Source organism: Delphinus delphis, chromosome 4 (genome assembly GCF_949987515.2).
Source record: "Delphinus delphis chromosome 4, mDelDel1.2, whole genome shotgun sequence".
In the NCBI taxonomy this organism is placed as follows: domain Eukaryota; kingdom Metazoa; phylum Chordata; class Mammalia; order Artiodactyla; family Delphinidae; genus Delphinus; species Delphinus delphis.
The window spans coordinates 87,373,523-87,661,880 of record NC_082686.1 but is presented as its reverse complement, the minus strand read 5'-3'; the positions used below and the strand labels follow the sequence as shown (position 1 = coordinate 87,661,880).

General features: G+C 37.2%; 4 protein-coding genes and 2 pseudogenes across 11 annotated transcripts in view; 5 read left to right on the top strand and 1 right to left on the bottom strand.

Annotated features, from left to right (window-relative positions):
- The window catches only part of PIK3CA (phosphatidylinositol-4,5-bisphosphate 3-kinase catalytic subunit alpha), a 106,501-nt gene extending 27,142 nt beyond the window's left edge, over window positions 1-79,359 (top strand). Inside the window, exons 2-21 of the mRNA XM_060011101.2 lie at window positions 46,951-47,378; window positions 47,915-48,124; window positions 51,109-51,359; window positions 53,085-53,330; window positions 54,050-54,135; window positions 58,971-59,076; window positions 59,559-59,711; window positions 59,808-59,942; window positions 65,175-65,299; window positions 66,101-66,182; window positions 67,018-67,182; window positions 67,400-67,503; window positions 68,953-69,124; window positions 71,309-71,415; window positions 71,930-72,051; window positions 72,890-72,968; window positions 76,266-76,436; window positions 77,044-77,161; window positions 77,498-77,649; window positions 78,461-79,359. Coding sequence (XP_059867084.1) covers window positions 47,027-47,378; window positions 47,915-48,124; window positions 51,109-51,359; window positions 53,085-53,330; window positions 54,050-54,135; window positions 58,971-59,076; window positions 59,559-59,711; window positions 59,808-59,942; window positions 65,175-65,299; window positions 66,101-66,182; window positions 67,018-67,182; window positions 67,400-67,503; window positions 68,953-69,124; window positions 71,309-71,415; window positions 71,930-72,051; window positions 72,890-72,968; window positions 76,266-76,436; window positions 77,044-77,161; window positions 77,498-77,649; window positions 78,461-78,731 — 3,207 coding nt within the window. The 5' untranslated portion in view covers window positions 46,951-47,026 and the 3' untranslated portion in view covers window positions 78,732-79,359. The remainder of the gene's footprint in view (window positions 1-46,950; window positions 47,379-47,914; window positions 48,125-51,108; window positions 51,360-53,084; window positions 53,331-54,049; window positions 54,136-58,970; window positions 59,077-59,558; window positions 59,712-59,807; window positions 59,943-65,174; window positions 65,300-66,100; window positions 66,183-67,017; window positions 67,183-67,399; window positions 67,504-68,952; window positions 69,125-71,308; window positions 71,416-71,929; window positions 72,052-72,889; window positions 72,969-76,265; window positions 76,437-77,043; window positions 77,162-77,497; window positions 77,650-78,460) is intronic.
- Window positions 33,908-34,006, top strand: LOC132425215 (U6 spliceosomal RNA; annotated as a pseudogene).
- Window positions 79,360-148,154: 68,795 nt separating the features above from the next.
- LOC132424192 (protein CEBPZOS pseudogene) lies at window positions 148,155-148,385 on the top strand (annotated as a pseudogene).
- Window positions 148,386-161,954: 13,569 nt separating this feature from the next.
- Window positions 161,955-180,367, top strand: ZNF639 (zinc finger protein 639). 5 transcript variants are annotated; one of them, XM_060011103.1, is made up of 6 exons: window positions 161,955-162,101; window positions 165,813-165,885; window positions 166,518-166,586; window positions 167,628-167,738; window positions 172,509-172,643; window positions 172,787-180,367. In XM_060011103.1, the coding sequence occupies exons 3-6, from the start codon at window positions 166,529-166,531 to the stop codon at window positions 173,938-173,940; spliced, it is 1,458 nt and encodes a 485-aa protein (XP_059867086.1). In that variant the 5' UTR covers window positions 161,955-162,101; window positions 165,813-165,885; window positions 166,518-166,528; the 3' UTR covers window positions 173,941-180,367. The 5 variants fall into 5 exon arrangements, with proteins under 5 accessions (XP_059867086.1, XP_059867089.1, XP_059867087.1 ...); XM_060011104.1 differs by lacking the exon at window positions 161,955-162,101 and adding an exon at window positions 162,174-162,332; XM_060011105.1 differs by lacking the exon at window positions 161,955-162,101 and adding an exon at window positions 162,460-162,570.
- A 5,662-nt stretch (window positions 180,368-186,029) lies between these two features.
- MFN1 (mitofusin 1) lies at window positions 186,030-220,606 on the top strand. Of its 4 annotated transcripts, none has more exons than XM_060011097.1 (19): window positions 186,034-186,141; window positions 186,648-186,781; window positions 187,462-187,577; window positions 190,435-190,570; window positions 191,800-191,962; window positions 194,660-194,784; window positions 196,105-196,213; window positions 197,818-197,925; window positions 200,894-201,047; window positions 201,161-201,228; window positions 207,265-207,386; window positions 209,047-209,173; window positions 209,346-209,450; window positions 209,748-209,850; window positions 209,990-210,219; window positions 212,412-212,564; window positions 213,705-213,901; window positions 216,276-216,410; window positions 218,282-220,606. In XM_060011097.1, exons 3-19 carry the CDS (start codon window positions 187,466-187,468, stop codon window positions 218,361-218,363), a joined length of 2,229 nt encoding a protein of 742 aa, XP_059867080.1. In that variant the 5' UTR covers window positions 186,034-186,141; window positions 186,648-186,781; window positions 187,462-187,465; the 3' UTR covers window positions 218,364-220,606. The 4 variants fall into 4 exon arrangements, with proteins under 4 accessions (XP_059867082.1, XP_059867080.1, XP_059867079.1 ...); XM_060011098.1 differs by having other exon boundaries at window positions 186,059-186,104; XM_060011099.1 differs by lacking the exon at window positions 186,648-186,781 and having other exon boundaries at window positions 186,030-186,104.
- Window positions 220,607-220,815: 209 nt separating this feature from the next.
- GNB4 (G protein subunit beta 4) lies at window positions 220,816-280,844 on the bottom strand. Its single transcript, XM_060011100.1, has 10 exons — window positions 280,696-280,844; window positions 251,739-251,836; window positions 240,555-240,593; window positions 239,738-239,844; window positions 237,514-237,577; window positions 235,702-235,864; window positions 234,590-234,656; window positions 234,286-234,487; window positions 229,229-229,445; window positions 220,816-225,235 (listed from the first exon to the last, which is right to left on the bottom strand). Exons 2-10 carry the CDS (start codon window positions 251,793-251,795, stop codon window positions 225,129-225,131), a joined length of 1,023 nt encoding a protein of 340 aa, XP_059867083.1. The 5' UTR covers window positions 251,796-251,836; window positions 280,696-280,844; the 3' UTR covers window positions 220,816-225,128.
- Between the last annotated feature and the right edge of the window lie 7,514 nt (window positions 280,845-288,358).

Here is a 288,358-nt window from a genome sequence, read left to right as displayed (position 1 = left end):
GCTTCTCATTGCAGTGGCTTCTCTTGTTGCGGAGCACAGGCTCTAGGGCACGTGGGCTTCAGTAGATGTGGCGCACGGGCTCAGTGGTTGTGGCTTGCGGACTCTAGAGTGCAGGCTCAGTAGTTATGGCACACGGACTTAATTGCTGCACAGCATGTGGGATATTCCCGGACCAGGGATTGAACCCGTGTCCCCTGCATTGGCAGGTGGATTCTCAACCACTGCGCCACCAGGGAAGCCCCCAAACATTTCTTATGCATGTAAAACTGTATAGAATTTTGTATCTTTTGGGTGGGGGGATGATATTCATAATGAAAACAAAACAACACAACAGTGGACTGCCCTTGAACTGACAAAGAATTTATTGACAGAATGTGGGAGAAAATTTGCTCGATTTTCTAAGTGTACCTGTTAGTGTGTGTGTGCGTGTGTGTGTATATGTATGTGTATATATATATATATATTTTTTGAGTTACCTCAAAACCAAACTTTAAATCTCACGAATCTGGGAAAGGGGAAGGTTACGGACTTTGTATATGTTATATCCCTTAATCTTCACAGTAATACTTCAATACGCATCACCTCTCCATCTCAGATTAGGAAATTGAAGTTCCACATGTATTCAGTACAGTGGAGTCCCGTCACATTTAATTTACAAGAAATCAGTTACATATACTCAGCCAAAAGTAAAAATATGGCAAAAGTAATCATAAATATTGCAATCACATCCCACTACTGAGCGTTTGCTTTAAAGTAGATGTGAGATTAAAGATGTGAATTTGCTGTCACCTCAACAGGTCTCAGTGTGTAGGTCTGAACTCACTGTGTTGAGTATGATTCTCTTATTCAGACATATGTAATGTTCATACAACATGGCCTCCAGTACCAATTCTCTAGTGCTGAACTAAAGAAACAGCAATTTGTTCCAGTGTTGGAAGAAAAACTGCTGTTTTAGATTGGTTGAGCAATTGTGGTGATTTCCAAGGTGGCCTTGCAGTTGTGCCCACAAGAATTTATGCATGTGCGTTCTCTCTGGTACATGCCTGCACCTGCATAAATCCACACCATGTTAAATACAACATATATTTTATATATTCCATATATAAATTTATTGTGTTCTAGATTGCTGTATATATATTATATCTTTACACAAAATATATTTCTATACAAGGTGGTAAAAAAATGTACATTGTAATTTATGGGGGATTTAAGAGATTCTTTTCAAGGAAAATGTTGACTCTGTAAATCTGCAGACTATGTATGTATTGTTTGCCACTATATACCCAGAGTCTAGCATGTAACCAAGTACAAGGTTTATTGAATAAATGGGCAAATAAGTTTAATCATTCAGCTACATATTTTTTTAAAAATACAAATATATATATGGTGATCACATTTTCTAAGCCCAGATTTTGAAGGCACTTTTGAAACATCTGCTTTATTCCCCAGATGGATTAATCTTAAGTCATATTAGAACAATCCAGAAAGTAGAATATTAGAAATAACAACTATCTCACATTTGGTCCTAATGTGACCACTAGACTTACTGTTATTTATGTTTCTTTCCTTTCTCCTTTCTGTTCTTTTATATGTATATGGATTTGCTAAAGGAAATACAATTATACTAGGCAAAATTTATTTTATGAAAACTCTGAATGGGTTTCTGCTCTTTCACCTAAAGAACTGGAAAGACTGAAGGATAGAAAATGTAAATAAGGTGACAAATCTACATGTTATTCTCACCTCCTTATGTAATATTGATTCCCTTTGTACAAATACTTTTTGAATTCCTATCTGATTTGTGTAGGGAAAGAGAACTTCCCCTAGGTCCCTGGAAAGAGCTGAGCTGCCATGTGGTGGGGGAGGAAAGGTTTGATGCAGTGAAACAGGTCATTTGCTTATAATTCTAGATCAGAACCAGAATATCTAACCTGCCTGCTAACTACGTGACACTGAATGAGCCACTTACGTTTTATAAGCCTGAAAAGTTGATACTGGATGGCTAGTGACTGAAAGAGATGTTTCCAGGGTACTGTGTTCCAGAAATGAGCTTATGCAAACAAACTTTAAGAATGTAGAACTCAAATAAGAATGTAGAATTCAAATAAAATAGCAACTCTAAATAAAATAGGAGCAAGAGTAATTCAACAGTATATTAAGTCTATTTTATGATTACCAAGTAGGAACTATTCTAAGAATACAAAGATGGCTTAATATGAAATTTTATAATGCATAGATCAATAAATCCAATAAGGGAAATAAAGATCATATCAGTAAATATGGAAAAGAAATTAATAATTGCCTTTTGTCTCAAAATCAGGAACAGAGAATTTTCTTAAAAAGTATATCAAACTGAAAGCTAAAATAATGGTTAATGGTGAAAAAGTAACCGTTTTTAAAAAATTGGAAACCATTATCACTATATTACTACATAGCATTGTTCTGGAAGTTCTGACCAATAAAATAAGACATGAATTAGAAAGAAGAGGAATAAATACTGAAAAAGAAGCTGCACAGTCCCATTTTCAGTGTTACATAATTGCATTCATAGGAGAACCAACTGAGAAATTACTAGAATTAATAAGAATATAGAGTAACTAGATTTAAGACAAATAGTTTAAAATCAGTGGTTCTCCTTCATGTTAGCAATAATTGTTTAGCAAATATAATAGAAAAGAAATCATTTTTAACAGTGTACAGAAAAAGGTTAAATTATGTTCATAAGAAATGTGTGAACCCATGTGAAGAAACCTAAAAACTATTAGGATATGGACAGAGTACAGGTGTAATGAGGACAATGTCATGTTCCTATGAGAGAAGTCCAACTATTACAAATACCAGTTTTTCTCAAGTTAACTTACAGATTTAACATAGTCCTAACTTTTAAAAAATGTGTTTGAGAAATTAACAAGATAATTCTTGATTTTGTCCAAGAGACTAAACAGGTAAAATGGGATAACTTTTAAGTGAAAAATCAAGAACAGTGTTAGAGAGCTAACCCTGTAGCCCTATCAGATATCAGAACATACTATAAAATTATAGTAAATCAAGGAGTTGGATACTGGTAAAAGCATTCATAGGAAAGTCGGTAAAAGGAAATAGAGATCCCAGAAACAGACATTCTAAATACAAAAAAGGAGTTCAAAAATCATTAGAGAAAGGAAGACAGTCAATAAATGTTTTTGAGAGCATTAAATAGTTACAAAAACAAAATCAATTTGATATTTAGCTCATCTTATGTACCAAAATAAATTCTGGATAAATTGAAGAGTGAAGTGGAATAGAGTAAATATTCTTATGCTAATCTCATTTAAGAAATATATTTATCTGGATGGGGAAATAACTTTCAAACATAAAAGAATTGCCAGGGGAAAGTTTATTACATTTGACTCTCAAATAAAACATTGACATTTATTCTGTCTATTTCTCCCACCTCCCCTCCTACTCCACTTCCCAATACAAGTGAACAAACTGAAAGATGTGCAAACCAGGATTATAAATTTGCAAAAATGTAATATAGAGATGTTTAAGTTTTAAGGTGTTCATACAAATACTTCTAAAAACACCGTGATCTATGTAAATGAATGAGCAAAGAACTTGAAAAAACTAAAGAAAAAATAAATGGGAAAATGTTTTTCCCAGAAAGGTAAAGAAGTAAAACTAAAAGATACAGTGATATATTTTTACTTTCTGAATTAGCAAGAAATTTTTTCTCATGTTGTTCCTGGTTGAGGTGCTGTGAAATGTCCTTGCTTCTGTATTTTTATTGGCAGTCGAAATTGATTCAACCCTTCTGGAAAGCAAGTCAGCGATTTTTTTTTTCTTGCCATTAAAATTAACATCCCTTTTGATCTCTTAATTAAATTTGTGTCATTAAAATAATAATATAAATTTTATTTTTATTTTTTTAAAAAAACTTTATTGGAGTATAATTGCTTTACAATGGTGCGTGAGTTTCTGCTTTATAACAGAGTGAGTTACCTTTACATATATCCCCATATCTCCTCCCTCTTGTGTCTCCCTCCCACCCTCCCTATCCCACCCCTCTAGGTGGTCACAAAGCACCCAGCTGATCTCCCTGTGCTATGCGGCTGCTTCCCACTAGCTATCTATTTTACGTTTGGTAGTGTATATATGTCCATGCCACTCTCTCACTTTGTCACAGGTTACCCTTCCCCCTCCCCATATCCTCAAGTCCATTCTCTAGTAGGTCTGTGTCTTTATTCCCATCTTACCCCTAGGTTCTTCATGACCCTTTTTTTTTCTTAGATTCCATATATATGTGTTAGCATACGGTATTTGTTTTTCTCTTTCTGACTTACTTCACTCTGTATGACAGACTCTAGGTCCATCCACCTCACTACAAATATCTCAATTTCGTTTTTTTTTATGGCTGAGTAATATTCCATTGTATATATATGCCACATCTTCTTTATCCATTCATACGATGATGGACACTTAGGTTGCTTCCATGTCCTTGCTATTGTAAATAGAGCTGCAATGAACATTTTGGTACATGTCTCTTTTTGAATTATAGTTTTCTCAGGGTATATGCCCAGGAGTGGGATTGCTGTGTTGTATGGTAGTTCTATTTTTAGTGTTTTAAGGAACCTCCATACTGTTCTCCATAGTGGCTGTATCAATTTACATTCCCACCAACAGTGCAAGAGTGTTTCCTTTTCTCCACACCCTCTCCAGCATTTATTGTTTCTAGATTTTTTGATGATGGCTTTTCTGACTGGTGTGAGATGATATCTCATTGTAGTTTTGATTTGCATTTCTCTAATGATTAATGATGTTAAGCATTCTTTCATGTGTTTGTTGGCAATCTGTATATCTTCTTTGGAGAAATGTCTGTTTAGGTCTTCTGCCCATTTTTGGATTGGGTTGTTTGGTTTTTTGTTATTGAGCTGCATGAGCTGCTTGTAAATCTTGGAGATTAATCCTTTGTCAGTTGCTTCAATTGCAAATATTTTCTTCCATTCTGAGGGTTGTCTATTGGTCTTGTTTATGGTTTCCTTTACTGTGCAAAGGCTTTTAAGTTTCATTAGGTCCCATTTGTTTATTTTTGTTTTTATTTCCATTTCTCTAGGAGGTGGGTCACAAAGGATCTTGCTGTGATTTATGTCATAGAGTGTTCTGCCTATGTTTTCCTCTAAGAGTTTGATGGTGTCTGGCCTTACATTTAGGCCTTTAATCCATTTTCAGTTTATTTTTGCGTATGGTGTTAGGGAGTGTTCTAATTTCACTCTTTTACATGTAGCTGTCCAGTTTTGCCAGCACCACTTATTGAAGAGGCTGTCTGTTCTCCATTGTATATTCTTGGCTCCTTTATCAAAAATAAGGTGACCATATGTGCATGGGTTTATCTCTGGGCTTTCTATCCTGTTCCATTGATCTATATTTCTGTTCTTGTGCCAGTACCATACTGTCTTGATTACTGTAGCTTTGTTGTATAGTCTGAAGTCCAGGAGACTGATTCCTCCAGCTCTGCTTTTCTTTCTCAAGATTGCTTTGGCTATTCGGGGTCTTTTGTGTTTCCATACAAACTGTGAAATTTTTTGTTCTAGTTCTGTGAAAAATGCCATTGGTAGTTTGATAGAGATTGCATTGAATCTGAAGATTACCTTGGGTACTATAGTCATTTTCACAGTGTTGATTCTTCCCGTCCAAGAACATGGTATATCTCTTCATCTATTTGTATCCTCTTTAACTTCTTTCATCAGTGTTTTATAGTTTTCTGCTTACAGGTCTTTTGTCTCCTTAGTAGGTTTATTCCTAGGTTTTTTCTTGCAAGGGTAAATGGGAGTGTTTCCTTAATTTCTCTTTCAGATTTTTCGTTGTTTCTGTATAGGAATGCAAGAAATTTCTGTGCATTAGTTTTGTATCTTGCTACTTTATCGAATTCATTGATTAGCTCTAGTAGTTTTCCGGTAGCATCTTTAGGATTCTCTATGTATAGTATCATATCATCTGCAGTGACAGCTTTACTTCTTCTTTTCTGATTTGGATTCCTTTTATTTCTTTTTCTTCTCTGATTCCTGTGGCTAGAACTTCCAGAAGTATGTTGAATAATAGTGGTGAGAGTGGACCACCTTGTCTTGTTCTTGATCTTCGAGGAAATGCTTTCAGTCTTCCACCATTGCGAATGATATTGTCTGTTGGTTTGTCATATATGGCCTTTATTCTGTGAGGTAAGTTCCCTCTGTGCCTACTTTCTGGAGGGTTTTTGTCATCAATGGGTGTTGAATTTTGTCAAAAGCTTTTTCTGCATCTATTGAGATGATCATATAGGGTTTTTCTCCTTCAATTTGTTAATATGTTTTATCACATTGATTGATTTGCATATATTGAAGAATCCTTGCATTCCTGGGATGAATTCCACTTGATCATGGTGTATGATCCTCTTAGTATGCTTTTAGATTCTGTTTGCTAGAATTTTGTTGAGGATTTTTGCATCTGTGTTCATCAGTTATGTTGGCCTGTAGTTTTATTTCTTTGAGACATTTTCTTCTTATTTTGGTATCAGGGTGATGGTGGCCTCGTATAATGAGTTTGGGAGTGTTCCTCCCTCTGCTGTATTTTGGAAGAGTCTGAGATGGATAGGTGTTAGTTCTTCTCTAAATGTTTGGTAGAATTCCCCCTGAAGCCATCTGGTCCTGGGCTTTTGTTTGTTGGAAGATTTTTAATCATGGTCTCAATTTCAGTGCATGTGATTGGTCTGTTTATATTTTCTGTTGCTTTCTGGTTCAGTCTCAGAAGTTTGTGCTTTTTTAAGAATTTGTCCCTTTCCTCCAGGTTGTCCATTTTATTGGCATAGAGTTGCTTGTAATAATCTCTCATGATCCTTTGTATTTCTGTAGTGTCAGTTATTTCTCTTTCATTTCTAATTCTGTTGATTTGAGTCTTCTCCCTTTTTTTCTTGATGAGTCTGGCTAATGGTTTATCAATTTTGATAGTCTTCTCAAAGAACCAGCTGTTAGTTTTATTGAGTTTTGCTATCATTTCCTTCATTTCTTTTTCATTTATTTCTGATCTGATTTTTTTCTTTCTGCTAACTTTGGGGGTTTTTTTTCTTCTTTCTCTAATTGCTTTAGGTGTAAGGTTAGCTTGTTTATTTGAGATGTTTCTTGTTTCTTGAGGTAGGATTGTATTGCTATAAACTTCCCTCTTAGAACTGCTTTTGCTGCATCCCATAGGTTTTGGTCATCATGTTTTCATTGTCATTTGTCTGTAGGTATTTTTTGATTTTCTCTTCTTTTTGTTCAGTGATCTCTTGGTTATTTAGTAGTATATTGTTTAGTCTCCATGTGTTTGTATTTTTTACTGATTTTTTCCTGTAATTGATATCTAGTCTCATAGCGTTGTGTTCGGAAAACATACTTGATACAATTTCAATTTTCTTAAATTTACCAAGGCTTGATTTATGACCCAAGATATGATCTATCCTGGAGAATATTCCATGAGCACTTACGAAAGTGTATTCTGTGGTTTTTGGATGGAATGTCCTATAAATATCAATTAAATCCATCTTGTTTAATGTATCATTTAAAGCTTGTGTTTCCTTATTTATTTTCATTTTGGATGATCTGGCCATTGGTGAAGGTGGGGTGTTAGTGTCCCCTACTATGATTGTGTTACTGTCGATCTACCTTTTTAATGGTCATTAGTATTTGCCTTATGTATTCAGGTGCTCCTATGTTGGGTGCATAAGTATTTACAATTGTTATTTCTTTTTCTTGGGTTGATCCCTTGCTCATTATGTAGTGTCCTTCTTTGCCTCTCGTCGTAGTCTTTATTTTAAAGTGTATTTTGTTTGATAGAATTGCTACTCCAGCTTTCTTTTGATTTCCATTTGTATGGAATATGTTTTTCCATCCCCTCAATTTCAGTCTGTATGTGTCTCTAGGTCTGAAATGGGTCTCTTGTAGACAGCATATATAAGGGTCTTGTTTTTGTATCCATTCAGCCAATCTGTGTCTTTTGGTGGGAGCATGTAATCCATTTACATTTAAGGTAGTTATCGACATGTATGATCGTATTACCATTTTCTTAATTGTTTGGGGATTGTTATTGTAGGTCTTTTCCTTCTCTTATGTTTTCTGTCTATAGAAGTTCCTTTAGCATTTGTTGTAAAGCTGGTTTGGTGGTGCTGGGTTCTCTTAGCTTTTGCTTGTCTCTAAAGGTTTTTATTTCTCTGTTGAATCTGAATGAGATCCTTGCTGGGTAGAGTAATCTTGGTTGTAGGTTTTTCACTTTCATCACTTTAAATATGTCCTGCCACTCCCTTCTGGCTTGCAGAGTTTCTGCTGAAAGATCTGCTGTTAATCTTAATGGGGATTACCGTGTATGTTATTTGTTGCTTTTCCCTTGTGGCTTTTAATATTTTTTCTTTGTATTTAATTTTTGATAGTTTGATTAATATGTGTCTTGGCGTGTTTCTCCTTGGATTTATCCTGTATGGAACTCTCTGAACTTCCTCAACTTGATTTACTATTTCCTTTCCCATATTAGGAAAGTTTTCAACGATAATCTCTTCAAATATTTTCTCAGTCCGTTTCTTTTTCTCTTCTTCTTCTGGGACCCCTATAATACGAATGCTGGTGCGTTTTATGTTGTCCCAGAGGTCTCTGAGACTGTCCTCAATTCTTTTCATTCTTTTTTCTATATTCTGCTTTGCTGTAGTTATTTTCCACTATTTTATCTTCCCGGTTACTCTTCCGTTCTTCTGCCTCAGGTATTCTGCTATTGATTCCTTCTAGAGAATTTTTTTTTCTTTCTTTTTTTTTTTTTTTTTTGCGGTACATGGGCCTCTCACTGTTGTGGCCTCTCCCGTTGCAGAGCACAGGCTCTGGATGTGCAGGCTCAGCAGCCATGGCTCACGGGCCCAGCCACTCAGCGGCATGCGGGATCTTCCCAGACTGGGGCACGAACCCGTGTCCCCTGCATCAGCAGGCGGACTCTCAACCATTGCGCCACCAGGGAAGCCCTAGAGAATTTTTAATTTCATATTTTGTGTTGTTCATCATTGTTTGTTTGCTGTTTAGTTCCTCTAAGTTCTTGTTAAACGTTTCTTCTATTTTCTCCAGTCTGTTTTCACGGTTTTGGATCATCTTTACTATCATTACTCTGAATTCTTTTTCACGTAGACTGTCTATTTCCTCTTCATTTGTTTGGTCTTGTGGTTTTTTACCTTGCTCCTTCATCTGCTCTGTGTTTCTCTGTCTTCTCATTTTGCTTAACTTACTGTGTTTGGGGTCTCCTTTTTGCAGCCTTCAGGTTCGTAATTCCCATTGTTTTTTGTGTCTGCCCCAGTGGCTAAGGTTGTGTGTTTCAGTGGGTTGTGTAGGCTTTCTGGTGGAGGGGACTGTTGCCTGTGTTCCGGTGGTTGAGGCTGGATCTTTTCTTTCTGGTGGGCAGGACCACGTCCGTTGGTGTGTTTTGGGGTGTCTGTGACCTTGTTATGATTTTAGGCAGCCTCTCTGGTAATGGGTGGGGTTGTGTTCCTTTCTTGGTAGTTGCTTGGCATAGGGTGTCCAGCACTGTAGCTTGCTGGTCGTTAAGTGGAGCTGGCTCTTAGCGTTGAGATGGAGATCTCTGGGAGAGCTTTTGCCATTTTATATTATGTGGAGCCCAGAAGTCTCTGTTCGTCCAATGTCCTGTACTCGGCCCTCCCACCTCATAAGCAGAGGCCTGACACCTGGCCGCAGCACCAAGAGTGTATCAGCCACATGGCTCAGAAGAAAAGGAAGAAAGAAAGAAGGAAGGAAGGAAGGAAGGAAGAAAAGAAAGAAAAGATAATAAAGTTATTAAGATAAGAAGTTAAAAAATTATTTAAAATAAAAAACATTAGAAAGTAATAAAAGAAAGAAGAGAGCAACCAAACCAAAAAACAAATCCACCAATGATAACGAGTGCTAAAAACTACACTAAGAAAACAGACAGACATAACCATAGGACAAATGGTAAAAGCAAAGCTATGCAGACAAAATCACACAATGTCCCCTGCCTCAATTTTGGGATGATTCGTTGTCTATTCAGGTATTCCACAGATGCAGGGTACATCAAGTTGATTGTCTAGATTTAATCTGCTGTTCCTGAGGCTGCTGGGAGAGATTTCCCTTTCTCTTCTTTGTTTGCACAGCTCCTGGGGTTCAGCTTTGGATTTGGCCCCGCCTCTGCATGTAGGTCGCCTGAGGGTGTCTGTTCCCACTCAGACAGGATGGGGTTAAAGTAGCAGCTGATTAGGGGGCTATGGCTCACTCAGGCTTGGGGGAGCGAGGGGTACGGAATGCGGGGTGTGCCTGCGGCGGCAGAGGCCGGCATGATGTTGCACCAGCCTGAGTCGCGCCGTGCGTTCTCCCGGGGAAGTTGTCCCTGTATCACGGGACCCTGGCAGTGGCGGGCCGCACAGGCTCCCGGGAGGGGAGGTGTGGATAGTGACCTGTGCTTGCACACAGGCTTCTTGGTGGCAGCAGCAGCAGCCTTAGCATTTCATGCCCGTCTCTGGGGTCCACACTGATAGCCGTGGCTCGTGCCCATCTGTGGAGCTCGTTTAGGTAGTGCTCTGAATCCCCTCTCCTTGTGCACCCCTAAACAATGGTCTCTTGCCTCTTAGGCAGGTCCAGACTTTTTCCCGGACTCCCTCCTGGCTAGCTGTGGCACACTAGCCCCCTTCAGGCTATGTTCATACAGCCAACCCCTGTCCTCTCCTTGAGATCTGACCTCCAAAGCCAGAGCCTCAGCTTCCAGCCCCCACCCGCCCTGGCGGGTGAGCAGACAAGCCTCTTGGGCTGGTGAGTGCTGGTCGGCACTGATCCTCTGTGAGGGAATCTCTCCGCTTTGCCCTCTGCACCCGTTGCCGTCCTCTCCTTCGTGACTCCAGAGCTTCCCCCAATGCCACCTGCTGTCTCCACCAGTGAAGGGGCTTCCTAGTGGGCTTCCTAATGTGTGGATACTTTTCCTCCTTCATGGCTCCCTCCCAGAAATGCAGGTCCCATGCATATTCTTTTGTCTCTGTTTTTCCTTTTTTCTTTTGCCCTACCCAGGTACGTGGGGAGTTTCTTGCCTTTTGAGAAGTCTGAGGTCTTCTGCCTGCGTTCAGTAGGTGTTCTGTAGGAGTTGTTCCATGTGTAGATGTATTTCTGGTGTATTTGTGGAGAGGAAGGTGATATCCAGGTCTTACTCCTCCGCCATCTTGAAGGTCTCTTAGTAATGTAAATTTAAAAACAGCTGAAGTATACAAGTAAGCTGTGCTATATCTTTCATGGAAATGAGCAGTCAGAAGGCTATCGTTTTATGAAGAATTTACAAAAATTTGAGGAAATTTTTTGAAGTGAAAAGAGCAAGATACAAAATCATATGAGCACAACTATATAAACCAATGAAGTAAACTAAAAATATGCATATTAAAAATCTGTAAGAGACTACATCGAAAAATGGTAATAATAGTTGTCTTAGGTACATTTTTCACTGTTTTGTTTTCCTCATTCATTCATGTACCACTGTAGTTCGAGTATGTAGTTCGAGCACAGTCTCAGGTTCTTAATAGACACTTCAGTCAGTATTTAAGTGAATGAACTTCTATAATAAGCATGAGTTACTTTTACTTTGAAAGAAATATGAATACAACCCACATCTAAGTTAAGGAGAGTGTGGGAAGTGTTCTAAAAAGGAACCTGGTTCTATTTTATGTGATCCTTTTCTGTTAATAACATCACTACTTGCCTAAGCTAGAAATTTCTGTTAACCTTGGACTCTGACCTATCAAATCCAACTGATCACCAAATCTTGGATATTTTTCTTCGAAATGCCTCTTGATTTCATCTTTATCTGTTCTCATAGTCACTGCCTTAGTTTAGTCCTTTCCTGTGTCACTGAAGTATCCCAACAAGTCTCTTCACTTTTCTACTCCTCTCTGTTTTACTTTCCACACTGCTGCCAGAATTATCAGACATGTAAATAATCAGCAGAATTTCGTATATGTGCTATAATAAGTTTTATGGAAGTAAGCAGGGGAGAGATTGACACTGCCAAAATATCACCCTAAAATACAAAATTGATCTGCTTAAAGCGTAGTAATTCCTTGTGACCTACATTGCTGCTTTTTGACCTTTAGGTGTATTAGAATCACCAGGGGGAACTTGTTAAAATATGAATTACCCAAAGCTTAGAAATTCTGATTAGGTGGAGCTCTGGGCCTGGGAACATGCATTTTAACAAGGATTTCTGCTCTTGAGCCTCCTGCATGTGATCCCAAGACAAGATTTTAAGGAATGCTGACCTCAGAATAAAGTGCAGTCTCATTCATTTACTGTAATTCTCACAATTTGGCACCATCCCACTTTTCGTACACATTTTCTACACTGTCCCTGGTGAACATCTTGCAATCTAGCCATTTTGAACTGCCTCAGAGTCACCTAGCCCTTTCTGGACTCCTGTGCTTGTTCTCATGCTGTTCCTCCTACTCAGAGCTCCTTTTGCTATGGTTCCTTCTACCCAATAACTTGTTGACCTGGCACACTCTCTTCAGCTTCTGTGTAAAGTATTCCTGGGCTCAACACTCCTAGGCAGAGTAGACCTCTCCCTCCTTTGTACTTCCATAGCCTCTACTCATTGCAACACACACATATTAAGTTATGCTTATTTATTTACATATCTGTCTTCCTCAATAGACTATGAGCCTCTTAAGGTCAGAGATGTCATTTTATTTATTTATTTATTTATTTATTGGATGCATTGGGTCTTCATTGCTGTGCGTGGGCTTTCTCTAGTTGCGGCGAGCAGGGGCTACGCTTCATCGTGGTGCTCAGGCTTCTCATTGCAGTGGCTTTTCTTGCTGCGGAGCACGGGCTCTAGGCACGCAGGCTTCAGTAGTTGCGGTACGTGGGCTCAGTAGTTGTAGCGCACAGGCTCTAGGGCACGTGGGCTTCAGTAATTGTGGTGCATGGCCTCAGTAGCTGTGGCTTGTGGGCTGTAGAGCTCAGGCTCAGTAGTTGTTGCACACGGGCTAAGTTGCTCCACGGCATGTGGGATCTTCCTGGACCAGGGATCGAACCCGTGTCCCGTGCATTGGCAGGTGGGTTCTTAACCACTGCGCCACCAGGGATGTCCCAAAGGGATGTCATTTTATTTATCTTGTATCTCTAGCATAAGCCTGGCACATAATTGCTTAATAAATGTTTGTCATGTGAATAACAGTCCAGTAAAGAAGGCAGGGGAGGAATGATTAGTCCCACTTTTCAGTGAGAAAAATGAGGTCTTAAAAAGTTAAATATTTGCTTCCAGTTACCCAGCTTGTTAGTACTATAGACTTGAGATTTGCCCCCAAGATATTTGGCTGCTTTTCTGGTTTTAGTATTTACAGGAAAGTTAGACAGACTGTCACTGTAAAATTACACACACACACACACACACACACACACACACACACACAACCTTTTAAGCATTTTTTCCTGCTTATGTATTAGTTGATCTTTTATCATGTTTGGGGGAGAAGGTGTTTTAATAAACTTTTTCATCATATGTCACAATTTATAAATAATATCTATTCCTCTAGGGCAAGAACTGATTACTGGATATTAAGCTATTGTCTCTCAGTGTTACGTCCAATCTCCTATCCTCTGCTTTGTGATGCTTTGTATCCCTTTCAGAAACCATATTATAGTACCTAATGGGGTGTCCACAAATATTGTTTAATTAAATGCAGCTGACATTTATGTAGTTAGCATTTTATTCTGCAGTAATTAAGACAAAAAACTATATAAATAAATACACACATATATAGTACATAGATAAGTATTCAAGTGGGTTTGCGTTGTATTTTTTAAAGTTCAATTTCCAAAGTTTAGTTGTGTTTAGCCTTGCTATAGATTTCAGTCTTGATGTGTTGATGGAAATCAACGACCAGCTGCAAAGTTCAGATCCAGTATGGCATAGAATACATCTAGCTATGGCTTAAACCAAATGTTAGCAATGAAATATTTAGTAGCAACTGTTCTTTTAAAAGAAACGTTTTAGATAATTAGAGTCATCTTGTAATATCCTTACACCCAGCTGTCATCTTTTTACTTTTTCTGCCAATATTTCTGGAACTGAAATCAAGAAAATGGAAATTAGGGTACCACACTTTGAAATATGTCTCATGTCTTCCCCCTCCCCCCACCCCTTGTTTTCAATGTATGTCTTTTCACTGTATGTTCTAGCAGTTTTTTTTTAATTTTGAAATTCCAGTGTTTTATCATTTAGTTTACATTTTATTATGAATAAAGATGAGTAATTTTCATAAGTTTATTAACTGTTTGTGTTTATATGAACTCTCAGTTCATATCTTTTGTCCATTTTATATTGTTTTATTTATACAGTAGGGATTTCTCCCTTTGTCAGTTATATGAATAGCAGATAGTTTTTACTACTTTTTCTTTTGTCTTTGCCTCTGGTGTTTTTTTCCTACATACAGGAATTTTTTGTTTCTTATATAGTTGCATTTATCAGTCTTTTCTTTTTATGGCATCTCTATTTTACTGAGAAGAAACTTACACATATTAAAAATGATCATCTCATATTTTCTTGTACTTTTATGGTTTTATTTTTACATTATGTTTGTTATTCTAAGTAGAATTTATTTAATGTAAGTTGTAAATTGGGAACCCACTCTTACTTTTTTTCAAGTTTCCAGATACTTGTACCAAATTCTTTTCCCTATTAATTTGAAGTGACACCTTTATCGTATAATACATTCTTTGTCTATTTTTAAATTTTCTCTTCTTTGTTTTTTAATTTTATTTATTTTTGGCTGGGTTGGGTCTTCATTGCTGCACGTGGGCTTTCTCTAGTTGTGGCAAGCAGGGGCTAATCTTTGTTGCGGTGCACAGGCTTCTCCTTGCAGTGGTTTCTCTTGTTGCAGAGCATGGGCTCTAGGCATGCAGGCTTCAGTAGTTGTGGCGTGCTGGCTCAGTAGTTGTGGTGCACAGGCTTAGTTGCTTCGTGGCATGTGGGATCTTCCTGGACCAGGGATTGAACCTGGGTCCCCTGCATTGGCAGGTGTATTCTTATCCAGTGCACCACCAGGGAAGTCCCTTCTGTTCTATTCTATTAATCTGACTCTTCATAAGCTGTATCTTACCATTTTAATTATTGTAGTTTTATTATATGTTTTAATGTCTGGTAGGGCTAGACCCTTCTCTCCCCCTGATTTTTCCCATCCCCCAATTTTTCCCGGGTTTCCTGCTATTTTAATTTTTTTTACATTATAGTCAGCATGGTTAATTCTATACATATGAATCATATTGATACTTTATTGGTATCATGTTCAGTGTACAGATTATTTAAGCGACAGTTGACATCTTTATGAATTTGAGTCTTCTTTACTAAGTATGTAGTATTTTTTTCCATTTCTTCAAGTCCTTTATGTTTCTCAGGAACATTTTAAAGTTTTCTTTATATATCTTAAAGTAAGGCAGTAAAAATTCAACTTTTTTTTTCCCTCCAAGTGTCTGGTCACTTCTACCAGGACCATTTATTAAGTAATTTATCCTAGTACCCTAATTAGAGATTTTGGGTTCTTTCCTATACAAAATTGCAGCAATAACTTGGGTTCATTTCTGAACTCATTTCTGTTCCTTGGGTCTACATAGGCCCATACTATATATACTATTTTTGTTACTGAGGCTTTGATGTCTATTAAGGCTAGTCTCTTCTCATTATTCTTCTTTCAAATATTCAGTATGTTAAAAGCTATTGTAAAATTTGTTAAACTGTTCTGGAGCCACACACACACACACACACACACACAAAGAAAATTACAGACCATTCTCATTTCAAGTATTTATTCTAAATAAAGTATTAGCTAACAGATTCAAAGTTTGTTAAAACATACACATACATGTACACATGCACTCACACCCCACAATCAAATGCATTTATTCTAGAAATACAGGCGTCGTTTTAATGTTAGGAAATCTGTAACACTTATAAACACACATATTCTTTCCTTTTCTCTCCCTCCCTCCCTCTCTTTCTCTCTCTCTCTCTCTCTCTCTGTCTCACACACACACACACACACACACACACACACACACACACACACACACTTTAGTAAAATAGTAATAGAAAGTTGTTCCTTGATGTATTAAATAATAGCTGTCCCAAGCCAGAAGCTTTGCTCAAGCTCAATAACGAAAGATTCACATTCCATTCATGTTATGAATAACATAAGGAACAATCAGCTATTTTCTCACCTTTTTTTGTGTTGGTGTACAATACAGGTACAGTTAAATGAGGGAAAGAAAACAAGTATAATGAAAGGAGAAGACAAATTATTATTTGCAAATTTTACTTTCTGTCCTCACTGCCCATCATATCCTGCTCCTCAAAGTGTAGCCAATGTTAATAACGTGGTTAATTTTAGGGGGCGACATGGGAGGGGATATAGGAATATATATTTATGTAAAATACTTTTTAATCCAGGTTTTTAGTTTTATTAGTATACAATTATAATCAACATTCTTTTTTCAAATATCTTCTGAGTCTGTCGTTGTATTCCCCTCTTATTTATTTATTTATTTATTTTTATTTATTTTATTTTTGGCTGTGTTGGGTCTTCATTGTTGTGTGCTGGCTTTCTCTAGTTGCAGTGAGTGAGGGCTACTCTTCGTTTTGGTGTGTGGGCTTCTCATTGCAGTGGCTTCTCTTGTTGCGGAGCATGGGCTCTAGGTGCTCAGGCTTCAGTAGTTGTGGCTTGCAGGCTCTAGAGCACAGGCTCAGTAGTTGTGGCGCATGGACTTAGTTGCTCCGCGCATGTGGGATCTTCCTGGACCAGGGCTTGAACCTGTGTCCCCTGCCTTGGCAGGCGGATTCTTTTATTCAACCACTGCCCCACCAGGGAAGCCCTGTATTCCCCTTTTAAGTTTTTAATTTTCATCATCAAAATAAATGTATCTTCCAGTAATGACAGTGTGACGAGGTTGGGTGATTCCCCTTCGTAGAAAATAAGTATAAGAATGCTGGAGTAACTGTATTAATATCAGCCAATATATTTTAAAACAAAGAGTAATACTAGAGATAAATTATAAAATGAACACAGCAGCATAATATGAAATTCTAAATATATGTGCACTTGACAACAGAGACACAAAATCCATGAAGTAAAAAACTGCCAGAATCAAAAATAGAAATAGGCAGTTAAACATTTAGAGTTGCAGGCTTCAGTGCTCTTCTCTCAACAATTGGTAGATTAAGTAGGCAGAAAAACAGGATACATAGAAGACTTGAATAAGGCAATCAACCAATTTTACCTAACTGACATCTACAGAATACCACACCCAACAACACATTCAAAGTGCATTTGAAACATTCATCAGGATGAGCCATATAATGGCCCACAAACATAAAATTTGTTGGTAAATATGAAAGGATTGAAATTACAGTGTGTTGAAATTATGCAGTATGAATTAAATTAAAGGAATTAAACTAAAAGTCAATACAGAAAGAAATAAGGAAAATTCCCAAATATGGGGAAATTGAATCATGTGTTTCTAAGTAAGCTATGGGTGAAAGAAGAATTCACAGAAGTTAGAAAATATTTTTAACTGAATGAAGAAAATATTTTAAACTGAATGAAAATAAAAATACAGCATATCAAAGTATTTGGTATGTAGCTAAAGCAGTGCTAAGAAATTAACTTATAGCTTTAAATACTTACATACTAGAAAAGAAGAAAGGTGTAAAATCAGTTATCTAAGCTCTTGCCTTAAAAAGCTAGAAAAGAGGGCTTCCCTGGTGGCGCAGTGGTTGGGGGTCTACCTGCCGATGCGGGGGACATGGGTTCGTGCCCCGGTCCGGGAGGATCCCACGTGCCGCGGAGCGGCTGCGCCCGTGGGCCATGGCTGCTGGGCTTGCGTGTCTGGAGCCTGTTGCTCCGCGGCGGGAGGGGCCACAGCAGTGAGAGGCCCGAGTATCGCAAAAAAAAAAAAAAAAAAAAAGCTAGAAAAGAAATAGTAAGTTAAGCCCAAAGTAAATAGAAGAAAGGAAATAATAAAGATCAGAGCAGAACTCAGGTAAGTGGAAAACAGAGAAAGCCAATGAGATGAAAACCTCATTCTTAGAAAATTCAGTAAAATTGATAAACCTTTAACTAGAACAATTAAGAAAAAAGATGTAAATTAACAATATTAGGAATAAAAGAAAAGATGTTATTACAGATACATAGATACTTAACAAGATAATAAAAGAATATTATGAACAACTTTACACCAACCAGTTTGACAACTTAGGTGAAATGGACAAATTCCCTGAAAAATATAAATGACCAAAAACTGACTCAAGAAGAACTAGAAAATCTAAATAGACCTATATAGAATAAGGAAATTCAGTTAGTAATTAAAAACCTTCCAACAACAAAAAAATTCAGGCCAGTGGCGTAATTGGTAATTCTGTCAAACACTGAAAAAAGAAAAAATATAATTCCTACCCAAATTTTCAGAAAATATAGGCGTAAGGAGAACATCACAACTCATTTTATGAGGCCAGTATTACCTGGATACCAAAGCCAAAGAAAGACATCACAAGAAAAGAAAACTAGCAGTGAATATTCCTCATGGACATAGACACAGAAATCCTTAACAAAATATTAGCATATTAAATCTAGCAGTATATGAAAAGGATAATACATCATGGCCATGTGGGATTTATCCCAACAATGAAAGACTGGTTTAACTTCCAAAAATCAATTCAGTGTAATACATAATGCTAATAAGATAAAGTTGAAAAATTGTATGATCATCATCATAAATAAATAAAGAATATCTATGAAAACACAACTAAAATCATACCTCATGGTGAATGATTTTGTTTTTCCAATTAAGATCAAGAACAAGGCAAGGATGTTGCTCTCACCACTTTTATTCAACATTATGCTAGAGGTCCTAGCTGATGCGATAAGAAAAAGAAACGAAAGGACAATACAGAATAGAAAGGAAGAAGTAAAACTGTTTTATTCACAGCTGGCACGTGTGTAGAAAGTTCTAAGGGATCTGCATTAAAAAAATTATAGAACTAATGCATCAATTTAGCAATGCTGTAGGATACAAGATAATTAACAAGGATTAATTATATTCCTATATACCAGTAACGAACAATCCAAAAGTGAAATTAAAAAACAAAACCACATTAGCATTATGTAATTACTTAGAAATAAATTTAACAAGATATGCAAAGCCTGTGCACTACAAATTTTTGCTGACAGAAATTAAAGAAGATCTAAATTAATTGAGAGTTACATCATGTTCTTGAATTGGAAGACTGAATATTGTTAGGATGGAAGTTCTTATGAAATTGATCTATAGAGTCAATGCAGTTTGAATCAAAATCTTGTCAGTCTTCCATAGAAATTGAAAACTGGTTCCAAAATTTATATGGAAGTGCAAGGACATAAAGCAGCCAAAAAATATTTTTTTTAAGTATGAAATCTGAGGACTTAACAGTACCTGACTTTTTGGACTTGCTGTAAAGCTACAGTAGTCAATATAGTACAGTATCGGCATAAGGATTGACATATAGATGGATGGGGGGAAAATGAGAGTCTAGAAATAGAACCATGCTTAATGTAATTGATTTTTTACAAAGACACCAAGGTAATTCAAGGAGGAAGGAATAATCTTTTCAAAAAATGGTGCTAGGATGACTAGATATCCATATGGAGGAATTTTTTAAATTCTTAACACTAAACCCAAAAATTTATTTGAAATGGATCCTAGACCTAAACATAAATGATAAAAAAAAAATGATGCTAAGCGAAAGAAGCTAGACACAAAAGATTCCATACTGTATGATTCCATTTATATAAATCTCTAGAATAAGCAAAGCTATTGTGACAGAAACCAGGTTAGTAGTTACCAAGGACCTGGGGTAGGAGTGGAGATGGACTGTAAAGTAAGAAAACTTTTCGTGATGAGTAATTGAAGTGTTCTTAACTTGATTGTGGTGGTAGTTTTCGCAACTGTGTACATTTGCCAAGACTCCTCGAATTGAATTTTAAGTTATACCTCAAATAAAGCTGAAATAAAAATAATACAATCATGTATTTTTAAAATACTATGAAAAGTTAATAAAAACAGCAGTTTACTACCCCTCGTTTCTCCTGTCCTGTCCCCCTAACCTGTCTTGTCCCATGTCATTCTTCAGAAAAACCATTTTCAACTATTTTATCTACTTTTTCTATTTACCACCTTATAATAATGGGGTATATATACTCCTGTCTCTTGGTCCACCAATATTTAACATACATTGATTTCCTCTTATAACATGATTTTAACTCTCAATGCCTTCCTTCACCTTATCTTGTCATCCTGATGTATTTAACTATTACTTAGTGCTTTCATTAACCATACTTAGTGCTTTCATTATTATGACCATAAAAGTATTGTTCAACAGTGAAGCAAACAGCGCATATGATTATGTCTTTTCTTGTACAACTTTTGTTGTTGTTGCTGTTTCAATTAAATAATTAAGTCAGTTTAAAATTTTGCTTAGTTAAGGTTGCATCTGAGTCTGTCTTCCCAGAGGCTTCAAACCATCTTTGTAATAATAACTTTCACCTGTAGGATAATTAGTTTGGTTATTTTCCTAAGATACCTTCCTAGAGCCTTCAATTTTTCTGATTTAATCTTCACTGCCCTTTAGGTCTGTTTCACAGCTGTTGTCTTATGACTTCTCTTTGCTCTTATCCTGGAAATTCCCTACCCCTGCTTCCTGTGTTGGAGGCTTGATTTCCCATGTCCCATACCTTCATGGTGTACCCTCTCATTTACAAGACCATACTCTCTAGTGGCTTCCTGAAAAGGGATAACTGAGGGGTAAATTGTTTGAGATTTTACATACCTGAATATGTCATAGTCTACTCCTGTAGTTATGTGGATACTTTTGGTGAGTGTAGAATTCTAGATTGAAAATCATTTTTACTCAGAATGTTTAAAGTATTGCTGCTGTAATATATTCTGGCTTCCCGTTTTGCTATTGCATGATCTAGTGCCATTCTGGCTCCTGATCTTTTATTTGGCTTGTGTGGGGGGTTGGGGGGTGGGTGGGTGTCTTTAGAAGTTATTATTATCTTCCCTTCAGGCCTGGTGTTCTGAAATTTTATGACACTGTATCTTGGTGTGGGTCTCTTCCTTTATTGTGCTATGCACTCAGTAGGTCCTTGCTTTCTGCAGACTTACATCTTTCAGTTCTTGGACATTTTCTTGCCTTTCTTTTTTGATATTTTCTCTCTTCTGTTTTCATTGTTGTTTCTGGAATTCCTACAAGTCAGATATTAGACTTCCTGAATTGCTCTTTCTGGTTTTTTACCTTTCCCCCCTATTACTCATCTCTTTCTTTTTATTCTGCCTTCTGGAAAATTGCCTTGACTTTAAACGTTTATTGAATTTTTTTTTCAGCTCTTATTCTCTGATTCTTTTTTTCTTACTGGTTCCTCTTCTGGTTAATGATGCAATATCTTCTCTTATCTGAGAATATTTTAATTAGTTTCTTTGACATTTTCTTCTGTCCCATCATTCTCTTTGTTTCTCAGCACTCCTGTTTTGTTTTGGTCTCTGTCTTTAATATTGGAGGCTTCCTCAAAAGCATAAAGATCCTTGGCTGTCATTCATATTTAAAAAGTATTAAAAGCTGATAAAAAGCTCTGACTTTGAGGGCAGAGCTCTTGTCTGTTAGTGGACTGTGCTGTAGGAAATCCTTAAATGTCATGATCTTACTCTATGTTAGTCAGTTTTGGCTTCTTTTCTGGAGAAAAATCTACCATCTCTTATGTGGGGCTACTTATATGTTCTAGAGATTTACTGAAGAAAGGGGCTTTGAATCTCATTAGACTTTCAAATAATCCTCTGGTTTTAGTCACAACTTTACCCTTAGCTATTTCTGTGTCTATTTAAGTCCAAAGACTTTGGGGTTTAGTTTTTCCAGAAACTATGCCTTCTGATTTCCGAAGGATTGGGAAGCCATTGACTACACTAAGAGGAGTTGGAGACCTGAAGTTCTAATAGTTCCAGGTATTTCCTTGTCCTGAACCTTTCTTTCTTTCTTTTTTTAATAGATCTTTATTGGAGTATAATTGCCTCACAGTACTGTGTTAGTTTCTGTTGTACAACAAAGTGAATCAGCCATATGCATACATATATGCACATATCCCCTCCCTCTTGAGCCTCCCTCCCACCCTCCTTATCCCATCCTTCTAGGTCATCACAAAGCACCAAGCTGATCTCTCTGTGCTATGCTGCTGCTTTGCACTAGCTAACTGTTTTACATTCAGTAGTGTATATATGTCAATGCTACTCTCATTTCACTCCAGCTTCCCCCTCCCACCCCGTGTCCTCAAGTCCATTATCTATGTCTACATCTTTATTCCTGCCCTGCCACTAGGTTCATCAGTACCTTTTTCTTTTTTAAATTCCATATATATGTGTTAGCATACATTACTTGTTTTCCTCTTTCTGACTTACTTCACTCTGTGTGACAGTCTCTGGGTCCATCCACCTCACTACAAATAACTCAGTTTTGTTTCTTTTCATGGATGAGTAATATTCCATTGTATATATGTGCCACATCTTCTTTATCCATTCCTCTGTCGATGGACACTTAGGTTGCTTCCATGTCCTGGCTATTGTAAATAAAGCTGCAGTGAACATTGTGGTACATGACTCCTTTTGAATTATGGTTTTCTCGGGATATATGCCCAGGAGTGGGATTGCTGGGTCGTATGGTAGTTCTATTTTTAGTTTTTTAAGGAACCTCCACACTGTTCTCCTTAGTGGCTATATCAATTTACATTCCCACCAGCAGTGCAAGAGGGTTCCCTTTTCCCCACATGCTTTCCAGCATTTATTGTTTGTAGATATTTTGATAATGGCCATTCTGACCAGTGTGAGGTGATAACTTAATGTAGTTTTGATTTGCAGTTCTCTAATAATTAGTGATGTTGAGCATCTTTTCATGTGCCTCTTGGCCATCTGTATGGCTTCCTCGGTGAAATGTCTATTTAGGTCTTCTGCCCATTTCTTAATTGAATTGTTTGTTTTTTTTATATTGAGCTCCATGAGCTGTTTGTATATTTTGGAGATTAATCCTTTGTCCATTGTTTCATTTGCAAATATTTTCTCCCATTCTGAGGGTTGTCTTTTGGTTTTGTTTGTGGTTTCCTTTGCTGTGCCAAAGCTTTGAAGTTTAATTAGGTCCCATTTGTTTCTTTTTGTTTTATTTCCAGTACTCTAGGAGGTGGGTCAAAAAAGATCTTGCTGTGGTTTATGTCAAAGAGTGTTTCTCCTCTAAGAGTTTTACAGTATCTGGTCTTACATTTAGGTCTTTAATCCATTTTGAGTTGATTTTTGTTTATGGTGTTAGAGAGTCTTCTAATTTCATTCTTTTACATGTAGCTGTCCAGTTTTCCCAGCACCACTTATTGAAGAGGCTGTCTGTTCTCCATTGTATGTCCTTGCCTCCTTTGTCATAAATTACATCACCATATGTGTGTGGGTTTATCTCTGGGTTTTCTATCCTGTACCATTGATCTGTATTTCTGTTTTTGTGCCAGTACCATACTGTCTTGATTACTGTAGCTTTGTAGTATAGTTTGAAGTTGGGGAGCCTGATTCCTCCAGCTCCGTTTTTCTTTCTCAAGATTGCTTTGGCTATTCGGGGTCTTTTGTGTTTCCATACGAATTATGAAATATTTTGTTTTAATTCTGTGAAGAATGTCATTGGTAGCTTGATAGGGATTGTATTGAATCTGTAGATTGCTTTGGGTAGTATAGTCATTTTCACAGTATTGATTCTTCCAATCCAGTAACATGGTATATTTCTCCACCTGTTTATATCATCTTTGCTTACTTTCATCAGTGTTTTATAGTTTTCTGAGTACAAGTCTTTCACCTCCTTAGGTAGGTTTATTCCTAGGTATTTTATTCTTTTTGTTGTGATGGTAAATGGGATTGTTTCCTTAATTTCTGTTTCTGATCTTTTGTTGTTAGGGTATAGGAATGCCAGAGATTCCTGGGATTAATTTTGAATCTTGCAACCTTACCAAATTCATTGATTAGATCTAGTAGTTTTCTGGTGGCATCTTTAGGAATTTCTATGTATAGTATCATGTCATCTGCAAACAGGACAGTTTTACTTCTTCTTTTTCCAATTTTTTATTTTTTTTTTCTCTGATTGCCATGGCTAAGACTTCCCAGAAATATGTTGAATAAGAGTGGCGAGAGTGGACATCCTTGTCTTGTTCCTGATTTTAGTGGAAATGCTTTCAGTTTTTCACCATTGAGTATGATGTTTGCGGTGGGTTTGTCATATATGGCCTTTATTATGTTGAGGTAGGTTCCCTCTATGCACAATTTCTGGAGAGTTTTTATCATAAATGGGTGTTGAATTTTGTCAAAAACTTTTCCTGTGTCTATTGAGGTAATCATATATGGTTTCTATTCCTTAATTTGTTGATGTGGTGTATCACATTGATTGATTTGCGTATCATGAAGAATCCTTGCACCCCTGGGAGAAATCCCACTTGATCATGCTATATGATCCTTTTAATATGCTGTTGGATTCTGTTTGCTAGTATTTTGTTTAGGAATTTTGCATCTATGTTCATCAGTGATATTGGTCTATAATTTTCTTTTTTGTGATATTTTTTTCTGGTTTTGGTATCAGGGTGATGGTGGCTTCATAGAATGAATTTGGGAGTGTTCCTTCCTCTGCAATTTTTTGGAAGAGTTTGAGAAGGATGGGTGTTAGCTCTTCTCAGAATGGTTGGTAGAATTTGCCTGTGAAGCCATCTGGTCCTGGACTTCTGTTTGTTGGGAAGATTTTAAATTACAGTTTCAATTTCATTACTTGTGATAGGTCTGTTTATATTTTCTACTTCTTCCTGGTTCAGTCTTGGAAAATTGTAACTTTCCAAGATTTGTCCTTTTCTTCGTGGTTGTCCATTTTATTGGCATATAGTTGTTTTTGGTAGTTTCTTATAATCCTTTGTATTTCTGCGGTGTCAGTTGTGATTCCTCCTTTTTTATTTCTAATTTTCTTGATTTGCGTCCTCTCCCTTTTTTTCTTGATGAGTCTGGATAAGGGTTTACCAGTTTTGTTTATCTTCTCAAAAAACCAGCTTTTAGTTTTATTGACCTTTGCTATTGTTTCTTCATTACTATTGCATTTATTTCTGCTCTGATCTTTATGATATTTTTCCTTCTACTGACTTTGGGTTTTCTTCTTCTTTCTCTAGTTGCTTTAGGTGTAGGGTTAAATTGTTTGAGATTTTTCTTGTTTCTTGACGTGAGATTGATTGCTGTAAACTTCCCTCTTAGAACTGCTTTTGCTGCATCACATGTTTTAGGTCGTTGTGTTTTCCTTGTCATTTGTTTCTATGTATTTTTTAATTTCTTTGATTTCTTCAGTGATCTCTTGGTTATTTAGTAGCACACTGTTTAACCTCCATGTATTTGTCTTTTTTACAGTTTTTTTTCCTGTAATTGATTTCCAGTCTCATAACGTTGTGGTCAGAAAAGATACTTGATACAATTCCAATTTTCTTAAATTTTCCGAGGCTTGATTTGTGACCCAAGATGTGATCTATCCTGGAGAATGTTCCATGTGCACTTGAGAAGAAAGTGTATTCTGCCACTTTCAGGTGGAATGTTCTATAAATATCAATTAAATCTATCTGGTCTATTGTGTCATTTAAAGCTTGTGTTTCCTTATTTATTTTCTGTTTGGATGATCTGTCCATTGGTGTAAGTGGGATGTTAAAGTCCCCTACTATGATTGTGTTACTGTCAATTTCCCCTTTCATGTTTGTTAGCATTTGCCTTATGTATTGAGGTGCTCCTATGTTGGGTGCATAAACATTTGTAATTGTTATATCTTCTTCTTGTATTGATGCCTTGATCATTATGTAGTGTCCTTCCTTATCTTTTGTAACAGTCTTTATTTGAAAGTCTATTTTATCTGATATGACTATTGCTACTCTAGCTCTCTTTTAATTTCCATTTGCATGGAATATCTTTTTCCATCCCTTCATTTCAGTCTGTATGTGTCCCTAGGTCTGACATGGGTCTCTTGTAGACAGCATATATATGGGTCTTGTTTTTGTATCCATTCCCGCAGTCTGTGTCTTTTGGTTGTGGCATTTAATCCATTTACATTCAAGGTTATTATCGACATGTATGTTCCTATTACCATTTTCTTAATTGTTTTTGTTTTGTTTTTGTGGGTCTTTTTCTTCTCTTGTGTTTCTCATCTAGAGAAGTTTCTTTAGCATTTGTTGTAAAGCTGATTTGGTGGTGCTGAATTCTCATCACTTTTGTTTGTCTGAAAAGCTTTTGATTTCTCCTTCAAATCTGAATGAGCTCCTTGCTAGGTAGAGTAATCTTGGTTGTAGGTTTTTCTCTTTCATCACTTTAAGTATATCCTGCCACTCCCTTCTGGCCTGCAGAGTTTCTGCTGAAAAATCAGTTGATAACCTTATGGGGCTTCCTTTGTATGTTATTTTTTGCTTTTCCCTTGCTGCTTTTAATATTTTTTCTTGGAATTTAATTTTTGTTAGTTTGGTTAATATGTGTCTTTGTGTGTTTCTCCTAGGTTTTATCCTGTATGGGACTCTCTATGCTTCCTGGACTTGGATGACTCTTTCCTTTCCTGTGTTAGAAAAGTTTTCCACTATAATCTCTTCAAATATTTTCTTAGACCCCTTCTTTTTCTCTTCTGCTTCCGGGACCCCTGTAATTCGAATGTTGGCGCGTTTAGTGTTGTCCCATAGGTCTCTGAGATTGTCTTCAATTCTTTTCATTCTTTTTTCTTTATTCTGCTCTTTTACAGTTATTTCCACCATTTTGTCTTCCAGCTCACTTATTCATTCTTCTGCCTCATTAATTATGTCACTGATTCCTTCTAGAGTAGTTTTCATTTCAGTTATTGTACTGTTCATCTCTGTCTCTTTGTTCTTTAGTTCTTCTAGATCTTTGTTAAACATTTTTTGTATTTTCTCAATCCATGCCTCCATTCTATTTCTGAGATTCTGGATCATCTTTACTCTCATTACTCTAAATTATTTTTCAGGTAGATTGCCTATTTCCTCTTCATTTATTTGGTCTTGTAGGTTTTTACCCTGCTCCTTCATCTGTGACATATTTTTTTGCCATCTCATTTTTTTTTCCCTTTTTTTAATGAGTGCGATTGTGTTCCTGTCTTACTGGTTGTTTGGCCTGAGGCTTCCAACACTGCAGTTTGTAGGCTGTTGGGTAGAGCTGGGTCTTGGTGCTGAGATGATGACTATTCCCTGGGGTCTGAGGTTCTCTGTTAGTCCAGTGGTTCAGACTCAGAGCTCCCACTGCAGGAGCTTCGGCCTGACCACTGGCTTGTGAACCAAGATCCCACAAGCCGCATGGGGTGGTTTGCTTGGGGGTTCTTCCTATCTCCTTGGGCGTCGGGGTCACCCACCAGCATCCAGCAGGTGCCCTAGTTGTCGGGAGATGTGAACTCTGTGTCTTTCCACACTGCCATCTTGACTCCTCCCCTCCCTGGTCCTGAACCTTTCTGAGGTTCTGTGAGAATTGGCTTGCTTATTATCTATAGACAGTTAAATTTAATATTCCTTACTTGACTTACCATTTTTTATTCCCCTGTCTGAGCTATTTGTAAACTACAAAAAAAAAAAAAAATTAGCCCTTTGTCATATATGTTGCAAATATATCTTCCCAGTTTGCCAATGGTCTTACAATTTGGTTTATGGTACTTTTGCCAAAAAATCTTTGACTTTTTAGTCATATTTCTCTATCTTTTTCTGTATGACTTTTCAGTATTGTAGCATTAATATATAAATAAACCATAGTTTTCCTTTATATGAACAATAACCAATTATATAATGGAAAAGAAGAACCCATTCACAAAATTAACAAGATCACTTATCTGCAAACAGTTATCTGTTATCTGTAACCGTTACCTGTTAATAAGCCATAACAGAACTTACATAAAGAAATCTTTTAAAATTCTACTGAGAAGGCAAAAATTTCTTGAACAGAATACGAAAAGCACTAATCATAAAAGAAAATTAGATAAATAGGACTATCAAAGTTAACAGTTTTTGCTCATCAAAAGACAACAGGAGGATGAGTAGACATGCCACAGAATTGAAAAAAATATTCTTAGTACTTACAAGTGACAAAAAAAACTTATTTCCAGAATATATAAAGAACCTGAAATCAACATTTAAAAAAATCAACTATATGGGGCTTCCCTGGTGGCTCAGTGGTTGAGAGTCCACCTGCCGATGCAGGGGACACGGGTTCGTGCCCGGTCTGGGAAGATCCCACATGCCGCGGAGCGGCTAGGCCCGTGAGCCATGGCCGCTGAGCCTATGCGTCCAGAGCCTGTGCTCTGCAACAGGAGAGGCCACAACAGTGAGAGGCCCGCATACCGCAAAAAAAAAAAAATCAACTACTAAATAAAAATGGGTAAAAGACACAAATAGACATTTCACAGAAGATATACAAATGGCTAATAACACATGAAAAGATTTTCAACATCATTAGTCATTAGTAAATGCAAATTAAAACAATAGTGTTTTAATTTGTAGAGCTATCACTACCTACCCAGTAGAATAGTTAAAATTAAAAAGTGATACCACTAAATAGTTATGAGGATGTAGGCCAGCTGGAACTCTGTTTTATTGCTGGTGGGAATACAAAATGATCAACCACTTTGGAGAACTGGTAGACAGTTTCTTATAAAGTTAAACATAACATTTACCTCATGTGTCAGTTTACTAAAACCAGGTTTGATGGTTTGCTAGGAGGACTCACAGGACTCAGCATGTAGTCATACTCATTGCTGTGATTTATTACAGCAAAGGATACAAAGCTCAATCAGCAAACGGAAAAGGTTCGTTGGGAGAAACCCAGGGGAGACCAGGTGCAAGCTTCCAAGGGTCCTCTCCCAGTATAGTCACGCAAGGTACATTTAATTTCCCCAGCAAGGAGTTGTGACAACATGTGAAATGTAGCCAATCAGGAAAGCTTGTTAGAGATTCAGTGCTGCACAAGTATAGCTTTAGAGGCTGATCCCTCTGCCCAGCACATACCCAAATTTCAGAAGGAAAGCAGGCATTAGAAGTAAACCATATTGTTTCCAATGAACAGTTCAGGTACAGTGAGCCACTCTTATCAGTTAGGGGGTGGAAATCCTCCCAGTATCCAACATCCAAATTCCCAGACACTAACCAAGGGCTAGCTTTGCAAGCAGAACTTTTTAAGGATAAGCAGTCAGTTTATACTCTGTAGAACCCAGCATTTCACTTCTAAGTATTCACCAAACAAAAACATTAAAACAAAAACAATAAAAACTGATGTAAGAACGTCCATAGCCAAAACTGGGAATAGCTCCAACAACTGGAGAATAGATAAACAAGTTGTAGTATATTTTGGAATGCTACTTGGTGATTTAAAGGAACTGATTAGTGATACATTAACAACATGGATAAATCTCAAAAATAATGAAGGAAAAGAAGCCAAGTACAAAAGAGTATATACTGTGTGATTTGATTTACATGAAGTCAAGAACCAGAAATACTAATCTATAATTACAGAAATCAAAATGTGATTGGGGCATAGAGAGAAGTTAACTGGAAAAGAGCATGAGGGGACATTCTGGGGTAATAGAAATGTTCTGTGTCTTGTGTGGTGGTTACACAGGTGTAAAAAGCTATTAAAAATCATCAAACAACATTTACGATATAAGCAGTTCATCGTATGTTAATTATAATTCAATTTTAAAATAACTACTGAGGAACATTGAAAAATAGATGTGGAAATACATACTTGAATAGGAAGATTATTTTGTAAACATGTCAGTTCTATCTCAGCATAAATCAGGTGTTCTTAATCAAAATATGACCAGGTTTTGCTTTGAGCTGTTTTTGAACTTAACAAAATGATTCTAAAGTTCATCTGGAATTGAAAGTCAAGTTTAATGAGACTGTGAGGGACTAGAGGGAAGGCATTTGGGTTGAATTTAAAGAATGATTGAAATGGCAATGAATAGGAATGGAGATTGAAGAAAGATCATGGACCCTATTTACAAATGCAAAGAAGACTGAAGAGAAAAGATTGATCCAATAGGATTAGAGTTTGGAGTGTGGGTCAGGAGGGGGAGAGTAAAGGCAGACCATTGTTGTAATGGTTCATGAGGCTTTGAGTTTGAGCTGTTTTGTAGATACTAGAGATTCATCATATTATTTTAATTGAGTAATGGTATAATTAGATGTGTGTTTTAGGTAGCCACTTCTAGTGACACTGTGGATAATGAATTGGGAAGGGGAAAAATTAAATAGTGTATGTTTTCAGGGCTTTTTGCCTTAGTTTATACTGCCCACTTAACCTGCTGTGCCCTCTGTACCTGTGAGAAATCCTTTTCATTTCATCTTATAGAAAGCAATTGCTTAATGAATGCTCATTGAATTATAAACAAGTCATTGTTCCATGTGAGAACTCTTTAAGGCCTAATAGTGATAGAGAAGATGGCCAAAAAAAAAAAAAGATGAATTTGAGGGCAGTTTAGTGGATGGAAGTGACGTCATGCAAGAGGAGTTGAGAATTCCAAAGGTTCTAACCTTGGAGATTGAGAGAGTGGTGATGTCATGAAAAATCCCCACATTTGAGTAATAAGCAGAGTAAGAGGTACCAACAAAAGAAACAATTAAAGGAGTCCAGAAAAATACCACAGAAAGATTATTTTGAGTTTTTATTGAGGAAACTTTGGGGAAAAACTTTAAATCATTTATAATATTAATAGTTCCTTACCTTTGTAATTTTAAGTTTTTAATTTTGAAGGTATTTTAACATGAGATATAACATATGAACCTGAGAACTTTTTGACATTTACCATTGTAGAAATATACACTTTTAGAATGTTCTCTATGTATACTGTATTGTAGTGACTTTGTAATAGATGCTTGAATAGCGAGAGAGAAGTAGAGAATGTGTGAGTGAACACATGTGTGTATGTGTCTGTATTTTGTCCTGGGAAAATGACATCCTGACAGGACAGAAGAACAAAAGAACAGTATTGAAAATAGCTAGAGTAAAGGTTGTTTTTCTGTCACCACACAGCAGATATGGAGAGTAGTAAAAGCAGACAGATGGACAGCTGTGCTAGTTTTGGAGTGTTCTAATAGAGAAAAGAAACATTCTGTTCCTTTTATTCAGAAAATGAATTTCTAGGCTAAATTACTAGTTTCAGTAATAAGTTTCATATTCTGACCAAAGAAACATTTTTTTTTACCCTGGGGATAATGACTCATGCTCTTCTCAGAGTTTTGCTTTTGTGGAAACTAAAGTGCAGTCATAAATACAGCACTGTTACTTGGATCTTAGTGTTAATGATACTATTGTGAGTAGACTAGTGATGGGTAAGAACACTAGTATTGTAAGGCCACTTGTAACAAAGGAACCAAGCACAGGCTTTAATTAGCTGATTCCTAGAGATGTAAAAGTCGTTAAAAATGTAACGTTAAGTTACATTTAAAAGTTATTAAATGTTATTTAATATTAATAATTATTTAATTAATAATAATATTAATAAATTAATTGATATTAACATATTAAAACTTTTACATGTAAAAGTTATTAAAAATAAAAACTAATAAGCTAGTTATCATGATTTTGTTGATTATGCTATAAAAATAGAACATACTTTTATCTTTTTTAAAAAAAATACTTCATTGTTTTAAAGACTTTGTGACAGAAGGTAAATTTCTGACTTCCAGTAGAGACAGTGGAGATACTTTATTTTCTTCTGTGCATTCTTTTCTTATATCACTGAAAATTGGTATGAGAGTATCAAATTATAATCACATAGACCATAAAGCAACTATCAAATAATAGAGATTATTGGTATTGACTAGATAAGTTAAAAGTTTATGTTCCAGTTTTAGTTTAACCTTAATCTTGCAATTTAAGAAATAGAGATTTAAACGTGCTCTTTATGTGCCGTAATAAAAGCTCTCATGCTGAATTTTCACCACATCAGGATTCTCCAATGTGTCCATTCCTGTAATAACCATTATTGAGCACATACACAAAAGTCTCTGTTAATGTCCCCCACAGTGTCTCTCTTCAACCTAGGAACTGTCCCGTATCTCTTCACTTTAATCTTTGCAATCGTTCTCTTTCTTGAGATACTACTCCCTAGTGAAGGTTTAGAATTTTAGATCTTTAAGTTCCCTTTTTCAAACTTTCTTATGGCTCCCTCTGTGCATTTATTTTAATTTCAGCAAAATTAACTAATGAATCATAATATGTGAAGCAGTTGTTGGGATAATAATTTAATGACTTACATTCAGTAACCAGTTTTAAAGTTTCTGTCAGTTGATACGTATTAAAGAAGCACTTTAACTTATTGAATTATAAGGTAATTTATTGTTTAACTTTATGCCTTAGGTGATCAACTGATGACATATTAAGCAGCAGTGGATAAAATGGAAATATTCTACTTACTGATCACTTATTTTGCTGTTTATACACAGTTACACCCATTTCAGTTTGTCATTCTCATTGCTCTCATGTTAAGGTATAGTAACCATGATTTCCCAGATACTTGGTACATTGTACTATATCAAGTATACATGAATAGTGTTTGAAAAGGCAAAGTGAAACCCATCTACTAATATTTCTCTTCCATCATTAAATGGATTCTAAAGTATCTTACCCATATTGTGTTGGCTAAAAAATTGAGTTTTTAAAAAAATACCTATGCTTACATGACTACACGTTGTTGTTATCAGTCGTAGGACTGCTTCTCTTCACATCTTGACTAGGTGATGTTTGTGCTGCGGTTAAGCTACCCTCTCTCTGATTGCGCTTCTGGGAGATCTGCATTCCTTTGCTTGCCAGACAGCTATCCTGTATTACTCCAAATTTTGCTTTAGTGAAGTAGCCCTTTTTACCAGATATCAAATACTGAAGTATGATAAATCACTATTAAATACAGTCAATAATTGCTTGCAGGGGAGTTTTTCACTATTACTAGTATAATACTAAAGTATTCTGTTATTGCCAGAAAATGGAGCAGGTGGCAAGGAGTTACATCAGAATATAATATTACTGTTTGGTCTTTATCGTTGAAAAAGCAAAATTTTTAAATCAAGTTTCTACTGTATTTCATGTCTTTCATCCAGTGTTGTAGCATCCCTCTTGAACTGTATTGTTACCTGTAGATAGACTTGGGTGGCACTCATTGAACAAATAATACAATATCTTACATTTATTAGAGTATAGTTTGAAGAAAATGGAACATATTTTCAAGTTTCAAGTATAGGTTTATTTGATTAAGTTCAGTAAAACTAGGGACTGCTTGTTTTGGCCAATAAATTTGGCATGTGAAATAAGCATATTAAAAATAGACATTATATGATCATCTTAAGTGAAATTTAATGAAGTAAAATGTGAGTGCCCTATGCATTCTATGCTTTGTATCTATTCGTAGAATGCCAGTAATATATCAGTAGATATGACATAAAAGAAAGAATACTTGAAGAGATTACTATAATGGCCTCTAAGAAAGGTAACCAGTTCAAGGAAAAGGGTGAGATTGTGATATTGGGACTAAAGGTTAATAGCAAGGGCAGATAAATAACTAGACAAAAATGTCAGGGACCTATGTATTGATATGATAACCAAGGTTATGCAGTACATCTTCGGCCAGATTTCCCCAGTCTAATCTAAATTAAAAACTAAAATATATTTTCATGACACTGTATTATACTGATGCTTAATTTTGTAATACAGCCATTGGGGACTATGCCTTAGGATGAATGAAGCTAAAGGTAAGGCCCTTCTAGTATTTTTAGTAAAAGTTCATTGGATAGTACCTGTTTCCACAGAAAATATACTAAAATTAGAATGACAGCAGAAGACTAGCATGGTCCCTGTGTAAGGCTGATACACAGATTCAAGAAGTACTCCATATTTTTAAGTTAATGTTTTTATTTGACTCACCAGCAGGCTGTTTTCCTGCCATAAAGGAAATTGGTGGAGTCCAGTTGTACTTTCTTCTTAGCCTGTGAGTATTCCCAGAATCACCACCATGATCATTGCAGCACATTCCAGACCTTGTCATTCAATTTTGAAAATATTGTCCTTGCAGCAGCCAGTTACAGCAATGATATATAAATATATGCTTTGTTCATTATTTGTGTGTGGTAGTATGTAATAATAATTACAGACACTATAGCTTAAGTTTAATGACACTGCATAAAACTCAGGAAGTAGAGAAATCCATTGGAAACTGTAGACCATAATGAAGCTTTATGATTGGCCCCTCATTCTCTCTCCTAGATAAGTTTGGCCTTGTGACAGATAGTACAATCTATAAAATTTGGAATGTTAAATTGGTAAAAAATGAAAATAATACTACCAAAGTAAAGAGACTTTCTATGAAATATATCTGGATGCAATTAGGTGAATATATTATGTCTGCTAGTACCCCTAGTCAGAGTTGCTAGCTCCAACTTTATTGGATCAAACTAGACTGAAAATTTACTGTGTTGGTATTTAGGGTGTTTTTTTCCTTTCTCTATGGATACTAACTACTTGTTCTGTACAAGGAGGATAGAGCATCTCATTTTACTGAGAAATCTGTAGCTGACACAAGTTTCACTTTGTTTATAATGATAGCTTAAGACTTGTTATGCAGGACTCATCTTTTCATCATTGTCAGGAAAGACCATAAGGTTAATCAGTGGGGTGCAGACAAGTTTCAATACATCTAGACACTAGAGAGGTGCCACCAGAAGGAATAGTAATTGACTAGAAGTCCCAATAGTGACCAAATTATGTCTTCATCCTCTGACATAAGGAAATAAGGTAGCTGTTCATTCTTGATAAAGAGAAGAAAAGACAAAGAACAGTGTGAAGCAAATGTTTTCCAAAAGTTCATCTGCCCTCACCCATAGTAGCAGGAGAACTTGAAAGATGACTGTTGAGATATTCAAAGCCATGGAAAGGCTTATGAGGGCATTATGCTAAACCAGAAAGAAACAAAAATAAAAGAGGAAAAGCTATTTGTAAACTTCAGGAAGAGAAGTTCTCATTCCTGATACGGAAACATCTTGCCTTCAGCTTATTACAGGTCTTTAAAAGAATCAAGTCAAGTGAGCTAGAAGACACATTGCTAGTGTTACCTTTTTCTAGATGTTTTAATTTAATTAAGATGTTTACTGAAGATATTCTTAAACTCTTTAATGAATTTATCTAGATGGGCCCTGGATGATGTACTCTTTTGTCTCTTCAAAGGAGTACATCCAAGTCCCGGATAGGTGTTAGCTTCATTAGTGTAAAAAAGAGTGAAGTTATGTTTTGTGAAGCCCCAGACTTTGGAAAGAAAAAGAGGGGAGAATTAATTTTGATACTGACTTTAAGTTGGAAAGTAGATCCCTTTTATACTTTTTTAAATGAACCCATCAATCAAGAAAGGAACAGTGTGTAGTTAGCATCATCTATATAACTCCAAGTAATAAATAGTAATAAATAGACTTTCTTTCTGAAATATATGGGACATGAGTCTCATTTGTAAAGGGGAATTAGAAAGGACTGTGAGGCCTATTTTTTGGTTATCATCAGTAATAAGTTTGGTTATAAACTTTGACTTCTAAGAGATTAAGCTTTCAGGACCTTTTCTTTTCATCTTCCATGGGAGCTAAAATTTTTGCTTACCAGGAAATTGGAGTAACATTTCAAGAACTGCTCCATATTTTGCATTTCTTTGTAGTAGGCCATGCTTCCTTACTGGGCTGTTCTCTTCATTGATCTCACATTGGTTAAATTTTCATGGAGGCAATCAGGTGCATAATTAGGCTTCTGTTTTCACTGTTGTGTTGAAGTATACTCTTGATTCTTAAATGTAAATACAGCTGCTAAACTTAAATATAGAGTTGTTTCTCTCTGTATATAAAAGATACTACTTTGTAACCATTTTTCAAGGAAAGTATCTTTTTTCTCATTAAAAAATTACCCTTTACATTATACCAAATTTCCTTTAAGTATTGCTTCTGTGAACTAAATAGTATCTTACTAAATGTACATGAGCTATGTTGTTGGTTTTTAGCCCCAAAAGATCATCGATCATCACTGCTTATTTCCAGTCAATCCAGATATAATTAAAAGGCATTTATTTTAACATGAAGAGAAAGTCGGTAGTATGGTCTATTTTATTCCCCTTTACTTCTTGCTTTCCCTCACTGGTCATTATTTTTTTTCAGTCCAAAGAACCAAAAATACTTGTTACATGACTTTGGATTTTTATTTCTATTATTCATTGCAATTTTCCTCCTTTTTCTTTAAATGAGAAAAACCAGTAGAATCTCATGTGTAAACTTAAAGAAGTAGATTTTACAAATTATGTATAGCATAATTCTAAAATAAGAATTTCTGTATTTCCAGCTGCTTTTGTCTTATGTCTCTTGTGTTTTATCATTATTGAAATATGTTAGATGACCATTTGATGCTTATGCTCTGCTGAGAATGTACGGACTGAGTTAAACAGGCCTCATCCTTTAGGAATTTCATGTTTCAGTAAGAATACAGAGACAAATACAAAGATGGGGACAGAGACATCTGTACAGATATCAAATATATCAATAAAATATTCTGCATCAAAAATATTTTTTAAATCATTTTAAAAAATATCTTTCATCTCCTTACAATAGGCCTGAAACAATAAAGTTGTGTCCCTTTCTGGACACGTGGATCTAGATAGCATTGATCCAATAGATAAGAAGAGGGAACCTTTATTGAATTTTTATGCTCCAAGCACTATACTAAGGATTTTTTTACATGTATTATCTCATTTAATTCTTATAACATCACTATGAGGTAGTAACTTTTTTTTTCACTTTGTGCAAATAAAGAAACTGACTGAAATTTCCTCTCCTGGGGAAGTCTTAATAATTGCAGAGTTCTTCATAGGGTCAGCAGAGCTGAGGGTGATGGAGCGAGCAGTGATCTGAACCAAAGCAAAACCCTCAGGTTAGACCATTTCTGCTCTGCCATTAAAATAAGACTGTTTTCATATATGCTACTAAATACTGAATAATACCATAATTGAAAAAACATAGAGGTTTCTAAAACATTTTCAGGTTCCTTGGTTATTCATTTGTTACAGGTGTTAAGATGTTAAAGCTTAAGTCACCTGGTTAGATTCTCTTTATGGAATGGTTAGCTTTGTTCGTTTCTTTAGGCAGAAGGAGGCACCCTTAACCGTGTCCACCTGTGTTACCAATGCTTGCTATTAGTCACAAGGTGGCCTGATTAATAAAGAGGAATCAAAGAATTGGAATTTACTACTCTTTTCTACAAATAGAAAAACAAGGCAAACTATTAATGTATTTTTTATTTGAAGTATTATTCATTAAGTGAATGGGAATTCTAGAGTTACCTGATTTACAGTTTACTTCTGACTGCCTGCTGCCTGTTTTACATGAAGCTGTGATAATCTGTCTTGACTCCCTCACAAAGATGAGAAAAATATTTTCTGGAAAACTTTGTCAGTGTGGAATCATTTGTCCTATTAAATTGTGTGCTACTATGAAATATCTCTTACTGTATTTTCCACATTGTTTAACTATATTTACTTCATAATCCTGTCCTTCCAATTTTCACCTCTATTAATATTTAGGCCCCTTTGAGCTTAAATTTTAAGAAATTTTAATTTATCCTATCACACAGTAAAATTTGAATTTTTATAAGCTCAAATTGGGAAAATTAGTGACTATATTTTGAGATTTGGTATGTTTTCTTTATGTATCTATATAAAATATGAAAATTATAATTTAATCTAAGATCAAATATTTATTAATCTGTATTTCACCTTATTAATGACTTATGTTTGTTTACCACATTTTTTTTAGTTAAGCGTTTTTTTATTAATTTATTTACTTGGCTGTGGCGGGTCTTAGTTGCGGCACGTGGGCTCTTCGTTGCAGCGCTCAGGCTTCTCTTCTAGTTGTGGCGCGCAGGCTCTAGCGTGCACGGGCTCAGTAGTTGCAGTGCAGACTTAGTTGCCCCATGGCATGTGGGATCTTAGTTCCCCGACCAGGAATTGAACCCATGTCCCCTGCATTGGAAGGTGGATTCTTAACTGTTGGACCACTAAGGAAGTCCCTGTTTACCACATTTGATTCTGCTACACATTTGTTCACATTTATTGATAATCAAAAATCTGTCAGTAGAGGGACTTCCCTGGTGGTGCAGTGGTTAAGAATCCACCTGCCAATGCAGGGGACACGGGTTTGAGCCCTGGTCCGGGAAGATCCCACATGCCGCGGAGCAGCTAAGTCCGTGCACCACAACTACTGAGTCTGAACTCTAAAGCCTGCGAGCCACAACTGCTGAGCCCAAGAGCCACAATTACTGAGGCTGCGTCCCACAACTACTGAAGCCCGCATGCCTAAAGCCCATGCTCTGCAACAAGAGAAGCCACTGCAATGAGAAGCCCATGCACCGCAACAAAGAGTACCCCCGCTCTCTGCAACTAGAGAAAGCCCGCGTGCAGCAACGAAAACCCAACACAGCCAAAAATAAATTTATTTTTTAAAAAAAACCATCAGTATAAACATTGCTGACCTAGACCTTAATTGTCATTATTTTAAAAATCCATTAGCAAGACCCTTCCTAAGCCCATCTATGGACCTCATGTTAGGGAACGCTTATGTTATATAATGCATTAAATCTCTGAAATGTATTTTCATAACACCTTTTTTATAGCACTACAAATTTAATAGTGAAAATGAATTGCATCACCTTCTAAAGGAATTTAAATTTTCTATATCCTGGTCATGAGAACTTGATTTTCCAACCCGAAGTTGTTAAGGTCTGTCTGAATCACTAAAATAATGAGTTAAATCTGTTTTCTCATGATCTGCTTGTAAAGGTTAGTGAAGGACAGCACTTTGAAAGAAATGGATAATACGCATCCTTCCAGAGCTCGTGTATATTACAGCTGTCTGTTTGGACTCACTCCAACAACAGCTCAGTGACTCTTAGAGGAAGAGAATTTTAGAGGCCCTAACTGGGGCTCAGAATAATTGTACTGAAAGACACTTGCTTCCCATGCATAACCACTGCAGTGAAATTTGTTTAAAATGGTTTCTTATCCCTTAAATCCAATTGATCTCTCAGTGCTTTTGATTTTCCTTTACAAGGTATCTTCGTCTATCTTTTTTCTTGCTTATTACTGTTGCTACCACTCTTTTGTTCAGGGCCTTGTTACATTTTCCCTGGGATAATTTCAACAAATTAGTTTTCCTACTTACTCATTTATGCTGTAGGATTATAGTGACCCAAATAAAGACCCTATCCTGGAAAAGTTCACAGTCTATCAGGAAGTCAAACATGGATGTAGATAATATAATAATAATGTATTAAGGTACAGTTATAGAAATACATAAGAGGCTGGGTAACATTAAGAAAGGAAGTAATTAACTCTGGAAATAAATATTAAAGAGATTAATCAAACCATGGAATTATTGAGATTTAAATCATGTTATTTCTGTAGTAAGTGTAGAGGCAAGTTTTTGTTCTCTTGTTCTAAATAAACTAAAGGTTCATTTGTAATTTTTTAAAAAAACAGAAAAGTTTTAATGAGCAAATAGATGCAGCTGGGATGCAGCGGTGGCAACTGAGTTAGCCACAAAACTACTTTAATGTTTTCCTGTTGACCTATCTGAGAATGAGGGTAGAAAATATCTTGTCAACATATGTCTAAACAGATACACATTTGTAAATGTGTCAGTGAAATCAGATAACATTTGCTAAATGTATCAGTTAAATAAAAAAATGGTGTTTGTAAAACCTTTGGTCATTCAACATTTATGCAGCTTCTATATTTGTGGGACATATATATCTAGAAAATACAAGGTGCTTATTTTAGCAAATTGTGGCTGTTTGGGGTGATTAAGCTGCAATCGAGTCCATATAGATATCCCCTAAGTTTGCAAGTGTACGCTTAAAAATAGCTTTCTTATTTTTAATGACTTTCTGATGCAGATGTAATATTGATATTTTAGAAACAACTATTTTAAACATAATATACTTCTGAAATTAAAATCTGAATTAAAAATATATAAGATATGCTTTATGTATATTTTAAAGTAATCAAGTTAGAAAAGGTCTCTGCTGTCTTAGCCAGTGTTTATAGAGACTCATAATCCACAGTCAACTAATAGTTTTCTGTACTCTGCCTTGGTGATATTGACTCTAGAGTATTGTACTAGATTTTGGTTGCTGCATTTTGAGATGAATATTATTAGCAAAAGAACACATCCAGTGATGGCAAAGAAGATGACAACAAACTGTCTCACCTGAATTATGGTTAAAGGAATTGGGATTAAAAGACCTAGGGAAAATTCTAATCTCTGTCAATATGTTCAGAGATAGAGAAGGCAGAACTGTTGGAATAAAGAAGTTTAGGAATAACAACCTTTAGGAATAACTTTAGAAGTGCTTCACAAAAACTTCTACATCAGTTAGTGAGCTCCTAACACTGAAAATATTTAAGTGACTTATGAGATACTTCAGCATTTCAAGATTTTAACTTCACTGGCTTAAAATTAATGTCTTTGTTTTTGTTTTCAAAGTACTTAGATTGAAAGTATAGGGTTGTGGTTGTAAAGGTAGGGTTGGGATGACTTATTAGCCATTGTGCATTTAGAAAATTCTCCAGTTGCTATCAAGTAATTCTGATACCTTTTCAGAGGTAGCAAACTTTTTCTGTAAAAAGTCAGATAGTAAATATCTTAGGTTTTGCAGGCCACATGGTCTCTGTAGCACCTGCTCAACTCTACTGTTGTAGTGCAAAAGCATCGTTGACAATACGTAAACATGGTTTATTGGCTGTGTTCCAATTAACCTTTATTTACAAAAGCAGGTGGTGAGTTGGATTTGGCCTGTGGGCCATAGTTTGACAACCCTTGCCTTAAATGATGAAATCTGGAAATAACATTTTAATATAAATGGAGAAAGGCTTTCAATTTAGGAGTTAAAAACAAATTGTCAAAATGTCATTGTCTTTTTGGGCTGACAGTGCACACTAAGTGTTCAAAATACTGAATTGCCCATTGAAGTAAGAAGCCTTTCACTATAAAAGTCAAGTGACAGTGGAGAATCTGAGACTATTTTCTACTGTTCATTTCTGCTGCATATTTTGTCCTTAAAGGTGTGTTTACTCCTGCAGAGCAATATCATCCATCCCGCATGGACTGCTAATGCAGACAGACCCAACCCCTACCAAGACATAAATGCAGGTTCAGTCCTTCTAAGAACAAAAAAGACTTTCAGTGCCTCCTGCCCAAGCACAGTAATTTTTAACAGTAATTTTAATACCAGAACAAGGAAGTAAACAGAAGTCCCTGATCAGCAAGGTATCTGTTACATGTTTTGTTCTAACCTCATAAAGCAGAGGTTCTCATATCATCATTTGGTCTGTTGGCCTTTAGCTAATAGACTGTTAGAAAACGATGGTCAAATGTGGATGCTGAGTAGAAATGAATAACAGAAGAACAGGAGGCTACTCTCATAAGGCAGTCTGGCCACAGCTGAGAAGTGACCATTGACTGCTAGAAAACCAGGGGATGAGAGCGTTTTTAAATCAGTCTCCACCCTGGGATCATTGGTTTTAGGGTCAGAAATACCCTCAGACTCCTCAGTAATACTGAAAAGCTTTGCTATCTTGTATTTTCGTATAGCACAGTAGTTCATTTTATAATGAGGACTGTAATTCATCAAGAAAAGGGTAAGTTGTGAAATATATTTATATATACTCTTTTAGGAAAACAGAACTGCCCCAGTTGAAATAACTCATTATTAGATATATTTAAAAATTAGGATAGGGCTTCTCTGGTGGCGCAGTGGTTGAGAATCTGCCTGCCAATGCAGGGGACACGGGTTCGAGCCCTGGTCTGGGAGGATCCCACGTGCCGCGGAGCAACTAGGCCCCTGAGCCACAACTGCTGAGCCTGCGCGTCTGGAGCTTGTGCTCTGCAACAAGAGAGGCCGCGACAGTGAGAGGCCTGTGCACCGCGATGAAGGGTGGCCCCCGCTCGCCGCAACTACAGAAAGTCCACGCACAGAAACGAAGACCCAACACAGCCAAAAATAAATAAATAAATAAAATTAAAAAAAAAAAATTAGGATAAGCAAAACCAATTTATTTCCTAACAGTTCTGAATAATTGTGATTTGTCAATATGTGACTATTTAGTCCTGGCATTCTGAACTCCAAAGCCCAATAGAGTAGTTCCTTGACTCTTAAAGTGTTTTCTTTTTAAAAATACATTTTTGTCACCTCAGACCTCCAAATTGCATAGATTCATATTTTAAATATTAATCTTAGAGTGATTTATCCCCCTCTACTGCTTTTCAAATAAGTTTTTCTTTGTAAATAGGTTATGCCCTTAAGTTTGGATAATTCCACCTTCTTTATCAACATTTAATTTTTTCTGTAGTGTAAAGGCCATTTATTTAAAACGTTACGTACTCTGATTTCTTAACTTTAGGGATTTTCCTCCAAATTTGGGAAATTGAGAAGATAAAGTTTTTACACCTTGGTTTAATGTTTATTTGGTTATATCCTATATTTAAAAACAATTTTTTTAAGAAATCTGAATTTAAAAATCATGAAAAAAATGTCATGTCATTCTTGTGTTCAAAATACTTCAGAGACTCCGTTTTACTTAGAGTGTACTACATAAAATTCAAACTCCTTAAAATGGAGTCTGCTCACCTTTCTGGCCCCTGCCTACCTCTCACCCCTCCTTCTTTATCACATATCCTACCTATTCTCATGCACTTCATACTCAAGTAATAAAAACAGCTTGTATTGCTGGTAAAAGGTGCATTCTTTCATGGTCTGTGACTTTGCACACATACTCTTGTGGCAATCTAAAACACCCTCCTCGTCTAGCTCTCCCATGTCCAAGCCACCTCTTCTCTGCAAAATCCCTACTAATCTGTGATACTCAGACTTTACCTTTGTGATGCCTTCCCTAGCCTCCTCAGGCAGTTGGAGATTTCCTGTGACTTTTCCAAAGTTCATATTCTGTCTTATAACAATTTTCCATTGTTAAAGTTGTTCCTGTGTCTTGTCTTTCCCCAGTAAACTAAACAACCAAAGAGAAAGCATCTATTTACCATTGTTTTCATACTATTTAACCTAGAACCTGGCACAAGCAAGTATTTCTCCAAAAAGGAGGATTCCTCACACCTAAGCCATAAATAGCTGTACCAATTAAATGGGGATACTAGGGGTTTGGGGAACTAGAAGCAGCTGCAAAAGTACCAGCATCTGAGCCACATTCTAAACTCATCTGTGAGCCTTGCAATACCAGTGCTACCTTCAAGTTTCAGCACTTGACACTGGCGCTGCTTTATGAAGCTGAAGCTCCTTATTTACTTGCTTCCCTCTGTAAAAGAACCCAAGCTCCTTTTTCCCATCCCTAACTGATGCTCGTCCTGAATAATTCATAATAGCTTGAAAAGATAATATGGGTATACTTAACAGGTTTATTAATAATATTTAACATTTTTGAGTGCTTACAGTGTGCCAGTCTCTTTGCTTACATGTTTTTCATATATTACCTCATCTAATACCACAGTCTGATGAAGTATATGCCATTATCCCAACATAACAAATTGGGGCAGTGGGTGGCAGGGGTGGGGAGTGATATAAGGTGCCATGAGATGAATTAAACTGCTCAAGGCCATACAACTATTAACTAAGGCAGACAGAATGTGAATCCAGTGTAACTTCAGAGCCCATTCTCTTATTTACCACCAGTGAATATTCCTGCCATAACTGAAGCCCAAATAGCAGCATGGTTATAATGTACACTTTGAAATCATCTAGACCTGGATTCAAAATCCGTATCTAACATTTACTGGTGGCGAATAACTTTACTTCTCTGATCTTCGGTTTTCTCGTATGTAAAATGGTTATTACCTACACCAAAAGGGTTATTGCCTGCATAAGTGCAAGATGCATACTAAATACTAAGTGTTAGCTCCATTTGCCTCTTCTACACTTCTGTTCTTGTGAGCTCTGAGGTAGTGGTTTGAACAGAATAAGGCCTGGCAGAAGAAGACAAAGTTAACTTCCTCTCTCTTCTGTATAGTACTACCAGAGTGTCGACCAGTGCCTGCCTTCCAGGATCGCCAAGTGTTTTATAGCTGTGATTGCATTTATTCTCTTAATGAGAAGGGCATGTCTTGAGTATTTACTAGTTGTTAATTGCCCATAAATATACTATAGTAGAATAAGGATTAGAATCAGTGATCTCCTGTTGTACTAGACTTCTCTTTTGCTAATTCTTAGGAAACATATGGGACTCTGGGGGTTGTTATTTATTATATATAAAATAGTTGCCCGCATGATTCCGTAACATAGATCAGTTAGTGCCATTCAACAAAGAAAACTATAAACACAGCTGCTGTTTTAGTGTGGTTTGTGGTTTGGTTTTGTTTTTGTTTGAACTTTTTTGTGCAGGCAGATCATCATTTAAAAGTAGTCATTTGGCATTTTCCCTTGCATTCTTCAGATTTTTTTGTATGTTTTTAAAAAGCTTAGCTTAAGTCAGTTTATAATTATGCACTCAGATTGATCCATCTGGTCTTTTTGCTAGCCAATGAATTTTCTTTTAAAAGTATAGAAAATAGGATAATTATATTTTAAATCCTATAACTTCAGTGAGTCCCTTTTATAAATTTGAAGAAAATATTTTCAGGTATTAAAAAATAATTTTTTATTCCTTATTGTCTTTCAATTGATTTCTGTATTTCCAGAGGTAGGGAGAGGGCTTGAAATTTCTCCTATTTCCACTCCTCACCTCCTTCATATGTTATAACTCTGAAGCATAAACACTTGTTTGCAACTGAGAATGGGTACAGCAGAAATGTCTGATCAAAATAGGTTCTATTGTTGTCTCTAGATTGCACTGGCTATGAGGAGAAAGATGGATTGTAGGGGGCAAATGTAGATGTAGTAAGACTTACATTTAGGCCTTTGCAGTGGTCCAGACAAGAAATAGTAGTGGCCTGACCCAAGGTACTAAGAGATTCAGGATATAGAATTAACAGAATTGGTTGATGGATTAGCTGTTGGCGAGCATGACATAAAGGAGTCAGAGATAGGTTTCTGGATTAGATATATCGTGCTCCTCACCTCTTTCTCACTGTGTTTGTTCAGCTCCAGCTTATCCCTAAAGAATTTAGTTTATATGTTACCTCCTATGGAAAACTTTCCCACTCCAACTTCCATTAAGTTAGGTGACCACTCTATGTGCTTTTATAGCACCTGGCACTTCATGAGAACATTTTTTTTCTGTTTTGTACCTGTGAATTTATTACCCCACACCCATATACACATAACCTTCACACTCTTGACTTTCTCTTGTGAGAGCAAGGGCCATGCCTGTCTTACTTATCATCATATTCCCAGCACCTAACATGGTCCTGGGGGCAACATCAATACATTTTTGGTGAATAAACAAAGTGTCATTTATAGCTATTGTCTACAGTGCCTGATAGAGTAATTGAATATGTAAGTTATCTGGGCTCTTTTTTGATTCATTCCTCTTGCTTAACTTTTATTTCTTCTTTATTTTCTTAATATCTCAGACCTTATTTTTTCTTATATCTTTACAGTTTAGCTTACTGAATAAAAGAAAATATAAACAGCAAGAAATAAAATTTTGTTTTGTGGGTTTTGACAGTATCTTCCAAAGGAACCCCTAAGGTTGTTGACATCTAAAATAAATGAGGGCTTCAGATTGTAATAATACTTAATATTTTTCCAAATAATATAAGTGCTTAACACAGTGTGTTGGAACATTATACTGACAAAAAGAGTCATTGGATATGTAGATCAGTTCATTTCAATCAGAAGTATTAGGACTGGGTTATTTGATAAAAGGGATGGATCATTGCAAATTCATCATTATATCTCAAGGAAAATGCATTGATGACACTTTACATTATAGTGAATATATAACTAAATTATACTTAAAAGCTTATTATACTTAAGCTTTATACTTAAGTAAATTTAATTATACTTAAAATACTTAGGGCTTCCCTGGTGGCGCAGTGGTTGGGAGTCCGCCTGCCGATGCAGGGGACACCAGTTCATGCCCCGGTCCGGAAGGATCCCACATGCCACGGAGCGGCTGGGCCCGTGAGCCATGGCCGCTGAACCTGTGCGTCCAGAACCTATGCTCTGCAACGGGAGAGGCCACAACAGTGAGAGGCCCGCGTACCGAAGAAAACCAAAACAAAAAAAAAATTTAGATATGGTCTAAGATATCACTTAGACAATAATCAATACAAAAAAGGAAATTACAATGATTTTTCTTTCTTAAGAAAGAAAAAAAGACTAAGCTATGTAAATTCTAGTTACCATAGGGTGGAAGTAGGGGTGTAAAAGCAAAAGGATTTGACTTCTCTAGCCTTTACTCATCTGTAAAATAAAAACAATGGACCCATGATCTAAAAGAGCCTTTCCAGCCCAAATTCTGTTGCTCCATAAAATAGAAAAGAATGATATATTACGGGAATTTTGGGTTCAGTTGCAACTTACTATTTATTCTCTCCATAGCCCCAGCTCTGTCTTGTTAAGAACTGACTTTAAAAGTCCATTCAAATAAAACTTTTTTTTATTGAATGAATTTATTAAATACAAGTGATTTTTTTTTCTAATTTCTGCTTTGGAATCAGTTCTTCTAGCCTAATTAGGAGCAACAATCTAAGATGAATTGTAATTACTTACCCTAATCATTTCAAACTACAGAAAATGAATTTTTGCATTTAGTAATACCATAAATGTATTCTTTGATGGTTGTTTCTCTTTTAACGTATGTTTTCTTTCTTTGGTTTAGATTTCTGCTTTGGGACAGCCACGCATCTAATTCCTTAAAGTACTTTTATATGTAAAACTTGTAAAGGATCAGAACAATGCCTCCAAGACCATCATCAGGTGAACTGTGGGGCATCCACTTGATGCCCCCAAGAATCCTAGTAGAATGTTTACTACCAAATGGGATGATAGTGACTTTAGAATGCCTCCGTGAGGCTACATTAATAACTATAAAGCATGAACTATTTAAAGAAGCGAGAAAATACCCTCTCCATCAACTTCTTCAAGATGAATCTTCTTACATTTTCGTAAGTGTTACCCAAGAAGCAGAAAGGGAAGAATTTTTTGATGAAACAAGACGACTTTGTGACCTTCGGCTTTTTCAACCCTTTTTAAAAGTAATTGAACCAGTAGGCAACCGTGAAGAAAAGATCCTCAATCGAGAAATTGGTATGATAAAATTTTGAAATGGCCTTGTCATTCTATTCTAAATGCAAATAACTATGAAGCTTAACTATTTTCTCATTAGTAAAATATTTTGTCTGAACTGGTTAATAACCTTTGTAATCTTAAATAAATAGATTTCAAAATAAAAATCATTACAAATCTAAAGTTTTTTTGACTGTTAGGCTGAGGAACTGTTTTTAACACCTTGATATTATTCTGTAAAGTTTTCTTTAAGAAGTATCATTTGTAGGGATGATTTATATTTGTTATATCCCAGTTTTGTTTTGTCTTTTAAAAAATAATTGATATGAATAATGTTTGCTACCTTTGCTCCAAATTGCCAAACAGATCATATTTTATATATTAAAAGTATTTGCGATCTTGTCAATTCTTACTATATGTATTCATCAAAAATTTTATTAACAAAGAGAAACTTCTTTATTGTGATCTTCCATACCTACCAAGTTCCCTATTTACAATAAACATGGTCTTACTGTGTGTTTAACAGAATGTTATATTCTCTATATAATTTTTTTAAGGTTTTGCTATTGGCATGCCAGTGTGTGAATTCGATATGGTTAAAGATCCAGAAGTACAGGACTTCCGAAGAAATATTCTCAATGTTTGTAAAGAAGCTGTGGATCTTAGGGATCTCAATTCACCGCATAGTAGAGCAATGTATGTCTATCCTCCAAATGTAGAATCTTCACCAGAACTGCCAAAGCACATATATAATAAATTGGATAAAGGTAAGAAAATTGTAAATCTACCATAATTGGTCACTGTAGTGAAAACTTTTATCTGTGCGTATATCTTTGTACAGTCTTTTTTTTGGGGGGGGGCCAGCTGCTCCGCAGCATGTGGGATCCTCCCGGACCAGGGCACGAACCCATGTTCCATGCTTGGGCAGGCAGACTCTCGACCACTGCGCCACCAGGGAATCCCTGTACAGTCTTTTTATCCTAGCTAGATGATAAGCTTCTTGAAGGCAGGGAATGCTTTACTGACAACATATAGCTGAGTGCCAAGTACACAACTTTTTTTTTTTAAATCTTGAATTATTTTATTTGTGTGTGTCCTCATGAAATGTGTAATACTTTGTGTGCTGTATTTTCTTTATAATTGAATTTATTTACTTATTTTTTATTGGGGTATAGTTGTTTTACAATGTTGTGTTAGTTCCTGCTGTACAGCGAAGTGGAGTTCCCTGTGCTATACAGCAGGTTCTTATTAGTTATCTATTTCATACGTATTAGTGTATATATGTCAATCCCAATCTCCCAGTTCATCCCACCCTCATCCCCCACTTTCCCCCCTTGGCATCCATACATTTGTTCTCTACATCTGTGTCTCTATTTCTGCCTTGGAAACTGGTTCTTCGGTACCATTTTTCTAGATTCTGCATATATGCATTAATATACAATATTTGTTTTTCTCTTTCTGACTTACTTCACCCTGTATGACAGTCTCTAGGTCCATCCAGGTCTCTACAAATGACCCAATTTCATTCCTTTTTATGGCTGAGTAATATTCCATTGTATATATATACCACATCTTCTTTATCCATTCGTCTGTCGATGGACATTTAGGTTGCTTCCATGACCTGGCTATTGTAAATAGTGCTGCTATGAACATTGGGGCACGTGTGTCTTTTTGAATTATTGTTTTCTCTGGGTATATGTCCAGTAGTGGGATTGCTGGGTCATATGGTAATTCTTTCTTTAGTTTTTTGAGGAACCTTCCTACTGTTCTCCATAGTAGCTGTATCAACAGTGCAAGAGGATTCCCTTTTCTCTGCACCCTCTCCAGCATTTATTGTTTGTTGATTTTCTGATGATGCCCATTCTAACCAGTGTGAGGTGATACCTCATTGTAGTTTTGATTTGCATTTCTCTAATAATTAGTGATGTTGAGCATCTTTTCATGTGCCTCTTGGCCATCTGTATGTCTTCTTTGGTGAAATGTCTATTTAGGTCTTCCACCCATTTTTAGATTGGGTTGTTTGCTTTTTTGATATTGAGCTACATGAGCTGTTTGTATATTTTGGAGATTAATCCTTTGTCCGTTGATTCATCTGCAAATATTTTCTCCCATTCTGAGGGTTGTCTTTTTTTTCAGGTACACAACTTGTGTGCAGTAAGTAGTGATTGATTGAATGAATGTGTGCATATGGTGCTGATCTCTTGGTGAATTGTTTATCTCAGAATAAAACTGAAAAAAAAAAAGCATTGAGTTTGAAATTCACTGTTACAGAATTATAGCTGATTATCTTTTTACAAATAAAAATAAGTATAAATAGAAATATTTTATGAAATTTTGGGGAAACGTCACACATTCTTACTATATGCAAAGAAAAAGTAAATTTCCTAATCTTAATGTTAGATGCAGTATTTAACTCTGATCATAGTGAATGATAATATATAAGTCGACTTTTGACAATATATCAATTTCTAGAATTAAGTGTACATGAGAATATATAAACTAATTGTTTTAGAAATAAAAATATCATTGTGTCAGATAAATATTTGTATTTTTCAGAATAACAAAGTGAAGTTTTTAATTGAAAGTTATAGAATAGGTTAACTTAATACACTATTAAATATAATATTCTCTCAGTAGAATGAATTAAGACATCTTATCACTATTTTAGACATATTTTTCAAAGTAGTTTAATGCTTATATAACATAAGTTCTTCATTAAAAGTTCATTTCTGGGCTTCCTTGGTGGTGCAGTGGTTGAGAATCTGCCTGCCAATGCAGGGGACACGGGTTCAAGCCCTGGTCCGGGAAGATCCCACATGCTGCAGAGTGGCTGGGCCCACGTGCCACAACTGCTGAGTCTGCGCTCTGGAGCCCACAGGCCACAACTGCTGAGCCCCACAGGCTGCAAGTGCTGAAGCCTGTGTGCCTGGAGTCTGTGCTCCATGAGAGGGGCCACTGCAGTGAGAGGCCCGCGCACCACAACGAAGAGTGGCCCCCACTCGCCGCAACTAGAGATAGCCTGCGCACAGAGCAAAGACCCAACACAGCCAAAAATAAATAAAGAAAATAAAGAAATTTTTTAAAAATTCATTTCTACTTTAGCATACTTTTTAAAATGGAATGCTCTTTTTATTTTTCCCCACTATTTATGAAATATTTCCAACATATAGAAAGTTTGAAAGAATTTTACTCTGGATACCTACACGACTCTAACATAGTTTTAATCTTTTCATTTTCATTATTTTTTTTTTTTTGGTCCCCCAGCTTAAAGCTTAATTATTCTTCTTAAAAGGAAAATAAATAGAAAATTTATTTTTTTCCCCTTCCTCCCCCATCTTTTCTCTCATTCTGATTCAGCATCTTTCTTTAAGTCTCCATGATTCTTTCCCCCAGTTCCCAGAAACTCTTCTACTTAAGGTACTATTGAACCTTTGATGCCATCATGAGTCACTCTTCACAGGGGTTGTATCTGTGAAGTATGTCATGTAGTTTAGAATGGAAATTAGCTTGGTCTCAGGTAATTGAGACACACAGTAGTCACAGTTTTGTGTGCTTGCCTTAAAACATGAGGTTTGGGCATGGTTTGGCAGCCCTATCAGTTTTGAAGATTTGGTCATTCTACCTGATAATTACCTGTATTTAATTAAGGTTGATTATAAGTCATTATGGTTAGTGCATACTTTTGGAAATTTGTCTCTTGAAAAATGAAATATATGTGGTGACTGCATCTAATATTATTTTCCTATTATAGGGCAAATAATAGTGGTGATTTGGGTAATAGTTTCTCCAAATAATGACAAGCAGAAGTATACTCTGAAAATCAACCATGACTGTGTGCCAGAACAAGTAATTGCTGAAGCAATCAGGAAAAAAACTCGAAGTATGTTGCTATCATCTGAACAACTAAAACTCTGTGTTTTAGAATATCAGGGCAAGTATATTTTAAAAGTGTGTGGATGTGACGAATACTTCCTAGAAAAATATCCTCTGAGTCAGTATAAGGTGAGTAACAAGTTTCAAAGATCTTACTTTTAAATTTAAAAGGTAATCACATTGGGAACTGGTATCTGTATTTAGGACATAGTTTTTGAAAATTAAAAACAAATTTTTTTTGGCTGTGCTGCACAGCTTACAGGATCTTAGTTCCCCCATCAGGGACTGAACCCACGCTCCAGCAGTGAAAGTGCCAAGTCCTAACCGCTGGACTGCCAGGGAATTCCCAAAATTAAATAATTAATATTAGTAAATAGATTAATAAGTTTATTTTTTACACTATATTTAATTTGAGAGACTGATGAATTTGAGACGACAGATGCTATTCTTTTAGATTTTATATAATTAATATTTGGGGACCTGACTACATATATGGGTAAGCTGATTAATGTTTTACAATTGTAACAATAGATATATCATTATTCAGATACAAACATTTGATTTGGTGACTGTTTAATTGTGCCATGAGGTAAGATATAATAATGCTTCAGGTATTCTACATGCAAAAAATGCATCGTGTGCTTTTCTGGATAGGTCCAGTTCTATAGTGGAAATACTTTTATAGCCAATAGGAATTTTAAATAACATGGAACTTGCCCAAAAGGCTTTTCATGTGCCTTACTTTTTTTAAAAAGGGTTTGTTGTGTTCATTTGAATAGGCAGTGTAAGCAATAAGGTAAATGTGTTCTTTGTCAAAAAAAAAAAAAAATTGGCAGTTATAGTAATCCCCAAATATGGGGTATTTAATGATTTTTATCCCCTCCCAAGCAGTGGCACTAGAAGGAATTAAAATAAACATTTCAAAAAATCCATGATCTATAGTTAATTAAGGTGTACTATAAATACTTCCCTACTCTCTATTTCTATTCATTAAATAAATACCTATAAGAAGCAACTGTATTTGTACCAAGCATATGTCAAGTGCTGATTTACAATACCAAGCAAGACATGGTTCTGGCTTTTAGGTTGCTTACAGTATAGTAGGGCTTATGGGTAAGAAAATAGGTTTTTGTAATATGTGTACAGTTGCTTGAAAATCTATCCTAACTACCATTTCAGAGTTCAAACCAATGCATTTTAATATTTTTTAAAACATATTCCATAATTTTATTAGTCTCCTCTCTTTGTGGTTTTTGGCTTTTTTTGTTCTGTTTTTTTTTTAACAAAACAAATATTTCTCAAGAAATGTTGGGACAGAAGAACAAGTGGGCAGCACCTCTTGGATTTGACATCAGTATGACTTAATAGATTGAATGGCAGAGGCTTCCTAAATGATGTTGCTTTTCCTTTAACAAGCACCTGCAGTATGTTTTCAGTTGGCTAGAAAACATCTACCTCAGCTTATAGCCCTTTTCTGTAATTCTAATATCTAGTGTTTTCATAATGAGTATCTTCTTATCCTTATTTTTAATTCCTTTTTTCTTTTCTTTCTTTTTCCTTCCAGTTAAAGGTAGAACTACAGTCTAAAAAGCTGACCTTTGTTTTTCTTTTCTTTTATACAATTTATATTCCAAGATGTGTTTGGTTTATCTGTGCTAAAACCTAACTCCCAAATGTTAGTTTTTAAAATGTTATAAATATAGCAACTGCTAAGAAATGTGTCTATAATGTTTGATTTTTTTAATTACCTTTGCAGATTAGTATGTAAATTCTCATAGTACTCTTATATGTTGCCTTTAAAATGAAAAACCTTACAAGAAATGCCTTCTCTCCTCCCACCTTAATCTCTTACAGTATATAAGAAGCTGTATAATGCTTGGGAGGATGCCCAATTTGATGCTGATGGCTAAAGAAAGCCTCTACTCTCAACTGCCAATGGACTGTTTTACAATGCCATCTTATTCCAGACGCATCTCCACAGCTACACCATATATGAATGGAGAAACATCTACAAAATCCCTTTGGGTTATAAATAGTGCACTTAGGATAAAAATTCTTTGTGCAACCTATGTGAATGTAAATATTCGAGACATTGACAAGGTAAGGTCAAGTGTTGATGTTTATTATTGTATATAAATTATTTTATATAAATCTTTTTTATTGAAGTATATAATAATCTGTTGACCTGCAGTATGTTTTCAGCTGGCTAGAAAACATCTACCTCAGCTTATAATCATTTTCTGTAATTCTAATATCCCTAATTCTAATAATTCTAATACCCATAATTCTAAGCTCTTAAAACCAAACTTTTACAGAATTCATTTGGCAGGAAAACCTGACCTAACCTGAAGCGAGGTTTTTTACAGTCTTTATTTATCCCACTTAGTGTAAATATCCAAATGTTTTATTGCAGAAATATTAATTTCCTTATGGAGTGCTGCTTTGACTGCTAAGAGTACTAAGTAATATTTAGTATATGTACCAATTTATCTTTCTAAAATATGAAAAACTCTGAATTACATACCTGGCCTAAAGGGATTGTGGGCCTATCTTGATTTTTAATAGTGTAAGTCCACCTGAAGGCAGCAGTACATTTTGGTGAAGAATCTGCATCAGTATTAATTTACTATACATGTGAAGAAAAAGAGAAAAGAAAAGCTACATCTGAACAGAAACTTTAGTTGATTCTCTCATTCATATCAGTTACATTGTTTTGATAATGTTTAATATTGGTCTGGTCTAGTATGTATGTGTGCGTGTGTATATATACATATATATATATATGTATGTGTATACACATAACTTTTTATTTTCCTTAGATCTATGTTCGAACAGGTATCTACCATGGAGGAGAACCCTTATGTGATAATGTGAACACTCAAAGAGTACCTTGTTCCAATCCCAGGTAAGGAAGTATATATGAGTTTATATTTCCAAAAGTCATATTAGTGTTTAGCAGTATAATAAATAAAAGTAGTATAGTTTACATCATTAGTTTTATACAAGTCATATATAATTACCAGACATTTACATATAGAACATGAGGACATTCCGTCTAATGAGTATCAATCACAGGATCACTTTATTGATTCTCCCTAAAACGTTATCGGAAGGGTTTTTCTGATCCTCTCTTCTCATTGTGTCAAGGAGAGAACAGAATGTGATTATAGTTTTGTGCTGATTATTCCTTACATTAGATCCATAAACCTAGCATTTTATTCCTTTTTTATCTCCATTTGCATTTCCATTAAGAAGTGAGAGTTGGCAAACAACTTTAGAGCTGGACTACTCTGAGGCAGTTTTCTTTACAGTACTCCCAAGAATACATATTTATGACATTCAAATAAAGAATCTTGGGGCACAAACCAGTTTCTTAGTGGGAGGGGATGTTATTGGGAACATTTTTAAATGATTACTGCCTAGATAAAATGAAGAAATAAAAGGTAGTATAATTCAACAGCTTGACATCCTGCCATTTCTTTGCTTCTCTGTATAGAATCATTTGGGGATAAAAGTTTATTCTTGAAATTAATAGTAATATTTTAAGAGAACTCAAATTGGAATTAAATGTTAAAGATGGATTTTTTAGACTAGCAATAGAGCTAACTAGTGGATCTTCCAGAAGTAAATTTCATAATCAATTCAGACTGAGTTCTAGGAGAGTCAAGAAAAAGTTATGGTGTTGTAATTAAATTGATAGAGGTGAGAGAGCCTACATAAAGTTCAAAGAGATGGTAGCCTTCTCTACCAGGAGGAAGGGAAATAGTTCCCTGCCCTGCCTGAACCATCATAGGTCAGAAAGTATCAATACATCATTCGGGTTAGAAGTTATGCTGTGGCAACAGACCATACCAGAATCTTCTGAATTTTTTGTTAGAACAACAAATGTTTATTTCCCACTCACACAGCATATCTGTCACAGGTTAGGTGGGTGGTTGTGCAAGGAGCAGAAAAACAATATTTGAGGAAATTATAGCCAAAATTTTCCAAATTTGGTGAAAACTATAAAACCAACAATCTAAGGAATTCAACAAGCCCCAAGCAAAGACCACAAAATACAGTTGGGTAGAGTTATCCTAGTTCTTTCAAGTACCAAGAATAAACAGGCTTTAGAAAAGTAAAAGGTAAATTTATTTAATAATATAAGATTAAACTGTTAAAATTTTAATATCTTAAAATAGCTATTCATAAAGGACTTATATTTTATTGTCTTTCCTTTAAGAATATCTGTAAGGTAAAATCCCTGTGGTAGTAGTATAAAGATTTAAGTAAATTTTACCAGTCAGAATGGCCATCATCAAAAAATCTAGAAACAATAAATGCTGGAGAGGGTGTGGAGAAAAGGGAACACTCTTGCACTGCTGGTGGGAATGTGAGTTGGTACAGCCGCTATATAGAACAGTATGGAGGTTCCTTAAAAAACTACAAATAGAACTACCATATGACCCAGCAATCCCACTACTGGGCATATACCCTGAGAAAACCAAAATTCAAAAAGAGTCATGTACCAAAATGTTCATTGCAGCTCTATTTACAATAGCCCGGAGATGGAAACAACCTAAGTGCCCATCATCGGATGAATGGATAAAGAAGATGTGGCACATATATACAATGGAATATTACTCAGCCATAAAAAGAAACGAAATTGAGCTATTTGTAATGAGGTGGATAGACCTAGAGTCTGTCATACAGAGTGAAGTAAGTCAGAAAGAGAGAGACAAATACCGTATGCTAACACATATATATGGAATTTAAGAAAAAAAAATGTCATGAAGAACCTAGGGGTGAAACAGGAATAAAGACAGACTTACTAGAGAATGGACTTGAGGATATGGGGATGGGGAAGGGTAAACTGTGACAAAGCGAGAGAGAGGCATGGACATATATACACTACCAAACGTAAGGTAGATAGCTAGTGGGAAGCAGCCGCATAGCACAGGGAGATCAGCTCGGTGCTTTGTGACTGCCTGGAGGGGTGGGATAGGGAGGGTGGGATAGGGAGGGTGGGAGGGAGGGAGACGCAAGCAGGAAGAGATATGGGAACATATGTATATATATAACTGATTCATTTTGTTGTGAAGCTGAAACTAACATACCATTGTAAAGCAATTATACTCCAATAAAGATGTTAAAATGAAAAAAAAATCAAAAAATCAAAAAAAAAATTTTAAAACTTTTCTGCATTTACAGAAAAGATCAGAGGTAAAAGTGTATTAAGTTATTAGAATCTTTAAAATTCTTACTGCGATTAAGTGATTGCTCTAAATCTGTTCTTTCTATATACTAAATAAATTTCTTATAAATGTCACCAGTTATCTCCCAATGTCAAAATCAATTTGAAATATATATATAAAACCATTGCCAAAATAAAGAACCTAATTGGGTATGGGTGGGGTGTGTGTGTGAAAGGAGCATGCTTTATTCGGTTAACATAATACTGAACTACATTAATAAGACACAGTTCTCTTAGAAAGTGTGTAGAAAATTTCCCACTAATTATGAACAATTCTAAAAATTTCAGAGTAGTAAAAAGTACTAGGTACATTTGAGATACATCTTCTAATTTTTCTTGAATTACTGTGGACTTATCAAATCTCACAGTATTTCTTTTCCCTGCATTTGTTGTCTCCTTTCCCTTTCGATTTCCTTCTAGCTAAGTTCCCGCATTTTAAATGTCTTCTCTGTATAAAAGGACAACATATTTCTTTTTATCTTTGACCACACTCAAGCAAAGATACTAGAATAAATAGAACTTATTTTACTGATGGTTTTATAACTTAGTCTGACTAATTAAAAGTAGAATTCTTATACTGTTTTGTTAATTAAGTCTTGTTTTATTTATAATCAGAAAACAGAACAGAATTATAAAGAAGCCATTTGAAAAGTTTTCAAAGTTAATATCTAGCACTTGAGCTTTTAACATGGACCAGTTACTGTTCTAAGTGCTTTACTTATGTTATCTCATTTAATCTTCAAAACAACTCTCTGAGAGTAGGTAATATTATTAGTCCCATTTCACACATGAAAATACAGACAAAGCGAGGGTTACACAAAGTGAGGGTTACACATATAGTAAAATAGTAGAAACAAGACTTTACTCCAGGTAGTCTGACTTCTGAGTCCAAGCTTTTAGCCATTACTATAATGATTTTAATTAAAAAAAAAAACAAACTACTACTTATTATACTTCGCTCTTTACCAGTATGTTTACCAAATATAGACATAATTTCGCATGTAACATCCAATAAATTGAAGGGAATTTATCATAAAAATTTGAATAATTTTTATCATCACTTGTTGTAGTAGCTTCTTATGCTTTCCTTATTATGAATGTCAAGTTTTATTACCTCTTGTGAAGTAGTTAGTTACTCTAAAATTTACATACTTTCTCCTTACGTATCCTTTATTTTATTTACATGCTGACTTATTTAAATTAATGGGCTCTTCTGGATGAAACTACATCATATATAAAAGTAATTAAATATAATTTTAATCATAATAGGAAATCTAATTTTATCTTACTTAGTTTCCCTTTTCTCTTTGCCTCTTCTATAAATAAGCTAATTTGTTTTTTATTTTTACTGAAATATAGCACAAATGCATAAATCATAATTGCACAGTTCAGTGAATTATCACAAGGTGAGAATACCTATATAGCCACTGTGCTGGTCAAGAATTAGAACATTTACCAGCATTCCAAAAACCCCTCCTCACACTACTTCCCAATCCATTAATCTTCCCTTCTCCCCAAAGATAACTACTATCTTGATTTCTAACACTATTGGTTAGTTTTGGTTGTTCCTGAATTTTATATAAATGGACTGAAGGAGTAGATATTCTTTTGTGTCTAGCTTCTTTCACTCAATATTATGTTTGTAAGATTTCATCCATATTGTAAATAACTGGTGTTCATTTCTGTTGAAATATAGTGTGCCATTATATATGGCATATATATTATATGAATATACTACCATTTATTCTACTGTTGGTCATTTGAATTTTTTTGAAGTTTGGGGATACTGTAAAGAATTCTATTAACATTCTGTGCAAAAATGCATACATTTCTGTGGTTTTATACCTAGAGGTGGAACTGAGTCATGGTTCAGTTTTAATAGATTATGCTTTCCAAATTGGTTGTACAAATTACACCTCCCCTAGCATGTATGAGATTTCCTGTTACTGCACCTCCTTACCACCCCTTAGTATCATCAGTCTTTATAGTTTTAGCCATTCTTTTTTATAGTGATATCTTTTATTTTGCATTTTTTGAATGACATATTGACTACTTTCTTTTTTTAAAACATTTATTTATTTACTTACTTATTTTTGGCTGCAGGTCTTAGTTGTAGCGCACAGGCTTCTCTCTAGTTGTGTCGTGAGGGTTTTCTCTTCTCTAGTTGTGGCGCACAGGCTTCAGGGCACGTGAGCTCAGTAGTTGTGGCTGCGGGCTTAGTTGCCCTGCGGCATGTGGGATCTTAGTTCCCTGACCAGGGTTCAAACCCACGTCCCCTGCATTGTAAGGCAGATTCTTTACCACTGGACCACCAGGGAAGTCCTGATATTGGCTACTTTTTCATGTGTATTAGCCATTTAAATATGACCTTGTGAAGTCTTTGTTCCAGTCAATCTCTGGCTTGGTTTTCATTTGATTTATCTTTTTCTTGATGATTTGTAGGGGTCATTTATATACTCTAGATAAAGTCTTTTTTGGTAAATTATTTTTTTCTTAATTTTTCATAGGTGGAATGAATGGCTGAATTACGATATATACATTCCTGATCTTCCTCGTGCTGCTCGACTTTGCCTTTCTATTTGTTCTGTTAAAGGCCGAAAGGGTGCTAAAGAGGTAAAGTATTTCAGAAGGAACAATCATTCACCTCTAAAAACTCCTAATTATACTGCTGATTGAACTTTTTCAAGAAATGGATATTATTTTTTCTTTGTTTAAAAAATTAATAAGCATTTTAAAATAATATATTTATTTAAAGAAGAATAGCTTGATAGAGCTTCCAGAATTTATTTTATGATGAATATGTCCTGAGTTCATACTGATAAAATTTTTAAACTTGCAGAGTGACTACATACAAATATCTGTCTTGCTTGCTTTGGTTCATATTTCCTATTTATAATTAAAAAATACATGTAATTTCAAATGGGAAAAAGGAAAGAAACTATTTATACTTTGAAAAAATTAATGTGACTTGTTATAGATACCAGGAAAAAGACAGTTGTTGATTTCTCCTTTCTGGGAAAGAAGAGTATCAATATTTTGAAATGCATTTTATAATTTAATCTACAGAGTAGTGAACATTTTTCTGTTTTGTTAAGGAACATTGTCCATTGGCCTGGGGAAATATAAACTTGTTTGATTACACAGATACTCTAGTATCTGGAAAAATGGCTTTGAATCTTTGGCCAGTACCTCATGGACTAGAAGATTTGCTGAACCCTATTGGTGTTACTGGATCAAATCCAAATAAAGTAAGCTTTTTATTATCACAAATAAGATTTTTTTTCTTTTTTGTGTGTGTGACAGTCAAATGTAATATGTATAATAACTTTTATTCCATCTCTTAGGAAACTCCATGTTTAGAGTTGGAGTTTGACTGGTTCAGCAGTGTGGTAAAGTTTCCAGATATGTCAGTGATTGAAGAGCATGCCAATTGGTCTGTATCCCGAGAAGCAGGATTTAGTTATTCCCATGCAGGACTGGTAAGGCAAATCACTGAGTCTTCCTTAAGTATCAGTCATAATCAGTGCTTTTGGCTACATACTGTTACTCTTTGTATAGAGAAGGTTTCATGTGTTTTAGTCACACTCGAATAGATACTTCAGGCTCTAGAACAGTATTGCAATAAAATAAAATACTGTATGCTAATATTTTTACTGCAGCTCTGCCATTTCTTAGTTTAGCCTGCCTCATTTGACAAATATTTATTGAATACTGACTATATGTATATATTTATTATACGATAGGTAGCAGGTAATAAAGTTGTGACCTAAAGAGACCTCCACTGATTATACAGTCTAATGGTGAAAATAGGCCTGAAACTGGTAAAAGCAGAAATATAAGATCATAAATCATGGTGAGTGCCATGAAGGAAACAATAGTGTGTCAAGAATGACTAACATAGGGCTTTGGGGAGAAAGGCTAATGTATTTTGGGTTCAGGAAAGACCTCTCTGGGATAATAACCTTGAACTTGAAATCAAGGTATAAGTATGTTGTTAGTTGAGCAAGGGAGCAGAGGAAATAGCATACCAGTATAGTCCAGACATGCTAGAAAAGAATATATATAAAATGGAGTTTAAATATTGATCTATTTGTCTGATCTTGGCTGTAACTTTTGAACCGCAGTATAACTGCGTTCAAAGATCATAAACTCTCCTCGGTGCTTTGTGTCCACCTAGAGGGCTGGGATAGGGAGGGTGGGAGGGAGACACAAGAGGGAGGAGATATGGGGGTATATGTTTATGTATAGCTGATTCACTTTGTTATACAGCAGAAACTAACAGACCATTGTAAAGCAATGCTACTCCAATAGAGATGTTAAAAAAATAAATAAGATCATAAACTCTCCCTTATTTCTCAAGGGCAAAAGTGTCAGTACTGAGAGAAGAGGTATTTTTGTTCTTTGCTGTCTCTTTCCCCAGTTTTCTAATTTATCACCATTTTCTTTGACCTAATTAAAGGTTATAGATAGACCATTCAATGAATGTGGGTCTTGAGATAGGCCCACCCCCAGTAACAGTAATAGTAGCACCCTGGGGTAGCCTGGAATCCTATGCTTAGGAACTTTATTAGTTTAACTTTATTAGTTGTATTCTCAGTAAGGAGTTTACCAATCCCTTTTGTAAACAGAATAATAATAATAGTAATAATAATCTTCCTGCTTGTGTACTTTCAGAACTATGTAGAAGATATTTTGTTAAGTAGAAATTAATTTAAAGTCATTACTGAATTCTGTCATTTACGGAAGGAACAATTAGCTTTTTTGACGTTAAAAAGGGATTCTCTTTCTTGAAAAACCCTACTCTGTAAGTTTAATTCTTTGAATATACCTAACATTTATTAAGTGCTTACCATATACCAAATGCCATACCAATTACTTTTCACGTATTACCTCATTTAATCTTAAAAGCAGTCTCTATGAGGGTAGGTGCTATTATAATTCGTATTTTACCAGTAAGGAAAAGGCTTAAGGAGTTTAAATAAGTTATCTAGTGTCACTGTTTAATTAGTATTAAGTCTTTTACTCTTAACCATTCTAACTAGACAGGAATTCCTTACTTTTGAAATTGGGGGTAAAATACTGATGAGCATTTCCATAAAATGTCCATAACCCTATCCAATTAGTTATACCTTTAAACTAACTGAATTACAAGAGTCAAGTCACATACTTGGAAACTCATTTATTTCCTATTTTATTCATACATTCAGCCATTGAACTCAGTTTGCCATCAGGGCTTGTTGGAGCCAATTTTAGCTTTTGAGTTTCCTTTTTGAGCAGTTCTAACTCTGTAAGGATTGATACTTTATGACTTTTTCTTCCTTAGAAGAATTTTTTTTATTTCAAAAAGAAAAATGAAAAACTTTTTTTTTTTTTTTAATAACAAGTGTTGGTGAGGATGTGGAGAAATTGGAACCCTTATCCATTGTTTTTGTTTTTTTTAATTTTATTTATATTTAGGCTGCATTGGGTCTTTGTTGCTGCGTGCTGGCTTTCTCTAGTTGCGGTGAGCGGGGGCTACTCTTCATTGCGGTGCGTGGGCTTCTCATTGCAGTGGCTTCTCTTGTGGAGCACGGGCTCTAGGCACGTGGGTTTCAGTAGATGTGGCATGCGGGCTCAGTAGTTGTGGCACACAGGCTTAGTTGCTCCACGGCATGTGGGATCCTCCCGGACCAGGGCTCGAACCCGTGTCCCCTGCATTGGCAGGCAGATTCATAACCACTGCACCACCAGGGAAGTCCCTGTTTATTTTTATAATAGAATAAAACTGACTCTATCTTTCAGTTACCTTTGGATCTATTGAAAACTTTTATAACTCCTAGAAATAATAATAGGATCTTAGTTTTCCAATATCTTAAAACATTTTACTATTTCATCATTATTCATTAATTCCAACTATGCTAAAAAAAGACTAAAATAATATAAAAATATAAAAGGATAAAATAGTCTAGAAGGATGATACAGTAGTGAGATAAATCATCACTAGTACATCATCCTTCAGTCTTCTTATTGCATAGCCCAGCGTTTTGCATCATCTTTCCAGATGTATAAAGAAGTCTACAAACACCATCTTTGTAGTGTTTTGTTGCTGTTATTTTTTAGGCTTTAATTGAATACTGTTAATAATTCAGAATTTTTCCCTTTCCACTGATAATGCCAAAGAGAAGAAAATTGACAGAGGAAAATATTTCATAATTATTAGCAAATCAGAGTATGAATACAAAGAGACAGATAATAGCACTTTAAAGCAAAGTTTCTCAGCCTTGACATTGCTGACATTTGGGGCCAAAAACTCCTTTGTTGTAGGGCCTGTTGTGTGCATTACAGGATGTTTAGCAGCATCCCTGGCCTCCACCCTCTAGATGCCAGCACCACCACCGCCACAAGCTGTGATGATCAAAAATGTGTCCAAACAGTATCAAAGGTTCCTCTTAGAGGAGACAGAATCACCCCAGTTGAGAACCACACTATTCCAGGCTTGAATGATGATGTTAAAATTGATCATGTAAGTGAAATATCAGATGACAATATCCTAGATGAATTTTTCTCAAACTCAGGAAACGATGAGTGAACAGTATATCTCCAAGGACAAAAAATGACTAACATCAGTTAGTCATTCTGCAGGAATGACTTTATCACACAGTATTTCTTAGCAAGAACCCAGCCCACACCTCATCTTTTGCAGTATTCTTTCCATCTTTTATGATGTTGTGCATCAGAATTTACTTAGTAAGTAGATAAATGCTGCAGGCAGTTATGTATAAAAATGACTGGAAGGAAAAAGGTGATGTAGAAATTTTTTAAATCCTTGGATTGATTATTCTGATATCTGTAAGTACAAAAAATAGAAATGTGTTGCAGTTATGAAGCAAAGAAGATGGTTGTCCTTTCTTCAATAAAATTATGAGTCATCAAAGTTTTCAAAAGTATTTTGACAATGCAAATGTGAGAAGAAATACCAGAAGTAATGATAAACTAGAAGTTATTAGATATGTATTTGAAATCTGGAATCAGTATTCACAAGATGGATATATTCAGGCTCACACATGACAGTTGATGAGCAAGTTTGTTGCATTCAACGTATGTTGCCCATTTTGGATTATAAGTTTGGTTTTACTGTGTTTATATTCTTATTAGGATGTCTAATAAAATTGTTTTTCACCATCACTTTATTCTTCTTTAAATTATTTTGTATTAAAAATATAAACAAAAATCAGTAAGTAAAAGAACTAAGAGTCCATTGGAACCCAGATGATAAGTTTTAATGACTACTTTTTCTGATGAGTTGAGGGTTAAGTATTCTCTTACCTGGACTATTGCAGTAGCCTCCTAACTGGTCTCCTGCTTTCCCCAAAGCAACCAGAATAATATTTATAAAAGGTAAATCAAGTAATAGTATTCATCCTTGAAATAGCTTTACTAAAAGTAAAATCCAGACCTTTTACCCTGACCTGCAAATTTTACATTCTCTGAACATGGCCTCCTGTCACTCCTCTCCCACATCTACCGGACTTCAGACGCCCTGGTCTTCTTCCTGTTCCTCCTTCACACCAAACTCATTCTTTCCTTGGGGCACTTTCATTGTTTCCTTCATCTGTAGTAGTCTTTCCCTGGTCTTAGTGTGGATGGTTCTTTCTTGTCATTTGGATCACAAATTAATATTACCTTCTCAAAGGCCATTCCTGAACACCCAGTCTAAAGTAGCCACTCAGTCCTTCTCTGTCACAACACCCAGAGTATCTTATCTATATCTACTCCAGTATTTTTATTTGTTCATTTAATTTCCCACTGTAATAGAGGCTCTGTTAATACAGGGTGTTTTACTACTTTCTGAGCCCAACAGTAAGAACAGAACAAGGTTCACAGTACATGTATTAATAAAGATTTGTTGAGTGAATATGTGCCAGTAATATTTCTTTATGCTGTTGGATAAATTAACAATATTTAAATGTATAAAAACCAAGTAGCATGGATGTCTGCTTTCATTTTTAGCCAATCGGAATATGTGTAACTCATCCTAAGGGGTGTGTGTTTTGCATGATACATTAATATGCATTCATAATTATTCACTATGCGGTTAATAAATTTGTATTTAAAGGGAATAAATACATCACCTGGAATATTGGAATTACACCAAAAGTTATGGTATTTTCTTTTTCGTTTCCAAACATTCAATGTGCAGTGTTTTAATGTGGATGTTTTTTTTTTCTCCTTTTTTCCCTTATTTTTACTTTTAAAATTAGAAAGCCTTGCAAGTGATTATAAGGATATTTTCAGGGAAGGATTATGAAAGAATTTATATTTTTATTTTATTATTTTACTTTTTAATTTTCTCTCTTATTCCAGAAACATTAGCAGATTAGTTAATAGGATACTAGGAAGGGTCCTCATCAGGAAGAGAAGTAAATTGTTCACTACCACCCCCTAGTATCCAAATCTAGCCTTATCCCTGATTGATTTTGGCACTTAACTGTTCGTTGGTTGGTGGTAATGTTAACCAAGTAAATTATTGGATTTGTTCCACAAATAACTGTCTTAAGTTTGTTCTCCCCATCCCTGAAAATAAAGTCTTGCGATGAGAATAAACTGTTTTTTAACAGTTAATAAGCAATGTAAAGTTTATTGAAAATTAATTTTCTTTTTTTGCAGATCACTCATGAATCGAGGGGGGGTATGGCAAAGAAAATTATATAAGATATTACTTTATTTTACAGAGTAACAGACTAGCTAGAGACAATGAATTAAGAGAAAATGATAAAGAACAGCTCCGAGCAATTTGTACACGAGATCCTCTATCTGAAATCACTGAGCAAGAGAAAGATTTTCTGTGGAGCCACAGGTAAGTGTTAAGATAGAGTCTCTGTTCCTTCTATTTCAGAAGAAAGAACTGACTTTGGCTGATCTTGCCATGCTTCTGCCATTACCTATTAGAGTAAATAAAGCATAATTTACATGATTTTTAATTACAAACATTATCCTTTTTTGAACTGTGGGTATCGATCAGTATTTCTAGAAAATCATGCTGCATTGGTAATAACCTTGCAGATTGAAGGCTTTTTTAAAATTCTGAATCCTTAGTTTTAGATCAATTTAGTTGTGATTTAATTGGTCTAGATATTTTCATTTTTAGGAGTTCCTTCCATTTTTCTTACACTTCCTTAAAGTAATACTTATTTTCACTTCTGAAGAAATTATCCTGCAACTTGGTAAGTGTACCCTGGTTTATTTAAATAAGGCAGTTGCAGTGCATTTCTGCAGAAAGTTCATTTAAACATAAATTTTGTCCAGTGACCACAGTAGAAGTGGTAACTCTTCTCATGGTTCATGCCGAATAAGTAGATGAATAATAGGGGCTATATAGTGTTATAACATAAATTCATAATTTTCCCTAAATACCTGTCCTCCATTTGGGTTTTCCTTTAGTCTTCCATGCCATTATAACTGTATCTATGTACATATATGTGCAGCTATAGTGTTAAACACAGGTTTGTTTTGATTTTAAAGAAGGCTAGTAATGGTAAGAAGTTTTAAAAGTGTTTGGAACTTCTTAAAGATTGCATAGTCACAAATTTAGACATCTAGGCCTTTTGAATAACATGTAAGAATGTTTGTTTTGTTTTGTTTTGTCTTTTCCACACAGACACTATTGTGTAACTATCCCTGAAATTCTACCCAAATTGCTTCTGTCTGTTAAATGGAATTCTAGAGATGAAGTAGCTCAGGTAAATGCATGTTTGAGATTACTGAATAACTGTTGCACAAATCTGGTATGTCATTCAAATTGTTTTTTCTCAGAAAGTCTGCATATGTATAAGAAATGAAATAGACTATGTTTTAAATTAATTAATAATGATAATACAGATGGTCCTCGACTTACCATGGTTCACCTTAAGATATTATTACTTTACAATGGTGAGAAAGTGAGATGCATTCAGTAGAAACTATACTTCAAATTTCGAATTTTGATCTTTTCTCAGGCTAGCAATATGTGGTAAAATAGTCTCTCCTGATACTGGGCAGCAGTAGCGAGCCAGAGCTCCCAGTCAGCCGGATGATCATGAGGGTAAACAACCAGTATCCTTACAACTATTCTGTACCCATACAGCCATTCTCCTTTTCACTTTCAGTACAGTGTTCAACAAATTGCATGGGATATTCAACACTTTATTATAAAATAGGCTTTGTGTTAAATGATTTTGCCCAGCTGTGGGCTAAAGTAAGTGTTCTGAGCATGTTTAAAGTAGTCTAGGCTAAGCTATGATGTTCAGTAGATTATGTGTATTAAGTGCATTTTTGACTTGAAATATTTTCAACTTATGATAGGCTTATCAAGACATAAGCCCATTGTAAGTCGAGGAAGATCTGTATAGTAGAGAAAAATACTGTTTACATAACTTCCACTGATAAAATTAATTAGAACTAAACATTTTAAGCACTGAATTCATAAGGGGGGCTTTTATCTAATTTTAAAATAAGAAATTAAGACAATGTCTTAAGAGGGTTCATTCACAACTATCTTGGTTTTTAAATATGATCTATTATCTCACTCATACACAGATGTACTGCTTGGTAAAAGATTGGCCTCCAATCAAACCTGAACAGGCTATGGAGCTTCTGGACTGCAATTACCCAGATCCTATGGTTCGAGGTTTTGCTGTTCGATGCTTAGAAAAATATTTAACAGATGACAAACTTTCTCAGTACCTAATTCAGCTAGTACAGGTAAAATAGAAAAATAATGTTTTATTCTAAATCCATGCACCTTCCAACACCTACTGTATTAGCTGGGTTTATGCATTTTTAAAAGTCAGTTTTATTACCAGTAGTATCTGTTTTCTTCCTAAAAAATTTTTCTTTAAATCCAACCATGCAGAAACTGACCTTGATTGATGTAGAGTTGTTTTTATTTTTGTTTGTTTGTTTGTTTTTAATCACATAGGTCCTAAAATATGAACAGTATTTGGATAACCTACTTGTGAGGTTTTTACTCAAAAAAGCATTGACTAATCAAAGGATTGGGCACTTTTTCTTTTGGCATTTAAAGTAAGTCAAATTATTTTCCCATTTAATTCTTTATATATATATATATTACTTGTATTCTCAGTTGATGTATAAATATGTATTACTTATATACTGTTGTTTTTGTTTGTCTAGAAGAGTTTTCCATACTGAAAGTATATTGTACCAGTGATGAACTTCCCTCAGCCTTTTCTCTTTAACATTAAGTAAGCAGTAAAATTAAAACTAAATTTTATACAAGAATGAGAGCTGAAATATTTTTAAAGATTTTGATTCTACTTTAAGCAAAGTAAAATTTGCTAGGTCCAGATTAATGTTGCAATTGATTTCACCATATGTGTGGATTAAGATATCCCCCCACCCCCAAAAAATCTTGCCTTGGAATTCAGAACAATAATGACAAATATCCCAAGTTTCTTACTAGAAAATAAGCTAATTAAGAATAAAAAATATTTTGCAGAGTATGCTATATCTAATACACAAAGTGAGAGGTCATAAACCATGCACTTTTTTATAAATTTAGAAACAGATTTGTAATTAACATGATTTTTTTAATGTTAAAATAAATTTAAAATGGAATCTAGAAACTAGGTTTAAAATAACTTAAATTCAGGGACTTCCCTGGTGGCACAGTGATTAAGAATCCACCTGCCAATGCAGGGGACACCAGTTCGATCCCTGCTCCGGGAAGATCCCACATGCCATGCAGCAACTAAGCCCGTGTGCCACAACTACTGAGCCTGCGCTCTAGAGCCCGAGAGCCCTCGTGCCACAACTGCTGAGTCCTCGTGCCACAACTACTGAGCTCTCGTGCCACAACTACTGAAACCCATGCGTCTAGAGCCCGTGCTCTGCAACAAGAGAAGCCACCTCAACGAGAAGCATGCCTACTGCAATGAAGAGTAGCCCCCGCTCTCCACAACTAGAGAAAGCCTGTGCACAGCAACAAAGACCCAATGCAGCCAAAAATAAATAAATAAAATAAATTTAAGAATAACTTAAATTCAGACACAGTACAGAAAAGGGACATGTATGCCAGAAGAGTCAAATAGTGTTCACTGAGCTCTTCACTCCCTCTCTATTCATTGTATTATTTTTGTGCCTAATTTCCTTTTTTCATGTTTATGTATTTTGTGCTAAGATTAGTAAATGAAAAGTAGTTGAAATAAACCTAAAATCTAGTTTTTTTAAAATTTATATTTCCAGGAACTACCTGAAACTCTTAATTGTTTTGCTTCTAAATGATAGGTTTTAAATGATTTAAAACCTGTCATTCGTTAGTATGATTGTATTAGTTAGTATTAGTTACATGATTATAACATTTTTTGAATTTAGAAAATGGGTTTCTTAAAAAAGGTTATGTGTATACTCATTAAAATCCCTCTCTCTCTCTCTCTCTCTCTCTCTCTCTCTCTCTCTCTCTCTCTCTCTCTCTCTCTCTCTCTCCCCCTCTCCCTCCCACTGACCTTTTAGATCTGAGATGCACAATAAAACAGTTAGTCAGAGGTTTGGCCTGCTTTTGGAGTCCTATTGCCGTGCATGTGGGATGTATTTGAAGCACCTGAATAGGCAGGTTGAGGCTATGGAAAAGCTCATTAACTTAACTGACATTCTCAAACAAGAGAAGAAGGATGAAACACAAAAGGTATGTGACTCTTCAGTTTGTTTTTCAGACTCCTTCATTGCAGTGGGGCAGGGTTATTTGAGAGCCCAGTATATATGAGCCCAGTATATGAGAGCCCAGTATATATGCCCAGTATATATGCAGGGCCTTAGAATTAGGCAGATTAAGATTTGGATCCAAGCAATGTAATGTTAGACACATTATTTAGTCTCTTGAGATTCATTTTCCTCATCTGTAAAATGGGAATAATACTTTCCTCATAGGGTTGATGTGAGAATTAAATCATACAAGATATGCAAAGCACCTCTCATAGTCCCTAGAACATGGGAGGTGCCCAGTAAATGTTAGTTCCCTCCTCTTTCCCTTCATTTCTCTTTTATATAGCCCTAAGTCTTTTTTTTAATTTTTTTATTGAAGTATAGTTGATTTACAGTATTGTGCTAATCTCTGCTGTATAGCAAAGTGACTCAGTTATATACATATATATATTCTTTTTTTATATTCTTTTCCATTATGGTTTATCACAGGATATTGAATATAGTTCCCGTGCTATACATTAGGACCTTGTTGTTTAGCCCTAAGTCTTTTTTTTGGCTGTGTTGGGTCTTCGTTGCTGCGCACGGGCTTTCTCTAGTTGTGGCGAGCAGGGGCTACTCTTCGTTGTGGTGTGTGGGCTTCTCATTGCTGTGGCTTCTCTTGTTGCGAAGCATGGGTTCTAGGCACGCAGGCTCAGTAGTCGTGGCACATGGGCTTAGTTTTACCGTGGCATGTGGGATCTTTCTGGACCAGGGCTCGAACCTGTGACCCTTGCATTGGCAGGCAGATTCTTAACCACTGCGCTACCAGGGAAGTCCCAGCCCTAAGTCTTAAAAATGATTTTTCCTTACTCTGTGTCATTTCTTTTCTTTTAATAATGACCCTGAAAATGAGTGGAAAGAAATTAGTTTCTATATTTCTAAGTTTAAAATGGACTCTTAGTCACACAGTAAATATATCACACACTTGAGTCACCTGCAGTCTTGCTTAGTGTACCTGAGGAACATGAAATGTAAAGGTTTTCATGACCTTTTCCTACTCCTTATCCTTTATTCAGTCCAACACACCCTACAGTAAAAAGTGAGATCATTCCTCACCTCTAGTGAAATGAAAAAAGAAAATCCCAGTTTATTAGTGAGTCCCCAAAGGACAGACAATGTAAATTAGTAGTACTGAATACATTTTTTCAACATTTTCATTAATGTTGCTTGAAGAAAAAAACAACTTTAAAAGAAAGTTACTGTATTAATCTAAATGTCATACAGTATGTGACTGAGTTGATTTTATTGAAATTGTGGTATGTAAGTTCAAATACAGGTTATTAGAAAATAATTGTATTGTTTCTGCTGCTGGAATTGTGAGCAAGAAGAAATTAGACTTCTTTGAAATAATAAAATTTATTATATTGTAACTAAGGTAAGAAAAAAGAAATTAGATATTAGTTAAATTTGTAAATATAAGCATTTCTTCTAAAGTGAGGTTTTCATATCATAGATTGGCTGTGATACAGTGGATTAAAAAAGTGATTAAAAAAGGATGTTTCTTTCCACTTATGTACTAGAACCTTGAGTATAGAATGAGACTTTTCCCAACAATTTCTTTTAGACTCACTAGACCTTTTTTATTGAACAGAGAATGTGGTGTTTTCTGCAAAGCTTAAAAGTAAGGTTATTAAGCTAATGTGATATCTCCACAGCTTTTCCTCTAGAACAAAGGTCAGCAAACTTTTTCTTAAAAAGCTAGATAGTAAATATTTTAGACTTGGTAGGCCATGCAGTTTGTTGTAACTACTCAGCTCTGCTATTCTAGTGTGAAAGCACCAATATCTAAGTGAATGGGCATGACTATATTCTAAGGCAATTTGACTTACAAAAACTGGCAACTGACTTACAAGCCATAGTTGACCAAGCCCTGCTCTAGAGCCAGAACACTGCCTCGGTCAGCATGCAGAGCTTTTGTCACAGGAAAGTGCACAGTACTGTCACTCTCACCTCTCTGTCTGAGTTGTGCAGCTCTGTGTTATAGAAACCCTTCTAATTAGAATGCAGCCAATCCAGGATATGGATTCAAAGACTACACAATAATGAGGTTCCAGTGTATAAAAGAGATTAGCAATTAGTTTTACCTTTATCAAATCAACTTCTAACCATGATTATGCTCATTTATCAGGTACAGATGAAATTTTTAGTTGAGCAAATGCGGCGACCAGATTTCATGGATGCTCTACAGGGCTTTCTGTCGCCTCTAAACCCTGCTCATCAGCTGGGAAATCTCAGGTAAGGTACTTTATTGGAAGTTTTATTGATACATTTAAACAAGTACTTTCTCTGGAGAACGTCTTGAAAAAGTCAGAATGTCATTGTGTTCAATAATATATGCTTGTCTCTCCTTTTCCTACCCTGCAAAATAAGAGTAGTAAAATTTTCTTAAGTTCAGACCTGCATTTATTCAGAATGAGTTTTTACTACTTTAATAATAGAATTTAAAACTTTTTATGGCCAGAATTTCTGGTATCATTGGATAAGAAATGGAATGTAATAGCTGTAAAACAAATGAGATGTCCCTATATTTGTGGAAAATTCATATTCCATTTATAAGAAATTTTTAAGCTTAATATGTATTTTTTCTTTATACTACCTCAGAAATTAATTCATAAATAAAACTGAGGAGAAAGTTTAAAATTGTTATAACACTTCAAAAAGCTGTATAGTATATATATTTTAAAATAAATTGAGGCTACAAAGAATAACAAAGCTAAGGTGCCTAGTAAATTTTTCAACTATTTTAAAGGCTTGAAGAGTGTCGAATTATGTCCTCTGCAAAAAGGCCACTGTGGTTGAATTGGGAGAACCCAGACATCATGTCAGAATTACTCTTTCAGAACAATGAGATCATCTTTAAAAATGGGGATGGTAAGGAAGAATATTAATGGACTTATGATGCATGAATTTAGTTATATTTTTATACACAGGATATTTATGAACCCTGAAGATTACTGAAAGCCATTTAAGGAATATGCATGTGGTAAAATAGATAATATTAAGCAAATGTCTTAACCTTTAGAATATGTATTTATAATTATTGAAAAGGAAAGAAGTACTAGGTTTAGAATCAGAAGGCCTGAAAATCATTTTGTTCAGCTGTGTATCCATTCACTCCATAAATATTTGACATGCTAGGCCCTGAAGTTGTAAGAATACACAAAACAGAATCCCTGCCCTCTTATAGAGTTTACAGTCTAGCAGGGAAAAGAGACATTAAACAAATAACTACAAAAACAAAATTACAACCCTGGTACAAAGGAAAAGTGTAGTCTGCTGAGGAATCATAAAAGAAGGTCCTAATTTATTTGGAGAACAGGCTGTGGGGGAATACATTTTTATATACTAAACAAATGTATCATTGATGGGTTTTCATTAGGAAATGACCTTTCAGCGCTGAATTCTGTTAATCCAAATATTTTAATATAAACATGTTCAAGTTTAAGGATTCAGAAAAATAAGTAATTTAAATATTTTAATTTAATTTTTTTGTGAAATACATGCCACGTTATCCTACATTGTTATACAGATGTGTTTATGCAGATACTTTAGAAATGGGTTAAAGACTAAGATTATTGCTTCCTTACAGATTATTTTGAAGAGCAAACATAGTTCTGTATATTTTCTGTTTGAAAACATTGTGATGAAGTGATACTCAAATTTGTGCTTGTGGCATTAAGTGTTGGTATACATATTCTTTGAATTTCAGATTTACGGCAAGATATGCTAACACTTCAGATTATTCGCATTATGGAAAATATATGGCAAAATCAAGGTCTTGATCTTCGGTAGGTAACCAATAAGACAACATGTATGCTGAAAGTTATCCTGAAAAAGTAAACCATTAGTAAATTTTAATTGTAAAATATATTAATTATAAACAATATAGAGGCATATATCTATAAATAAATGTATGGAGTGATAATTAACACTAGTTGATTACACTGTGGTACTTTCTATTTGTCCTCTTCTTCCTTGGCTTAGAATAGCTAATGAGATTCAGCTAGGTAAGAAGAGCTATTTCCAATAAGCTGATAAAGACTCTGCAACTGGTCACTAACAATCTTTCCTTGGTATCTGCAGGAGATTGGTTCCAGGACCACCGCCAATGCCAGAGTCCACGGATGCTCAAGTCCCTTATATAAAATGGCGTAGTATTTGCATATAAGCTGTGCACATCCTCCTGTATACTTTGTCATCTCTAGGTTACTTATAATGCCTAGTGCAATGTAAAGGCTATGTAAATAGTTGCCAGGGCACAGCAAATTCAAGTTTTTCTTTTTGGAACTTTCTGGATTTTTTTCCCCAAATATTTTCCATCTGCAGTTGGTTGAATCCGAGTATCCAGAATCCTCAGTTATAGAGGGCCAACTGTATTTAGGAACAGGACATAGGAGACAAGAGACACAAAAGGCCCCATTTTTTATTCAGAAGTTAAAGAGTTTAAAAGAAGGTTTCTTTCATTATATAAGTTTTCTAATTCTAAAACTTTATAAATTCTCTAATCTTGAGTCAGTTTTTCAGCAAAATTTATGAAAGCAACTAATCTTAAAGTTTTTGCCATTTTGTTGGTTTCTGCCCAACCTTCCCAGTTATCAGCATCATCTCCAAGTTTTCTATCCTGCCACATCTTCTCCTAGTCATTTTTGTGTCTAATATTTTATCCTTCTTTTACTTGTCCCTTTGCAAATTCAGGCAAAGTCCACCCTCTTCAAAAGTACTTTTGTCTGTAACTCTGGTAATTACAATATTTAATTGTAAATTAGTAGCTATACAAAAAAGTATCTAAAGTTAAATGAGCTAGATCGTTGGAAAGTAAGTTGTATCTTTGGAAAGTAAGTTGTATCTCTAAGTTTTTTAACTTAAGTAAATTTAAATTTATATTTAATATAAATATTAAATATAAATTTAATATAAATTTAAATATAAATTTAAAATTTAAATTTTAACTTAAGTAAATTTAAAATTAAACTTAAGTAAATTTAACTTAAGTAAATTTAAAATTTTTATAAAGTTTAATATCTTTAATAATAAGCTTGTAGGACTATGTAACGCTTTAACCTATGAGCATGTTCAACAGTAATAAAATTAAGAGAAAATGCTCAGGAGTACCACCTTAAGAAATTCCTTTATTTACCAGAGCAGATAGAAGAAAAGATTCCACAAGGAAAATGGTCAAAAGGGTAGGAAGACCAGAGTAAGTGATTCACAGAACCCAGAAAAGGGGAGAGATTCACAAACAGTTTACAGTATCAGGTGCTTCAGGAGTTATAAGAACTATGAAAAAGGCCTTGGATTTGATGATTCATGGTTAGCTTTAAGAAGAGTTGAGTCAGTAGAGTGATAGAAATTAAGCTACAAGGAATTAAGTGAGAAAAGAAAAATAAGTTTAGACTGTTACTCTTTTAGGAATTTAGGAAGTACAGGAAAGGTGGAAAGAATGGACAGTAGCATATGAGAACAGGAGAGCAAGAAAAACCATACTTCAGTACTTATGTGCCAATGGGCATATCAGGTGCTTTTTTTCCATTGTCTCTTTAAATCCTCACATCTCTACCCTTGATTACATGTCCTTTTTAATATTACATGTGATGAATGGGAAATACCCATAAAGCACTTCGACTGCACACAAGTATGGTTGTATCAAGGAAAAATCATTGGTGGGTTATTTGAGTTGTGGGCTAAACTAACTGCTTTTATCATGGAACATCATTTTTACTTAAAGAATAACTAACAGACAAGCTATGATTATTCAGACATGGATATTTGGTAAACATTTTCTTGAAAATGAACAATATGAGACTCTTCAGGGAGAACAACTGACAGTATTTGTTGTCAAAAATCAAATTTAAGCTTTCAAGTAAAAATTAGAATTTTGAAAACCTTGTATCTACTGCTATGAGCTTCCCCAAAATTAAAGACTTTTCTGATGAGATCAGTGATAATGTTAACAATTGTGATTTTTTTTAGTTGGTATAATGAAAAGGAGATCAACATTTGGAAGATCTCCATAACTCAGTGAACTAATATCTTCCAAATGACCAATATAGGATATTATAAAGTCATATATGGGTAGAAATTCCATTCAGAGGCAAGATAAACAAATGGGTCTTCATGTAACAGAGTATGAAAAGTTTACTGTTATGGTTTCACATTCCACATTGCAACTTAAGAAACTATCTCTTGTCAAGTTTTGGAACAGTAGGAAAGAAAAATATGTACAATTATCTGAAAAAGGCTATTACTCCCTTTTCCAAATACATATCTGTGCGAGGCCAGATTTTCTTCATATGCTTCAGTCAAAACATTGCATTAGATTGGATACAAAAGCATTCATGAGAAGCCAGCTGCATACTATTAAGCCAGACATTAAAGAAATTTGAAAAAATGGGAAACAGTGTCACTCTTCTAAGTTTTTTTTGTTTGTTTTTAGGGTTTTTGTTTTGTAAAAGATAGTATTTTTTATATAAATGAGTATAAATATTACTTTAAATGAATTAATGAATATTTTAATTTTAAAATTTTCTCCATTTTAATGTCTAATGTCAATAGATATAACCCAAATAAATAAAAGCTTTTTGGTATCCTTGATAATTTTTAAGAGTTTAAAGGAGTCCTGAAACCAAAAACTTGAGAACTGCTACCCTAAGGTATTGTTTAGATGTCAGTTAAACATCTTTCAATTCACCCATTATTTTTAAAGTCATAAATGTTTATAAACTTTTTGAATAGCCACAATAATTTTCTTCATGCTTTTCTCATATACAATTAAATGCTTTCACAGTTGGAGGTTACAATAAATGATGGCAGATAATTTGATTTTTCTAGGAATATTTGTCATGTTGTAATAAAAGAAAAGTAAAACTAGGTTAAAGGAGTAAAGGTCATGCATGAAAAATTTGCAAATAGAATATTCCTGTATTAGCCTTGCTATTTTAGGGAGCGCCCTTCGAGTTGCTAGATGGAATGATGCTCGATTCATGAATCTCCTAATAAAACCAATTAGATCTTCACATTAAAAAAAAGATAAAATATTTGCTGTTTTAAAATCCCATCATTTAACTGCAGTCTTGTTCCTTTTTCAGAATGTTACCTTATGGTTGTCTGTCCATTGGTGACTGTGTGGGACTTATTGAGGTGGTGAGAAATTCTCACACTATTATGCAAATTCAGTGTAAAGGAGGCCTGAAAGGTGCCCTGCAGTTCAACAGCCACACACTACATCAGTGGCTCAAAGACAAGAACAAGGGAGAAATGTGAGTTTATTATTCTTTTCTTTCTATGCTAGTAGAAGTTTGTATCTGATAGACAAGATTTTTAATGGTTGTGTATATTTCTTTGAGTTAGACCAGAAAAGAAAAAAAAAAACTGTATTTACATTGGAAAAAGATATGTTCAACCTTTGAAATATTTGAGGTTATTGAGTTTAAATGATCAGAATTGCTTATAATTTGGTGAAATCCTGTACATTCACCTTAAGAATCTAAAATGTGTTTTTCTTAGTGCTTATTCTTTTTTTAAAAGCTAAGGTTAAATTAATTAAAATTAAAAATTTTACTCCTAATTCATTGTTAAAATGATTAGAAAAAATTTATTTTAATGACATAAGTATTTTTTCACTATAATAAGAATTATGCTTTGGTCAGAGAATATCTAGAAATTTTCTTAGAAACCTTTGAACACTTGAGAATCCCAGAGTTCCTCAGATCTTCAAACATAATTACTTCCTCCCCCTAATGTCAGTGATTGTTTTCATTGTTTTAATACAGACTTTACTAAAAACTTTGACCATCTTTTCCCAGTTTGGACTGGATCATTCTGTATTTCCATACTAACTCAAAGGTGTTTATTTCTTCTTTGTAGATATGATGCAGCCATCGATCTATTTACACGTTCATGTGCTGGATATTGTGTTGCTACCTTCATTTTGGGAATTGGAGATCGTCACAATAGTAACATCATGGTTAAAGATGATGGACAAGTAATAGCTTCCTCTTTTAAATGTGTCAACATTCTTTTTTTTTAATATTTATTTTTTTACTTATTTATTTGGCTGCACTGGGTCTTAGTTGTGGCATGTGGGATCTTTTAGTTGTGGCATGCAGGATCTTTAGTTGCAGCATGAGGGATCTTTTAGTTGTGGCATGTGGGATCTAGTTCCTTGACCAGGGATCGAACCCGAGTCCCCTGCATTAGGAGCACGGAGTCTTAGCCACTGGACCACCAGGGAAGTCCCTCGACATTCTTAAATTTACTAATTCAGGACATTGTATTTCTGCCTTTGTCAAACTATAACATAATTTCTTATTTTTGAAAGCTGTTTCATATAGATTTTGGACACTTTTTGGATCACAAGAAGAAAAAATTTGGTTATAAACGAGAGCGTGTGCCATTTGTTTTGACACAAGATTTCTTAATAGTGATTAGTAAAGGAGCCCAAGAATGCACAAAGACAAGAGAATTTGAGAGGTAAGTTCAAGACATCAAAAGCACAAAATAAAGAATTCTTGCTGCTCTACCAAAACAATCGATATTTTTCAAGCAATTTAAAAATAAATGTTTTATTAACATTGTAGCATAAACTGGATATTCTATTGTGTTTATTTTTATTTATTTATTGTGTAATGCTGTGAAGGAAATGGAAAGAAAAACCAGTTTAATTTATTGATTTAGTTAAGGCCTAAAAAGAAAGTGATCCTTAAACTTCATAGTACATTAAAAGTTTTTGTTCACTGCCGTTTAAAAATTGGATTCCACCTTCTCTTTATTAACAAATCATGTATAGTGCTTCAAACAACACTTTTTAGTCATACAATCTGAGGAATTCAGTCAACCATCAATACCATGTTTATTCATAATTTTTCTTAACCACCATATGGGGTATCATTAGTCTATCTTAAACCTTAAAGTACTTTTAAAAACCTTTTATAAAATTCTCTTTTATCTATAACTCAGTCCTGGCCCTAACCTAATCCCTAGAGGCTTTAGTATGGACCAGTTCATACATTTAATAAATCCTTATTAAATTGCTAATGTGCCAGGCATTCTTTTAGGGGCTGATGATAGAGCAGTAAACAAAGTGCTTATGGACTCACAGAGTTCACATTCTGGTGTCAGGTAAAGGGAACAGAAAGTGTTGGTAAGAGGAGTAGGGAGAAGAATGCTGTATTTTATAGTTTTGTCCAAGAAGGCCTCTCTAACTTTGTGACATTTGAGCAGAGACCCGAAGGTATTAACACGTTTTACTCCATACTAACCAAACTGTTCTTATTACTTGTAGGTTTCAGGAGATGTGTTACAAGGCTTATCTAGCTATTCGGCAGCATGCCAATCTCTTCATAAATCTTTTCTCAATGATGCTTGGCTCTGGAATGCCAGAACTACAGTCTTTTGATGATATTGCATACATTCGAAAGACCCTAGCTTTAGATAAAACTGAGCAGGAGGCTTTGGAATATTTCATGAAACAAATGAATGATGCACATCATGGTGGCTGGACAACAAAAATGGATTGGATCTTCCACACAATTAAGCAGCATGCTTTGAACTGAAATGATTAAGAAACTGAAAGCTCAGTATCTGGATTCTATACTGCACTGTTAATAACTGTCAACAGGCAAAGACTGATTGCATAGGAATTGCACAATCCATGAACAGCATTAGAATTTACAACAGGAACAGAAATAAAATAGTATATAATTTAAATAATGTAAACGCAAACAGGGTTCGATAGCACTAAAATAGTTCATTTCAAAATTAAGCTTTAGAATTATGCGCAATTTCATGTTATGCCTTAAGTCCAAAAAAGGTAAACTTTAAAGATTGTTTGTATCTTTTTTTAAAAAACAAAACAAAACAAAAAAAAACCCAAAATATATAGAAATGATGGAGAAGGAAAAAGAATGATGTTCTTTTTTTGTCTTGCAAATGTTTTATGTTTTGAAATGTGGACACAACAAAATCTATTATTGCATTAGGTCCAAGTAAACTGGAGTTTGATGTTAAATTACACTAAGATTGGAAAATAATGAAAATTTTTATTTTTCCATTGCTGTTCAATTTATAGTTTGAAGTGGGTTTTTGACTCCTTGTTTGATGAAGAAAAATGCTTGGGGTGTAAGGGACTCTTGAGATTTCATCAGAGACTTTTCCTTTTTAATAAATCAAACCTTTTGATGATTTGGGGTCTTATCTGCAAAGTTTGGGAAGCAGTCACAAATGAGACCTGTTATAAGGTGGTGTTTTGGGGTTTTTTTTCTGGACAGTATTTACAAGAATCTGATTCTTATTTCCCAGGGAAATTCTGGGCTCCCACAAAGTAAATAATCATCATAGAGAAAGAACGAGCAGGAATAATTCTTGCTCCAGAATTGTACAGTATTCACCTTAGATTTTTTTTTCTCCTTTTGCAATGAATTGAATACATTTTTCATGCATGTTTTCCAGAAAATAGAAGTGAGTATTAATGTTATTAAAAAGATTATTTTTTTTATTAAAGGCTATTTATATTATAGAAACTATCATTAATATATATTCTTTATTTACATGATCTGTCCCATAGTCATGCATTGTTTTGCACCCCAAATTTTTTATTGTTTGTAGCAGCATGGTCAGCGTTTCTCTTGATCTGTGGGTGAGGCTCAGGCACTATCCCATTTATACCAATGACTAGTGTATAACTACTTAAGGAAAACAGATGAAAGTTCCTCCTCTTTCCTTTTATTTTCTTCTGTTTTCACTTGAATCCCCCATCTTCCATCCTCTTTTATAGTTGAGAATGCCTCAACCATATGAAATTAGTTATCAAAATTAACACAATTTAGACTATCTTCCTGATTGCTTAACCCCTCTACCAAGGTATGTTCATGAATAATACTTTATAATAGGGGGAATAGAAACCATGAACTTTTTACCTTTTTAGCCTATTTATTCAGTATCTCCATAATAAAATTAGGGCCTTAAACCATTTTAAGATCATGTCCCATTTCCGAGTTGTCAGGACTCACTCTCCAACTTTATTAAATTGCATTTGAGCACAGGATACATTCTTAAACATTTTGAAAAACATTAACCCAAGATGTAGGGGCTAAGGCTAGTTATCACTCTACAATCTGATATTTTACTCAGTATTTCAAATGAATGATTAATGCCCTAGGACATAGCTTTAGCAAATGTCCAGGTGCCACACCAGAAAAAGTGCAATAATTTACTGACAGTTTTCTAGACTAGGCATATTATTGGAGTACAACTTTATGAAGACTGCACATTTTATACAGCATCACTTAAAAAATATTCATTTATGAAATCAGTTACCTATAGTAGAAGTCTTGAATAGTGAACGGGACTCTAATACAAATACTCTTAATATTTGACTATTTTAGAACCCTTAAAGGGCATAATTACTGGAGATTTAGGTACCTCACTAAAGCATGTACATAATATTGCCAGCAAGAAAAATAAATTTGGGGACTTATTTAGGGAACTTACTTCCCTAAACTGTCTTAGAATAGTTAAGAAGAACTTAAACTTTGTTTTAAGCAGGAGACCAGATAGATTCTTTTGCAGATACAGATTTCATAACATTAAAATTTCATGATTAACAATTAGTGTCTTTTAGATTTATTCAGTTAATACATACTAACATCCCAGTATTTTCTATATCAGGGATTAATTACAGGAAAACTCAGTGAAATGGTACAAATCTGAAGCTTTGATGGTGGAATCTGAAGTTTTTAACAGAGAACTGTGTTTTACTGAGTGCCAAAAAAGCTTTGAGCTTCCTTGCACAAAGTTTATACAATTTTTGCATTTTTCACATCAGTCCAGATAGTTCCCCTTCCCCTAGGACCTCTCCACCATTAAAATACAAGCCACATAACTTTTATCATTTACGTTTATTTTTAAGTTATTACAACCAAATTAATTCCGTTTGAAGAAATGTAGACAAATTCTATAAAGAATATACATTAAATGAACTAGCTAAATGCAAAGTACATTTCAAACAAATCCAAGCAGAGTTTATGTAAACAACCTTAAAAATAAGGGAAAATGGATAGGTAGTACTCAGAAGGCAAGGAACCAGAAATTGAATTAAATGCTACATGGGGTGACTAGGATATGTTTCAAGTCAGTGATAATATAGCTACTTCCAGGTACTTGAGTATCAGAGATCAATTCCAGTTGGTCAGTTTCTATGACTGACCATCCTTGTCATTGAATGTGGTATAACTGAGTATTGGCTCAACAGTTTCATTTGGTCACTTGAGCAATATTTCCTTCAGTGACTATTTTGGAGAAAAGAAGAAAATCAGGTTTAAAGAAAATAAAACTAATTTAAACACATTCTAGCAAGAAATAACTATTTGAAAATCATGCTTTAACTTTTTATCATTCTCAGCTATATAAATCATTTATTTTGAAGATTTTTAGAATGCTGTTAATTTAAAATCTGTTACTCATGTTGTGGAATTTGGTTTTTTAAAAAGATGTTTCTAATTGGGTTTTTTAAAGAAGAATGGAATTTGGTCACTATTTTACGATAGAACCTAAGCTTTTTGTGGTTCTTAGTGTCCTCTGTAAAACTTAGTGTCAAAGTAATCAACTTTGAGGTTTTTCCCTTCTAATCTGCTTTATATTACAAGCCCTTTAGGAAATGGGAACCTGGTGAATATACAATGAATTGTAAAATATTTTAATGTGTAACTTTTTCAACTGTGAAACTATGACTATTGGTTTTTTGAAGAAAACAGCTGCTGATAAAGTATTTTGTGTAAAGTGTAGTTCTTATTAATCAGGAAAATAATCAATTACTTGATTAGAATGTATATACCCTCTTGGATTTTATTTTAAATGGATTGGTGATTTTCAAATAGGTAAAACACAGTCCATCTGTATTTTTTTTCCATCAAAAATCTAGTGATTTGGCATTTATTAAAAAAATTATGAGCAGCCTATTTTAAAGGCACCATGGAAATTTCACAGTACATAAACTTGGGTTTCTTAATGATTTGTAAATCCATTTAATTCATATCATGACCAGTAGCTCATGCTTGCCAACTTTTGAAGAAATTTAATTTCCAGCATTATTTTAAAATCAGCAAGTTAACTTTTTCTGGATGTTATAAGTTCCTTTTGTTTCTGTATCTGCACAAACTGCAGACCTGGGCTGGACCCACACATTCAAAATCCACCTTAAAAATTGATTTTGATGTCCAAGACATCACTAAAATACTTCAGTTTAAAGACCATATGTGGTGTGATGGATTGTGGTGCTTCTACCATTCAAAAACAACTTTCATACTTCAGATGTTTTTGAGAAGAGGGGAATGTGGAGGGAGGAGTTGCTTGAATGAATTACATCCTTCATATCCATCCTGCTCAGATCGGGCACTAAGAGATGGCTGCAAGTTGTGAGAGTATATTGTGCGTACATGAGGGAATTAACTCTTCATCAAGGATGGGATTGTGAAGGCTGAACTATATAATTTAGCACTGATAGAATCCTCAGACAATATCAATAATTCTTGGTGACAGAGAATAATACAGCTGGGCTGTTTTTTAAAATATAAAGACAAACCATTTTTATTTTTTAATTATTACATTAAAAATTGTAAATGTATCTTATGTGCCATGGCCTGGGAAGCCTTTTTTCTTTTCTCTTCGAAGTTATTTTCACTTTCTGAAAAGAATATAGTGTTTAGCTTACGATAACTATGGTCCTGATAAAATTGGATGGGTAACTCTACCTCAGAAGGTTAATAAGGAAAAAAAATAGATGAGTCAATAATTCAGTACTTCCGGCTCTGATACGACAGAAATTTGCAGGGCACTGTATTTTAGATTTATAAAGTCAGAGTTGGCATGCCTTGTTTTTAATGGCATTGGAGACATTAAGAAAAAATTTGTGTTAAAATTTAATCTTTGCTCCAACCATTAGGAAAAGGCAGTAGTGCCAGGAGGTTCATGGTACTGGCTTCTTGAATTCGGCATTTGAAATTAGTTTTGTTTTCTTTATTATTAGTGAAATTGGTGTGTGTATATTTGCAGACATTTCTATTTGTATACACAGTGCTTGCTAGCCCTAGTCAAGAGGCATCCTTTATAAAAGCTGTAAACATCAAGGTTCTAAAATTCAGAAGAGTTTAAAATTGATTAGGAGTTTCCCAAGTTGGGATGTTAGTTTTTAAACAAGCTTATTTCCTTCAAGTACTCCACTTGAGTAAGGTTTTGCACTTTTTATCAATGCAGCGCCATTCCTTTTGCTTGGTTTTAGATATGTTCATATTTCAGCCATGCTAGGTAGCATAAAGTGATAGTTATGAGCCATAAGAAAATCTTAACGACTTAATTTTTACACAACTACATTTAAGAGTTTTAGCAGGGAAGAAAAAAGTAAAATCAGTCCACTGTACATATTAGTGTAGTTTGGTAGCTGATTTTCACTACCAACAGTAGACTCCAGTCCTCATGTTGGTAAGTATGGGGAGGGTAATGCATTTTGTAAGCATTAAATTAAGTTTATGAATCTATCTAAAACATTATTTAATCTCTCACTACAATAATTTTGTGGTTACGCTAAGAGCCATGTATACTTTTAGGTGATTCTTTCTTTTGTTAATCCTAGGATAGCAAGGAGGCAGAAAACCTTCACTGTTTTATTATTTTCTCAGAATATCTTTAATAAGGCTAAACTCCTTAATTCTAGTATAAATTTCCAAATGTGGTCACTATCCACTGATTTCATAAGAAAAATCCTCTTATCAGATTTATGTTCCTAAGAGTACTGGACAGCTTGGCCTTCATCTGATTTGTAGAAATGTTTTTGGCTATGGAACCAAAGTTTCTAATGCAGTTAATGGTTTCAATGTGACTCAGTCCTCAGACTTTATTGGATTGAATAAAATCTAAAGGAATGTATGCTTTTAGAACGTAACATCTTGGGAATGTGGCACTACCAAAATTAGAGTACTGATACATCAACTGTTGACTTTGGAAGCTTCAAAAAGGAGTTCCCATCACCCTCTTTAGCCCGATTTATTGTAGCAAATCTATTTCACTATATTTTGTCATTCAATGAGTTGGAGTCCTATGGTATACTGCATTAGTTAGGAGGAAAATGTTTTTAAATGTTCTTTTCATGATGGCCCAAAAAGTATTTGACGCAGCAAGTGCATGTGTTGTTGTACTGAGAATATAGAATAATACAGTGTCACTAAATTTAAGACCTCTCCCCAGTCTTGCTGTTCCTGGCAAGAAGTTTGGCCTGTGACTGCACTTACTGTTTATGCTCATCAGAAACTGTCAATGTCTGCTTTACTTTAACTTTGCAGTCTGTAACGTCACGCTGTTTATTAAAAAAAAATATTACTTTGACTTGTGTCCAAACAATCCTTAGTGTACTATATGTTAAACAAAAAACTGTGATAATTATATTTTGCCATTTCTTTTTAATACTTAACAGCACACCAGTGTTGCTAATAATCAAAATTTAGCTGAATTTGAGTTCTTGTCAATAATGACTAAGTATAGTTGACTAAAAACCTGAAACTATTATGCCTTAAAAGCCAATTTTTCTGTCCCAGTAAAGTGATGAATATTAGAGAAATACCTGTTTAAATATTAACTTCCTTTAAGCATGAAGAATTATGTGCTTGTATTTTAAGCAGAAATATATGTGTACACATACATGTATGAATGTGTTTGTATGTGTGGACAGACTTTTTCCCAAGTCAGTTGATGACTAGAACCTAAAAGTGAAGTTCAGCTAGAAGCAAACTGGTTTTGCATTCAGCTATCATAAACCTTGCAAAAGGTAAGTCTGGGCTTTTCTTGGACCAGTAATTCACATGGGCATTGATATTTAGTACTTCTAAGCAATTCACAGCAAATAATTGCTAAAATTTTGTTTATTTTCCAAATGGTTAGAGTGACTTTGAGTTAACATTGTTGTAAACTGACTTTGTTCTTCAAGCATAATGTCTCTCTTTCCTGACATGGACCAAGTAGCCACTAAATAAATGGAAAATTGTAGTATTTGAAACACTTTAGGTTTCACACTTTCATGCACTTCAGGTTTCAGACTGTTTTGAATTTGTTAGAAGAAAAATCCAAAGAACTGCATATTGTTAGATGGGTGTCAAACTTACTAAGAAATGGAATAGATATGTGCCCTTAATTTAAGAAATCTAGAGAATCTCAATTTGCAGAATGATTTAAAGTGTGTATGCATACATATATTTTATTATGGGGAAGTCTTTGGCATACAAAATAACTTATTACGACCTTTTAAACATCATGTTCTGGACCTTAAATGCATATGATATTTAGCCAAGAGAAGGTGGGGAGGAATCCTTTCCTGCAGCTCCCTACCCCAGCCCCTATACCCAGCTGTCCAACAAAAGGTACCAAGACCGCTTGAATTTATTTTTAATAAGAATTGTGTATACTTAAGGTTTACAATATGATGATTTGATATACATAGTGAAATGATTGCTACAGTCAAGCCAATTAACGTATCATCTCCTCACATAGTTACCTTTTGTGTGTGTGCGTGATGAGAGCACCTAAACTCTATTCTCTTAGCAAATTTCCAGTATTCAATACAGTATTAACTATAGTCATCATGCTGTACATTAGATCTCGAGATTTATTCATCTTATAACAAAGTTTGTACCCTTTAACCAACATCTCCCCAATTTCCCCCACCTCCCCACCCCTGGTAACCAGCATTCTGCTCTCTGCTTTCTATGTATTTGACTTTTTTAGATTCTACATATAAGTGAAATGCAGTTTTTTCTTTTCTGTGTCTGAATTATTTTACTTAGCACAATGCCCTCCAGGTTCATCCATGTTGTTGCAAATGGCAGGATCTCTTTTTAAGGCTGAAAAATATTCCATTGCATGTATTTATACACACACACACACACACACACACACACACACATATACACACACATATATACATATATCACAATTTATTCATCTGTTGATGGACACTTAGGTTGTTTCCATATCTTGGCTCTTGTGACTAGAGCTGCAGTGAACATGGGAATACAGATATTTCTTGGAGATCCTGATTTCATTTCCTTTGGGTATATACCCAGAAGAGGGATAAGGCTGACTGAAAACTAAAACTTAGCAAAAGTTTTGTTATCTACTAACAAACATTTTTGAGCACCTCTGCTACGTACCAGAAACTAAGCTAGGTGTTTTACATACTCTTCCTTGTTTCTTCTCTAAAAATAACCTCATGAAAGAAGAGATCATCCCCATTTTATAGATAAGAGTGGCTCAAACAGTTCAGCTGAATTGCCCAAGGATACATATCTGAAAAGTTGTAATTATGGCCTACAAATTCAAAAAAATTGTACTCTGAGATACATGTTCTCGCCACTATTCCACACTAGAAAGAGGAGAAAACACCAAAATTGTTCACTGCTGGTGAAGTCAATAGTGCTCTATTATTCATTTTATTTAATAATGTGTGACTTGCACTTATTTGCTAAAAAGAATTAAATTGGCTTAGAGTCAAAGTTTCTGTTTTGATTACATCTACGTATAAAAGTTGTTTCAAAAGTCATTCTTTCTATTGTCCATGATGTACAACATTTTTAGTAAAATTGTAAAGATACTTTGAGGAACACTGGTTTCAAAACGAACTCTGTTTTCAACTCATATTCACCTTAACCTGGAAAGCACTTGTTCGGAGAGTCTTGTGACAGTATTTAATAACCATGGTTGATTCATTAATTAAAGTACGGACAATTGTTGACTATCCATGTGGGACTTTTCTATGATGCGGATTACCTGAGATGAATGTTAAATTCCATCCAGTACAGCTTCTCCCTACTTCATAACACATTTCTAGCTCTCACTCCCTCCAGAATGTACACAAAGAACAAAATGCGCTTACGGAAAGCATAATTAGAAAAACTTGTCACTCAAAGAAAAGTCACATGGTACACGGCAAGGTTAAGTACAAATAAGGCTAAGCTTAGTGAACTTCCTAGGCAGCGGCTTTCCTCCTTTCTCATGGATGGTGAGGTAAAACAGTAGGTCCACATTTTCTGAAATTATCAGATTATTATCTTCTATAGTGAATGAACTGCTCTTCACTAAGACTTGAGAAATGTTTTAATGTGAACTATGTTGCATAGAACTAGACTGGCTGTTCAGTGCTCAATAGCTTAGAAACCCTCCTCATTTATTTCCACAATGACAAGTTCTAGCTAGAGCTGATATTAGATGAAGCACAATGACTGAGCTCATTTTGCCCTGTGGAAACAAAAAATGCTTCCCGGCTGATGTGGAGAGATTTGGAGTAAAAAAAAGATGGTGAATTTATATGTATTTATAGAATAAATAAATACCTAATGAGACTTTTTAATGAGATTTTTCTTTCCCACATGAAATGTCATACCTTGCTTCTATGCAGTTAGTTTGCAAGCAGGCATAATTAGGTCCTCAAGTGCAGAAATTGCAGGTATCTGAAGGCCCGGACTTTGGCCACCATCTTAAGATTTCTCTGCTCCTTCCTTTGCTCCTCCCAACACTCCACAGTTTAAATTGATGCTGTGCCATGTAAGGAACTTCGCACTTACCTCGTCTCTGAGTGCAGTGCTATATTTTTCACATAAGAGGGACAGGTATTGTGTTAATCTCACCATGCCAACTATCAGGGCGCCATTTATCAGTCATGAAGGCCAAAATAAACAGTGGAAGATAACCATTTGGTCATATTATTTATGAGAATGACATCTTCGGATCGGCTGTCTGGAGTGTGGAAGCATGAAAAGGGGGTCCCATTTTGTGATCAAAGAATTCCTTTATATTCAGAGCACTGTCGAGCAAATCATTTCTATCCCAGTAGCACTTAGGTGTATAGAAGCACTAGGAATATGGAGGAGGAAGAAAGGTGAGGGCACTGTCTCTGAAAACAAGCACTTAAACAAAAGCTTTAATTCTGAAATTGCTTCAGACTGAAGCTATGAGGAGTTTTAATCTCAGAAGGTGATGAAACCTATTACATAGCTCATGGGGAAGGGTTGTCAGGAGGGCAAATAGTGAAATGGCCATTTCTGAGCACTAAACAGGATGTGGGAATAAAGACATTGAGGTTTATCGCCATATCCACCAAGCACTCACGACACTGTGCCAAGGGCCACAAAACTGTTTGAGACCTTAAAGATTACTGCATCCAAAATAGAAAACCAAACTCATCAGATTGAAATTAGTGCTTAAGTAAACACAACAAAGTGTAAAATGTCAACTAATCTAATATAGCTCAACTTTTATAGTTATGTGAAAATGTACCCTTTAAATCATATGAACCTGTTCAGTATCCTTTAAAGGATAATCTTTAAATTTCTTTGATAAGAAAAATTACTTGTTTGATTTAAGGTGGACTGTAAGTACATTTTAACGTTTTCGATATGATGGGAAATGGGGCCTCCAAAAATAAGACTGCCAAAAATAAGAATGATGAATAATTCTGTTCATTGGCCCAGTCTTTAAATTCCAGACACCAATATGACCTCTCTTTTCTATATACCCCATTTTTCCTCCAAGAATGCTTTTAGCTTCATTTATTTATCCTGATTGGGTCATTGTCACAATGTTCACTGGAAGAAAACAGGTTTATCTAGAGATGGCTACTGCGCCTTGCTAGGGACAGTCTGCCATGGAAAAGTTGCTGTAATTAGAACTGTTTCATTACATGAACTTTACACTACCTTGGAATTTATCTGGACAGCCTCTTCATTATAATGTAGGAGCACTTTCTGACCTGAATGGGTGAGCTTCACAAACACCTGCAGACACGGGTACTTGCCCTGACATTGGCAGTCCACACCACAGGTGAAAGACAGTCCATCCAGTCGTCCAAGATGTGCGTGTGGATGATAGTGCAGTTAGATTCTTCTCTCTTGAGTGCTTCAATTTGGAAAAAAAAAAATGATTTTCACCCCTAGAAAATTTAGTCCTATATTTCTAATGTGGTAACCCAAGGCATCTATTTCAGAGCAATGTAGGATGATTACAGAAGGCATCTAATGATTTGGGAGCATGGAGAAGCTTGCAATGGGACAAACAGCAGCAAAGTGCCAAGTTCCATCTCAATTAAGACCCTCCTTGCATATTTCTCAATATAGATCAATGGTTTTCAAACTTCAGAATCACCTGAGTGGGTTTCTTAGAATGAAGAATTTGTTAAAACGTGGGTTCTATGATTTCACTCCCAGGGATTCGGGTTCAGTTGATCCAAGTTGAGGCCCATGAATCTGTATATTTAATAATATTTAAGTTGCAGGTATTTGGAGAACCACACTTTGTGCAATATTATCCTAAATACCGTAACCACAAAGATTCACACTCAGAAATCTTCTCTCTCCTGCCTCATCATCTCAAGATGCACCCACTGGCTTGTCCTGGTGAAAATGTGCCTTTGGAAGAAGTCCAACCACAGGGCTCTTAGACAACATAGCCTCCGAAAGTTGTGGTAACAAGGTACAGTTCCACTCTACTTCCAAAGAGGCAAATGCAAATCATATGAGGAATCTCTCATTAGAAAACTTGCCATGTTTTTACTATTAGTAATTTCCTTAAGGTCAAGAACTATATCCTATTCGTCTTTATGTTCCTCAAAGCATAAAGCACAATGCCTCTCACACAGTAGAAGCTCAATACGTGTTGTACTGAATTAAATTTTAAACATTCCTTGAGAATTTACACATGCACTGCATATACAGAATGTCACAGGTGCAATGAGACGGGGCAGACAAAATTCCTGCCCATGAAGACTTTGCGGTGGTGTTGAAGAGAAAGGACACTTGTGTATAAAATAATTAGAGAACAGGTCCAAGATAAAGTAAACGAGAGTGAGAGGAAAGGCTCAGATTGAATGCACAGGTCCACCTCCTCATGTATCCTCACACTCACATCTAGGTGAGTCTTTGTGTTTACTTCCCTGCACCTTAAACACAAGAAGTTAGATTAGCAAATTCTAAAGCCAGAATGTTTGAAAAGCCTTGTTTAGCTAGGTTCAGACTGCACTCTCATTAAGATCTTGGACTGTATGTAATCATTTTTCTTTATTAACATAACAAACTGAGACACACTGCATTTTAATATGATCTCAAGGCCCAGGGCATAAAAAAAAAATCACTAGATATGGCCTTAGAGGAATAAAATACTGGGCAAGTGAAAATGCAAAAATGGAAAATAAGGTTCCTTCACAGGTTTAGCACTGGCCTGATTTTCACAAAATTAATTTCTCTACTTATTTAGACCAGGCATCTTTAAGTATTTAGAGTTGTCTGCCTTTCTCTGTTAGAACTTAAAACTCTCTAAATCCTAACCAAGTGCCAAACAGAGTTTGATTTGAACCTTCCTTGAGGATTTCAGGAAGCTCAAATATAGAGAGTGGGATATTCTTTCCTATGTACAAGGGCCAGGCCAGAGGCTTTCAGGTAGAACCAGGAATGTATTTAAGGCTGAAACATTCAGCATGTTCTTTCAATAGTATTGTGTGTCTATTTGTCTACAAATAGACAAATTCCATCGTTTGATTGAGAAATGAGGGTATAAGGGAGTGGGGATAGGTATGAGCTACCCAAGCCTCTCAACTGTTATGAAGCAAAACCTTCATCTTTTATGAAGCAAAACTATTCTCTGGTGGCACAAGATCACAAGGCAAGAGAGATGAGAACTCACCACTCTTAAACATTCCCTTAATTACTTCCAGCAAACTATTTCCAGAAATGCTTAGAAAAGTAAGTTTTAAATATGAGTAACAGTTTGGTACTAGCTTACAGAAGGTAACTTCAAACCATCTCCCAAATATATCACATTAAAAAAAAATAATCTGACCTGCACACACATGCACACACTCACACATTTATTGAACTTATGTAGATGTTGTAATGCAGATATAGATATATAGATGGAAAACGGAGTAACAGGAAAAGGAAGGTAGAAAGCTAGAATGAAGGCAAGAGTAAGGTACAAACATGTAGCCTCCAGACCATAAGATCCCCTATAGTTATAAAAGCTGGGCCACAAATTTGGCTCTGAGCTTCCTAGCAGCCAAAGCAATGAAGGAAACACAACTAGATAAAAGATTCCTGGTGTCCACTGAATAAAAGCAAACTGGTTGATCAGGAGCAGAACAGATTCTCCTGCTGCTAATATCAGAGAGACAATTCCCCTGGAATCCTTCCAATGGTGGCACTGTGTGCTATAGTGGAGGATAACCTCCATATTATTGCCCTAACAATGGTAACTCAGGAGTGGTGGGAGATGAATCTGATATCAGAATAACAAAAGCAGGCCATACAGTTCCTTTTCTATGACCTTTTTCTTCACTGAACTCCTAGGCCTCCCTCTTCCCCTACCCCCTGGGCCTTCTGTTGCTCTTCGGCTAGCCAAAGGGGAGGTATACCTTGCTTACCCCCTACCCAGTGCCACCCTCCTCCAAAGTACCCCATGTCGTGTGAGCCTGTCTCCAAAATTAAACAGCTCCTCTACAACCCTAATCAACACTCCCATCCTCCTCACTGCAGCAAACTTCAGTTAAGTATCAGGAGGCAAAGAGTCTTATATCAGAATGAATAGGCAGATTCTTTACTGGCTATATGACCTTGGGTATTCTACTTGGCCTTTCTGAGCCTCAGCTTTCTCATTCATAAAATGAAAGTTAAGTGATAAAATAATACTTCCATCATGGACTTGCTATAGGTTTAAATAGGATAAAATATAATATATATTTGACATATATATTTAATAAATGGTAACTTATTACATGTATTTACTAAGGAAACTACTTAAAAGGAAGAAAACTAATATTTATTGAGCAACTACTATGTGCCAGGTAGCTATTAGCAAACTCAAAAAACTCAGACTCAAAAAACTTTTGTTATGCTCATGCAAAAGCTCATGCTCATCCCCTTCCCTGGGATATCTACATGTTAAAGAAAGACTTTACTACCTACAGAAATATCTAATATGTGGACCATTGTTGAAAGAATTTTGAGATTGGAGGAGGGGAGCGGCAAAGGAGTATCTTCCACTTTCTTACCACCACTTCCTCCACACCCAGTTGCCTCCCAGCACTGAGAGAGGAACAGGGATTCTGGAGAAACCAAAGCCAGCCTCCCCTCCCCTCCTCTACCACTGTGCTTGCACCTGATTTGAACTGGAAATTCTAGGTCTCCTCTCTCTATTTCTTACCTGAGCATGAAGGGCTTTAGGATGGTTATTCCAAGCAAGAAGAACATTAGGACAGAGAAGCCTATCATTGCAAACCCTAGCAGCATGGCTCAGTCCTCTGCAGCACTGGATGGCAGCTTCCTGTGCACATCTGGCGGTTCTCTGTCATTGTAGTCTATGTTTCTCTTCCTCCCCAAGGTAGAAAAGGCTGTCCTTTGTGGGAAGAGGGAAGGAGATATTTCAGTAAGCTCATAAAGAACTGGGAACAGTGGTGATTATTCTGTGGAATATAGAAATATTGAATCACTATGTTGTACACCTACCTGGAACTAGCATAGTGTTGTAGGTCAATTATACTTCAATTTAAAAATTAAACAAATAAACTATTTGTTTTTAAAAGCCTAAGTTTAAATTCTAACATTTCTAGAAGAAAACGTAAAACAAATCCTTTATGATCTTGGTGTAGGCAAATATTTCTTAGATACAACACACAAGCACAATCTGAAAGAAAACAAACTGGTAAATTGGACTTCATCAAAATTTTAAATTTCTGCTCTTCAAAAGACACTGTTAAAAGAATGAAAATCAAGCCCAGACTGGAAGAAAATACTGGGAAATCATTTATCTGATAAAGGACTTGAATCCAGAACACATAAAGAACTCTCAAACTCAGTAATGCCACACAATCCAGTTAATGATTTCAACAGCCACTTCAAAGAAGTTATATAAAGAGCAAATAAGCACATAAAAAGATGCTCATTAGTAACTTGTACATTAAAACCACACGGAGATACCATCTCACCCCCACTAGAATGGGTTTAACCAAAAAGACAGACAATACCAAGTGTTAGAGATGATGTGAAGGAACTGGAACTCTCCTACACTACTGATGGGCATATGAAACAGTATAACCACCTTGGAAAACAGTTGGTATTTCCTAAAAAAGTTAAACATATATGGGACCATATGACCCAGGTGTTCCATTCCTACGTATTTATTTACCAAGCAAACTGAAAGCGTATGATCATACAAAGACTTGTACACCGACGTTCATGGTACCCCATTTGTAAGGAGCCCAAAACTGAAAACAACCCAAATTTTTATCAACAAGTATAAACTCTTACATTCACACAATGGAATAATACTCAGCAAGAGAACTGATAAACACAGTACTCATGATGAACCTCAAAATAATTATGCTGAGTGAAAAAAGCCAAACAAAAGAGGCCACGCTGTATGATTCCATTCCTACAAAATTCTAGAAAATGCAAACTTATCTTTAGTGACAGAAAGCAGATTAGCAGTTACCTGGGGGTTGGAGGAAGATGCAGAAGGACACAAGGAAACTTTCATGGTAGTAGGTGATGGATATGTTTTTTATCTTGATTGTGTGATGGTTTCACTGGTACACACACATGTCAAAACTTACCAAATGGCACACTTTAAATATGTGCCATTTGTCATATTTCAGTCATAAAGCGTTTTCTGACAAATGTTAAAAAAAAAAAAAAAAAGTGGGGGGGCTTCCCTGGTGGCGCAGTGGTTGAGAGTCCGCCTGCCGATGCAGGGGACACGGGTTCGTGCCCCGGTCCGGGAAGATCCCACATGCCGTGGAGCGACTAGGCCCGTGAGCCATGGCCGCTGAGCCTGCTCATCCAGAGCCTGTGCTCCGCAACGGGAGAGGCCACAACAGTGAGAGGCCCGGGTACCACAAAAAAAAAAAAAAAAAAAAAAGTGGGAACATTTACCAACCCATGGGGGATGGAGGGATTATACCATTTGCCGCCCACCTGAGGGTTGTAAGCAGGCTTGATGCAACACAATGAGATCTTATATTCAGAGCATGGTTAAAAGTCCATCTAAACAAGCTAAAATGATGTGTTATAAAAATTTTTTTTCATGTAACAAAACTAAGGAATGTTGCCTGGGTTAAGTCTTTTGAGATCTGTTTAATCAATGACTAGGAAAGAATTACCTATAAGTAGCTTTCATTCATTTTATGTAAATAGTGTTATAAACTTACTTATCTTCCAGGGAAATTGCATATTTCCCCTGAAAATGTTTTTTACATTCTTTTATGAATTCCATATGGAAAGAATGACTCCGCAAGCTCACATTTGGAATTAATAGCATCCTGAAGTAGGATCTGACTTGTTCTTTCATATCCAGCTGTTGAGAAGGCAGCACATCCACCACATGGCTTTCTGGCCCAGGGCCCAGTCCGTTCAGAACAGTGAGGGCCTCGCTGCAGGCGTCTCCCTCGCCCACCTCTCCTCTGTCCTCATACAGCTCCACACAAGTGGCCCTACGCCTCTTCTCTCCCTCTCTCTGTTCTGCTCTAGCAAAGGAGGTGATAAATTCTTTCACAAGGGGGCATCCAGGGATCAAAGTCCAAAACAAAGGTTGCCAACTGGTGACCCATGGACAGTATCCAGCCCACAGATGTGTTCTGTTTGGCTTTTTCTGTGTGTGTGGTTTTTTTTTTTTAATGTGGGATTCGTTGCTAACACTTTAAAAATCATGAAATTTCTCACAAAGATGCTGATTTCTACTTTTTTAAAAATAATTTATTTATTTTTGGCTGCATTGGATCTTCATTGCTGCACGCAGTCTAGTTGCGGCGAGTGGGGGCTACTGTTCGTTGCGGTGAGCGGGCTTCTCATTGCGGTGGCTTCTCTTGATGCAGAGCACGGGCTCTAAGCACGCGGGCTCAGTAGTTGTGGCTCACGGGCTCTAGAGCGCAGGCTCCGTAGTTGTGGCACACAGGCTTAGTTGCTCTGCAGCATGTGGGATCTTCCCAGACCAGGGCTTGTCCCCTGCATTGGCAGGTGGATTCTTAACCACTGCGCCACCAGGGAAGCCCTGATTTCTACTTTTGAAAAACCTCACAAGGTCCACATTCCTGCCTATGAACAGCTGGCCAAGTCGAGTAGAGGCTGCCCCTGTGGACAGGGGTGTCTTCTCCAACTGCAACAGTCCCACAACTTCCTGTGGTCACTGTCACTGATTTGCTATTCCCTGTTCAGCAGACATTTGTGTCCTGGAGGTACTTCTATTTTAAGAAGCTTAACGAAATCTTAAGCCAAACAAATGCAGGGTAAAAATTCAGGGTCCATCAAGCTGTGTAAAAAGCTTACCAAATTCTGAAGGTGAGCAAAAACCCTGTCAAGGGAATCGTTTTCCTCCAAAAGCATATTTTATAGTTTATCTTCCATCCTTCCCCCTTTCTCTCCCCAATTCCCTTTCTCCCTAGCAGTATCTTCGAGTCCAAAGAGAGCGAAGGGAATGTCGGGCAATCCAGGGTATTCCAGGAGCCTGGTCTGGGAAGCACTGCTCTCAGGAGATGGTAACAGTGTCGTTATACTACTCTGGGAATCAAGGACCTGGTTTGGGGATTTTTAGTCTCCTTTGATATTTTACCTTCTATCATCCCACCCTCAGAGAATGGGAAGGCAAAAAAAAAAAAAAATGTAACGAAAGTTAAGCCAGTATATTTTATAGTTTCTCAACAAATATGATAGCTTGATTAAGAGTTTTAGCCCTAAAGGAAGGTTTGGATATTTTGTAGGTTCCCAATACCCAACACCCAGCATTTCCCTCGTGTTCTGAAACTGGGCTTTTAGTTGTTTTGCACTGTAAAGTATCCAGAGGTTTATCATCAGATATCCATCAAATCCACAAAGAGGGTTATTATGAGGCCTCTTTGCCATTTCTGACATATTGATTTAACATACCCAGTTATAACTGTATGATTTAACATACCCAGTTATAACTGACATAACTTAATTCTGATCTCATTTAGGAATAAGACAGACCTGGTAGTATAATAGACCTTGTTTTATCTTTCTAATATTTCTGTCCAGTTTGTTTCAAGGCTTCATGAAAAGTTGACAACCTCAGAGACCTCTTGTGAAGAAGTTATTTCATGTTTGGAGGGAAAGATAATACAAAAGAACTGCTAAAAATGAATACACAGCTATATATTTTTAAAATTTATTTTTATTTTATTTTTGGCTGTGTTGGGTCTTCGTTGCTGCGTGTGGGCTTTCTCTAATTGCAGGGAGGGGGGGCTACTCTTCGTTGCGGTGTGCAGGCTTCTCATTGCTGCAGAGCACAGGCTCTAGGCGCACAGACTTCAGTAGTTGTAGTGCGCAGGCTCAGTAGTTGTGGCTGGCGGGCTCTAGAGCGCAGGCTCAGTACTTGTGGCGCACGGGCTTAGCTGCTCCGCAGCATGTGGGATCTTCCCAGACCAGGGATCGAACGCATGTCCCCTGCATTGGCAGGCGGATTCTTAACCACTGCACCACCAGGGAAGCCCACACAGCTATATTTTTATTATTGTAATAATAATAGTCTTCTATTTCTCCAGCAAAATGGACTAGATACTCACTTTAACTGTAAACATAAAAATTCTGGTCAAAACTTAAAAAAAGAGTTTGAAATACTCAAAGGACAAAAACTATGTGAAAGTAGGAACCCAGAAGGGAAAGCAGACTGGAGTAAATTTTAACCTTGAGGACATTTGAAGAACTTGGTGACCTTGAGCTTCAGTCTCACAGTTTGGGGGTGGCGGGAGACACAGGGACAGGAGACAATGCCCAGGGCCTATCCAAGGTGTGGGAGGTAATGCTCTCCACGAGAGCTGGGACCCGTAAGACCTTGTACTCAGTGTAAGGCTGAATTGGAAGTAGCCACCTCCCACACACAACTCCCTAGGAGACTGCAAGGAAAATACCTTACTCTAACCTGACACTGAGTACAGGAGGAAAACTATAATCTCCCCTGAGATTTCATAACCTTAAGGTGTTCCTTAAGAGAGTTTATAGCCAGAATTCACACTACCTGGGAAATCTAAAACCCTCAAGCTAAGAATTTCACTTAATCTTATCTCAAGTAGTTAGTGCCTTCTGGCAGCTGGCAGAAGCAAAGATATAAATTCTCTGGAGGAGATCACCTTCAACCTAGGTCTCGAAGGAATCCTATAAAGTTTCAAGGAGTATGTACTCTCATTCTAAAGTCATAAAGCACACAATAAGGACCTTGGAGTGAGAAAAAGCAACAGAATCAGATCCAAAAAAATACTTCAGATATTGGACAACATATAAAAATATATCTACAATATGCTTGAAGAAATAAAGGAGGGATTGGATATCAGAAAGAGCAAAAGACTCTAAAACATGACCAAGCCAATATTAAAAAGAACCAAATAGAATTTCTAGATATGAAAAATGAAATAATTGACATAAAAAGCTCAGTGGATGACAAGGACCTACTGTAGAGCACAGGGAACTATATTCAATATCTTGTAATAACTTATAATGGAAAAGAATTTGAAAAAGAATATATACATATAATATATATTATATATATATATGTGAATCACTTTGCTGTATACCTAAAACATTGTAAATCAATTATACTTCAATAAAAAAATCAATGGATGGATTTAACAGTTGGATTGGATACATCTGAAAAGATAATTAGTAAATAGATGGACCTGCAAAATAAATAAAGTATATTGCTAAATATACTTTAGCTAAAGTATAATACAGAGATTTCTTTAATGGAAAATATTGAAGAAAGGTTAAGAAGTGTGGAAGATAGATAGAAAGGTTCTAACATAAAGTCTGTTCAGAATTCCAGAAAAAGAAGAGGAGAAAGCCAAGCAATATTTTTAAAAAAACAATAAAATTACAGAATTGCTGAAGACCCAGTCCACAGATTCCAGAAGCCAAGTGGGATAAAATAAAATGAAACCCACACCTATATACATCACAGAGATATTGCACAGACACCAAGACAAGAGAAATTCTTAAAAGCAGCCAGAGAAAAAGACAGATTAACTTCAAAGGAATGACAATTAGGCTGAAACCTTACTTCTCTATAACAAGAAAAGAAGCCAGAAGACAGGAATATTGTCAATATGCTGAGAGAAAACAGAACTCTATACTCTGCAAAAGTCTCTCAAGAATAAGTATGAAATAAAGGCATTTCAGACACACACAAGGCTGAGTTTGCCATCAACAGACCTTCACTAAAGAAAAAGGTCAAATATTTACTGCAGGCAGAGGGAAAGCAATCCAGGTAGAAGAGCTGAGATTTAGTCAAAAATGAAGAGCAATTACAGGAGTAAATAGGTAAGTAAAGATACAAACCTTACAAAATAACAATAATAATAAAACTTCAATAGTTAAATATTTAAATTTTTTTAATTAAAATGGTGATGGTGATGATGTCATCTTGTGGGATTAAAAGAAAAGACAAATACATTATAAGAGCACGTACCGTATAGGAGGTGACAGTGTTACTGTGTTCTAAATTACTAATATTTTTTGAGGAGATGATAAAGATATTGATTTCACTTTGATAAGTTCAAGTCTGCATGCTAAAATTGTTGGAGTATCCACTAAAAGAGTACAAATAGGTGATATAACTTCCAAACCAGTAGAGAGAGAAAGAATGAAAGGGGGAAAAAATCAATCCAAAAGAAAGCAAGGGAGAAGGGGAAAAAGAAAAACTCATGGAAAAGACAGGACAGATAGAAAGCACAAAAACATGATAAAATAAATCTAAGTACACCTGTAATTACAATAAATCTAAATGGATCAAATGATCCAGTTAAAAGATAAAGACTGTCTGACTGGATTTAAATATATGTTTTTACATCTAAAACACACAGATGGGGAGGATATTCAAGATGGTGGAGGAGTAAGACGTGGAGATCACCTTCCTCTCCATAAATACATCAAAAATACATCTACATGTGGACCAACGCCTACAGAACACCTACTGAATGCTGGCAGAAGACTTCAGACTTCCCAAAAGGCAAGAAACTCCCCACGTACCTGGACGTGTGGCTGACAGGGTTTTGGTGCTCTTGCCAAGTATCAGGCCTGAGCCTCTGAGGTGCGAGAGCCGAGTTCAGGACACTGGAACACCAGAGACCTCCTGGCCCCACGTAATATCAAACAGTGAAAGCTCTCCCAGAGATCTCTGTCTCAATGCTAAGACCCAGCTCCACTCAATGACCAGCAGGCTCCAGTGCTGGACACCGCATGCCAAACAACTAGCAAGACAGGAACACAACTCCACCCATTAGCAGAGAGCCTGCCTAAAATCATAATAAACACACCACCAGACACGGTCCTGCCCACCAGAAAGACAATATCCAGCCTTATCCACCAGAACACATGCACCAGTCCCCTCCACCAGAAAGCCTACACAACCCACTAAACCAACCGTAGCCACTGCGGGCAGACACCAAAAACAAAGGGAACTACTAACCTGCAGCCTGCGAAAAGGAGACCCCAAACACAGTAAGTTAAAAAAAATGAGAAGACAGAAAAATATAGCAGATGAAGGAGCAAGGTAAAAACCCACCAGACCAAACAAATGAAGAGGAAATAGGCAGAAGAATTCAGAGTAATGATAGTAAAGATGATCCAAAAACTTGGAAATACAATGGAGAAAATACAAGAAATGTTTAACAAGGGCCTAGAAGAACTAAAGAGCAAACAAACAATGATGAACAACACAATAAATGACATTAAACATTCTCTAGAAGGAATCAATAGCAGAATAACTGATGCAGAAGAACGGAGAAGTGACCTGGAGAATAAAATAGTGTAAATAACTACTGCAGAAGAACAAAAAAAAACCCCAAAGTTAGCAGAAGGAAAGAAATCATAAAGATCAGATCAGAAATAAATGAAAAATAAATAAAGGAAACAATAGCAAAGATCAATAAAACTAAAAGCTGGGTCTTTGAGAAGATAAACAAAATTGATAAACCATTAGCCAGACTCATTAAGAAAAAAGGGGGGAAGAATCAAATCAACAGAATTAGAAATGAAAAAGGAGAAGTAACAACTGACACTGCAGAAATGCAAAGAATCATAAGAGATTACTACAAGCAATTATATGCCAATAAAATGGACAACTTGGAAGAAATGGACAGATTCTTAGAAAAGCACAATCTTCTGAGACTGAACCAGGAAGAAATAGAAAATAAAAACAGACCAATCACAAGCACTGAAATTGAAACTGTGATTAAAAAATCTTCCAACAGGGGCTTCCCTGATGGCGCAGTGGTTGAGAATCTGCCTGCTAATGCAGGGCACACGGGTTCGAGCCCTGGTCTGGGAAGATCCCACGTGCCGCAGAGCAACTAAGCCCGTGAGCCACAGCTACTGAGCCTGCGCGTCTGGAGCCTGTGCTCCGCAACAAAAGAGGCCGCGACAGTGAGAGGCCCGCGCACCGCGATGAAGAGTGGCCCCCACTGGCCGCAACCAGAGAAAGCCCTCACACAGAAACGAAGACCCAATGCAGCCAAAAATTAAATAAATTAATTAATTAAAAAAAAATCTTCCAACAAACAAAAGCCCAGGACCAGATGGCTTTACAGGGGAATACTATCAATCATTTAGAGAAGAGCTAACACCTATCCTTCTCAAACTCTTCCAAAATATAGCAGAGGGAGGAACACTCCCAAACTCATTCTACGAGGCCACCAACACCCTGATACCAAAACCAGACAAAGATGTCACAAAGAAAGAAAACTACAGGCCCATATCACTGATGAACACAGATGCAAAAATCCTCAAAAAATCACTAGCAAACAGAATCCAACAACACATTAAAAGGATCATACACCATGATCAAGTGGGGTTTATCCCAGGAATGCAAGGATTCTTCAATATATGCAAATCAATTAATGTGATAAACCATATTAACAATCTGAAGGAGAAAAGCCATATGATCATCTCAATAGATGCAGAAAAAGCTTCCAATAAAATTTAACAACCATTTGTGATAAAAACCCTCCAGAAAGTAGGCACAGAGGGAACTTACCTCAACATAATAAAGGCCATATATGACAAACCCACAGCCAACATCATTCTCACTGGTGAAAAACTGAAACCATTTCTACTAAGATCAGGAACAAGACAAGGTTGCTCACTCTCACCACTCTTATTCAACACAGTTTTGGAAGTTCTAGCCACAGCAATCAGAGAAGAAAAAGAAATAAAAGGAATCCAAATTGGAAAAGAAGAAGTAAAACTGTCACTGTTTGCAGATGACATGATACTATACATAGAGAATCCTAAAGATGCCACCAGAAAACTACTAGGACTAATCAATGAATTTAGTAAAGTAGCAGGATAAAAAATTAATGCATAGAAATGTCTTGCATTCCTATACACTAATGATGAAAAATCTGAAAGAGAAATTAAGGAAACACTCTCATTTACCACTGCAACAAAAATAATAAAATACCTAGGAATAAACCGACCTAAGGAGACAAAAGATCTATATGCAGAAAATTGTAAGACACTGTTGAAAGAAATGAAAGATGACACAAACAGATGAAGAGATATACCATACTCTTGGATTGGAAGAATCAACTTTATGATAAGGACTATACTACCCAAAGCAATCTACAGATTCAATGCAATCCCTATCAACTACCAATGGCATTTTTCAGAGAACTAGAACAGAAAATTTCACAATTTGTATGTGAGACACAAAAGACCCCCAAATAGCCAAAGAAATCTTGAAAAAGAGAAACGGAGCTGGAAGAATCAGGCTCCCGGACTTCAGACTATAATTCAAAGCTACAGTAATCAAGACAGTATGGTACTGGCACAAAAACAGAAATATAGATCAATGGAACAGGATAGAAATCTCAGAGATAAACCCACGCACATATGGTCACCTTATCTTTGATAAAGGAGGCAAAAATATACAATGGAGAAAAGACAGCCTCTTCAATAAGTGGTGCTGGGAAAACTGGACAGCTACATGTAAAAGAATGAAATCAGAAAACTCCTTAACACCTTACACAAAAATAAACTCAAAATGGATTAAAGACCTAAATGTAAGGCCAGACACTATCAAACTATTAGCGGAAAACATAGGCAGAATATGACATAAATCACAACAAGATCCTTTTTGACCCACCTCCTAGAGAAAGGGAAATAAAAACAAAAATAAAAAAATGGGACCTAATGAAACTTCAAAGCTTTTGCGCAGCTAAGGAAATCATACACAAGATGAAAAAACAACCCTCAGAATGGGAGAAAATATCTGCAAATGAAGCAACTGACAAAGGATTGATCTCCAAAATATACAAGCAGCTCATGCAGCTCAATATCAAAAAAAAAACAACAACCCAATCCAAAAATGGGCAGAATACCTAAACAAACATTTCTCCAAAGAAGATATACAGATTGCCAACAAACACATGAAAGGATGCTCAACATCACTAATTATTAGAGAAATGCAAATCAAAACTACAATGAGGTATCACCTCACACTGGTCAGAATGGCCATCATCAAAAAGTCTACAAAAAATAAATCGTGGAGAGGGTGTGGAGAAAAGCGAAGCCTCCTACACTGTTGGTGGGAATGTGAATTGGTGCAGCCACTATGGAGAACAGTATGGAGGTTCCTTAAAAAACTAAGAATAGAACTACCATATGACTCAGCAATCCCACTACTGGGCATATACCCTGAGAAAACCATAATTCAAAAAGAGTCATGTACCACAATGTTCATTGCAGCACTATTTCCAATAGCCAGGACATGGAAGCAACCTAAGTGTCCATCGACAGATGAATGGATAAAGAAGATGTGGCACATATATACAGTGGAATATTACTCAGCCATAAAAAGAAGCGAAACTGAGTTATTTATAGTGAGGTGGATGGACCTAGAGTTTGTCATACAGAGTGAAGTCAGAAAGAGAAAAACAAATACCATATGCTAACATATATATATATGGAATCTGGGAAAAAGAATGGTTCTGAAGAACCTAAGGGCAGGACAGGAATAAAAACGCAGACATAGAGAATGGACTTGAGGACACGGGGAGGGGGAAGGGTAAGCTGAGATGAAGTGAGAGAGTAGCACTGACATATATAACTACCAAATGTAAAATAGATAGCTAGTGGGAAGCAGCCGCATAGCACAGGGAGATCAGCTCGGTGCTTTGTGACCACCTAGAGGGGTGGGATACGGAGAGTGAGAGGGAGATTAAAGAGGGAGGAGATATGGGGATATATGTATATGTATAGCTGATTCTGTTTGTTATACAGCAACAACTAACACAACAATGTAAAGCAATTATAGTCCAATAAAGATGTTTAAAAAATAAATAAAACACACAGATATACAGAAAGGTTGAAATTTGTTAGGCAAAGTCTATGAAAAGGTGATATGAACGTTAAGGTTAAAAAGCATTATTAGAAGTAAAGAAGGTAATGACATTGATTTAAGGTTCAATTCACCTGGAAGATATAATGATACTAATTTATATGTACCTGATAGCATTGCCTCACTGACAGAACGATAGGAAGAAATAGACAAAATCCGCTATCAGACTGACATATTTTTACATACTCCCCCAGTAATTGATAGCTCAACCAGACAAATCAGTAAGGAAATAGAATTGAGCAAAGCAATTAACAAGGTTTTTCTAAATGATAAAGGTAGAATATTGTCCCCTACAGAACACATATTCTTCTCAAACATACATGAAATATTTGAGACCTAACCACAAACTAAGCCATAAAGAAAGCATCAATAAATGTCAAAGGATTTGTAACAGTAATGAACTTATTTTGTATGCTCATTTTATGAAACTTTGAAAATATGGGTAAGTCTAGAGAAGAGAATAAAAATCACCTACAGTTCTACCTCTCAGAGAGAATTATTATTCACTTACTGGGTTATTCCCCTCGTCTATATTGTTTTAAATAGAATGAGATCACACTGGATATATATTTTTTTTAAGCTTGTATTTTTCAGTTAACATAATAACCACTTTCCCAAGTCGGTAGCAATTCTTTGTAACCCTTCTGTTGGCTACATAATATTCTATGAATTGGATATACCATAATTTCCTTAACCATTTCCTTACAGTTGAATATTAGGTTGTTTCCAGTTTTCTGAGTTCATAAACAGTCCTGTAATTAAGTTTGTGGTATTTACAAGCACCTTTCATCAAAGGACCTGAAAGTGCTTAAGAGTGATCTAATTTTATTCTCCAGCCAGTGAGATAAGTGAATAGCATTTTCCTTCCTCTTTGCCAGCAATAATCTTCACTTCTAACCAATGTGTTACCTGGAGGCATTTTATTATAGTCAAGGCATTACCCACCCCTTCCTGTTGCTCCCCTGCAGACAGAACTTACTTTCCCACCAGCCCTGACTACCGCAGTTGCTACAGGTGCCTTCTGGCTTAGCGTGAGGCAAACTCAATTTCAAAGAGCTTGAACACGTTCATCTGTGATCCCTGTGGAAGCCCGCAGCCTCTTCCTCCAACACTGTAACTTGGGCAGAGTGTTCCTTAGAAGGATTTTGCGGTTGATGAAAGCTTGATAATTCAGCTGACATTCATTTCACATGTGTATGTAATTTCTAAGCGCTGGGTATGTTAAATAAATATTTCCCTGTAATTTGTGTTGCAGAGATTTGGGTAATTATTTTTACCCTTCTATTTTTTAATTACAAAATTATTTAACAAATTCTTTTGAAACAGCAAAGGAGGTTGAGAAAAGTCAACATGGTTCATGTAGTTCAGCAAGAGGCAAGATGGGTGATCCAACTGTGCATTTCAGAAGTGAAAATGGGATGCTGTATTGCTTTGGGGAGAACACAACTGCTCTGCTAGCTAGTTAATTATGTTATGAATGGGGCATTAAAAATTGTTCCCTTGCATGTTTGTCATTTGATCTTCTGCCATACAATGACTCACTTTGATTGTCTTCTCACAAAAGCATTAGTTCACTTGTAGGAGAGAAATGTTTTTGCCTCTATCTCTTTCTGCGGTTTGTTCCTTCTTCCTCCAGCCCCAACCTCCGTCCAAACCCCTACCTCTCACTCTCCTGCATTCTTTCTCCCAAATACATAAAGACTCATGAGTGTAGTTAAAGAACAATGGGAGTGGGCAATGTGATGACCATTACGATCTTTACTGTTTCCACTTTCTCAGCTCCCAGCTTCACTTGAGCCACTAACAAACCATCCAGGTTTCCAGATAGAGTGAACTTAGCTGTGAAATGTACCCTCCCAGGAGTAAGCTGGCAAGTTTTAATATCTCATTCCTCAAACACCCTCAGGCATTGCTCTTCTCTCCATGTTGGTGCCCACTTCTCAATGCCCCACTGCCCCACGCCTGGGGGCAGGCAGAAGTACAGCCCCTCTGCTTTGCATTCCCCTGCTCCTCAAGATAACCTGTCTCACTTCCCCCTTAAATAGTAGAGGCTGGTGGTTAATAACCACAGCTAAAATGTGAAATGGAATAGTATGGAAAGTAGTACATAGAGAGTATGCTAAGGCATGCAGAGACCATTACTATCTCCATCAGCAGACAAGAGGATGGGGCAGAGAGAGGCTAAGTGACTTGCCCACAGTCATACAGCTATTTAAGTGATGGAGCTGGATTTGAACCTAGGCTGTGACTCCAAGACCCAAGCAGATTTCACCAATGTGACAAAGGCTGGCAGTAATTTCATTTAACCAACAGACATTTGTTGAGCACCAACTATGTGCTGGGCCATGTTCTACTGCTGGGGAGCCAGAGAGGAGTTTAAAAAGATACCTAGCCTCCAAAAACTTGCAGCCTAGATGAGGAAGCCAACAAGAAAGGATGCAACCCCTGGATAGCAGTGCTGCTGGGGAAGCCTCCAAGGTCCCCTGGGAGGCATGACAAGTGGACACCCTCAGAGGATGAAGACCAAACTCAACCTCCAAACTCCTTATGGCCGCTCTTCTTCTAGCCACTTGTTCAGCGAGATGCCCATGAAAGCTGAGAGATTCTGGTGGTAACTTACCTCCCCTGGCGTCTCCAGCCACCCTGGAGTTTAATTTGCATGGGGATGCTGAACAGCTGCATGAGACCAGGGGGCTGGGCAAAATGGACTCCTTCCACCTGAGCCCTAGCCTCTGAGGGCACCAGAAGGGTGAAGTTTAAACATCAACAGAAGTGGGGTCCCAGGGAGCCACCAGTCCCCGGCGCAGGCAGCCATCGGAAGCACCTGCGCCTCCAGAGCTGCCAGCTGGTGGTGTGCGGCGCCTGCTCTCCTGGGGAGGTGGGGGGTTAGGGCTGGCCTGTCTGGGGGTTCTGCAGATTCTCGGCAAGGCAGGGCGGTCTGTCCAAAAGGCTCAAGGCCCTAAGTGGTTTTCTGCAGCCAGACCTTCTCCCCGTGGTCGCCCGATGCCTGCCGCTGCCTTATCACCTGGGTTCTGCTTCAGCAGCCGGTGCATCGCCATAGAGACCTAAACGCTTGTGGAAAGTTCTGAGGCCCAAGGGACCCTGTATAATTTGCGAAGGACATACGCAGTTCAAGGTTTATAAAAAGAGGAAATGTTTTGCCCTGGCCACGTTTCCTTTTTCATAAATTTTCTGTTAGAGTGCAAGCTCAGAGGATGGATTTTTTCTGGTTAATTGTATGTTCTGATTAAGAGAATTCATTTCTATACCATATGTGATTTCCCAAATTTTCAAGACTCAAAGGGTCATAAAATAACTCACCATTAAGACTATAACAAAGTTTAAAAAAACTGTATCAAATGATACTTTATCTTTCTTTGATAACTAAAAGACATTTGCGGGATCTTTCGATACCACGAAATCATGAACATAAATTACTATTATATTGTAGCTTACCGAAACGATGATAGAATGTTAGGTAGACTACTTTTGCTGCATGTTTTTTAGTAAAGGTAGTATTATCTTAACATTTTCCAAAACATGGGTGTTAGCAAGAAGGTAAGCATGATCTCATCTATAAACATCATATATATAGAGCCATATTTATTAACTGTTACTTGCAGCTGTATTAATATCAGTTAATAAAAAAACATATTTATATACTTATGATTTGTATTAATTTTCTATTAGAGTTATAGACTAGTTCCTTTGTAAATTATTTGTTTTTAATGAACTGATGGAATTTGGAATAAGAACTGATACCAACTAGAATTTTTTCCTTCTGCTTCCTACTTGAAACAGCCTTTAAATATATAATAAATCTTCTTTTTCAGATTTAGATGTGCTAATAAATTCCCCTGCAATTTGGTATGTAATGCTCTTTGAAGAAATGATTGGTTTTCTGCTATTTTTATGTATTTGATTCAACCTCAGAAATAGGGTACTTTCTGAGCCCCTAAGACCCCCTACTTGAATTTGCACTCGCCTTTACTGGGACTTCCCATTTTATAATTCTAGTTCCACCTAAGTGAAAATACTCATGCAGAATCTTTAAAAATTCATTTTAAGAGGGTGTGAACAAAAAAAGTGCGTTATTTTAAATTACCTTTAGTCCCAATTCAAAAGTTCTGATAGGTCCAGACAGATTTATTTTGGGTCCTGGACAAGTCTGGGTCTGGTATGTCTTAGAAGTAGCTGGCATAGTTGGCCATCTGAGATTGACCTCAGACCCAGCCTATGCTTGGTTTTTTCTTCCTTTTTACATAGGGTCATGATGGTAAATGGGAAGGAGTAACTTAACCTGTTACCCTTTGATTTTCTTCCTGGTGCCCCTTCACTTGGTAACTGACTGGCCTCTCTGTCCACCAATAGCAGACCACTCCCTTCTCACCCTTACGACAAGTGCCCGACACACACACACTCCACTCAAGGCTCACAGCCTACCTCTCAAGAAGAACCTAGAGTGATTGCTATGAATTGCAATCCCAATGCATCCATTCAGGAACACACAAGCTAAGCCAGAAGGAGTGTGGTGGTAAGAGACGCCAGGTGCACAGACCTTCACTGTACATCAGGATCTCTGATCCCCACCCTTGGTCCCTCAGACTGTCCCTGAGTCCCCAGCTTACTCTTTCCTCTCAGAGTTGCTGGAGATCACTTCCTACTCCACAAAAGCCATGAGTCAACCATCAAGCCCACCATTTGGGCCCCCTCCCTCTCTGGGCCAGAGGACTTGGGTACTGCGTTCAAATCCCAGTTTTGTAACTTCAGGTAACACTTTATACATTCTCTGCCCTGGTTTTCCTTAGTAAAAAGAAAGTAAATAAAACTTCAGTGTGAGTTGTGTGAGTGTGATGTAACTTAACTGGTGCCCATAAACTGCTGTGAGATCTGAAGATGAAAGGGGATGTTACTGCCAAATGCTGGCGTCACGGAGTCTTGGCTCCACTTTTTCTTTTGCACTGAACAGGTGCTTTACTCAAGGGAAAAAAGAACCGTCTCCCTTTCACCAGGCTAGAGAAACCACTTCCTCACTCATTTTCATATTCTCTCAATCACATACTACTTATTCTTTGGTAATATGAATTCTACGAATTCTTTGGTAGCTGAAATTCTCCACGTTCATGAGAACTGTATCTCTCTTCAAAGATGGAGATGTACAAATCATATACAACAACCTAAAAAGTATACAACAGCTTATGTTCTTTGTCTGTCTCTGTTATTTGTAGGAGAATAAATAAACCTCTAACTGAACAATCATCCTGGTATGAATAGTTTTTGCTGGTGCAAGCAGCAATTTAAACTGTCAAAAGCAGAATAATATGTGATCTTACATTCTCTTTGCAGGAAAAACAAACAATAAGGAAGTATAATTTGTGCTACATATTTACAGAGTCTTAGATGGTAGCTTCCTTTTCCTTTATCATAATGACTAACTCCAGACATCTGTGCTAATCAAATGGCCACTGACCCTATATGACCTAGGCTCATGTCAGAGAAACCAGTGTCACCTCTTTGCAGATGGTCTCCCTGCTCTGATGAGTGATAATACTAATGACTAACGTTTACTGAGTACTTACTATGAGTCAGGCATGGTTCTAAGGCTTTACATGCATTAATTCACTTCTTGGGCATTTTTAAGAGCAGAGAGCTACACTGAGTTACAAAACCTCACAAGAGCCACAGAACTGGTCCAACCTGGCATAGAAAAAGCTCATTGGATAATTGAAGCAGAAACTAATAGAAACAATAGCTGAAATTGTTAGAGAGTTCAAGAGCCCTTGATTTATGGTCCCGTTTGAAATCCACGGTGACCAAGTCTTCACCAGGTGGCACTGGGCACAGACATATTTTATAATAATGTAAGTCAAGGTAACTGATCACTGCTTGAATGGTACTTGATTCCAAGTGTGACCTATTCAATACAGATTCCCAGGCCCCATCTTTAGAGATTCTGATCAAATAGTTGGGGTGTAGCATGCAGGAACATGCATTTTGAAAAGCTCCTCATGTGATCCTAATACAGGTGGTCCTACATTCATACATTGGAAAACCCTGGGTCATGTTATGGGTTTAATAGGTCTTGGAGGCCTGGTCCTTGGGATCCTAAACCCTGTTTCTAGTCCCAGATCACTAGACCTCTCTGGAACTCAGCTTATTCCTCTATGCAATGAGGGGATTGGAACAGATGTTTAATGTACTTTCCATCTTTAAGATCCAATAAAGTATGTGAAACCATAAGTTAGTTTGCAAGGAAAAGTTCTCTCCTGGAGTGACAATAATGCAAGAACAGGCCACCTCAGCTGCTGAGTGACAGTGCTCACCTAGAAAAGAGGGAACCCAACCAACCGCCCTCAACCTACTTCTCCTAGAAAAGTAATAACAATTTAGGCACCCTGAGCAACGCTGCGCCGGGTGTCATGCTCAGTGCCTTGAGAACGTTATTTCCCTTAGTCACATAACCCAAGGAGGTAAGTATTCACTCATTTTGCAGATGAGGACACAGAGACCCAAATCACAAAGCCACAGCAAGAAGGGGCAGGTCCAGGACTCCAGAAGAGATCAGATTCAAAGCCCAGCTTTTACTAACAGTCTGCCTTCTCACTCAGTGGCTTGGGACATGTGCCTTATTCTCAAGGTTTGCCCAGGAATGTTGGTGACCAGGTCTTCATAGAGACAGGATGTTCATAAGTTTTGATAGGTCCGGGTGTCTTAGTTACTTTTAGACAAATTCTTGTTTCTGATTTGACCAAGCCCTCATTTCTTGTCAAGTGATATGTGGTCATTAATTCTAATGCATCCTGTAAAATGATAGAATAACTCTGTTAACAAAAACTCAATCAGAATTCTCAATTAACTAAAAGTTGTTTGTTTTGTTTTGTTTCCTGTTTCCCTTTCCGAGGAGAAGACAACGAAGTATATGAAAATGAACTTATATGAGACACTTAATTTTTTAAAATTCCAGGAGAGTTCCTAGGTTTGTAGAGATACAGATCACTCTCCTTGTTCAGGTAATTTTTGGCTAGTGGACTTCTGATCCCACTGCAGACACCTTTAATGTCCATTCCCTGTGAGCTGAAAAATTTAGCTCCATGAGGGTCTGAGTCTGTCTGTTTTATTCATTACTGTACCACCAGCTCCTAGAACAGTGCCTAGCACAGATGCCCGAGAAATAGTTCCTGAATGACTGAACAAGCTGGACACCACCTCAGAAATTATTCTGTGGATGGCGTTAAAGGCAACCACTTCCAACCAGTTGGGATAGGCTTGCAAGATTGAAGCATCTGGCTATTCCTGTCTACATCTTCCATTTATATCTACAGCCTCTCCATGGTGGGACTTAAAGTTCAAAATGATGGTTGTGAGGATCTGCAAGATTCTTAGTCATTCTATCCAACAAGCATTTAGTGAGCTTCTCTTAGTGTAGAGTTCAATTATAGTCACAGCAGTGATTCTCAAAGGGGACGGAGCCACCCCCTGGTGGACATTTTGGAAACCTGTCAGGTGTTTCTTGGCTGTCACCATGACTGGAGTGGACAGCCAGATGTGGCAGATGTCCTGTAGTTTGCAGGCAAGTCCCACACAACAAACAGTTGCCCTGAGTGCCATGGAACTTTCCACGTTCCCGCTGGACATTCATGTAGATGAAAAGTCTGTTAATAATGATCTGAGCTAAAATCAAACACTGTTTTACATACGAACACAAAAGATCTTGTGTTTGACTGGCTTTTGCATTTTTCAATATTTGTTGAATTTTCCAAAATGCACCTACTGTGAAAATTGAGAGAAATGTGTATTTGCTTTGTTCAGAACTTTATCAAAAGTTCTTCACCATTTTGGAAACGTATATCACCATCAGCAAAGCTGCACGTGGTATCTGAGTTATCAATATAATAAAACCCAAATCAGCCTATGTTTTCAGCTGTCACATCCAATGTGACTATCCATATAAATGTCAGCATGTGTACTTCACTGTACCACTGATGTGGCCATGCCTAAGAATTCGCATGGAGAATTACATACTTAATGGGAATTTACTCAACTTTAATTTCTTCTATATAATATAGTTCGGGCATTATATTTTTTAAACATATGTAGGTAGGTTATATCATCTATAGATCTCATTTCAGAATAGTGAAGTATTGATATTTGCTATGAAGGGGACATTGGGTCTGAAAGGATTGAACACTACTGTCCTCCTTGTTAAGAAAGTGGAGGGACTTCTCTGGTGGCGCAGTGGTTAAGAATCCGCCTGCCAATGCAGGGGACACGGGTTCAAGCTCTGGTCCGGGAAGATCCCAGATGCCATGGAGCAACTAAGCCTGTGCGCCACAACTACTGAGCCTGCGCTCTAGAGCCCACGATCCACAACTACTGAGCCCACGCACCTAGAGCCCGTGCTCTGCAACAAGAAAAGCCACCGCGAGGAGAAGTCTGCACACCGCAACAAAGAGTAGCCCCCGCTCGATGCAACTGGAGAAAGCCTGCGCACAGCAACTAAGACCCAATGCAGCCAAAATATAAATAAATTAATTTTTTAAAAAAGCCCAATGTCTGGCTGATAGCATGGGCTAAAAGAATGTTAATTCTTTTTCTTATTAACCTCTTAGCTTATATCCTATAACACAAACTCCCTTCTGGGATGTTCCTACTTGTATAGACTTAAGAAATCATTTGTAGCCATTTGCTTAATTCCTGTCTTCCTCGTTGGCCTACAAGCCCCACGAGCAGGGGACCGTATGTATTGTTTCCCTCTGTCCCCCTCGCCTGTCACAGGATGGTGCACAGCACTTGAGAAAAACAGGAACCAACTGAACAGTATTAATACTGTCCTTTAAATCAGTGTTCCCCAAACTTGGTTAACCAGGAAACCCTTTTACCATGCAAGAGCAATTATCATCACACAGAACAAGTATTCCTTCAAATATGTTTTGAAAAACACTGGTCTACAGTTAAAATTCAAGTGCCTTACGGGGTCCAGACGGTTCTGGTTTGGTCTCATGCCACTCCCAGTCCATGCTTTTCTGTTTTTTGTTCTTGCTATTCCCCCCCTGACCTCTATCCTTTATCTGACCTGCTTGTATTCATCCCCCAAGACTTTACCCTACCGTGGCCCTCACCAAATGAGACCGAAAGCATCTGCCCTCTTGTCTTGCATCGCCCTTCAGAATATCTGCTTCTCAAAGACAAGGACGCATCATACTCATCCTTGTCCGCAAACCCTAGCACAATGCCTGCGATACAATACACAACTTAAAAATGGTTGGTGAATAAACAACGAATTTTCTTTCACAATGAAAATTTCATCTCAGGGGTGACATTACATAAAATTACCAAATGAATTATGTCTTTAGGTCTTAAATCTGTGATAACACAGTGAGTCAAGTACAGAATAAGCCCATCAATGAATCAAAAGTGAAAAGAACGAGCCTGAGCTAACCCTCATGTTCTGCGTCATTAATCTACACGTGGGCAGGATGAGGTAGGTGCCTCCCCTGCACAGACGCTTTTATGATTAATGAGGCTGAGACTCTCAAGAGCTAGTGACTATAACTCAGGGTAGATGAAAATAGAGTTGTTCAAGAGCTGAGAATGTCGCAACCATGACTCTGGAGTTACCTCCAGTGGGTCAGGACACAATTCTGAATTTCTGTTCTAGGCTTATGAATAGGAGCATGTGATTGGAGAATGGCTCAGATGGACTTAACTTGACACAATAATGATGACTTGAGCTCTTCTGCACACGACTGGCCAAAGTTTCAAAGGTTTTTCAGTGACATTGTTTTTGGATAAATGGCTGTTAATTACTTGATTTTATTATTGCATCACTAACCCTGACTTATCTCTTGAATATCAGATTCATACATCCAGTTTATTAACACACTCACCAACTTATATATTCCCACACAAATAACTGTGGAATTGAATTGTAACTCTATATGAGACACCAGGTCCAAAGACAAACCCCACAGAATTCCTGCTGGCAAAAAGGTCACAGTCTAACTGTGGAGGAATACAGGTAAGCAAACAAGTATACAATGCTGTGTGACACGTGGATAATTAAAGGTTGGAAAGAGGTGCTCCCAGAGCAAGGAAGAAGAGGTACCTTAGTACTGCTTTGGGAGTCAGGGCAAGGGAAAGTTTCTGAGAGGGCAATTCCAAGCTGAATCCAGGAGTCTGCCTGATAGACCAGGTGGACAGTTCCCGGCAGAGAGCGTTAGACAGCTCCAAGTGGAGTCCTCCAATTTGGCCTACACAAAATCCATCACATCTTCTCCCACTGGTATAGACATGATATGAGCTCAGCAATCAAGAATCATTCAGTAACATTCCATAAGTAGTTCCTTGAGCACCTCCTGTATCACAGGGCCTGTTCCAGGTCTTCCAATATAACAGTGAGCATAAGAGGGGAGATCCCTGCCTTCCAGGAGCTTTGATTCTAATGAGGAAACAGATAAGAAGCAAAGACCCAAATAAAAGAATTCCAAATATATAGTGTGATGAGGAACAAGAAATGGGGTGAGGATCTAGAAAGAGATGGGAAGAGGACAGGCAACATTGAATAGGAACATGACGTTTAAGCTCAATCTGAATGGCAAGGAAAAGCCAACCAGGCTAGGGAGCAGAGCACTGCCGACAGTGGGGCAGCCAGGGCAAAAGCTCCAAGGTGGGAAGAGTCTGATCAGCAAAGGGAACAGGAATAGACTAATACCTCTGGCAAGGACACCAACATGGGGAAGCAGCATCTAAGACTCTTGGAAGAGGTAAGCCCAGTGACCCCCGGCCAGGTAGACAGTCCAGCAGAGCAATGCTCTGGGACATCCAGACTGCGGCCAATATTCAGGAGTCAGGATGATAGATCATCCCTGAGGGATGTTTGTCCATGTGAGGTATGGCCGTAACCAACGTGCCAGAAAATCAGACAGAAGGGGATTGCAGGAGTTGAGTAGGACACCAAGGCTCAGCCACTGGACAGGTCCTCAAGCAGCGCTGGAGGGCTGAGACTAAGGAGGGGAAACTGAGGTAGCGTATTGTGTGCTGAAACTCAGGCCACCCAATCACCAGGATTCACTCTCAGCGTCCCTTTGGCAGCAAAGGAGCCTGAGTCCTGGAGAACTCTGAGAGAAGACATACAGGCCAGACCACTAGACCACCGTAAAAGCCAAATCTAGCCAGACCACTGGATCCCAGGCCTAGAAGAAGGAGCCCCACAAGATAGGGGAGGGCACAGGGAAAAGGGAGGTGGTCATCTCTTGGGTGTCATCAGGAATGGCTCAAGAAATGAAGTGGGGAGGGGGGATGTACCTGAGAAGCTGGGAATCATCTCAGCCTGTGAGCTCTATCTAAATTAATGGTAGCAGCATCACCCCAGCCGTCACCCAAGCTGAAGGCTGAGTCACCTCCTCTCCTTCACCTCCACCTCCGCCTCCACCTACCATCAGTGAGTCACCAGAGTCTACTGCTAACAGCTCCTCTGAACTGTCTGTTGAATCTGTGCCCTGCTCGTATTCACACTGGAACGGCTTTCTATGAGCCGTCTTTCTCTCTCACAGGGCAGGGTGGAAAATGCAAGGGCTGTAGGGTCAGCCTGGGTTTGAGCACTGGCTCCTCTGGTTGCTAGTTGTGTAGTGTGGGGTTAGTTAACTTCTCTGTACCTTAGTTTCCTCACCTGTAGAATGGGAATAGTTACAAACTCCATGGGGTTGTTATTAGGGTTGGGGGAAGAACTCTGTAAAATCAAAAACACTCTCTAAATATAGGGATTTGTAACCAGGGTAAACTTATGTTTCCTTAGGTTTCAATATAGTGTCACAGAAAAAACAAATCCAACCTCCAAAGGTTTAGACAGTAAGAGCAAGCTGTTATTGAAGTAGTCTCTTCATAGTTTTTGTTTCAGCTAGCCAACTTCTGCTCTCCCTCTGTCAGTGCCCCAATTTCCTTGGGGCACCCCCGCCCCTCTTCACTCTCAGTTCTTGTCCTATGTCTCCATCTCCAGAGCTGACACAGGTGACTCAGGCCTGGCCAATCAGAGCACCACATCCCCTTGGTCAGGTGTGTGATTCAGGGTTGGCCATGTAACTGAATTACAGCCAATTAGACATAAAGGACCTTTTTCTGGGGTTAGGACCTGCCATTTCCACCACAGGGATGAGCGTTTGGACAGACTCTCCAGTTCATGTGTACCTACCCCCGGTCACAAGGACGAGTTCAAAGATAAACTCATGGCCCAAGCACAGCAAATGAGCACTTTCTCTGAGGGCAATGTCAGGACGATGGAAGAGGAACGTTCTATTTTCACTCGGGGTTGCTAAGTGGGAGAGTATGGGCCTAGGGCTACTGTCACCCATCTTGCCTACCACATGAAGGGAACCTGCCTATAGAACAGACAAGGACAGACAAAAAGGTGGAGAGAGGGAAATGGCCTGGATGATAATGTTTGAACCCCTAGATCTAGCTCTGCCTGAAGCTAATCCACTGCTGGCTGCATTTTCCTGTTATGTGAGTCAATAAATTCACTCTTTTGCTCAAGGTAGATGGAGTTGAGTTTCTGTCATCTGTCTCTGAAAAAAAGAGTCAATTTTTAAGCCATTCAGTAAAAGGAAAAAGTTTCACCAGAATATTAAAGTAAGTATTCCTATTCTCTGCTCTCCTTGATAGAAAACCTGACCCAGTCACGTGGAAACGTGGAAGGATGATGAAGAGAACAGTACACAACAACTCACCCACTTTAAATGCCTAAGGATCTATGAAGGAGCAAATAGGCTAGAAAATCAAATTTTTTCTTTGTGCCAATTATTAGTCATAAATTAAAGCCAATAACTATCTACCAATGTTGGCAAAGTTAAATTACCAGACATCCGTCATTTTGGCAGCAAGGAAACCAGCCTCCCTTTTAAAAGGACGTGTTACACCATGATTATTTCCAGAGCACACAATTAGGTGCCTGGCTTTGCAGCCACATGGCGCAAAAATGATCAGCAACTCCATGGATCACCCCGTCTGGTTCATCCAAGCTGAAATATCTAGGCCACATTTCCCTGCCAAGTTAAAAAGAAGAAAGAAGAAAGCTGAAAAGGAAACCCCATGTCACTATCCTGGACTGGATCCTAAGCACCAAATGCACAGATTTGTTTCCCCTTTTCCAAATTGTGTTTTACATCATGGCCTGTCAGTTCTTACAAACCCTTATATTAATTAGCTTGATTTATTTCCATTTGCTCCTCACAAAGAGAATTATACAAGCTTGATTTCACAAACCTGGTATGTGCCCTGCTATGCTTCCATTGTCGGGGAAGTAAGTGAAATGGGTAGAGTGAGGGGTCACACGTAAGACAACAGCACAAACTGCCTGGGAAATTTGAGAGAAAACCATATCCTCATGTCCTAACACTTGGTACTGGGTTTCTTTCCATTTTCCCCATGAAGTGTTTTCTGTCCTCTGGGAAGCTGAGGATTTGTGAAGCTTCTTGTCTCAACATGAATTCTGTTATCACAGGAAGCATTTTTAAAATATATTAATGGATTTTCCTGTTTTGCATCTCCATGTGTGTGATCTTCTCTCTACTCAGGCAGAGACATACAACTCTCTGGGGTACCTGGGCACAGAGAAGGGGATAGGATTTTCCCAGCAGGAATGTCAAGAGAAGAAGACTCCATATTCAGTTCCTGACACCCAAATATGTGACTTTGGGGTCTGCAGCAGCACAAGAGATTTTGAAAAGCAGGCTTGGCCAGGAAAAAAGGGTTTCCTACATGTCTTTATGTTCCTTTTTAACAATAAAGAAGCAGATCAGGGACTTCCCTGGTGGTGCAGTGGTTAAGAATCTGCCGGCCAATGCAGGGGACACGGGTTGAGCCCTGGTCCGGGAAGATTCCACACGCCGCAGAGCAACTAAGCCCGTGTACCAAAACTACTGAACCTGTTCTCTAGAGCCCGTGAGCCACAACTACTGAACCCACATGCCACAACTACTGAAGCCCGTGTGCCTAGAGCCTGTGCTCTGCAACAAGAGAAGCCACCACAATGAGAAGCCTGTGCACTGCAACGAAGAGTAGCCCCTGCTCGCCACAACTAGAAAAAGCCCGTGGGCAGCAACGAAGACCCAATGCAGCCAAAAAGAAATAAATAAATGTATTTAAAAAAAAGGAAGCAGCAAATCAGGTGAACTCAGGTCTGGGCAGCTCAGTTTCTTCAAAACCATAAAAAGGATATGTTTTCTTCTCCCCTAGGACATGAGGCTGGCAGTGCGCAATCAAAGGACCTGGGGGGAAGTAACTGTCCCGGCCACCCCAGGCCTGACACACAGTGAGTGCCCCGTGACTGTCTATCCACCTGAACTGGAGAGGCTTTTCCATCCTGGTACCATTAGCATTCTGGGCTAAACTTCTCCTCGCTGAAGTATGAATTCAAGCAATAAGAAGAATCCAAGACAGATAATCCCCCCACAATCTCCCCGCAGCCAACCAGCTCCACACTCCAAATTAGGAAAATGGACCAAATTCATCCCCACTTTGTTTACATATTGTTTATCTGTTTCTGGTTGATTTTGCTGCAGCTGTGTCCCAAACTCAATGCTATTGTATGCTGAAAATATAAACTCAGTTTCTTTTCCAGAGCCATATCTATGACATTGAAAATGAGGCCAGAAGGTCACTGAGTTGTTTCTCAGCATTGAAAGTGGGTGGAGCACGGACCACATGAGTCCTGCAGGCCCAGTCACCCCAGCAGTCAAGACCCCAGCGGCACCAAGCAGCCTGAACACACCCAGCTCCTCCACAGTGAGCTCACCTCTCTAGAAGTTCTGCTGGATGCACAAGAAACATCAATAACATCAATCCTTTAAAACTGAGGCACTTTCCTAGATGGAGGGGGCAGGAATCTCATAATAATAAGATAATTGTCTAGATGAAAAGATCCACATATTAGGAAAATGGATCAAATCAACTTAAAATAAATTGTAAGACCAGTGTCATTCATTCAAAAAATATTTGTTGAGTACCTACCATGTACCAGATGCCAGGAAAAAATGTACAGGGCCAATTTGCTAACTACCCACTCCACCCGATCCCCAGGCAGAGCCCCTGTGCTATGGAGGGGCTGCTCAGGCTAGATGTGGCACACCTCTAGGTGGTGCCATTCATACCAGCTACTGTGTGAATGGGGTCCCTGGGAGTTTACCACTCTGCCAGAGGCATTCATATTCCAATCAGTGACAGAGCTGTAAAGGAATAACTACGTGTGACAGGTGCAGGAATAAAGGTAGGGGCGAGGGGCCATGGGAACCTGGTCAAGTAATGAGGTGGCTCTATCCACCTAACTTTGGTAGGACTACATTTCACTTAAATGGTTGAAAATGTAGCATCCTTATTGAGATATGTTGCAAATGTAAACTATATCATATTTCAAAGACAATATGAAAAGAGTGTAAAATATCTCATGAATAGTTTTCTGAATTGGTTACATGGTGAAATGATAATATTTTGAATATATTAGGTTAAATAAAATACTTTAAAAATTTCACCTATCTCTTTTTTACTTTTTATAATGTGACTACTAGAAAAATTTGAATTACATATAGAGCTCACTTTTGGATAGTGCTTGGCTAGATGATCTCAATTACATCTTCTAACAATAAATCCTATTGTTCTAGGTAGTTATTGTGAAAGTTCAGCTCTGAGGGGCTTTGAGCATGAATTTTAAAGTAGAGAGTGTGAATTATAAGGCCACTTGATAGCTGTGTGATTTTGGACAAGTTATTTAACCTCATTGGGCCTCAGTTTCCTCATCTGAGGAACAGAGATAAACACATCTACCTCACAGAGTTGATGAAAGGGTTAAATGAAATAGTCTGTGCAAGGTGCCAGGCAAAGAGCCTGTGACCATGTTGAAATAAATTCTCTCTGATCTTCTTGTCTCTTTGATTGTAACTTTTAATACCCATGAGGACCAAAAGAGGAAACCGGGACATGAGAATTTTAGCACAAGCACCAGTCTTATTAAGAGCCAAAGTAAGCAGAGGTCTAGGCGGTCATGGGAAACATGTAGCTTTGTTACCATGAATCAGCCATGTTCAGGTCTGATCCTTGATGTGATCCACTGGCCCACTTTCTAGCCAGACATGCTCATGTCTCATTTTTCCCTTCCCCTTCTGCCCTCACAGTCTTTCTAATTCGTTATATTCCAGGCTTTTGAAGCTTCCTGCTATCAGGAAGTAGATATGTTGGAAGACATAATTCAGACTGTTTGGGAAAGAAGACATGTCCCCCTCCCTTCCTGGCTATCGCTGTGGACCATGGACGTTTCTAGGACGCAGGTGGGAAAAAACACTTTGTAGCAGGTGTCAATATTGTCTTACTTGGTATGGGCTCCTTATAGCCACCCCATCACCCTAACTCCCAAGAAAGGTCCCCAGACAGGATGATGAAACATAAAAAGGGCAAGGTCTATAGAAAACTTGCTTGAGGAAATGGGGCAATCCCAAGTGTCAAGGATAACAGATGTATGGCATACAATAGTTTTATTTGATCAATATTTATTCATCACAAGTTTTAGTTTGATTATTGATTATTCATACTGATGAGGAGAATAAGCTCTGGGGTCGGAAAAAACCTGGATTTGAATGTTAGTCCTGATACCATTGTGTATTACTGGAAATTTTTCTAACTTCTCTGAGTCAATTTCCTGGTTTCCTCTTTTGGTCCTCATGGGTATTAAAAATTACAATCAAAGAGACAAGAAGATCAGAGAGAATTTATTTCAACATGGTCACAGGCTCTTTGCCTGGCACCTTGCACAGACTATTTCATTTAATGCTTTCATCAACTCTGTGAGGTAGGTGTGTTTATCTCTGTTCCTCAGATGAGGAAACTGAGGCCCAATGAGGTTAAATAACTTGTCCAAAATCACACAGCTATCAAGTGGCCTTATAATTCACACTCTCTAAAATTCATGCTCAAAGCCCCTCAGAGCTGAACTTTCACAATAACTACCTAGAACAATAGGCTTTATTGTCGGAAGATGTAATTGAGATCATCTAGCCAAGCACTATCCAAAAGTGAGCTTTATATGTAATTCAAATTTTTCTAGTAGTCACATTATAAAAAGTAAAAAAGAGACAGGTGAAATTTTTAAAGTAAGATATTTTATTTAACCTAATATATTCAAAATATTATCATTTCAGCATGTAACCAATTCAGAAAACTATTCATGAGATATTTTATACTCTTCTTCATATTGCCTTTGATATATGGTGTAGTTTACACTTACAACATATCCCAATAAGGCTGCTACATTTTCAACCATTTAAGTGAAATGTAGTCCTACCAAAGTTATAATGTTGTGTTTAAGAGAAAAATATTTTACACTGCTCCCGTTTTTAAATTTAAATTCAAATTCATTTAAATTAAATTAAAATGTTGGCTCTTCATCAATTGCATTAGCGACATTTCAAGTGCTCAATAGCCCCATGTGGCTGGCAGCTACTGTTTTTGGACAATATAGATCTAGCCCAATCCCCCTAGACTTACAGACAAAGAAACAAGCTCAGAAAGGGTTAAGTGACTTGTTCAGGGTTATTGCCAGTTAGTAGTTGAGCCAGAATGAACCCCAGCTTCTCAACACTGACCTTTCTACCACACCAAGGTAGTGAGGCACTGTTGAACTGATGGGCTGCTGTAGGTGATTTGCTGGCATTTTGGGGGTCATCCCTCAAACTAACACATGTCCATCCCAGCTCTCTCCCTTCTTGGACAAGTTCACCATGGTGACTCCTGCTTCTTCACCATGATTCACTCTGTAAACATCAGCCACTGAGTGCCCCAAAGCCAGGTCCCACACAGCCCTATTTGTAAAGAAGGCTAGAAGTATGAATAAAGATTTAAAATAAAAACAAAAAAACAATATGACAGTGACTCAAAGTTAGTCATTTTTACACTATTTCTTTTCAGGGACAATTTAATATTTACATGCCAAGAATCTTTAAGTATACCTCATTCTTCAACAGGAAGAATATGGTAAATTTCCCTTGTTAACATTATTTTATGGGTAGAAAAATGAGATACTAAGAAGTTGGGCCATTTACCTAAGATTATATAAGGATTCTGAAGCAGACTTCAGGTTGGGACACTTTCTATTCCTGTTCTGGGTCTATCTCTCTAAGTCATAACACTTCTCTTAAACTACTTGCATTTTCCAAACAAGGGATGAGGTCTGAATTTAAAAGAGAAAAGATTGATGTGTAATAGCCCAATAACTGAGATTTTATCATCCAAACAAAAATCGAGGTAAAACTAATATATTTAATCCAAGATACCATAGATGTTAACAATAAGGTAATACACAAATAATACAAAGGGCAACAGACACAGCACTGTGTATAGAGACTAATTTTTCATGCTGATTTGTGAGGAGTCCTTAGCAATATGACACTCATCAGGAGCAATGCTGTGGAGGTTTAGGTAGGCCCAAAATTGATTTATGTTTTACCTCAGGTCTTATATCTCATTTTTATGGGCAAAGGTAGAACCATATATTGCTCTTAACTGACTGTAGCTATGGAATCCTAAGCCTTGAATTATGCATGTAATGGCCCAGAGAGAATCATCATTCCCCAGAAAGTAGATATGCTGATAGAAAGCTGGAGTTTTCTGATCCTGCTGAATCGGGGAACTCATACAGTGAACCTTGGAGAAAATAAGGGAATAAAAAATAGGGGGGAAGGAGGTATACCATAAGGATGCCCTGGAAAAAAATAAAACCAGAAAAGGAATGCAACTTTTTTCTCTTCCAGGTTTTGGTTTTAAGATGGTGTTGTTCCTCTGCTGACATGTGACAAATAAAAATCTGCCTATTGGAAGCACCCACATAGTGTATTCATTTGGCTCTCCTTCTGCTACAGGTTAGGCCTTCCAATATCCAAAGACAGCAATTTTGCCAGCTCCCCAAAGACTTCTCCTTCTCAAGTTAGTCATCCTTAATGCCCTCAACTCTTCTTCACAGGATTTATTCATGCAACATGACCAAGTCCTATCCCAGGTGACATGCACTAAGAACACCAAGACAAATATGCTGCTGCCCAACCCACACACATCCTGATTCAGAGCTTATTTCCAACAAGCAAAAATGCTGCAAAGAATGTGTTGATTTTCAATGAATTAAATTCTAATTCCAAGGCTTCCCTGGTGGCGCAGTGGTTGAGAGTCTGCCTGCCGATGCAGGGGTCACGGGTTCGTGCCCCAGTCCAGGAAGATCGCACATGCCGCGGAGCGGCTGGGCTCGTGAGCCATGGCCGCTGAGCCTGCGAATCCGGAGCCTGCACGTCCGGAGCCTGTGCTCCGCGACGGGAGAGGCCACAGCAGTGAGAGGCTCATGTACCGCAAAAAAAAAAAAAAAAATCTAATTCCAGGTAAACTGTGTTGAAACAACATTTACCCTTTGCATACTTATTTGAGAACCTTCTGTGTACAGAGCCTATATTAGGCATTTCTAAGTCAGAAGATCCTTAAGAAATAAAAGAGGAGAAAAAGTTTTTGCCCTCAAAAACTAAGACCTTACCTTTAAGTTTACTGGTTGTGTTTTATGACTATTCTCATGCTCGTTAGTTATTTATATGCATTATCTTTCTAAGGGCAGAAATTTTGCATCTTTTTCCCTGTAAAGTCATAAATATAGTCAAACTAAAGTACTGAGTGTGTATGCCTGCATGTGTTCACATAATAATAAGCATCATCTTTGTTTCCTTCTGTTACTAGGCTATCAGCTTTCAACATCCATCACCTATTCATCCATTTATTCAATGGATATTTGAGGGCCTGCCATGTAACAGGCACTGCTCTAGCCTCCAGAAAAAACAATGGTGAATACAAGAGACCCAAAACTCTGCCCCTGTAGAGCTTAGCAAAAGTTATAATTACATTTTTTATTTAAGAAATGATGCCTTGCAAAATTACAACCAGCTCAAGTATTATTTAAAAAAAATTCTCAATAAGTTAATCCTTTGGGTAGAAAAAATGTTCAAATGTAGAAACTATCAGTCATTATATTGCAGGGACAGTTCATCAGCTCTCTTAAAATTACGTTTAGAGGGCAGACAGCAGAAGCAAGAAAAACTACAATCATGCAGCCTGTGGAACAAAAACCATATTCACAGATAGACAAGATGAAAAGGCAGAGGGCTATGTACCAGATGAAGGAACAAGATAAAACCCCAGAAAAACAACTAAATGAAGTGGAGATAGGAAACCTTCCAGAAAAAGAATTCAGAATAATGATAGTGAAGATGATCCAGGACCTCGGAAAAAGAATGGAGGCAAAGATTGAGAAGATGCAAGAAATGTCTAACAAGGATCTAGAAAAATTAAAGAACAAACAAACAGAGATGAACAACACAATAACTGAAATGAAAAATACACTAGAAGTAATCAATAGGAGAATAACTGAGGCAGAAGAACAGATAAGTGACCTGGAAGACAGAAAGGTGTAATTCACTGCTGTGGAACAGAATAAACAAAAAAAGAATGAAAAGAAAAGAGGACAGCCTAAGAGACCTCCGGGACAACATTAAACACAACAACATTCGCATTATAGGGGTCCCAGAAGGAGAAGAGAGGGAGAAAGAACCCGAGAAAATATTTGAAGAGATTATAGTTGAAAACTTCCCTAACATGGGAAAGGAAATAGCCACCCAAGTCCAGGAAGTGCAGAGAGTCCCATACAGGATAAACGCAGGGGAAACACACTGAGACACATAGTAATCAAATTGGCAAAACTTAAAGACAAAGAAAAATTATTGAAAGGAGCAAGGGAAAAATGACAAATAACATACAAGGGAACTCCCATAAGGTTAACAGCTGATTTCTCAGCAGAAACTCTACAAGCCAGAAGGGAGTGGCATGATATACTTAGTGATGAAAGGGAAGACTCTACAGCCAAGATTACTCTACCTGGGAAGGATCTCATTCAGATTCGATGGAGAAATCAAAAGCTTTACAGACAAGCAAAAGTTAAGAGAATTCAGCACCACCAAACTAGTTCTACAACAAATGCTAAAGGAACCTCTCTAAATGGGAAACACAAGAGAAGAAAAGGACCTACAAAAACAAACCCAAGAGATATCATCTCACACCAGTCAGAATGGCCATCATCAAAAAATCTAGAAACAATAAATGCTGGAGAGGGTGTGGAGAAAAGGGAACACTCTTGCACTGCTGGTGGGAATGTGAATTGGTTCAGCCACTATGGAGAACAGTATGGAGGTTCCTTAAAAAACTACAAATAGAACTACCATATGACCCAGCAATCCCACTACCGGGCATATACCCTGAGAAAACCAAAATTCAAAAAGAGTCATGTACCAAAATGTTCATTGCAGCTCTATTTACAATAGCCCGGAGATGGAAACAACCTAAGTGCCCATCATCGGATGAATGGATAAAGAAGATGTGGCACATATATACAATGGAATATTACTCAGCCATAAAAAGAAACGAAATTGAGCTATTTGTAATGAGGTGGATAGACCTAGAGTCTGTCATACAGAGTGAAGTAAGTCAGAAAGAAAAAGACAAGTACCGTATGCTAACACATATATATGAAATTTAAGGGAAAAAAATGTCATGAAGAACCTAGGGGTAAGGCAGGAATAAAGACGCAGACCTCCTAGAGAACGGACTTGAGGTTATGGGGAGGGGGAAGGGTGAGCTGTGACAGGGCGAGAGAGAGTCATGGGCATATACACACTAACAAACGTAGTAAGGTAGATAGCTAGTGGGAAGCAGCCGCATGGCACAGGGATATTGGCTCGGTGCTTTGTGACAGCCTGGAGGGGTGGGATAGGGAGGGTGGGAGGGAGGGAGACGTAAGAGGGAAGACATATGGGAACATATGTTTATGTATGACTGAGTCACTTTGTTATAAAGCGGAAACTAACACACCATTGTAAAGCAATTATACCCCAATAAAGATGTTAAAAAAAAAAAAAAGAGTCCTTTACATTTATATAAATGTTAGAAGTAGCTTATCAATTTCTGCAAATATCCTCCTGGGATTTTGATTAGGATGTGTTGAATCTATACATCAATTATTTATTAATAACATTGAGTCTTCTAATTCATCAGCATAGAATATATATATATCCTCATTGATTTAGATCATCAAAGGCTTTTCTTGGCAATGTTTTATAATTTTCAGTGTATTTTTCTTGAATATTATTTATTATATTCATCTGTAAGTATCTCAATTTTGTTGCTATTATGAATTACATTACTGTTTTAAATTCTATTTCCAACCATTCACTGCCCCTATGTAGAATTTCAATTTATTTTGTATTTTTGCCTTTTATCTTGCAACCTTGCTAAGGTCACTTACTATTTCTGGTAACTTTTTACAGATAATGGGATTTTTCATGTAGACTGCAAATAAAGACACTTTTACCACTTGCTTTCCAAAAAAAAAAAAAACAAACCCAAAACAATTAAGAAAATGGTAACAGGAACATACATATCGATAATTATCTTAAACATGAATGGATTAAATGCTCCAACCAAAAGACACAGGCTCACTGAATGGACACAAAAACAAGACACATATATATGCTGTCTACAAGAGACCCACTTCAGACCTAGGGACACATTCAGACTGAAAGTGAGGGAATGGAAAAACATATTCCATGCAAATGAAAATCTAAAGAAAGCTGGAGTAGCAATACCCATATCAGATAAAATAGACTTTAAAATAAAGAATGTTACAAGAGACAAGAAAGGACACTACATAATGATCAAGGAATCATTCCAAGAAGAAGATATACCAATTATAAATATATATGCACCCAACACAGGAGCACCTCAATACATAAGGCAACTGCTAACAGCTATAAAAGAGGAAACTGACAGTAACACAATAATAGTGGGGGACTTTAACACTTCACTTACACCAATGGACAGATCATCCAAACAGAAAATTAATAAGGAAACACACGCTTTAAATTACACAATAGGCCAGATAGATTTAATTGATATTTATAGGGCATTCCATCCCTAAACAGCAGATTACACTTTCTTCTCAAGTGCACATGGAACATTCTCCAGGATAGATCACATCTTGGGTCACAAATCAAGCGTCAGTAAATTTAAGAAAACTGAAATCATAACAAGCATCTTTTCGGACCACAATGCTATAAGATTAGAAATCAATTACAGGGAAAAAAACATAAAATAACACAAACACATGGAGGCTAAACAAGACGTTACTAAATAACCAAGAGATCACTGAAGAAATCAAAGAGGAAATCAAAAATACCTAGAGAGAAATGATAATAAAAACATGACGATCCAAACCTATGGGATGCAGCAAAAGCAGTTCTAAGAGGGAAGTTTACAGCTATACAAGCCTACCTCAAGAAACAAGAAAAATGTCAAATAAACAATCTAACCTTACACTTAAAGGAACTAGAGAAAGAAGAATAAACAAAACCCAAAGTTAGCAGAAGGAAAGAAATCATAAAGATCAGAGCAGAAATAAATGAAATAGAAACAAAGAAAACAATAACAAAGATAAATATAACTAAAAGCTGGTTCTTTGAGAAGATAAACAAAATTGATAAACCTTTAGCCAGACTCATCAAGAAAAAGAGGGAGAGGACTCAAATCAATAAAATTAGAAATGAAAGAGGAGAAGTTACAACAGACACCGCAGAAATACAAAGCATCGTAAGAGACTACTACAAGCAACTCTATGCCAATAAAATGGACAACCTGGAAGAAATGGACAAATTCGTAGAAAGGTATAAACTTCCAAGACTGAACCAGGAAGAAATAGAAAATATGAACAGATGAATCACAAGTAATGATATTGAACCTGTGATTAAAACTCTTCCAACAAACAAAAGCCCAGGACCAGATGGCTTCACAGATGAATTCTATCAAACACTTAGAGAAGAACTAACACCCATCCTTCTCAAACTCTTCCAAAAAATCACAGAGGAAGGAACACTCCCAAACACATTCTATGAGGCCACCATAACCCTGATACCAAAACCAGACAAAGATACTACAAAAAAAGAAAATTAAAGACCAATATCACTGATGAATATAGATGCAAAAATCCTCAACAAAATACTAGCAAATAGAATCCAACAAAACATTAAAAGGATCATACACCATGATCAAGTGGGATTTATTCCAGGGATGCAAGGATTCTTCAATATATGCAAATCAAACAATGTGATACACCATATTAACAAATTGAAGAATAAAAACCATATGATCATCTCAATAGATGCAGAAAAAGCTTTTGACACAATTGAACACCGATTTATGATTAAAAACTCTCCAGAAATTGTGCATAGAGGGAACCTACCTCAACATAATAAAGGCCATATATGACAAACCCACCGCAAACATCATACTCAATGGTGAAAAACTGAAAGCATTTCCTCTAAGATCAGGAACAAGACAAGCATGTCCACTCTCACCACTATTACTCAACATAGTTTTGGAAGTCCTAGCCACGGCAGTCAGAGAAGAAAGAGAAATAAAAGGAATACAAATTGGAAAAGAAGAAGTTAAAACTGTCACTGTTTGCAGATGACATGATACTATAAACAGAGAATCCTAAAGATGCCACCAGAAAACTACTAGAGCTAATCAATAAATTTGGTAAAGTAGCAGGATACAAAATTAATGCACAGAAATCTCTTGTATTCCTATACACTAATGATGAAAAATCTGAAAGAGAAATTAAGGAAACACTCTCATTTACCATTGCAACAAAAGGAATGAAATACCTAGGAATAAACCTACCTAGGGAGACAAAAGACCTGTATGCAGAAAACTGTAAGACACTGTTGAAAGAAATTAAAGATGATACCAACAGATGGAGAGATATACCATGTTCTTAGATTGGAAGAATCAATATTGTGAAAATGACTCTACTACCCAAAGCAATCTACAGATTCAATGCAATCCCTATCAAATTACCTATGGCAGTTTTTACAGAACTAGAACAGAATAATCTTAAAATTTGTGTGGAGACACAAAAGACCCCGAATAGCCAAAGCAGTCTTGAGGGAAAAAATGGAGCTGGAGGAATCAGACTCCCTGACTTCAGACTATACTACAAAGCTACAGTAATCAAGACAATATGGTACTGGCACAAAAACAGAAATATAGATCAATAAAACAGGATAGAAAGCCCAGAGATAAACCCACACACCTATGGTCAACTAATCCATGACAAAGGAGGCAAGGATATACAATGGAGAAAAGACAGTCTCTTCAATAAGTGGTGCTGGGAAAACTGGACAGCTACATGTAAAAGAATGAAACTAGAACACTCCCTAACACCATACGCAAAAATAAACTCAAAATGGATTAGAGACCTAAAGGTAAGACCAGACACCATAAAACTCTTAGAGGAAAACACAGGAAGAACACTCTTTGACATAAATCACAGCAAGATCTTTTTTGATCCACCTCCTAAAGTAATGGAAATAAAAACAAAAATAAACAAATGGGACCTAATGAAACTTAAAAGCTTTTGCAAAGCAAAGGAAACTACAAAGAAGATGAAAAGACAACCTTCAGAAAAAGCAAAGGAAACTACAAAGAAGACAAAAAGACAACCTTCAGAATGGGAAAAAATATTTGCAAATGAATCGATGGGCAAAGGATTAATCTCCAAAATATATAAACAGGTCATGTGGCTCAATATTAAAAAAACAAACAACCCAATCAAAAAATGGACAGAAGACCTAAACAGACATTTCTCTAAAGAGGACATACAGATGGCCAAGAAGCACATGAAAACCTGTTCAACATCACTAATTATTAGAGAACTGCAAATCAAAACTACAATGAGCTATCACCTCACACCAGTTAGAATGGGCATCATCAGAAAATCTACAAACAACAAATGCTGGAGAGGGTGTGGAGAAAAGGGAATCCTCTTGCACTGTTGGTGGGAATGTAAATTGATACAGCCACTATGGAGAAAAGTATGGAGGTTCCTTAAAAAACTAAAAATAGAATTACCATATGACCCAGCAATTCCACTACTGGACATATACCCAGAAAAAACCATAATTCAAAAAGACACATGTACCCCAATGTTCATTGCAGCACCATTTTCAATAGCCAGGTCATGGAAGCAACCTAAATGCCCATCGACAGACGAATGGATAAAGAAGATGTGGTACATATATACAATGGAATATTACTCATCCATAACAAGTAACGAAACTGGGTCATTTGTAGAGACGTGGATGAATCTAGAGACCATCATACAGAGTGAAGTAAGTCAGAAAGAGAAAAACAAATATCGCATATTAACGCATATATGTGGAACCTAGAAAAATGGTACAGATGAACCGGTTTGCAGGGCAGAATTAAGACACAGATGTAGAGAACAAATGTATGGACACCAAGGGGGGAAAGCAGCGGCAGGTGGTGGTGGTGGTGTGATGAATTGGGAGATTGGGATTGACATGTATATACTGATATGTATAAAATGTATAACTAATAAGAACCGGCTGTATAAAAAAATAAAATTAAATTTAAAAAAAATTATGTTTAAAGACATGCAGAAATGCTCCAGCAGCTTATTTATCAGAAGTTGCAAGTAACTTTCTCCTACTTTCTTCACTTTATCTTTATTTAAGGGTAGTGAAGACACATTCCTCTAGAGGATTGTTTCAGAGAATCCCCTTCTTATTTGTCTCATTTCCAAGTAAACATTAGTTTCCAGATGAACTAATGGGTCTAACAGGAATTTAAAGGTCTTCAAAGCACTGATTAAAGGGGACTGACCCATTCAGGGGATTGACCAGACCATGTTCTGCTCTCCACTTCTAGGTAATGATTAACTGGAGACCTTCCCCAAGCAATGGACATCCTTTGATGTCCTCTATTAAGTGATCTCCTGATTGCGGTGGGGGGTAGGGTGTATTCCTTTGCTTTCCCTTGATGGCGCTTACTCAAATCTTACCAAGCATCTCTTGCCCAGACTCCAGGGCAGAAAACTCACGAACTGCCTGGAGGTAACATCTGAAAAGAAGAACTGACTCAATAATCCTCCTGCGTATGCACGCACGCGTGCACACACACACACACACACACACACACACACACACACACACTAACTTAAACTCCATTTGGCAGTTTTCTAAAAGGTGGGATATGACCACATAACTCCACTCTTTATCAACCTCCACCTATATTACTCATGAAAGGAAAGACAAACCAAATCTATTGAGAAAAAGGCACACAATTCAATTAAAAAAGAAAAAAAGACTTAAGTAGCTGCTTCACAAAACAGGAAATCCTAATTGCCAATGAAAAAGTACTAAATCTCTTTAGTCATCATGAAAGTGCAAATTTCAACCACAAGGTTATATACTATACTGGTACTGAAACAGAAAGCAAAGAAGGAAAGGAGGGAGGGAGGGAGGGAGGGAGGGAGGGAGGATGAAGGAAAGGAAAGGCAAGGAAAAGAAAAGAAAAAAAGGAGAAAGAAAATACCAAATGTTGATAGAGATGCAGAACAACTGGAATGCTCATACACTGTTAGTGAGGTTGTAAATCAGTATAACCACTTTGGAAAACAACTTGATAGTATCTAGTAAAGTTGAAGATATACATACCCAGTGATGTAGCAATTATATTCCTGGGCATATATCCTAGAGAAATGTGTATACATACAAATCAGAATATGTATATGAAAATGTCCATAGGAAGCAATCTATTTTCAATAGAATGGATAAAAATATAGAGTATATTCATACAGGAATATCACTCAACAACAAAATTAATGAATTTCAACTACATGCAATAATATGAGTGACTTACAACGTAATGGTGAGTAAAAAAGAAAAAAGCAAGATACAAAAGAATATATACAGTCTGACTTATATAAAGTTCTAAAACAGGCAAACACAACACAACATTGTTTAAAGATACTGCACACATATATGGTATAGCTATAACGAAAAGCAAGAAAACAAAAAGAAAAGTAAAAGAAAGGTAACAGTTACCTTTTGGGAGAGGAGAGAAGTTGGGATCAGAAATTGATACATGGATTGGGATGAAGTGCTCATGACATTTAATTTCTTAACCTTAGTACCAGTTACATGGGTGTTTGCTTTATAGTAAATATTTGTTAAACTGTGCCAATAAGTTGATGCATATTTCTGAAAAAATGTGCAATCTTTTACAATAATACTGTTTTAGGGACTTTCCTGGTGGTGCAGTGGTTAAGAATCCACCTGCCAATGCAGGGGACACGGGTCCAAGCCCTGGTCCGGGAAGATCCCACATACCGTGGAGCAACTAAGTCCGTGTGTCACAACTACTGAGCCTGCGCTCTAGAGCCCGCAAGCCACAACTACTGAAGACTGTGCCCCTAGAGCCCATGCTCTGCAACAAGAGAAGCCACCGAAATGAGAAGCCTGCACACCTCAACAAAGGGTAACGCCTGCTCGCCGTAACTAGAGAAAGCCTGCGCACAGCGACGAAGACCCAATGGAGCCCAAAATAAATAAATTTATAAAAAACATAAAAATTAAAAAAATTAAAATAAAACTGTTTTAAAAGGTTGGGAGGAGTGGCAAGCTAAATAACACCACTGATCGTCTCCCTCAACCTCCTACCCAGATTGTTTATTTATTTTGATGTTTATTACTTAGAATACCATTTCTTATCTGGGGAGTGCTGTCTTTGACAAGAAATAAGAACTTTAGAGGTGATTTTTATCCAATAGATTTCCTATACATTTAGAGGAAAGCAGAAAGAAAGAGAGCTTAGCAGAATTAAAAAAAGAATTAATTCTATTATTGTGCAGCCTAAACAGTCTAATGCTCATTTCACTGCAAAGTCTACGACGTAATACATACCTATGTTCTCTGAGTCTCCAACACTGGCCGTAAGGGAAGATAAGTAACTGCCTTACCTCACCTAGGTGGGGAGCGAACACATGCAAGTAAGGCATCCAGAGCATGTACAGCTTCATTCAAATCTTGTCTGAAAATAAATGACTTCACAAAAAAAGGAAACTATGTAGAAAAAAAAGACACAAAATGTCTTTGTCACTGTCAAAAAATGTATTACTCATTTATATCAGGGACTCAAATAAACCATCACTCACTCATTCATTTGTTCGTTCATTCATTTAATAACATTTATTGAGCCTCTGCTACTGTTAGGCATTGAGGGAACTGAGTTAGACAAGGTTTCTGTTCTGAAAGGGCTTATAATTGAGTACAGAGGAGAACATCTGCACACACTTCTCTACTTAGCTCTCAACTGTTGAAACTTAACCAAGTGCCAAACACTAAATGCCAAATCATTATTATCTCATTTAATCCTCATATCAATCCTTTCATGAGTATTGCAGATGTGGAAACAGACACAGAGAAATTAATAAATTTACCCCAGGGAAAACACCCTGTAGGCTAGAATCTGGGCTTGTCTATCCGACCCCAAAGCTCATGCACTACACAGGGTATACTGCTTCTCCATACAGAACACAAGAGAGAAGAAGCTAAATGCTGTAACATACAAACCAGATATTGAAGGATATTTGCTTCCTCAGTGCTGAAATTTGTTACTACAGCATGTATTACTTAAGTAATTTTTAATGAAAAAAAATTGTAAAGCTTTGGGACATTGGTCCAACTTCAGTTTTGATTACCTTAACATGAAACATAATTTTCCAAAATCTTAATTTAGGAACATTTAGAGTGGGGAGATAAATTCAACTAAAACAATTCTTGAATCATCAAGTTTTTGTAAAAGGTAAAATTTGGGATGCTACGATTGCACACTCTCACCAAGAGATTATCACACTAAGTGAAGTAAGTCAAACAGAGAAAGACTAATACCATATGATATCACTTATACATGGAATCTAGAAAAATGATACAAGTGAACTTATTTACAAAACAGAAACAGACTCACAGAGGTAAAAAACAAATAAATGGTTACCAAAGAGGCAAACAGGGGCAGAAAGGGGGATAAATGAGGAGTTTGGGATTAGCAGATACAAACTACTATATATAACATAGAGAAACGACAAGATCCTACTGTATATAGCACAGGGAACTATACTCGATATCTTGTAATAACCTACAATGAAAAAGAATATGAAAAAGAATGCATGTATATTTATGTATAACTGAATCACTTTGCTGTACACCAGAAACTAATACATTGTAAATTAACTATACTTCAATTTTTAAAAAACTGCACACTTGACATACTTCAAATTTTCTTTCTGATTCCTGAGTAGGGTTTTGTATTCCTGCTTCCCCTGTTGGAGTTCTAATTTTAAAACTAACACTTGTGATTAAGGACAAATAATTAGGTCCCTCTTTTGCTTTATTACCACCACCTGCAAAGTGCCCTTGAAGCCTGCGTGAAGGAAAAGGAGGAGATTCTAGGCCGCGCAATGCAAGGGGCAGTCCTACTGCTCCTCTCTCTGGTCCGGGAGGGACCGGCAGCCTCCTCCCACCAGGCGCAAGTGGCACAGCCTGAGGCTGGCAGCTGACAGTGTGGGAGGACTCACGGCCTAGGAACGGTCTCTGTGGGCCTGCTGTCCCACTCACTACAAAAACGGAGAGCTTGTACAGCTGACATCTAGAATCTTGTCCATTCACCCCCAGCTTTCTCTCGCCGTGTCTCATTGGTCCAGCCTGACCTTGATGGTCAGATTCTAGAAGCACACTATCCAACATACGAACATTCCCACAAACAGCTTAAGCAAAACAAAAGCCACAAGCGTTCATGGGGCTTCCTTGGTGGCGCAGTGGTTGAGAGTCCGCCTGCTGATGCAGGGGACGCGGGTTCGTGCCCCGGTCTGGGAAGATCCCACATGCCGCAGAGCAGCTGGGCCCGTGAGCCATGGCCGCTAAACCTGCGCGTCCGGAGCCTGTGCTCCGCAACGGGAGAGGACACAGCAGTGAGAGGCCCGCGTACCGCAAAAAAAAAAAAAAAAAAAAAAATACAAGTGTTCACTCAACTCTTTCCTCCACCAAAAAAAAAAGTCATTTTGCCTATATTTCTCACATATTTTTCAGTAATTAAGAAGAGAGGGTGAAAACAATTAAAAGGAGGCAACCTGAAAAATAAGAAGGTGGGGGGAGAGGCAAGGTTTTCCTCATATTCTATCATAATTGAGCGCTTAGAAGATTGAGCAAAAATATTACGGGAATTGAGGAGGTAGAGATAGAGGAAGAGGTGTTTCACTTGGACTTTTGAAGACTGGGCATGGCAGGCAGAAGGGGGCATAGGGGCATTACAACAAGAAAGGAAAGTACAAGGCCTGTTTGAGAAACCTTGAAAAGTCCAGTTTGACTGTGACCTAGTACAGGGGGGAGAATAAAAGGAAATAAAACTAAAGTCTGAACAGAGGAGGAGCCCTAATGGTAGATACTGAAAATCAGCCTAAGGCACTCAAAAGAGCTCAGAAAGTCATTTTTAAGAAGTGCGCAATCTAGTGGCTTTTAGTACATTTACAAAGTTGGGCATCCATCACAACAATTAATTTTAGAACATTTTCATTACCCTAAAAAGAAACCCACATCCCTAACCGTTACCTCCTCAATACCCCTTCCCCCTCCAGCCTTAGATGACCACTAATCTACTGTCTGACTACAGATTTGCCTATTTTGAACATTTCATATAAATGGAATCATACAGTATATGGTCATTTGGAACTGTCTTCTTTCACTTAGCACAATGTTTTCAAAGTTCATCCATGTTGTAGCATGTATCAGTATGTCATTTCTTTTTATTGATGAATAACACATCATTGTGTGCATATACCAAATTCTATTTACCCATTCATCAGTTGATGGACATTTGGATTGTTTCCACATTTTGGCTATTGTGAATAATGCTGCTCTGAACACTGGGATACCAATTTTTGTGTGGGTGCAGGTTTTCAATTCTCTTGGGTATGTATATCTAGGAGTAGAATTGCTGGGTCATATAGCTCCATGTTTCTTTCTGAGAAACTGCTGGAACATTTTCCAAAGCTATTTCACTATTTTACGTTCCAACAATGTATGAGGGTTCCAGTTTCTCCATATCCTCACCAACACTTATCTTTTTATTATTATTATAACCATCCTAGTAGGTATAAAGTGATATTTCACTGTGGTTTTGATTTGCATTTCCCTGACGACTAATGATGTTGAGCATCTTTTCATGTGCTTATTGAGTATGGTGTATCTCCTTTGGAGAAATGCTTCTTCTTCGCCTGTTTTAAACTGGGCTATTTGTCTTTTTATTATTAAGTTGTAATAGCTCTTTTTATATTCTAGATACTAGTCTCTTATCAGTTGTATATTTGAAAAAGTTTTCTTCCAATCTGTGATAAATGGGATGTCTTCGAGGCACAAAAGTTTTTAACTATAATGATGCCCAATTTATCTAGTTTTTCTTTTATTTCTTGTACTTTTATCTAAGAACCCATTGTCTAATCCAAAGTCACAAAGTTTACACCTGTTTTCCTCTAAGAACTTTATAGTTTTAGCTCTTACATGTAAGTCTTTGATCTTTCTCTTTTTTTTGGCTGCGCTGCACGACTTCCAGGATCTTAATTCCCCAACCAGGGATTGAACCCGCCCTCTCAGTAGTGAAAGCACAGAGTCCTAACCACTGGACCGCCAGGGAATTCCCATCTTTGATCCATTCTGAATTAATTTTTGCTCATGGTATGAAGAGGCAGATCATTTTTTATCTTTAATCTTTTAAATTCATCAAGATGGGTTTTAGACAGAGCAACCTGTCAGGAATATGTAGAATAGATTAGTTTGGTAGGAGACTAAAGGTGGGGAGGCTACTGGAGAAATCCAAATACATGGTAATAAAAGCAGCATAAATTAAAGACCTGAAGTAGGGGCGTAAGCATCAATTTTTTTTTTTAAAGCTCACAGATGATTCTAATGTGCAGTCAGCTCTTAAAGGAAGAGGTAGAAAAATATATTGGAGAACAATGAATGATAGACAAATGCAAGAGGGTCCTTCTAAGTGGCTGTGTCTAAGCAAGGTTAGTCCTGGGGTCACTCTGGTCTGGACTGACTACACTCCTGGGAAAAGAAGAGGTGCAGCAGGACCTCTTAGAGAAGGGCTGGAAATGCCCATCAGTGAATGAGCATACACTGCTGAAATTTTAGAAAAAGCACCTCAGAATTTAATAAGTTTGAGTCCCTGCTTTAAATTACCTGTAAAGCACAATTTTCTCTTTTGTAATAGGTGAGAAGCACTCATGCGTTAGACAGCATCCTTATTTCATAAACAAGCAGCTGACTATCTCCACACATTTCCATCAGAGGCATCTCTCACTACACTAACTGGTTTTCAACTTGGAGGAACTAGTCATGGAAATTCACCTGATGAGATGATGAAGTTTGATTAGGAAGTTCAGTCACAAAGGAAAGAACTGTCTTTTGGGAAATGCTTTCTCCATTCAGAAACAGGAGACTAATTGTAAGAAAACACCTTAGCAAATTAAACTGAGGCATTAACATATTGGGTAAATTAACATTTCCACCCTGAGGAAGCTCAAAGTAGTTTTGGCTGACCTTTGCGAACTTGGTTAACCAACTCTGCATAGACTTTAATCCTACAAAGTCTAATTTAAAGGTTGCTTAGAATACATTGTAGACTAATTGAGTGACCCTGAACCCTGGTCTCTCATTTAGAACTATTTGTTGAGTTGTATGTATTTATTTTATTATTTTTTAATTAATTTTATTGGAGTATAGTTGCTTTACAATGTTGTGTTAGTTTCTGCTGTACAGCAAAGTGAATCAGTTATATGTATACATATAGCCACTCTTTATTTTTATTTTATTTTTTTTGCGGTACGCGGGCCTCTCACTGTTGTGGCCTCTCCCATTGAGGAGCACAGGCTCCGGATGTGCAGGCTCAGCGGCCATGGCTCACGGGCCCAGCCGCTCCGCGGCATGTGGGATCTTCCCGGACCCGTGTCCCCTGCATCGGCAGGCGGACTCTCAACCACTGCGCCACCAGGGAAGCCCCTATCCACTCTTTTTTAAATTTCCTTCCCATTTAGGTCACCACAGATCACTGAGTAGGGCTCCCTGTGCTAAACAGTAGGTTCTCATTAGTTATCTGTTTTATACATAGTAGTGTACATATGTCAATCCCAATCTCCCAATTCGTCCCGCCCCCCTCCTTCCCCCCTTGGTAACCATAAGTTTGTCCTCTACATCTGTGTCTCTATTTCTGCTTTGCCATTAAGTTCATCTGTACCATTTTTCCAAATTCCACATATAAGCAATATTATACGATATTTGTTTTTCTCTTTCTGACTTACTTCACTCTGTATGACAATCTCTAGGTCCACCCACGTCTCTGTAAATGGCACTATTTCATTCCTTTCTATGGCTGAGTAATATTTCATTGTACATATGTATCACATCTTCTTTATCCATTCCATGTCAATGGTTTATTTTATTTTAAATGCTCATTCCCTAGCCCTTAACTGAGAGTTCTCTGATGAAATATATTTGAGGTGGGGCACATGTTTGTATTTTTAGAAAGCACGATAAGTGATTCCTATGCCAACTAGGATTTAGAATCAGAGACTTGAGTTGGAATGAATTAATCTGCTTCTAACCAGGTCTGCCATAACTTGCTACTTTAATCTTGAGCAATTTCCTGAAATCTACCTGAGCCTCTGTTCCTCGGTAATTTCGGTGGATAGTAATGACCATAACTACCTCCCAATGTCTCACGTAGAGAAAAAAAACTGACATTCCAGATTTTATAAAAGTGCTCCAGGGACTTCCCTGGTGATCCAGGGGCTAAGACTCTGAGCTCCCAACGCAGGCGGCCCAGGTTTGATCCCTGGTCAGGAACTAGATCCCACATGCCACAACTAAAAGTTCACATGCTGCAACTAAAGATCCTGCATGCCACAACTAAAGGTCCCACACAATGCCAGGAAGATTCCACGTGCCACAACTAAGACCCAGCACAGCCAAATAAATACTTTTTTTAAAAAAGTGCTCCAAAACTGTGTCATATAAACAATGAGTTATTGTTATTATCAAATCCAATGGTCACCTTATTCTACTCAACAGTTTACCAGCGTTAGACTCATTTGGCCTCTCCCTTTTTGAAACACTGTCTTCTCATGGCTTCTCTGACATGACACTCCCCTGGTTCTCTCACCTCAGGGACTGCTCCTCTTCCATGTTGTTTTCTGGTTTCCCCCGCACTGTTGGGGCTTTAAATGTTGGACCATCCAGGGTTCGGTCAGGGTTCCCCTTGTTTTCTCTATATACACTCTCTCCCTTGGCAATCCCATCCAATTTCATGAGATCTATGATTTAACATAAGCATCTCTGTAGTCATGACTCCCAAAATTTACATCTCTAGCCCTTGTGTCTATTAGCTGTCTAAGTGCCTACTTGACCTCTCCATTTGGAGGTCTAAACTATCTCAAACTGAACACGTCCGAAAGAGAATTCCTGATTTCCCCTCCCCAAATTGTTGCTCCCTAATCCTCTCCATTTCAGTATGTACGTGTGTATGTGATTTATTACAAGGAATTAGCTTATTTGACTATGAAGGCTGTCTAAGCAAGTCCAAAATCCATGGGACAGGCAGTCAGGAAGGGAAGAACTGGCAGGCTCACACTTCGAACTTCATAGACACAAGTGAAGGCATTACGTTCTCTCTCTTTCTTTTTATTTATTTTTTTAACTTCTTGGCTGCACCATGTGGCATGCGGGATCTTATTTCCCTGACCAGGGATCGAAACTGCACCCCCTGCAGTGGAAGCACAGAGTCTTAACGGCTGGACGGCCAAGGAAGTCCCCTCTCTCTTTCTCAAGCCATCTGACAATGGGCCAATAATCAAGTCAGTCCATGGACATTCCATGCTCCCTACCATCCGATATTGTCAAGCACGGGAACAACCTCCTCAGAAAATCTACTCAAAGATTTCTGAGTCTATCTCCCTCACTTTCTTCTGGGCCACAGACTTTAGTAAGGTAGCTTGGTCAATGAGTATGGCTGTCCCCAGACAGAGATTTTCTTTTTCACATATGATTTGAGCTGCATGGATAGAGAGGGCCACAATAGACCAAAAATTTTTCCTGTTGCAGTTAATTTGCCTCTCTGAATTATTCACATGGTTCCCTTGGCTCCCAATTGCATAAGATACTGTTTTAAAGACAAAACTCTTTTTTCTTTACAATCCATGAGTTGTGGGATTTTTTCCCTGTAAGATTCTTATCCTAAAATGCTTTCTTGAGTTAAAAAAAAAAGAAAAACTTCAAATACAATTTCTCTCTTGAGACACAATTTAAGATACGAAATGCTTAACAATATCTCTAAGGAAAAGATTTTTTACTGAGATAAAATTGACATATAATAATTCTATATTAGTTTCAGGTGTACACATAGTGATTCAAAATATGTAAATATTGCAAAGTGATTACCACAATAAGTCTAGTTAAAATCCATCACGGGACTTCCCTGGTGGTCCAGCAGTTAAGACTCTGTGCTTCCACTGCAGGGGGCACAGGTTTGATCCCTGGTCAGGGAACTAAGATCCCACATACTGCATGGTGCACCAAAAAAAACAAAAAAATCCATCACAAGACATAGCGACAAATTTTTTCTTATGATAGAAACTTTTAAGATCTACTCTCTTCATGGGACCTCCCTGGCAGCTCAGTGGTTAAGAATCTGCCTGCCAATGCAGGGGACATGGGTTTGATTCCTGGTCCAGGAAGATCCCACATGCCGTGGAGCAACTAAGCCCGTGCGCCACAACTACTGAGCCTGCGCTCTAGAGCCCGCGAGCCACAACTACTGAGCTCACGTGCTGCAACTACTGAAGCCCGAGCACCTGGAGCCTGTGCTCCACAACAAGAGAAGCCACCACAATGAAAAGCCCGCGCACCGCAACGAAGAGTAGCCCCTGCTCGCTGCAAGTAGAGAAAGCCCACACCCAGCAATGAACACCCAATGCAGCCAAAAAAAAAAGCTCTGCTCTCTTAGCAACTTTCAAATATACAGTACAGTATTATTAGCTATAGTCATTTAAGTCCCCAGGACTTATTTCTTTTATAACATGAAATTTATACCTTTTTACCACCTTTACTATTCCACCCACACTTTAATCTTCTCATATGTAAAGAGAGAATAATAATATATATCTCACAGGGTTATTAAGAGGCTTAGAAGAGTACAATGTCTAGCATTTGGTAGGTGCATAATAATGATAACTGTTACTAATAAATGATTTTTGCAGAATTTGCAATTTTATTTTATTTATTTATTTATTTATTTTTAGGCTGCACCGTGCAGCATGTGGGATCTTAGTTCCCTGACCAGGGATTGAACCCATGCCTCCTGCATTGGGAGCATGGCGTCTTAACCACTCGACCACCAGGGAAGCCCCAGAATTTGCAATTTTAGAAATCCTTGATGTACATGAGAATTATCTGGGAAACTTTTAAAAGTTGTTGATGCCTGAGCTTCACCCTGGAGATTGATTTACTTAGTCTGGAGCCTGGGCCTTTTTAAAATTTTTTATACAATTTATGCACATGATTATTCACAGTAGATTCCTTTCTGATAGCCAAAACTGGAAACAAGCAACTAGCAATGCATGAGTGGTTACACAAACAGTGGTAACTCCATAACATGGAATACCACTCAGCAATAAAAAGGAACAATCTACTGTTAACATGCAGCAACTTGAATGGACCTCAAGGGCATTATGCTGAGTGAAAAAAAGCCAATCTCAAAAGGTTACTATACTACTCAAAATAACTATACAGTACTACCCAAGGTAATCTACAGATTTAGTGCAATCCATATCAAAATACCCATGGCATTTTTCAGAGAACTAGAACAAATAATCCTAAAATTTATATGGAACCACAAAAGACCCAGAATTGCCAAAGCAATCCTGAGAAAAAAGAACAAAGCTGGAGGTATAACCCTTCCAAACTTCAGACTATACTACAAAGTTACAGTAATCAAAACACTGTGGTATTCGCATACAGACATATAAATCAATGGAACAGAATAAAGAGTCCAAAAATAAACCCACACACCTACAGTCAATCTACGACAAAGGAGACAAGAATATACAATGGAGAAAAGACAATCTCTTCAACAAGTGGCATTGAGAAGCCTGGACAGCTACATGTAAAGGAATGAAAGTAGAACATTTTCTCACAACACATACAAAAATAAGCTCAGAATGGATTAAAGACCAAAGTGGAAGACATGACACCATAAAACTCCTAGAATAAAATACAGGCAAAACATTCTTTGACATAAATCTTAGCAATATCTTCTTAGATCAGTCTCCCAAGGCAAAAGAAGTAAAAATAAACAAATGAAACCTAATCAAACTTAAAAGCTTTCACACAGCAAAGGAAACCATGAACAAAACAAAAAACAACCTATGGAATGGGAGACAATATTTGCAAATGATGTGACTGACAAGGGGTTAATATCCAAAATATACAAAAAACTCATACAGCTCAATAACAAAAAAACAACCACCCAATCAAAAAATGGGAAGAAGACCTAAATAGACATTTCTCCAAAGATGACACACAGATGACCAATAAGCACATGAAAAGATACTCAACATCACTAATTATTAGAGAAATGCAAATCAAAACCACAAGGAGGTATCACCTCACACCAGTCAGAATGGCTATCATCAAAAAGTTTACAAACAATATATGCTGGAGAAGGTGTGGAAAAAAGGGAACTCTTGTACACTGTTGGTGGGAATGTAAATTGGTGCGGTTACTGTGGAAAACAGTATGGAGGTTCCTCAAAAACTAAAATAGAACTACCACATGATCCAGCAATTCTACTCCTGGGTATATATCCAAAGAAAACAAAACCACTAATTTGAAAAGATACGCACACCCCAATGTCACAGCAGCATTGTTTACATTTGCCAAGATATGGACCTAAGTGTCTACCAACAGATGAATGGATAATGAAAATATGATATATATACATATATATATATATATATGTATATATATATATATATATAATGGAATATTACTCAGCCATAAAAAAGAATGAAATTTTGCCATTTGCAACAACATGGATGGACCTGGAGGGTATTATGCTTAATGAAATAAGTCAGACAGAGAAAGACAAATACCGTATGATATCAGTTATATGTGGAATCTAAAAAAAAATAAAACGAATGAATATAACAAAACAAATAGACTCAAAACAAACTAGTGGTTATCAGTGGAAAGAGGGAAGGGGGAAGAGGCATTACTGGGGCAGGGGATTAAGAGATACAAACTATTATGTACAAGCTACAAGGATATATTGTACAACACAGGGAATATAGCCAATAAATTCAAATGGACTATAACCTTAAAAAATAAAATAAAATTTCAAGAGGGAAAAATATTGCATACAACTACACACAGGCACAAGCATGCACAAAGAAGTGTAAATAAAACTGGTAAAATCTGAATAAGGTCTGTGGATAGCACCTTTTGATACTATACTATAATTATCTAAGATGGTACCATGGGGAAAACAGGGTGAAAGGTACACAGGGTTTCTCTGTACTTCTTTTGCAATATCCTGTGAATTTATAATTATTTCAAAATAAGAAGTAAAAAAAAACAAAAACTCTTTTGCATGCAACAACTTGGATAGATCTTAAGGGCATTATGCAGAATGAGGAAAACAATCTCAGAAGACCACATATTGTATGATTCCATGTATATAAAATTCTCAAGGGACTTCCGTGGTGGCACAGTGGTTAAGACTCTGTGCTCCCAATGTAGGGGGCCCACGTTCAATCCCTGGTCAGGGAACTAGATCACACATGCATGCTGCAAGTAAGAGCTCACATGCCACAACTAAGGAGCCTGCATGCCACAACTAAGGAGCCTGCATGCCGCAATTAAGGAGCCCTAGAGCTGCAACTAAGACCCAGCACAACCAAATAAATAAATAAATTTTTAATTCTCAAAATGACAAAAATATAGAGATGCAACACAGACTAGTGGTTTTCAGAGGCTAAATGTTAAGTGGGGAGGAAAGGGGTACATGTGATTTTAGGAAGGTAGCATATGGGGGATCTTTATGGTTATGGAATAGTTCTGTATTTTGATTGCAGTTATGGTGGTAGGAATGTCCATAGGTGATAAAATGTCATAGGGCTATACAAACACATTGTATCAATTTCCTGATTTGGATATTGTACTAAATTTAACCAAAAATGTAACCACTGGGAGCACTGAGTAAAGGGTACACAGGACCTCTCTATACTATGTTTGCAACTTTCCTGTGAATCTGTATTTCAAAATAGTTTTAAAAGAATAAGCCCTCCAGGTGATTTATATGCATACACATTTTTGGAAATACTAACCCTTTTTGCTAACTCAGAAATATTAAATGAAGGGGAATAGAATTATGATTTGCTCAAATTGTTAGTTAATAATCTAGTCACCTGGGAAGATATAGATATATATATATATATATATATATATATATATATATATATTTAAAGCCCAGGCTCCAAACTAACTAAATTAGATTCTGACACAATGATTCTCAGATTCTGGGGCCTGAGATTCTGCATTTATAACAAGATGTCGGTGAGTAGCAAAGTACAACTAACTGTCAAGAAGGGAGCACCGGGGCTTCTCTGGTGGCACAGTGGTTGAGAGTCCGCCTGCGATGCAGGGTACACGGGTTCGTGCCCCGGTCCGGGAAGATCCCACATGCCGCGTAGTGGCTGGGCCCGTGAGCCATGGCCGCTGAGCCTGCGCGTCTGGAGCCTGTGCTCCGCAACGGGAGAGGCCACAACAGTGAGAGGCCCACGTACCGCAAAAAAACAAACAAAAAAAGAAGGGAGCACCACTACACTGAAATGATGTAGTACCACATAAGTAGATGCTTTTGTTAATATGTATAAGAAAACTCGTCATTAATCTACTTGTTTTCTTTTATCACCTCACCAAAGTAGTAATAGCAACTACCATTGGAAAGCATTATGAGGTTCCAAGTTGTTCTGAAAAAATGAAATGCATTTGCAAATACAAGCAAATGAAATCTTTTACAAGTATTTCCATAATCACCAAGTATATCTGCACTGGGAGGAAGGGTCCTAAAGGCACTAAACTAGCCTTCAGAGACACAGAAGAGAGCCATGGAGAGAAAAGTGTAAGTCATCCTTATACTAACTGGAGGTGGGAGGAAGAATCCTTCGCTCTAAATCAGCCAAGTTATGAGAATAATGAGAACTGCTAGGAACCGTCTCTAGCTAACGTGTGTCCGCTAGTAGCCACACCCCTCCCTAATCGCTCCATTCCCCTGCCCCTCACTCTACACCCATAACTCTGATCCACAGTGAGGGAAATAAGTCAGATGCACAGAGAGAAACAGGAGGGAGAGAAATTGAGCAATTGTTTAATTGTTCTAGTCATTTCCACCGATCCATCTTCCTTTCTCAGTTATCATGATTTTTAAAATAATGTTTTACTTAGATGAAAGTAATATATGTACTTTTTTTTAAGTTACATCGTTTTATTAGGCTTCTAATACACAACAGCAGTTTTCTTGCTTTAGCCCTCCCCATACCCAGTTTCTGGCCCCCAAGGCAATCCAACTCTTTTGGTCCTGATGCTTTCCTAGTTACTTTTTTATAGCTTCTTTTTTTTTTCTGTGTATTTCTAAACAGTATGATTATAGGGAAACTTCATTTTTCAAATTCAGTTATCTTTTATTGGCATTCTACTCTTGATCAAAAGTGTTTAGATATCTTGTACCTCCATCTATTTCCAGGGAACAACTTCCCTCCACCACACACACACACACACACAAACACACACACACACTCCCTCCCTACACAGTTTTTGTTGTTTTGGGTTTTTTTGGTTAAACAAGTATTTAGTATTTGTATAGAACTTTGTAAATAACTATTACTCTCACCTGAGCCATTTCGTTTCTCAATGCACTTTTAATTTTCCCTGGAGTTAATAAGTACTTTCTTTGGCTTAATTTTCTAATTCCTTTCAAGTTCTATACTGTAACTGCTTTAAAAAAAATAGCAGGTACTCTACTGGATTAACTATTTACTTACTTAATTTTTTTAATTAATTAATTATTTATTTTAAATGGATTTTTGGCTGTGCTGGGTCTTCGTTGCTGTGCACAGGCTTTCTCTAGTTGCGGCGAGCGGGGGCTAATCTTCGCTGCGGTGTGTGGGCTTCTCATTGCGGTGGCTTCTCTTGTTGAGGAACATGGGCTCTAGGCATGCGGGCTTCAGGAGTTGTGGCACGTGGGCTCAGTAGTTGTGGCTTGCAGGCTTAGTTACTCCGTGGCATGTGGGATCTTCCCGGATCAGGGATTGAACCCGTGTCCCCTGCACTGGCAGGCGGATGCTTAACCACTGAGCCACCAGGGAAGTCCCTACTTACTTAATTTTTAAATGTAGACATGTCTGGGATCCTCCACTTTCCTGCTCTAATCTGGGTTATTTTTATTCTAGGCCTACTACAATACTGTGTTCTGGGAATTATTTTTCCCATCATCCTGGGAATTCACACCTTTCTCTTATATTGTGTTCCCTATTTACTGAGGCCCCTAAATTCCTTCCCTGATTCACTCCCTTATTTTAGTGGAGTACATTCTCCAGAGCTTTCTGAAGAAGAGCACATTGGCATAAGGATTCTGAAGTCTTTCTTGTCTTCTACCCTGACATTTGATTGGTAGTACAGTAGCTATAGAATTCTAGATTGGATTTCAGTTTTCCTTGGAATTCTGAAGGCGTTGCTTTCAAAATTTCCAGCTTTCCTCTCCTTTGAATGTGATCTGTTACCCCTCCCCAACCCTAGAGTTTTAGAGTCTTCTCTTTAACAATAATATTCTAAAACTTCACAATGCTTTTTGTTTGTTCGTTTCGTTCATTTCACTAGGCACTCAATGAACCCTTTCAATCTGGAGACTCATGAACTTCTCTTCTGAGAAATCTTTATTATTTTTCCCTTGATTATTTCCTCTCTTTTCTGTTCTTTTTGGACCTCCTTTATTTGAATATTGGACCTGCTCAAATGATTCTATGTTTTCTCTTCTTATTCAGTTCTTTTTTTCTACTCTGACGATGTCTTCAACTTTATCTCCCAAAGCTTCTATTAATTTATTTTTTTGTACAGCACAGGGAAATATAGTCATTATTTTATAATAACTTTAAATGGAGCATAATCTATAAAAATATTGGGGACTTCCCTGGCAGTCCAGTGGTTAAGACTCCAATGCAGGGAGCACAGGTTCGATCCCTGGTTGGGGAACTAAGATCCTACATGCCGCACGGCGCAGCCAAAAAAAGAAAAAAACAAGTCTTATAAAAATATTGAATCACTATGTTGTACTCCTAAAAGTAATATTGTAAATCAACTATACTTAAATAAAAAATTTAATTTTTAGTTTAACTAATACCTTTTTAATTTCCAAAAACTCTTCCTTGACTGCTGAATATTTATTTTTAGAGCATTTTTTTCTCATTTCATAGATTCAATATCATCTTTTGCTCCTTGGATTATCTCTTTTCTTGTAAATTTTTTTAATGTTTGTTTTATTTTCTCTTTCATGTTAAATGCTTTTCCCAAATCCCTCATAGTCCTTGGGTACTGTCCATATTTAAGCGTAAGGCATGAAAAAGATAGTTGGAAGCGAAGCGTGGGCTTGTGATTAGGCTGGGACACAGGTGTTTCCCTGGGTGCCCACCTTCCCTACTGCCAATATCTGTAAGTTTTTTTCCTTGGATTAACTGGTTTCACAAGAGAAGAACCATCCCATTTCTAAGCCTGAAAATCAGTCTTCTGAGAGCTGTGTGAGGGGAAGAGGCTAGAGTCTAACCATTAACTCTGCAAACTTTCCCTCAGCTCCCACTCTCAGTTCAGTTGGACCTCCCTTCCCTTTGCTGTTTCTCATATTTCCAAATCCAGTCTCTGAGTCAACCTCTCTAAAGAGTAAACTTTCAATCCTAGAGGTTTGCCTTGTTCCACTCAGGCTGCTATAACAAAGATACCCTAAACTGAACTTTAAATAACAAACATTTATTTCTCACATTTCTTTTTTTTTTAATTAATTAATTTATTTATTTTTGGCTGCGTTGGGTCCTCGTTGATGCACACAGGCTTTCTCTAGTTGTGGCGAGTGGGGGCTACTCCTTGTTGCGGTGCGCAGGCTTCTCATTGGAGTGGCTTGTCTTTGTTGAGGAGCACAGGCTCTAGGTGTGTGGGCTTCAGTAGTTGTGGTACGTGGGCTCAGTAGTTGTGGCTCATGGGCTCTAGAGCTCAGGCTCAGTAGTTGTGGCGCACAGGCTTAGTTGCTCCACGGCATGTGGGATCTATCCCAGACCAGGGCTTGATCCCATGTCCCTTGCACTGGCAGGCATATTCTTAACCACTGCGCCACCAGGGAAGTCTCTATTTCTCACATTTCTGGAGGCAGGGAAGTCTAAGATCAAGATGCCAGCAGACCCTTGCAAGTACACACCTCAGGATGGAGGCACTATGGATCCACTGGCAAAGAAGATCTTTAAAGAAGGTTTAGCAGCTGAACTTGTGGACATTTTTGGAGCATATATTTCGTTTAAAAAGATAAACACAAGCCAAGATTTCAGGCAAACAATGAGGAAGAAATTCCCCTTCATCTTGGAAGTTTATTACAAATCCATTGAACACTCTGGAATGTATGGAATCAGAGAGCAAGATCAAGAAAAGTGGCTGAACAGCAAAAATTAGGAATTTGACCATGATCAAGGTTTGCCCTATTTCACAGCATCAGGCAAAATTAAAATACCAAAGTTGACATGGATGCATTTTAGAATATTTAAGGTTAAATGTAAATTCAAACTAAGTCAGAGGTTTTGTTCTTTGGACTAACTGTTAAAAAACTGATGGAAGGTTTGTTTATTATGTTATAAATGAAGTTTTGTTTACTACTCAAAATAAAGTGGTTCTCCTTAAAAAAAAAAAAGATGCCAGCAGATTTGGTGTCTGGTGAGAGCCTACGTCCTGGTTCATAGATTATGTCTTCTCACACTGTGTCCTCACATGTTGGAAGAGACAAGGGAGCTCCCTTTGGGCACTAACCCCAAACATGAAGGCTCCACCCTCATGACCGAATCACTTCCCCAAGCCCCCACCTCCTCATAATATCATATTGGGGGCTTGGATTTTAACATATGAATTTTGGGGGGACACAAATGTTCAGTTCATAACAAGGCCTTAACTGCTTTCTTATGTAGACTTTCATGTTCATATAGACTTTCTCATATTTTCAGTCCCACTCATACCCATACCTGTTGTGTATATTTTGAGCCTTTCCAGGATACTGCTGTGAAAATTGGCTTGCTCCTTGGAATTACCCTGTTATAGGCAGTTAGATTTGAGAAAATGAAAAACAGGCCTGCTGGCAATCAGACAGTGATATTCCTCCAGAACATAAACTATGTTTCCAAGGGACATGAAGAAGGTCACATAAACAGCATTTCTATACAATGCGGTACCACAGCTGCAAAAATGACTAACAATCTTTTCTTCTAAGTGATTGCTGCATTGTTACCAATGACATCCCTGGTCTGGCTTTTTTCTTTCAGTTTCCTGAAAAAAGATTTCTGAGATATCCAATTGCTGAAAGGCCCCCATTTCTCAACCATATTCCATCCAAAGATGGCACCTCTCTTCCCTAATCCCTCTTCAGAATCATGCAGCAAAAAACCTACCCTATAAGAATTCCTTCCCAATCCTCCCTTCCTGAGATGCCTCCAAGATTCCTCTGGGGTGTGTTCTCCCTTGCTGCAGAAAACTAAACAAACATAACTTTAACTCCAGGTGTGTTCCTGATGATCTCTGGTGGGTGAACATTGACAGAATTCAGCTTTCTGTGGTCTGCTAAATTAGTTAAGTCTTGTGTATCTAATTTCCGGGTTCTAAATATTGCTGAGCTCTCTCTCTGAGGCGGCCATAAGTTGGATCCCCCTTTTCCGCTAGCTGTGAGCCAACATTCTAGTGCCTAAAGTTGTTTAAATTAGATTTCTATCAGTTGCAGCAAGTTCCTGAGAGTGTTAATGGCAGAAAATCCTCAAACGAATAAATCTGAGATAGCATCTCCCACTCTAGGCATATAAGCCATGACACTGAGTCCTGAGCATATAAGTGTATCTCCAGACCAAATCCTTCTACAAAGCATTAGATCTGCCTACCAAACTCCATCTGTATTGTCAAATTCAGCAATATCAAAACCTAATTCATCCTCCTTTGCCACCACACTTGCTCCCCCTCCTGCATTCCCTATGCCAGTTAATCTACCATTTAATCAGACACTAGAAACTCATTCTATATTATATTATAATATTTCCTCTTCTTCATCTCCAAACATCCTATTATCACCAGGTTCTGACAAATTTACCTCCTGAATACTTCTTGAATTTGTCCAGTTCCTCTGTCCTTAACACTACTGTCCTGTTTCAAAGTCTTTATCATCTGCCACCTAGAATAATACAGCTTCTAACTCTTTTCTCTACCTCCTGGGAAGCAATCCTTATTCCATACAGTTGTTGCTAGAAGTCACCATTAAAATGCAAATCTGATGTTTATGCTACCACTTATCAATGGCTTCCTACTGGCTGCAGGATAAAGTCTAAGCTTCTTATCAAGACAAACAAAACCCTCCCAGATCTGGTCCCTGTCCATTTTTCTAGTCTAAAAACACATTCAACTTCAAATTTAACGCTTTATTCCAGAAATACCAAACGTGTTGTTTCTCATCTCCTTTGTACATGCATTCCCTCTGGCCAACAAACTTCTCCTTCTTTGTCACATGGCTGATTCCTACTTATCTTCCAAGAAGCCCTGCCTACCCTGCACTCCCCAGCTTAGGTAACATTTGTTTAACCCAGAAGACTATCAGGTTCTCATGGGTAAGGGCTTTCTTTTATTCTACTTTGTATTTCCCAGTGAGTAGCATAAACACAGGCACATAATATGCATCCTATAGATAATTGTTATCACTTAAAATAGGATGGTATAACTATATGATATTTTGTATAAGCCTCATGGTAACCAGAAAGGAAAGACCTGTAGTAGATACACAGAAGATTATGATAAAGGAGTCAAAGCCTACTGCCATAAATATTTATCAAATCACAATGTAAGACAGCAAGAGAGGGCTCAAGGAACAAAGGATCTACAAAAGAGTTGGAAAACAATTAACAAAATGGAAATAGTAAGTTCTTACCTATCAGTAATTACTTTCAACATAAGTGGATTAAATTCTCCAATCAAAAGACATGGAATGGGAGTTCCCTTGTGGCCTAGTGGTTAGAATTCCAGGCTTTCACTGCTGTGGCCCAGGTTCAATCCCTGGTAGGGGAACTGAGATCCCGTGAGCCACAAGAGTTTCACTTTAGCTTTAAGGACACACATAGGCTAAGAGTGAAGAGACAGAAAAAGATATTCTAAACAAATGGTAACCAAAAAAAAGCAGGGACAGACTTTAGATAAAATAGGCTGTAAGCTAAAAATGGTCAAAAGAGACAAAGATGGTTATTATATAAAGATAAAAGGGTCAATTCATCAAGGAGATACAGCGATATTAAATATTTATGCACCCAACATCAGAGCACCTAAATGTATAAAGCAAATGCTAACTGAACTAAAATAGAAATAAACAGCAATACAGTAATAGTTGGGGACTTTAATACCTAACTCTCAGCAGTAGATAATCCTGACAGAGAATCAATAAAGAAACAGCAGGTTTGAACAACACTGTAGAGGAAATATATACAGATACAGAACTTTCCATACAACAGCAGAATACACATTCTTCCCAAGTGCACATGGAACATTTTCTAGGATAAGATCATATTAACATAATATAAGCCACAAAACAAGTATCAACAAATTCAAGATAGAAATTATATCAAGTTTCTTTTCCAACCATAATGGTATGAAACTAGAAATCAATAACACAAGGAAATCTGAAAAATTCACAAATACATGGAAATTAAACAACACATTCCTGAACAACCAATGGATTAAAGAAGAAATCAAATGAGAAATTTAAAAAAATCATGAGACAAAATAGAAACACAATTTGTATCAAAACTTATGGGATGCAACAAAAGCAGTTCTAAGAGGAACGTTTATAGCTATTAATGCCTACCTTAAGAACAAAAGAAAGATCTCAAATGAACAACTGAACAGTACACCTCATGGAACTAGAAAAGGAAGAGAACAAACTAAGCCTAAATTTAGCAGAAGGAAATAATAAACATTAGAGCAGAAATAGAGAATAGGAAAGCAATGGAAAAGATGAACAAAACTAACAGCTGATTCTTCGAAAAGATTAACAAAATTGACAAACCTTTAACTAGACTACATACTAACAATGAACTACCTGAAAAAAATAAAGAAAGAAAACAATCCCATTTACAATAGCATCAAAAATAATAAACTACTTAGGAATAAATTTAACCAACTTGAAAGATCTGTACACTGAAAACGCTAAGGCATTGATTAAAGGAATTGAAGAAGACACAAATAAATGGAAAGATACTCCATGTTCATGGATCAGAAGAATTAATACTGTTAAATGTCTATTCTGCCCAAAGCCATCTATAGATTCGATGCAATCCCTATCAAAATTCCAATGGCATTTTTTTTTTTACAGAAATAGAAAAAAAAAATCCTAAAATTTGTATGGAACCACAAAAGAATAGCCAAAGCAATCTTCAGAGAGAAGAACAAAGCTGAAGGCAGTACACTTCCTTATTTCAAAGTATATTACAAAGCTGTAGTAATCAAAACAGTATGGTACCAGCATAAAAACAGACACATAGTTTCCTAATCTGTAGTATGAGGAAAGCAAAATCACCTATGGACTTGCTCTGAATACTAAATAAGATTTTTTAGTACCTAGCATAAACAAACAAAAAACAGACACACAGACCAATGGAACATAATTGAGAGCCCAGAAATAAACCAATGCATTTACAGCCAACCTATATTTGACCAGGTAGTGAAGAATACTCACTAGGGAAGAGATAGTCTCTTCATTAAATGGTGTTGGGGAAACTGGATATTTACATTCAAAAGAATGAAACTGGACCCCTATCTTACAACAGTTGGACAAACTACCTCAAAATGGATTGAAACTTAAATGTAAGGCCTGAAGTCATTAAACCCCTAGAAGAAAACAGGGAAAGCTCCTTGATATTGATCTTGGCAATGATTTTTTTAGCTCTGACACCAAAAGCACAATCAAGAAAAGCTTAAATAAACAAGTGGGATTACATCAAACTAAAACGCTTCTGTGCAGCAAAAGAAATGATCCACAAAGTGAAAAGGCAATCTATGGAATGGGAGAAAATATGTGCAAACCATCTATCTAAAAAGGGGTTAATATCCAAAATATATAAGGAACTCCTACATCTCATGGCAAGAAACAAATAATCTAATTTTAAATGGGCAAAGGACCTGAATAGGTATTTTTCCAAATAAGATACACAGATGGCTAACAGGTACATGAAAACGTGCTCAACATCACTAATCACTAGGGAAATGTAAATCAAAACTACAATGAGATATCACCTCACATCTGTTAGAATGGTTATTATCAAAAAGATAAGAGATAACAAGTGCTGGCCAGGATGTGGAGAAAAGTTGGCGGGAATGCAAATTGCTACAACCATTCTGGATAACAGTATGGAGGGTCCTCAAAAAAATTAAAAATAAAACTACCATGTGATCCAGTAATTCTACTTCTAGGTATATATCCAAAAGAAGTAAAATCACTATCTCGAAGATATCTGCACCTCTATGTTTACTGCAGCATTATTTGCAATAGTCAAGACATGGAAACAACTTAAATGTCCATCCATGGATAAATGGATAAAGAAATTGTGATAAATATAAATATATATATATATATATTATATTTGTGATATATAAATATGCATATTTTCAGTCATTAAAAAAGAAAGAAATCCTGCAATTTGCAATAACATGGATGAATTTTGAGTGTGTTATGCTAAATGAAATTAAGTCAGAGAAATACAAATACTGTATGATCTCACTTATACGTGGAATCTAAAAAAAAAATGAACTCACAGAAACAGAGAGTAGATTGATGGTTTCCAGGAGCCAGTGGGGAACTGGTAAGGGAAATGGGTGAAGATGGTCAAAGGGTACAAACTACCATTTATAAGATGAATAAATCTGGGGATCTAATAATGTACAGCATGGTGACTATAGTTAACAATATGTGTTAACTAACCTTATTGTGGTAATCATTTTGTGATATATGTGTATGTCAAATCACCACATTGTACACCTCAAGCTTACACAATGTTATATGTCAATTATATCTCAATAAAGCTGAAAGAAATAAATAAATAAAAGCTTTTTAAAGTGGATCAAGAGCTTTGGCAGAAAATAAAAATAATTTTGAAATTACACTCTCCATAGAAATTTGGTAAGAAATGTTGCTCACTATAAAAAATGTTAGTAAAAGCTTACAAAGAAATCAAATAGATATCAATTTTGGCTATTTTACTTTTTCTTTCATTTTCAACCTACCTATGCCCATTGAATTTGAAGTTTCTTGTAAGCAGCTATCATTGGGTCAAATATTTTTTAATCAACACTGCCAATCTCCGTCTTTTAATGATGTATTTAGACCACTTACATTTAAAGTAAGTATTGATAAGTTAAGGCTTAAGTAAGTCATTTTGTTATTTGTTTTCTGTTTGTTTCCTCTGTTTATCATTCCTATGCTTCTCTTTTCTTACCTTCCTTGGATTTTTGGACACTTGGGATTCCATTTTTATTTATTTGAAGTGTTTTTTAGTACATTGCATTGTATAGTTTTCCTAGTATTTGCTCTACTTATTAGAATACACATATGTAATTTACCATAGCCTACTGGTATGAATGTTTTACCACTTCAAGGGAAATGTAGAAGCCTAACTTTACTTAGGTCCCTTTACCCCCTCCACTTTTTAAGCACAATAATCTCATGCATTTCCTCTATATACAATGAGCACATTATATAATGTTATAATTTTTGCTTCAACAATCAAATATGATTTAAGAAACTCATATTGGCTTCCCTGGTGGCGCAGTGGTTGAGAGTCTGCCTGCCGATGCAAGGGACACAGGTTCGTGCCCCGGTCCGGGAAGATCCCACATGCCGCGGAGCGGCTGGGCCCGTGAGCCATGGCTGCTGAGCCTGTGCGTCCGGAGCCCGTGCTCCACAACGGGGAGAGGCCACAACAGTGAGAGGCCTGCGTACAGCAAAAAAAAAAAAAAAAAGAAACTCATATTTAAGAAACAAGGGAAGGAGGGCTTCCCTGGTGGCGCAGTGGTTGGGAATCCACCTGCCAATGCAGGGGACATGGGTTCGAGCCCTGGTCTGGGAGGATCCCATATGCCGCGCAGCAACTAAGCCCGTGTGCCACAACTACTGAAGCCTGCGCGCCTAGAGCCCATGCTCTACAACAAGGGAAGCCACCACAATGAGAGACCCGCGCACCACAACGAAGAGTAGCCCCCGCTGGCTGCAACTAGAGAAAACCCATGTGCAGCAACGAAGAACCAATGAAGCCAAAAATAAATAAAATAAATAAATTTATACTAAAAAAAACTCAGGAAAAGGCTAAAACATACACACAAAGCTTGTGCATATGTGACTTCATATTTGCGCTGGTGTATTTTAAGCATAAATTTCTAGAAGTGGGATTTATCAATTGAATGGTAAATTTACCTGTAATTTTGCTAATACTGTCAAAATCTTCCTCAGAGGTTATACCATTTTGCATTCATGAAATCGCTGGTTTCCCTGCAACTTCTCCAAGAGTTTGTTGCCAAATTTTGGTATTTATGCCAATCAGATAGTTAGAAACGATAGCTCAGGGCTGCGTGGCGTGTGGAAGCTTAGTTCCCTGACCAAGTATCAAACATGCACCCCTTGCAGTGGAAGCATGGAGTCTTAACCACTGGAGTGCCAGGGAAGTCCCAGGGTAGTTTTAACTTGTATTTATATTAATAAGAATTAATTTGAGTATTTTTTTCATATGTTTAAGGGCCACTTCTATTTCTTTCTCTGTGAACTGTTTTGTCTCCATTTTTAAAAAGAAGCTTTCCTCATATTCCCTCACAACTACCTCTGCCTACATCTCATTGCCTAGACCTGTGTCTTAATACCACCTCTATCTTCAAGGGAGGCTGGAAAACACAGTTTTTAAGTTGGACATTTCAGTCTCAAGTAAGGATTTTGTTCATAAGGAAGAATGTAAGATATATAGAGATAGAGAACTGGAAGTCTCAGTCTCAGTGATTTTGATTTTAACCTTTAATTTTCAGAGGTCCTTATAGAAATAAAAATGAAACAGCCAAAGAAGCAAGAAGTGTTATAAGCTTGGAAAATGTGACTGAATTATTTAGTTGTACTCAATAATGTTTTGTTTCTCCTCAGAAAATGAGACCTCTGAATCTGTTTAATATTAACAGAGCCAAATAAATTATCAAAAACAGAGTAATTTCTCTCCCCCACCCCAGAAGCCTGGCTATTTTGTTTTGTACTTCTGTCTTCTTTTTGTAAGCTAGCAAAGACTAAGAGAAGCAAAATTCCCTAAAGTGCAAATTTTTAGAGTTCTGTTTGTAATAAAATTTAAAACATTGAAAGTAAAAAAATGTAAATTCATCTTCCACAATCAATGACATGAAAAAAGTGGGAAGGGGGTTTTTCCAGCTTAATTGCAACTAAAGAAACATAACAAGTAGGATTGACTATAGACCTTGCTTGGATCTTGTTTTTAAACAAACCAACTGAAAAAAGGACATGTGTAAGACAGAGAAATTTGTGTCTTTGATGATATTAAGGAATTAATGTTCTTTTTGTTAGGTGTGAAAATTATGTGTGTTTATGTAAGAAAATATCCATATTTTATAGAGAATTGTGTAAGAGTGAAATGACCTGGGGTTTTCTCAAAATGCTTGAAAAAGAAAAAAGACGAAAAGGACGGAGGGAGGGAAGGCGAGAGAGCAAAAGGAAAAAAACAAAAGTCAAGTATGGTTTGGTAATTATTGAAAATGGGATGATGGGTATATGAGGGTACATTTATTATTCTCTCTATTCTTATATACATTTGGAAAGTTTATAAAAGTCATGAAAATATCCAAAATGCACGCAGTTTAAAAATGAAAACAATAAATTTAGTGAGATTATTGTCCAAGTAAACTACCCTTTGAATATGCCGAACCTCATCATTTTTATGAGCAAATCAATGATAAATAATCCATTTAAAAATTCTTAAAAGGATTTTACACCTGTGAAGGGCAATAAAATCATGACCTACATTCTTTTTGATGTTCCTCCTCAAATCTTTTTTCTTTTCTTAATGGCTTCAAAGTACCTGAAAATCTTGTAGCTTTTTAAGGGTAACTAAGCTAAGCTTGTTATTTTGTTGTTTTGTTTTGTTTTGTTTTGATATTTATTTATTCGTTTATTTGGCTGCATTGGGCCTTCGTTGCAGCATACGGGATCTTTGGTTGAAGCATGCGGGATCTTTTAGTTGCGGCATGTGGGATCTAGTTCCCTAACCACGGATCGAACCCATGCCCCCTGCACTGGGAGCTCAGAGTCTTAACCCACCAGACAACCAGGGAAGTCCCAAGCTAAGCCTGTTCTGATGTTACCCTTCCCCTTAAGACTCCATATCAATTTTCCTATTTCAAAACAGATTTAATATTTCAAAACATATTTGGGGGGAAAACTGAATATGAGAGGAATGCCTACTAAGTAAATCTTTGCCATTAAACATACTTTGAACACACAAAACGGACTAAACGTTGTACAAATATTTACACTGTGGCAAGGATTTCATGCATCCTTTCATTTTGTGCTTCATTCATACAATAAATATTAGGTGGTCACTCTGTCAGCACTGTGCTAGGTAAGCTTTGGGGATTAGCAGTCAGCAAGACAGACTGATTTCTTACCTTCTCAAAGCAGATGGTCTACTTGGTAGACCCCAAGAGTTCCCATCCACTGCCTCCAGGAGGTGGTGTTTCACTGTGATTAGTGATCATCATAAATAATTATGTCTTTCCAGTTTTTGACTGCCAACAGGAAAAGCAATGCTACTCAGTTTAGACTAGTCAAAGTTCAGAACAGGTAAACTCTAGATTTTCCTGATCATCAAAAGCAGCTCCCATTGTTACCATTTACTAAGGGGCACCACTTGGTGTAAGACATGAGAACTGCTACATGAAAATACTCCAAGAAAATTACAGTTCTAAGAGATTTACATAGATTTTCAGTATGGCCTGATAAGCCTGCTATACAAGTAACTAAAAACATATTTTTGTATTGTCCCCTCCATAGTGGCTACCACAGTTATCTTGCAACTAGTAAGCTTTAATAAATGCTCGTTAAATGAATAAATAATTGAATTTAAAATCCAAAGACACACTAATGGAATATAGATTTTAATAGACTCTGTTCTTTAGCCTCACACCCTGGATGAAGGAATGTATAAATTTAGCCTTTGTCTCAGTCAGTGATGGAGAGTGATTTTTTTTTAATCATAGTGGGTTTTTTCTTTTAATGTTTCATTTATTTATTTATTTATTTTATTTTGGCTGCGTCGAGTGGCATGTGAGATGGTTCCCCCAACCTGGTCCTCCGCAGGTGAAAGCACCAAATCATAACCACTAGGCCACCAGGGAACTCCCAGAACGTGATTCTTCAATAACAAACAATCCCCAAAGCTTATCAATTTAACACAACAAAAGTGTTTCTTGCTCATGTCATGTCTGCTTTGTGTCCTGATAGCTCTCCAGACAGAGGAAGGGAGGGCTAGAGAAGCAAGCACCGGAATGAACTGCCTCCACCTAAGAGTGACACAGAGCACTTCTACTGACATTTCAATGACCAAAGCCAGTCATGTGGCTCTACCCAACTTTAAACAGGACAGGGAGTAAAATCACCTATATGGCTGAGAGTAGAGAGCACCAGAAATTCGATACTGTTGAACAGTAGTAATGCCTACCACAGACCTAACCAGTTAATGAGTTTTCTTCCTAGGGATATCAAACATATGTATTTACTTCCTAGGGATATCAAACATATGTATTTACTTCCTAGGGATATCAAATATACCTATTTACTTCCTAGGGATATCAAATATACCTATTTACTTCCTAGGGATATCAAGTATACCTATTTACTTCCTAGGGATATCAAATATACCTATTTACTTCCTAGGGATATCAAATATACCTATTTACTTCCTAGGGATATCAAATATACCTATTTACTTCTTTTCATCATCTATTAACCTCAGTTTCCCTTGACATGGTTTAGCCTTCAGATCCTCATAGGTATGAGTGTCTGAGTTCAAATTTATCAAATGGATACAACACTTGACCTTCCTTCCCAGATGCTATAAATAAAGTCAATACTCTAGAAAATGAAAAGTACCACACAAACACTGTAGAAGGTATAATTAATATTCTAATAAAGAAGTCTAGTCTGATTTTATGTATCCATTCATTGATTCATTCAGTTTAAGAAACAATAAAGACTAATAGCAATTGAAAATTGAGCACTGAGTGAAAAATTTTTATAGCCAAGAAGACAACTTGACCTAGTACAGAGTCTAGGTAGACTCCCAGAGATGAGGTTCAGAGAAGAAGAAATGGAGTAAGACTTTTAAAGCCAAAAGACTATCTCTGTCCTATTTTAAGGAAGCAAAGTGAGTGGACTGACTGGCTGGCTAGATCTGGGCTTGCTGGTTTTGAAAGCACTGGGCTGGCTGCTTGGAAGACCTCTGCCGTGTAGGTGGCTCAGAATTACGGAGTCCAGTTTTCTCTGTTGGGAATGTGAGGTCCCTGATGCAAGACTATGGCATGCCATTGCCTCATGAGTCAGGACTATGGCGCCCAGTTAGGTCTACACTAGTGTCATCAGGCTAGGTAACCTGGATAGAGTTTATCAATTCATTCAACAAGCTGAATCCCTAGACTCTTTACCTGCCCCATCCTCCTTAGACCAAGCTAGGCACCTGTCATGAGCTCCCATACACTCTTTACTTACCTTATATATGTTTAGTCATTACATTCCAATGCTGTTTCATTGCCTATCTTCTCTACTATTAGGACCAGCATGGCAAGGAACATGTCCATCTTGTTCATACTGTATCCCTAGTACCTAATACAGTGCTGGACATAAGATACATATGCAATGACTATTTTATTGAGGCTCTATGCCTGTGCTAAGCAGGGAGATGGAACAGACTGGAATACAATAAAACTAGAATTCAAAGTCTGTGGACAGACAATATGATGAACAGGGGTGGAGCCAAATTTTGTGAGAACAGAAGCTTATGCCAACTGAGGGCACCAATTTAAGAAAAATAACAAAATTATAAATGCAAAATTAAGTACCTCATCCTAGAAGATGTTCATGCACTTGCGGGGACTTGAAGCTTAAAGCTTCGTTATCTCCACAGTAAATGCATCTTTGATGATAAGTGGACTGAAGCACCAAATGCTATAAAACCTCTGAAGAGTGATCAGAGATCTCTGCTAGGGAAAATCAAAGACTTCACAGAAGAGATAAACTGTGACCTTGATCTTACGGACAGAAGCAAAGGAAAGGAATTGCAGGTGGAAGAAACACACCAAAACACACAGATGAGAAAGAACTGGAGCCTATCTGTGGAATAGTGAGAAGCACTGTAGTATTTACCCAATGTCAGGCTGGGTGGGGAAAGCCTTAGGCTAGTGGTTCTCAAAGTGTGATCCTGGGAGCAGCATCAGCATCACCTGATGCTTAACAAGCCAATAAAGAAATACTCCAAACCAAAGATAGATTAATTACACTACCGTTCCAGGCTGACGGGAGGTGTAAGAAATAAAGCCCAAATTTAGTTGAGGTGTACCTTTTCTATAAGTTGGTTCTCAGTAGAGTTGTCTTAGTCAACAGAGAGCTGATGTCCAGCTGCCAGCGCAAGTCAAAAGTTCCTCGCTGCCAGGGCACAACGCTAGTGGAATGAAGGCGCCGGCGCTGGCGGGCAAAATGATCTCCTTCCCAGGACCGCTGCATGGTTTCACCACTGCTGGCAAAGAGAAGCCTTCAAAATGGTTCCATAACACCCCCTAGTGGCTTCCACCGTATCAGATCAAGAAACAGCCCAAATACCCAAGAGGAGGGAACGAAACATACTGTCCTTTACAAATTCCACAAACCTGTGTCAATTCCCTATTCCGTGCCATAACTTACTATACTAGGATTAAAAGGTGCCTCTAAATCTCTTCATACTTTATTCAGGCCATGCCAGCATTCGTAAATATTCGTTTATTTGGGCTTAACACACACATAAAAGTTATGAAATCGTAAAAATCGAGACACACACTAGTGTCTCTTTCAAATATGACTTTTATCTCCTGGGAGATAGTTGAAGGGGTCAGAGTAAAGTCTATGATAACTATCTGGTGGTTGGTTGGTTAGTATGTGGTAAGGAAGAAAAGCACAGTAGACGTATGGATAAAAAGACACAGATTGCAGTCCTGACTGTTAGTGACCTTGGGCACATGACACTCCATATGGGCTTCATCATCCATTTAACAATTATTTGAACCGGGTGCTGAGGCTACAAATGAATAAAACCTAGTCTCTAGACCCTCACAAGCTCACTTTACTAGTTTGTAAATTGGGACTAACAACCTTAACTCTTTGTCAAAAAGATAAAACATGTGACCACACCCTGTTCACAAGTTTATTTACGCTTACTTAATTTAATCCTCTCTACCTCTGCTCCTAGAAACTCAAGGTCGGAAAAGGAGTTAAATCATCTAATCCAATCCGCTATAATTTCACACTCATTCCACCAAGATTTTTTGAGTCAGGGAATCCGGCTAAAGCCTAACAATGATTCACGACCTTTTAAGAGCTTAACACTCCTGCCCTGTGGACAGCTGCCCTTTTCGTCCCCAATAGGCTGCGGCCCCTCTTTGGGGTTTGAAACGCCACATGCCTTACCCACCCCGAGCAAGACCATTCTCGCACATCCCAGGAGGAGCTTAGTGGGAAAAGGGCGCCCGGCGCGCGTCGCTTCTCCCACTTCTTCCGTGTGGGAGGGAGGGCCGGGGTCGGGCGGGGGAAAGTTCCTTCGGCAGCCTCGCCTGGAGCAATTCTAGAGGGTGGAATCGCCCGCTTGTTTCGGGCGGGGCGGTCCCCCGCCCGGAAGGGACTCGCCGCGGCGCGGAGGTGCCTGCCAGGGGGCGGGCGGGCCGCCGGGCCACCCCCGGCACTCGAGGCCGGTGGTCCCGCCCAGGCCGGGTGTGCTGCGAGGCCAAGCCACCCGTTCCCCAGCCCCCACTCTCACCTAGTCACCTCCCCGCCCTCACGGCGGGCCCCTGAGGCGTGCGGCGCAGGCGCGGAGCGAGGCGGTGAGTGCGGCCGCCAAGCCTGGGTTGGGGGCCTGGCAGGCAGGGCATAGGGCGCGCGGGGAGGGAGTGGGGCTGGCCCGGCGGAGCGCCCGGGAGCGTGAGGGCTAGAGCGGCGCCGGCCGCCGCCGTGCGCCTGAGGGCAGGGCTGCGCGGCCCCTCCGACCGTGCTCGGGCGCCTTGTCCGCCGCCTCGGAGCTGCGCCTGGGCTGGCCGGGCGGGGCCCGAGGACTGGTGAGTGTGAGGGCGGAGCGGATCGGGCTCTGCACTGCTGCAGGGGCCGCGGGCGTGCGGCCGCAGCTTCCTGCGGGAGAGGGCAGGGAAGACCGGATGGCGTCTTTTAAACTGAAACCCTGCCTTCGTTTTCAGGCGGGATGGCGCTCCCCTCCCCCATCCCGAAGGCAGTTCCATCCCCTGTGGAGGATGCCTCCACCCTGGCTCGCCTCGGCCCCCCGCTGTTTTTTTCCGAAAGGTGCCTCCGGGGTCGGGACTTGGGAGTTTCCGCTAGTCGTCGGGGCCGGTGCGTGGCGCTGGGGTGGAGGCGGCTGGGTCTCGGTGGCTCCTGAGGGGCCCCTCCGGGCGTCTGGGCCCGGGACGCCCGTCGGTGCCACGCTGGCCCTCAAGCCCTGACGGGTGGCATCTTGACCCTCCGGCGGCGCGTCCCTTGACCGATCTTGTAGCCTCAATCTTCAGGCCTCGGTCCCGGCTATAAGTCTCCAGCCAGTATAGTGTAAGCCACTTGTTAGGGTGCTTATAACTCCTTTTGGTCTTGTTTTTCAGTAGAACCAAGGGACACGGGTGATTTGAGGCAGTTTATCTCTTAGCAAAGAGATAAAGCAAAGACTGACACTAAATTGGACATATAGTGTCGGTTCTAGTTCAAGTTTTCCTGTGGCATTTTTGTGTTTCATTTCTTTTAAAATCTGGAAAATATATACTTGTTTCAAAATGAAGGTGGAAAAGAACGTGCTTTTAAAACTCTTTAGAAGAAAACTAGCTTTTTATTGTAAGTGCTTGTCTTATGTTTATACCAATTAGAAAGAGAATATTTACATTGCATGAAAGGCCTTAGAAAGTTTGAACTCTTTGATGTGAGTGCTGACTGCCTATTATCTGTAGTGTGTTTTGTACTTACACATTTTTATTGTTGAAAAAAATGACAGGTGGAAAGATGCTGATGAGTGTCTTGTAAGTTGCTTTTTAAAAAAAAATGCTTTGGATGGCATGATTTTCTTTCTGTAAACGTAAAATATTTGTGAATACCTTAGCATGAGAAAAATGTCTAGATGTGTATGCACCAAAATGTTAACATTGGTTTTTCTGGATAAATAGATTCTAAGTGATTCAATTCATTTTAATTTTTTTCTAATTTTACTGCAGTGACATATATTACATCTGTAGTTTGTTTTTAAGTGAGGAAGGGGAGTTGAGTTAAAAGGTGCATGTGCATGTTCAGAATCTTCCCAGTGAAAGGAGGACTAGTGAGCAAATGTGTATGTGACATACCTAAGTAAAAAAGCCAAACTTCTTCATCAGGGCAGTTATACATACAAAAGGCACTTAAAAACATTTGCTGAAATGAAGGATGGTTAGCATTTTTGGTCTTGAGTGGGCATTTTACCATCTTGGCTTAAAGGAGATCTGGTGAGCATTTGGATATTGTTTAGCCCTAAGTAGGAGTCAAACAGTTCCTGATCAAGGTGATCCTATTCCTTCCACCTGACATCTGAATCCAGGCCAGCTTAACATTAATTCTAATGCCGTAGTTGGTTTCCTTTTCTTGTTTTTTTGAAAGAATTTGAAGTGTTTAACATGCTCGGCTGACAGTTTTCAGTGTTCTATCTGATACTTGTAGAACATTTAGAACATGAAGTATAAAGGTTTTAGCTGTGTAAATTCTGGAAGTGTACAAAAGGTATTAGGAATAAGTCTTGAGATTTTAGTTTATTACATAAATATGAAAACAGCTTTTCTTTTTTTTATTTTTTAATGCACTTGATGGGGGTGGGCTCAAGGAATGCTATTTGTGTTGTTAGGTGAGGCATTATATATATTGATACCATTTCTGTAAATCATGGTTGTCAATTTCTTTGGGTGATTCCCTTCCCCTCCTCCCAATTGGTGGCTGAGTAAGAACTGGAAGCAAGACGTAACTTTCTGGTATCAGTGATTAGAAATGAAGATTTACTCACACAGTTAGTTGCTCAAAACCCAGAAGTCAGAAGACATGCTTTTTCATCTCTGGTTCTACTACTTTGTTGACTTGACTTTCCCTGAGTTTGTTTCCTCATCAGTAATATTGGAGTGGATTTGATAGTAGCCCTTCTATGTACTTCACAGGATTGTTGTGAAGATCAAATAAAATAAGGAAAGTTTGCAATAAACTCAGCAGCACTATAAGTGTAGTATAACAGCACATGTAGTGCTGATATACCCAGAACTTAGTGAAACAGCAAAAATAGTATGTTCACCTCAAGTTCCTTACCACTAGAAATGAGATGGTCTTAGTAATGATGCCAAGTTCTACCTGCTATATAGTATATCACCGTGGTGATAAGAAAAGCAGTTTATAAGCTGGTAGAGAAGACTTCATGATGCATTTTTTTCCCTGACATTCCTTACTTTCCCAGTGCTACAGTGGAAAGAACACTAATCTGAAATGGAGTAGGCAGTTCTGATTCTGACACTAAGCTATTACTTGAATTGGGGTGATCACTTTGTCTCCCTATTTGTTTCCACAACTAAAATAAAGGGATTGAAAGCATGGTCTTCAAAATCAGTTAGATCTTTGTTCAAATCCCAGCCCTGTCACTTATTAAGTATTCCCCTGACTTAAATCTATGCCTCAGTTTCGTCATCAGTAACAAAGGGTAAAGAATAGCGATTTTGAGAGTGTTGTGGATTTTGCAAATCATAGGGTTAAATAAAATAATGTACACAACAGCATGGTACATAATTGGTGCTCAAATGATCATTATTATACTTTATTAAATAATCTATAAGGATTTAAACAGTTTAAAGTCTAATTTGGAGTTGGCTTGCATTATATTGGCTTTCACTGTGGCTAAATAAATTAATGAGATTTATATTCCTATTTCGGTGTTAAGATACAACTATAGCTTTAGAAGATAAATTCATTTCAATGAAACGTGACACATTTACATATAGTCACATATTTATAGATTTACACAAGTTTTAGTACTTAATACAGTATGTTCAAAAGAATATTGTACTTGAGTTAATTCTGTATAGCTTTCTAGTTGACTAAGATCTGGTACCATTATATTCGTTTTTTAAAAAACTAATTTTATTTATTTATTGGGGCTGCATTTGGTCTTTGTTGTTGCACACAGGCTTTTTCTAGTTGCAGCGAATGGGGGCTACTCTTCGTTGCAGTGTGCCGGCTTCTCACTGCAGTGGCTTCTCTTGTTGTGGAGCATGGGCTCTAGGCGCACAGGCTTCAGTAGTTGTGGCACGCGGGCTCAGTAGTTATGGCTCGAGGGCTCAGCGCAGGCTCAGTAGTTGTGGCGCATGGGCTTAGTCGCTCCACAGCATGTGGTATCTTCCCGGACCAGGGCTCGAACCCATGTCCCCTGCATTGGCAGGCAGATTCTTAACCACTGTGCCACGAGGGAAGCCCACCATTGTATTCTTGTGTCTCAGAAATGAACTACATTTTTGCTCATAAGACTTTTGTCATGTTTTTTTCTACAGGCATTTTTTTTACCATCTGTGAAAACTTCCTGTAATTCATTTTTCCTCATTCCAGTATTAAGAATTATACCAAGTAAGTGGGATGTAGTAAAACTAATTAATCAATTCTATAACAGTCTGTCGGAATTTAATCATTCAGTGGCTGCCGTACTCTTTTGTTCTCGACGGAATGTTGAATGTGACCTCATAAGTCAGAAAAGGATTTTTTTCTTGAAAGTTATATTCTGAGCTTCTATACAATGAGTTTTGTTTTTTTTTTGTTTTTCCTGAAGCCAGGGCATCAATACAGATTTGTGACAGTATTTTTTTGAGGGAATCTATCTACCCGTGGCTTCAAAACTGCATCAAAATATTCCCAACTCTAAGAAATGTACCTGTAAAACCCTTAATTTGGTGCCATATGCACAATTTGTCTTTTATAAAAAATTAAGCATAAGGCTTATGTTATTATCCAGTTTTCACAATTACATCCACATTTGAAAAGGAGTTCTCAACCTCAGTAAGAAAGAAAACAGAACTTGGTGTCCTGCCTTTAAACTTGATCAGAAAAATAAATCCAAAATGTAAGCAGAAGGATTGTTTAACATTTCTCTTATGAAGTGGATTTTCATGTGGCACACATACTTCCTATTGCCAATAAATTATTTGGTTAGAAGAAAATTTTTTAACAGTTGTGACATATTTGTTAAATTTTTCCATTTTTAGATTAAAAAGATATGAATGAATATCCTAAAAAAAGAAAAAGGAAGACTTTACACCCTTCTCGTTATTCAGGTCAGTGTGTGATTAAATTATTTAAAAGTTAGGCCATGTATTCCCGTGCAGTTGTGTTTCCATCATTTTCTCATAAATGATCTATTTGATAAGAGTTAAATATCTGGGTCAACTTTTAGGTAAGAGTAAACTTTAAATAAATTCTCTGAATATATATTTCTCAATGTCTGCCATGTGCTAAGCACACATCAGAACTTTACAGACATTGTTTATTCCTCACAACTTCGTGGTTTATAGATATTTAAAATTCGATATCCAAGGTTACATACTTATACAGCATAATTGATATTTGCCTGTGTGATTCCCAAGCTTGTGCTTAAGGCACAGCAATAACCTTGGTGGAAGATATTTTGCATCATTGGGAAAATACTTTATCTTGTACATTATTTTCAGAAATATGAATTTCTTTTTGATTGTGTAATTTTAGATCCTTTCTTTGAGGTTGGCTCTGCTGTCTTGGCAAATAAGATGTCTTTGGCCATCTGTAACAAATGCAACTCACATGCATATACTTGGGGCAGTTTCAGGTATACCTGTTAACCAACCCAACCTACACATTTTTCGTATCTGAGGAAATTAAGCCTGGTTTACTGCTTACTGGCACTTCCCAGGCAAGAGTTGAAATGACTGTATTCAGAGCCCTAACTGGTCCTCAGACTTTCCCCTATGTGTTATGCTTTTCCTACAGTACATGGCAGATCTTCTTGGTAGTTAATTCGATGTTTTTTTTGGTTTGTTATTTTTGTTTTTGTTTTTTGCAATTAACATATATATTGCATATTTATATTTTGTGGGATTCTGACCAAGGCAATTGTATCTTTGTGTGCTTCAAAGTATTATATTTTAAATTGTATAATTTATGGTTCTTTCAAAGCTCAAAGTCAGTGTCAGATCTGAATTATAAAAACCTTGAGAATTGAGGGAAATATTAATACTTTATTACAAATACTATGAAATTTTATATATGTTGGATAAAGAGATTGCTGTCATTAAATGTATATATGTTCAGTATGCTTGAAATTTTTAAAATTTTGTTTTCAGATTCCTCTGGAATAAGCAGAATTGCAGATGGATTCAATGGCATTTTTTCTGATCATTGTTATAGTGTTTGTTCTATGAGACAACCAGACTTAAAATATTTTGACAACAAAGGTATATCTAAATTTTCCAAAATATTTTTCTTTAAGTTGCTTTTATAATTTTTCATTTCATTTTTGAAAATGTGGGTGAAAGTGATGATTTCAAAATGGGCAAGTGTTTAAACTTAAGAAAACAAAAGAGTTTTGTGTAAGAAAGTGAATTTTAATTTTTAACATTATTTCAGAGATATAAATCAAAAACAGATCCTCCTAAATCAATTTTAATCAGCTAGGAATCAGTGGCAAAGCAGGAATGACCCAGAGTTTGGACCATTTATGATGAAAGGTAAAGAATACTGTTACACACAGTTCTTCCACTCAGCTATACCTTTCAGTCTGGAGGGCTAATGGAAGGAAAGAACAGAGGGTGAAGGATTTGGTCATTTTCAATCTTGTATCTTCTATTGACTCCTCTTTTCTAGAGCATAAGATGAATAGTAACTTGCATTTGTTCTCTTCTTCCTCTGCAATAATCAAAACTCCCAGTTCCCGTGAGCTCCTATTATAGGCACAGATACATAAATTATTTAAAGAACATGCAGGGATTTCTCTGGTGCTTAGTGATTAAGACTCCGTGCTCCCAGTGCAGGGGGCCTGGGTTCAATCCCTGGTCAGGAAACTAGATCCCACATGCTGCAACTAAGAGACTGCATGCCGCAACTGAAAGATCCCACGTACTGCAACTAAGACCCAGTGCAGCCAAATAAATAAATATTTTTAAAAAAAAATAAAAATAAATAAATTTTAAGAAAAGAACATGCAGAGTCAGAGACATCGGTATGAACTCATGTTTGGCTTAATATAGGCACAAATGGTTACATACAGAAACATTTATGGGTATATCTATATATACATGGCAGTGTACATGCACATATTATTTGCTGTGTTAGCTGAGGGGGCCTAGCAGAAATGACAGCCCAGTAGCAATGAGCACATCTAGTGTCCAGATCTTGGTTTCTAATACCATTTTCCAATAAAAGGAACAAGGGCTTCTTGGAGAAATGGCTGATTTAAGGGAGAGGAAACAAATCTGTACAGAAGAATTCCAAATGATTTATGTAGATACTCCTCACTCAAGGAGGTGGAGCATAACTTTCCACTCCTAAAGTATGGACTGCACTTAGCGACTTAATTCCAAGCATAGAGTATGGAAAGTAAAAGAGTGACTTTACATTGAAGAAACCTGATAAATACCCCGGTTATCAAGTTCAACGTCAACAGTGATAAACCAAGTTAATAGTATGTACTCTTGATATGATACAATAAAACTTGACAGTTTGCCTCTGTGTTTCCCTCCCAATAATCCATAATCCCAGTCTAATCATGGAAAAAAACCAAAGTTCATTAGTGGGACATCCTGCAAAATACCTTACCAGTCTCCTCAAATTGTCATGGTCTTCGAAAACAAAGGAAGTCTGAGAAACTACCACAGTTAACAGTAGCCTAGAGACATGACAACTAAATGGTATGTATCCTGATTGGGATCCTGGAACAGAAAAAGGACATTACGTAAACACCAAGGATATCTGGATGAAGTATGGACTTCAGTTAATAACAACTTACCAGTATTGGTCATTAATTGTAACAAATATTAATGTAAGATGTTAAGAGTGGAGAAACTGAATGGAGGATATATGGGAATTCTCTGTACTGTCTTTTTTTTTTTTTTTTTCCATAAATCTGAAACTTCTAAACCATAAAGACCTGATGTTGAAGTGCAGTTTTCACTACTGGCTGGCATTTCAGCTTGTCCATGTTAACTTTAAAACACTGGGGCTTTAACAGATTGAAAGAGAAAAATCATATGATCATCTCAATAGGTGCAGAGAAAGCTTTTGACAAAATTCAACACCAATTTATGATAAAAACCCTCCAGAAAGTAGGCATAGAGGGAACTTACCTCAACATAATGAAGGCCATATATGACAAACCCACAGCCAACATCATCCTCAATGGTGAAAAACTGAAACCATTTCCACTAAGATCAGGAACAAGACAAGGTGGCCCACTCTCACCACTATTATTCAGCATAGTTTTGGAAGTTTTAGCCACAGCAATCAGAGAAGAAAAAGAAATAAAAGGAATCCAAATTGGAAAAGAAGAAGTAAAGCTGTCACTGTTTGCAGATGACATACTATACATAGAGAATCCTAACGACACTACCAGAAAACTACTAGAGCTAATCAATGAATTTGGTAAAGTAGCAGGATAAAAAATTAATGCATAGAAATCTCTTGCATTCCTATACACTAATGATGAAAAATCTGAAAGTGAAATTAAGAAAACACTCCCATTTACCATTGCAACAAATAGAATAAAATACCTAGGCATAAACCTAAGGAGACAAAAGACCTGTATGCAGAAAATTATAAGACACTGCTGAAAGAAATTAAAGATGATACAAATAGATGGAGAGATATACCATGTTCTTGGATTGGAAGAATCAACATTGTGAAAATGACTCTACTACCGAAAGCAATCTACAGATTCAATGCAATCCCTATCAAACTACCACTGGCATTTTTCACAGAACTAGAACAAAAAAATTCGCAATTTGTATGGAAACACAAAAGACCCCGAATAGCCAAAGCAATCTTGAGAAAGAAAAACGGAGCTGGAGGAATCAGGCTCCCGGACTTCGGACTATAATACAAAGCTACAGTAATCAAGACAGTATGTTACTGACACAAAAACAGAAATATAGATCAATGGAACAGGATAGAAAGCCCAGAGGTAAACCCACGCACATATGGTCACCTTATCTTTGATAAAGGAGGCAAGAATATACAATGGAGAAAAGACAGCCTCTTCGATAAGTCGTGCTGGGAAAACTGGACAGCTACATTAAAAGAATGAAATTAGAACACTCCCTAACACCATACACAAAAATAAACTGAAAATGGATTAAAGACCTAAATGTAAGGCCAGACACTATCAAACTCTTAGAGGAAAACATAGGTAGAACACTATGACATAAATCACAGCAAGATCCTTTTTGACCCACCTCCTAGAGAAGGGGAAATAAAAACAAAAACGGGACCTAGCGAAACTTAAAAGCTTTTGCACAGCAAAGGAAACCATAAACAAGACGAAAAGACAACCCTCAGGATGGTAGAAAATATTTGCAAATGAAGCAACTGACAAAGGATTAATCTCCAAAATTTAAAAGCAGCTCATGCAGCTCAATATCAAAAAAACAACCCAATCCAAAAACGGGCAGAAGACCTAAATAGACATTTCTCCGAAGAAGATATACAGATTGCCAATGAACACTTGAAAGAATACTCAACATTATTAATCATTAGAGAAATTCAAATCAAAACTACAATGAGATATCATCTCACACCAGTCAGAATGGCCATCATCAAAAAATGTACAAACAATAAATGCTGGAGAGGGTGTGGAGGAAAGGAAACCTTCTTGCACTGTTGGTGGGAACGTAAATTGATACAGCCACTGTGGAGAACAGTGTGGAGGTTCCTTAAAAAACTAAAAATAGAACTACCATATGACCCAGCAATCCCACTACTGGGCATATACCCTGAGAAAACCATAATTCAAAAGGGCACATGGGCTTCCCTGGTGGCGCAGTGGTTAAGAATCCGCCTGCCAATTCAGGAGACACGGGTTCGAGCCCTGGTCCGGGAAGATCCCACATGCCGTGGAGCACCTAAGCCTGTGCGCCACGACTACTGAGCCTGTGCCCTAGAGCCTTCGAGCCACAGCTACTGTAGCCCACACACCTAGAGCCCGTGCTCCGCAACAGAAGCCACCACAATGAGAACCCGCGTACAGCAATGAAGATCCAATGCAGCCATAAATAAATAAATAGATAAATAAATAAGTCATGTGTACCCCAATGTTCATTGCAGCGCTATTTACAGTAGCCAGGACATGGAAGCAACCTAAGTGTCCATCATTGGATGAATGTATAAAGAAGATGTGGCACATATATACAATGGAGTATTACTCAGCCATAAAAAGAAACGAAATTGAGTTATTTGTAGTGAGGTGGATGGACCTAGAGTCTGTCATACAGAGTGAAGTAAGTCAGAAAGAGAAAAACAAATACCGTATGCTAACACATATATATGGACTCTAAAAAGAAAAAAAAAATGGTATGAAGAACCTAGGGGAAGATGGGAGTAAAGACACAGACCTACTAGAGAATGGACTTGAGGATATGGGGAGGGGAAAGGCTAAGCTGTGACAAAGTGAGAGAGTGGCATGGACATATATACACTACCAAACGTAAAATAGATAGCTAGCAGGAAGCAGCCTCATAGCACAGGGAGATCAGCTCGGTGCTTTGTGACCACCTAGAGGGGTGGGATAGGGAGGGTGGAGGGAGGGTGACGCAAGAGGGAAGAGATATGGGAACATATGTATATGTATAGCTAATTCACTGTATACAGCAGAAGCTAGCACACCATTGTAAAGCAATTATATTCCAATTAAAGTGTTAAAAAATAAACACACATTAGGGCTGAGCTGAGGGAATAAAGACTTACTCAGACTCAGTAATTGCAAGTTAAAATTCCTAAGTAACTTTAAAAAGTGTATTCTTGTCCAAATAGGGCATGGAAGCAAAAGTAGTTGCTTGTTTGGACAGATTTTCTGTGTATCTGTGGTACGCAGATAACAAAGCTTTTCATAGCTAAATTTAAGTCCTTAGTTCTGTTGGAATTCTAAATTATATTTAAAAACATTTGTGCTTTGTTTTATAATAATGTTTAATGCTTTTATATAAATAATAAATATTTTTCCAAATCCCTTTTCACAGATGATGATTCTGATACAGAGACATCAAATGACTTGCCAAAATTTACAGATGGAATCAAGGCCAGAAACAGAAATCAAAACTACCTGGTTCCCAGTCCTGTACTTAGAATTCTAGATCACACTGCCTTTTCTACAGGTAAGGGAAAGTAATTAATAGAATTTGCACATTTTGTATAGGTCAGTGAAAAAATAATAAGTAAAATAAATTTCTTTTTGCCAGTGACTTATTTAGTAGGTCTTATTTAGTAATAATAATAATAATAGCCTTGTTTTATTTAGAAAAATCTGCTGATATTGAAATTTGTGATGAAGAGTGCGACTCCCCTGAATCAGTCAACCAGCAAACTCAAGAGGAGAGCCCTATAGAAGTTCACACTGCTGAAGATGTTCCAATTGCTGCGGAAGTGCATGCAATTTCTGAAGATTATGATATAGAGACAGAAAACAATTCCTCTGAGAGTCTCCAAGACCAAACTGATGAAGAGCCACCAGCTAAACTTTGCAAAATTCTTGACAAGAGCCAAGCTTTTAATGTGACTGCCCAGCAGAAATGGCCTTTACTGAGAGCTAATAGCAGTGGCCTCTATAAATGTGAACTTTGTGAGTTCAACAGCAAATATTTTTCTGATTTAAAGCAGCATATGATCTTGAAGCATAAGCGTACTGATTCAAATGTCTGTCGAGTATGCAAAGAAAGTTTCTCTACCAACATGCTCCTGATCGAACATGCCAAACTGCATGAAGAGGATCCCTACATTTGTAAATACTGTGATTATAAGACAGTAATTTTTGAGAACCTCAGCCAGCACATTGCAGACACCCATTTTAGTGATCACCTTTATTGGTGTGAGCAGTGTGATGTACAGTTCTCCTCAAGCAGTGAACTCTACCTACATTTCCAGGAGCACAGCTGTGATGAACAATACTTGTGTCAGTTCTGTGAACATGAAACGAATGATCCAGAAGACTTGCATAGCCATGTGGTAAATGAGCATGCATGTAAATTAATAGAGTTAAGTGATAAGTATAACAATGGAGAACATGGACAGTACAGCCTCTTAAGCAAAATTACATTTGACAAATGTAAAAACTTCTTTGTATGTCAAGTATGTGGGTTTCGGAGTAGACTTCATACAAATGTTAACAGGCATGTTGCTATTGAACATACTAAAATTTTTCCTCATGTTTGTGATGACTGTGGGAAAGGCTTTTCAAGCATGCTAGAATATTGCAAACATTTAAATTCACATTTATCTGAAGGGATTTATTTATGTCAATATTGTGAATATTCAACAGGACAGATTGAAGATCTTAAAATTCATCTAGATTTCAAGCATTCGGCTGATTTACCTCATAAATGTAGTGACTGCTTAATGAGGTTTGGAAATGAAAGGGAATTAATAAGTCACCTTCCAGTCCATGAGACAACTTGATTGTTCTCTTTAACTTCCATAATGTTGATGTAAAATAATAAATTTGACTTTTTTGCAGATGTTAAAATGGATGATTTTAAACACAACTTATGAGAACTGTCTTTAACAAGATCTTTTTAAATTTTTTTTCTTGGCATTGCTACCTTTTTCAGTATATAATTGTATCCTAAATGTGGTATTTTCAGTGTATTGTAGTTGGTAGTTTTAACCGCTTTTGGTGACTATCGTCGTCTGGCATGTTCTCTGATTTCATAAATCGATAAGAAACAGATGTACTGAAGAAATTAGACTATAGTTTTCCTTCCGTAAACATAGGTGCTGTAAACTTTTTCTTCTTTAAACTCAAAACAAGATCAGTTTTTCATGTATGAAGTCGTTAAAGTACTGTACTACCAGAACTAAAGTGCAACATAATATGCACCTAAGTCCAGTGATACTCCCATTAATAAGATCCAGACCCTCCTTTTGCATTCCCCAACAATTATTATCCCCAAGGCAATCAGTGAACTCCCCATCTGTGTGATTCTTTCAGTGACACTAGGAGGCCAGCGTTATGGTAAGAAGGAGAGATCTGGTTTTCTTGGCAGTCTTTTTTTAATTCTCACTCTATTTTAACCCCATCTGTGTGCTAAATAATTTTAAATGGGGAGAAAGTGGTAAGGGGTTCGACAATAAAGTAACATTTCATAATTCATTTATAAATGAATAAACAGGTTATTTATAATCTGTTCACATTTCATTTAGAGTTATGCAACTGCAAAGTCATGCCCGAACTTCTGATATCAAATCATTTTCTGAGAAAACCCTCTGAAGTATTAAAATAGAAATAGGAAGATGTGGGAGATAGGGGTTGCTGTATGAAAATGTATAGATTACTTTTGATAGTGGTAAATCAATCTTCTATATTAGTTTCCTGTGGCTACCATAACAAATTATCACAAACTGAGTGGCTTAAACAATAGAAATTTATTGCCTCACAGTTCTAGAGGCTAGAAACTCAAAATTGAAATATTAGCATAGTTGATTCCTTCTGAGAGCTGTGAGAGAAGGATCTGTTCCCCGCTGCTCTCCTTGGCTTGTACGTGGCTATCTTCATGTTCACATCATCTTCTCCCTGAGTGCAAGTCTGTTTCCAACTTTGACCCTTTTACAAGGAACCAGCCAGTAATTGGATTAGGGCCCACCCTGATAACCTCATTTTAACTTGATAAAGACACTATACCCAAATAAGTTCATATTTTGATGTACTGGGGCCCAGGACTTCAACATATGAACTGAGGGGAGTGAGGGAGAGGCACAACTACAATTCAGTAACAGCTTTTTATAGTATCAAGGAGATAGCATTTTGTGCATCATTGACCTCAAATATAATAAACACTGTCACTAACTATATTGTCATTCAGAAATATTGATGTAGTTGAAAAGACTGATTTATGACCCACAGTGTTTTTTTTTACTTCAAGACCCATGGGAATTGAGTCTGTTTTGAGAATGGTGGCAGCAACAAGTTTTTCAAAACCAATCATTTTTATTTCCACCATTTTGTTATATATGCATACCTGTATTCCTAAAAACTACCATTCTATCTGATTATCACATTCCAGGTAGAGCTGTCTGATGTAAATATTTCTTAGAAGATTTAAAATTATAATGAAATTGTAAGAAAACATTAGAAACCATCTGGTCTACACCCTCTAGGTTTCTAAGTTTCTTACAGAAACAGAAACTTAGGGTTATTATTAGGCCAGGGTCCCAAAACCAGTTATAGCAGACAGGAGTGGAATCCAAGTTATTTGGCTTCCAGTGTAGTTATGTTTCCATTACACCATGTTACATAAAAATCTAAGATTTGTCCTTGGGATGTTTTTCATAACTACGTAACCTAGCCATTCAACTACCTTCTTGGTAATTCTGTCTATAATTTTTTAATATACATCCAGCTTCAGGAATTTGATTTTCAGGAAACAAACCTTAAATAAATAATGCCTGGGTTTTTTTTTTAATTGTGTATTTTACAGCTTTACTTTTGATCAGGTGTTAGTAATCAAATTAGAGATTGTAATGCAACTACTCCAGAGGTATTAAATCCAAGTTTTAGAACCATATAATTTAGTGCTTTTTTGCTGAATCTGCAGCTTGAGGCCACATCTCACTGACAGTTTGTCCAATAAAACCTTTTTGCTTTGACTCAGCTTTCAAATAAGCCTATGACTGACCATAAATTGCTGAGGTAGCAAGTCTATATTTTTAGCTAAATGAACTTCTTTGGAAAAACAAACCTACTTAAAAAGAAAATTTTCTAATTGCTTCTAGATTTTTTCTGTGCAAAGACAGACATTTCCACTGTACTCTTGTGACTCGAGAATACATAACAGATGGTGATGTTTATTAGCACTACAATAGAATTCTTGGCAGTAGTGAACAGTAGTGATCTTTTTTTTTCATCTTCACTTTGCAGTTCATGTTATTTGAAAATGATTGTGTGGTACTCAAAAGCTTGTAAATTTGTAAATTTCCTGCTTGTGAACTTGCCAGTTTTACCATTTTAAATCACCTTTCTCATTCCTCTGAGTTTGTATCATCACATATTAACCAGTTTCTCTGTTTCACAGGGTCTGTAGCCTGTTAGGTGATTGCTGAATTATTGGCAGGTGTAGCCAGTAGTGTTTTGTTTTTCCCCAATAAACTAACACTATTCCTAGTTTTTAAATCTGATTTTCAAAGCATTGAATTACTTAATTCCTGGCAATTTGCAGTTAATCTTACTCAGCTTGTTCTCCCAGTCTTACCTTTTACAAGCAGGTTAATATACTCCCCAAACTTCTGTGATTAATTTTTGATGGAATTTTCATGACTTAAAAGCACTATAAGTGACATAAATTTGAAAAAGCTAATAAAAATCAAATAGCCATGGGAATTCCCTGCCAGTCCGGTGGTTAGGACTCCATGCGTCCACAGCAGGGGGCACGAGTGAGATCCCTGGTGGGGAACAAAGATGCCCCAAGACGTGCGGCACAGCCAAAAGAAAAAAATACGTATCAAATAGCCACAATCCTCTTGAGAAGCAGATTGGCTTAAAAGAATCAGTACTTTTTATTTAATTGAAAATAAATAGTTTAACTAACTGTAAATCCCAACAGAGAAGCAAATCTGGCTAGTTTTTCCCTACGATTAACAGTCTCATCCCTATAAATTAAAAATGAAGTTTTGAATATATATTCCTTTGTAGCTCAAGTTCTGATGACTGAAGATAGAGTATCTACAAGAATTATTCATGGCATTGAGTTTATGGATTTACAAATATACCTTATATTGGTTTAGCTTTCCATAAATTAATCTCTTAAGACAACAGTCAAATCTAAGAGAAAGAAATGTGTATGTACACTTATGGTGTAAAATATAAATTCACAAAGCTAAAAGTCACATGTAATTTACATGTTTATTACATGAAGTTGTATGCTCAATTTGTAAGTTTAAAAAACAAAATATTAATAGTCTGTTAGTTGCTTGGAGTCTACTTCATACTAGTGATTTGAAAAATAATTTTCTATATAAAGATTTTTCCATATTAAAGCATCACCACAACTTCCTTGTTAAGTTCATTCTCCTTAGTAACCTTGGTATTAAACTGGTAACTACCTGAACCCAAAATAAATCACATTTATGAAAAGTAATTTCTTCACTGTAAAAAGAAACAATTTTCTCACATTGCTAAATAGGAATATTGTGTCATCTACTAGTCTTAATCCCATACTTTAAAAGGTATGACTATTTAGATACTTTTTTAGGGGGATTTTTGTTGTCACAACCTTTAAGTTTTTGTTTATTTTGAGTTTTAAATAGGCAAACAAATATGACCTGGATAATTTTTTTCTTGCTAAAAATATTGAGCTGAATGAATTACACATTGAAAAATTTAATGAAAAGTATGTTTTGAATAAAAAATGTTTTCTAGTTTTTAAATATCTTATCCAGATACTGTCCACTACTGAAAAACATTACAGTTGAAATCATTGATACTTTTGCCCTTATTCTTCAGAATAAGCTGAGATTAGGAATTGGAATCATACCAAAATAACACAGAAATGTAATTTCTGGTGGGTAGTGTTTTTTTGTTTTTGTTTTTTGTTTTTTGATCCTCTGCCTAAAGACCATTTACCATGATGTTTTGGATTTTAGTTGGCTGAAATCTGAGACTATTGAATTCTCTTTTCTTGCCTACCCTGCACATTTTATTTAGGGTTACCACTTCTCTGCTATAGCATTATGTTTTTTTAAAAAACATATTGCTCGAACTGTATTCTATGACTGATTACCCTCCTCTGTGCAACTCTTCCACACCTCATTTGGATTTTCAGAAAGTCTCAAAAGATTAAAATTTTCCCAATTAGCAAGGTGAGAGTGGATTTTTTTCCTTTAATTCTTCCTTCTCTGTATTCTCCAAACTGTTTAAAATAACTTAATCCTTTCATACCATATACCCACCACATCACTCGCTTCTATACCCTGTAAATATTTTATAAATTTCTGTCTAACAGCAGTGCTGAATTTAGAAATTTTTAAAGCATAATATCATGGCACTTTTTTTTTGCGGGGGGCGGGGCAGGGAGGAGGCTGTGCAGCTCTTGCAGAATCTTAGTTCCCCAACCGGGGATTGAGCACAGGGGATTGAGCACAGGCCACGGAGTAAAAGCACCAAGTCCTAACCACTGGACCGCCAGGAAATTCCCTCATGGCACTTCTTCCTTTATGGTTACAAGATTATGGTTAAGTGCCTTGTGGCACTGATCCAGTGTTCTTTAGTGAACAACTAAATTGCTGAAGTAGAGAAACTAACACAAAATGACAGTATGTTAGTTTAGGAGGAACCTCAGAAATCAGGAGGAACCTCAGAAATCATCTAATCCAGACTCATAAAGCGCACAACATATAAAAATATATATAGTACATAGTTTTATTTTCATGGTTGTAAATTATATGTTGTGAAATGTAACATCAGATCTGATTCATGAATATTTTTACTTAAGACAGAACTTTTTTTTTTAAAGCAAACAGTTAAGGAAAAAGCATGAAATAAATAATGATACATGGACACGGAAAAAATTGAGCAGGTGAAACATGAATGACTGAAGTTTGAGAATACAAAATTCTGATGTAAATTTCTTGTTTATAGCTTAGAAAAATGCTTCTCTAACATCATTAGACAAATGCTTTTTAAACTAGAATAAACAGGACTTTATAACTCTCTACCACTCTTCAAAGAATTTTCTATAGAAAAAGTGAAAATGTGCCCTATTTTTTCCATGGAATGTCATACCAGACAATTGAAGAGAGAAAATAATGTAATAGAGAGTACTGGACCATGGCATGTGACTTTGTTTTCTAGTCTCTGTTTGCTAACCATAAATTGTGTGACTAACCAAGGACAATGGATGTAATGTTACCAAATTTTTCTTGCAGCTCCTTAAAAACTTCTGTTTCACTACTAGTCAGTTTAACAAACAGCTATGGAATATCTCCTATCAAGCCATATGCACAGGGATACAAAGATAAACTATGGTTCTTGTCCTTAAAGAAATCTACTGTATAGGGCAGGAAACTCTCCTCTGTCACCTTTCTGAACTCGAATTCAGTTAAATATCAAGTTGAGTGCCTTCTGTGTTTCTAAGTATTCACTTTGTAGATAATGCTACCATAAACATTCTTGTATGTGTTAAGGTGTTTGTGGGTTTTTTTCTCTTTTTTCTGAGGGGGAGTGGGCTTTGTGTATATATTTTTTTGTATGCTTGTGATTAAATACCTCCAAAATATTATCCAGAATGGCTCAAGTTTACACGCCCATCAGCTGATCATGTTTCCCTACATCCTTATCGAAGGTTTTATACAACTTTTTAATTTTGGTAAATCTGAGGGGCCTAAAGTAGTATGTTACTATTGTTTGAATTTGCATTATTTGATTACTAAAAAGATTGAAAATATCTTAATATGCTTATGAGACATTTTGGTTTCTCATTTTGTGAAGTGCCTCTCCATAGCTTGCAGGACCTTGGTTTGCAGAACAGGGATTGGACCGGGGCCACGGCAGTGAAAGTGCTGAGTCCTAACTGCTGGACCGCCAAGGAATTCCCCTTTGTTCACTTTTCTATTGGGTTTTCTGGTTAATTTTCAGAAGTTCTTTAAAAATTTTAAATATTGGTTCTTAGTTGATATACACAGCAAAAAATAGATTCCCAGATTGCCATCCATCTGTTACTTACGTCTTTTGTGGAACGGAAATCGTTACATTGGGACTTCTCTGGCAGTCCAATGGTTAAGACTCCACGCTTTCAGTGCAGGGGCACAGGTTCAATCCCTGGTCGGGGAACTAAGATCCCACATGCTGCACGGTGAGGAAGGAAGGAAGGAAAGAAAAAGAGAGAAAGAAAGAGAAGAGAGAGAGAGAGGCGGGAGGGAGGAAGGGAGGGGGGAAAGATCTAATGTAGATAGATCCATCACATTTTACCTCACAGGATGTGCTTTCTACATTTTTTTTTTTTTTTTTTTTTGCGGCACTTGGGCCTCTCACTGTTGTGGCCTCTCCCGTTGCGGAGCACAGGCTCCGGACGCGTAGGCTCAGCGTCCATGGCTCACGGGCCCAGCCGCTCCGCGGCATGTGGGATCTTCCCGGACCGGGGCACGAACCCGTGTCCCCTTCATCGGCAGGCGGACTCTCAACCACTGCGCCACCAGGGAAGCCCTCTACATCTTGTTAACAAACTGTTTCCCTACATTTTCTCCTAGTAATGTTCTGGTTGTACCTTTTGTGTTTAGGTCTGAGTTTCTTTGTGTGTAAGGATAATTCAAGTTTTATTTTTGTTCATTCAAGCGAGCTGATTTTGTCAATACTATTTGTTAAATAATGCATCTTCCCCCAGTGATTCATGATACCAATTTGAGCATATATCTACTCCCCATGGGCATAATTGGCATATGGATCTGTGTCTGTACTCATTATATTCCTGTTCCTGCAATAGTATCACATGTTTTAACAGTTGCTTTAAACATTATAGCTTTCCAGTATGTCTTAATATCAGGTAGTGTGAATTTATTCTCCCTGCTCTTTTTTTTTTTTTTAATTTATTTATTTATTATTTATTTATTTTTGGCTGTGTTGGGTCTTTGTTGCTGTACACGGGCTTTCTCTAGTTGCGGCGAGCAGGGACTACTCTTCATTGCGGTGCATGGGCTTCTCATTGTGGTAGCTTCTCTTGTTGCGGAGCAACGGCTCTAGGCGCATGAGCTTCAGTAGTTGTGGCATGCAGTCTCAGTAGTTGTGGCTCACGGTCTTAGTTGCTCCACGTCATGTGGGATCTTCCCGGACCAAGGCTCGGACCTGTGTCCCCTGCATTGGCAGGCGGATTCTTAATCACTGCGCCACCAGGCAAGTCCTCTGCTCTTCTTTTGAGAACTGTTTTAGTTATTGGTAGACTTTTTCTTCTTCTATGTAAATTTAGAATTAGTTCCAATTCCATTTAAGTCTTGTTGGAATTGCATTATAGTTATGATCATTTTTGAGGGAATCAACATCTTTACAATGTTAAATCTTTTCTTTTGTAAACATTGTATATTTCTCTAGTTACTTAGGTCTCTTTTAATGTTCTTTTAAATTTTTTCCATAAAGGTTGTGTGTGGCTTTTGTTAAATCAATTCCTAGATTCTTTACAGTTTTGGTTGCTTTGACATGCTATCTTATTTTCTAATTGGCTACTGCATGTATAGGAAAATGTCTGAGTTTTGAAACATGGATTTTTGTATACAGAAATAATGTTGTTTGGGTTTTAATCTTTTTAGTTCTAATAGCTGTCTTTGCTTAATTTTTAATGTAAATAACCATATAATCTGCCATAAATTATATATTTGTCTCTTTACTTCCAGTCTGCGAGTCCAAATGGCTCTTTTTTCTTATCATCGAATTTGTCAGCACTTCCACTGCTATAAGGTGTAGAAATAGCATTAGCAGGCTTTTTTTTTTTGTTCCTAGCCTTAGATGTAAGACTCCTAAAGTTTCCCCATTAAGTATATTTTCTGTAGGTTTTGATAAGTAGCCTTTAGCAGTTTTCTTAGTTTTTTAAGACTTTTTATTTTAAGTAGGTATTAAACTTTAGCAATGACTTTTTCTACAGCTATTGAGATAAACAGGTGGGTTTTCTCCTTTAAGTCCGCGAATACGAATTCCATTGGTTGATTTTCTAATGTTGAATTATCTTTGTATTTTTAGGAAAACCCTACCTGTACAAAATTTTTTTTCTAATACAATGTTGGATTCAGTTAGGTAATATTTCACATAGGATGTTTGCCTTATTCATACGTGTGATTTTCTTTACTGACACCTCCTATCCAGTGTGGTATCAAGGTTATTCTAGTCTTATAAGTGAGTTGGAGTGTTTTTTCTCTTTTTCTATGCTCTGCAAAAACCTGTATGAGATAATATTAATCTTTTCTTTAAAGATTTGGTAAAATGTTACCTCTAAAATCATCTAGGCTCTCTTTTTTTGTATATATGGGAATTGCCATTTCAATTTTTTGAATGCTTATTAGCTTATTCAAGTTTTCTATTTTTTCTCAGGCTAATTTTGGTATTTGATGGTTTCCCAGAAATTTTACACTTCATCTGAGTTTTCAAGTTTATTGGCATTTATGATATTTTGTATCTAGAGTTATTTCCCCTTTGGTTTGTATCTTCCCTCACTTTTGACATTCTTAAACAGATTTGGCAGTGGTATGTCAAATTTATATGTTTTTTAAATAATTAAATTTTACTTTTTGTTAATCTCTGTTTTAGCCCTTATATTTTAATTTTTTTCTTCTTCTTTATGTTTACTCTGCTGGTTTTTGCCTATGAGTCTGTTCCATAAAAAGAAAAACAATGGATTAAATTACTTATTACTTATACAAAAACATTTATTATTTTTATAATTTATAACATGCAATGTCACTTTTACTTTGATATACAATAATTATATTAAAGATGTAATTATTTATAAAACTAATAAAGGGATACCATTATGATTTTAAAAATTCAAACAATATAAATAAAGCAAAAATTTCCTTTGAAATTCCCTATGCTAAAAACTAACTGAGTGGTTAAGAGTTTCACATAGCTATTAACTGGCATAGTCTAGATTTGAACTGAGGTCTTCAGATCAAGTTCCATGCTTTTTCATTAAAAGATTTCTTCTTCAGTATATATTTGTTTAATGAACATATGAATGATCTCAAGTGTAGTAACTGCCTTGACCCTTCACATGCTGACTGATGCTTGAAATTCATCCTTAAAATTTCATTCCTTTTTGCTTAATGCCTTAACGTGATTGTAAATTATAGTGCTTATTGGTCAGGCACGTACAAAGGAAATCTTTTGATTTCAAAGTGTTTTGTGCTTTTTAATGCCTTATCTCTTCTCCCCACCCTCCCTCTCCACACCATAAACAAAAACACTTACAGAAACAGTATGCTAATTATTTCTGCTAGGAATCCTTAGAATTGTACTTCTATCAAAATGTGTTTTACAATGAAGATCTTTATTTATTTTAAAATGTCACATTATGATGCAAATGACCAAGCGTAGTCTCTTACTTTGCTGGCAGGAGGGTTACAGTGTGTGTCAGTTAGGGTTCAGTGGGTAAGAAATTTATTGCAAGGAATATTACAAGGAACTGAGGGCTGGCTAGGCAAATCCAAAATATATAGGGATAAAGAAGATGTGAGATATATATATATATATATATATATATATATATATATATATACACACACACACACACACACACACACAATGGAACATTACTCAGTCATAGAAAAGAGTGAAATACTGTAATGCCATTTGCAGCAACATAGGTGCACCTAGAGATTATTATATTGAATACTAAGTGAAGTAAGTCAGAGAAGGACAAATATCATATGATATCACTTATATGTGGAATCTAAAAAATGATACAAATGAACTTATATACAAAACAGAAACAGACTCACAGACATAGAAAACAAGCTTATGATTACCAAAAGGGAAAGCGGGGTGGGATAAATTAGGAGTTTGGGTTTAGCAGATACAAACTACTGTATACAAAGTAGGTAAACAACAAGGTCCTAATGTATAGCCCAGGGAACTATATTCAATATCTTGTAATAAACTATAATGAAAAAGAATATGAAGAAGAATGTATGTATATTTATGTATAACTGAATCACTTTGCTGTACACCAGAAACTTAACAAAACATTGTAAATCAACTAAATTTCAATTTGTCTATGAAAAATCAAATACCAATCAAGCTAAGAAGAAAGAAAAGAGAATTTTATGTGAGCCAAACTGAGGATTATAACCCAGGAAACAGATTCTCAGAACCTCTGAGAACTGCTCCATTGATCAGGAATTAGAGGTGCAGTTTTATAGATTTTTGAGAGAAAGAAATTATGTATCATATTGACAGATTAACATTGTATCTATAGTTCAATCAACAAAGGTTTTTTTTCCTTTTTTTTCAATTACACATGTACAGACAAGCCTTTGGTCAATGTGACCCCTTTTACCTTTGTATGAGATGAAAAATAAATATATTAATGATAGAATTACAATGTTATAATGCTGGAGCCTGAAGAAAGGAGCGGACTTTTTCTCATAGGTTGATTTCATCCTCCTGCTTTGAGGAGGTCTGGTCAAGTGCATAATGTAGATTGGCATTGCACATTGGGAAAGGCCTGCCACAAAGGGGGCATGTTATTTGTCTTTTTTTTTCCTTTTTTCTATCTTAGATTGTCCTGCCACAGAATATTTACGATTCTCCTCATCAGATTAAAAAAAAAGCTTTTTTTAAAGGGTGAAAAGGCAAACCATGGACTAAAGAAAGTATTTATAATACATGTGTAATAGGTTGAATAGTATCTCCCAAAAATATGTCTCCAAGTCCTAACTCTTGATACCTTGTGAATATGATCTTACTTGGAAATAGGGCCTTTGAAGATGTAATTAAGTTAAGGATTTTGAGTTGAGATCATCCTGGATTTAGGATCCAGGATCCAAATCCCCATACTGGATCTAGTGACCGGTGTCCATATAAAAGGAAGGAGAGAGAGATTCGAGACAAAGAGACACAGGGGAGAAGGCCATGTGAAGATGCACGAGAAGATAGAGGCAGAGGTTGTTGCCATGTAGCCTCAAGCCAGGGAATACCTCTAGCCACCAGAAACTGGAAGAGGCAAGGGAAGGAACCTCCCCCTAGAGACTCCAGAGAGAGCTCAGCCCTGCTGACACTTAGATTGTAGACATCTGGCCTCTGTAACTGTGAGAGAATAAATTTTTTGTTGTTAAAAAATAAACAAACATTAGGGCAAGCCATCAGTAAGGGCAGAATGGAAATTCTTGGCCAGGAACTGACACTGCAGTCCACAGGCAGAATTCCTTTATTAGGAAAACCTCGGTTCTGCTCTTAAAGTCTTTTAACTGATTGGATCAAGCACACCCAGATTACCCAAACTAATCTCTTTTACATAGAGTCAACTGATTATAGATATTAATCACAAATACTTTCCCAGTAATACCTAGATTAGTGTTTGGTTAATAACTGGGTAGTAGAGCCTACCCACAAAGTAGGTATTATTAGTACTCTGATTTTGTAGATGAGGCTCAGAAAAATGAAGTGGCCTCACACACCGCTATACTCCAAGCTCAGGAAGTGAATCACACAAGAACAGAGGGTAGTGGAGAGATCAAAAGGTTTTCCTTTATTGCTGCTGGCGGAGTAAGCAGGAATCCTTTTCTGACACCCTAACTCCACCCCATCTCACCCCTCCTCCTTTTAGCTCTCCCTCACTAAACGAGCTACTGACAGCTAGCTACGCCTAGGCTGGGCAGAGTTTTGGAAACTTTGAAGGGAGAGGGAGGCGATGCACAAGTTGGGGGTGAAAGGAAAAGCATTCTTCTGGATGCATTGCCTGTTCACAACAATTCCTTGCCTTCTGCCCTTAAGAAAAATGGCGCTCGGAGTAGGTCACTTCCGGTTACGGAGCCAAACCAAATCGGGAAGGGCAAGAGACCGGAAGTGACCGCCCTCTTGCTTCTCCTCCCACCGCCTCCGAGTCTCCCAGCCTCTCTTAGAAGAATGAGGCGGCCAGGGGGCTGTGGCTGAGGTGCGGTTGCTGGGTGACAGGTCGGAGCCGGGACGGGGTGAGTGCCCGCAGCCTCGGCTGCGGGCCGGTTCACTTTGCTCGGGTGACCTTCGTCCTGCCGGGGGCAGGGGGCGAGGAGTCGTGCGTGGGGTGCTCTGTGACGAGGCGCCGCCGCGGTCCTGCGGAAAAGGAGGGAGCTGCTGCGGTTGCGAGTAGGGCTGGCGACCGGGTTAGGCCCGCGGAGCCCGCGAGCCCGGAGCCCGGGATACCGTGAGCCGGGGCCGGCGCAAGCGGGCCAGGGGTGGGGTCTGGCCCCAAGCCCTGCGGGCGGGGCTCCAGCGCCTGGTGTGGAGGACTGGGAAGGCCTTTCTTCAAGGTCGGCGTTCACCACCAGCTGAACCGAGTTGTTACCCCCACCGTGTTTTCTCGCTTGTCCCCTTTGGTCAGTCATTTCCTGACGCTTTGGAAGGCTCAGCCTTCTTTATGGCCGCTTTGCTCCATTTAACACACATGCATACCAGGATTAGACTGGTGTGTGATCATTTTTGTTTGGTGTCTTTTCAGGAGAAGCTGCCACCAAAACTTATTTTTCTTAACTTACACTCCTTGAAGTTCTTGGTACTTTGGCTGGAAACGTTAATACTCGCTTTAAGGCTTGCCTCCTTATTTGTTATGACGAGAACTACTTCTTTCTAAACGTTAGTATTGCATTATGATCTTGGAATTTTATTTCCTCATTCTGCATATCCACCTCCACTCACCTAGAGGTCCAGGTTGAAAAACGTAATAACTTAGTTACTGTTCGTGAACTTGGCTTCATGTCACTCGCTGCCGTGTTCCCTGATGTAGTTAAGAGTCACATGCAATCAGAATTTGGCCAGTTTCATCATCAGCAAAGGGAACTAAAGTAGAAATTGCAATCAAGATTTTGGCCAATTGAATTCACTTATTTTAGTGGAATATCACCCAAAAGTAGTTTTTAATTGTCTGACTAAAACACTTCTCCCCCAGGGACTTCCCTGGTGATCCAGTGGTTAGGAATCCGTCCTGCAATGCCGGGGGACGTAGGTTCAATCTATCCCTGGTTGGGGAACTAAGATCCCACATGCCACGGGGTAACTAAGCCCACGCTCCACAACTAGAGAGTCTGCATACCCCAACTACAGAGCACATGCACTCTGGAACCCCCCATGCCGCACCCGAGGCAGCCAAAAAGTGAATATATAAATAAAACACTTCTTTCCCCCAGAAATAAATCTAAAAGTTTGGAAGTTTGTAAGTTTGTTTCATTGGGGAGTTAATGTTGCTGGAAGTGTTGTTAACTCACATGTCTTTATCATCCAGTTTAATTTGTACTTTTCTAACTTTTTATTTTCAGCATAATGGCAGAAACTGCTTCTCCACTGAAGCACTTTGTGCTGGCTAAGAAGACAATTACAGCAATCTTTGACCAGTTACTGGAGTTTGTTACTGAAGGATCACATTTTGTTGAAGGTTAGCTCCTCTAAGTTTTTTAAATAATTACTTTTGAAAATATATAAAGGTGCTTTATTCTTTCAACCTTGGTTACTGAACACATACAGGGGATTGTGCTCTATGAGAGATACCATAACAAATAAAACCCACTTCTGCCCTCCAAAAGAGGAAGATTGAATTATATTAATAGCAACTAAGAACGAAGTGCATATGTGAGGTCCTATTCTAAGCACTTTATTTTATTAATAACTCATTTAATCCTCAAATCAACACTGAGGCAGATTTTAATCACACTCATTTTAAAAATGAAGGCGGGCTTCCCTGGTGGCGCAGTGGTTGAGAGTCCACCTGCCAATGCAGGGGACACGGGTTCGTGCCCCGGTCCGGGAAGATCCCACATGCCGCGGAGCGGCTAGGCCCGTGAGCCATGGCTGCTGAGCCTGCATGTCCGGAGCCTGTGCTCTGCAAAGGGAGAGGCCACAACAGTGAGAGGCCCGCATACCGCAAAAAAAAAAAAAAAAAATGAAGGAACTAAGGCACAGAAAATGTAAGCAGCTTACCAAAGACCACGCAGCTAGTAAATGCCCAGACTGAAAGTTAGGCAGCCCACATTTAGCCATTATACTTACCACCCCCATCAACTCAGCAGTTAAGCCAAGATCTGAGACCTTTCTTATCTTCTCAAATGAGGCTGGGATGCAGTGGGGAAAGGGCAAAAGGAGTTTTCTTAAACAGAGTGTAACTGTTCAAACAAAGGTGGTGAGAATGTCATACTGGGAAATACTACTTTAGAGTTAATTGTTGACCTTCAAGCATACAGTGAAAAGGGAGGGATTCTGTAAACTCCTGTGACAGTGGGAAAACATTTGGTAGGTTGGTAGAATCAAACTTTTTTCCTTGTCCTTCCTAATTCTCTTTCACCAGATTTTGAGTTTCTTGAGAGTAGGGATCCTGCCTTATTATTTTGTCCGTATTACCAGATCTGACACAAGTTTTGCTGTTGAATGAGGAAAAAAATACTGGTTCAGAATTTTAGTTTTCAATTTGGAAAGAATTTGAGCTGGCATGGTGACTTTTGAATAATATGTTATTCTACAAAAGTTGATGGGAAGTGAAAATGAAGTTAAATGTAACATCTTCTGTGTATTGAGCATGTAACAGATGCTAGGAGCTATTACTCTAGGAGCTAGTGAATTCAGCTTTAGAATCTGAATTCAATGTTACTGTTATTGGTGGGTATCGAGCCAGTAGACACAACCAAACCACAGATCGGGAGAAGGAAGGATTTGTTACTTGCAGCAGGTAAGGAGAACACTGGGGATCTTTCCTAAAGCAGTGTGTCCCCAAACAGCAAAATTGGGGAAGTTTTAAGCTAAGGGTACATGTGTATTTATGAAGGGGCTTGAGCAGAGGAGAATTCAGCATAGAATTGGAGCAAAGATCAACAGAGTCCAGGTCTTGGTTGACTGAAGTCAGGAGGGTCAACATCATCATTCAGTTCTCCACCTGGGTAGGGATTTTAGTTCCTGCAGAACGCAAAGATAGATAGATAGATAGATAGATAACACACATACACACACACACACACACACACACACACACACACACACACACGTATGTCTCTTGAGGAGGAACTAGGACTCTGCTTTATCACTCACTATTGTTTGACTACCCTTTCTCTTTTGCTGCATTCCTTTGTTCCCTTAAGATCATCAATTACTGAGACCTGTTCAAGGACGAGCATTGTGGCCAGGCTTAGATCACAAAATGGCTTAGGCCAGGATGGATTCTCTTAAGTCAAGAAAGCCATTTCTGGTTCTCTTTCTCCAGGGACCCCCTAACCTATCTGCTTACATTACTGGTTCTAAAACCTCAGAAAAAATTGTTGCAAAAAAGAGGCAAAGCGAGTAAATCAGGAAGCACGTAGAAGAGCAAGAATGAAATGAAAAACAAAGACGAATGTAATGGTATTTAAGCCAGTCTTGCCGGTATTCACCAAATTGCACATATTTTATCAATGTACTTGAAAAGTATGGTGAGATGTGAAGCTTAAGTTTAATTAGATGGTCACTCAGTAAGTTGTGTCAGTATTTGTCTCTAATTAGGACCATTCAGATAGCCAAATGAATCTTCATGTTTTCACCTTCAAAATGAGGTGAAAAAAAATGTAAAATGTATATTCCTGAAATATAAACAAAACTGAGATACTTTCCTACTTTTCAAATCGTTGCTTTCCCAGCTACCCCCATCTCTGGAGGAAGAGAGATTGGGGCTGGTGTAGGCAGTTACTCCCAAACCTGACAGGAGTGGGTTACAGTCTGCAGTTCTCTTTTCATTCATGTTCAAGGAGCTGTCTTGCTCCACCCCTGTGGGAAGCAGACAAGAAGTGGTAAGACAGCAAGGTCTTACCTGGCTTGAAGACCTCCTTGAACCATATCTTTATTTTGGGGGGACTGCCCATTCAAACCTCACTCTTAGCATGTGAATCCCTCTTCTCAGTTCAAGATTTGAAGCTCCTATCAGGATGGAATAATAATAGGTGGATATTAGGTTCTAGTTTTGCTGTTCAGAAATGCTTTTTTGTCTTAGGTGGGTATTTTGTATCTTTGAGACCTAGATGAATAATAAATACCCTTTTGACTGGACCCCTGTAATTTTTAATAATTTTGAAATTCTTTTGGGCAGTATTCTTATGACCCATTACAACAAGGCATTCACCTTTTACCAAATATTCAGATACCAGGTTATTTTTATTTTCAAATATCATGTTAATATAGAACAAAACCCAAATATATGTATATCTTAAGTATTCTGTTTTATAATTAACTTAATGTTCATCTATATTACTTTCTCTAATACTGTTTCAATTTTACAGCAACATACAAGAATCCAGAACTTGACCGAGTAGCTACTGAGGATGATCTGATAGAAATACAGAGGTATAAAAATAAGCTTTCCATCATTGGTGAGGTGCTGTCTCGGAGACATATGAAAGTGGCATTTTTTGGCAGGTAATCCTTTATTATTTCTTCTCAAGGGTAGTTTCCAGATATTAGCTTTTCTTGATCATATCCGCAGCTCTGTTTCTGATGTTGCAGCAAGTGATATTCTTCCCTCTTCTCTTCACAACAGTTTCTGCCTGTATTAAATGTTAAAGCTATTAGCATGTAAAAGAACTTGTTCATTTTAGCTCCTGGTATAAAATATAGCTTTATGAAGCTATATTTTTGCTTTTTAGGAATGCTTATCTCTAAGAATTGGCTTCTTAGCCAGCTGTAAGAATAGAAAAACAGATAAGTATAATTTGTGACTTACTCTTTTTAAGTTTCTATTGATTATCAGGTGTGCCTTCCAAAAGGATTTTCAGCTCCATGATTCCCAGAGGGAGAATAAGAAATGCCATTCCTTAATGAAACTTCTGGAGTGGTAGAATGATTTCTGCCACAGCTCATACATTAATTTAAGGACCATTTGTTAACTACCTATGTACCAGTCACTCTGTTAGGTACTAGAGATGCAAAGAGAAATGACGAGGCCCCCACTTGATTGTTCAGATATCATGTGCTGTTCACCAATAGAAGCATTTATTTACTCACTAACCTCATAGGCCTTCTAAGCTATTTCCCATCTTAGGGCTTTAGCACTTGCAATTTCCTATGCCTAGAATTCTCTTTGCCTTGTTGTATGTCTGACTCCTTCTCACTCTTCAAATCTCATCCTAAATGTTACTACAGCAGAAACCTTTCCGGACCACTCTAAGGTATTCCTTCTCAGTTATTCTCTGCTAAAGCACCCTGTTTATGTCCTTGAAAACTTTTCTCAAAGATCTGTTTTTGTTTGTTTTTTGTTTTATGTTGTTACCTGCTTCTTCCACTTGACCATATTCTCAGGGCCTTAAACAGAGTCTAGTGTGAAGTAGGTCTATGAAAGAGGCCTACCCCAGGTTAGGGTGGTATAGGAGTGGGAGGGAAGAGGCCTCCTGGAGAAGTGATGACTCAGTTGTCCTGCTTGAGAAGAAGAAAGAGGAATGAGCTTTGCGTGTGAAAAGGTCCAGCCCAGATTTAAGATGAGATGTTAGACCACATCTTGTGATGGGAAGAGTGGGCTGTGATTTCAGATTGTAATCTGATGAAATTTTTTTTACAAAATTTGCATTCTAAAAAAGTTGGCCTTTGACCCAGTGAAAGAACAAAGTTTTTACCATTATGTTTTGCCATGATTTTGTGTATTCATTCTTCAGGACAAGCAGTGGGAAGAGCTCTGTTATCAATGCCATGTTGTGGGATAAAGTCCTCCCTAGTGGAATTGGCCATACAACCAATTGCTTCCTGAGTGTTGAAGGAACGGATGGAGATAAAGCCTATCTCATGACAGAAGGGTCAGATGAAAAAAAGAATGTGAAGGTATACTGTTTGATCTTTAGCAACATAATGTACCTGACATAATGTCCTTAACTTGTTCTTTTAAAAAAATTTTTACAAGAAGATACTTTTAAGATACTTGTAAAAATTTTTTACAAGAAATACTAATGGAAGAACCATTAGTATTTCTATTCATAGCTTTTAAAACCATCACTAATATTTTGAATTTTCTAAAATTCTTTTGCTTCAGAGCTAAGTTACTGGAAGAATAAAACCTGTCCTCAACTAAATGAAAGTAAATTAGAATTAAAAGTTTATAAAATTTTTAAAATAGTGTTCCTGGTGAAAAGAACATTATTGAAGTGTGTTGTTGCTGTTTAATCTCAAATCTTGTCTTTCTAAAGAAAACTTTATTTAAAAAATTGAGCTCTGGAATCTGTGTTTGACACATCTGTGCCTTTAGAAACTGTTTTTGCCTTTGGAATATTTGGTAAGCATATTCATTAGTAAATGTTATAGCTTTATCAGATAAAGGCCAGTGGTAGTTCCCTGCCTTTCATAAATTTCTTAAGGAATTCAGTGGCACTAGATTTTTTTTCAGCCAAACAAAAATAAAAAGCAATTAGGATGCAAGATATTTACTCTGCCATGAAAGCAGTTGGTAAAAGGCACTGCTTCTCACTATACTCACTTTCTCTTAAGTCGTAAGATCTCTCCCACAAATGCAAAAGTTCAGTGTGTGAAGATCCATGCTATTTTAGTTTTGGCTAAACTGTAGGTGAATTCATAGGTCTAGTCCTCCTTCTGTGAGTTTGCTGTTTGATCAGAGAAAGTAACTCAATCTGTCTAATACCCTTCAGATTACTTACAAACAATAAATAAGATGATATTTATGAAAATATTTTTCAAGCTTTTAAGCCATACAAATGAAGGAATTGCTTATTTTGTAATCAAGATAAGTAGCAGACACTATTCTAAATACTTGTAATAACTCAAATCTCACCACAACTCTGTCAGATGGGTGCTTTTATTATTTTAATTTTATAGGTAAGGTATCAGGATTTTTTTTTTTAATTAAACTAATTTATTTTTGACTGCATTGGGTCTTCGTTGCTACGCACGGGCTTCCTCTACTTGCGGCGAGTGGGGGTTACTCTTCGTTGCAGCACGCTGGTTTCTCATTGCGGTAGCTTCTCGTTGTGGAGCACAACCTCTAGGCACACAGGCTTCAGTAGTTGTGGCTCGCGGGCTTCAGTAGTTGTGGCACGCAGACTCTAGAGCACAGGTTCAGTAGTTGTGGCACACAGGCCCAGCTGCTCCGTGGCATGTGGGATCCTCCCGGACCAGCGCTCGAACCCGCATCCCCTGCATTGGCAGGTGGATTCCTAACCACTGCGCCACCAGGGAAGCCCAGGTATCAGGATTTTAATACAAGTTTATAATTCTATCAAAAAGTTTATGAAAGCAAGCAGAAAAACCCCTACCTAACATTGTCACTGTGGAGATTCACTTCAAGCCTGATCAGGACTATTGTGCCCATTTGAAAATAGATGTTTCCCTTTAAAATTTCATACAAATCACAAAAGAACCATCGAGGTATGTGTACTGATGCCCTTTCCTTGATTATTAATTTTGTCTTAAGCCCTTTGTACTTAATTGTATGTTTAACACATACAAGAAAGGTAATGAACTAATGTGTGTCAGAAGTCATCTTGAGAAATAGAAATATTTTAGGAAATTTAAATGGAAAGAGAAGGCGTAGTCATTGATATAAAGCAGGCTTGTGTGAATAAATAACTGCCTAGTGACGTTCCTTTATTTTTCCCCCTTATTACTAAGCAATAAACTCATTTTAGAAGAGTCAGAAAATACAATTAGGCAAAAGAAAAGAAACTCCAAAACTCTTAAACTTCTAAATTCAGTGGAAATTCTTTGCTATAGAGTTACATTGGTGTTTCTCTGTATTTTTAAAACAAAATGGTTTTATATCATATATGCTATTTTCTTTCTTTTTTAAAATAATTTTATTATTTATTTGGCTGCACTGGGTCTTCATTGCTACACGTGGCCTTTCTTTAGTTGCAATGAGCAGGGGCTACTCTTCGTTGCAGTGTGCGGGCTTCTCATTGCGATGGCTTCTCTTGTTGTGGAGCACAGGCTCTAGGTGCACAGGCGGGCCAATAGTTGTGGCATGCAGGCTCAGTAGTTGTGGCTCGTGGGCTCTAGAGCGCAGACTCAGTAGTTGTGGTGCACGGGCTTAGTTGCTCCGCAGCATGTGGGATCTTCCCGGACCAGGGATGGAACCCATGTACCCTGCATTGGCAGGTGGATTCTTAACCACTGCACCACCAGGGAAGTCCCATATATGCTATTTTCTGATTTGCTTTTTTTCTCTTAACATATTGTGAATTTCTTTTCATACATACAATATCAATTTCAGGGGTTGCATGGGATTCATTGCCAGAGTTCCATTTGTTGGACATTTAGAATGTTTCCAGCCCAGATTATCGTTGTTGAATGGTATGAGTAAACTGTTTCAAGGCCTTATTTTTTTTCCTACTTGGTAATTTTAAACCTCAGGTTTCTCAAGATTGCTCAGATGGTTTTACTTCAAAAGATTTAAAGTTCTGCTTTTTCTACATGTTTTGCAGAAAGAAATGTACCAAATCATAATATTTTAAATTTTTATTGAATTTTGTTACAAGTAGAGTTTTATTTTTTCTTTCCTTCCCACTTTAGACAGTTAATCAGCTGGCCCATGCCCTTCATATGGACAAAGATTTGAAAGCTGGCTGTCTTGTACATGTGTTTTGGCCAAAGGCAAAATGTGCCCTCTTGAGAGATGACCTGGTTTTAGTGGATAGGTAAAATTACATATGAATTGTTTTCTACGTATGTATTTGTATTTTTTTTTTTTTAGAAATGCTGCTTGCTTCTAGCATGTAGTACGTAAAATTTTTAAATGTTCAGTTGCTTAAAAAAAAATGTTCAATTGCTGCTTTGTTCTCATTTGCTAGATTGTAATGGAATAGATAAGTTATTTTTTTGTTTTTTAATGGTTTCATAAAAGTGCCAATTTATCAGTTTAATTCTATTACAGGAAATTTCAAGAATTGTCACTTTTTCTCTAGACTGACTTTGTAGTTTGGATAATTGGTTGGGCCTTAGAGATTGTCTCATTCTAGATACCTAGATACATAACTCTAAATAGGTATTATTTTTAATCAGTAATTATTCTTGAGACTTAGTTTCCCAAAATAACCGCTGGACAGTTCATACAGCTTTTCATTATTCAAGAATTAATGGCATGCTTTTGTAATTTATTCAGGCTCTTCTGATTAACCTGCATTTAATATGTTTTTTCAAAAATCATCCTACTACACTGGTGCTTAATAAAATGGTAATGCATATCTCTTTAGCAGAGTCCTTAACCAAAAAAAGTAGTTAAATGATTTTTTAAAATTGTGGTGTGTTCTTTGTTTTCTTCAGTTAAAATTTCAGTGTTCTATGGAAATCTTTATTTTTTTGGTTGAGTGTCTTCCCTTTTGATTGAAAGAGAGTTTCAAGTAATCAACAGAAATAGCTCAGATGAGAGAAGGTGCTTGGAAAATTAAAATATTTGGTTTAAATATAATATTAACTAATTAATTTTTCTTTATTTCATGGCCAGACTGTATCCATGACCCCAACCTGTTAACTTGCCAGTTTGTCACAGGACATATCAAGTCAATGTATAGACAGTTGGTCTCTACTTTTTATAGTATAGGTTGTATATTAGCCTAGGTTTTATTTTCTTTTTTTCCATTGCTTATTTTCAGTCTTCCAAAGCATAAAGATTTAAAAGATTAAAATAGTGAACATGTTACTTGCTTTGTCAAAAATCACGAAGTTTTCTCTCTTTAGTAAATAAACTTTTTTAGCATTTGTTAAGTTGTTGATTGGACAGGCTCTGGGGGTTGTCAGCAGAATAGAAGTATATAAAGCACAGATTCTCAGCTTTCCACAACTGCTGTCTTATAGCTGAGAAAGTAATTTAAATCTCCTAGGCTTCAGACTGATAACTGGTAGAAATCCTATCCTTTAGACTTCAACTAATTCTTAAAAGTTTAAAAAAATTATCTCTCTGTAATCTAAATTTTCTTTTTAAAGAATATATAACACAATTCTTATTTTATTCCCATTAGTCCAGGTACAGATGTCACTACAGAGCTGGATAGCTGGATTGATAAGTTTTGCTTAGATGCTGATGTCTTCGTTTTGGTTGCAAACTCTGAATCAACTCTAATGAATACGGTAGGGTCTAATCATTATTTTGTTTAAATGATAGGAAATGAAATGATGTCTGTTTTAATTCTGAAAAGTGAAGGAAATCCAAGTCATGGATTAGAAAGAAGCTTTAATATCAGAGGTGAACGAAGGGGTTTGTGTTTCTGTGGGATTGGAAGGGCTGATTCTGGTTTGATGGCTCTAGCTTCTAGTGAATATTTGAGTTCACGGTGTGATACATGTGTGTTGTTGACATTCACTGTGGTTATTTACAAGTTTCTGAAGGAATAGGCATCAGAATTGTTAGGCTGTTGGCTTAAGTCTTTTGAATAAAGTATAACACTCCCACCTCATCTCCCTATCTGGCAGGCAAGGCTTTTCATACTTTGAGTTTTGTCAGCCTTTTCCAGCTTTATCTGTGTGCACTGTAGGTTTCAGCTTACCTGTGTACACTATAAGCTGCTGTCAAACATACAAGATTATTTATCCAGAATGTCTAGAGCCAGACTTATTTCAAATAAACTTTCCAGAGTTTCAATATCTAATATCCAAAACTATTGTATAATCTTAAAAAAATGTTATTCATCAAAAGCATATAAATGGCCAAACACCATTAAAACCTAGGTGTTACCAGCAAGACCTGTTTTGTCACCGTGTTATTAGTGTTTATATGGCCCGATCTATATCACATAAACCGTGTTGCTGTGACAACACTGACAGTTGTTTACAACCTGATGGTATAAAAAATAGGGAAATGTTTAAAACCTGTTTTAGAGTAACTGCATTATTTAGGTGTTGGATAAACAAACTTTGATACACATCCTGACTTTGGTACCTTTGTTTATGTTATTCTTTGTGCACAGTTCTTCCCCCTCCCAATTTTTCATCCTTCAAAAAGCCCTGTTGTCAGTACTTTTCAAGCCCATCTTTATCACCACTTCCTTCTTTATGGAGCATTTCCTAATTTCAATTGGATATTTATACTATTTATGGCATATACCTTTATTGTTTATTATGATGTGTTGTACATGTGTCTTACATTATTATTTACTTAGTCTAAATCCTCAAAAAGATGGGAGGTAGCTTTTTAAAAATATGGACTGTCATATCTAGCAGTATCTTTTGTGTCATGCATATAGTAGAAACAGATAAATATTGGTTAAATTGAATTTCAAAAAAAGACTGATGGGAGGAGTAGGAAAATCTTAACTTTTGCTTTCTTATATCTTAGTTTTGTCATCTATTTTTTTTTTTTTTTTTGTGGTACGCGGTCCTCTCACCGCTGCAGCCCCTCCCGTCGTGGAGCACAGGCTCCAGACGCGCAGGCTCAGCGGCCATGGCTCACGGCGCCCAGCCGCTCCGCGGCATGTGGTACCCTCCTGGACCGGGGCACGAACCCACGTCCCCTGCATCGGCAGGCGGACTTCTGACCACTGCACCACCAGGGAAGCCCAGTTTTGTCATCTTTGAAAGTTTAATGCTCAGAGTGCTTTGGGATCCTTTATCAGTGGGTGTTATCACCGTTGTTAAATGGTTCAAACTTTGAGATTCAAATAAAGTTTCAAGTATAAAGGTAAAAATAAAGTAGCTTTAAAAAATAAACATACTGTTGGATATTTCATGTTTTTCAGGAAAAACAGTTTTTTCACAAGGTAAATGAGCGACTTTCCAAGCCTAATATTTTTATTCTGAATAATCGTTGGGATGCCTCTGCATCAGAGCCAGAATATATGGAAGATGTAAGTTATTTTTTTCTGTAAGTTTTGAAGTACAGTCATGTACATTGCTATCTGAAGAAACAATACATCTCATAGAATAGAACATCATAAGCAGCTATTCTCTTGAGAAGAATATAGTTACAGAAAACCTGAAGTGGATATGTGATAGAGACAGAGTATTAAGCTACTTTGAAGGAAAGTTATGTTATAAAAGTACTATCTAATCATTTTAGATCTTGAAATGTCCTTCTGTTTCTTTGTTGTTGTTTTAATATTTATTTATTTATTTGGTTGTGCTGGGTCTTAGTCGCAGGCAGGCAGGCTCCTTAGTTGCAGCTTGCCAATCTAGTTTCCTGACCAGGGATCGAACCCGGGCCCCCTGCATTGGGAGGGCAAAGTCTTAACCACTGTGCCACCAGGGAAGTCCCCTGTTTTTTTTAATTCTCTATTTAAGTATAACATGACAGAAACGTATACAAATCATAAGTGTCCAGCTCAGTGAATTTACAAATTTGACACCTGTGTAAGGATCCAGATCAAGAAGGATCCAGATCAAGAAGCAGAACATTCCAGCACCCCAGTACCCCCTGTTTTTCTGGTTGTTCAACTTTATGTAATGGAATCACATAGTATCTACTTCTATGTCAGGTTTTTTGCTCAACATTACATTTGTGGTATGTATGCATACTGTTGTGCATAGCTGAAGTGCATTGCTGTGTGGTATTTCATCCTATGAATAACAGTTGATCTGTTCATTCTGATAGTTATGGTCATTTGGATAAATTTCCTGTTTTTAGCTATCATGAATAATGCTGCTGTGCATATTCTTTTTTTTTTAATTTATTTTTTGCCTGTGTCGGGTCTTGTTGCGGTGCGTGGGCTTCTCTCTAGTTGTGGCGTGTGAGGTCTGTAGTTGTGGCACGTGGGCTTAGTTGCCCTGTGGCATGTGGGATCCTAGTTCCCCGACCAGGGATTGAACCAGCATCCCCTGTGTTGCAAGACGGATTCTTAACCACTGGGCCACCAGAGAGGTCCCTGTGCATATTGTTGTATATGTCTCTTTGGTGCACATTGGTGTATATTTCTGCTGAGTATATACCAATGGTTCTCAGTGTAAGTGACTGCGTGATTTTGTCCCCCAGGGAATATTTTGGTTGCCACAATTAAGGGTGTGTGCTACTGGCATCTAGTCGGTAGAGGCTAGTGATGCTGTTAAGCATCCTATAACACAGAACAGCTCCTGCCCCCAAACCAAAGATTTATCGGACTCAAAATGTCAATAACACAGGTATCAGTAATCCATGGATATAATCTAGGAGTAGAATTGCTGGATTACAGATTAAGAATATGCTGGGGGTTTATTGTTTGTTTTTTGGCCTCACCACATGGCTTACCAGGATCTTAGTTCCCTGACCAGGGATTGAACTCGCCCCCTTGGCAGTGAAAACAAAAGAGTCCTAACCACTGAACTACCAGGGAATTCCCAAGAATATGCTGTTTTAATAAATACAGCCCAAGTATTTTCTGAAGTGCTCATACCAGTTTATATTCCCACCACCAGATTGAGAGTTCCACGTGATTTATATCCTTGCCAACACTTGGTATTTTTTGTTTTTCATTTTAGTCATGCTGGTGGTTTTAGAAACTTCATTTTAAAAACAGTAGAGAATCTGGTATTTGGTCTACAAATAATATTTAATTTGCTTGATACTACTTTTTCTGATTTTAATAGTAGTATGTGTTTATTATTAAAAAAAAACTTAGAAAATGCATTAAAAAATGAAATTTACACTATCCCATCACTATTCACATGTTAGATTATTTGCTTTCATTCTTCCCCTCACCCCCCAAATGGAAATTTTGCTTAATATGATGATTTATATCCTGTTGTTATTAACTCTTGCTTTATAATCATACTCTTTCAAATTGGGGTCTCATTTAATCATCAGAGAATTAGGAAATATCACCCACAGATTGTTCTTCTCCATTCCTATTTAGCTTAATTTTATTAAGTCTTAACATGGAGATCTCTTATCATAGCCATAATGCTAAAGGCTGGTACTAAACCCTAACTAACTTCCAATCCTTCTTCCTAATTTAGGTACCCAAGTGCTATTGTTAAACCTAAAGTTAGAGCTCCAATCCCTAGCTAATGCATTCTCCCCAATTTTAATTCCGGGTAGTTTTTTTTTTAATATTTATTTTAATTTATTTATTTAGGCTGCGCTGGGTCTTATTTGCAGCTTGTGGGATCTTCGTTCCAGCATGTGGGACCTTTTAGTTGCAGCATGCAGGCTTCTTAGTTGTGGCCTGCTAACTCTTAGTTGCAGCATGCGTGTGGGATCTAGTTACCCAATCAGGGATTGAACCTGGGCCCCGTGCATAGGGAGCGTGAAGTCTTACCCAGTGGACCACCAGGGAAGTCCCCCCAGTGTTTTTTAGAAGAAAAATATACCATCTATGTTCTGATTTCAAATAAAGATAACTTCATTATAGCAAATTTATTGTAGCACTTAATTTCTGATTTTAAAGGTATTAATAGCTTCACTGTAGAAAATTTGGAAAATAAAAGCTTAAGGAAGAAATTAAAATGCCACCTAGTTTTGTGGGTATTGCCTGCATGCCACCTATTAATTTACATAAATATATGTACACATCATATACCCTTAATACAGAATTAGGAACCTTTCCCCATGCCATTAAACACTAATGTTTGTCTACGGTATGTTTCTTAATGGTTGTGTAGTATTTGATGGTCCATCAGAATTTTAAATTAAATGTTCAAGGAGGAATCATTAAGTTAAGAGGAAGATTTCCTGTCAGCAAGTATCAAACTTCATTTATTAGAATTTTTGGAGTTGTTACGTATAAGACAACTGTTACCGTATCATATAGTAACAATATCACTATAAGTGGAGTTTAGTATAGGCCAGTAACTGTTATATTTGTTTAATTATTAGAATTCTTTTAATACCCTGTTTTTCTCTAGGTACGCAGACAGCACATGGAAAGATGCCTACATTTCTTGGTGGAGGAGCTCAAAGTTGTGGATCCTTTAGAAGCACGGAATCGTATCTTTTTTGTTTCTGCAAAGGAAGTTCTTAGTGCTAGAAAGCACAAAGCCCAGGGGATGCCAGAAGGTGGTATGTATTCATTATTTCATCCTTTTGAAATACAAATAGATTATAAAAATAGCATGCTAGAAATCTTATCTTGCTATATACTAGGTTTTAAAATCTTCACCTAAATATTACAGGTGGGGCACTTGCAGAAGGATTTCAGGCGAGATTGCAGGAGTTTCAGAATTTTGAACAAATCTTTGAGGTAGGAATTTCACGTACTGACTAATGTAAAACCGTAGCATTGGTTGGAGAGTGAGCATAATCTTCTGTTTTCACTGCTTACCTTTGTCAGTAACCTTTGGTGTTATTTAGTGTAGTTTCTGACACAGCAAGTAAAACGAGGAAAGTTGGAAGAAAGAAAGTCCCTGCAAAGTGGATGATCTATAAGAATGGAAAATTAAAGATTGTAATTTCTTCCTATTCTTTTTCTTTAATGTATTTGTGTTTAAATGAGACACTAGTTTCTAATATTTTGTTGGTCAGTGGGTAAAATATTCTATATTCAACAGTCAGGCACAAGATTAAAGAAATGTAATTGCTGTTGGAATGGATAATAGAGCAAAATGAAGATTTTTTTTTTGATAGAACATAGTTAGTGTCATTGGACAAAAGTTAATTACATTTCTAAACTGTATTGTCACCTGTTAATTCTCCACGTTTTATGCCAAATGTCCTGAATAAATGAATACAAAAATAATTAAGATATAGGTCCTGTATTTTAGGAATCTAAACTGCTGAGGTGCATGAATAGATAATGTGTGTGCAGCACGGGGGAGGGAAGATACTCTTATGTTTTGGTGTAGGTGTTTTATTCAGAGACATTAAAACTTTCTACATTGACTGAAAAATTCTCTAGCTGTTAATCTTCTTGACTCTAATTTAGCTCTTAGTTGTGCTTATTAGATTGCATATCTCCTTCTCATCCGCAGATGAACACAAATACTTCAGAAATGAAAAAAAACTTCCATCAGTAATTATTCTTCCTTATAAGTAGTAACTGTCTTAATAGTAAGGACATAAATGTTGAATGTACTTGGCAGAATTTTTAAAATTAACCATTTGCTCACTATCCCCTATTTTTAATTTGGTGAGAGGGAGAAAGACCATTAGGTAGATAAAGACAAGGTGTTTAAGAAAACCCATTCTCAGGCCCCTGGGATATCAGAGGTCCCTGGGATATCAGTAGGTGTCTTGTCAAACTAAGCTATAGGATATATGATATCCCAGTTACTCAAAGACCATTGTTTATCTTCTTTCCCTTTTGGTTTCACAAGAGATTCAATGCTCTCCTCACTCTTACTGGTTATAGTCATTTCATCCATGGAGAAAATAATTGGGGAGCATATCATTGTTTCCCTTGTCTTTTCTTATTTATTGAGCTTTTCTTTCTTCCTGTGTGTTTGTGTGCATGTGTGTTTGTCATTGATTTCTCCTACCAAATCATATATTGTTCAGTTATACATTTATACCTCTTTCATATTGGTTCCTGGTACAGCATTTGATTTCCCAGAATATCTCCTTGAAGAGGTGGGAATGAGAAGAATAAAAGATGTGCTGTAGAGCACTGGTTTTCAAACCCGGCTGATGATGAGAAACACATGAGGTACTTTAGAGAACTGCAGACTCCTGACTCATCTCAGAGACTAATCCAGTAGGGCTAGGATGGACCTAGGAATCTGTTATATATTTAAAGTTCCCTGAGTGATTGCAATAATCAGGCAGACTTAGGAACTATTCTTTTTAATGTTTTTAGAAGAAACTTGGCATTTCACTTTTTTATTGTAAAAGTTCATTTGAGCATCTAAAAATTATATATGGAAAAAACTGTTTATGAGCAAGAGCTTTTACATGAAGTTGTGGAGAATGTTAGGCTTTAGAGTTTGAAATTTTTGTTTAAAACTATGATATAAAATGAGAATCAACTAGAAATTATTTGAATTTACCTAAAGAAATAATCAGGTGGCAAAAAATTTTGTCTGGATGGCCAGACCTTTTTTTGGTAACTGCACTGACAACTCTTTTCAACTTTTGTCAAAGCTGAAATTTGTTACTTTTAAAACTAATTTTGGTAATTTATGATTTCCTATAAATTGGTGCATTTCTGAGAATTTATGATTTAGTATAAAATTGTTCATTTAAAAAAATTTTGTATTCCTTTTCTATATCTATACTTATATGTATATATAGATAGATAAAGGATACAAGAAATATCTGTGTATTTTAAACCTTAATTGGATTTACCAATGATCTGATTGCTTTGCTTTTCCTCCAAAGACTTTGGTTAATTTATCAGTTGATACATAGTATTTTTGGGGTTTTATTCATTAAATTCTATGTTAATCTTTACACAAAGTTTCTTTCTGCTTTCATTATATAAGTGGGATTGTTTTTTGCTTTTTGGTCTTTAATAGGGCCATTAATTTGTCTGTGAGTGTAGCTTTGGATGTATTCTATAGGTTTCAGTATCCAGTTTCATTGTTGATTAATTTTTAATGATAGCTTTTGGCATTTCCTATTCAATACAGGAGTTACTAAAATTCAGATGTTTTGATTATTATCATCTAACTTTTCTTGATTTTTTTTGCATTGTGATCACAAATGTGGCCTTTATACACATTTTCTCTGTTTTTAGAATTCAATATTGTGTGTGTAGTCTTATAAGATGATTTTTGTATAAAGAAAAACTGTACCAAGTTAATCATTTTATCAAACAGTCTGATCTTTGCCATGGACCTCTTGAGATTCATTTGGTTTAAAAGAAGCTGAATATTATGAACTTTCAGGGTACCAAGTTAAATAAGGCTTGGAAATTAAATAAAATCAATCAAGAAAATCAATGTTAATTCTATTCATATGTTTTCTTGTTTTCAGCCTATATTTGGACAGGTGTGTATTCTGAACACAGTTTAGAAATCTAAAATTTTTTTGCCCAAATATTTGGCCATTAACTATTCTTAATAGTTTTGTGTCAGTGAATTTGTTGTGAAGGACATTCCTGGGACAACTGGTGAAATTTGGAAATGGACTGTATGTTAGGTTAATAATATTGTCCTGGTGATAAAAGTTCTGAATACAGTAATTGTTTTGTGGTTGTATAGGAAAATGTCCCCATTCTTAGGAGACACATGTTAATATATTTAGTAGTAAGGCTGTGGTGGTTACAATGAACTGTCAGATTGTTCAGGAAGAAATATATACAGGTATGTATAAAGATGAATATCTATATAGACTTACCTATATAGATCTGCATGGAGAGAGAGAAGGAAAGGTAAACAAAGCTGAATGTTAACATTTGGTATATTTACTTGAAAGGTATATTGTATCTTGGTGTTCTTTCTTGCAATTTTCCTGTCAGTTTAAGATATTTCAAAATAATACATTGGGAGTGGTAAATAGCATGTTATTGGGTATTTAGGGTCTTTTATCAAGGGGACTTGACAAGCTGGTTTATGTTTTTGTTTTTGTTTTTGTTCTTTGCGGTACGCGGGCCTCTCACTGTTGTGGCCTCTCCCATTGCGGAGCACAGGTTCTGGACGCGGAGGCTCAGCGGCCATGGCTCACGGGCCCAGCCGCTCCGCGGCATGTGGGATCCTCCCGGACCGGGGCACAAACCCCTGTCCCCTGCATCGGCAGGCGGACTCTCAACCACTGTGCCACCAGGGAAGCCCTGTATGTCTTAATTACACATAAATATTAATATTTACAAATTTGTAACTACATATTACTAAATCATCAGCTGTTTTCTGTAGATGTTATTAGAAAATCAGAAGATGATCATAATTGAGATGTGATTATTGTTTTGGTTCTAAATCTTTAATAAGTTTTAAAACAGCCTACAGGATACTCTGACAAGATGGAATTTAAATTGTCTGGTGTAGTATTTTAAATTTCTCCTTGGAAAATTAGAGTTCCTGATAAAATAAGTCTGGGAACTGCTGCATGCTATATATGTCTCCCATGGAGATTCATAAGTATATTAGTATATAAAGGGCTCTGAGAAACTGTTCAGTAAAGAACCTTTATTTAAATTAGCATTCCCTGGGACTTCCCCAGTGGTCCAGTGGCTAAGACTCAGTGCGCCCAATGCAGGGGGCCCGGGGTCAATCCCTGGTCAGGGAACTAGATCCCACATGCTGCAACTAAGACCTGGTGCAGCCAAATAAATAAATATTTAAAAAAATAAATTAGCATTCCCTATACTTAGTTTGGAATAGAGTATTCCTTTTGCAGTTGACTTCTGATATTTTTCTGATCAGTGGGAACGTCAGTGTGGGATACTTTTTAATTAGAAAAAGATTGCCTGTTTTCTTCTTTATACTTATTCACCAATGTATATTTTTGAATCAAGGAATAACTTGTATATTGCCTAATAACTTTTGGAGGTCTTTTCTTTTTCTCTAGTCTAGCTCTAATACTGTGCTGTTATCTACAAATTTGGGGTCTTCATTGCTGATATCTAGATCTGCTTCATCGAGGAACAGAATTTCTTTTAACTTTTTTTTCTTTTAAAAATATTTTTATTCTTTTATTATAGTTTTTGTGATGGTTAATTTGGCAATTTATGAGATAGTTATTTAAAGTAAAATCATAACTTTGTTTTGGTCATTAAAAAATAAGCAGTTTGGAAAAAAATAAGCAGTTTGCACTTTAAATGTTTAATATTTTGTAGTTATTGGTGGCTTCTGCTTTGGCATATACAGAACAGGAATACTGTAACTTCTTATTAGTAATCTCTTCAGGATTAGTGATAATTGAGTGATGTATAAATGAGCTTGACAATGAGCAAAAGTAAGACTATGCACTGAAAAAAAGTAATGGGCTCTGAGTTAAGACATAAACTGTTAACTAAATGAATTACCCTCATGTGCCCTATAGCTAAAGAAATGAATCTGCTTTGTTTTCTATACCTCAAAAAAATACCAAAGAGAGAATTTAAAAGTCTCTTCTGTCTTAGTGAAATAATCATTTTAGAGATGTGACGGCTCAGCATAGATTATAAATAGAACACTGAATGAATATATAATATACTAATGATTTCACCATAACAAATATAGTGCTAGTGTATTAAGTGACTACCTTTTAAAGCTTAAAAGCTATTTATTTTGATAAAGGATAGTAATTACTTTCAGAAGTAATTACCACAATTTGTACTGGTTTTATATTAAGTTCAAGAAGATGAATTCATGGAAATATTGGAGAGTTGGGGAGTATATCCCTCATTTGATGTCGTGACCCAGATGAGTGTTCTTGGTTGTTCAAAGACCAGATAGTATTTCTCTACACTTGCGGTTGTTTTCAAATGTTATGTCAGTACAGAATTTGACTTTTCTATGATGTAAAAGTGAAAGGCCAATTTTAATTTAATAATTTTGCTAGCACTTAAATGATGAATCACAGTAAATGTTTTAAATAACAAGTAATATGCACATATATTGAAACTGAAACAAAATTTCACAAAAGAAATATCCATCATCATATGTGGTGCATTCTGATGTATTCTCTGTGTAAAAAACACAGGTCATGAAACACTAATTGATTTGTACAACTGTTAGTAAGTTGTGAGCTACAGTTAGTGAAAGTGAAACATGAGATAAGGCATCATTCTGACCTATATGCACACACTATATAGTCCAATGACAATAATGGGATTATCTTAGAAATAGCTTTAGATATTTTTCTATAAACAATTTAAAATATTACTTAGGTTGTTTGCTGTTAAATAATATATTTCAATTTGTTCAAGCTTTAATCTGTAGAAGTCCTTTTTACTAACTTTATGTTAATCGTATCGGTCATTTGTTTCAATGTAGAATTCTATTTCATGGCTTAAGAACTTCATGAGGTTTTCATTGCAAATATGAGAAAAATCAAGATAGATGGACTAGAAGTAGATTAAAGGTGATCCAAATAAAATTAGTAATCCTAATAGGAAACCATTTTTAACATTGAAAATAGCACCCTTTTTTATTTATTTAAAAAAATAATATAGTCAAAGAGCCATTGCACATTACTGTGTAAAATTACACAAAGCTATGAACTTGCTGTTAAAGCCTTTTAACTTTTAAATTTTTGACATTTTTTTTTACCTTTATAATTTTAAGTTGTGTTTGTCATCCATTTATTTTCTATCCTTATGTCTGTTTTGGTTAACATTACAAACAGCAAGTTTTTGTGTTTAAATTCCTGAAAACGTTGGGATGGAATTACAGTAATGTGTTATGGCTTGGGCCCCTCGCAGGAGTGTATCTCGCAGTCAGCAGTGAAAACAAAGTTTGAACAGCACACTATCAGAGCTAAACAGATACTAGAAACGGTGAAAAACATAATGGATTCAATAAACGTGGCAGCAGCAGAGAAAAGGTATGAATTCATTTTATTGCAAAATTATTTTTGTGTCAATATGAATTCTTTAGACTAAGGTTTAAAATTTTTATATTATTAAATACCTTTCACACTAACATCAACCTTGCAGGTTTAGCTGATGCCTACTTGCATGTTTTTTAATGAATATTTGAAACTATAAATATTTTTTTTACAACCTTGAACAAATACATCATTTACATCCCCTGGATCTCAGTATTCTCGTGTGTGAGCTGTGATTTTAAAATGTTCAGTGGCTTTAAATGTCTTTAAAGCAGTGAAAGAACCATTTCTTCCAGCAGAATTTCTTGAAGTCCAAAACAGGTGACCCTCTTTTTACATTCAACCTATCACTCATCTTTCATGTATTCATACATTGAAACCTTGAAATCACTCCTTTATGCCAGTTGTGGTTTTATATCAGCTGGTAAACAAACAAGGTGATACTACCTGCCAGCCAGAAAGTGAATTTGGTAAGCATTACTCTATATGTCATACTATATTGCAGTATATTTTTCCATTTATTACCTTGTAATGATGAAAATGAATACACAAAAGTGCCAACACTAGTCGAAGAAGAGGGTAGTTCTCACAAACTTGGTATACTTGAAACAGAGATTAAGATGTTATTAGATGTTATAAGCATAATGATGTTAAGCCTCAATTGGACCTTTAAGTGGGCTTAAGCCAATCAATGGGAAGATATAAAGAATCTAAGATTAAATCCAAGATATAAAATTGGGGATTTTAAATGTATTTGATCTTGCTGAGAACAAAACTCCACTCATATCTAGGTCTGTTGCCTAATTTTGACACTTTAGCAGGAATGCATTATGTACAACATTAGAGAATTTGCAGCATATAAAACTCAAGGATCAGAACCCGGATTCTGATCTCTGGCCCTATGCACACTGTTTCTGTATAGTGAGCTCAGTTGCTTTATTATGGTAGCCAAAGTAAGTATTCGTCCACTGGATTGACCTTAATTTTTATAAAAATATAGGACATTGAAATAAACGTAGCACAAAAAAGATGTGATTTGAGGGTGGTTCGTATAATCATGCCTTGGGAACAGATGTCTTGGGAAAGATGATCTTAAAAGGATCTCAGGCTTTTATTTTCCTATATCATCCAGGGGTTGACAAATTTTAGCAGATAGTAAATATTCTAGGCTTTGTAGGCTATACTGTCTCTTTGGCAACTACTCAGTTCTGCGGTTTTAGAGCAAAAGCAGCCATATACACAATAGGTTCATGAATGCTTGTGGCTGTGTTCCAAGAAAACTTTAACAGAAACTAGCAGATGGCTGGATTGGGCTTGCAGAGTGCTGTTTACTGGCCCCTGTTTATTAAGTAGGCTTAATATTGAGTTAGTTCTGTTTTGACTGTTCATATCTATGAAATGGGTGGAGATTTAGCATCCTTATTAATCCTTTGTGGGATTCAGGTACCACATGAGCAGAGAGACAGTTTATATCCAATCATCTGTAAAACATTTTATAAGTGAAATATTATTTGAATCCTTTTAGATGTTGAAATACAAGATTTTTTTTTCTTCTATCATGCTAACAGATGGTTCAATATATAAGTGAGTGTTTGTACTTAATTTCTTTGGGACTTTAATACACCCTGAATATTAATTACTTTTCATACTATAATAGGGTTTATTCAATAGAAGAGAGGGAAGACCAAATTGATAGACTGGACTTTATCCGAAACCAGATGAACCTTTTAACACTGGATGTTAAGAAAAAAATCAGGGAGGTTACAGAGGAGGTTGCAAATAAGGTGGGTAACATTAGCTTTGTGATTATAATATCTGGGAATGGAAATACTTTTGATAATGCTAGAAATGGTATCTGTTACCTTAAAGGAATATTTAAGTTTTTTCAATTTAATTTTTTTGAGTAGTTGGTAATCTTGTTTAAATATTTTAATTCTGATATTTTAATATTTTTAGGTTTCATGTGCAATGACAGATGAAATTTGTCGACTCTCTGTTTTGGTTGATGAATTTTGTTCTGAGTTTCATCCTACTCCAAGTGTATTGAAAGTATATAAAAATGTAAGTTAAATTGTAGTTAAATGTTATTCAGATACAGTTTCCTTATCTTATTCTGACTCTTATTCCACTCTTTAGTGGTTTGGCCATTTTAGTGTCTTCATGGCAATCAGTACATGATTAAACTATTACATCTCCTGTGCACTCTTGTAATAAAGCTAAACTATAAAGTACACAGAAGAATTATCATCTTAGAAAAGAATAAGATCATTTTAGTGTTTACTACTTTTTTGACATTTTAATAAAATCTGCATATATTCTAGAGAAAAAAATAACGTGGACATTTACCATTGTTAACAGGAGTTAAATAAGCACATAGAAGATGGAATGGGAAGAAATTTGGCTGATCGGTGCACCAATGAAGTCAATGCTTCAATGCTTCAATCCCAGCAAGAAATTATTGGTAATATTTATGTCTGCAAGTTCGTGTGTAGTTTTTTCTTTATGTCGTTGTTAAAAGATTTATTATAAAATCCTTTAGATATTTTATAAAATATTATTTACTGTTGTTAACTAAAATATCATAATTCGGTTCTTTCTAGAAAATTTGAAGCCATTACTTCCAGCTGGTATACAGAATAAACTACATACACTGATTCCTTGCAAGAAATTTGATCTCAGCTATGACCTAAATTGCCACAAGTTATGTTCAGATTTTCAAGAGGATATTGTATTTCATTTTTCCTTGGGCTGGTCCTCCCTTGTCCATCGTTTCTTGGGTCCTACAAATGCTCAGCGGGTGCTTCTAGGATTATCAGAGCCTATCTTTCAGGTATATATATATCTATATATATATTTTTTTTTTGAGTAGGCTTTTTATTAGGTGGTTATTGCTGTACTATACAGGTATGTATCTGATTCTACCAGTTTAGAGTCTCTTTTTAAAAACTTTTTTGAATTTATCAATTCAATAATTTTTTTAATTAATTAATTTTTTTTTCTTTTTGGCTGCGTTGGGTCTTCATTGCTGTGCGTGGGCTTTCTCTAGTTGCAGCGAGCGGGGGCTACTCTTCGTTGCGGTGCTTGGGCTTCTCATTGTGGTGGCTTCTCATGCTGCGGAGCACAGGCCCTAGGCACATGGGCTCAGTAGTTGTGGCTCATGGGCTTTAGGGCGCAGGCTCAGTAGTTGTGGCACATGAGCTTAGCAGCTCCGCGGCATGTGGGATCTTCCTGGACCAGGGCTCGAACCTGTGTACCCTGCATTGGCAGGCGGATTCTTAACCACTACGCCACCAGGGAAGTCCCTCAATTCAATAAGTTTTCAGAAAACTTACAGAGTTGTAAAACCATCGCCACAATCCAGTTTTAGAACATGTCTGTCACCCCAAAGGCTACCCTTGTGCCCACTTGCAGTCAGTTGTCATTTCCACCTCCAGCCCTACTGCTAGTCAGGTTTCTCTAGCTATCATTTTTACCCTTCAGGACATTTCATATCAATGGAATCACACAAAATGTGGCCTTTTGTGACTGGCTACTTTCACTTAGCATGATGTTCTCAAGGTTTGTCATCATGGTATATGAATGTTGTAGCATGTATCAATACTCCATTTCTTTTTTTGGATGAATAATATCCCATTATGGATATCACACATTTTATTTATCCATTCACCAATTGATGGACATTTGAGTTGTTTGTACTTTTTGGCTATTATGAGTAATGATGTTTTTTTTTTTTTATTTTTTATTTTTTTACAATTTTTTTTTTTTTTTTTTGCGGTACGCGGGCCTCTCACTGTTGTGGCCTCTCCCGTTGCAGAGCACAGGCTCCGGACGCGCAGGCTCAGCAGCCATAGCTCACGGGCCCAGCCGCTCCGCGGGCATGTGGGATCTTCCCAGACCGGGGCGCGAACCCGTGTCCCCTGCGTCGGCAGGCGGACTCTCAACCACTGCGCCACCAGGGAAGCCCATGAGTAATGATGTTTTAAATACTCGTAGACTGTTTTTATATGGACATCTGTTTTCATTCCTCTTGAGTATATATGTCTAGGAGTGAAATTGCTGGACCACATGGTAACTCCATGTTTAACTTTCTGAGGAACTGCTAAACTGTTTTCCAAAGCAGCTGCACCATTTTACATTCCCACCAGCAATGTATTAAGGTTCCCTTTCTCCACATGCTCATCAAGACCTGTTATCATCTTTTTTATTATGGCAGATGTGAAGTTGTATCTCATTGTAGTTTTGATTTGTATTTCCTTAATGACTGATGATTTTGAACATCTTTTCATGTGCTTATTCGTGTATCTTATTTTGTAACATGTCTATTCAAATCATTTGTCCATTTTTAAATTAGGTTATTTGGCTTCTTATCGACTTGTGGGAGTTCTTTATATATATTCCAGGTACATACAAGTCTTTATCAGATACATGATTTCCAAATACGTATGTTTTTCTAGTCTGTAGCTTGCCTTTTAATTTTCTTATGGTGTATTTTGAAGTGTAAAAGATTTTAACTTTGCTTTTATTTTTTTTTTTATTTTTAATTTTTATTTTTTATTTTTGGCCACGTAGCTTGTAGGATCTTAGTTCCCCAACCAGAGATTGAACCCAGGCCCTCGGCAGTGAAAGCGTATAGCCCTAACCACTGGACCGCCAGGGAATTCAAAAGGTTTTAAATTTGAAGTCCAGTTTTTTTTTAAGGATTGTTTTTTTGGTGTAAAAAAATTTTTTTTATATACAGTTTTAATTTCACTTGAGAGTTGAAGGCTTGTTGTTTTAGGTAGACTCATTGTATGTTATGAAAATTCATTCTTCATGATATCATTGGTCCATGTCACAGGAGATAACTTTCAGACCATTTTTATTTTCTTCATGTATTTATGGTAAACTCATTAATTGGAGTCATTCTTTTTGTAGATTTACTACTGTAATTTTAAAAGAGAATACAGTCGAATTTTGTAAATGTAACTTTTCCATTTGTAGTGGTTTAATTGAATTAATCCTTTCCCCCCCCAACCTTATTAGCTTCCCAGATCTTTAGCTTCTACTCCCACTGCTCCTACCAATCCAGCAACACCAGATAATGCGTCACAGGAAGAACTCATGGTTACCTTAATAACAGCATTAGCCTCTCTTACGTCTAGAACGTCTATGGGCATCATTGTTGTTGGAGGAGTGGTAAGAAATAGTAACTTTTTTTTTGAAACAGTATTTTTTGGTGTAATTGAAATTGAAATTATTGCAAAGCTACCTGCTAGATCAGGAAAAGAAAGATATATTTACTTCAGTTTCCAGGATCTATAAGATGACATGAAAAGTTGTAAGTTAAAATTAGTGAATTGAGTTTCACAAGTCTAATCTTAAAAATAAATATTTAAAAAAAATTTTAATTGAAATATAATTGACATATAAAATAGTATTAGTTTTAGGTGTATGACATGATTTAATGTATGTATATATTGTGAAATGATTACCACAACATAAACAATACTTCCTACTTTTACATCACAGCACACGAAGAAACAATATTTGTGCATTGGAGTAACAGGAATGATCCAGGTCCCTTATCTAGCCTTCTCCAAATACCAAAGGGATCTGCCTTAAAGTATTAAATATTATTTTTTGTAGTAGTTCTTATATGCTAAAAGTTTTTTTCATATCATTAACAGCATAGGTTTATTTTGGTTTGTTTTTATTGACGTATAGTTGATTTACAATGTTGTGTTTCAGGTGTACAGCGAATGATTTAGTTACACAAATATATATATCTCTATTCTTTTTCAGATTCTTTCCCCTTATAGGTTATTACAAAATATTGAGTATAGTTTTCTGTGCTATACAGTAGGTCCTTGTTGGTTATCTTTTTTTTCTTCTTTTTTCTCTTTTGGCCACACCACGCGGCATGTGGGATCTTAGTTCCCCAACCAGGGATCGAACCTGTGCCCCCTGCAGTGGAAGCATGCAGTCTTAACCACTGGACTGCCAGGGAACTCCCAGTTAACTATTTTATATACAGTTCATTTTGGTTTTTTAAACCTTTGACCTAAATTAACATCCCTTTTTGAGATACATTTAATCAGCTTACCAAATGCCTGGCAGGTTATAAAAGTTCTTGCCTGGTATTTATGTGCTGCTCCTTTTTTCGGCTTGATTTCCGGTAATTTCATATTTTCTCATAGAGAAGGAATATACATTTTTAAAAAATGGATCTGACTCAAAGACCTGTAGGGAGCCAATGAGTTTTCTAAAATGCCTTTTAGTACAATCTCCCTAGTGGTATTTTTCTTTCTCAAAGTAAGCTGTGAATTTATCTTACAGATTTGGAAAACTGTAGGCTGGAAACTCATATCTGTTTCATTAAGTATGTATGGAGCTTTGTATCTTTATGAAAGGCTGACTTGGACCACCCGTGCCAAAGAGAGAGCCTTTAAACAGCAATTTGTGAATTATGCAACTGAAAAACTGCAGCTGATTGTTAGCTTCACAAGCGCCAACTGCAGCCACCAAGTACAACAGTAAGTTGCAAGATTCATCTATTTTTGTTTTAAACCTTTACTGAAGTAGGACATACATGCAGAAATGCAGAAATAAGAGTACAGCTCAAAGAATTATCACAACATGAACACATTTTATAATTGCCACCAAAGTGGAAAACACAGAATGATACCAAACAAGTGGGCTCAAAATGCATGGTGGTACGTAATTTATTTTTACTATTATAGCCCAGATTTGTAGGTTTAAAGGCATGATTTTTTAAAACTCAAGAGAATTTTATTATAATAATAAATACCTGGGTCCACCAAGTTTATGTATCTTAAATATTTGTTTCATTGATTTAGTAAAAACATATAGAACTCCAGTCAAATCAATGCATAATATTCTGTATTAGAGTGCCCCTGAGAGCTGAATTAGAAAGTTTTCTGAGCTAAAGATGATTGCAATTTAATAGAAGAAACAACATGTACATAATTATAATAAAAGGTGAAAAGTGAAAAGTAATGAGAGCTTCATAATGTGAGGCTGTAGAATCTTTTTTTTTAAACGGCATTGAGTATTTATGTATTTATTTATTTATTTATTGGCTGCATTGGGTCTTCGTTGCTGTGTGTGGGCTTTCTCTAGTTGTGGCAAGTGGGGGGCTACCCTTTGTTGCGGTGCGTGGGCTTCTCACTGTGGTGGCTTCTCTTAGGCACGTAGGCTTCAGTAGCTGTGGCTCACAGGCTCTAGAGCGCAGGCTCAGTAGTTGCGACACATGGGCTTAGTTGCTCCACGACATGTGGGATCTTCCCGAACCAGGGCTCGAACCCGTGTCCCCTGCATTGGCAGGCGGATTCTTAACCACTCTGCTACCAGGGAAGTCCCTAGAATCTGAAATCATGAAGGATAGTGGATCAGCAAAGGTTTCCTAGAGGAGAGGTAGCCTGATGAGACTTGAACATCAGAATAGAACGAGCAAGACAGAGAAGACAGCTCAAACCAAAGGCAAGAAGGTTGCGGGAAAAGGAATGTGTTCAGAAACGTGAGATAATTTCAGTGTGGCAGATGTGTACATAAGAAGGGGTCCATTCAAGTATAAACCTAACACTAGGACTGAGGTTTGGATAATTAGGAACCCTGGGAGTGATATCATTAACATTTAGCTCTAGAACAGATAACTTTGCAGTGGTGTGGTGTGTAAAGTGGTTTAGACTCAGGAGACAAGAATTGCAGGGAGATTAAACTGTTTCAGACACAAGATCAGAGCCTGTACTAACCTAGTTAAGTTAGAGCTATAGGGAATGGAAGCAATGGGGGCACAGAACTGAGACCACTGAATTAGTTCACTCATTTACCAAATATTTATTGAGCTCCTATTTTATATAACTGTTAATTTTGATTTATTTATACTAAGATCTTTTTCTTTAATGAGGATAAACTGGACCTCCAAACAAAATCAGCTGAGGCTCACATTCATAAAAACAGAATTAATGAAGCTTACTATTCATTTCATCATCAAACATTTATTAATTGCCTACCGTGTGACAATAAATACTCTAGAACTTATGGGAAATTAAAAGCTAAAGATAACTTGTATTCTTCCTTAGAGGACTTTACACTCTAATGGAGGCAACCTCAAATAATTACTCCGGTTAAAATAATACTAGCTAAAAATAATAATACTAGCTAAAATAATACTACTACTACTAGCTAAATATTAATGTAATAAAATATTAAAATAAAAAGATGCTTCATTTGTCTTATATTGGTATTTGGTCAGATAGGGGAGAATGGAGGGGGAAAGGACCCTGGGAAAGATGAAGATGCGCAGGAGAATAGTTGCAGAGAAAAACAAGTCAGTTCATCAAATTCCAGTGGTACACACCTACCAGGCATGCTCCAAATTGCAAAAATATAAATATATTTTCCAAAGTTAACATATTAACTAGCACACAAATTAAATACAGCCCTTTTGTTTTAGAAATGTGGTTAAATGTTGCTATAGTTTAAAGTATTTTTGACTGTCACAGAAGTTCATGAAATTTTCTTTCCTGTTCTCAGTAATTTATTTCTATAGGCAGGGGACAAGAGTAAGGCTTATTATGCTTCTGAAGAAATACACCCATCCTTTGCCTTTTTATAGCTTATTCATATTTACAGCAATATGGCAGAGTAATGTTATTACCCACTGAGCATTTGTCTTGAGGCCAGATGAAATTAAGCCCACAGTCATATTAAGCTTACAAGTGCCATACCCTCCCTCATACCATTCTTAGCCGTGTTCTTTGATACCTTATATTTTTGGGAATTTTTTAAACTTGTGATCTCTTTTTTTAATATAAACTTTAAATGAAAGCTTATTCATTTTAAAAGACATTCATGACTGCTGATAAAATTATTTTTTATTTGAAGGGAAATGGCAACCACTTTTGCTCGCCTGTGCCAACAAGTTGATATTACACAAAGACATCTAGAAGAGGAAATTGCCAGATTATCCAAAGAGATAGATCAACTGGAGAAAATACAGAACAATTCAAAGCGCTTAAGGTATTTGAACCTTTTGTCCTTAATAATATGAACATTTATTGGTTTCATTACCAAAATATAATTATGTAAAATCACTAGCAAATTTATGTTAAAATTTTTGGCTTTCTGCATTGGCTTAATTGTAATTTTGCAATTTCAATGAAAGCTAATTTGAACAACAACAAAAAAACAAATCTGAATTTAAAGGAATTTTTTAGATCTAAGCTTATAGCTCTATGTTAAGCTATACTAGTCCTTATTCAGAGCAGAAGTTTTGTAATTAAAAGTATGAGTATGAATTTTCAATCGTACATATCTAAGACCCATAGCTTTTCTTCTCATTGGGGACTGTTAGGTATACTAAAATTTGAAGCAACGGAAGTAAACAAGATATCCTAATATAATGTGGAATTCTGGTTTAATATGATTTGCCATGGATTCTTTGGAGTCTAAATAAATTGTGCTTTGGGGGTCAAGACCAGAAGTATCACCACGAGATCTATACTTCTTGGCAGTTCTTTCAGCTTTATTACCCATTAGCTGGCTCACCTACAAGTCTGGTAGAATCATTAAGCATCATTTACTTCCTGCTGCTACTTACCAGGGCACATGCTACATACAGTTGCCTATATAAAAACAGTTTGCAACGCCTGCAAATTGGAGAGGCTGTCCTTATGACGTGGATTTTGGGACATTATACTTAAAACACCTGTGATAGTGTCCATCCCTGGTATCTTAATCTGAAAAGATTAAGATTTAGCAGTCACATTCTCATTGCATCTCCATTTCAGGGTCTCTGAAAAAGGTGACTGCCTACCACTTAAACCCGAGCATCACTTCTCACACACAAATACACCCAAGTTAATTTCACATATTCCATTGCTCCTATTTTAAGTTAGGTCATCCCAAATACAGCTTTTCAAATTTGGTGAAACTATATCCAATAGAAATTTTTTTTTAACCTAGGTAGGTTTTTAAATATTTTTCATCTTGCTATAGTAAAAAGCCATAACTGATAAAATAGATTATTGGTACTTATGTAGCTTTCAGATTTTGGCAGGACTGACTTGAATAAGTATCAACATTTTTGATCTGCTAATTCTTCTAATAGGAAAGTTTAGAATAATGTTAACATAATAAGTTTAGAATATTATTAACATAATATTTGGAATCTCCCTTGTTACTAAATTAGGCTTTTAGCCATTCAGATATAATTTAACTTAACTAATGCTTCAGGAGCATTACTTGAAGAAATATACAGTGGAGTTCACAAGAACATTTAACTTATGACCTTGACCATATGCACTCAGCAACAAACAAAACAGGACCAAGAAAAGAGAGAAACTCATTTAAGTATGTGTGTGTGCCCTGGCAGAGTATGAGAATGGGAGATACAAACCTGCATTCCCCTGTCAATTTACATTGTTTTCCCTCTTGTTATGGGCATTTGGCTGCATCAAGTACAATTTTAATATTTAAAAAAAATATTTTTGGTAACTATGGTCCTTTGACATCTACCAGCTACTTTGTGTATACATAAAACCACTTATTCTACGCTTTATTCTTAACGGGAATTCAAGAACAATTATGTCTTTATGTGACTTAGGATGTAACTCCCATGTAAGGTGATATGACTCCACTGTCTCTTAGGCTTTTCATTCTTATTAAAGATTTTATCTCAGTATACCTTTCTTCTGGCCATTGGATTCTGTGTTTATTGCAAAGTTACAGTAGCACATATAATAAATGCTTTAAAAAGAGTTGATGATGTGAGTTCAGACAAATGTAGCAACAGCTGGCTAGTGATTTTTTTTTTAAGATTTGCATGGGATGCATTTTTTCTCATTGACCTTTATGATTAGATTGGTGTTTTATTCATTTTTTTAAATTAGAAATAAAGCTGTTCAACTTGAAAACGAGCTGGAGAATTTTACTAAGCAGTTTCTACATTCAAGCGATGAAGAAGAATCTTAACAATAGAGATTGCTTTGGTGATCATGATAGAAGATGGAACTTGGAAGATGGGGACAGTTATTTTTATGAAGTGACTTTAAATATGAATTATACTAACTATACCTAAATAGCAAATCCTTGAGTAGATCCTGGTATTGATCTATCTCACGGTGTGTGCATTTCTGAAAAGTGTTGTCTCTTTAGTTTTAATTTTGGGTAAAGAAAAATCCTTTGATATGTGAAAATGATGAATTAGTTTAAAGAACCAACTCTCTGACCCCTGCGGGGTGGGGCCTTGCTCTTAATTAGGGCTCTCTTTGTTTTTGATTCTGAAAAACTCTGCTTCCTGGCATCCAGGAGTTAGAGAATGCTCCTTTCATCTTCTTTCTCAAAACGAATTTTTGATGCCTATTTCAATGGGAATAGTCACATTTTTGTTTTATAAACTGCATTGCTCTAACCACAAAGGAGTGTGGAATGTTCTTGACTGTATTATTTATGCAGGTTACAATCACTTTTGCATCCTGGCAGGTATGTAAACCACTAATAATGCTGTTTTTACTCCCTCTTTTATTCCTATTAAAATTGATGTAAAACAGTATATAGGTTTGTTATTATAGAGTCCTTATAAAGGTATTTGCGTCTAAATAGTTTTCTCATGTTTCTCAAGAAACACTTCCAGCCTCAGCTCTGATTCCAGTAAGGAAAGCTTTCTATCTCAGTTTTAAGAGTTAAGTTTGAAGTGATAAAAATAGCCAGAGATATGGGAGATCTGAATTTTGGGTGGCTACAGTCATGTACAAATGCTGTTCTTTAGAAAGTATTTGCCAAGGATACTGCTGGGTTGTCCCCCGGAGTGGCTTTTAAACATTGTATGAATTTGACAGGTCACGGTTAAAAATTATGTTTTTTACCTTAATGAAATGTTTATGAGTTCAAGTATTGTTTGTTTCTATGTTAAAAACTAATAGAAAAGTTATATGGAAACATTAAAAAACTGACATTCTAAGGCTTTGCTACACAAAACGTAGTTTTGAGGACCACCAAATCAGCATCACCTAGATGCTTGTTAGAAAGGCACAATCCCAGAAGACACAGCACATTTGGCAAGTATAGTTTATGCTGCTTTTCCATGGGAGGGATAACATTTCATGCTTTTTTCTTTTAATACTCAGTACTTCTTTTTCTCTGCCTTTAAGGCTCCTGGATGCTACTCAGTCTTTTCACAACAGGTGCAACACTGTTTTCCAGGATATTTTAAGGAGAAAATATTATTTAGGCCATAGAAGGCTTTCAAAAATATTTTTTATGCAAATCGGATATTAGAATGCAATATTCAAATCCAAATAAATATTCATTTATGGCTAATATTGTTGCTTTATAACCAAAAAATGATAGAAGCCACCAAGAAGTGGGATTAGGTAACAATTGCAACATGAAAAACATGTCTAAGACTGCATACTGCTAATTAAGTTTACAATTTCAAGGCCTTAATCTTTTTTTGGGGGGGGGGGTCTTAATCTTTATATGCAAGTACTTGAACTTTTGAAATAGCATAGTGGTTTGGTATCACCTCATTAGTACAGTGGTTCTCACAATTTAGTCCCTCAGTCAACAGTAGCACTACACTAGGGAAGTTGTAAGAAAGAATTGCATTCTTGGGTCTCATCCTAAGACCTACTGAATCAAATACTAGGTTTGGGGACCAGGAATCTCTGGTTTAACAAGCCCTCAAGGTGATCTGATGCATGCTGAAGTTTGGGAACTACAGAATAGTGTAGTGTGATTCTCGTGTAGTAAGTTTATACTAAGTTTTTCATCACTAGTTTGAATCCAGTTCCGCCTGATCAAGCTTGAAAATATGAGTGTTGGAAATGGGACACTAAAGTAATGAAGCCCAGCCTTTATGCTTAGGGATAATAAGTGCACCTATGACCAAGCCCATGAATTATAAAGAATTGTAGCTGTTGGCGTTCAAAGTTATTGCACATTTACTTGACTGTCTACTATGTATGTTTGCAGGATTATTTATAAACTTTGTGTAACCTTCAACTTTTTACAAAACTAGATTTTTTATAAGTATGCAAGGTGAAAATAAAATGTTTGCCTGATAGTTGATAAATGTAGCATTTATACTGGCGTTTAGTGAGTTTTAATCTTTTAATGATTTTTATGGCTATCTTGGGGAGACCTGCTCATCTTTTTCCTAAGGGAACTTTAAGGGAAAAAAATGACATTTTGATGAAAATCTGTGGCCTTTTAACAGTAGGCTAACATTCACAGTACTACAGAATAGGTCAGTGGCACTCCAGTCTCTTCCTTGCTTCCAGCAGCCCATTCATTTTTCATGAAGAAAATAATTACCAATGTTTAGATAAAGGAATTAGAACTGAACATGAACTATTGGGCTTGGAGTTTAGTTCTGGGACTTAAAAGTAATTCTACTAAAAATCAAAACATGCTACATGAAATCTGTTAAAAGCACTTTATTGATTACAGTATCAATTCACAGCAACATTATTTCACAGAGCTACTGTACAACTAAAGGAACAAATTACTGCAAGAAAGATTCAAGAATACTGTTAAATCATGATACAAGTCCATAGTTTGGTTTAAAGCTTTTTTCTAAGAGCTTTAATCTAATACATTCACCTTTCCCACAAACTACTGACATTCAGATTCAGTTGGCCACAGCTGTTGTAGAAACCATTCTAGGTGAAGAAAAACATTTTAATCAACTTAAAAAACCCACTTAGACATGAATGCCTTTGGATAAGAATATGCAAATGCAAGTGTTCAGATGCTTCTTTGAAAAGAGAAAACGATAGGATAGAGCACCATTGTGTAAGACACAGAAAAGGCTTGAAATATCTACCAAGTATATCACTGAAGTTCTATTAATTAAAAAATACTGTATGATGTAAGATTCTGTCAGGCACATTTAACACCAGTTGAAACATATAACCAGCTTTTTCATATGCTGCATTAATCAACTATTTTGTAGGATCAATTGGATTTAAGAAAAAAGACTTAGGAAATTTTATCAACATGCAAACAAATTTGCTAAACACAAGGTGTACCATCATTCTGATTAATAAATTACTTTTTAAAACAATGCTAGCTTAGACATTCAACTACAGACCACTTTACTGAGTACCTATTATAACCAATACTTTTAAATATATCAGTGAATTTAAGGCAACTTACAATGAACAATGGGAGAAAAACTAGTAAATATGAAGGGTACTTCACATTCTACTTAACCTAATTTAAAATACCAATTTTATTCACTGTGATACCATTTCTCACAAGATAGTCTGACTGGTGGGTGTTTTAAAAATTCTAGCAGGAGGTAAGAAACGCTTCAAAATTTTGCTTTCCACAGTGGCAAAAGGGAAATTAGAAACTGAACATAGTACTTAATTTAAAAATGTTTTTAAGTCTGACTCACACTGTGAAGATTTTAGAAAGAACATGTTTATTACTAAAATCATAGGCCCATTTGGGAGATTGTTTAATCACTTTCCATTAACGTTTAAACACATCAACAGGTAAGCCACAAGTATTCAACTGTTGTACTTTAAACTGTGAGACATTCACCAATGATCAAGCATAAATTTCCATGAATGTCTTCATTTTTAAAAGTCTTAATAATATTACTAAATCTAAGACATCAAAAGTGTTGGAGAAGGTTAGTTATATAATATTGGCACAGTATTTTTTTTTTTGCAACAATAAAAATTTCACTTTGTCACCTGGAGAAGCCAAGATCCATTTCTCTTTCAATATGTTAACTTTAAAATTACTTAACATATTCCAGAAGCAGCTACCTCCGTTATGTCTAGGAAACTAGTTTACTATCATCATGCAGTATTAATCAGTTCAACTGAGTCTAAATTAAGATAAGGAGATGGCTTTCTAGGCTCTCTTGAAGAATTAAGTATCTCTTGATACTTAAGTATCTCATGAAATATTAAGCCTAAATCTTTGCCTCTCTGAAGATGGAATTCAATATGCTGTTGTAACCACAGACTCAACTATAAAAATCCGAGCTAGGGAGGGATCTTGGATATTTAGTCTAAATCTCTGATAGCATAGCTGCCAAAATTGAAGCCTGTCCATCAAAGTGGAGGTGATGTTCTTGCTGAGAGCACAAAGTGCTTTCTTGAGCAGGTTTATGGGATGATTTGCTGAAGCACATGGCAATCACTCCACTTTGTTTTAGAAAAGCGTATGTGCCTTTAAAATATTCTTGACACATCTTAAAAAAACCTGTTCTTTACAAAGTGATTAAAGACTCTACAAATAAACCTAACTGAGGCGCATGACGTTTAAATGTTTCTTAGGTAAATAGAAAAAAATCAGGCACCAGAACTGCAATATTGATAAAATTCCTTAAAACTACTTTTGGCCATATTTTTTTTAAGTTTTGAAAAACTGAGATTCAAACTGTACTGTGCTTCTACAAATTATACTGACTTTAGGAAGTTCTTATGCACAAAAGAATTAGATGAGCAGATGAACTCAAACTGCAAGGAAACAAATATTTAGCAACTGGAACCCATATCACTAAACAACGGTTTAAGTAGTAAGTTAACGTGGTAATGAGGTCACCATTCGGTCATATGTATAATACGGTCATAACAGCCGTAGTAGTGGTTAATTTTCAGTTGCCTAATACATATTTAATTATGGGAATTGCTTTTTAACTATCTACAAAAACTTTAATAACATTAAATCACTTTTATTAACATTTTGAAGACCACAGACTTCTCATAGTCTGTGTGCCTCTGACTAAAGTATCTTGTTACTAGAACCACTTTCAAAGTAGAGGAGATACTCTCTTTTTATATATATAAGGCTATTTTGCACATGGTAGAAGTGCTCTCTTGAAGAGGATTTTGGAATAAATTGCTGAACTACATGGTAAACCCTCACCCCTCTCTATTTTTGGATATGAATATGTCCCTTTGAAGTATTCTTGCCTTATCTCAAAGAGCTGCTCTTTATGAAGTGATATAAATAGTCCACAAACATTAACAGCTAAAGCTCATAGAAATCTTGAATGTGTATATAAATATACATTCATGCCTGCCATCTACAAGTCTGTTTTTTTGGTCCTATAAATCTTCCTTTTCCCATTTTATTCTTTTTAGTATCTTAAAACAGTTACTTATTTCATTATGGTTGATGCACTTATTAGCACATCCACAATATAAAAATGAAAATTTACAAGTAAAATTTGGGAGTATTTAGGTTAGGGTTACAGGTGATCAAAAGTTAACAGACCTATCTCAACAGTTACTGACAGTTTACTGTTACAAAACGCAATGCACTTCTACATCAGAAAAACCCCACGACTTTACCATCAAAGAAGACTAACAATCTTCTACTGTCAATCATTTAGATTATTTTTAAGAGAGAAATCCAAGGGTCAAGGATCTCTGTTTAAGTTCAAGGGGGCCCGTTCTAGTAATACACACATTATTATATCACTGACAAGCAGAGGAATTGCTTAGTATTTTCCTCTGACCCCTTCAAGAACTGCTCTTAGAATCTTCTTTTGGCTTTAAAGTGGGGGTCACTTTGATCTTGGTATCCTTTGAAGCAAAACCACTTAGAAACCAATATTTTGTGCTAATGGGAGGAAATATTACAGAAGATCAAAAAGCTTGAATGTCTGCTTTTTAAATTTTTGAAGGCACGGAAAGTTAACATCAATTCAGATTTTATATTATGTGAACAAATTCATAAAGCAACTTTCTTAATGATTATAACTAGTCAGACCTGGTGACTGGTTAGATTTTATACTTCTTTGAAAAACGTAATGCCATCACATTATTTTTCCTACCTAGATACACACTGATGGAGAACACTGGGAAAAATCTTTCAGATGCAAGGACAGTCCAAATGTTCATCAATCTGCTGAAATGAGTGCACCTTACAAACTCAGTTCTAGAATATGAAATCAATAGGAAAGCCCAGCTATTTCGAATGCTACCTAAGTGTCATTTGATCATAACCAGCTTTTTAAAATAACAAGAAACCATTCTCATGTGATTACTGCTATCTACCAATTAATATAATACGAGTTTCTTATGTATGTCTAAAATTTCAGAGTGAGATCTCTATTCCCTGGCCATCAGATTATGTCCCCTTCAAAAGACTAAACATGAGCACTAATTTAAATTGATAAGATGGCAGAGGATATTGCAGAAACTAATGATATTCACAAGGACTCCCCTCAGTGGTACCTAGGCCTGTCAGCATTCTTAAACAGTAAGCAACCAGGATCTCTTTTAGATCAAAATGGTCGGAATACAAGGGGACTTGCTTCAAATATCAGTACACACATCAATGGTATCACTTCCATCTATTACTGTGCCTGGTTCCTCCACTATAAAACTCAAAACTATGACACTTTTTAAGGTATACAAGGTTAAAAATGTAGTTCTTAAAAAATGCAAACACATACTCTCAAACATGATAGGCTGCTATAATGTGTACATTCTGTTCTACACAAAGAAAAAGAATTAGACAGTACAAGCAAAAATTCATCAAGGTTAAATTAGCTCAACTCCTCAAATTAATACACTGGTCCTGATCTCAGCAAGCACCTTTACCTTGTTTTCACCTTTTTTTGTTTTGTAGTTTACTGAAAGCTTCTTTTTGTATATAATAATAGAAAAATCTTCACCTGCAAATATAAGGTAAATTCTTTTGCACAGCTATAGGCTGTAGTACTGACTTCTCCAGGTATCAGTGGAGAACAGAAAATTTGTGCTGTTAATTCCAGATTCTAAGAAAACTGTCCCAAGACCCTGTTGCCACAGCCATGCCATCATCAGTTACACCTAAACAGCTGACACGGTTGTCATGACCAGCAAGAACACCTGAAAAACAAAAGTTCAGTAAAAAGTTAGCAATGGGCAAGTTTTAGAATTAAACAAGTGTATGCATAAAAGATCTGGGAGGGTACTTAAAAGCTAACAGGTTCCCCTGAGTTGAGAGACTGAGTGCCAGGGGTAAGGTGGGCATGTAGGTAAAATAAAATTCTTTGTATTCCGTGAACTTCTGACATGTGCGTCAAATTGTGTTTTTCATTTTTGAAAAATTATTTTATAATTATGCTTATGTTCAAAATCATCTGTTCAACAACATGTAGTCTTTTATTTTACATCTCTAATAAGTTCATGATACTTCTAAATTTTGCCAATAAGCTATGCTATTTTCAACAAAAACAAAATTTTAAATGTTCAATGAACTTTTACCACCAGAACAACAAAAACATGAGAATGAAGCTGACTTATACTACCACTTCCAAAAATAACAACATAATTTATTTACTTTATTCTTTTAACCACCAAACCCTGGAATGTTTTGGTCATAACTTTCTGAAACCATCAAACTCATCTAGTCTTAGTTTTCTTTTGTATATTTAACCTATTTGATCTTCTGACCACTACACAGGATAAAATTAAATATTCCCAAATATTTGAGAGGAAGATGAGAAAAGTAAAGATTTAAGAGAAAAATTAGAATATATCAAATTCTCAAAAAGAATTTTTTCTTTAATATACTGTTTGAGTTTTCATTATCTCCATATGTAATTAAGCATATCATTTTCGCCCAATCTTAGGAACAGAAGTTCATCTTGTCTAACAATATTTTGTGCAGTACCTTCAGTATGGCAATGTTTGGCAATAGGCAAATTTACCATTATGGGTTGAAATAACAAAAAATGACCATTGTGACTAAATACTCCAAGTCATATTGGAAAGAAGAATGAATTAGCAATTCATGAGTCACATTTCAATTTTAAGGTGAAAGTATCCAGTTGAGTCAACTTGAAACCAAACAGCTGTAAGCAAAGCAAAACTAAAACTCAAGCATATGTTTAAAAAAATACAGAAAACAAACATGTTTTTATTTTGATATGGATATTAATTCATTCGATCCAAGCAAAACACCTAATACCTCAAAAAAGTAATTGGCTTTGAACAAAAGTTCAAAGAGTATCTCCAAAAGTTTACTTGCAAAATGCTTACCCGTGAACTTTTCTGCAGTCTCAAGAGAGGCTGTAGAAAATGATTCCTGGTAATGTTGACATTGCCTCCACTCCCTCAGAAACCTCAGCAACTGTATAGGTGTTTAAAAGGGCAAGGACATACACCCACAAGGACAGCAAGGATGAGAGCAAGCAGTGGCAACAAAATTTTGTGTGCTGTATGGTGGTAAGTGTGTTAGTGGACCCCAATGCTAAGTTCAAAGCAAATGGTCTGATAAGCCAAGAAACAAAAGCAAACTGCAGAACCTCCAAAAGGGTCAGATACTAGTGGAACCAGGTATCTGTGGAACCAGACACGGGCAAAGATGGGGTAAACTGAGGCTACATTAGAAAGTGTCCAGGAATCAGTTAGACTCCCCAGGTCTCTTCCTTCACTCTGCAGAGTCAGATGATTTATCATCCTGCACCAGAACATAAGACTAGAGACTTATTTGCTAGAGAGAGTAAAAGAGGGTCTCTTAACTAGAAGAAAGTAGGCACAGTTGAGATTGGTGAAACTGCTGAAAATGGGGAATAAGTAAGTTTACTTGCTAATTGTCTTGCACCCCAGCTTCTTCCCGGAAATCAGCCCCCAAACTGTCAGTCAGCTTATATACTTCAGGTAGAAAAGTGGAACAATCCACCTCAGAGAAGACAGCTGGCCCAAGGGGAAAAAGGCCATAAGATATATCAGAGATTCCCCAGTCAAAGCCTGGCCCGATCACTGTTCAGTGAGGCCTACAGTCAGTACACCCCAACCATGTGCAGAGGGCTTTCAAACAGTTATAGTGCCTCACTCTTAAGGATAAATAAGAGGCTAAGAATCAGAGTTTTAAGGAAATATAATAGATAGGACACTGAAAAAATAAGAAAGAAGGGGGAAAAAAGGCAACTTGGAAAACAAAAGATTATGCTTTCAGAAGAAAACTTCAAAAAAGGCTTTCATTAATGACCCCAGAAAAACAAAAGACTTTTATTCATGAAAAAAAGAATGGGGGCCCTAAAAAAAAAAACTCTCAAAACGATGGTAGCAAAAATAGAAAACCAAAGCTTAACAGAAGCTTCATGGAAAGAAAAGGCAAGAATTTCTCCCTGAACATGGAGCAAAAAAGACAGATGGAAAATATGAGAGGAACTAATAAGAAAGTCCAAGAAGTCCAACGTCAGAATAATGGGAATTCTGGGCTTCCCTGGTGGTGCAGTGGTTAAGAATCCGCCTGCCAATGCAGGGGACAGAGGTTCAAGTCCTGGTCCGCGGGAAGATCCCACATGCCGCGGAGCAACTAAGCCCTTGCGCCACAACTACTGAGCCTGAACTCTAGAGCCCATGAGCCACAACTACTGAGCCTCCGTACTGCAACTACTGAAGCCCGCATGCCTAGAGCCTGTGCTCCACAACAAGAGAAGACACCGCAACAAGAAGCCTGCGCACCGCAACGAAGAGTAGCCCCTGCTCACCACAACTAGAGAAAGCCTGTGCGCAGTAATGAAGACCCAGTGCAGCCAAAAAGAATGAATAAATGAATGAATGAATGATGGGAGTTCTACAAACAGAATGATAATGGAGAAAAAAGTGCAACCAATTAAATAAGCCTCCTAAACTTCCCAGTACTCCAGGGTATACGTTTCCAGGTTGAAAAGGTCCACTGAATGCCCAGAATGAGGGATGAAAACGGATCTACTCCCAAACATATCAAAACTTGCAAAAAGTTTGAAGATTAATTAGTGAGAAGTACATCAAAACTAAGAATGTAAGCCAAAAAATTAATTTGACCCTAGAGAATATTCAAAAGCGGCGCAGCAAAAGAAGTCACAGTGGGCTTCCCTGGTGGCACAGTGGTTGAGAGTCCACCTGCCGATGCAGGGGACGCGGGTTCATGCCCTGGTCCGCGAAGATCCCACATGCCACGGAGCGGCTGGGCCCGTGAGCCATGGTCGCTGGGCCTGCGCGTCCGGAGCCTGTGCTCGGCAACAGGAAAGGCCGCAGCAGTGAGAGGCCCGCGTACCGCAAAAAAAAAAAAAAAAAAAAGAAGTCACAGCATATACCTCACTGCTTGGCAGTAAGTACTGTTTAAAAATTCATAATTGTGTAATAAACACTGACTGATGTTCTAAACCAAATTCACTACATGGGAAAAACTGGAAGATGGAAGCTGTGGTGGGAGGAGGGATGTTGTAACCAAACCCTCAACAGATAATGCCTAAAAGTTAAAAAAAAAAAATCAGGATGTTCTTTAAAGATATAAAAGTAAATACTTAAAAGTAGCTACCATTGGGAGCAGAGAACATGGGCTGGGGTCAGAGGACTGCTGTGTTTTGGTAACAAGCCATATAGACCTATTTGATTCCTTGAGTATAATTTTGATTCTAAAAAAATTTTAAGTCACTCTGTGTAATTTGTTATTAATGACAGTCCCCAGTACAATTGGATGCTAATATTCTGGAAGCTGCAGGGGAGAACACAGAGTACGGGGTTAAGGGGAGACAGTGGTTCCATGTCCTGCCCCATACAAGATCTGAGCCAAAAAGAAGATCCATGTTTCCTGTCAGGTTATAAGAGAACTGTAATTGGGAAAAGACCATACTAAATTATATTCACTATTCATTTATGTCAAAACTTACCAAACAAGAAAATATAGAATCAGATATTACTCTTCAGAAAACAGAAACATAAATATGGTTTATGGACTGTAACTGCACTCAAAAGATCAACGACCATGAATGAGAACTGCCATGTTGCCATTCCCCAGGGTGTCCATGGGGGCCCCAGAAACAACCGATGGGAACCTTTTCACATTTCCTGACAAAATCAAAACCTAATGTGTACTTATTTACTAACCTGCACGATCTCCTTTTAGTGTGTCCCATACATTACAATTGAAGTCATCATACCCAGCTAACAGGAGACGCCCACTTTTTGAGAAGGCTACGGAAGTGATCCCACAGATGATATTGTCATGAGAATACAATAATAACTCTTGGTCTGCACGAAGGTCAAAGAGCCGGCAAGTAGCATCATCAGAGCCAGTGGCAAAGGCATATCCATTTGGGAAAAACTAGAAAGAAAAGCAACAAACATTTATTCCATAGAAGTACACAAAAATTATGTGAGGCAGTGTAATAATAGACTCTGGGGTAAGACAGACCTAGATTCAAATTCCAACTTGGTTTCTTACCAGGTGAATGATGTTAGGCACTAAAGATTCTTAAACGCTTGAGTCTTAGTTTCAGAATTTAGTGTGTTGGTTAGGGCTGAATGAAATAACACATGCACAGTACCCATAACCCACTGTTCAGCACAAAGCAAGTACTCAAAACATCCTGGCTCTGGTCCTCCATATGTCTTACTAAAATGTTTAAATCAAATATTACTATTTATAGAATTTATATATGTATGTATACTCTTAAATGTTCCAATAATCTCATTATGAGAAATAAATAGGAAACATTTTATAAAAGAGAACAAAAATCATCCAGTTAGGCTAGGTTATAAAGTTAAGCTAGTAGTGAAGAAAACTATGCATTAGTTTGTGAATCCCCTTTCTCAGATACTGTGGCACTACTCAACACTTTTTACAAAGAGGAAATCACTTCATGTATCTATTGGTCATCTGTATTACTCTGTTAGTACCTGCTGATGTGTAGGAATAAAATGAAGAATATAAATTTATCTTCTTTGTGGCAAATATTTTATAGTTTGTCATTTACATTCTAATATTTTTTACTTTTTTAAAAATATAAAGAAATTTTTTGGAGGTATCACTCTCCCTGATTTCAAACTACTACAAAGCTATAGTAATCAAAACAGTATGTTACTGACACTAAAACAGACACATAGATCAATGGAACAGAACAGAAAGCCCAGAAATAAACCCATGCACACACAGTCAACAACAAAGGAGGCAAGAATATAAAATGAGGAAAAGACAGCCTCTTCAATAAATGGTGTCAGGAAAACTGGTCAGCTAGATGCAAAAGCATCAAACTGGATGACTTTCTCACACCATATATAAAAATAAACTCAAAACGGATTAAATACTTACACGTAAGACCTGAAATCATAAAACTCCTAGAAGAAAACACAGGCAATATGCTTTTTTCTTTTCTTTTTCTTTTTTTGGCCATGTTGCACAGCTTGTGGGATCTTAGTTCCCTGACCAGGGATCAAACTCAGGCCCCCCTCAGCAGTGAAAGTGCAAAGTCCTAACCACCGGACCACCAGGGAGTTCCCAGGCACTATGCTCTTTGACAGTGGTCTTAGCAGTATTTTTCTTGGATGTCTCCTCAGGCAAGGAAAAGCAAAAATAAACAAATGGGACTACATCAAACTAGAAAAAGCTTTTGCACAGTGAAGAAAACTACTGACAAAAGGAAAAGGAAGCCTACTGAATAGGAGGAGATATTTGCAAACAATATATCCAAAACATACAAAGAATTCACAAAAGTCAATATCAAAAAAACAAACAACCCAATTAAAATATGAGCAGAGGAACTGAAGAGACATTTTTCCAAAGAAGACATACAAATGGCAAATAGACACATGAAAAAATGCTCAACATTACTAACCATCAAGGAAATGCAAATAAAAACCACAATGAGACAGCACCTCACACCTGCCAAAATGGTTATTATCAAAAAGACAATAAGTGTTGGCAAGGATGTGGAGAAAATATCCCTCATGTGTTGTTGGTGGGAATGTAAACTGGTGTAGCCACTATGGAAAACAGTATGTAGGTTCCTCAAAAAATTAAAAATAGAACTACCATATGATCCAGCAATTTCACTTCTGTGTATTTACCTCAAGAAAACAAAAACACTAATTGGAGAAGATATACATGCACCCTGTTCAATGCAGCATTGTTTAGAATAGCCAAGATCTGGAGGCAACCTCAGTGTCCATCGATAGAAGAATGGATAAAGAAGATGTGAGATATACACGTACACACACACAGACACACACATATACATACACACAATGGAATATTACTCAGCCATAAAAAAGGAAATCTTATACCATGTTCTTGAATTGGAAGAATCAATATTGTCAAAGTGAGTATACTACCCAAGGCAATCTACAGATTCAATGCAATCTCTATCAAACTACCAATGGCATTTTTTCACAGAACTAGAACAAAAAATTTTTAAATTTGTATGGAAACACAAAAGACCCTGAATAGCCAAAGCAATCTTGAGAAAGAAAAACAAAGCTGGAGGAATCAGGCTCCCTGACTTCAGAGTATACTACAAAGCTACAGTAATCACAACAGTATGTTACTGGCACAAACACACACTTGATTCCATTGATCCACAGATCAATGGAACAGGATAGAAAGCCCAGAAATAAACCACACACTTATGGTCAATTAATCTACAACAAAGGAAGCAAGAATATACAATGGGGAAAAGACAGTCTCTTCAATAAGTGGTGCTGGGAAAACTGGACAGCTACATGGAAAAGAATGAAAGTAGAACATTCTCTAACACCACACACAAAAATAAACTCAAAATGGATTAAAGATCTAAGCATAAGACTGGATACTATAAAACTCTTAGAGGAAAACATAGGCAGAACACCCTTTGACATAAATTGCAGCAATATCTTTTTGGATCCTTTCCTAGAGTAATGGAAATAAAAACAAAAATAAACAAATTAAACCTAATCAAATTTACAAGGTTTTGCATAGCAAAGGAAACCATAAACAAAACAAAAAGACAAGGACTTCCCTGGTGGTCCAGTGGTAAAGAATCCACCTTCCAATGCAGGGGACGTGGGTTCAATTCCTGGTCAGGGAAGTAAGATTCCACATGCCGCAGGGCAACTAAGCCCGCGCACCACAACTACTGAGCTTGTGCACCTCGATGAGAGAGCCCACGTACCGCAACTACAGAGCCCATGTGCCCTGGAGCTCACGTGCCACAACCAGAGAGAGAAAATCTGCATGCCACAACTAGATAGAAGCCCATGCACCACAACAAAGAGCCTGCGCCGCAATAAAAGATCCTTCATGCCTCATCTAAGACCCAATGCAGCCAAAAAAATAAAGAAAATAAATAAATCAAATAAATATTAACAAAACAAAAAGACAACCTACAGAATGGCATAAAATATCTACAAATGATGCGAGTGACAAGGGATTAATCTCCAAAACACACAAACAGCTCATGCAGCTCAATATCAAAAAAAACAAACAATCCAATCAAAAAATGGGCAGAAGATCTAAATAAACATCTCTCCAAAGAAGACACACAGATGGCTCAACATCACTAATTATCAGCATCACTAAAATCACTAAAATCAAAACTACAATGAGGTATCATCTCACACTGGTCAGAATGGCCATAATCAAAAAATCTACAAACGAATGCTGAAGAGGATGTGGAAAAAAGGGAACCCTTTCAAAATCTGAAAAAACATTTCAAGAAATGAAAAATCATATAATAACTTATCAATATGGATGCAAATTTTAAAATTTTAACAAATCAAATCCACTAGTAACTAAAAAGGATTATGCATTATAACCAAGTGAGGTTTGTCCTAGAAATGTAGGGTTGGGTTAATATTTGAAAACTAATCCACGTAAATTCACCATTTAACAGACTGAAAAAGAAAAACCACATGATCATCTCAATAGATGAAGAAAAGACATTTGATAAACTTCAACACTCATTCCTGATAAATCTGTAGCAAACTAGGAACAGAAGAGAAGCTCATCAACGTGATAAACGTGGTGGGATGAGAGATGGAGAGGATTGCATTTGCCTATTCCAAAATTCTACTCTTAAACCAGGTTGGCCTAATAGGGGGTGGGGGTAACAAAGCCTTTACTTTCTCTGATATTCTCTAAAGATTATATAAAATTGACTTTCAATATGCACATGATAAATAAAAACAAATTTTTCCCAAAAAATATCTTCTTGCAAAATTAGAGTGTATCTTACACCCATAAACACTTGCAATTACAGTGCTTTAGGAAATTCTAGTCATATCTATACATTTTGGCATCTGATCCACATAGGACAATTTACCTAAGTCAAGCGGTATCCCACCTCCTCTTAATATCCCTCTCCTCAATGCTGACTGTTTGATAAATCATTTTGATTGTCATTCAAAATGCCATTTTAGTTTTAATTTATAAAGACATATGACTAGTTCATTCTCATTTTTGGAGTTATTTATTTTCTTTCTTTTTCATTGATGTATAGGTGATGTACCATATTAAAAACAATACTTTTTTGAAATAAGAACTAAGTACTTATTGTCTGGCTTAATCTATTTGTGGATACCTGTTTGAGGGTTTTTGTTTTCAATATGAAGGAGATTATAAATAATTTATACCATTTATTGAGCATCCAGTCTATAGTTTCATTTAGTCTTCACATTATTCTTTAATGTAGGTAGCATTATTCCTACTGAGGAATGTGTAGCTCACAGAGGTTAAGTAGCCCACCTGATCTCACACAGCTGGTTCCCAGCAGAACTAAGATCCAGAGTTTGCTGACTTCAAAAGCTATACTCTCTACACTAAACAGCTGCCTCTGTCTTCCAGACTGTCTCTCTTTGGGTTGTTCCCTTGACCCCAGAGATATGGGACTTTGTTCTCCTCTGAACACACTGTTGATACTCATGATCTGCTTGTTTGCTCAAGATGATCTATCCCTCTAAATCTGGGAGAAAAAAAAAAAACTTATTCCTGATTACCTGCAAATAAGGACCTAGGCCTATGGATTAAAACCTTTCCATTAAAAAAAATCAAACCCTTGTTATTTGGGGGTTAAATGTTATAAAAGCATACTATTTATAAGAATGCTTGAAGGGAATCTGTTGTTAAAATCATACTGTAGAGTTCAACACTTTATACGCACAATAAATTTTCCTTAGAAATGCTCTTCACTTACACTGACAGCATTAATATCCGACACATGGCCAGTGAAAGACTGTCTACACATTCCATCTCGAATATCCCATAATTTTGAAGAGGCATCACAAGCACCAGAAACAAAAGTCCTCATGTCAGGACTCAGAGAAAGACTCATCACATCTCCAGAATGCCCAGTGAATGTAGTGGTCTGCTGGGCAGTTTCAATGTCCCATAAAGCACTATAATTAAAAACAGAAATAATTAATGACTGCTCTTTTCTTACATTAGTTCCTACTACCACCCTCAACCTCAAAATCAGTAATCTTCTGGAATAAACTTACCAAGTTGTATCTCCTGAACTTGTAACAATTTGGCTGTCATCTAAAAAACGACAGCAGGACAAGTAGCCTACAGCATAGAGAGTAACAAATGTTAGGTTATCACTGATTAATTCAATTACCGTATGAAACAGTAATATATATTTTTAAACATATAATACCTGGGCAAGTGTTTGTTAATATAATCTATAGTTCTACTTTTAATTACTTCCAACTCTATGCTGCCTGCAACTGAATTTTATCAACAAACTCTCTTAGGTATTTACTGTGTTGATGACTCAGTTACAAACTTGTGTAAAAGACACAGTCCTTTCCACCTACTACAATTACCTAAGAGAAAGATACTCCTTAATACAAATATCTATTATAATCTATAGCAGACTTGGTTAAGTACCTTGGAGAAATATTTTAAAAACCTCAGGGAAGGAAAGGTGGCACTCAAATGCTCAGAATTCACCTGTGCTTCAAAATATGGAAATTTCAGGAACAATACCATTATTAAGATTGTGTAAAAAGCACAGCCAAATAGTACTTCCAAGAATCCAGAGAGGCTGAAACCTGGTGAGTGGTGATAAATTCCTAATTAACACTGCTAACCAAATACTATATTACTGAACTATGGTGTGCACACTGAATGCACTATCACATAGTGAAAAATACTTCATAAATGTATCTTGATACACACTTTCAATTACATAATTAAGCACCAAAATCCCATAATTGCTATAGGTTTGCAGAGAATACAGAAAATTATATTTGCTTTCTTTTTGTATTTTTCATTATTGTTTGAATTTTTCGCAATAAATTTATAATTTTTACAAAAGCAATACTATTTTTTGGAGTTATTTATTTATTTTCTTTCTTTTTCATTGATGTATAGTTGATGTACAATATTAAAAACAATACTTTTCTGAAAGAAAAATAGAAGTATGGTCATCATTTGTATAATTATAGAAAGTCAGTGTTTCCCAGATTCATGGTGATTTCTACTCTCACTTGATTAATATGCATCCTTTGGCCAGCTGATCTCACTTTGTCACTCCTTCTCCTTGATCAGCTCATTCTTCAGGAGGAAGCAGGTTTAGGAGAAAAGGACAATATGTAGTGATGCTCACCCGTGTGACCCGGTAACTCTCGGCTCACTCTCACATTTCCCTCTCTGGTTTTCAAGTTATATATAGAGCAGATGTTGTCCAGTCCTCCACAAGCAACATAATTACCAGAGGGAGCATAAGCACAGGTCATCACCCAGGAGGACCTCAAAGGAATAGCATGCATCTATAGGACAAATACAACACAAAAACTAAGTCAAGAGTACAAAAACAGTCATTAATTTTTCAAACCTATTTACAATGAAGCAAATATTACTGCAATTTAAATGTACTTAAAAAATAGGCCAAGTAAAACAAAAATGAAATGGTTTGAGAAAGTGAACAATAAAAAATAAAATACTAGGGCTTCCCTGGTGGTGCAGTGGTTGAGAGTCCGCCTGCAGATGCAGGGGACACGGGTTCGTGCCCCGGTCCGGGAAGATCCCACATGCCGCGGAGCGACTGGGCCCGTGAGCCATGGCCGCTGAGCCTGCGCGTCCGGAGCCTGTGCTCCGCAGCGGGAGAGGCCACAACAGAGAGAGGCCCGCGTACCGCAAAAATAAATAAATAAAATAAAATACTAATGCACACTGAAATGCCTGTTATATCTTCTGTATTATTATCAAATCATTTGGATTTAAGTGCTCTTTTCAGAAAGTATTCTTTTAAGAATAACAAGGACGTAGGACATTTCAACACTAACAGAGCCATTTGAAATATTAAGTGTAAATGTTAAAGAACTTAACAAAATTTTTTGTTTTTGTGTTAGTGCTCAAAAGATGAATTTCCTCTAACATAACACTGAATAATACAAGTACTGGAGTTGAACAGAGTGGTTCTTCCACAAAGAACTATGACCTTCTAATAACACATATTCTGGGCTCGAATTCAAACAACGGTAATAGTTTGCACTGATCTACTCATACCACTGTATGATGCCTTATTACCCAACACCAAGCATTTGCAGGTCAGGTAGCAAAGTTTAATGTGAATGGGAACATAAAGGCTAAGTGGCCCATACACAGAATCAACACATCGTGGGATTACTATGCTCTCACTTAACCTAAAAGAATATTTTTCTGTTTTAGGAAAATATAGTTGAAAGTCACACTAAATTCTGATTGATACAGAAAAACTATTATATTACAAATGTGTCTTAGCTAGCTTTAAATTCTCAACCAGGCTGAAGTTACTGTTTATTTCACAAAATAGTACTTCTAAATCTTTACTAGAAACAGTGGTATAAGTGCACACAGAATCTAGAAGTATTTGACTTGTGAGCATTTTCCTGGAGCTTCTTCATGACCACTCAACACCTCTATGTCAGGGGTTCCTTCCAGTGGACATATTAAGAGGACCCACTGGCTTTTACCACCAAGGGATCTAAACAAGTTGTAATTTGCCTCCAATCTACTGTATCTTCTGAGCAGTCCAGAAACACAAATCAATGCCTAGTGTGGACCAAAGAAAACATTCTAGCTTATCCACAACTAAAAATAAAAATTGCAGGGTCGCTGTCACATTAGGAAATGGGACCTTTTAAAAAATCATTTATATGTAAAACTGATGCACACTGTCTTCTAATATTCAAGTATGAAATATGGGACTCAAATAAGACACACTGAACTATATTCCTGTAATTGTCCTTGGGAATAAAAAGAAAAGGTTAAATATTAAAAGCAAACACTAGGTCTAAAGAAAGGATCTGAGTTAAAATTAACGGAGTAAATTTATCCTGGAAAGAAATTAAAGCTTGAAGTAATAGAATAAAGGAAAGAATTGGTGGACATCAAACCAAATAAAAGGTTATGTAAGAGGACGATTAAGAAACTCTACCTTATTTGTTGTATAGCTATCCCAAATAATTAATTTTCCATCTTGGGAAGCACTGACTAGTAGCCTAGAGGAACAAACACAAAAATAATGTGACATTTAGAGGAAAAAAGTAGTTTAAATTATGCATTGCATTAATGTAGAACAGTTCAGAAAAGACAAAAATAATTTTTCGAATTAAAAACTTGATACCAGAAAATATTCTCACAAGGTAAAAAAAATCTATTCTGCATGCCAAAAAATTTCAACATTAAATATTTTTAGACATTTTACTAGAAATGTCTCTGGTTATAACAACTTTTTCATGGTAACAACATTCTAGTTCTTATTCAAGATTCTGGTAGCTATTAGCTGACTGGTTTAGTATGTACTGACTGAAATATAATGACAGTAGAGTACATATAAGCCTAAGAACCACATTTCATTCAATCTAAAAATATCAATAGAGAGCCTGTGAATGCAAGGCAGTGTTATGGGTACAAAACAGGCTATACCGCCTACCCTGGGGCCCTCCATCATCTGGTGGGGATAAGACATTTAATAAAATAAATTAGGTAAATGAAAATAGTCAGAGGAGTGGTATAAAATAAAGGCCATAGGAAAACAAATGAGGGACAAATAAGTGCTAACTGGGTTACTCAAGTAGTCTTGCAAAAGAAAACAAGTCTTGAAAAAATGGAATTTCGAAAGCTAAAGATAGAGAAGTCTGTGTTCTATGAGGAGGGTATGTTCCATGGCAAGAAGTGGAAAAATACAACAGGTATTTCAGGAATTGTGAATTTCCCAGTTACACAGAGTTTGTAAGAAATGGGAATAACAGTTTAGAAAAGGGGACTGGGCTTAAACTACAGAAAGCTCTGTTTGCCAGGCTAAATATGAACTCTTGACTAAGCTACCTGCCACTGAATTTTTTGTTTTGTTTTGGAATTTTATTTTTCACTATGGTATAAAATTCAAAAACTACAAAAGGATAGATATACAGTGAAAAGAATCACCTTCCTGTCCCCATCACCCTTCACTGTAGGTAAATAACATCAGGTTCTTATGCAGCAATTACTGTAAGTTTTATGAAAGGGAAGATCTAACCACAGGGTATGGGATGGAACCTGAAGTTCTTCAAAAATCAGTTGGCATCATCAGCATTGAGTTGAGAAGGACATTAAGTTACAAGTTGATAATCAGAATGGGTAGAAAGACAATGTGAGATAGGTTCTGTTGACACTTTGGGTTCTCTATTAAGATTAATAGTCTTGAGAAAACTATAAGAAAGTAAGAACCATTAACATTGTTTCAAGTGATTGTATTTTACACATTTGCTATCTCAATGGGCAGATTACTTCTTAAACTTCTTCAAGAAAAAGAATAAAACATTTGGCCTAGCTTTATGTCAGTTGCCAGTTATATAATTTTATTTATTCCCTCCTAAGAGGCACAAGTTCTATATTACTGTATTCAAGTATCTTATTTACATCAAGATGTGCCAGGCATTAGCAACAGGTAGCAACATTTTTAGGTTCTCCTGGAAGAAGAGAAAAAGTATGCAACTTCTATTAAAAAATAATTTTTTAGTTAAGACTTTTTCCCAATTAGATGAACCAAATCAAAGGAACAAGTCAACCACTATGGAAGCAGTGCCAGACACTCTGGAAAAAGCACAGGCCACACTGTGACCCTATGAACAAAGTAAATCATCAAGACCAACCATCCAACTGCACTCCAGATGGCGGCTGTGTGTGTGTGTGTGTACACACACTTGTATGATGGGGTTAGGGGAATAAAAGATGTATTCAAAAATGTCATTGTTTTATGTAATTCCATCCTTTGTGAATTTAGGTAATAAATAATTACAGCAAGATCTGGTAACTTGTACATAGCAATATTCAACAAATATTTCCTTATTAACTGAAATTTCAATGTTAATACACAATAAAACTGCCTTGGCATGTTAAAAAAAAAGTATAATACCCCACTGCAAAGAAAAGAAATCCTAAACGCTTTGCCTAAATCATTTGATAAAGGATATTTCTGAGAGGTAAATCTGTTTTCCATATTAAAGGTTTCTAAACTTTTAAAGTATCAATGAATACTTTTATTAAAAGCAAAGCGTTCACATTAGATGCATTTTCTGCAAATACTTCATAGATATAGGTTGTTTCTAAAAAGAAAATGCAAATGATGACTCAACAAAAATAATTCTGCACACAGTCTGAAAATGGCAGGTACAAACCTCGAATCATATCCCCAGTGCATAGCATAGATTTTAGCTAGGTGACCCCTCAGTGTACGTCTTGTTCGCATTTGTATTCGACCCACGGAATCCATATTTGACGTGATCTACAGGAAGTGACGAGAATGTCATTCTTTACCTTAGACATAGCTCATAAAGTAAAGTAGAAACAATTAATAGGCAAAAAAGCAGACATAAAACAAATTTATAGCTATTGAAGGTATTTTAATAATTCCTAGAGTCATTATAGGATTAATATGTTGTTCAAGAAAAAGTATATTTGCACACCTTCCAGCGAGAACATCTTCTGTAGACTATTTAGTAAAAAGAACAGACATACCTTCCAACCTTATTAAAAATCAGCTACAAATAAAAATCTAATAGATGATCAAATAGTAAAACATTTCTAATTTTAACTATCTAAAGAAAGCCAATTTTATATTTAAACAACACATAAAATATCTCCTTAATAAAAATGATCAATAATAATTAAACTAATGAAACCTTCCTAATAGTTTATATAAGAAAAAAAGATCTTAACCAGGGCATATCAAAAGAATCAGAAGCTACCTAAAAAGAAACATATACTATATGAACGTACATATTTTTATTGTATTTTTTCGGACTTCCATTTTAACAGGTATGCTTTAAAAAGCACTTCTACCAGCATCTGACAAATTACAAAGTGTTTTTAAATAGAGATCTCATATTCCTTTCAATTAAACACTAATAAAGAGAATCTGAACATCATTTGCATCAGTATCAAGCAGTTTCATGTGAATTAATAAAATGAATTGAGGAAAAATAAAAATTTTACCTGAACAAGCGTGGCATCATTACATGCTTTTCTAGCATCCTGAAGTAAAGAAAGATAATTATACATTTAGATATGGAAATCCCTAGATATGATTTAAAATAATACTTTCATTGGAAATATAGATTTGAAATATACTTCTTACTGTACCACACAATCTTTATTTTTAAAAGGTTTAATGAGATGAAATTCACATAACATAAAATTAACCATTTTAATCATTTTTAAGGTGTGTAGTTGGGTTGGTTAGCATATTTACAATGCTGTGCAACCATCCCCATTACCTAATTCCAGAACGTTTCCATCACTCCAAAAAAGAATCCCTATACCTTCCAATTCCCTCTTCCCCCATCCCCAGGTGATCACTAATTTACTTTCCAATGGATCACTCATTCTGGACATTGCATACAAACGGAATCATACAATATATGACCTTTTTTGTGTCTGGCTTCTTTCACTTAGTGTAATGTTTTCAAGGTTCATTCAGTTGTAGCATGTGTCAGTATTTCATTTCTTTTTATGGCTGAGTAATATTCCACGGTATAAAAATATGACATTTGGTTTACCCATTAGTTAATATGATGGACATTTATGCTGTTTCTACTTTTTGGTTTTATGATTAATGATGCTTTGAACATACCTTTTCAATTATCCTGGGTATATACCTAAAAGTGGAATTGGTGGGTGATACGGCAACTATGTTTAACATTTTAAGAAACTGTCAAATGGTTTTTCACAGTAGCTGCTCCACTTTACATATCCACAAGGAATGTATGAGGGTTCCAATTTCTTCATGTCCTCACCAACACTGTTCTTGTCTTTTTATTCTTCTTCTTCTTAAAAAAAAATTATTACAGCCATCTTAGTGGATGTCAAATGGCATCTTAGTGTGGTTTTGATTTGCATTTCCCTAATGATTAGTGATGCTAAGCATCTTTTCATGTGGAGTGTCTTCACATGCGCTTATTAGCCATTTGGATATCTTCTTTGGAGAAATGTCTATCAACTTCTTTGCTCATTTTTAAATTGGGTTATGTGTTTATTGTTGAGTTATAGGAGTTCTTTATATATTCTGGATACTAGACCCTTATCAGATTATGATTTGCAAATATTTTCTCCCATTCTGTAGGTTGAGTTCTCACTTTCTTGATAGTTTCCTCTGACACACAAGTTTTTATAGTTTTGATGAAGACCAATTTGTATATTTATCTATTTTTTTCTTTCTTGCTTGTGCTTTAGTGTCATATTAAACTGTTGCCTAATTCAAGGTCACAAAGATTAACAACTAGGTTTACTTCTAAAAATTCTACACTTTCAGCTGTTACATTTAGGTGCCATTTTGAGTTAATTTTTATATATGGTATGAGGTATGAGTCCAAACTCATTCTTTTACATGTGGATATCTAGCTGTCCCAGCAATATTTGTTGAAAAGACTATTCTTTCCCTATTGAATTGTCTTGTTACCCTTGCTAAAAAATCAATTGGCCATAGATATATGGCTTTATATATAGACACACAATTCTATTCTATTGCACAAATATACTTTTGGTTTATGGTTAAAAGATTTTTAATTGCATCCCCCCAATAAACTGAACTAGACTGATTTAATAAGCCCATTGTATTCAGAGTTATATTTGTTAATAAGCATCACCAAAATGCAAGAGTTCTGAGTTCCCTTCTATTTGTTCTGGCAACTAGAAATTGAGGTGATGGGAAGAGTATTTACAGTATAACCCAAGTCATTTCAGAAATATTTTAAAAAATACATAGTACTTGAAAACTTGACAGCTACATGTAAAAGAATGAAATTAGAACATTCTCTAATACCATATACAAAAATAAACTCAAAATGGATTGCAGACCTAAATGTAAGACCAGAAACCATAAAACTCCTAGATGAAAACATAGGCAGAACACCACCAAACCAGCTTTACAACAAATGTTAAAGGAACATCTCTAGACAGAAAAGAAAAGGCCACAACTAGAAACAAGAGAATTACAAAAAGGAATGCTCACCAGTAAAGGCAAACATAGAGTAAAGGTAGAAAATCATCCCCAAACAAATATGATATCAAAACCAGCAATCATGAGGAGAATGCAAATGCAGGATAATTGAAATATATTTGAAATTAAAAGACCAGCAAGTCAAAACAATCTTGTATATATATAGACTGCTATATCAAAACCTCATGATAACCGCAAAGTGAAAATCTACAATAGATACACACACAAAAAAGAAAAAGCAATCCAAACACAAGACTAAAGATAGTCATCAAATCACAGGAGAACAAAAGGGGAAGAAAAGAGACCTACCAAAACAAATCCTAAACAACTAACAAAACGGCAATAAGAACATATCGATAATTACCTTAAATGTAAATGGATTAAATGCTCCAACCAAAAGACACAGACTGGCTGAATGGATGCAAAAACAAGACCTGTACATATGCTGTCTACAAGAGACCCACTTCAGATCTAGGGACACATACAGCCTGAAAGCGAGGGGATGTAAAAAAGGTATTCCATGCAAACAGAAATCAAAAGAAAGCTGGAGTACCAATATTCATATCAAACAAAGTAGACTTTATTTTTTTAAATCAAAGTAGAGTTGATTTACAATGTTGTGCCAATCTCTGCTGTACAGCCAAGTTGACTCAGTTTTACACATATATACTTTTTTTTAAATATTCTTTTCCATTTTGGTTTATCCCAGGAGATTGGATATAGTTCCCTGTGCTATACAATAGGACCTTGTTGGTTAACCACTCTAAATGTAATAGTTTGCACCTACCAACTCCAAATTCCCAGTCCATCCCTCTCCCTCCCCCCTCCCCCTTGGCAACCACAAGTCTGATCTCTGTGTCACAAGTCTGATCTCTATCTTTGCAAATCTGGTTCTGTTTCACAGATAGGTTCATTTGTGCCATATTTTAGATTCCACATATAAGTGATATCATATGGTATGTCTTTCTCTTTCTGACTTACTTTGCCTGTGTGCCACAACTAGAGAGTCCACGCACTGCAACTACTGAGCCCATGCGCTCTGGAGCCTGTGCGCCACAACTAGAGAGAAGGCTGCACGCTGCAACGAAGAGCCTGTGGACCACAACAAAAGATCCCACATGCCGCAACTAAGACCCTGCAGTGGAAGGGCAGAGTCTTAACCACTGGACAACCAGGGAAGTCCTCCTTATATATTTTTTTCTTCTCTGATTGCCATGGCTAGGACTTCCAAAACCATGTTGAATAAAAGTGGTGAGAGTGGACATTCTTGTTCCTGATGTTAGAGGAAATGCTTTCAGCTCTCCACCATTAAGTATGATGTTTGCTGTGGGTTTGTCATATATGGTCTTTATTATGTTGGTAGGTTCCCTCTATGCCCACCTTCTGGAGAGTTTTTTATCATAAATGGGTGTTGAATTGCGTCAAAAGCTTCTTCTTGCATCTACTGAGATGATCATATGGTGTTTATTCTTCAATTTCTTAATGTGGTGTATCACACTGATTGATTTGCAGATATTGAAAAATTCTTGCATCCTTGGAATAAATCCCACTTGATCATGGTGTATGATCCTTTTAATGTATATTGGATCTGGCTTGCTAGTATTTTGTTGAGGATTTTTGCATTTATGTTCATCAGTGATACTGACCTGTAATTTTCTTTTTTGTGTGGTATCTTTGTCTGGTTTTGGTATCAGGGTGATGGTGGCCACATAGAATGAGATTGGGAGTGTTCCTTCCTCTGAAATTTTTTGGAATAGTTTCAGAAGGATAAGTGTTAACTCTTCTCTAAATGTTTGATAGAATTCGCCTGTGAAGCCATCTGGTCCTGGACTTTTGTTTGTTGGAGGCTTTTTAATCACAGTTTCAATTTCAGTACTTGTGATTCTGCTGTTCATATTTTCTATTTCTTCCTGGTTCAGTCTTGGAAGGTTGTACCTTTCTAAAAATTCGTCCATTTCTTCTAAGTTGTCCAGCTTATTGTCATATAGTTGCTTGTAGTAGTGTCTTAGGATCCTTTGTATTTCTGTGGTGTCCATTGTAACTTCTCCTTTTTCATTTCTAATTTTATTGATTTGAGCCCTCTCCCTTTTTTCTTGATAACTCTGGCTAAAGCTTTATCAATTTTGTTTATGTTTTCAAAGAAGCAGCTTTTAGTTGAGACAAATATTGTATGGTATCACTTAGATGTGGAATCTAAAGAATAAAACAAACTAGTGAATACAACAAAAAAGAAAAAGACTTACAGATATAGAGAGCAAACTACTGGTTACCAGTGGGGAGAGGGAAGAGGGAGGGGCAAGATAGGCTTAGGAAATTAAGAGGTATGAACTACTATGTATAAAATAAATAAGCTACAAGGACATATTGCACAACACAGGGAATATAGCCAATATTTTATAATATAACCTTTAAAATAAGGAATATTTTAAAGGAATATAACCTTTAAAAATTATGAATCACTATGTTGTACATCTGAAACTTATATAATATTGCACAACTATACCTCAATTAAAATTTTTTAATTAAAAAATAACACTTCTTTAAAATACTTTGCAAATATACTGTATACAGGTGTTATTAGAAATAAAATACTTTTTTTTTTTTTTTTGCGGTACACGGGCCTCTCACTGTTGTGGCCTCTCCCATTGTGGAGCACAGGCTCCGGACGTGCAGGCCCAGCGGCCATGGCTCACGGGCCCAGCCACTCAGCGGCATGTGGGATCTTCCTGGACTGGAGCACGAACCCGTGTCCCCTGCATCGTCAGGCGGACTCTCAACCACTGAGCCACCAGGGAAGCCCAGAAATAAAATACTTTTGATCTAACATGATAAAAAGATACGGTAGGTCAGGAAAATAATTTTTTATATAATGAGTTATATTTTTATATTAAAAGCAAATTCCCTACATGTAAGCAGGTGTTTTTTGCCTAAGTATTATAGGGTAGTCTTTCAAAAAGACCTTAAATTTTTACACAAACTGAAGAGAATTATTAAACAGAAGATAGTGAAACAAAATAAGTAACGGCAAACAAAGAACATGTTTAATAAGCAACAAAATGTTTTAAATCAAGTTTATCAGTTAATAATAAATTTAGAGGATTCATATACATGGGAAGCACAATTAATTCTTCCTACTAGATTTGTTCCAATTTTTTCCCCCAAAGGTTAGGGTAGTGTTGTCTTCAACTTTGTTCTTCCCCAGTGTGCTGTGCACGCTTCTGTGCAGAGAGGCACACACGATTTGTTGAATTACTGTCCCCAAAGGACAACCTGTTCCATTCAGCCAGGGGATGCCTGCCACCGTCTGCAACAAAGACTGGATAAGTATGCAATCTTTTTGGCAGCCTTTTCAACCTATTTATAAGCACTTAGAATATTTCTATGTAAGGGTGTTCATAAGTAGTTACACAAACATATGATTTGATTCTCTCATTCTCAGATTGTGGGTTTAGAAACCTCATTTGGCAAGGAATAATTTAGCCCACTTTCCTACAATGAAAAGAATTTCCAGAAACAACAGTGACAGCCTGAGCCATGTCCAAAAATGCTGGAGTAGAAGACAATTCTAAAAAGAGCTCTCTGATTTTAAGCTTTATGAAAATGAACTATCACTGTTTAGATCATCTTTCTTAATTCAGTCATTCAATAAAAAAATCTGTTGCAAACTGTGTCAGGTACTATGCTAGGCACCATGGATAGAGCAGTAGACAAACCAGAAATCCCTGCCCTCATAGAGCTTACCTTAATATTAACAACACAATTAAAACACTGCAAGTTAAAATTACTGAACTTATGAACACTTTTATCCATTATAAAACGGAATATTAAGAGAATCATTCCCAATTAACAGCTGAATTCCTTATTGCCCACCTTAAAAAATAAAGCTCTGATATTAATATCTTTCTGCAAAATAAAAGTGGTGTTTCTCACTCCAAATCAAACAAGTAACAATTACAAAAGACAATCTACATTTTCTCTATTTCTGTTTTTTTAACTTAAAATGAATTATAATCAATGCTACTCCAATATAAAATAAAATAAACTTTTTAAATGAATCATGTATTGCACCAAATAGCATACATTTCTATTATGTCATGTGTTTATACCATAGTTAAATATATAGTTAAAATATATTTCTGGAATTAAGGGGGAAAAAAAGGAAAGAAGGAAGAAATGGTCTTTAAATATAGCATGACATGATTAAACTGATAAGAAAAGTACATGGTATTTTACATACACATGGTTACTTGAAATCACGGAAGATGATTCAGTGAGCAACTATGCCCATGACATTCTGCTTGGATGCTGGTGAGATACAAAGATAATTAAAACACAGAATTTCCCAGCCAAGCACAGGTAGTAAAGACAAATGTGCACAAGGAACGATAATATCAGGTGGGCTGTAATCAGCCTTGTAACACAAATCCAAAGGGCTGTACAAGTAAGGAACTGCCACTTACTGGCATTGATCTAAATCCTTTACATGTCATTTTGTTTACTCCTCTCCGCAAACCTATATAGTGGGCAGAGACATTAAGCATCAAAAAAAGCTGTAAACACGTCCTGGCCACAAAATAATTAAAAGATGGAATCCATGTCCTTTCCACCAGGCAACGCTGCCTTCCAACAAAAGAATAAGAAATCCAAGTGCAGGACTCTGGTGAGGTTTTTGAGAGGAAGACTAGGATTCAATGAATACAAGTCCCAGGAACAAAATCAGAGCAGAGGTAGTATAATTCCAGGCAAAGGAAACCATTTGATAAAAGGCAACAAAGTGGAAAAGAGCAATGCATGTTCAGGGAATGACCACCAGATTCATGTGGCTACAGCACAGGCTACAGAGCCAGATCTTAGCAGACATGATGGGGAGGCAGGGCCACAGGGGTACCTATGGCACGGGCTCTGGAACCAAAATACACCTGGCTTGAGTCCTGATCTACCACTTCATAGTTATGTTACCTTCGCCAGTTACTTAATCTCACTGAGGCTCAGTCTCCTCAACTACAAAGTAACACCATCTACCTCATAGGGTTGCTACAAGCATTAAGTGAGATCAGCACATGACCAAGTGACTGGCCAGTCACTCCAGACAAGACCACCACAAGAAATGAAAATTGTAGGCCAATATCCCTGACGAACATAGATTCAAAAATCCTCAAGGAAATATTAACAAACAGAATTCAACAACACATCAAAAGGATCATACACCATGATCAAGTGGGATTTATTCAAGGGATGCAAGTATGGTTCAACACCCACAAATCAATCAATGTGATACACCACATTAACAAAATGAAGGATAAATGTCATAAAATCACCTCAACAGATGCATAAGAAGCTTTTGACAAAATTCAATATCCAATATCCATTTATGATAAAAATTCTCAACAAAGTGGATATAGAGGGAATGTACCTCAACATGATAAAGGCCATATATGACATATATAAGATACTCAATGGTGAAAAGCTGAAAGTTTTCCCTCTAAGATCAGGAGCAAGGCAAGGATGCCCATGCTTGCCACTTGGATTCAGCATAGCATTGGAAGTCCTAGCCAGAGTGATTAGGCAAAGAAAAGAAATAAAATCAATAAAGGGCATCCAAATTTGATAGGAAGAAGTAAAACTATTGCTACTTGCAGATGACATGATATTATATACAAAAAAACACTAAAGACTCCATCAAAACTGAGAATAAATGAATTTGGTAAAGTTGCAGGATATAAAATAAATATACAGAAATCAACTGCATTTCTATACACTAATAAAGAACTATCACAAAGAGAAATTAAGAAAACAATTCCATTTACAATTGCATCAAAAAGGATAAATTACCTAGAAATAAAGTTAACCAAGAAGGTGAAAGACCTGTACACTGAAAACTAAGACGCTGATGAAAGAAATTGAAGATGACACAAATAAATGAAAAGATATTCTGTGCTTACAGACTGGAAGAGTACTGTTAAAATGTCCCGACTACCCAAAACAATCTACAGGTTCGATGCAATCTCTATCAAAATCCCAATAACATTTTCCACAGAAATAGAACAAACAATCCTAAAATTTGTATAAAACCAGAAAAGACCTCAAATAGCCAAATCAAGCTTGAGAAAGAAGAACAAAGTTGGAGGCATCACATGCCCTGATTTCAAGCTATATTACAAAGCTATAGTAATTAAGACAGTATGATATTGGCACAAAAACAGATACATAGATCAACGGAACAGAACAGATAGCAGAAAAATACATCCACACATATATGATCAATTAATTTACAACAAAGGAGCCAAGAATACAAAACGGGGAAAAGACAGTCTCTTCAATAAGTGGTGCTGGGAAAACTGGACAGCTACGTGCAAAAGAATGAAACTGGACCACTATCTTACATAATACACAAAAATTAACTCAAAATGGATCAAAGACATGAATGCAAGATCTGAAATCATAAAACTCCTGGAAGAAAACATATGCAGTAAGCTCCCTGACATCAGTCTTCGTGATGATTTTTTGGATTTGACCACAAAAGCAAAGATAACAAAAGCAAAAATAAAACAAGTGGGACTACATTAAACTAAAAAGCTTCTGACAGCAAAGAAAACCATCAATAAAATGAAAAGGCAACCTACTGAATGGGAGAAATATTTGTAAATCGTATATCTGATAAGGGATTAATATCCACAACATATAAAGAACTCATAGAGCTCAACAGAAAAATAAAACAAATAATCTGATTTTTAAAATGGGCAGAAGGGGACTTCCCTGGTGGCGCAGTGGTTAAGAATCCGCCTGCCAATGCAGGGGACACGGGTTTGAGCCCTGGTCCGGGAAGATCCCACATGCCACGGAGCAACTAAGCCCGTGTGCCACAACTACTGAGCCTGTGCTCTAGAGCCCATGAGCCACAACTACTGCAGCCCGCATGCCTAGAGCCTGTGCTCCGCAACAAAGAGAAGCCACTGCAGTGAGAGGCCCACACACCACAACAGAGCAGCCCCCACTTGCCACAACTAGAGAAAGCCTGCACACAGCAATGAAGACCCAATGTAGCCAAAAAATAAAATAATAAAAATAAATAAAATGGGCAGAGGGTCTGACTGGCATTTTTCCAAAGGAGACATACAGATGGCCAACAGGTACATGAAAATGTGTTCAACATCACTAATCATCGAGGAAATGCAAATAAAAACCACAATGAGATAGCAACTCACATCTGTCAGAATGGCCATCATCAAAACGAGAAGAAATAGCAAGTGTTGACGAGGGTGTGGAGAAAAGGGAACACTGAGCACTGATGGTGGGACTGCAAATTGGTGCAGCCATTATGGAAAACAGTATGTAGGTTCCTCAAAAATTAAAAAAAGAACCACCATATGATCCAACAGTTCCACTTCTGGGTATTTATCTAAAGAAAACAAAAACCCTAACTCAAAAAGATATATGCACCCCCATGTTCACTGCAGCATTATTTACAATAATCAAGATATGGAAATAACCTAAGTATCTGTTGACAGATGAAAGGATAAGAAAATGTGAGATACATACACACACACACACACACACACACACACACACACACACACACATACATACACACAATGGAATATTATTCAGCCATAAAAAAAGACTACCTTGCCATTTGTGGTGACAACATGGATGGACCTTGAGGGCATTACACTAAGAGAAATATGTCAGACAGAGAAAGACAAATACCACATAGTCTCACTTATATGTGCAAGTTAAAAAAAGACAAAAAACAAAAATCCAAGCTTACAGATACAGAGAAAAGATTTTAAAAAATGAGACGGCCATGTGACCAATGTGCTTGGCCAATCAGTCATTCCTGCTCAGCATCTGGAGCAAGGGACACAAAGTAGAGATGGTGGAGAATCCATTCTGGTGGTGGTAGCAACATCTTAACTCAGAGATTAGCCTATGAAGCCTTCTCTAATCATCCCAGAAAAAATAAATCCCTCCTTTGTTTTGACAGGTTTGTTCAGACACCTAAGGTATCCACTCAGAGTTCTCATTCACATCTAAATCATTAACTTCCTTGAATTCCTGGTGATTAGAATGATTATGATTTTAATCCGCTCAGAACCAACATTTTTCTGCTGAGTGTTCTTCCCCCATCCCTTGTTTTTCCTGCTCCTTTCATCTCTTTCCTGTAATATCTTTGCATAGATCCTATGATTGTTCCTTTTTTCTTATTCTTCACTTTTAAATTAGATAAGTAATTCTGAAATCGCTATTGCCAAAGATTCATACTGGACAGATCACAGCAGTGTTCCAAGTTACTAATAACTTGGATTCTCCATGCTTCGTTATGAAGTTTTTCATTTATATTTGTAAGTTGTTTAGCTCTTACTTTTTCCCTGTGAAAAGAAGTAGGCAGCAGCAGGCTACACACAATTCGGTCTCTCCTCTACCTTCTCACCAAGAGGCTTCCTAAAAGACAGCATGTCTATATCCTTTCATGTTTATCTCTGCCCTCCTTGATATTTCTCAGTCCAGGGAAGCATCTGTTTTCACTGTTCCAAAAGAAAGGAACGATGTTGTCCCTGAGGGAATATGAGATTTACAGCTGCAGAAACCCTCTCTCAGAGCCTTTCCACACCCTAACATTTGACAACTTTTCCCCACTCTATTAGGTTTTGAAGTTCTAAGTGTCTTTAATTTTGTTAAAGATGAAGCTTGTATTTGTTCCTTATGCTCTTTACTGTTTTGAGTTGATTTCCAAGAGTAAAGATGGCAGACATCTTCATTACGCCACTAATCATTTTTAATGTTTTTCTGCAATCTAATGGTTTAGAGATTAATTTTCTAATAGATTACATTATGTGATATTATGATATTGTGTAACATTATGATATTACATTATGCCTCAACATACCAAAAATCAAACTATGATTCCAGGTGTGTGAGTAGAAGAGAAGTATTATCATGTCAGCAGAGATTACATGTGCACTATTAACTTCTTAGGGACACAGGGGCCGTTGGTCCACATAGGTATTTGTTAGGAATGATTTTTGGAGAGTTCTTTAGAGGCATGATAAAAATAAATTGACCATTTCTCACCTTATAAATTATTTAATATACGTAGACTGATAAACTAATGCACAAATTTTGTTCATCGCTGGTATTACATAAAAATGTTAAAATTTCAAAATGAAAAAGTTTGCTCTTACCTGGATCTGATTCCGCAGCTGCTCAGCTTCCTGCCTCAACTGTTCCAGCTCACTCATCCTTGAATTTGTTTACCTCAGAAACTAACAAATGAAAGTCACTATTCAAAAAGAAAGAGAGACAAACTGACTCAGTTCTCCATTTACATATTAATCTGTTTTTTAAATATTGACATGTAACTTCCTTTTGGTCCCTCTGAAACTCAAGTGAGATAATTATTACTGGAACTTAAAACTGCTCAGTAAATATAGATCTAGATTATTTGCTAAAGGATTTTATGGAGGAATGGGATCAGAGGAAGGAAGAGACAGCTTGAGTTGCAGTATTCAAGACTTAATTATAGAGAATCAGTACTAGAATGGAGTCCAGGGAGAAATACTTTACAACAGTTTCAAGGGCACCAGTAGACATCCACACTTGGATGCCTAACACACCTCAACTTATTTCAAAATTGAACCCCACACCACCCTTAAGTCTTCCCCATCTCTGCAAATGGCAATTCCATCCTTCCAATTGTTTAAGCCAAAAACCTGGGAGTCATCCTTAACGGCTCTGTTCTGTTTCTTTCATACCCTACATCGAATCCATCAGCAAATCATGTCAGGCACTCCTTCAAAAAATATCCAGGATTTGACCAACTCTGATTACCTCCACTTTGACTACCTTGGTCCAAGACACCATCATCCACCTGGTCTCCTTTCTACTGCCCTTGCCCACTCTCCAGTCTATTCTAAATATAGTAACCAGAGATGCTTTGAAAACACAAGTCACTCTTCTGCTTTAAATCCTACAATGGCTTTTCACTCCACTCAGAGCAAAATCTAACTCTTTATCTTGACCCACAGAGCCCCCTACACAGTCTCTTACACACACCCCCTCTGACCTCATATCTCTCCTCCCCCTCCCCCTCTCTGCTCCAGCCACTCAAAAGCTTTCTTGATGTTCCTTGAACACACTAAGCAGGCTCCAGCTTCGGTCTTTCCACTTGCTCTTACCTCTGCCCGGAACCCTCTTGCTTGCCCCTGATATCTTCACTGCTTCCACCCTTACCTCGGTTCAAATGTTACCTTCTCAGAGCAACCTTCACTGATAGCACATAGGTACCCAACTAGGCCCCTTACCCTATCTTATTTTTCACTGTAATACTCAATGCCATCGAACACGTATTTGCTTATTTGTTGTGTGCTTCCTCCTAGTAGAGTGTAAGCTCCTTAAGGCAGGGACTTTGCTCGCTTTACTCTTTGCTACATCTCTAGCACCTGAGACACTTCATGCTCCAGTAAATTAACCAACCTGAAAATAATCTAAGAACTAAAGGAAAATTCATTCCAAGCATTTAGCATGAATCCCAGAAGTAAAAGGCAAGGATGTTATGACCTCAGGAAGAAAACAGAGACTGGAAACTGGCAGTATTCTTTCTCTACCTGTCCTGCTTTTCTCTTCACACCTGCTTTGTTTTTCTCTTTCTACAGAATGACTTTCTGTAGGTATATCAAGGGGCTCAGAGAGGTCTCATATAACTTTTAAGGGCATTCAAAACCACCTCTTACCCAATTCTACTGCCTTTCTACCCCCCAAAGCCACACACACACAAGGGACCCTCTAAAGAGGAGCTATCTGCAGCTCACAAGAGTTATCCAGGAAAGACTATGAGTTGTTCCAAATGAATGAAATTTTCCAGCTTGGGTGCCAAAAGGATGGAGGTACTGCGAATAGAAATGACAAAGAGGAAGCAGTTCCCTCATCACCACCACTACTCTATGGAGGGGGAATACTAGGAGAGGCCATGGGGCCCTGAGCATCCCTGCACATTCTTGCTGTGTATGCCAAAATAACAAGGCCCTAGTCACTTTTACCTAAGCCATTTCTCAAGGCTGCATTTGGAGTGAGCAACCTTGAGGGATGAGACGACGTCTGCCCCAAGACAAAGAGAGACCTTGCTGCTTCTTACTGTAAAAGTGGTAAATTCCCTAAGCTCAGTGTTTCTAGACCGCGATGCAAACCCAATGCATATGTGGCATCCATCTAGGCACACCTGGGTCACCTCCATGGGACTGAGGAGCATGGGGAACGGGCAAAAACCAACATCAGGCCATGCTACTTGGGGTGCTGCGAGTAATAAAGTCCTTGGTCTCTGACCCAAGAGTCTTATGTCTTCTGCCAGCATCCACAAAACACTAACAGGCTAATTTATTAGCTTATAAGTAGGTAAAATCCCAGACCCTTTAGAGTCCATGACAGGGAGAAGGTTCATATGAAAGATGAGGGGTCCAATGTGAAATATAGTGAGTTTGTGGCAATTCCCCCTTTTTTAAAATTAAGGTATGTGTAATTGGCATATAATATTGTGTAAGTTTAAGACATACATGTTGATTTGATATTTATATATCTATATGATGACCACCAAAGCGTTAACTAACACCTCTATCACATCACATAATTACAATTTCTTTTTTGTGGACAGAACATTTAAGATCTAGTCTCTTAGCAGCTTTGAAGAATAAAACACAGCGTGGCTGACTACACTCACTATGCTGTGCATTAGATCTCCAGAACTTATTCATCTTCTAGTTGCAAGCTGCACTCCCTTCTCACACAGGCTGAATTTCAGGTCCAGCACTTCATCAACAACTCTGCCAGTACCCTAGTTTCCCCTGCCCTTCTATTTGGTCACATTCAACTGACAAAAATCACAACTTCGATGAATCCAACTCCGTACTTTCTTTCAGCCAGCACTCAATCTATCAAACACTGATTGAAAAGTCAAACAGCGGGGCAAGTTAGTTCTACTACAAGTTCACATCAGCAATCTAGCTGGGCCCTCAAAACCACCTGGCTACCATATGCAGCTTTTTACCCATCACGGCCACTCAATATCAACAATTTCAGCTCCTTTGCATCCTTCGCCAGCTTCTGATCTTCTCACAACCCCTCTTGCAGCAAGTGAGCTTACCTTCTATATCACAGAGAAAAGAGAAGCCACCAGACATGAACTGTTTCAATTTCCCACTATTAGTTTTACAAAATGATACATAGAGGACTGACTCATCATATGCTCCTCCTTCCCTTCTGTTACAATAGAGAAGCTGACTTTTCTGTCATTTGGGTCAATTCCTCCTCCTGAGATTTAAATCCTATCTCTCCCTATCTTTTCAGTAATCTTACATTTCTGATTATCCCTTTTCACCTAGTACACTCAACCTCTCACTCTTTCTCGATTGTTTTAGTCTTTTTCTTTTTCTTTTTTTTTTTTTTGCCCTACGCGGGCCTCTCACTATTGTGGCCCCTCCCGTTGTGGAGCACAGGCTCTGGAGGCGCAGGCTCAGCGGCCATGGCTCACGGGCCCAGCCGCTCCGCGGCATGTGGGATCTTTCCGGACCGGGGCACGAACCCATGTCCCCTGCATCGGCAGGCGGACTCTCAACCACTGCGCCACCAGGGAAGCCCTGTTTTAGTCTTTTTATTAAGAAAAATTTCAAACACGGAGAAAGGCAGAGAAATTAATATAACAGACATCCATAATGTCCACCGTGAAGGTTTACAAATTGTTAATACTGTTACTGTATTTGCTCCATCTTTTGTTTTTGCTGAAGTATTTTAAAGTCAATCACAGACATCAATGGATAAAGATACACACATACACACACACACACACACACACACACACACACACAAAATGGAATTATTTCTCAGCCATACAAAATAATTAAATAATGCCATCTGCAGCAACTTGGATGGACCTAGAGATTATCGTACTAAGTGAAGTCAGACAGAGAAAGACCAATATTATATGATATCGCTTATATGTAGAATCTAAAATATGACACAAATGAACTTATCTACAAAACAGAAACAGAATTACAGACACAGAGAACAGACTTGTGGTTGCCAAGGAGAGAGGGGTGGAGTGGGATGTATTGGGAGTTTGGGATTAGCAGATGCAAACTATTATATATAGAATGGATAAACAACAAGGTCCTACTGTGTGGCATAGGAAACTATATTCAATATCCTGTGACAAACTATAATGGAAAAAAATATGAAAAACAATGTGTATATATATATATGTGTATAACAATCATTGTGCTGTATGGAAATTAACACAACATTATAAATCAACTATATTTCAATAAAACAAATTTTTTAAAAATCACAGACATCAAGATACTTTACCCCTAGGGCTTCCCTGGTGGCACAGGGGTTAAGAATCCGCCTGCCATTGCAACTAGGGTTCGAGCCCTAGTCTGGGAAGATCCCACATGCCGCGGAGCAACTACTGAGCCTGTGCTCTAGAGCCTGCAAGCCACAACTACTGAGCCCGTGCACCACAACTACTGAAGCCCGCACGCCTAGAGCCTGTGCTCCACAACAAGAGAAGCCATCGCAATGAGAAGCCCACGCACCGCAACCAACAGTAGCCCCCGCTCACCACAACTAGAGAAAGCCCGCGAGCAGCAACGAAGACCCCAACACAGCCAATAAATGAATAAATTTATAAAAGAAAAAAGATACTTTACCCCTAAACACTTCAGGTACACATCTCCAAAAATATCAAGACATTTTCCTACTAAACCATAATACCATTAACAAACCTCCCAAATTAACACCAACTATTTAGTAGCGAATACCCAGTCCGTTTTCAAATTTCCCCAATTATTCCACCAATGTCTTCTACATCAGATTTGTTCAAATTAGGATCCAATTAAAGGACTATATATTTGGTTTTATCTCTTAAATCTCTCCATCCAGAAGAATCCATCTCCTGCTTTCTTTTTTCCTCTATGCTAATTGACTTATTGGAGACAGCTGTCCTGTAGAATGTCCCACATTCTGTTTACTTCCCATGGTATTGTTTAACTTGTTTCTCTATACTCTATACTGCCTATGAACTGGAAGGAAGTTAGATCTACAGGCTACATGATATTCAAGTTCAATGTATTTGGCAAGAATACTTCTAGGTGAGACTAGACTTCATATTACAATACATCAGAATGAACTTAATGTTTATGCCGCTATTAGCGAAGCTAAGATTGATCAGTGTATTCACGTCTACTGTAAAGTTATAATTCATTTTCATTCAGCAAACAGCCTCTGGGGAGCATTTCACTTTCGACTGCATCCTTTCCATTAGGGGTTACACACTCAAGTCTCTCCCTTTAAGAAAAAAAAAAACTCCTTGATTCTATATTTCACCATCACTTACAGTCCTTTTTCTATGTTTAAGAACTTTCAAAGACAGTTGCCTTTACATGACCCTATTTCCTCATATGGAATTCTGAATTCTCAAGTCTCATGCCCAATGACTTCAGCTAAGTTTAAGCAGGCATAATGGAAAAGAAGAGGGTAATTATAAGGCAACGGATTGTCTGAGAAACGTTTCCAAGCAGCAAAATCAGAACCCTTGTGATGCCTGTGCCCAATGAAGGGTAGGAAAATATGCCTACCCAAAATATGCCTCTTAGGCAGGAGGATTATCTTGAGAAACAACAGACACAAGAGAAACTCTGAAAACAAGAGTAGAAATTACCCCTTTGCAATGGAGAGTGACATTTACAAAGCAAATCTCCATTTTTAAGGGTGTCTCCCTCTGGGTACCAGAAGTGAGGGATGACTACAAATGACTAGAGTCTTGGGATTTAAATCTGCATATCAAACCCTACCCTTGCTTTTCTTAGGCTCCTCCCAAGCCTAGTCTCCACCCCTAACCTCCCAACCTTTCTTTTGTCTTTAGCTGAAGATGGTATTGGGTTGGCCAAAAAGTTCATTCGGACTTTTCCTTAAGCTGTTACAGGAAAACCTGAACAAAGCTATTGGCCAACCCAATATTTAAGCTGGTGTCTTGGGCTACCCTCAGGGAGTTACTCATTTTTCCCCGGGTATTTCACATGTATACTGGAGGTATACATATTAATAAACTTCTGTGTGTTTTTCTCTTGTTAAACTTTTATTACATGGGGTCTCACCCAAGAACTCAGAAGGGTAGAGTGAAAATTACTTTTCTTCCGCTACTGAATACCGCAAACTCTCTCTGGATGTCTGAAAAATGTCAAAGCAGCCTTCCCCACCTATCGTATCTGTTGCTAAAAACAGGAACTAACTTTTCACTCTTTATTTGAAAACTTATTAGTGTTACCCGAAAACTGGGTTCACCTCTTGGTGGGTGTCAAGCCAAAAAACACAACCAAGCTAAAGGTTGGGAGAAGGAAGGATTTATTACTTGCACCAAGTAAGGAGAACACTGGGGATCTTTCCCAAAGCAGTGTCTCCCAGCAGCAAAACTTAGGAATTTTTAAGCTAAAGATACATGCAGCCTCAAGAAGGGGCTTGGCCGGCCTACAGAGGCTAAACTGCAGTTGACTGAAGTCACCAGGGTCAGAAAAGGTCAACAAACATCATCATCCCTTAGGTTCCAGTTGATCTGGTGGTTGAGCCCTTCAGGCTAATGTTTTACCACAGAAATAAAACTGGGAGTCTTTATGACTGATATATTATCTTTGCTGTTGTTACTTCTCTTGCCTGTCGTTCTTTCGTTCCCTTAAGATCATTCATTACTAAGACCCGTTCAAGGGCAAGCGTTGCCGCCAGGTTTAGAGCACAAAATGGCTTAGGCCAAAATGGATTCTCTTCTGTCAAGAAAGCCATTCTTGGGCTTCCCTGGTGGCGCAGTGGTTGAGAGTCTGCCTGCCGATGCAGGGGACATGGGTTCGTGCCCCGGTCCGGGAAGATCCCACATGCCACGGAGCGGCTGGGCCCGCGAGCCATGGCCGCTGAGCCTGCGCATCCAGACTGTGCTCCGCAACGGGAGAGGCCACAACAGGGAGAGGCCCGCGTACCAGAAAAAAAAAAAAAAAAAGCCATTCTTGATGCTCTTTCTTGGGGACCAGCTACCTGATCTGCTTACATTAGTCCTGTCACTATGGAGGAGGAACATTTTGATTGCACAGACTTTCTGTTGATGTTTTCTTCTCACCTGACAATTGTTGTATTCCCAAGAATACCAAAAAAAATTTTAAAAAGTGCATCCAGCACAGACTAGTAGATTATAAACTACTTCCAGACAAACCCAGAGGCTGATTAGGGTAAAGAGAAGCAACAGGATACCCCCAGATGAAACCTAATATGATAAATCCTAATAAATTATGCTTTGAAGGGGAGGATTTAAAAAAGTAGCCAATCTGTGTATTTGACATGGTCTGTGTGTATATATAATACAGCTAGAAAAGTTTTGAATTCTTGAGAAAAATATTGTTGCATGAGGTATAGTTTATTAAAGCAGCTCCCTCAAACAATACACCTAAGAGCATGCTCCGAATGAGAGGAGTGAAGTTTCGATGCGCATTTCTTTCGACTTGTAGAAAACAAAGTCATCTGACTACTTGCTCTCCTGCAGTTCCTTTGTATCCACAGTTAATAAAGGACAGAAATCAGGGAAGTGGCAAAATATTTTATAAAGCATTGTAAATTCTATGTGGGGAAAAGAAAAATATGGAAAATAATGACAGGAGAAAACCAGTAAGACAGTCATCAACGAATGAAAAAATCCTCAGTGGGTGTAGCCAGGCAGACTAAGTGCAGTATAAATTCTTAGATAAGGAAGAGCCTTATCTAAATTTTAAAATAATCAAGATCCCAACCTAAGAAGGGAGTAAACCAAAAAACAGTCTCTGATCAGACTTACCCTGAGTTATTGACCAAAAAAGGAAGTGATTATAGACAGAAATAAACGTATACCATGTACACTGGTTATATGCATGACAGAAAATTGAGTATAACTTCTCCTAAGGACTCAGACCTGGTAACTGGCCCAAAACTGAAAACAAAGAGGCATCAAACACACTACTTTTTTAAAAAGCTTCCAACATATGGGAGCAGAATCACTCTCCAGGCTTACTAAACAGCCCAATAGTCTGCTGCACACCACCACACACACACACACAGTTGATGATGATTTTCACAATTATCCCTATACACAAGAAGATGGAGGAGAGGAGGAAAGGTCAGCTATAAGAGCTAGCTATCTTCAGCTGTGGAAGTACAGTGTATGCATGATGAGAAGAGAGTTTCTCCTCTACCCCAAAGAGAAAGAAAGAAAAAACCAAAAACACGAAGACACAGATCGGAAAAAGACAGCTGCAAGCTAAAATTCAAAGAAAGGATTAGCCTTATAAAAAATTAATAAACAGAAAATGAAATAGAGTTGGGAGGTCAGAAGAGGGAGCTCTCACACTCTGTGACATAACACAGCCCAAAAGAAAGACGCCTCTTCTTTCCTGGCAAGGACTCAGCCAATGAAAAGCCATGGACTCTGCTTACTACAGCCCTCCCAACTTCATTTTCGTCTCTATAAAAGAGTTCTCATTCCCTTGCCCTGCGAGACTTGCAGCTGGTTTGCCATGGCTGCAGACCTTGAATTGCACTTCTCTGCAATAAACCCAAATAAACCCATCTTTGCTGGAGAAATATCTGGCAGTCTATCTGTTTTAGTCTACAGAATCTAGAATTTAAAATTCCTACAAGCTAATAATAAAAAAGGCTGATGACCCCAAAGAAAAACGTGCAAATTGTAGCACGAATAGCAGGTCACAGCAGGAAAACCAGTAGAGGCCAATACACAAATGAGAAGATACTCAACCTCAGTAATCAGGGAAATGCAAATAAACAATTTCATACCTATCAGATTAACAGAATTTTTTTTCTCATCCAGGAGCTGGCAAAGCTGTGAGGAAATGGTAACATATTCTGGTAGGACAGCTCTTTGGGAAGCAATTTGGCAATATCTAACAAGGGTGATGATATGTGTATCTTCAACCTGACAATTTAATTCCACTTCTGGGTAGATGAGCCCTAAAAGAAACTTAAGTACCTGTGCTCAAGGGCCGGATTCATACAGCACCACCTGTAATAGCAATAAGATAACACCCGCTAATAGGAAAATGGATAATTACAGTGTTTTCACAGCAAATTATTACATCGCAGTGAAAATGAATGAGCTACAGAGGTATACAACATAGATGAATCTGAAAAATACTGCTAAGAGGAAAAAGGCAAGTTCCAGAAGACACATACCAGCATAATACTCTTTACAAAACTCAAAACCAACTAAAACTAAATAATATATTGTTTAGGAATGCATACATATGCAATAAGACTTTTTTGAAGCAAGAGAATGATAAAAGAGAAGGAAGGAACACACAAGGAGTTGCAAGTAATTGTTAATTTCCAAATTCCTGAGTTGGATATTTGCTTTACAGGTGTTTATACATTCTCAATAAGCAAGCAAATATAAATATATAACGACGAGTCATACATGGATCCATGAATACTATATTTACAATTAATCCAACTCTTGAACATGTTCAGTTAAACAAGGAGGCCATTAGACTGAGGTGATTCTAATACCTTAGCAGCCTGTGTCAGCAAATCAAAATCTAAGCCTGTAAATGCCTCAAGGTTAAGAAATCAAAACCTAAGGACAACCAATGGGGACTTCCCTGGCGGTCCAGTGGTTATGACTCTGCGCTTCCACTGCAGGGGGCTAGGGATGGGGGAACTAAGATCCCACATGCCTCACAGCACGGCCAAAACAAAACCAACAAAACCAGTAAGGCGATCACATAAACTACAGCCAATCAAATAATTCCCTTGCTTCACTTCCTCCTCTTCTCTATAAAAGTCTTACCCCTACCTCCAGAGGTGGCTGGTGGAACACTCCTAACCACTCTGGTTTGGCAGTGCCCAATCCAAATCGATTTTTGCTCAGAAAACTTAAGCTTTTTAATATTGGGTTGGCCAAAAGGTTCATTCGTTTTTTTCCATAAGATGGCTCTAGTAGCGCTTAGTTGTCTTTAACTTCATTCAAAATAATTTTGTTACACTGTATTGTGACAGCTGTCATATTAGCATGCATTTAAAAAAAAACTTATCAAAACTGGTGAATTTTTGTGTAGCCATTTAATACTGAGGATGTGAGAAAAAAGCAACATTTTCTGCATATTATGCTTTATTATTTCAAGAAAGGTAAAAACCAAGTGAAACGCAAAAAAAAGATTCGTGCAGTGTATGGAGAAGGTGCTGTGACTGATCGAACGTGAAAAGTGGTTTGTGAAGTTTCGTGCTGGAGATTTCTTGCTGGAAATCGATGTTCCACGGTCGGGTAGACCAGTTGAAGTTGATAGCGATCAAATCGAGACACTAATTGAGAACAATCAATGTTATACCACGTGGCAGATAGCTGACATACTCAACATATCCAAATCAAGAGTTGAAAATCACCGGCACCAGCTTGGTTATGTTTATCACTTTGATGTTTAGGTTCCACATAAGGGAAAAAAACCTTCTTGACTGTATTTCTGCGTGAGATTCTCTACTGAAATGTAACAAAAACGTTGTTTTTAAACAAATTGTGACAGGCGATGAAAAGTGGATACTCTACAATAACAGGCAACAGAAGAGATTGTGGGGCAAGCGAAATGAACCACCAACAACCACACCAAAGGCCGGTCTTCATCCAAAGAAGGTGATGTTGTGTATATGGTGGGATTGGAAGGGAGTCCTCTATTATGAGTTCCTTCAGGAAAACCAAATGATTAATTCCAACAAGTTCTGCTCCCAATTAGACCAACTGAAAGCAGCACTCGACGAAAAGCGTCCAGAATTAGTCAAAAGAAAACTCATACTCTTCCATCAGGATAACTCAAAACCGCATGTTTCTTTGATGACCAGGCAAAAACTGTTACAGCTTGTCTGGGAAGTTCTGATTCATCCACCACATTACCAGACACTGAACCTTCAGATTTCCATTTATTTTGGTCTTTACAAAATTCTCTTAATGGAAAAAATTTCAGTTCCCTGGAAGACTGTAAAAGGCACCTGGAACAGTTCTTTGCTCAAAAAGTTTTGGGAAGATGGAATTATGAAGTTGCCTAAAAAATGACAGAAGGTAGTGGAACAAAACTGTGAATACGTTGTTTAATGAAGTTCTTGGTGAAAATGAAAAATGTGTCTTTTATGTTTACTTTAAAACCGAAGGAACTTTTTGGCTAACCCAATACGTCTCAGTTTACCTTTGTTTTTATTTTATTTTTGGCTGCGTTGGGTCTTTGTTGCTGTGCTCGGGCTCTCTCTAGTTGTGGCGAGCAGGGGCTACTCTTTGTTGTGGTGTGTGGGCTTCTCATTGCGGTGGCTTCTCTTGCTGTGGAGCACAGGCTCTAGGCACGTGGGCTTCAGTAGTTGCAGCATGTGGGCTCTAGGGCATGCAGGCTTCAGTGGTTGTGGTGTGTGGGCTCAGTAGTTGTGGCTCGCAGCCTCAGTAGTTGTGGTGCACGGGCTTAGTTCGTCCGTGGCATGTGAGATCGAACACTGGCAGGCAGATTCTCAACCACTGCGCCACCAGGGAAGTCCCTCAGCTTACCTTTTAACATACCTTAAGTCCACTGGGAACCATAAAATAAATGTAATGGAATGAAATTTAAAAATAAACTGAGGTTAGGTTAAACAACTTGCCTAAGATTAGAAGCAGAGTTGGGAATTGAAGCAAAGCATGTATGACTCTGGAACCCAGTCTCTCAACCACTCCACTTCGCCTCCTTGGAAGGGCATTTCGTTAGATCTCTCCGCTGAATCTAATGATCCTCCCCCTCTTATTCAAGCTTTACTCCAATAGCTTTCCAGACCCCTTACTTCCTCCTTGTACTTCACTGACTATTCCTTATCCGTACCATTGTGGGCTCCTCCCCCCGCCCCTTCCCACCCCCAATTCATTTCTTAAATATTTATGTTTTTCCAGATCTATCTTCGGTCAGCCAGTTAAGAAACTTCCCTCCTGGGAGGAAGGAAGGATACAGACGTGTATGAGATATGAGCCATCTCTACCTTCCTTTACAAAAAACACAAAAAAATCATCAGAAGGATACAGTCAAGGAATTTCACCAACAGTGATTTTTACTCAAGATCCAATTGGAGCTGTTTCTCACAATCTCTGCAGTTGTACTGAAATTACTAACTAAGGCAATTTTAAACTAATAATTTAACAGAAATTAGTTTGGTATAAGAGTAGTGCTCTCTTAATTACTATAACTTCTTGACTAGGTTCTTTCTCAACATGAATATTTGATTCATTTAACACATTTTAAATAACTTGATCATATAGTGAAAGCACTGTTAGTTGAGCAGAAGGCAGCATATCAATTATCCTTTAAAAAGTTCAGCTGTACCAGTTACAAATATCAAAAAATATCAATGGGTCATTGTATCCAAGCCAACTTATTAAATAAAATGGAAAAAAATACAATTGCATAATTCAAATAGACTTCTCTCTACACTTCTTAAAATGTCCACAGAATTTTTACTAAAACAAGGCATTATGTAGCCTGTACAATTATATTGCTGTGTTAATGAACAGTTATTTTAATCCATCTAAGACAAAGACATACAAGTATTTCTTAACTATTAATAATTTTCATATGGATCATGAAAGCTCATGTAAGGCATGAAAAAATATTTTAAACTGTACTTTAAAAATTTAAATGTAAACTACTTTTACCTACTAGTAGTCTATCAGAAAAGTTTGCTATTATTATACTTAAATTCTGTAATGTGCTGCTTTCCTCTCTGCAATCCTGATTCATAATTCCTATACTTTATTTATAAAAAAAAAACCCCTAAACCCTTAATGAATCAGTTAAGGTATTTAAAGCTTTTATGATCATTCTCAGAAGAATGTAAAAACACACTTGCTTACCCACCCCAAGTAGTCTTCCAATTACAGATGTTCCCATGTGGCTTTCTTTCTCAAGAAGTTGGCCTAAAATCTAAAGCTGTATGGAGTGAGTGGATAAGAGAGGAAAATAGAAGAGATGCCGACATTGTAGTACAGGCGCTAAGTTTTGCTTTTTTATTTTGCTACCAAATTTCTCATTACACTGAACATTTTCAAGTGCCCCAAAACTAACATGATTCAGCCTCTTGTAAACTGAAGGGAGTCTGGTTTGTCTGTGTTCCAGGAAAAAATAAGGTGCTGCTCTCAAGTCTGTTTCCCTTCACCTAACTGGTTTGTTCTGGCACAGTTCATTCTCTCACCAAACATTTACCGAATGCCTATTATGTGCCAAGAACCGGGGCTACACATGAATTAGATACAGGCCAGCTCTCCAGGAGTTTACAGTCTAAGAAGGAAAACAGAGGTTTAAGGGCATATTCACGGAAGTCCATAATCCATTACCCTAAGCCCTAAGGGCCAAATGCATTTCAGAATTTGGGAGTCTACAGATTTTAAAAAGATTTTTTAAAAGCTTTTCAGATTTTTTTTTTTTTGGTCGCACCGCGTGGTTTGTGGGATCTTAGTTCCCCAACCAGGCATCAAACCCACGCCCTTGGCAATGAAAGCGTAGAGTCTTAACCACTGGGGAATTCCCAGGTTTTCAGCTTTTAAAAGGTGTATTCATCACATATTTCATTCCACACCAACTGGACTCCTGGGCAGCATCCACATAATCCAGAAGGAGTATGTCTGCAGCAAAATGTAAGTGTCGTCACAACTAGGTGGGGAAAAAGTAGACTAGCAACAGTTTCACGTTAGTTCAAGTTAGGTTGTGCCACCAAACGAGTTCAAATCACATAAGGTTTTGCCACTAAATGATATATGAAAAAAATTGCAGTTTCAAAGCATTCTGGATCTCCAAATTATGGATAAGAGATTCTTTTTCTTTTTTTTTTTAAAGCAAGTAACAGTTTATCTAAGAGATGTTTGAGGCATTCCCAAGAAATGAATACTTTTCCAGTAAACACAATCTATTACGTAGTGATTAATCACTGTCTCATTATACAGTTAAAGCAAATCTCGGTATAACAAATGATTTCCTACAAAATTGATGGCTACAAGAGATGTGGCTGGCAACACAAATCAACTTCTCAAGTATAAGCGGCCAATCCTGATTCTGAGCCTCCACCTTCTCACTGCAAAAGCCAAACAAACTTAGCTTGATCCATGATTCTCAACCCTTGTGGCACACGGAACCACGTAAGCTGGTAAGAGATTCTTGACCTATAATATATAAGAGGAGGATTACCTGGATGACCCCTGATGTTAAAAGATACTTAGTATTTAGCCAATCAAGAGATGACATTTACTAAGCACTTACTATGTGTCATGCACTGTTCACAACTCTTCACAGTAACTCATTTAACAACCTCAAATTAACCTCAAAAGGTAAGTACTAATATCATCCTCATTTTACAGATGAGGAAACATGTTTTGGAGGTTATGAACCTCACCCAAGTTCACACAACCTAATGAGAGTCTGAGTTATGACTATACTTACTGTGTGATCCCAGAAACTGTTTAACTTCTGAGTCTCAATTCCCTCATCTGTACAGTGGAGACACTAATGTCTACACCCAAGTGATTGTTTTAGGGATTAAATAACACACATTAACAAAACATCCTTGGAACTTTAAGTCAGAGCTAATTTGGCCTAACAAGGGAAATATAAGAAGAGGGTATAATCATAAACATGACTCAGGCCAATATTCGTATCTGTTGATGGATCAATAGATATAACACAATAATACTTTAAACAAAAAAGGAAAATAGAATTATTACCAGAAAGAATTCTGTTCATGGCCTCAGCATCCCAATTCTCCTGCAGTGTAACCTCTTCTTTCTCTCTTCAGCTCCTTGAGAAGCACTGAAGCTTCCTCCCTGACTCTAGAAGGTATAAGTTTGCTAGGAGAGGACCTAAACTACCTATACCCCGTTTGCACCCTTACTTATAGACTAGGACTCTCTAACGAGTGTGGAGGAGGAAGATTCAGAGGGGGAGAGAAGAGAAAACACCCAATCATTTAAAGGGCTATCTCAGGGACTTCCCTGGTGGCTCAGTGGTTAAGAATCTGCCCGCCAATGCAGGGGACATGGGTTCGAGCCCTGGTCCAGGAAGATCCCACATGCCACGGGGCAACTAGCCCGTGCACCACAACTACTTAGCCTGTGCTCTAGAGCCCACGAGCCACAACTACTGAGCCCGCACTCCACAACTACTGAAGCCCATGTGCTCTAGGGCCCACGTGCCACAACTACTGAGCCCACGTGCTGCAACTACTGAAGCCCGTGCACCTAGAGCCCATGCTCTGCAACAAGAGAAGCCACTACAATGAGAAGCCCGTGCACCGCAAAGAAGAGTAGCTCCTGCTCACTGCAACTAGAGAAAGCCTGTGTGCAGCTATGAAGACCCAACATGGCCAAAAATAAATTAATTAATAAATTAATTTTTAGAAAAGGGGGCTATCTCAAACTACACCCACCTCCTGAAGATCTCAATACCTGACTCTCTAACAGCACCTTGCCCATCCCATTCCAATGCCGTGACTCCTGGATTGGGGCATTATTAATGTTATATCAATCAGGTGTGTAAGGGAAGAAACATGGTTGATGACCACTAATTTAACCAAATAGCCTAATCATTAGTTCTCAGAAGGTGGGGACCAGTAGCATCAGCATCACTGAGGACCTTGCTGGAAATGCAAACTTTTAGGCCCTTTGCCAGGCCTAAAGAACCAGAGACTCTGAGATGGAGCCCAGCAATCTGTGGTTAACAAGCACTCCAGGTGATTCTGATGCCTCCTGGAGTTTGAGAACCACAGGCCTAAACTCTTGTCTAAAACCACTGGATTGGAGGAAACCTCAAGGGTGTGTGTTCATTTATTAAGAAGTTCCTAAAAAACTAAATGGCATTTATATTATCTTCCTGGTCAAACACAACACCTAGATACTTAAAAAAAAAAAATAAAGATAATAGATGGAATACATAATTACAGAAAGAAATCATTCCCATTCCAATTGGTTTTAATATAGAGCAAAACTGGGACTTCTCTGGTGGCACAGTGGTTAAGAATCCTCCTGCCAATGTAGTGGACATGGGTTGGAGCCTTGGTCCGGGAGGATCCCACATGCCGTGGAGCAACTAAGCCCGTGCACCACAGCTGCTGAGCCTGCGAGCCACGGCTGCTGAGCCCACGTGCCACAGCCGCTGAGCCTGTATGCCTAGAGCCTGTGCTCCGCAACGGGAGAAGCCACCACAATGAGAAGCCCATGCACCACAACGAAGACCCAACACAGCCAAAAATAAATAAATAAATAATAGAGCAAAACTATTTCCCAGATCTGAATTACAAAATTTTTTAGTTTTATTTTTCTGAAGGACAGCTTGGGAATGAGAAAAGAAGCAACAGGAAAGAAGAAGTTTCCATATACATTTCCTATTTCAACACTCACACCTTAACGTATTTTTTTACAAAGAAATCATTAACAATTCCTTGACGTATTTCAGGTGTTATCTTCCCTTTCCTCAAGGGAAACAATGCATCTGGTAAAATCTTTATTTTCTTTCTTTTTTTTTTTTTGGCAGCCATTGCCTTCTTTAAAATAATCTACTTGTATTTGGTCTTGCTTTACTCTTTAAGAAATATAAGAATGAAATAAACACCAGGATTGAAAAGGACAACTTAAGAACCAAGCTATCTTCTATGTTGAAATACCCATGTCACCTGAAAAGACAGATACTTGAAAACAATGTTTTAAATTCAAGTCTTAAATGTATTAATCTTTGTTAAAGTAGCAAAGTATATGAGAAAATACCCCGAAGAAAACAGTGTTTCGTGTATCCTTGGAATTAACTAAAAAAGGAACCTGGATTATGAAATGCCAAAACTGACTTTTATATATTTTTCTTTAAAACAAAAAAACCCACTTGTGATTAAGTTTTCTTAACAAGGCACAACAGGATCAGTCTACACATAGTCATAAATCAATCAACAAGAAACCAAGTTCTTTATCTAAGTGTCATAAACAGATCCACTTAGGGTGAACACTTTGACTCTTTTTTTTTTTTTTTTTTTTTCTGGTGGTACGTGGGCCTCTCACTGTTGTGGCCTCTCCCGTTGCGGAGCACAGGCTCCGGACGCGCAGGCTCAGCAGCCATGGCTCACGTGCCTAGCTGCTTCGCGGCATGTGGGATCTTCCCGTACTGGGGCGCGAACCCGTGTTCCCTGCATCGGCAGGCGGACTCTCAACCACTGCGCCACCAGGGAAGCCCGGGGTGAACACTTTGGATAATAATTTGAGGCTCTATCATTGAACAGGCTATGTCATCGTTGCAGACATCTAAACTAAGATGGTAAATTCCATGACCCAAAAATATATCATGCATAAAATGTTTTTTAAAGAATAGGGCTTCCCTGGTGGCGCAGTGGTTGAGAGTCTGCCTGCCGATGCTGGGAACACGGGTTCGTGTCCCGGTCCGGGAGGATCCCACATGCCGCGGAGCGGCTGGGCCCGTGAGCCATGGCCGCTGAGCCTGCGCATCTGGAGCCTGTGCTCCGCAATGGGAGAGGCCACAGCAGTGCGAGGCCCGCGTACTGCAAAAAAAAAAAAAAAAGAACAGAATAGGAATTCATGAAATTAAAAGCAAATGGATTTTGTTGTTCCATTCCTACACATTTTTTACATTTGTGTTATAAATTATATGTGAGACATCTGCAATGTCTTAAGACTATTTGCCATTTATAAAAGCTGTGTTTAACCCTAAGTTCTTTGAGTTTGATTTTTAAATTAAAATTAAATTAAATTTTTAATTAAAAAATTATCCTTAGTCAAGGAAAGGGAAAAGAAGGGGAAGAAGTCTTGAGGCAAAGCTAACAAAAACTAAAACTACTGTAATATCAAGTACTACCTGAAAACCTGATGCAGAGTACATGTTTTAAATATAAAGTGGATATGCTTCTGTTCTTTTTAGTGTATCCCTTTTAAATTCCCACATACATATATAGAGATACAACGGAAAATTTAAGTGATTAGGTTTAGCTTTTTTCCATTTAACATTTTGGGAAGGCTTTCAAAAAAAGAGTTTTCTTCCTGCATTTCCTATTATTTTTATCTCTAGTCCCAAGTACATAATAAATGAGCACTATTCCAACTGCTGTCAATTCATATCATCATGTGATTTATTCTTCCACTCAACAAACATGTATTTAACACCTACCCTGCACCAGGCACAAGAACTGACCCATCCCAATCAGAAAAATTCATCTTCTCACAAGAAAGATAATAATTACATTAAGATGTAAGTGCCACAATACTGAACATATTTAGAGTGTTATGTCACCAAAACCAAATGTTTCATGAGAATGTGACTGAACTCAACATACTAAGGATTTCCCTTAAACTAAATGCAATACATTCCAAAAACACTGTCTGTGAATCCACTGAAACCACTTTCAGTATGCTTGTATTTTTAGCTGTACAACCTCTTAAAGTAACCAGTTCTATAAATTCACTGTCAGAGATGTAAAATAGGAGGGTATTTCCTTTTACTTAGTCCTCAAACTACTTTCTCTAAGTTGCAACGCCTCTAGTTTTAGTATTTCCAAGGCTTCGTGAACCAAACATTAGGAAAATGAATTATGATTATGTACATTACAGATCATAACCTTGTCAGCCCGTCTTTTCTCATATGACTTCACTCAAATATTATCACCTCTTGGATTTTTTTGATAGGACCATACATGGTTCATCTTTGTACCACTAAGTCACAAAGTCTTATACCCTTTAAAGTCACATAATTTGCTTTTGTTTTACCAGAAACAACACAAACTCACCAGACCTGATTACATATTACTCTTGGTTATATCTAAAAATTTTTTTAAATTAATCCCACTGCTAAAGGATGAAAATATGACAGCTGGATACATCAGAATTTCATCCAACAAATTTTTATGAGTGCCTAGCAGGCATCAATCATGATCTAACTCATTTGCTGAGTTGGCTTGATAGCACAAAATGTGACTTGTGTAATTAACATATTCATAGAAAGGTAGCTACAATTCCATATGTTCAGTTTTAATAAAAGTAAAATATCTTAAAATTACCAATAATAAGTCGAAATAGAGTATAGCACTCAGTGCCTTTCTCCCAGGGCAGATTTCATTCTTTCTAACATAAAGCTATAATGCCTATGCACGAGGTAAAACTATGGAAGTTTTACTAATTAAGAAGCAAGTGTACTTATATGAGGTTGGTCTGAGATGAACAGATATCCACCAACGCTACTTCAGTATCACACTTTCTTTACCAAAATGTCATCTGATTGCTCTCTTGGGTTTAGACTAACAGCTAATTAATAACCCACACTAGCTATTTGCAACTCCACTCCATCCCCAGCTCCCTACTCCTACAATTAATATCCTCAAAATCCATCAATCAACAGAGAGTTTATCTCCACCAGGTGGCTTGAACAGTGTACTCACTTTTAGTTACATTTACATTGTAGTCGCACACAGTTTTCGTCTACTGCTCAGACTGTCCTATTGATGTTTTCATCCTGCCACACTCACTATCACATACACCAATACTGCCCTTCAGCAGCCTTAAGGAAACACACATTGCTCCTGATGCTTCACAATCCCTTCATAACCTATCATCTCTAGTAACTATACACAGATGTTCCCTCATGGAAAGATTAGTTATAACCATGGGGGAAATTTACATACAAACATTTCTCTCCTTTTTTATATCTTAAGGCATGGAGGAGTCTTTGTGTGTGTTTTTAAATTCATTTTCCCCCAAAATCTTCCTTAGTGGCGCATTAATAATTAATAAACATAATAAAATTCCTTGTTAATAAAGTTTAATTCCCAAAAGTAAAGGTTAACATAACCATGAAAACTAGTATCTATTAAAACTTTTAAAGTACCAACTGCTTTTGCTTTTTTACACCAAATGACAAGGAGACCACATTTTTCAAAAAGTTTATTCTCTCCCAACAACTTCCCTAGGGGCACATTTAGTAAGCAATGCACATAATGACATCCCTTGTCGACGAATTTCAATTTCCTTAAGTAATTAGCTGTCTACCATTTTTCCATTTAAATACATAATTTAATTTACAGAAGCCTAGAAAGTAAAAAATGTTTCAAATTATTTCCTTATAAAACTAGTCATTATAAGCCTTGTTAATTATCCTAAATACCATGTATCAATATAATCTATGTCACATGCCAGTTGTACAACAGAGCCTCATTCAGCTTAAGTTGCATTACTGGGGTTTTAATTTCACAAACCAAAGAGTTAACGTCCAATTTTCGTATTTTAAACAATTCCTGAGTAAAGGTGTTTAGGTGGGGAACTCATAAAAATTGAAGGGGAAAAAAACAGAGTCAAGCCATTGGTAAATGTCATCATAACAAAAATACCAAAACTTCCTATGTAAGAGCCCAGAGGTTATTAGCACTTTGAGCACAGGAGCCACTGTCCTCATCTTTGTCCCTACCAAAGTAGTGTTCTCACTTTATGATACAGATTCTATCAATTTCTCTATAGCTAAAAATGTATTACAAATTACATGATGAAGAAGAAAAAGTAAGGCTTCTAAAAACATGGTAGGACTCCCCTGGTGACGCAGTGGTTAAGAATCCACCTGCCAATGCAGGGGACACGGGTTCGAGCCCTGGTCCGGGAAGATCTCACATGCCACGGAGCAACTAAGCCCATACGCCACAACTACTGAGCCTGAGCTCTAGAGCCCGCGAACCACAACTACTGAGCCCACCTGCTACAACTACTGAAGCCCGCGTGCCTAGAGCCTGTGCTCCACAACAAGAGAAGCCACCACAATGAGAAGCACGCGCACCACAACGAAGAGTAGCCCCCGCTTGATGCAGCTAGAGAAAGCCCACGTGCAGCAATGAAGACCCAACACAGCCAAAAATAAATTTAAAAATAAATAAATAAAAAATAAAAACATGGTATTTTTGAAGAGGTAAGAATGAATGTTTAAAGACAGTCATTACCCAATTGTTTATATAACCAAAAATTATAAAAATAAATCAATTGGAGAGCTAACGGTGAAACTGGGGAAAAAAATTTTAAGCTGTATATTGCCTTTAATGTCCATTAATGTCCATATGTTAAATATGGACATTAAGAGAAACTTTATATTATTTTAGCAAGTCAATAGTACACAAGTGTTGAAATCATTTAATGTGATTTCTACTTCAAAACAGATTAAATAAGATATAGTTCTCAAATTCTATAAGAAAAAGCTCTCCATAATACATACTAGGAAAGTGATATTGAGGAACACAGGCTGTAAACTTATCAAGCTTTTTTTTTTTTTGGCTGTGCTGCCCGACCAGGGATTGAACCCGTGCCCCTTACAGTGGAAGCACAGGAGTCCTAACCACTGGACTGCCAGAGAATTCCCCTTATCAAGCATTTTTGTTGTTGTTATTCATAACTATTACACCAAAGGAAATTCTTTGGTGCCCGTACCATTCAGAGGACATTAGTAGGAAGGCTGTAGTGAAGCACAGTAGTTAAGAGTGCTGCCTCTAGTACCCAACTGTTGGGGTTTGAATACTGGCTTTTCCCCTGGCATATGTTAACTGACAACTGGAAAAGTCAACAAAGGTTAGCTGACGTTATTAGTACAGTTGAGAAAAAGATGTCTTTGAACTAAAGATGGAAAAATGTTAAAAATATTTTAAGAGAAGAAATATATTTAAGCAGAAATTATTTTAAGTAATCAAAACATTTTGGAGCTAGTTTTATTTTTCATCCTAAGCCAGATAGTTCTTTAAATCTAACTACTGCCAGTTTTCTTTTCATTCTTTCCAACCTTATTATGGTTAATTTTGAGGCTTACCTAAAATTTAAATTTTCAAATCTTTGTAACTTAAAAGTTAATTATCCAGTGTGTGATCAAGACTCGTCCACTTTTATTTCTTCCTACTGACCTACTCTACTATCTCCTGCTTATTAGTACTCCCTCCACCAGAGGGCAGACAAAAGAAAGATGAAGTCGTGAAACACAAAGCTGATAACTTGTTAGCTTCCAGAAAACCTGGAGCAGTGTCACCAAAAAACAGCACCGATGTTATGGGATTCTCTGAGACAGTCTTCTCCAATTGCAACAGTGTAAAATAAAATACAGCCAGAAAGCTGGCAAATATTGATTCATGCATTTATTCGTTCATTCAACAAATATCTGAATTCCAACCACATGCCTGGCACATTCCAGGCTCCAGGGATTCAGCAGTAAACAAAACAAAGTTTCCCGTGGTCATGGAGCTTTATTCTATATTTGTCTAGGAGAAGATTATAAAGCTCGTGAATAAATAACAATTTCAAGTACAGATAAGTACTACGCAGTGGGGGAAAAAACCTGCAAGAAGTTAGAGGGTGACCAGGAAGGCTATTTTTAAATAAATTAATCTAAGTAAAGACCTGAATGAAACGAGGGAATGAGCCATGCCTTAAATGGAGAAGAGCATTCCAGGTACAAGAAATAATATTGATAAATGCAAAGGCCCTGAGGCAGAAACTAACCTGGCAAACTGAATCAACGGGAGAGAGTAGAGTAAGGCTGGAGGGGAGTAAGCAAAGCAGAAGATATAACAGAGGTGGGTAAGAGCCCAACCATGTGATCATGTAGGCCTCCTGACCATAATAAAAACTTCAGTTTTCATCTAACAGTAATGTGTTCTGATGACTGGGAGATATAATCTGATTTGATTGATACCTCTTAAAGTTCATGCTGGCTGCTAGGCAACACAGACGCCGAAAGCTGAAAGACCAGTTAGGCACTACTACAGTAGTCTGGACCAGGAAAGATGGTGGTTTGACACAAGGGTAGTGGCAGTGGAGGTGATGAAAAACAGACAAATTTGGAATAATTCTTAAGTTAGAGGCCATAATACTTGCCAATGGAGGAACAGATATAGGATGAGTCAATCAGGATAACTCTTAGGAGTCTTAGACTGAACAACTGGGTGGACAGCGATACCATTTACTGAGTTGGAAAAGAATAAGAAGCCACAGCCAGTGAGGCAGGATGAAAATCAGAGTTAGTGTCCCATAAGTCAAGGGAAAAAATGCTTCAGTAAGGAAGGAGTTATCTATCACTTGTGTCAAACGTGGCTGAGAGATCTAACTTGGCAAGACTGACATCCCTGGTGACCTTGAATGGTTTTGTGGCATAGGAAGGATAAAGTCTCTGGAGTAGGTTCAGAAGAAGAGGGAGAGGAGGAGTTGAGAAGCAGATACAGCCTACATGGAATCTTTCCAAGATTTTTGGACACTAAGTAGCTTTATTACTTTTTGAAGTTTTAACTTTCCATGTTTTTGGAATTTCAAACTTAAAGTTGAAAATTTTAATATAGTGAATACTCTTATTCCCTTCACCTAGATTCACCGGTTGTTAACATTTGCCACATTTGCTTTATTGCTCTCTCTATATGTAATAATTATTATTGCTTATCCATTTGAGAGTAAACTGAAGATATTTTGACCCTTTACTCCTAAATAATTCACTGTGTATCTTCTAAGAACAAGGGCATTTTCCTACATAACTACAGTACAATTATCAAATTCAGAAAATTTAACATATGTTAAATTTGATACAATATTATTTAATATTCAGTACATATTCAAGTTTAATATTTAATATTCAGTACATATTCAAGTTTCGCCAACATCTCCATAATGTTCTTAGAGTAACCGGATTTCCCAAAACCCAAGATCCAATCCAGGATTATGCATTGCATTTAACTGACAGGTCTCCTGAACTTCCTTTAATCTGGAACAGTTCCTTTGCCTTTCTTTGTCTTTCATGACATTAACATGTTGGAAGAGTACAAGCCAGTTACTTGGGAGAACAATCCTCAGTTAAGGTCCCTCAACTGTTTCCCTGTGATTAGATTTTGGTTACACATGTCAGAAATACCACAGAAAAGTAATGACATCCCTATTTCAAGCATGTCAAAAGGAACATTTTTTTTCTAACATCTTTATTGGAGTATAATTGCTTTACAATGGTGTGTTAGTTTCTGCTTTATAACAGAGTGAATCAGCTATACATATACATATATCCTCATATCTCCTCCCTCTTGTGTCTCCCTCCCACCCTCCCTATCCCACCCCTCTAGGTGGTCATAAAGCACCGACCTGATCTCCCTGTGCCATGCGACTGCTTCCCACTAGCTATCTATTTTACATTTGGTAGTGTATATATATCCATGCCACTCTCTCACTTCATTCCAGCTCACCCTTCCCCCTCCCCGTGTCCTCAAGTCCATTCTCTACGTCTGAGTCTTTATTCCTGTCCTGCCCCTAGGTTCTTCAGAACCATTTTTTTTTCTTTTTTAGAATCCATATATATGTGTTAGCATACGGCATTTGTTTTTCTCTTTCTGACTTACTTCACTCTGTATGACAGACTCTAGGTCCACCTACCTCACTACAAATAACTCAGTTTTGTTTCTTTTTATGGCTGAGTAATATTCCATCGTATACATGTGCCACATCTTCTTTATCCATTCATCTGTTGATGGACACTTAGGTTGCTTCCATGTCCTGGCTATTGTAAATAGAGCTGCAGTGAACATTGTGGTACATGACTCTTTTTGAATTATGGTTTTCTCAGGGTATATACCCAGGAGTGGAATTGCTGGGTCGTATGGTAGTTCTATTTTTAGTTTTTTAAGGACCCTCCATACTGTTCTCCATAGTAGCTGTATCAATGTACATTCCCACCAACAGGGCAAGAGGATTAAAAGGAACATGTTTATCCCACTACTGGTGATGTTAATTTTGATCACTTGACTGAAGTGGTATCTGCCAGATTTCTCCACTGTGAAGTTACTGTCTTCCCCTTGGTTGTTAATCTCCAGAGAGATCACTGGAAACGGTAGTAATACCCTTTTCCTCATCGACCTTTCTCTATTAGTAACACTTGCCTGAATCAGTATTATCATGATGGTTGCAAACTAGTGACTTTTCTAACTCTATTGTTCCTTCTACAGTTTTTATTGGTGGTCTACCAGGAACAGTTTTTCCCTTTTTCTTATTTTATTTATTTATTATGGACTTGTGGATTCTGTTTTCATTCAGTGGGTTATATTACTATTATTATCCATTTTGATGCTCAAATTTTCCCAGATTTGTCTGTTCAAGCTAGTTCCTACATCCCTTTGACATGCCCCCATTATTTTTTTGAACCCTTCCTTATTTTGTGTTCTAGGCTCATCTTATACTTTCCCTTCCCCAGCTCTCGAACCAGCCATTTAGGTCTGTGCACTGGTTGTGCTCACTGCTACTAGGGTGTCATTACTTCTAGCCCTTTCATCAGACAGAGCTAGGAATTATATGCATGTCTGTATGAATGTAGGTATATATATTTTTTTATTATTATTATTTTTTTGCAGTACGAGGACCTCTCACCGTTGTGGCCTCTCCCGCTGCGGAGCACAGGCTCCGGACACGCAGGCTCAGCAGCCATGGCTCACGGGCCCAGCCGCTCCGCGGCATGTGGGATCCTCCCGGACCAGGGCACAAACCCGCGTCCCCTGCATCGGCAGGAGGACCCCCAACCACTGTGCCACCAGGGAAGCCCAATGTAGGTATATTTTAATCATGAGTTCATATGTATAACTCTAATTCCAATCCAACACCATAGAGGTCTTCATTGCCTTCTTCTGTTTCGTATTTTTTATTTCCCTTCTCCCACAGTGAAAACCCTAGCTCTCAAAATAGCAATGAATTTACTCATTTGCTCAATCCTACAAAACACACAAAATAGTTTCAGAACTGCTATATCTCTACACTATAGATAACAGCCTACTACACATGGTTCAAGGTTTTTTGTTTTTGTTGTTGGCAGTTCTTTCACCTTTAGGTTAAAGGTATATAATCAAAGTCCTGTGTTAAAAACTCACTTGGATTCATTTTCTTTTCTTCTGAGAGTTTACGTTATTCACTAAAATACAGTTGGTTCATCTGTTGCTGTTTGTATTCAATTTTGGAGGCTTTTTTCTCCCAACCCTGTTAATTTCATTCTTGAACATATAAAACATTACCAAGTTTCCAAAGCTCATAACTACACAAAAAGGTATAATCAGAGCAATGCCATTCCCTCCACCATCCCTTTTACTCAGTTCCTACCCACCCCCTACAGGTAGCTAATTAGTTTCTGGTTACCTCTTCTCTATTTTTGTTCTATCAAAAGATTATGCTTTCTCAGTGTGGAACAGAGAGATGGGACAGCATACTGGATCAAGAAAGAATTTTAAGATGGGAGACATAACAGAATGTTTGTATTATAATGTAAATGATTCCACAGAAACTGAAATTGAAGGTGGAGAAGGGATGGGATAACTGCAGAAAGAAATATCTATCAAAATAACTTCTGGTTTAAATTTGAGGGATATCAAAAGGTTCCCATATTCCAAAATAGATGGCATCTTGTTTGTAACCTTCCGAATTAGTTATACCTATGGCTCTAGAGAACCCACATAAAATGGGGTTATTATTTTGGAAGGATAATTAAGCTATCACTACCTATTAATGTCAGCAGGAGAAATTCTGCCCTGGCAAGAGGGAGGTTTTGAACTTTGAGCTAGACATTTAAGCAGGAATAGAGAGGTGAGAAGAGAATGGGTGACATGAGGATCTGTGTAGTAACACAGATGGACAGTAACGATCGTGCTAGAAAATCAAACCCACATCTCTGGCACGTCTTGGAAAATTTACAAATATGCTATTGAGTAACTGAGGGTTATTCCTCATGTCCTGGCACTAAGTCAGTGTGGCACAGAGGGAAGAACATGAACTTTAGAGACAGAGCGGTCTGGCCTTAAATCCCAACTGAGTTACCTAACAGCTACATAACCACTGGCAAGTTACTTAACATCTCAGAGTCACAATTTTCTTACCTGTAGAACTGGATAATATCTCTTTTGCCAAGTTAATGTAGAATATAAACAGAATAATGTATAGAATTGCCCCTGGCCCAGAACATATGCTTAATAAGTAGTTCCTATAATAAATGCAGATTAACAAGATAAAGAAATTACACAGTGTGTTTCAATAACATGCCTAAAAGAAATCAGTGAAATCACACCATCTCAGGCAGTATTTGGTAAGGGCAAAAAAAATGTCCAACACGTAGTTCCAATTCTCAATTTTCAAAATGTCCCAGAGTCTATTTTTAAAGTGTAAAAATATGTGCTGACATACTAAAGTGCCAATGGTTTAAAAGAAACAATTCTGAGGAGATGTTGATCAAATGTTAAAAACTTCCAGTTAGGGACTCCCCTGGTGGCGCAGTGGTTAAGAATCCTCCTGCCAATGCAGGGGACATGGGTTCGAGCCCTGGTCTGGGAAGATTCCACATGCTGCAGAGCAACTAAGCCTGTGCGTCACAACTACTGAGCCCGCGTGCTACAACTACTGAAGCCTGCACGCCTAGAGCCCATGCTCTGAAACAAGAGAAGCCACCACAACGAAGACCCAAAGCAGCCAAAAATTAATTAATTAATTAATTTAAAAAAACAACTTCCAGTTATAAGATGAATAAGTTCTGGGGGTTTAATGTACAACATGGTGACTACAGTTAACAATACTGTATTGCATACTTGAAAGTTGCTAAAAGAATAATCTTAAATGTCACACATACACAAAGGTGATGGATGTATTAACTAACTTTAACTGTGGTAATCATTTTGCAATTTATATATCTATCAAATCATCACTTACACAATGTTATATGCCAATTATATCTCAATAAAACTGGAGAAAATAATAAAAGAAGCAATACCAATGACTCTGAATAATCTAAGTAATGCCTATGGCTCACAAAGAGATGAACATAAATCTATCAAAAGGCATATTAACCAATTTTATAATTTTATAAATGTGTATACACAAGAGAATTAAGGACATTCAATAAAGCAATGTTTTAAAAGTTTCTATTTCACTTTCAAATTGATCTACAAACCAAAATGCAACATGGAAAGTCTTAAAGTGATCTTTAACTAAATACTGAAATATACAATAAACTTTCAGAGCCTAGAATCAGTAATAACCCCAAAGCCCCACACTGAAGAGCCTTAAAATGCGCAATGGCAATGAGACACGAAGCATACAATTTTACCCGTCGTTTTCCTCGCCGACTAGAAATGACTTCTCTTTCATCTTAAATAAGCAGTGTGTGCTCTACCTCTGTTCTAGAAGACGCACTTAAAGGTCACAATCTCAGTATGCAATACCAAGACGATTAGAATTCATCAACAATTCAATGCCGAACGTCTTAAGAAAACTTTCCAGTAGGGTGCTAATCCACAGACCGAGCTACTTTGCTTGTGGAAGGAGAAAGATGCATCCACACCCTTTACTAAAAGAGAAAAGGAAGGAGTGGGAGAAAAGGGAAGAGAGAGAGATGCAAAATAACAAGACACTGCTTCTATAACCAAATGAAAGTCTGTTTTTAAACTTTGGGAAATTCTTCCTCTGCCGAAGGGCAATAAATATCAAAGTACAATACAAGGCAATCATTTGTGTTTTGAAAGCAGAAAAGAATGCGGAGAGAAAAGGAAAACATTTTATCATGTACTGAACTTACAAGTATTCAAAATCCTTAATTCCTTCCCCCCGCCAAATATTGGGCATCATCATATCCTTTACAAAATAAATTTAACACGAAACCACTGGACTCATTTTTAGCACTCGGTGGAGAACTTTTATCTCTCCCAGCGCTCACCACCCAATAACCCTTCTGGGAAGCCCTGAATAACCGCTATTCTCGGAACAAACGCACGCTCGCGTTCCAGTGCCCCGGAGGCGCCTCGGGGCGCGGAGAGAAACCTGGGGGTCTGGAGGCCAAGGACCATAGACCGCCCCTTCGCTGCCCAGGAAGTGCCCGAAGCGGCGGCCGAGCGGCTGGTCCCCGCACCGGAGCGGAGCGCCACCGAGGCGCGCCCGCCCCGTCCCTCCCGGGCAAGGTCCGCCTCCTGGAGTCCCCCGTCCCCGAGTCAGGAGGACCCCGCCGGCCGCGCCTCACGCCCCCTGCGGGAAGCCCAGGATGCCCCCGCGGGGCGCACCGACAAGCCGCAGCTAGCGCGGCCGCCGCCTACCTGAAGGGAGCTTGGGCCCGTGTGGACTGGACGTGCGGAGGTCAGCTGGGCGCTCAGCAGCCCCTGGCGCGCGGAGCCGGCTTGCAGAGCGCAGAGTACCGCCGAGACCAGCGCCGCCGAGATCCGCCGACCACACCCAGGCCCGCGCCTCCCAGCAGCCAACTCCGCTGCGCGCGGGGCCGGGGCGGGGACGTGGCTCGAGGCGCGAGGCGCGAGGCGCGAGGCACGAGGCGCGCGAGCCCGCGGGGACGCGCCGTGGACGCGCGCAGACCCTGGAGCGTGCGCGGCCCGGGCGGGGGGCGAAAGCAGCTGGCGCGGAGCGGAGCGTCTGCTTCCTATTTTCTCTCTCGTTTCCTGCTAGAAGAAGAAAAACATTTATTCCCGGGCAGTTTCGTTTTCTTGGTTCGGCGCCTGGACGCTGGAGCACACTTCTGAGTAGCGCCCAAGTGGTGTGGCCGGTTTCCTTCCTGCCACCGCACAGGCCTCAGCTTGCTCGTGGGCAGGATAGAGGGGCTGATTTAGAAGACCTCAAGGTCCCGTTTAGGTTTAACATTCTGGAATTCTAAATGTAAGAGAGTAAACTGAAGCCCAGAGTCTTACAAAATTGCATTGCAATCCCAGCTCTACCGTCCCTAGTTGTATGACCGTGTACCATCTCAGGGCCTCAGTTTCATCATGGGCAAAATAGGGATACTGTACATGCCTCAAAAAGGTGCGAAAATTTTAACTGCGTTAACAGTTGCACAGAACCTGCCTCTAAATAAATGATCAATGCTTGGAAGTTATCGTTACTGTTGTCACTGATGAAACCGGGCCTTCCAGATAACCCTGTCAAGTTGCTCATCTCTGCATGAGTTAAACATCACATGCAACCGACTTTTTCTAGATTTCTAGGGGTGTTTCATGTTTAAAATGTCATAAAATGAATGCATCTACCCAATTTGCTTCCTCTGAAGTCAGTACCGCCCGGGAGCAATTTTCCTCTCCCCACCCCCATCTTTCTTCTGAGTTAATTCCAGTTTGACAGACTGTTGCTATAGCATTCCTGCTCTGACGTCAAACAATTTAAAGAAACAGCCCTGGGTAACGACAACTGCAGAGGAGTTCTTTGTGGAGTTTTTGTGCTGGAGAAACGTTTGAACAATATCTTAAGAGAACTTTAACACCTCCGCAGCCCTTCCATTTCTTCTTCAGCAGCGTCCCACCATCACCTGGAATAAATCTTTTAGTACCTTCATGATGAGCACACCCTGACTGCAGCTGTGGAGAAAATGTGACCGTTTTGTTTAAAAGCCAGACCATGACAAAAATGGAAACAGTTGTGGTGCTAGGGTGATGAAATTATAGGTGGTTTTTTTCCCCAAAATTTTCATTTTCCTTAATGTGGGGTGCTTGTTTCCATTAAGAAGAAAGAGGAGAAATGCCAAATCTTCTACATATCAGTGTAGGAAAAGTTGATTGGGACCTGAATAGTTTGCAGCTGTAACTATTTATATGTTTTAATGATTAAATCCTGAGCATTGTCATTTTTAGGAGGAAGCAAAGGGGAATTATTATTTAAGGAACTCCTATTACGTACCAGGCTCCCTGCTTTCTTATATTGTACTTAATTCTCATACTAACTTTACAGTGTGCATTCTATCTCCATTTTACAGATAAAGAAACTGAGGCTCAGTGAGATTAAGTAATTTACATAGAATACACAGTAAGTGTCACAGCCTTACGTGGAATCTAGATTGGATTGACTCCAAAGCCCACTTTCTTTTAGATTCTTTTCTGTCTTGTTCTTGTGCACTTGTACAGGTCTTTGAGAGGTGGTTGGGTTAAGATTATTAGCTGAAAAACAAGTTGCTGGTATTTAGGAAAACCCAGTGGAAAGTACTGTATTATTCTATTCCACAAAGGATTAGGGGAAATATAAATCAACAGCTCCTAAACACAAAAACCTGAAAATAGTTTACAAGAATTTTACTGACCATTATTTGAAGACTTGAGAATAAATTACACAAAATGATCACTTCAACCTTCCTGAAAATTTGATGTGGACTAGAAGAATAAAGTCTAAGTACAAGAAAGGAAAGTTCATTATCCAAACTAGTTCACTTCCAAGAATATTATATTTCTGTTTTGCCACATCTGCTGCACATTTTTCTGGAAGGAACACTTACTTGTTAAAGGACAAGCCTGTGTTGTAAATCTGAAAGTAGAGCTGATGAAAAGAATTTCATTAGCAGGAATAATTTCCTAAAAGCACATTGATGCATCTAAGTGACCCAGCAATTAGTAATTTTTCAAATGATAGCATAATCCATGTAGAAAGAAAAAGAAAGAGAGGAAGGAAGGAAGGAAGGAGGGAGGGAAGGAAGAAAGGAAGAAAAAGAAAAGAAAGAGAAAGAAAGAAAGAAAGAAAGAAAGTGTTATTAATATCCTCGAAGCCCGTAGATTTGTGTAGACAATTGTAATGATGTATCTATCCTGCCTGCTTCTAATGTTTAAATCCAGTGTTCATGTGTTTGGATGCCACTGGCTGATATTTAGATTTCTGACTCATTACGCCCATGTCGTCAAATCCTATTCTATTAAAAGAGGATGGTGGGGTCCCTGCTAGAGAACCTTTGAAGACAAAATCCCTGTCTGTTTCATCCTTGTGTTCTTTGTGGTGTTTAACAGAATACCTTGCACCTACTAATTACTTAGTGAGCAGATGAATGAATAAAGGTATCTGGCTACTTGTTTTACTCAAATAAGCTTCATACCAACCACCCTCAGGCCCTACTCAGAATCATAGAAAGAAGAAGAGTGATCATTATTTTTCTGGGAGCTCAGTTGTAGTTGCTTCTGCAAGGTGTTTTGCTCTCTTATGACCAAGTTCAGAGAAGCTCTGCTCTCGGTCCTCTATTGGATGAATCTGAATCCTGTTCTCAGCAAGCTACCCTAAAATCCACAGTGCCATAGGTTCATAACCTCTGCTTTTAAATCATACCCCAGGGCTTCCCTGGTGGTGCGGTGATTAAGAACCGCCCGCTAATGCGGGGGACACAGGTTCGAGCCCTGGTCTGGGAAGATCCCACATGCCGCAGAGCAACTAAGCCGGTGCGCCACAACTACGGAGCCTGTGCTCTAGAGCCCGCAAGCCACAACTACTGAAGCCCGCGTGCCTGGAGCCCGTGCTCCGCAACAAAAGAAGCCACCGCAATGAGAAGCCCGTGCACCACAACGAAGAGAACCCCCACTCGCCACAACTAGAGAGAGCCCACGCGCAGCAACAAAGACCCAAAGCAGCCAAAAATAAATTAAAAAATAAAAAACTCATACCCTAGAAATAGTCTATTTTTTTTCTGAGCCTGCTTTGCTGTTAGACAACGCCAAGTGCGTTATGAAGAACAGAACCGTCAGAGTGTACAGTATTCCAGTACTACCCTGTTGTATGTGTTGTATACATTGCAATTCTATTGTATTCAGGATGAGACCAAATTACATACATGGAATATACTTTATAGAACTAAAGTAACAGGTTTTCTTCCAACTACAACAAAATAGTTCAAAAATATTAAACGGAAATTGTCTAATCGGATATGCAGCAGAGTTCCTCAAGGATGTGGGAAATGATTCCTTAGTAGACTCCAAGAAGTGAGTTTATGTGTTTCAGACATCCTTAATCCCAAGAAGTCATGTCCAAACACTTCCCTCTTGCTCATGCACATTGCATTTAGATACAAGCTCTTTCTACAGCTTATATTTTGAAACCGCCTTTGCTGTGTTCTTCTGACACTCCTAATACATATCAGTTATAGCTCTTGCGCCTTTCTGCTCAGGTTCTCTAATGGCAATTTGGGTCTGTCGTCTACATGCACATCAATGAGCTTAGGAGAGCACTGTACTTAACTAATGATGTCTGTCTCAGGCATAGGAGGGGAATATATATTTGCTGCTCTAGGTCCTGTGGTTCATTTCTCTGGAATCTGTTATTGGGAAGGGACAGGCAAAGTGGAAAGAATACTAAACTGCACATCAGAAGACGTGATTTAGAGCTTTGGCTCTGGTACTAAATATCTGTGTGAGCAGATCACAACCTGCCTGCATTCTGTCTTGTTCAATATATACAATTGGAGTGCTGGATCTTAACAAGATTGGCAAATAGCACTGATGCCATCCCTCGGTACTATGCCCAATGTATAACTTCACTAATCAGAAGTGCACTCTTTCCCTCTAAGCCTCATTACCATCCCCCCAATTCTTCTGAATACAGGTATCCTCCCCCCCCCTCCCCGCTTCAGCAGTTCACTTTACACCACTTCACGTTTATGAAGGACCTACATTAGAACCTGTTTTTATTAACTGAAAGAAATCTAAAGAGGATTTTTCTTTTATGGAAAAGCAAAAAGACCAAAAGCGAGAATAGCATTCAGCATTTGTTTTTTAACAGCCCTTATAGAGCCATCGCACACCCAGAGCAGCAAGGAGGGCAGCACTACCCAGCCCCTTCCCTGGGAAATGCACTCAGCATCTCAGCATCCAGCCGCCATATCTTTGAACTATGTCTGTGAGCATCTGGGCTTTATCTCGATTTATTTTGTGCTTCCATTAGGAAGATGGGTCCTAAGGTAATTACTTCTTCACGTTAGGCCATTTCAGCTTACAAATGGTTTCCTAGGAAGGTTCTACTTTTGGATAGCAGGGGAAACCTGTACCACACACCAGGAAGGCATTCTGATCTATTGGTTTGATAAGTGAGTAAAAACATTGTTATTGGTTACCTATTGCTGTGTGCCAAGCCTCCCCCAAACTTAATGGATTAGCACAACAGCAATCGTTTATGTTGCTCATAATAACCTGCTTAGGCAGGGCTTGGCTAACACACTCTGCTCTGCTCTGGGCCGTGTCAGCTAGTTTGATTCTACTTTTAAGATGTCATATGGCTGGCAGGGTGGTGCTGGCTATTTGTTGGAAGACCAGCCAGGGCTGCGGACAGAGACCTCTGTTCCTCTTCACTTGACCTTTCCACGGGCTACTTGGAATTCCTCACACTACGGTGGCTGGGTTCTGAGAGCAAGTGTTTGAAGAGAACAGGGAGGAGGTACATAGCATTTTCATCACTTAACTTGGGGAAGCACATACTGTAGCTTCCAGCATCCTCTCTTGGTCTAGACAGTCAAAATTCAAGTCATAGGGACATAAACCTCTTGATGGAGGAGTAGCAAGGTTCTAGAAGAGCATGTAGGCTGACACCTATTTCTGCAGCCATTTTTGGAAATACAATCTGCCACAAGCATATTTGCTGACCCTGGGTTAATCTATGAGTCCGATGATCTAAGATTCTGTTTTTCCATTCCTTTTTCCCATTTAGCATTGTTTTATTTATTTATGCTAATGTGCTCTAACAGATATTTCAAACAATGGAAAATATCTTGCTTTCCTTGCTAATTTGGTTTTTTGGCTTTTTTTAATTTTTAAAATTATCATACTGTGAAATTGGTCTTTTTCTTTTGGTGTATGGTTCTATGATTTTAAACACATGTACAGATTCATGTAACCATCACTACAATCAGGATACAGGACAGTCCTATCATCCCCCCAAAATTTCTCATGCTATCCTATTATTATTATTATCTCACCTCCCTCCCTATGCCCTAGCAATCATTGATCTGTCCTCCATCCCTACAGCTTTGTCTTTTCAAGAATATTATACAAATGGAATCATACTATATGAAACATTTTGAGACTGGCTTCTTTCACTCAACATTGTACCTTGTTCCTTCTTATCACCGAGTAGTATTCCATGTATGGAGGTACCACAATTTGTTTACCCATTCTCCCACTCAATGACATTTGGGATGTTGTCCAATTTGGGGCAATTATGAACATAGTTTCTATAAACACTCACGTACAGGTTTTTATGTTAACGTATGTTTTCATTTTTCTAGGGCAGGTAACCGTGAGTGGGATTGTAGTGTTATATGGTTAGTGTATGTTTAACCTTATGAGAAACTGACAAATCATTTTCTGGAGTGGCTACTCCAGTTTTCATTCTCACCAGCAATGTATGGGAGTTCCAGTTGCTCTGAGTCCTTGTCAGCACTTGATACTGTCAGTATTTGTTTGTTAATTTTTGCCTTTCAAATAGATGTGTAGTGGTATCTCATAATGGTTTATTATTGTATCTTCTTCAGCATCACATATACATGTTATCTCCTGCCTTCCCCTACCCTGATCCAGTCTATGCATTTCTGTCAAATTAATTTTCCTAAAATACAATAGTGATTAGATTCACTTTTGGCTCAGAGAACCTGCAACAATTTCCAATTACTTACTGAATTGAATATATCTGCCTTGCACTGGCTTTCAAGGCCTTACATAATCTGACTCCAACCTACATTTCCAGGTTCATCTTTTACTCCTTTATTTTTCTCTCCACCTAGCCTTTTTGCTCTTCTGAGAGTAGGTTCTTTGCCTTCTCATCTTTGTCATTGTTCCCCAAACTGTCTCCTCTGTCCTTCTCTCTGTATCTCTCAAGAACCAAGAACTTGAGGGGACTGTCCTTGCCCCTCTGTGCCTGGAATACCACCATGTAATACCATGCAGTCTAACCCAGACACTCTTCCCAGGCTCTTCGAGCACCCTCCTGGGCAGGTCAGAAAATTCAGGACTGGGCAGGTATCCAGCTGGGGAATGAGTCTCCTTTGCTGATACAGACCAACTACTTTCCAAGTGATTCTACTTGGAAATAATGATATTATCTCATGCCTATCTTACCAGTTCTCTGAGAGGTTTTTGAACCATTTTTGAGATTTGAGATTAATGATATGGTAATTTTTCAACTGACTTTGCTATAAAGCATGAAGAGCTCTGATAGCTGTCAACAATATATCACTTCCCTTCAGCAATGAAAGCTGAGAAAGAATAATTTAATAACATTGTTTCCTGATAGAAACAATTGCTTTGGTCTGATACCAAGCCACTCAGCATGGACTTCAAACTACCTAGGAAGTTAAAAAAAAAGGTGAAAAGATGATATATAAATAAACTATTACGCTAAACATTTTTATTTGAATGTTGAAGAGACACCATTCTCAGTAACAACAAATATTAATGAACCTGCTCTTTAGAACAAACCTCTAAGATTAAAGGAATGATTTTGAAAGCCTCTGCTTGCTCCAAGGATTATTTAAGAGAAAAAGAGTTATGTGTTGAGACTCCCTTAGCCATATTCTCTAAGTGGACCAGGATATCTAAATCATATTTTCAAAAGCCCATATAAATTCTAAGAAAGTTAAGTGAAATTGTTAATGATAGCAAATTCAGTTCAGGTCAAGAGTATGATGTATTCAAGTTACATTCTACATAACTTCCCTCTTCTATAATTATGCCCATAATTATAGTGTCTAGAATACATTATTTTGCATGAGCTAGAGGTTTACAATTATATGACTATTCCATGCCACAATCTCACTCCTGGGACTCACATCTTATCACTGTATCCTTAGTCTTAGCACAGTACCTGCATATAGCAGGGACCTCTCATGTTTGTTCAATGAATGAAACAATACAGAGCTCTAAGGACAGGTTGCTGGGAGTTTCATTCATTCATTCATACATACATCCACTCATTTATTCATTCATTTGTGAGCATTTAATAAGTTCTCACACAAAAATGTATCTTCAT

Coding starts and splice junctions, on each gene's coding strand:
- ZNF639 (XM_060011106.1), top strand. CDS start 166,529: ATGAATGAATATCCTAAAAAAAGAAAAAGGAAGACTTTACACCCTTCT. Junction 166,587..167,627: donor ACACCCTTCTCGTTATTCAG/GTCAGTGTGTGA, acceptor TTTTGTTTTCAG/ATTCCTCTGGAATAAGCAGA. Junction 172,644..172,786: donor TCACACTGCCTTTTCTACAG/GTAAGGGAAAGT, acceptor TGTTTTATTTAG/AAAAATCTGCTGATATTGAA.
- GNB4 (XM_060011100.1), bottom strand. CDS start 251,795: ATGAGTGAGCTGGAACAGTTGAGGCAGGAAGCTGAGCAGCTGCGGAAT. Junction 240,594..251,738: donor AGCTGCGGAATCAGATCCAG/GTAAGAGCAAAC, acceptor TCTTTACTTCAG/GATGCTAGAAAAGCATGTAA. Junction 225,236..229,228: donor ACTAAAAGGAGATCGTGCAG/GTTAGTAAATAA, acceptor TTTGTTTTTCAG/GTGTTCTTGCTGGTCATGAC.
- MFN1 (XM_060011099.1), top strand. CDS start 187,466: ATGGCAGAAACTGCTTCTCCACTGAAGCACTTTGTGCTGGCTAAGAAG. Junction 187,578..190,434: donor AGGATCACATTTTGTTGAAG/GTTAGCTCCTCT, acceptor TCAATTTTACAG/CAACATACAAGAATCCAGAA. Junction 209,451..209,747: donor TATTGAAAGTATATAAAAAT/GTAAGTTAAATT, acceptor CATTGTTAACAG/GAGTTAAATAAGCACATAGA.